This window comes from Cavia porcellus, unplaced genomic scaffold (assembly GCF_034190915.1).
Source record: "Cavia porcellus strain 051 isolate PalLab524CR breed Dunkin Hartley unplaced genomic scaffold, mCavPor4.1 scaffold_2, whole genome shotgun sequence".
Classification (NCBI taxonomy): Eukaryota; Metazoa; Chordata; class Mammalia; order Rodentia; family Caviidae; genus Cavia; species Cavia porcellus.
In genome coordinates this window covers 49,952,281-50,221,806 of record NW_026947485.1, presented here as the reverse complement: position 1 = coordinate 50,221,806, position 269,526 = coordinate 49,952,281, and the positions used below count along the sequence as shown (strand labels likewise).

Below are 269,526 nucleotides of genomic sequence, written 5' to 3'. Positions count from 1 at the left end.
TCGGGACCTCGCCCAGCAGCAATCTGGGCCAAAGCACCCGGGAAGGTGCGGTTTCTGTGCACACCCATCTCCTCCCTGGTGTTACACGAAAGATCCCAGGAAGCCAGGCATCCATAGGGTCTGCACTGTAACCTAGGTTGCACCTCCCATTGCCCTAACGCTCAAACTGGGCACCTGGGAGAGGTAAAGGGACCTTTGGTTGTGAAACTGGGGCCCCATAGAGCCAAGATAGGGGCTTGGGTCCACGGGTGGAGCATCTTAAGCAGTAACTGGCTTCTAGCCCCATCGTTTATCACAGGAAAGGAAGGAAGAAGACCAGGAACTCGCAGCGGCCGTGAACTGTTCCATTGCTCTTTTCCTGGGGCGGGAGATCTACCACCCGCCCCGAGGAGCATGTCCTGGGGAACGGGATGGGGGGCCAGTGGCGCCTCATTGTTAATGGGATATTAGGGGGCGTCTGGATAGGAAAAATGGGCTTCCCCACCCCCATTCCGCCCACCTCTTGGGCCTGAACGGGCCAAAACGTCAGCTCTCACCCAGCGAGAGCACGGTGAGAAGCTGGAGGAGACGCAGCCCGGAGATGCCAAAAACCTGAAAGATGCTGTCATCGCCACCCCCTTCCCCCACGCTGGTCCCTGGCAGGTCCAGCCCCTCCCAGGCTGACCCAGATACATCCCCGTTTGGGTCCGGAAAGGGAGGAGAGGGAAACAAGCACCGCGCCACCCACGACTCGGGAAGAGCAGGGCTCTGAGCCAGGGCTGCTTCGTATCGCTGGGCTGCGACCCAGGGGAAGTTATGCTGGGTCTGTGCTGGTCTCCAGGGCGGGGAGGGGGCGCAGAGTAAGTGCACAGGCTGCCGGGGGAGGGGCAAGATCGCACCAAACTGCAACCCTTCCTTGAGCCCTCTTCCTCATGAAGCAGAATAAGCTCCAGTTTTCCTCCACTGTTTTTGTCTCACAGTTTCTTGATAAATCCAGACATTTGGGACTGGTAGAAGAGACGGCTGAGGAATCTAAACTTGCCAAAGTTTCACTTCTAGTAGTGAATAAAATAGGGGTGTGGATATGTAGGATAGGAAAGGTAGGCAACTGTACATCTCTCTCATTGAGAAAGAGAATTTAAGCTACCTTAAAAAGTCCAACTTAAAATTCCATCCATCTCAGTACATTGTGTACTCCCAGCTCAGGGATGTTAGAAATACATAGTGTGTGACCATCAGTTTAGAAGCCCTTCCTCTCCACCCAGGGAATTACTGAGTGTCCAGGAGACCTGCCCTTCAGTTGATTGTGAAGCCAGTGGAATGACCTAAACCTCAAACAGACCTGGAAAAGGAATGGTCCATTATTAAAGCTAATTAAATTCACTCCAAAGAATTTCATCCTGGGGATGGAAGAGGAACTGTCATATATCTTGCCCAGGAGAAATCAGTGCTGGTGAAAAGTGAAGGGCTGAAAGTTTTCAAGAGAAGCAAAAGCCAGATGTGAAAAAAGGTCCACCCAAACACCCCTTCCTGACCTGTCCAGAGACAGTCTGGACCAGATGACTGGTCTCTTCCAGATCTGTGATTCTACTTCCCTCCTGTACTCCACCCTCATTCACTGCCTGACCCATTACTTAGCTCCATTCAGCTTCTCTCCCTATCAGAATCTGTACTCCCTTCTCATCTGCACCCACTCTTTTATGTCCCCTTCACTTTGAAGATGGAGTATTCACTAGAAGACATGGTAGAAACACACTCAAGCAAAGTAAAAGGAAAGGTTTTAGCAAACCTTCAGGTTTTTTTTTTTAAAGCTATCATTCTAAACAGCTAATGAATAAGTAAATTGCATGTGAATTTGGTTTAGCTATAACAATAGCAGCAACAACAAAAAACAAGGTTCAGAGTGTATTTAGATTTATGAATTTAATATCTGATTTTTGAATCTCATCAATGAGAAATCTCATAATTAAAGCAAATTCAGTCACAGTACACAAAACCTGATTTTTTTTTTTTTTGGAGATTATTGGTAGTTTGCTTGTAACTTCAGTATAGCTCTGTAGCCAAATGAGTCAGTCTATTTTCTTAGTTAGACCCATTGTTTGTCTAATCTCCCAGGGAAGAGAAAGAGAACTAATTTACTACCAAACCACCTCCACCCTTTAAAAAGGGAGTCACTTCTTCAATCATTTGTCTTTCAGTCTGAACAGGCTTCTTCCTCAGGGAATGACTACTAATTCAGCCTCTCATTAACCAAAGAAACAGTTCTTATATCAGTCATTTCAATCTCATTGTGCACTCAACTTAATATACACCAAAAACTTGTTTCTAGCTCTTACAGAGTAACAGGTACCTGACCTGTTATACAGAAAAGCACTATATACCACTGGGTAAAATTATACAAAGAATATCTTTTCAGGCATTCCATAGCAAGCAGAATATGGCTGTGATCCATGACAGAAGGGAAATACGTGAGGCAAACTTCACAACTATCCCATAAATGTCCTTCTTTTTCTCCTGAAAAAAATTTTTTTTCTGGGGTGCAAAAAGGTAGAGCCCAAGAAGAGCATTAGTCTCTGTTAAGGATGGAAAGAAGAGTTCGGGGTTATTTGAAATAGCTGAAACGGGCAGGGTAACATTTCTGAATATAAGTAGCTATGAAAAAGGAGGTTTCAGAAGCCTATGTGAAGATTTACTGAGTCTGTGGTCAAGAGCTGGGCTGAATACCATGGAGAGATACTGCAAAACCTAGCAGAAATGGTCTGCTGCATGCAGTGTAAATAGTGAAGTTCCTGCTCAGTAGGGTATGGAGACCTCATTGAGCCCTTTAGGAATTGTGGCAAGATGCTAGAAAGGCCATGCCTTAAAAATAATGGTCATATGTTAGTGTAAAAACCATGTTTTAAGACAAAATTTAAAATCTTGTTTCCTCACTTTATACACTCTAGCAAAGAACAAAAGCTAGAGAGAACCAGGGGGACTTACAAGAATGAAATAAACACCTGTCAAAAAAAGATCACGTAGTGTATTGGAGATACAGTTAGGTGGTAGAATATTCGTTCAGCATGCACAAGACTTTAGGTTTGATTCCCAGAGTCACAAAAAATGAAATAAAAATTTAAAAATCTAATAGTAAAAATGGCCTTTGAACTAATTAACTACTAAACCACCTCCACCTTTTAAAAATGGAGTCACTTCTTCAATCATTTATCTTTCATTCTGAACTAGCTTCTTCCTAAGGGGCTGACTACTAAGACAGCTTCTCATTAAGCAAAGGAAAAGTTCTAATATCAATCATTTCAATCTCAGTACTACCAAAAGACAGACAGTTTCTCAGTTTTTTTTCCCACTTTGGTACCTCCCCTGAACATAAGACAGCCAAAACTCTGAAGTGGGAACTTAGCATGGAGAGTCCTGCATTAGAGGAATTCAGAGAAGTCCACTACTCTTGATTCCAGCTCTGGAAAAGGGATTTCTAACATAGACTGGATGGGGGAAATCCTCTAGTGCCTTCCTGTAGTACTGTCACACTCCAACCCCCTGGGCAGTCCCATGTTGATGTTAGCAGTGGTGGCAGCTGTGAGAGGCCACAAATGCCTAAGACTACAAGACAGAGAAACTCTCCAGAGGAACTGTGGTCCCAAGAGGGCAGGACAAAATTCCATGGCTCTTCTTTCTTTTTCCTCCTTGTTATGGCTGTAGATATGGGTTACAGTCATAGGAAGTTTATGACAGAGTGAAAAAACTAAAACCACAACTTCTAGTAAAGGACCAAAAAGAGTTCTAGTGAACCAGAAAGAAGTCAAGGGAGATGGAGCAGCTTCCAGAACAATCTCGTAACGTTATATTTGAAGACCTATGCTTACCCTCTATGTAGGGCACAAATAGACCTACTGTGAAGAGCACACCAAAGATTATAGGCATAGAATTATAGACCACTATACAGAGAAGCCATTGAGTTTTATTTATGTGAAAAATTCATATGTGGTATTGAAAACTGAACTAACATCAGAACCAGAACTCACAAAGGGGTAGTCACAATTTGTGGCCTGAACACAACTGGGTTGGATTTTATACTAAAAGAAGAATATTAACATTCTTCATATCACATTTGAACATGACCCAGAGTCTCTTAAAATTATTTTCCCACCTTTCAAAATATGATAATAATTACTTAGCATATAAAGAATCAGAAAAATTGTAATTTGAATAAGAAAATAAAAACTGTTCCTTAGATAACATGTTATCAAAAACTGTAAGGCAGGGGTTATAAAAAAGAATTAAGGATGAGTAGTTTTAAAATACACAATAGAAATCTCAGCAAATAAATAGAAAAGAGGAAAGAGGAGCCTCAAAACTTTTAGAACTGAAAAATACAGTTCAGTGATCTATCTATCTCACTAGATAAAGCCAACTGAAAAGTTGAAATGACAATGAAAAGTATGATTAGGCTTGAGGATAGACCAACAGAAACTAATCTTAACAGAGAGGAAAAAGCATTGAAAAGCACTGACCTTGGGGATCTCTGGAACAACACTACAAAGTTTAATATTTTGTTATTTGAATCCTCTGTGAAGCAAGGAAATGATCCATCCAGAAATTTTTTTTTTTTTTTTTTGCAGAAAGAGTAGCTAAAACCATTCTAAATTTGGCAATATGCATAAGCTAGGATTTAAAAGCTCACAGAACCTCAAACAGGATAACACAAAGAAATTAGTGCAAGACATCTTATAATAAAATTGTTGAAAACTAAGGACAAATTATGTGTTACTTATAATGGAGAAGAAAGGGGAATTGGTGATTTGAATGATTTTGGATTTCTTATCATAAATTATGAAGGCAGAGGGAAGTGGAAGAAAATTAACCATTAGTTCACAGTTCTGTATCAGTGAAAATATCCTTCATGATGAAAGTGAAATAAAGCCATTCTCAGATGAAGGAAAACAGAATTTGTCAGTACACTTTCTCTGAAGAACTGCTAGCAGAAGTTCTTCAAATCGAAGGGAAATGATACAAAAAAGGAAATCGGAAGAATCTGGATGGAGATATATGTTAAGGAAATAGAATATTCTAGTCCTATTCAGTTCTTCAGACTATTTTTGAAGGCAAAAAACACAACATTATCTAATAGGATTTTCATTGTATATAGAGATAGTACCTAAGAAATTATAATATAAAGAGGGAGGGGAACAGTTTTATAACTTTCAATATTCTGCTTCAAATGACAAAATGTTGATTCTAAATAACTGAAAAAATTATGTACGTATAACCTAATCCATACAACAACCACTTGAAGAACTATATAAGTAGAGGAAAACTCACAGTGAATTAAAATAAAACAAAATGTGTTCAAATCCAAAAGAAGGTAGAAAAAGGGAAATAGGGTTGAAAACCAAAGGAATAAAGAGTTATCAGATAATAGTGTACTTGAATTGCAACATAATGATATAAAACTTACATAGTCCAAATACAGTAATTTAAAAACAGATAACCTGAATGGATAAAAACCACAAGACTCAGATATATATTGACTATAAGAAATATATAAACAAATATAACATAGGCAGGTAAAAGGAGGCTAGAAAAAGAGAAATGATGTAACCCTAACTAAAATCAAGCCGAAATTGTATGTCAGTATCAAAATAGTAACACAATTTATCCAAGGTAACGAGGGATATAACATAACAAACAAAAAGTTCACTTCAGCAAACAGCCATTATGTTTTATATTTAGATGTCCCCCAAGAGCCTTGTACACCTATAGGCAAGGTTTCCAAAAGTGACTGGATTATGGTAGTATTAGAGGTGACTTGCTGCTCAGAGGTGGGGTTTGGTAGGCAAAAGTGGGTCACTGGAGGTGGGGTCTGGAAGGATCTCTCTCTCTCCTTCCTTGTCTTTCTGCTTCCTGTCTGCCATGCTGGGAGCAACTTTCTCTGCCATTCCCTTGTGGTCCATGCTATCTTGCATTGGAGCCAGCTGACTGTAGACTGAAATTCTACAAACTGAGGAAAATAAACCTTTCTCCCACTAAGTTGCGGATGTTACTGTGTGTCAGCAATAAGAAAGTGACTAAAACAATAACAGTTTTAAATGTATCCACACCAAACAACAGTTTCAAATATAAGGTAAAAATTGACAGAACTGAAAGAAAAACATTTGTTTTTATATAACTGGTGATATCAACATTATTTTCTCCCTAATTTACAGGACAAGCAGAAAAATAGTAAGTTACTGAAGAATTCAATAACCATAAACCAATTAAATTCAACTGGCTTTTATAGAACACTTTACAATGGCATATAAATTACTTTCAAGTGCTCATGAACATTCACTAAAACTGGGGCATAAAGCAAACTAACAAATTTAAAAAACTGAATTTCAAAGTATGTCCCATGATACAGAATTAAGTGAGAAATCAGTAAGAGTAAATAAAAACGTATCCAGACTCTTAAATAATTTACAAGTTAAAGAAATCTCAAGGAATGTTAGTATTTGAACCAAATAAAAGTGTTATTTTGAATCGTATGTTTAATAGAGATTCTAATAAGTGAAGAATACTACTGTAACTGTATTGTAATATATAACTAGTGAAAAATATATATAAGTGTTCTGGTTATTATGGTATAAAAATACCTAAAAGGACTTTAAAATATAATATTTCATAGTTTTATGGGTTGACTAGACTTAGCTTAGTGGTTCATGTATGAGGTCCTTCATTTAGTTACAATTGCAGATTAGATTCATTTTCGACTGGTGGGAGAGCCATGTGTCTGTTATATGTCAAGCACCTATGTGATCCTCTACTTCTTATAGGCTGGACTAAAACTCCTCAACAGCGAAGTACAATTTACCAAATTATATTTGAGTAACATCACAGCACTTATACGACTTCTCTAGATATAAGAGAGCAAGACATAGACTCTATTTCTTGGTAGAAGAATAACAAGGTAACACTGCAGAATATCATGTGACAATATTGTTGCTTTCTCTGGAAAATTCAGTCTTCCATAGTCTTCCATTTGAATGCAACAATTCAAATTCTTCCCACATGCAAAATAAACTCACAAATCTTACCAAAGTCCTATTCCATTGTCATTGGCTTGCAGTCTAGGACCTTATCACTGAAATAAATTCCAAGTGAGACAGAGCTCTCTAGGTGTTGATTTTACAATGTGTATGAAAATGCAATATGCTTAGGATAGTCATGAAAATTTTGAAGAAAAACCATGGTGGAAGATTTATATTACAAAATATCAAGCTGACCTTCCGTAAAGCTATAATAATTAGGGCAATGTGGAATGGTGGAAGAATAATCAATTAGACAAATGAAATATAATAATAAACTAAAATGTAGAACTATATAAATAGAGCCAATTTGATTTTCATTAAAAATATAAAGCAATTAAATGAGGAAGAAAGGTTCTTAGGTTCTTTCAGTACTTGAAAATAGAGCAACTAGGTACTGAATAGACATTAATCTTAAGCCTTGTTTTCCATAACTCAAAAAATAATTTGAGATGGATTATACACCAGTATATAAAACACAAAACCATCAAGCTTCAAAAATAAAACATGGGGCAACACCTTAATGGCCTTAAGATTTATTACATAAAATGTAAAATTACAAGTACAGAAATACATTGAACTTAATTAAGAGTTTTTGTTTATCAAAATATTATTAAGAAAGTAAAAAAGCAGGGGCTGGGGATTTAGCTCAGCGGCATATGCACCTGCCTTGCAAGCAGGCAATTGTGAGTTCGATTCCTGGTACCGATTAAAAAAAAAAAAAAGAAAGTAAAAAAGCAAGACCAAGCCTGGGAGAACATACTTGGAATACTTTCATCAATAAAAGACTTTGATCCTGAATATTCATAAAATAATATCAGCCAAAAAGAAAAACACTCCAATTATAAAAAGATAAACTACTTGAACAAAGACTTCATAAAAGAATATATTCAAATGTCAAATATGTACAAGTGCTCAATGCCATATAAACAAAAGGAGAATGATCACAGTTAAAGTTTTCTGGTTTCTAATTTTAAGGGAAAGGTAAAGATATTGCTTACCTTTAGATTTTCCAACTCGTATTGGGTTAAAATCTAAGCATAGTCACTGAAATGGTAAAAAATATAAATTTACAATCCAATAGGAAAAAGAGTGGAAATAAAAAAAACCTTAAACATCATAAATTCAGAAAAAAAGAGTATAAAATGAGAAAAACTTAAAGCAAAAGAATTAAATCATATAATCGTATAATCATGTTAGAATCAGACAATCAGACTTGAGGTATTATGGCTTGTGTCTAGATGTCCCCTCAAAGATTCATGCAGTAGGGCTTTTAAGGGTGGGGCTGGATCTAGAGTGTGATGTTGGGATCAAGGGTGTGTGATTACTAAATTAGTTCACTGGTTGATTTGGCATAGTTCTGGGAGTAGATAATGCAAGAGCCTGCCTGGGTGTGAGTAGCAGGGCAGGTAGCCTGGACAGAGCGTGAGAGACAGAAAGAGGGTTACTGTGGTCCCTGTGGCTGCTTCCTTGTTACTTTGTTGCTTTGCTGCCTTCTTGCTTTCTGTCTGCCAGGAACAGTTTCTCCTCTGTTAAGCCCCTTTGCCATGCCACCTTACCCTGGGGCCAGCCAATATGAACTGAAATCTTTACAATCTGTGAACCAAAATAAACCTTTCCTCATTTGAGTGTTGAGTATTTTTTCTTAGCAATGAGAAAAGTAACTAAGACACAAGATAAAACATTCATAGAGATAAGAAGGCTGATCACAAATGATAACAGATATAATTCACCTTTTTCACCTGGGAAGGATGTCAAGAGATAGAGGGAAGTTTTAGGGGAAAGGAGGAAGATGAACAAATAACTGAGATGTGTTATATATATGTACAACTCCCAACAAGGAATGTGATCAATATGTACTGCAAACATGTACTAATAAAAAACTGAAAAAATTTTCTGAAAATATAGTCTCAAATTATCAAAGCAAAAAGTAGCAGAAATGCTAGGTTATGTGATAAATATTAAGTGAGTTTAACCCATCTCTCTTAGTAATGGATTCTATCAGTTTGCTTTTCCTATGTAACATACCAACCCAAAATTTAAATACTTAAAAGAGTGATCATTCTTTATTTTGTAGGTCATGTTTTAAAGTGGATCCACGTGGGTAATTTCTTTCCTGGTCTTAATTGGGACCATTAATGTTTGATGGCCTCACTCATGTCTGTCAGTTCTCTGGAGTGAAAGGTAACATGGCCATATTTATCTCTTTATCTATTAAGTTGTTTATAGATTAAAAAAACTTTCAATATGGTAAACTGTAATTCAAAAACACCTTTCAAACCTTTACTTGCATCTATTTTTAGCTAATATCTCATGGGAAAAGGTGTGGCTTACCTGGAAACAAATATTCCATTTTTAAAATGGATGAAGTGGGGAAAGATTTGTTACTCTTTTGTATAACTTTTTTTTTTTTTTACAATTCCTATATTGATAGAGCAGGAAGACAAATTAGTAAGATTATAAGAAGAGCTGGACAATGCAAAAAGTTTTATATAATCGATGGATATAAAACTTGGAATACACACTTTAAAAATACAAAATATGTTAAAGCAGACATGATCCACTTGTAAAAAAATGATTGTATATAAAGCTATGGAATGAGTCTTAGCAACAACCAAATAATTATTCTTTTATAAACCTATTTTCAGACAAAGCTCAATTTAGCTAATTATTACTAGATAACATTTTAAAAGGCATTTTAGAAATTTTATAATCTCTGAAAATCATCAAAGGAACTCATAATAGGAATTGTAGAATATTTTAAAAGTAACAATAATAGAAAGACTGTAACTATAATGTAAAGGATATAAAGTAGTATTTAGATGAAAATTTTATCTTTAAATGTTTGTGTTAGAAAGTAAAATGTAGAGTAGTACATCTCATCTCAAATTACAAAATACAAATAACAAAATAGGAAAATGAGAAGTAAGATGAAAATATAAATTCGTGAAATAAGTAGATTCATTAGAAAGGTTTGATAAAATTCCAGCTCTTTGAAAAGATTAATAAATTTCTTATCAGAACTAGAAAAACAAACCAAAGGCATGAGATATTAGGAAAAAAAGAATAGGTTCAGTAAGATTTATAATATAGAGAAGTCCAACTTATTTTTATGAGGCAACTGTTACCTTGATAACAAAACAAGACAAGGGCAATATGAGAAAGGAAATGATTTAATACCACTTATGATTATAGATACATCAGGAAAAAATGTTATTAAAGTTTTAAAGTTTGGATCTGGGATAGTCCCAAAAAGATCTTGTGTTGAAGGCTTAGTCCCCAGTGGTGACACTACTGCAGGTGGAAATCTTAGAAACTGAGGGTACATGGAGAAAGTACCTTTGAAGGAGACCTGGAAACCTTTGCTCCTTCTTCAGCTCCACTCCTTTTCCAACAAGGAGTGAGCCACTTTGCTCTACTACATCTCTCAACCTTAACATTCAATCTTACACCTGGCCCCAAAATAATGAAGCCAAATGACCAAGAACTGAATTCTTTGAAAATAAACCCAAATAAATCTTTCCTCCAGTAAATTGTTATTCTCAGGTATTTCATCACAGCAATGAAAAGCAGACTAAACAAACCATGTGTATATGTAAATCATAATTAAAAATTTAAGTATATAGCTGGGCATAGTGGTTGGTGCATGCTTGTAATCCTAGCACTCAAGAGGCTGCGAGGAGACTCACAGTGAGTTTGAGGCCAGCCTGGTATACACAGTAAGATCAAGGTCAGCCTGGCCTGTGTACTGAAAACTTGTCTCACAATAAATAAATAAATAAATAAAGGACATTCCACCATTTAAAAAAATCTGTTAATGCGATTTAATATACAAAAATATGAAGTGAAAAATACAATTAACCCAAAATATGCAGAATATGTGATTAATGTTCACATGAATTATGCATAATTAGTTTTTATTCTTAATTTTTAATCAAAATTTTAAATATAATTGCAGATTTACATAAATTTGCAAGAAATAATCAGAGAGATCCCATGTGTACCATTTTCCTCTAATGGTAACATCTTGTACAACTAAAGTGCAATGTTATATTTAAGTTATTAACATTGAAACAGTTTATTATTCTATTAAAGCTTTCCAAATTTATTTATCCTGGTGTTTGACCATGCAATTAGCCCTGTAAAATTAAGTTACATGTGTAATTTTATGTGTCTCCACAGTTAAAATAAAAACAGTCCCATCACTATAAGGATCCCTCATTTTGCACATCTAATAATTTATTCCTGTTCTGCTCAGGTGTCTACATCTAATCACTAGCAGCCATTAGTCTGTTTTAATCTCTATGCTTTCTCTTAATTTTTTCTAATTTTTATTAGTGCATGTTTGCAGTTTATAATAATTACATTCATTATGGGTAGGTGGTACAGGTACATTACACATCTTAATTTTTTTTAACTTTCCCTCACTTCCCCCCAGATGACCTAAAGGAGACTAAGCTAAGATTAATAGGAATTAGCAAAAAATCAGAACACAAGTGGCATAAAAACCTTATTTACAGAAATGTAATTTTCCTAGTATGGAGAAAGAATTTAACATAAAGATAAGTGATGCACAAAGAATCCCACATAGTCATGATCAGTAAAGAACTTCACAACACATTAGTCAAAAGTTCCCTAAGTCCAACACAAGGACAAAATTTTAAAAGCTGTTAGAGAAAACAAATCACTTACAAAGATAAACCCATTAACATTATACCACACAATCTTTAAAGCCCAGGAGAGGTTGGAGTGATGTTTCAAGCCCTAAAAGAGAACAGCTTCCAACAGAAACTAATATACTCTTTAAAACTATCTTTCAAAGAGCACCTCAAGAAACTCACGACTACTAAGCCAGTATTTTTAAAAATTCTCAAGTATATGCTAGAAAGACAAAATGAAACCAATGTGTTTAGTAGAATGAATACATCAGGTAAGATGAGCAAATCAAGTAGAAAATAATGCGATGACAGTAATAAGTTAGTACCTTTCAATAATAACTGTCAATGAAGTAAAAACATAAATTAGAGTGCGTCAAAAAACAAAACTTAATGTTACACTGTTGTGGTGTATTGACAATTGAAGGTCAACTTGTAACACCCAGCTGAACTGAATCACTGTGGTGCTGGGTGCGGATAGCCCACCTGAGGATTGTTGCCAACAACATAAAAAGGAGAACTGAAGACCAAGAAGTAGTGTTGGTTTTCCTGTTGTCATTTGTTCTCCTGGAAGAGCTTGTCGAGCTTCTTTCCTGATATGAACTTGGCTATTCTCTTCATGAGGGAGTTCGGGATCTTGTCGCTGAGAATGGCTGTGATACTTTTCTCACATATTAGTGAAGAGAACAATTCAACAGGAAAAAATAATTACAAACATATATACACTGAATACCAGTGCACCTAACTTCATAAAACAAACACTACTATACATCAGATAAACATCAACACAATTCTAGTAGGGGACCAATCAGACATTTCCCAGAATCAAACAATAATGCCAGTACAAGATAGAAGAACCTATGGAACACAATGAAAACAGAACTAAATGGTAAGTTTATAATGGCCTCAAAAGAAAAGAACATTAAGCCCAAATAAAAATACTGTCTCACTGTCATAGAAAAATAAGAACAATCCAAATCCAAAGCTAGTACAAGGAAGAAAATTATGACTATCAGAACCTAATGAAATGACACTTCAACACAATCAGTGAACAAAGAGCTTTTTTTTTTTTGAGAGAACAAAAAATAGACAAATTCTTCACCAATCCTAGCAAAACAACAAAAGGAAAGACCTGTATCAATGCAATTAGAAATTAAAAAGACAAAATCACAACAGACACTTCTGAAATCCAGATTATCAGTTCCCTACTTCAAAAACCTCTACTTCAATAGACTGGAGAATCTGGAAGGAAGGGATAGATTCCTAGATAGGTATTAACGACCAAAACTGAACTAAGAAGATATAAAAATTCTAAATAATGAAAAAAAAGGCAATAAAATTGAGTAAAGAATAAAAACCTACTAAATTAAAAAAAAAAAAAAAACAATGGAGAAACAATGGATTCATTGATGAATTCTACAAGAACTTCAGAGTGTCCAAAATCTTGCAAGGAAGGAGTAGGTGAATAAAAACCAGATTACACTTTCTATCAGATATTTTACTGGTGTTCCTCACTGGATAAACCTAACCAACTGCTGAAGGTGCCATTAATGTAGTTCATAGAGACAGCATGCCAGAGTAGGGTAGGACAGAGAGAAGCTATGTAGGGGCAAAGACATCTGCCAACATCAATAATTAGTGGATTGAAAATATCTGTCTCAAACTAGCTAGTCCACTGCAAACTATAGCTAAGGAACTGTCACGCACATGCAGTACATGCACATGTTCAGTACAATACTGTTGAGAAGACTAGATAGGGAATAGGCAGGCAAAATGTGGATGGATATGTGATTGTACACTATAGATCTAGCTTATTCCATCAACACATGATAATTTAATAAATTATGTTTATAAACCAAGTGGTTTGTTTCTAATCTGCAATTGATTATGTATCTTCACATTCGAATGTCATACAATTTGTTGAGAAGGGAGAGAAATGGAGTCTTATCAGAAAATTTATTCTTTTAACTGCCATCTCATGCATCCTAAACACATCTGCGTCACTCTGGAGAATTTCAGCATTTTAAATTCTATGTCACATTATAGAAAATACTAGTTTTAGCAACTTGAAAAATCTGTTATCTCATTTTTGTTCAAGGCACTGTAACAAATGCTTTATTATGAATGAAAACAGAAAATTACACAAGCTTCCATTTACTCAGTGTATATCACATTCTGAATATTACAATCATTTATATGCTTTAGTGTAATTAATAACTGTAGCAGCCTTATACATTTTATTAAATTTATTTAAATGTTTTATTAAATTAGCTAAGTGACTGGTATATAGTAAATACATGTTTTCTTTTTGTAGATAACAGAGATTTGGAATGCTAAGGTAGCATCCTAAGCTATTCAGTGGCAGAACTAAAACTAGAATTTAGATTGGTTTGACCACGTCTGCATTAATTTTTATGATGAAGAATTTCATTCTTTATAACCACTTCTATACTAACGCATTTAACACTCTTAACAATTCAGGGTGATATTTACTTTTCAGGTTAGGAAATTAAGTTTCACAGAGAATAATTACTAAGTTTTGACTGATGCAATTGAGCAATTATTTACAGAGGTGAGTTCCCTGGGAAGCATATCTGGTGGAGATTACCATTCAGGATGTTCACTGGGAAGTGCTCACCTGTGAAGTCCAGTGGAAGGGAAAGAAACATGAGTAGGCAGAGGGAAAAGCTGAGAGGTGATGCAGTCTCAATGAAGGTGATGGCTAGCTCCACTGGGCCCTCAAGGGGTGTGGTCTTTTAGAATTGTCTCTAGTTGGGAAGAGAGTCTCAGAAATTGTAGCCTTTGTGCTCCTATTGTAACTACTACGCTCCTTAGAAAACAATAAGCTTTTGGGAACCTAGCTCCCTTTAGCAGAGGAAACTCCCAAAGACAGCTGACAAGTAAGAGCTGTCTGCTAGCTGCATTTCCAGCAGTTTGGGAAAAATGTCATTTATTCCTAATGCAGATTTAGGAGCCACATCAAACATCCATGTCAGGATAATTTATTAAAAACAAAATCCATAATTTTCTTTTATTTTATGCTGCTTTTCCTATTTTATCAAAGATTTAAGGAGTTTACATAATAACTTTTAGTTTCCTTATTTGAAGTTCAATCTTGCAAACCTAGAGTATTAACTATAATATTACCATTATATTATTTTATGAAATTGACAGTTAACTATATCACCACCAAAAATTCTAGATGTATTTTTATATGTTACACTGGGGGCAGTGAAAATTGTACATATGCCCTTGTAAAATATTGGTTTAATCAAATGAATCTTGAACCATTATGTAAAGTTGCTTTTACTTCTGGCTTAATTTTCTTCTAAAAGATTTTACACATATGGGCTTTACCAATTTACCCTTTGTTTAAACTTTTCAGGGAGGGTTTTGTTGGTTGATACTGAGTCCTACTCCAAGAAGGAAAGATAAGTGAATCTCGGGCAAAACTCTATGTAAACTTAAAAAAACGCTCAACCACACTCTCTCCTGTGAGAAGTCATACAAAGTGTTTTGCTTTAGTAAGTTGACATCCTTAACACTAATTCTACCATATCTCTTAGTAGCAAAGTGTTTAGATTTTCTGATCTCATAAAATATCTAAGATATGGATATACTACTTGCATATACTAAACACTCATTAAATCAAAATGACATTACAAACTTAAAAATATTAGCAACAACCAAATACTAAGAATTATTCAACAGCAACACTATTTTGATGGGTTCAATCTGAATATTAAAACCCTTAATAGTTTTATTCTAAATTCAGGACTCCAAACCGGATCCATTTCTCTTTTCTTCTCTTTCTTTCCCCAGGAATTGAACACACCACTTAGCACTTGCCAGGTTGGCACTTATGCAGCTGAGCTAAATCCCCAGCCTGGATTCATTTCTGACAATGGCATTATTCTGATTCATTTAGTCTGAGAGATCCTGTTTTACAGATCAAGTAAACAAAATGCAGAGAATTTGCAAGCTAATGACAACATGTAGAGCCTAGTCCTAGTATATCTTCTGTTCTCCCAATGTCAGGGCAGAAGTGCGGGGCATATTAAACATTAAGAGGAAAGGTAGCATACAACAATGAACACAGACTTCAAAAATAAAGAGTAAAGTGTTAGATAAAAATAATACTAAAATGTCACAAAGATTCACATAAACACATATGAAAGATCCATTGAGGTGAAAAACTTTCTACCAATTGAGAGAAATTCAAAGATGATGCCACTCTTGCAAATGTCCTGCAAATAGTACACAGTATTAAAAATTTTCCATTTTGTTTAGAATATTGATAAGATAATCTGAATTTATATGTAGAAAAATATGATGAGTATGGCTCGGTTTAGAATTAGGTTCTCTAATAACTAACAAATGTGTCACATAAGTCCAGTATAACATTTTTATTGGCACTTGAAATAAATGTATTACTCACTAGTGGACATGCCAAAAAGAAAAACCCCACCCTATTTCCACCCCCACAGAGCTACAAATGATTATTTATTGAGCAGTGACAGAGTGACTTGGAGTGCAAAACAGAAGTCATCATAGTTATCTGAGTTCTTAAAGATTGTCATCACAGTGTTAAGATTAAAAAAAAAAGGTGAGCCCTAAAAACTTTCCATTAAAAACAAAACATTACTCAATTTTGATGCTGGTACTTGAAATTATGGCTGGCTTCATTTTTAAGTGATACCGTTTTCTCCTTCTTTTATATGTTGTTGCCTACATTTAATAATTTAATTCATTTAAGTTGTTAGCTGAAACACTGTACCTTATGTAAGAAAGTTTTCAAAATTGAGCATCCAGCCTTGGTCCATCATTTATGTAAGCAAAATGTACTGTATATTGGTTAAAACTAGGTGGTCTTTTTCGCTTTCAATAGACTATAGGAAGTCCTAAAAGTTTTAGCATCCTATCATATTAACCTAAAGTATAAAAATATTTAGCCAATGTTTCTGACTTTAAAAAAAAAATCTTGCACATTGTTATGGGTCTAGCACTACACTAAACACAAAGGAGACAACACTTAATCACTGGTTAAGGGGATTCACTGTCAAGATGGTATTAAATGTTCACTTTCCAGAGAAGCAAAACTAAAGCAAACTACAAATTAACCACATAAAGTCTTGGGAAGTATCCTAAGGGTACAGAAAAACGCAGAAACATTTTAGAAAACCTACTACAACTCTGTAAGAAACATGATTCTGTAGCAGTTGAACCATTACCCTGTCCCTCTGCTCACTATCCCTCCACCAAGCCAGCTCAGCTTGGCAGCAACTCTACTTTGGGTGGAAGTGGCCAAGCAGACAGAGTTCCCTCTAGCCTCATCACCTTAAAAGGGGCTAGCATAATTCATCTAGAAGGATAAGCCATCGGAATTTGCATTTTTTCAACTCTAAGGTGGCTGAATTTTGTGAAGTATGTGGAGAAGTCAGGGACTCACTTTTACTATTTCCCATAGGATGGAGACTTCTGTTAACGTAACTCTAAGGAAACTGCTTATTCTGAGCCAACTATGAATGACTATGACTTGGGAACATGGAATTAAGTTATCCTGAAGGACACTTTCTACCCTTGAAGAAATTATGTGGACTTTTACAGCCACAAAACAAACAAGGTCATATACATGAATACATTTACCAAATCCTACTGTACATTGATGGGATAATCAAGTAGGCAGGTTATAGTGAAACACAAATCTTTTCTAAGGTTTCATGTGTCATCTTACAGCATCCTTAGCTTTAGTGTGCATGAAAGGCTAGAAGTCTGCTAAACTTTGTAACGAGTTTTACTATTAGTCACAGGAATGTTATGTCTCATACAGAGGTTTAAAGTAAATGACTATTAAAGAGACTAAGATAATTTGGGTCTTGACCTGCAACATTTAATCTCTCCACAATTCAGGATGTCTTACTTAGCCAAGGCCAATCTGCAGAAATTATTATAGATATGGATTCTTCAGAGAATCTCAGCTTTAAGTGCATCCCCCTTCCCAACACATACATACATGCGGGCTGAGAATAATGAAGCACTGATTTTCCTCACCTCAGCTTGCTCATAGGACAAGTTCTATACTTGGAGAAGCAAACTGAGATGACCACGGTCCCACTCAGCAATCAGAGCAGTGGCTCAGGAAATCTACAGGAAGAGCTCATGAAGGACTCTCCAAAGGAACTGACTCTCAAAGTGTGGGGAAATGCAAGTATTAGGGGACTCTTGAACACAAGAGCTCCCTTAACAACAGGTTAAATTGTAGGCCACCTAGTTTACCACAGAGAACTAGACAAAAGATGCAGCTGAGGAAAACCCTCTAGGGGTTAGAAAAAAAATCTCAAAGTTGACTTCCTGTTTAAACTTAATTCTGTCAGAATTTATATCCCAGGGCAAGTAAAAACTCAGCAACTAGCCAGTAACTAGTAGAGCCTAATGGTTGAAAGAAATCCAGTTGAGGTACACAATCTATGAGAGCAATTAGGAAAAGTTTTTAAAAAGTAGAATAACTATGTATGCCCAAGACTCTACCTCTTAGGAATGACATCAGGGACTTCACTCCTTGGGAAAATAGACTTCACAAAAAAACTCTAGCCAAATCAGAAACAAATCCTCGGGGGTAGGGAGAGAGGAACTGTTAGAATATATTATGTAAAATATCCAATTTTCAACAAAAACTATAAGACATTCAATGAAACAGGAAGGAGTGAGCCATACCAAAGAAACTGTGAGAAAGATCAGATTGTCAGAGTGGATTAAGTAAAACAAAAACCAACTATACGCTGTGCTGTCGATAGGAGATAATTTAACATGAAGCAAAGGATTACAGAAATGAAGGAATAAATACTTCAATAGTAACATTTAAAGATCTCAGGACTCTACTTTCAATAAATCAACTTTTGCCTAGAAAAAAGGCTTAATACTACAAACTTAGACTTGGTAGACGCCTAAGGAATACTTCAACAAAGGAAGATTATATGTGCTTCTCAAGCATACATGGAAGATTCTATAAGACAGATAATATGGTAGGCCATAAAACAATCCTCAAAGAATTTGTAATGATAAAAACATGTTTTTGATCACAATATAATGAATTTTAAAATAAATTTGTATTATCAAAAAAATACCAAATAGTATAATACAGTTATCACATAATGCTAGATCACAATTTTCCTAGATATACAATCAAGAGAAAAACATGTCCATAGCTAAAAAGCAGAAACAAAAACTGAATAATCATATAGTATGTACAAAATTTTGTTTGACTCCTTGTGCTCAATGTGTCTCTAACATTCACGTATGTTTTTATGAGTAGTCACAATTTGTCCTATGTTAGTACTATGCAATATTCCATTGTATAAATTTCTGACAATTATTTATGCATTCTACTGTTGGATATTATGGTAGTTGCTATCCTTGAGCTCTTAGTCTACTGTAAACCATTATATACTATGTCTTTTTTGGACATATGCAGTCATTTCTCCAGGTCTTATATTTAGAACTGTTACGCCACTAGGAAAATATGTCTGCTTTTAGTAGATACTACCTGTTTTTCAAAAATGGCTTTTATCATTTACAGTTTAACTGGCAATGTATGACAGTTTTATTCTATATCCCTACCAACACTTAAGATTAGATCTTTTTTTGTGTTGTGGTGCTGAACCCAATGGCCCTGCATACAAACATCTGTTCTACCAGTGATTTGCACAATAGCTTCTGGTGGTGGTCTCTTACATTTCATTCTTTCTGGTGGGTATGGAGATGTACCTCATTATGGTTTTAATTTATATTTCCCTAATGAGTAATGCTGCTGGATGCTGTTGACCAAATCTGGCTATTGGACTTCAGTTTGCTAACCTTTGCTTTTGCCTAATTGCATTGGCTATTCCTTTTCCTGGTTGTTCTTATCTCTTTTCCTATGAATGTAAGTACCCTAGAGTTCAGCCTGGTCTCCATCACTCCCTTGGTGATATGATCCAGTCTTTAATGTTAAAATTCTCAATTTCTAACTTATGGTGGGTGTCTTTCCAGGATTAATGTTTAATATATTCTATTAGTTATTTGAATCATTCCCTTCTAATTGCTTTGTTTTTCAAAGAAGTCTTTATTTTGGTAACTGCAATTCCATCCTTCTTGTTGATCAAGCCAAAAAAATCCCCCCAAACAAGCCAACAAACTTTACTTTGGCTATTGCTTTCTACTTGGAACTCACAAGTAAATCCTATTGGCTATTTTTTAGTGTGTTCTGATCTCAACTGATTTTATTATTTTCATAGCTATCTCAAGCTAGTACAATTTTGTACCTATAGTAATTGCAGTAGTCACAACTAATTTTCAAAGTTTCCAGGTTTGTGAACCTAATCTATACTAAAAAGGTAGCGGCAGACTCCTTTTAAAATACATCAGACCATGTTAATTTTCCACTCAGTATCTTCCAACGGTTTTTCAAGTTACTGTGTAAAAACTAGTAAGGTTCAAATTATCGAATCTCCTATTTCTTCTGAATTACTATTTGACCCATCACTTACTTGACTCTAGCCATTCTGGATTTCTTGTAACTTCTGGAATATTTTAGTGCTATAGTTGGTATTTTTATTCACTTCTGGTTTTGAATAGACTTATCTGAGATACCTACATGGCTTACTCTGCAATCCTTTATGTTTTTAGTATGAGACCTGAGGTTTGTGATGGGCTTCCCTGAATTGCTGTTTAAAATACTAACCCTGTTTCATTCTTCTCCACAGTTTCTATCACATCTGGTCTCTTATACTTTATTTGTTGGTTTATTTCCATTAGAATGTAAGTTCTACAAGAGAAGTTGAGAACTTCTCTTGAAGCAACTGATTTTCCAATATCTAGAAAAATGGCTGGGACACAGTAAGTACTCATTAAATGTTAAAATTTTTTTTTTTTTTTAAAATATGGATCTCATTATGTAGTTTAGCCTGGTTTTGAACTTTATGATCCTCCTGACTCAGCCTCCTGAGTGCTAGGAGGTTAGCACAGGTATGTACTATCACATCTGACTTTTAATTTCAATGATCTGAACTTCAATCTTGTGTTACTAGCGATGTGAATTTCAGCAATTTATTTCAACAGAATTCCTGAGATTCACTTTACATAATTAGGAATATATCCCTCATGGTACTATCCTACAAATTAAACTCAACATTAGTGAAGGGCTTACGGCAGAATAGGTGTTCAGATTATAATCTCTTCATCTATTATTTTTTCTTCCCAAGAAAAGCTCTAACAATTTTCTATGTTTTAATCAGTTTACTTTGGAGTAATACAATGTCCACATTTTCAAAATCATAAGTTATAGAAATGTGGATGCATTTTTTAAAAAATTATTTCTCTTTGCTTCATATTCATGTCTCCAGCAATTGTAGATGATCTACATCTTTTTAAGTATGGTATTAAGTTAAGCAAGATTTAGACTATATTGCCTGCTAATGTGAGCATACCCTTTATTAAGTTCACTTTTTAAATCTGAGTCTTAGTATTTTGATTTTTAAAAGAGAAATATTTTATTAATTCTTCAGACATCAGAAATTATATACCAAATACCATTCATTTTCTTAATATCCCTAATAATGTTATATAGTACATGACATATTATCCAACATAATTTACATAAAAATTCTAGTACTTTGTGTTTTTCATATTCCCTAATTTTCTGCTTCTGTATTTTCCATTTGAAATGTTTTTCCTTTATTCAATCAAAAATTGAAAGTTTCTACATTAACTTTTATCCTTTGGATTATCTGGAATACTTTCAAAATTATTAATTTCCCAATAATGAAATATGACTAAAAATACCCAATAAGGAATTCCTTATAATTAAAAAAAGGGGTAAATGGGACTAAACAAAAGCCATTGACTCATAAGTATTTCATAAATTCTATGAGATTCTCTAAGAGAGATGACTAGACTTATTAAACTGTAAAAAATATTAAATAAAACTTTTATTTTGAATGTGATTCATATATTCAAACTAAACGATTACATATAATTTATGCTTGATCAAAGTCAACATAATATATATTTATAACTCAAACAGACAAGTCACTTTCTAAAGAAAAATCCTCTGCTTTATGTTATGCTAAATTTTCCAATGTAGTATAAGCAAAGAATTTAATGTGCTGTGCATTAAAGATAATAGCAATGCTAGGGCAGTTTGAATAGGATGTACCCACATAACTTAAAACAAATACTAGAGTTATTTTCTTTGGAAAGTCATCTTGCAAATGAAAAGAAGCAGCCCAAATCCGCATAGTGTAACAGCTGTGCTCCTCAAAATTCTACTCTTCCATGTAGATACGTCTTCCATTAATGGTATATGAGTTGGATCATTTTCCCGTTCATTTTGCAACTAATATTTAAAATGGAAAAAAATTAGTGTTATATACACTGAAAATAAAAAAAATATTTGATTTTAAAAAAGTCCATACTAAAGCAATTGATTTAGTTGTAGGCAACTCAAAATTCTTATGGGGGATTTAAAGTGAACAATAATCATTTTTTTTAACAGCAACCCAGTATTGTAAATTATAAATTTTATATTAACAAATGCTTTCATAGGTTATCACATTTTAAAATGTTATTTTTATGTCATGAGATAAAGTTCCTTTAATGTTAGCTTAAATTTTTATTTTACTTATAAGCAATTATGATTGATATTTTTCTTTTATATTAAATATTAATGTCTTATTTAAGAATGAACCATGAACCATTTTTTTTTTTTTGGTGCTATCAGGGATCAAACTCACAACCTTGTGCTTGCTAGGCATGTGGCCAGTGAGTGAACCACTCTGACAGCAAACCTACTATAGACAAAATATAGTAAATACTGGAAGATGCTATACCAACACTAGAAGTTGAATACTTAAATATAACAGAACAAATATCAACAAAAACTTAAGTAGTTCTTGTGCTTTTCCCTATACACATATCTGTTTATAACTCATTTGTTTCTTTAAACAGTTTCTGTTATTATTGGTAAACTCTGAAATATAACAAGTTTAAAAAGCACGATAGTACATTCCCAAATCTGGAAGCCTTCATAGTCCTCTACCATCAAATCTCATAGTAGTATATGACTCAGTTTAACTTAAATTTCTAAATTCTCACAAAAATTTTGTGTTAAAGAAAGCCTACCCTCAATGTGTGTGTTTATGCATTCACATGTGTGTGACACAGACAAAGAGAAGAGAAAGAGAAAGACAGAGATCGTGAGAGAAAAAGAGGAGAGAGAGAGAAAAGAGGGGAGGAAAGAGAGGAAGATAGGAAGAAGAACAAAGAGAAAAAAGGCAAAGAGGGAAGGGAGGAGGGGAGGGAAGAAAGATGACTGTTAGGAGGGGCAGGAGAGGGAGAATAAGCAGAAACCAAAAGATCCTTCAAAGATAAAAAGAAGCAAGCACATTTATAGAGTGATATTTACTAGAAACATCCTGTGCTGGAGTGGTGATATAAATACTTTAAACATTACCAGGGATAACGACCTCTAAATTTGACAGTGTAAATATTTAATTTTAAAAGCCTGCAAAATTAATTTTAAATCTATAGCAGGAAAACAGACTTCACTGCCAATCTCATTAAGAAAGTTTTCTAGGTTTAGCTTCCAAATGGCTTCATTCAGCAACAGATTCTTTTTTGACACTGATGCTCCATTTACTGAATGTTGAGACAGTCATTCCTTTTATTAACCAATTACTTAGAATGACCCTTTCTGACAAGAGCTGTCAGAGTGTTGGTTTGAAAGAGACTGATGTGGTGTTAAAGTCTAGCCTTGACCTCTCCCACCCTCTCTCTCTGTTACCTTCATACACTTATCTTTGAAAACTTATGTTTTTTCTAAAAAAAAAAAAAAAAAACTTCTTCCGTTATTATTGGTAAACTAAAATATTACAAGATTAGCAAGCATGATAACACAGTCACAAACCTGGATGCCTTCACAGTTCCCTAAAATCAAATCTCATTATGATCATCACTGCTTGGATAAGACTAATCTAAAAACTCTGTTTCATTAGTTTGCTCAAAAATTAAGATACCCCTGTCCAAAGAATTGTGTCTACCATACTAATCAATGCATTTTCAAGGCTATACTTTAACAGCACACAGAAATGTGTAAATTCTAGTTAGAGTCACATAAGCAAAAAGGCCCTCCTTGTTATCACAGATGAAAATTATATTTATAGATTCACATTTTAAAAATAAACATCATGGTGGCTGACTGTATTGTTTGTTTTAGAGTCATTACATCTCTAAAGCAATGCTTTTTAAGTTCATTCATTTCAGAAAACACTAATTTCATCTCAGTTCTCCCCACAGCATGTTTGTAACTTCAAACTGGAGAACCCAAATTAATAACCAATCCTGAGGCAAATATGTTTTAGGGGATTTCCTGCATTAAAAATTGATTCTTTGCAGGAAGTTTCTGTACAGGAATCCTTCCACATTTTTCTTGGATTCCCAGGAAGAATATCATGTTAAGTGAAGTTAATACCACTTTCTCTCAATTCTTCTAGATAAAATGGAAGTAGTGAACATGACTGATGCTATAATTTTTGTGTTGTTGGCAAGTTCTCGCTCTATCGAGCTTTTGTAGAACAGGTGCCTGACTTATAACAGGCAGTCATATGTTTGCTGAATGAGTAAAATTAGAGAAAATACAACTGCTAAACTACCTCTTTCAGTCAGGTATGGTGGCACATGCCTTAATCCCCGCACTTGGGAGGCCAAGGCAGGACGATGGTTACAAGTTTGAGACCAACCTAGGCTGCAAAGTGAGTTCAAGGCTAGCTTGAACTATATAGCAACACCCTGTCTCCAAGAAAAACAAAAACAAACAAACAAAAAAAAAAAACAAAGAAAAAACAAACAAACAAAAAACCTCTTTCACTAAACAGGAGTTATTTGCTTTAAGAATTCTCAAATATACTGCCCATTTTTCCATTTAGGATGTCTCTTTCTTACTATTTTGTAGAATTTCCTTCAATATTTTATTCTCGCATTTTTCATAAAAAGAATCTTCTAGTTGGGCACAGTAGTGCACATCTGTAATCCTAGCACTCTGGGAAGCTAGGGCAAGAAGATCACAAATTTGAACCTAGCTCAAGAAACTTACCAAGACTGTCTCAATGAAAAAAGTGCAAACAGTGTGAGGCTGCAGCTCAGTGTAAAGGTTGTACATTATATTTTCTTTTTTCCTTTTTCGTTTTTTTGGTGCTGATGACTGAATCAAGAGACTTCACATGCTACTACTGAGCTTTACCTCCCTGCCCTGGGTAACACATCATTGTAACATCTAAATACACTATAATTTATTAAATTATAAGAGTATTGTAAGACACTCGTGGTACATGTAGTTTTGGAATAAACTACTCTACTACTGAAAGATACAAATATATTTATTGTTCTTGACATATCTTGCCAGATTATTTTTGAATGGGTTTTGATGCAAGTTTCATGTAAGAATATAGTTTGGTGAGCTCTAACTAGAAAGAGTATCACTAGAGAAGTACATTTTTCCTTGCTAATCAGAAACATGAAAACAACATATTGTTTCTCAGTATGCATTTCTTTAGTGAACAATGTTCGTCACATATACATTTGTATGATATGTATTATTCATAAACATTCTTTCTTTGTAAACTGTCCTTTTCCCAACTAAGTATTATTTGTTTGTCCCTCTTATCAACATTGCTTTATTGTCTAATATTTTTCCTATAAAATGCTTTTTCTTAGTTCTCCCACATTTAAATGTTAAATATATACCTTTTGAATTAAGCCTTTCAGTTTGCAGACTTCTTCACTCAACTCTTCAACATTGTTAACCAGTTCTTCACAAACTGAAGTAAAATTCCGGGGGGAAGCCCATTCTAGTACTATCTGTTAATAGTTAAAAAGCTACACTTAAATAATGAATCTGATTTTTCACTTTAGATACATTAAGATTATACAACATTCTTATATATTAAATTATATAATTGAAAAGGATTTTTGGTTTAGGAAAAATCCTAACAGCAAATGCCAGTAATTTTATATGAATGATAGAATAATCTTGCTAAATCCATTTCCAAAATATCTGTCTGTACATATCACTTTCTATATGGAAATTAGTATGAACATTTGTAAACAAGTTATTTTGTGAAGCTTTTTAATTGACATGATTGTTATATTAACATTATATAAGAATCATAGACAAATACATTTACATAGTTTGACTACAAAAAGCAATAATGCAATCACATGAAAAACTAGTTTTCTGCAAGTAACATACTTCTTCAGTTTAAAATTTCCTTCATTTAAGGAATTATATTGATACATTTTTAAAATAGTATTCAACACACTGTCTTCTTTCAACTTTCACTTCAGCCTTCTGTCACTTTATATTTTAAACAATTAAATCCTCTTTAAAAACAAATGGTAAGCTAAATACTTGGATTGGTTTAATTTTGGTCTGACTCATTTTTCTTTCCTTGAGGATTAGAATATAAAATTTTTCAATTAGTTATTATGCAACTGCATAATATTAGATGAATGTACTTATCTAGATTTTATGCTGAACCATAGGTATAGTTTTACCAGATTATTACTATTTATTGAATTTTCATGAACTTATCTGAAGTATTCTTTAGCATTCATACTTTTCTTAATTTTTGTAGAAATACCTTGTGAGAATTTACTGGTAACTCAGTAATGATATTTTGTACAGCTGTTATTAAATGGCCACATTGTTTGTTTAATTTTAGAAGAAAGTTGAGGAACTCATCACCACTAAAGAAAGGAAACAAAGAAGAATCACTTAAGAGCAATTTATTCCACTCTGTTGGGCTACTTAGTATCTAGTTATAAAATTAAGTTCTTAGGCAACCCATTTAGGACCCCTCCTGTCTCTCAGGAGCTACTTTCTCAATAAATTTTCCTACTCTTAAAAATTAAATTATTTCAAAAATATTTATAGATTAGGTAATGTGTGTAATAAACTGAAATAAGGTTTGAATACATGAGATAAACAAGATTGCACTCTTGAGAATTTCAAGCTTCAAAGATGAGATGAAGAGACATAATTATAACACTGTTATTTAAAAGGCACATAGGGGAAAGACAAAAGAACCAATATCTGAGTATCTATCACTGAATACACTATACTAGTTATTTACATTTATTATTTATTGTAATTTTCCCCAACAATGTTAATTCTGGTTTATAGTTGAGGTATCTAAAACTCATAATGAATTTGGTATCACATAGTATGGTGGGAATAAGGATATTAGAAATAGTTAAAAAAAAAAAAAGATAGTATTTGAATTGAGCTTGGAACTGGAAAATAAGTTTACCAGGTAAGTAAGGGATTCTGGATAGAGAGAATAGGTACAAAATATAAAAGTACAGGTCAGTAGGCCTTAGGATATAACTAAAGTGTAATTCTGAGAAAGTAGTAAGAGAAGAGGTTGTATGTAGGCATTTAAAAAAAATTCAGCCTTTTGATAATTTAGAGTTACTAAAAGATTTTAAAAGGGAAAGCAGAAAATCATGTTTTATATGAGACATTATTTGGGAAGTATGTAGATTAAAGTAACACAAAAATGTAAGTAGAAAGGCTAACTGGGTGTTTTGGCTTATAGCTAGTTGTCCTCCAAAGCCTCATGCGCAAATAGTGGGGGCTTTTGGGAAGTGGCTGGATCATGTATGTATGACACGGAGATTAATATGTAAAATAACTAAATTGGCTTAACACAGACCTGGGTGTGGACAATGGAAGCCCCACCCTGGGTATGGGTGGTACCACCCAAAAGGTTTGTAGTTCAAATGGGATAAAAGGGAAAGGGTGGCTTGCTGTTTGTTGCTGCTGCCTCCTGCCTGTCCTACAATGGACTCTTTCCTTTGCAATGTCACTCTGCCATGCCAACCTGCCTTGGGGTCAGCCATTGACTATAAACTGAAATTGCTATTAACTAAGCTAAAACAACTTGCCGCCTTTAACTCTGGGTGTCAAGTACTTTGTCTCAGCAACAAGAAAGCAAATAAGACCCTGAGAAAGAAAGAGAAAAACCATTCAAGATGCTGAACTACAGCTTAACATAAGTATCTGACTGTCTCATAGACAAAAAGAGTGTAGTAGTTTAAGAAACTGTTAGGAAAATGAATAGAAAAATTTGGTAGTAGACTATGAAAATAATAGGAAGAATCTGGATGAATCTCAGTTTTATGGTTAAATGAAAAGTGATACCATCAAACAGGGAACTGAATCTGGAAATGGGTGGTGGGACAGTAGGGGATAAAGAAAATATCATGGTATAACAGTAACACACATTTGGATTCAGCTTCTATACTTGTGAGATTTACGATCTTGGCAAGCATACTCTAACACAAAATGTTTCTACATTTCTAGAATGGAGACAACAGGAGAAAGCATCCAAAACTGTCAGCGAACAGTTAGCCTTCAAGCAGACTTCATTATGGCAGTGCCTGCAATGAAGATGAGACATGCAGGTGACAATGAGCAGCAGGTAGCAGAACATGAAGGGTATTTCCTGAGATCTCTAGACTCATGAGTCTAGATACAATTCAGAATGAAAGAACATTAATGAAAAAAACTGCATTCTTATTTTTACTAGCCCTTCACTGGAATTCAGTCTTTCCTTCAATTGTGGTCATACACACAAATCACAGTAGTACTGAAATCAATACTATAGTCACAAAGAAGACCACAGAAGAGATACACTGTGAAGAGGGTGAAATGATAATGGTAGGGGGAAAAAACCCATTAAAGAAAAAGTAGCCTGAGAGTAGGAGAAAATTAGGAGTTAGAAGTTGGTATGTACAGCAATGAAGGAGATGACTTCAAGGAAGAAAAGGTTAAAGCATGTTAAATAAGTAAATTCACTGATTTTTTGCCAAGAGGAGAGTGCAGTGATTAGATTAGTTTCAGTGACAGAAGCCAATTTACAGAGGAAGCTATAAAGAAACTGATACAACCCAAAAGAAAAGCTAGGGCATGAACAGGTAATTCAAAGAAAAAGAAAAAAAATGGTAATATGGAAATACAAATAATTCTCGGATGCTACATCCTAGCAAAATAACAAATTAAACAGAATATGAACATCAAGAGTTGACAAATGCATGGGATATCTTTCGGGAGAGTCTTTTAACAGTATGTATTAAAAGTGTACCCAAAATCTAAGGGACCAAAAGATACTTATAAATCCAAACAGAAATTCTTAGATGCAGAAATCTTTGACTATACACTATAAAGCTTCTTTCATACAATTTCTAGAAGAAAATTTTATAAAAAGCAAGCCAGTTAAGCATCCAATGAGCTAACAGCAAACTTTTCTCTAAGACCCCTTGCTAGGATGAATTTGGCATCTTCACTTACGTCTTTTTCTTACTAACAGGTTGAAAAAATAAGTTTTATGAAATGTAAAGTCTTTCCTTCCTTTTTGGTACAGGAACAGCATGACTGGGACTTAGAATTCATTTTTTACTTCAATGCAACATAGTATCATGTATACAGATTAAATCAACTGGTCATATTACTAAACATTTAAGTATTAAGATAAAAATTCAAATTTGTAAGCAAGTATTATAGTAAACAGTACTATGTACTAATTGTATAATGTCTGAAAAAAATGAAAAGCATCAACAATCTAACCACTCAAGATAATAACTAGTACTCCTTTTTGATGAAGTTATTTTTCTTATAATAAACATTTTCTTCCAGTATTCTTGTAGCTTTTATATTGTACAGAGTACTTTTTCATGACACTGTTTGAAAATAATTTTAATGGTGGAAAATAATTACAACAGTGCAATCTGATTCAACCATTTTTCTGAGGTTACCAATTATACAATGTTTGTAAATGATACATAGGAACAATATACTTCAAGCAAAATTTTATATCTATGTAGATTGTTCTTTTTTGAGGTAGCAATGTTTTGATGATCATAATTTTGAGAAACTTTTGATGTATTCATGTGGGGACGTTAGTAGTTCAAATCTCAGAAAAAAGATCTCAGCAGAAACTTCTAAAACTTTTTATGACATGAATGAAAATTATCTGTTCAAAATAGTAATGGATCATTTATTATCACTTAACATTGAGTTCCTTATTATTGTGCCATAGTAAAGCAGAAAAAATAAATGCAGTGTATTCTTGTATTATTTTAGAAAATTTGACACAAAAAGTATTTTGAAATAAATTAGTAGCTAAATTGTTAGAATTAAATTATTAAAAGATTATAATCAATCAGTTCAATTTTCTTGCTGTTGGTTTTCTTATGTCTTAATGACTCATTTCTTAAGTATGACTCTGAACAAACAGGAAGTAAAACCTTTTCCATAATAGCATGTAAAAAAGTTCTATGATTTAATAACAAGGTCAAATTTCTAAAACATACGCTTCCCAATTTAAGATTTTGCACATACTTTATCTATCAAATCTCATAAAATTAATTCATAGTGGTGGCCCCATCATACAAGTAGGTAACATTAGAAAATTTAATTTACAACTCAATCATGTAGAACTTCAAAATATTCCTTTATAGGGAAGCAGCTCAAAAATGAACAAAGATATGCAACAAATTTGCTTTCACAAGTAAAAGCTTTCATATGGCAATGAATATTTAAGAGCTATAATACTGTTTAAAATGACAAGGCATTATTTTGAATATAGACTTCCCCACTATAAAGAAATATATTAAGAAGAAGGAATGGAGGAAGGGAATGCCTATAATGTAAACTTCATAACAAACTTTTTAAGGACTCCAGATCACCTCATTTATTCCATGATGGACCTTCTCTGAATTGTAAAATGGCATGGAAATCTGTTTATTATAGTTACAATGTTAGCTTTAGATAGGCTACACTAATGAGTATAGTATTACATTTATAAGTACTATATTTTACAGGGTATTGCCATTCCTTGACTCACTTTATCCATTTATTCAATTAAATTTGTCTATCTGGTTAGGGTTCAGGGAATGTAGAATGTGGTTAATACACACCAAGTTACTCAGTTTATTCTGTAACACTGCCAGGTAAGGGAAATCCCTCCTGTAAGTTACGGTTATAATCCCCAACATGTTTTAAAAAACTATATGTAGAAAACAACTCTCCATTTATATGTGTGGTACTGATATATAATCCTCATTTATATTATTATTTTGGGGGGATCAAATTGGACTATGTTGAAGTAAAAAAAAGTACCATATGCATTGCCTAAAAATTAAAATTGCCTTAATACTCTTAATTTTCAGAAGAAAAATTAGAAATTAGTAGTAGTTTGTATTTAAAGCAAGTTAGCAGACACTGATGAAGTACAAAAATATTCTTGGTATTTCCTTATGGAACTTGTAGACAATTATAAGAGTTCTAGGGGAAAAATAAATTGTGTTCTGAACAAGCATAATTCCTATACAAAGTCCTTGTTATGATGGTTAATTTTTGACTATATGAAGCCAAAAGGAGGTAAAAAGTATTTAAAAAAAGAGTATATATAATAAAAATGCTGAGTAAGATAATAAAACTGACCATATGCAATGATGGGCAGAGGGTTAGGGAACACATTATTTGGCATATAAATCTCCAAAGAAAGATATTGTATATAAAAGAAAATCTCTTAAAACTCATTATCAGGTGTGCTGCAAAGTAAGGGAAGTTAAAAATTACCTATTTGATAAAAGGAAAACAATTATTACAAGTTAGTTAGGATTCCAAAATCCAGGGAATTTTACATATAAAAATGCTTACAAATATTACTAAATAGATAATTGCATAATCTAAAAGGCAGAATAAGTCTTACAGGTTTTCCAAACTATGTTTAAATCCTTCAATAAGCAAAAACCTCCAAATCTACGTGTTATATACAATGAAACTATTACCTTTTTTCTAGATATCATATTTTATCTAATGCAGTCTAAGAGTGTTACCTTTTCTTGACTATGTATGTAATTCAGCTAAATTAATAATTCACTAAAAGCCTCAGTGATTCTTCAGGTATATTAAGTTATATCTCACCCAAATATTGTTAACTTTTAAATATTCATTTTTTTTACGTCCTTCTGTAGCCACTGGCAGCTATTGGTAGATGCAGGTAGTATCAAGCCAACCTTTCAGCCTTTGAGGGAGGTATGTATGTTAAGCCCTTGAGAACATACAGACCAAAAGCCAGAAAACAGTAGGAAAATCTGGAAACACATGGAAATCAAATGACATACTTCTAAATAATCCATGAAGTATATCTAAATAATCCCAAGAATGAAGTTTGAAAATAAATCAAACTACACATAGAAGTAAAGGGAAATGATCATACAATATACCAAAACTTGTGTGATGCAATTAAAACAGTACGAAGGGGAAGTGAAAAAGCTAACTGCCTCAAGAACCTAGACAAAAAGTAAAATCTAAAGAAAGCAGAAGTAGAATGAAAATAACAACATACATAAAAATAATAGGTGAACATTGCTGAAACAAAAATTAGGTTCTTTTAAAAATTAAGTCTTTAGCAAGACTCACAGATAAAAAGAAGACAGAAATCAGCAATATTAGGAATGAGATTGGCTATGACAACAGATCCCAAGCCATCAAAATGCTATCTGGGAATACTAACAACTTTATGCTTGTAAATCTGAACAGTAAGAAGAAATGAAAAAGTTCTGCTCTTTTTAGCTTTCTGAGACAAGTTTCACTATGCCCAGGGTCTCACTGGCCTTGGGCTCACTTTGTAGCCCAGGCTGGTCTCAAACTTGCAATGATCCTCATGTCTCAGACTCCTGAGTGCTGGGATTATAGACATAACCACAAATTACCAAAAGCCCATCAAGAAGAGATAGATATAACTTGTCCCATAACCACAAAAGTAATTAATTTATGATTTAAAATTTCCCTCCCCATCTCTCCAGGCCCAGATGGTTTCACCAAAGAAATCTAAAGTGTTCAAACAAAATTAATATTAATGCTATATAATATTGCACTAATTATCACTAATTTTATACCCTCTGTCTCTCATTGTAGATAATCAGAAGAGGTGGAAACACTGTTGACTCATTTTTTTAAGACCAGTATTATGCTGATACCAAAAATGGATAAAGCACAAACCTATAATGAAGTCTCAAGAATTTAGATGCAAAATATTGACAAATGAAACCTAATAATGCTTAAAAAGAATAAACCCTAACTACATGAGGTTAATCCCAGGTACACAAAACTGGCTCAATAGTTAAAATTTTTAAAAGTTGCCTACCATATTTACAGGCTACAGGATCAAATAAAAATGATTAATCTCAATTGATAACAGAGAAAAATTTGAGAACATTCAAAACCCATTCATAATAAACACTTTAAGAAAAATAGAAGAGCTTAACAGTCTCAGTCTCACAGACTCCAAAAAGCTCTATAGCCACCACTATCATCAACACTAAAAAACACTGCGTAGTTTTAAGATTAGGAACAAGTCAACAATGTTCTCTATTTATCACTCTTCTTCAACACAATACTACAAGTTCTCACTGCAATAAGACAAGAAAAATATAGAAAGGGCATAACACATTAGAAAAAAAGAAATTAGCCTTTCTATAGAGTACAGTATTATATAGAAAATTTTAAACAACCTAGAATAAACTCCTAGAACTAAATGAGTTCAGGAAGGCTGAAGGAAGTTCAGTGAAGCTCAAGGATATTGGATTAAAGCACAAAAGTCAACTATGCATAGAATCAAAAAGTCAATGTCACTGACAACTGTTACAAAGATAATCACTTAGGTATAAATCTTAACAAAATATGTATAGAATTTATGTAATAAAAGTACAAAACTCAACTATACATGAAAACAAAGAAGTTAGTATCACTGACAATTGCTCCAAAGATAATTACTTAGGTATAAATCTAAGAAAATACATAGAGAATTTATGTAAGAAAAATTACAAAATACTGATGAAAGAAAACTACAAACTTGTAGTGACATCTATGTCATGAATTAACAGATTTAAATGTGAAGATGTCAATTCTCCATAAATTAATCAATGATTAGTACAGTTATTATCAAAACCTCAGGTTTTTTGTAGAGACAGAAAAACTTGATCTATAATACACATGAAAAGAAAAAGATCCTAAGATACCTAAGGACAATTTTGAAAAATAGTAAGAGAAAGAGAATCATTTTTCTTGATATTAAATTTTACTATAAAATCAGAATCATCAAGACATTATGGTATATGGTATAGGTTATGTGTCCCTAGCAGGAAAATCTGAAATCTGAATCAAATTTCATAGCATTCTGAATTTTTGATTTTTTGATTAAGGATGTTCATTAGGTAAAGTCTGAAAACATTCTAACATCCAAAAACTTTAAAATATGAAACACTTTTGGTCTTGAGCATTTCAAATAAGGGACAAGCAACTAATGCTGGTGAAATATGAGTAAACTCTGGACTGTACCAAAGTCAGTTTACTGGTTTTGATATCATGCTATAATTATGTAAGATATTAACAGTGGGTAAAACTTGGTTAAATGGTCCAAGGGAACTCGTGGAATATGTATCTGAACTATCATGTGCATCTACAATTATTGTTTTAAAAAGTTAAAAACACTGCTCTATGTTAACAAAATCAAACACCATTACTTTCAAAATAAATTTTAGATTATTAATAATTAGTGAATCACAAATTTATGATACTGTACATGAAGTTTATGTATCAATAACAATTTATCACCTAGGAAGGCTGAAAACAGCTGAACTTACATAGAAATGCTTTCTTATTGGCTTACATGTTTTTACTACTTCAAAATTTCTATTTGATATCTAAAGTGATTTAAAAAGAGTAATAACTATACTAAGAAAGCACAAGATTTTTATAATGTCTAATACAGCAACATATGATTAAAAAATAAAGCACAAAATGTTTTCTATGTGAGTTACAAAATGCACCGCATTACTTCTTGGTCAAGCAACTTCTTAAAAACCCACTTTGTAAAATAAAGTGTATTGCACTTTGAATACCATATATTTTTCTGAAATTTATTTCTTTAGGCAAATGATGATATCAAATTAAATAATTTAGACATTAGCAAAATTCAGTAGGTTCTGAACAATGTTAATATAAACTGATAAATTAACTTTACCTGATTTCCAATTTTGCCACTTCAGGTAACTCTCCAAAATTTATCTCTCCTATCTCTAATTCTTTAAGAGCAGCTATAATTTTTTGCTGATCTTTACTGGTAATTCCATTCTAGGTAGAAAAAATTTTAAGGTATAGTAAGATACTTATATGGAATAATTTAATTTTACTAACATTTTCTACTTGAATTTCCACATGAGATACTTAGGCAAACGCGATACTTAAAAATTAGGCACATGAGATACTTGAAGTATATGGTTTGTTGATAACAATGATTGACCAATTTATATCATTAAAAGACTTGACATATAGTCAACTGTAATCATTTTCTTTTTTTACAACAAGCAACTGTGATAGGCTACAATCAAATCACTAGTTTTCATATATAATAGTTCAAAAAAACACAGTAAAATTGCTTCCTTCAAAATATTTAAAATCTTATCAGTATTACAGACAATACCCTGCCTCCCTTTTGTAATCTACTTTGCTGTTAAATTGAATTTTCTAACTTGGATTTAGTTAAGTAATATGCTTAAAATTTAGTGACAGAAAAATTTAAAATTTCCAGTGTGTTCATAAAGCAAGATCATTACCTTTTAGATATCTTACTTATTGAAGTATCTCTAGTATATCCTACAGCTAATTTTTGGTTATTACTTAATAGTGTAGGTGCCAAAATAATAGGTCTTTACAATTTTGAGAATTCACCAAAAGGTATATTACATGGAAGTTATATGGTTATATTCACATACATAATAAAATACTCCTAATTCTTAAGTAGCTTATTTTAGAAATCTATTTCAACTTGGAAACAAAGCACCAGATTTAGTTATTGGTGATCCTAACAATCTGAAGGAAAAAAATTCAAAACTTTTAAAAAATTTATTTAAAGAAATTTAAAACTATAAAGGATTTTCGATATGGTTATCCATTTTTATATCTAATGAAGAACATAGCAAAAGATTCAATCATACCTATAGCACTAGGATTTTTATAATAGAAAATAAAAGGATCTATAAATTTAGAATATCAGAGAACACAGATTGAATTTTTGAAAGTGATACTAACCTCTGCAAACTCATCTTTTTTCATGGTCAAAAGATGTCTTAAAGTTATATCTTTTTCCTGTAGGAAAGGAAAAATAAGTAGCCACCTTTCAAAATAAGTAGTATGAGGGAAAGTAGGTAAATTTATATAAGTTAGTTATGTGCTCCATTCTTAAATAACAACTTTCTAGAGGGGACAGAATATAGTACTAAATACTGTAAAATATACACTAATGTATGGACAGTATATATTTATCCAAAAATACACATTCCTGGGTAGACAGTATATAGTCACCCAAAAAGTAAAAACAAAACTAGTTTTTCAGATTTAATCACATTCATATTTGCTTACATAAAAAGAGAAGTATAAAATTTGACAGAAATTATATCTATCAATATTAAATTTATGACTTATATGCAATTAACCCATCAAAACATGAACTTTTACTCAAAATTTCTCCAAATGGGAACAAGTTTCAAGACTGCATAGTGAAACCCAGCTCTGAAACATCTGAACAGAATGTGTACACTCCCATTAAGCTATCACAATCCTAATGTAGCTAATACTGTCATCCAAATCTGACAATATATGTGGTTTGACAAAATATACAGGAATGTTTAAATTAAAAAAAAATTATTATAATAAATATTTATTATACTTCTTCCTTAAAATACTCTCCCTCACTTCAAACACTTACTCCATTATTCTTGCCACTTTCTGAAGTGGTTCTTCAAGTCCTCTTTTGTCAGTGTCTTTAGCTGGCTGTTGTGACTGCCTTGCTGCCCTGAATTGAAAACATTTCCCCATGTTCACTTTGACTTTGGGGATGAGTGAGTGAGAAGCCATATGGTCCCCCATCTAGTGAATATGGTATAGGATGATACACCATAATTTTTTTGGGGGGGGTACTGGGTATCGAACTGGTGACCTGTGCTTGCAAGGCAGGTGCTTATGCCATTGAGCTAAATCCCCAGCCACCACAATATTTTAATTTCATAGAAACTGCTGTAAACGTGGACTATAAACTACTTCAGAAGAGCGGCAAGAACAGTAAGTGTGTTCAAAGCAAGGAAGAGTATTTTGAGAGGGATTAACAATATGACTTCTACTATAAAAATTATTTTAAAATTTCACTATATTTTTCAATCACACTACACATGTGTAAAGCATTTAGATGATGCTTGTTACATAATCTAACATGACAACTCTACACTAGCTATTATCTTTATGAAAAAGGTATTTAATATATTTCAGTTAGTAATCTGAGGGAGAATCTGATACCTTGTTTGCCCAGTTTAAAAACAAGCTTCCTGTATTTTATATAAGATTTGCAACTGCAACTGGGTGTTGTGGCACATTCCTGTAATCCCAGCACTTTGGAGGCTGGAGCAAGTTCCACACCAGCCTGACTGTTCCACAACAGTCAATTCAAGGTCAGCTTGAACTACATTGGGAGACCTTGTCTCAAGGGCAGGGGAGGAAGAAAAAGGAGGGAGATTTGCAACTGAAAAAGCAAAGTAAAAATAAAGGGCTCAACTATATACAAAGGTAATGGGCAGTGGATTAAAAGCTCTTAAATCTAGCTAGATTCTAACTTATGTTAATTTTTAGAAAAAAATTTTGAAATGATTATTACAAGTTTAAAACAAGATATACTCCAAATTATGGAGAAAAGGAATGGCACTTATTCATAGGCATGCTTAATGAGTTCATATTTAATGATATGTTAATGAACAAATTAATGTATGTGTATAAATATAATATATATAATTATAATTTATATGAAATCTTACCTTTAATAAGTTTGTCATATGTTCCAGTCCAAGACCATGTAGAAATATTTCCAGATCTCCAAATGCTGTATATGAACTATACATATTTATAGCAATGTCAATTTCAGAATAGAATATAAATGTACACATAATATACATTTATATTTCAGGGAAAGAGCAGGAACCAGTAAGAATGAATCTATATAGAATATATTTATAAATTTATTTTATAAACAATAGATTTTAAAACAACAGATTTAACACTGTATCAAAGAATAAACTTGCTTTCTCTCTCTCTCTCTCTTTTTTTTTTTTTTTTGGTATGCTGGGAATATACTTAGGGCTAAGCAAGCACTCTACCACTGAGCTATATATCTACCCCAAAGCAAATTTTCTTTAGCAAAGATATGAAAAAAATCATGGTGGTAAATTATAGTTTGTCTTTCTTAACAAGGAAAATAATTATCAATATGTATTCTTTGTGAAATCTCTGCATGTAAAAATCTCTAACTATAGTAAGTAAAAACAATTTTAAGCATGGCATCTATAGAACAAATTGCAGCCATATACAAGGTTCAGGGGAAAATTAATTTTAGTTGATAAAAATGTGCTGAAAATAATTACAATGCAAGATATAAGTTTCAACCCTAACATAAATTTAATCTTTTTTTTTTTTTTTTTTTTTGGAATAGAGAGTGAAAGGCAGACTTCTGCACTGAATTACATTCCTAGCCATTCTTTATTTTTATTTTTTGAGATCTCACTGAATTTCTAAATTGCTTAGGTTGGGTTTGAACTTATGATCCCCTTGCCTCAGCCTTCAGGAGTGCTAGGATTATATGCGTGAGTCACCATGCCCAGGTCTGAATCTTTTAAAAATAAATTTTACTGATTTAACTAAAAGTTTACATTTAAAGTTATTATGTTAGTTACATTTAAAGTTATTATGATCAATGTTAGTACATATAAATAAAAATTTTCTAAAATTCTGGACAACAAAGCATCTAAAATCTAGACAGATTTAAAAGCATGTTTATAAAAGTTCATCATGTATCTTAAATAGGTACCACATTTACATTTACTACAAGCATTTAAAAAGCTTATTCATAGGAATTCTGTTGAACCAAACCATGTTGTTACCCAAATATGTGGTCTTTTTCTTTATCAGAATCTGCTGTCAATAGTTTACAAATAGTTTCTTCTTTAGTTAGCTGTTGCAGCTTTCCTTCCAAAGGATTAAATGTCAAAGAAAGAAAGCTGAAGATCTGAAAAAGTTCAAAGCCACTGAGATGTAGTTAACATGATTTCAGACTATCATTTATACTTAAAAGAATCTAAATATAAATTTTTTTCTAGAAAGAAAATTTTACTAAGGTGAGAGGGACAGAAGTTTTACAATATATTACCCTGAGAATAACTTATAAAATCAGGTAAATATTTTCTTAAATTATAATAAAACAAAATACATCTAATTCAAATTAGTAAACTTAAAGATAGCAATATTTAGCAAGATATAAAAAAGTACTATTTTCAAAGTTTAGGTAGAAAAATTATGTACCATAGTAGTACTTCACATATATTGCTAAGTGGAGAGGAAATGATTTACATGATACATCGGTACACAAATTCCAACTGTACACACCAAAATGTGGAGAAATTCTAAAATTTAACTTCTAAGCATGTCAAAGTAATGTCATGTAATTAATCAGCCAAAACATAGTATCTAATCTGATTTTAAAAAATGATGAATAATGCAAAATAAATTTTGATATTCACACATTTCCTATGTCAAATTCAGTGTTATCTATTGAAAATTTAATAATGCTATAAACCAATTTTGTTTTTATAATGTTAAACCTTAGTAAAAAAAAAACTATAAGCTTCTTTTTTGAAGTTTTACAGGACTTTACAGATTAGCATCTACTTTAAAATAATTTTGAAAATGCAGATTTTATTAGTAAAATGATGGCATATTTATTAGGTTGCTCAAAAAATTAGAGACAGTTTTCTTACATGCAGTAAAAGTGACATGGTCTGATGATTATATGATAGGACCTCAGGAATTTCACATACTTTAAAATTCAGAAACTTGGTTAATTTTGCAACTGTACAGTATTTGATCCTTGCTTAGAAATTATAGACCTTGGGCTAAAGCTTTAGTGTTCAAAAGTTTATTACTAAAGTAATTTAATATATTAAGTAATATTAGCATTATGACTGAATTGAAAATCAAATGACAGAGCATAAATCCCAATGTGTTACTGCTCTACCACATACCATGTCACAAATACAGGGATAAATGTCGTTCAAAGCATTTTATTTTTAAATTTTCTAATATTCATTAATTAAAATTACTAGTGTTTCAGTTACATACTCAAGATATACAAGTTTAATTCTTAAAAATATGAACCAGTTTCAAATGTTTAAATAGCCTTATGCTTTTATATAACTTAAATTATCACATTACAATGCATCTAAGTTAGAAGAGGAATACTCTGGCAAAATAAAAGTTTTCATTACTTGGGGAAAAGACGTATTTAAACATTTAATAACAGCCCAAAATATTTTTACTACACTTGTGAAATCTCACAAAATAATATGAAAGCTCTATATTGGATAATGTGACTGTGACAGAAAAAATAGTTTAATGTACAGATAGATACCTCGAGATGTTTATTTCTTTTTGCAATCTCACTTGGTGTTTGTCCATCTTTGGTTGGTAGCATTTTATTAGCTCCTAGTTCCAGTAACTTCAAAACTACATTTTTATGACCCTGACGCGCTGCCCATGTTAAAGCCTGTAAGTAGGGAGGAAAGCTTAAAGAGGAGTGTATATGAAGTGGCTAGGAAACAGTCTCAACAGCATCTATTGCCTAATAAAAGGGAACATGGTCATTTAATGGAATGATGCAATCTGTTCATTTCACAATATAAACATAATTCCAAAGCTGTATTTGCAAAGCAGACTCCATGCTCACTGATTTTATAAAACCAAATGATGTTTTACACAGCTAAGTGATGCTACAGAGTAAAATGATTTATCTGCCAATCACTAAAATGCTTTCTACAAAAATGAATTTGAAAGCCTAGGCTCTTCAGTATTACAGCTTCTTTTCAGGAAAAAGGACAAAAAAAATCAAATAATCCTTTTTTTCTTTCATTTTTTGCTGTTTTCACTAATAGTAATTATACCCCAGGCCTTCCTTAATTACTACTTCGTAAGACTCTTTGTAATAAAAACCAACCAACCAAAACCCACCTATATTTACAGACTGCTTATAAAAACATCAGTGTTTAAAAATAAAATGAAGCATTAAAAAGTATTTCTTACAGTATAACCATTCTCATCCTGGGCATTAACATCTGCTCCGTGAACAACAAGAAGAGCCACAACCTGAGGGTGACCATCCCGTGCAGCATACATGATTGGGGTCATAAGTCTCCTAAGGAAAAGGAAGAAAAGAAAAAAAACATCTGCATTAATGCTATCATAAACACAACTCAAGTTTATGAATTTAGCCATACTCAATACCATCAACACTGCTTTGAAAGAAAAGAAAAAGTTTTTAGTACATCAAATAATTTAAAATCCAACCTTCCAGAAAAAGTAAAATGTAACACGTAATACTTAAAAGTACTGAATGCTTACACAGCACCCTCTAGTGAAAAAAACATAAAAAAATCAATGTCATGCTTTCCAGAATGTTTCATTGATTTGTACATTCATCTAGAAAATAATCAGTGTGCACACAAATATGTTTATGCTGGAAATACAGTGATGAATGAGACAAGGTCCTTACCTAACTGGATGTGATCATATTAAATGTTTATTTCATTTAGTAGATAGATGAAATAGAATTTTAAATTAAAAAACACCTTTCTTATTTAATATATTATAACTCTATTTTAGTCTAAGATGGAAAGAATTTTATTCTGACTTGGATGCTTACTCTAATCAAAAAAGAGATAGTCCAATGATATAACCTGCCTAGTATTTCTAAGAGGGTGGGAGGGGAGCAGTGGTTTTTTGCTAGCTTATCCCTAAAATCCCACTACTCCTTAAAGTTAGTCTGCTTCTGGGCCTATTCTATTTTTAAATATAGGAATATACTTTTATTTTAAATTTTATTGGTACATGTTTGCAGTAGATGATTGCATTTCTCATGGAGAGTTGGTGCATGTACATAATACACCTCACATTTTTTTTCATTTCCTTCTTTTTCTCTCTTTTCATCCTCCTCCATCTCTTGATCTTTTTCCCTCTGGCAAATATCTCTTTCTCTATTTCCTAGTATGTACCTTTTACTTTGTTCTTTATTTATATTTTGATTTTCTTGTATAGAATATATACAATATTTAAGCTACTGTGTCTGATTTATTTCACTTAATATCATGGCCTCACGGTGTATCTATTTTCCTACAAATGATTCAAGTTTATAGGTTATGACTCTTCCTTGTGTATAAATGCTACATTTTTTAATCATTCATTTTCTGATGGACATATAGGCTACTTCCAAAATTCAGCTACTCTGAATTGTGCTGCTATAAACATGGGTATCAATGTATCACTGTAACAGGATTTTTTTTATCACTTTCAAAAAGATAGCTAGAAAAAGGAATAGTTGGGTTAAATGGAATTTCTAGTTTCAGTTTTTTTGGATTTTTAATATTGAATTCCATAATGATTGTATTAGTTTACATTCCCAACAAAAATGAAGAAAGAGAGCTCCTTTTTCTCTGCAGCTTCATCAGCATTTGTTATTTGATTTCTTGATGATATAGCCATTCTTTCTGGAGTACGGCTCCTCAATGTTGTTTTAATTTGGATTTATTTAATGGCTAGAAAACATTTTTTTCATGTATTTATTGGCCATTTGTAATTCTGAGAAGTATTTATTCATTTCAGATCCATTTTATTGTTGTTTGGTGGATGGTTTAATTTGTTGTGCTCTTTGTATATTCTAAATATTGGTTCTATCTGAGGAAAAGTTGGCACATTTTTTTCCAGTCAGTGTGCTGTCAATTAACTGTTTTTGTTTCCTTTGCCATGCAGGAGCCTTTTAACTTAAAAAGACTTTATCAGTTCTATTTGGGCTGATTTTAACACATGATCTGTTTTAATGGAGATCTGATATTCTAGACTTGATCCTTCTGAGTCATCAACAATATGTCACAAAAACACGAAGAACAGAGAAGAAAAATATTTCACAATTGTTCTGACCTGACAAAAAAGTTAATGTTTTTATATCACACTATCTAACATAATAGAGTATTTCTCTATAAGGTTTGGTAGTGTAGATATATCCTGAATCTAACCACTTAGTACCAATGTCTTTAGCATAAAACAATTTACATGACTATTTCTTCTATTTCCTAATACAATGTTTCATTTGAAATTACATGCTAAGTAGTAGTAAAACAATTACTCTTTTACCACGAGCAGTTCCTATAGACTGGCTGTATTAAGAATGATAATCTTTTTTATTTTTTGGTACCGGGGATCAAACTCAGGACCTCATGCTTGCCACGTAGGAACTTGTGCTGCTGAGCTAAACCCCCAGCCCAAGAATGATAATCTTTAAAGGGTGGAGAGAGAATTTCCTGGATAACATATAAAAAAATCAAATCAAATAACCAAATTCTTCCCTCTGTCTAAATTAGACCTCTTTATGTCTGTCTTTCATTTTACTTCTGTCCCAAAAGCCCAAATCATTCCTCTCAATCTTATCTATTTTAGGGAATCATTGTTAAACACTGCTTGGGCATAAAACCAGGCATTGTTTGTGACTCTTCTCCGTCCCTCTATACAGAAGTTACCTGCAGGTCCTATCGATTCTCCCTTTAAAATACATGCTCTCCCTGTGCACTTCTTATCATTATGTTAGCCACTGTGGTAGTCAAGCCATCTCAATCACCTCCCAAAAAGCCCCATGAAAAAGGGCCTGGAGAGATGTCTAGACACAAATCATACAAATGTTGCAGTTTAAGAAAGCAGCAATCTTATGCACTCTTCAAAGAAGTTTTATATTAACTGGTCTACTTGAGTGATACAATAATTATCTGTGCTACTGATAATGTTTTAATACCAATTTTTTATCTTATTTTAAAGTCGACATAAAGAACGCTTCTCTTCAAATCATTGCAATGTCCTTTGATTTTTTTCTTCTAATATACAATGCTTCAGCAGAGATCAACAGCTGTTTGGACTCCTTTTCTTTTCCTAGCACTTAAAATCATGTTCTGTCCTTAATGCTCTTTCATTCTCTTAACATTAAACCATGCCTTAATGATGTCACATATTCTCAAGACTACTCTCACACATTCATGGCTACTGACTTTGCTCTTGGGCTCCAAATCATATCTGTCACTGCCACCTGGTGTTACAACGGAACTGAAAACCAGCAGATGTCCACGTCTAAACTTGCTTTCTAAAACACAATACAGTTTTCAGCAAAGTGAACCATAAACCATTAACTACCTGACCCATAAACCTGAAATTTATCCATGACTCTTAGTTGTATCTTTCTTTGTATCTAAGGCAGCATGCCTGTCAGTTTTACCTCTTCTTCCATTATTTGTATCTATTCACTTTGTTCTCCTTGCTACATGTTTTCAGACCTTGGTCACTTCTTACATAACTGCACTAGTGCTGTTAAATGGCTTTTTTCCTTCATACTTGTGAATTTTACTATCTATTCACTCCTTAAAATTCTGAATGTCACACCTCTAAGAATCACTGTACACTTGGACAACTGTAGCTCTACAGCACTCCAGCCTAAGACTAGACTTAAGTTTTATCTTCAGGTGATGAATACCAGGTTTCCTTCCTCTGGACATCCCACATTAAAAAACAAAACAAAACAAAACAAAAAACAAAACTCTAGCTGAAAAGCCTTATCAATTTTCTTCTCAATGAGTTTATTCCTGCTCTATTTGTGTTTATTTTTGAAGTTAATATGATTCCCAATTCTTAAATATTCTTTTAGCAATTTTGAAATATACAGTGCATTATTTATCATAACTACCATTCTGTGCAATACAGTGATATTATTTTACTTGTTCAAAGGAAAAAGCTTAGCAGTAGAATACCTGTCTAGCATACGCAGAGGCCTGGGTTCATTAGACAGAACTGAAAAAAAAAAAAGAAAAACACCAAAAAACCACCCCCTTTTTGTCTTTAGAGAAAGCCAAAATAAGTGCCTAAAGGTGTTTTTTTTTCCTACCCCAAACTAAATTAAAACTCAGCAACTATTTTACTACGCAATCTTTTTCTCCTCAATATACAGTCTTCGAAGACTTCAATTAGCTCAGGAGCAAATTATTTCGCATAATGTGGTTACCATTATCAGCATCCTGCTTATTTCCATATTCTTCCTGATTTTTTAATTCAAATTTCACATTCTAAATTTCAAGAAATCTTATTATTTAGATCTCCTCATGAATTCTTGTTTTCAACATTCACTTTTAGTATTTTTATGGTATTAGATACATTTTTAAATTGTTAATCCTTTTCCTAGCTGTTGTGAAGTTGAGTTTTCTGCTTTTTAAAATTTGTAAAAAAAAATTATGCTGTACAAAGTGATTATATTTACATTAGTACTTCATTGTGTATAAGTGCCACATTTTCATTATTCATTACTCTGTTGATGGGATACATAGTTGCTTCCAAGATTTAGCTATTATAAATATGGGTATGTATCACTATAACATTGATGTCTTTAACTTTTTTTAGAAGACACCCAGAAAATGGCTGTCCTATTTTCATTTATTTGATCCATTTCCATACTAAGATAGATTGGTTAAATAGAGAATAACAGATTCAAATTTTCTCACATCATTTGCATCCCTATGTAGATGTTACACACTATGGATACAAAGTTAGACTGCTACTTCTATATAGGAATTGTCTTGATTGATGAATTGTCTCTTTAGCAAATAACATTTAGAATTATTCTTAGTACTATTCTGAAATTCATGATAACGTCTATATGAAAGGTATATATTTTGTATCTTTACCTATTTGTATGTAAAATTTTCCATTTATCCAGAAGATCTCTTAATTCTAAAAATTGTTTTCATTTTGGGAATATTCCTTACCATCATTAGTTCAAATACAGTATATTTTCCATTTTCTCCTTCTGGAACTCCTAGGAGACAGATGTTAGAACTTCAAGTAAGGTTGTTCATGTCTCTTAGCCTTTCCCCTATATTTTCCCATTTCTGTTACCCTATGTTTTATATGCAAATGCTTTTCAACTAGCTTACACTTTATTAATCTGTTCTTCAGTTGAGTGCTATCTGCTGTTTATACATATACTTAGTTTTAACAGTCAACATTCATTTTTTCATAATTCATTGTTCTGGCTTTGTAATTCTTATTTGAAATTTGTTATTTTGTGGAGGCAAATCCCTCTTCTGTTCCTCAGAAGAATAAATTCTTTTTTTAGGATTCTTTTATTTTTTTCAACTTTTTGTAGGATAAATTACTCTTTTGTTAATTGTTTTTATTTCAAGATATGTATATTATATAGATTTTAGTGATTTATGGGTGTGCATTTACCTTCTGGCCTATTATAAAGGCCTCCAAGAATGGAAGAATCAAGACAGCAGCCATGAGTTTGCCATAGTAATGTTTTCAGGTATTGTCAGGGGTTTCCACCTCTCTTTACCTCCCATCCTCCTTATCACACTCCCTCTGGGCCTCCTTCTGTTTCTTTCACTGTGTGTGTGTGTGTGTGTGTGTGTGTGTGTGTGTGTGTGTGTGTATGTGCGCGCGTGTGTGCACACATGCGTGCGCGTGTGCACACATGCGTGCGCGTGTATGTCTGTGGTCCTGGGGAATGAATCTAGAGCTTTCACTGGAGTTGCATCCCCTACCTTTTAACCTTCTTATTTTTCAGACAGGTCTTGATAAGTCTCTGGGATGCCCAGGAACTTGCAATCCTCCTGCTTCAGCTTCTAAGAGTGCTGAGATTACAGCCTATACCATCAGACCTGGCTCCATCTGTTTATTTCTTTAGAGTTACCCTTTTTACATTCCAGAGGTAATTCTCTTTCTTGTTTTAAATAGACTATTATTGAAATATTTTACCTATTGTTATCTTTAAGAGTTGCTTGGATTACCAGATACAGACGTGCAAAATTGACCTAATCATATAGTATAATCATCTTAGCTTTTTAATGTATATATAAACAAATTTATATCTTTTTCCTTTTCCCTTCTTTTTCTCCTTTGCCCTATCCTAGTTATTTTTCCCCTTTGAGCAGTTTCTTATCCTTTCACAATATCTATCATTTTGAGTTTTTTGTTGTTCTTGTAGTTGTTGTTTGTCTTCTGCTTTTTGGTTTTTTGTTTGTTTGTTTTTCTATTTAAAATAAAATTAAAAAACAAAAAAATTGCTTCAAAAAATTTACCACCTGAATATCTAAAGTCTGGTAAAAGAGGGCAAAATTTTAACATATTCTTAGCTTAATATTCTGAAGTCATAAAACCATTTTCAAAAATTCCTTTACATTTTTCATATTTTTTCCTGAAATTTCAGAATTATTTGTCAAGATAAAACAATGGGTTTATTCTATGAATAAGGTGTTTAATTTTATAAATTAACTTGTATTTTTGAATAGTCTTTAAATCTTACTCATTTCAGCCAACAAATGACTTACCTTATCAATCTTCTCTTTTACTCAATACAGTTTTAAATATTTTTTCACTTGTCTTTCATATTTATTGCAAACTTGTCTCTAAATATTTATGTTTTTGCTCTTTAGAATGAGATCTATAATCTCGTATTTTTAAACTGGTCATTACATGAAAACTGGAAATCAAAATTGCCACATTAGCATGGAAAAACTACCTCATTTTATGCTTAGAATTTGTAACAGTTTCTAAGTTGATTATCTTGGAGTTACCAAGTGTACAATCAATATACTCTTAAAAATATTATATCCCCTCTTTCCTAATTAAAAACAGTTGCCTAATCAGAGGCAACAGAGTTCAAATGGTTTAAGTCATGGGTCAGCAAACTGTTCCTTTAAAGGACAGACAGTAAATCTTTTAGGCTTTGTGGTATAAGAGTATGCCACTACTGCTAAACTGCTTCTGTAACATGAAAGTTGCCACAGATATTATGTAAACAAATGAACACAGCTATGCTCCAATAAAACTTTAGAAATCCTTCAAATTCTGATTTACAGTATTAGCTGTAGAGTCAATCTGTCTACTTTCAAATCTAGCTTCAGCATTTATTGTCTCTGTAACACTACTCAAGTTTCTTAAACACTGCTTTGGGTTTTATATATGCATGTAAAAACAATTTCTACATTTGTAGCACCTACTTGTGATCTTATAATCTGTGATAATGAGATAATAATGGTAAGAGCAGAATCAGGCAAAAAGTAACTGCTCTGTCATCATCAATTTATTAACTAGGACTCATTTTTTTCTAATTGAATTGCTTGTTCCAAAAATACTTCCATAGTTACCAAAGTAATCCAAAGATTGCTCAAAACATGTGTATGGGTCATGTGCCTGACTTCAATGTAAATGGTGCTAGTGTTTTTCCATTAAGTGTAAGACTTGTTTTGGCTTTAGATAATGATTTATGTCATATATTATAATGACAACCCTTCTTTTAAATCTGTTCCTAGAGATACCCGCCATCTCTTATTATGCTGCGTCTATCATCTGATAGCCATTTTCTACTGTACTGTCAAATTTTTACAGCACAAACTAGCTCTTCTATCTGCCTCCTAGTATCTAGCATACAGTAAGCGCTTAACAAACTCCAGCTTAATTTATCAGTAATATTATGTAGCCTTTTATTGTTGCTTAAAAGAATAAAGTTTGTATATAACTACAAATAACAATTATTTTCTAGATGATACATACAAAACATTTTTTTAGTTTTACTTCTCGCTATTTCATTTCAATAAATCCTCCACTAGAGGGCATAGAAAGCAAAACAGGAACCAATTTGGCAATATTATTTTACAATTATTTATCCCTTTTCTTTACTAAAGACTGTAATTCATTGATTTGTCTTCATGTCATGTTTTTAATGTATATTTTGGTATTATCTACTGTTTCAAGTATGCTTAAAACAGTCAGCTTATAGCTGAGAGATTAATGAAATAACTAAGCTTTTTTTTTTTTTTTTTTTTTTTTTTTTTTTTTTTTTGGTAGTACTAGGGATTGGACCAATTCTGCCTGGTCTGCACTGTTTAAACTTATCTTTATTATTTAAGAATATATCTTTTTAAAAATAGATACAAACAAACAAAAATGAAAACAATAGTTTCAAAACAGAGTAAGAAATTAACAATGGTTAATATATTGCATGTGTCTTCAAAATAGTTGCTCAGATTACAAGATACAGGCAGGCAAAATTAACCAATATAATCACCAACTAATCTCTTGAATGAACTTACAGTAATTAGTAGTATAATTATGTTAGCTATCTTGTAACTATAATTTTTTCTTTTTCCTTCCTTCATTTTTCCTCTCATCCTAGTTCTTTCCTCGTGAGCAGTTTCTTTTCCTATCTATTGCAGATTTTGTATCTTGCTTACTCTTTTAGTTTCTTACACTAGGAAAAGAAGACACGCATGCGTATTTGACTTATTTCACTTGTGAGTATGGTCTCCATTTACCTATAAAAGTCTCAAACTCACCTTTCTTTATAGCCGAGTAATACTCCATCATATAAAAAGACCACATCTTTTAATCCATTCCTTGGTTGATGGGCTTTTGGATTGTTTCCAAGATTTATCTATTACAAATTGTGCTGCTATAGATATAGGTGCACCTATATGACTCTGATATTTTTAATTCTTCTGGGAAAATACCAAGAAGGGGAAGAGCTGGGTTGATGGGACCTCTAATCCTAGTTTTTTGAGCAATCTCCACATTGATTTCCACAATTTCCATAGTAGTTGTACCAGTCTACAACTCCCACAGTGAAAAAAGGTTCTTTTTTTCCCCAAAGCCCTGCCAGCATTTGTTATTGGTTAATTTCTTGATACTGGCCATTCTTTCTGGGTTGAGATAGAATCCCAGTGTTATGTTAATTTGCATTTCTCAAAAGATCAATAATGTTGAACATTTTTTCATATATGTATTTGCCACTTGTATTTCTTTGAGAAGTGTGTGTTTATCTCTGATGCTCATTTTAAGATTTGGCCTTTGAATTTGGAGGTCTGAATTTTTTTCAATTCTTTATGTGTTCTAGACAGAAGTCTTTTGAGGGATAATGGGGTAAATCTGTTTCCCAATTCATGGATTTTCTTTTCACTCTGTTGGTGATTTTTAAGAATATATATTTTACTCCTGGAAAAGGAATGTAGAGAAAGGGGGACTAATAACAAGAAAAATGCCCGCACCTCCAAGCAAGGATTTTCATATTTACACACTACAGTACTAAAGATCTAAGGCCCAAGGAAGGGACACGTCCCTGGGAGCTCAGCTATCTGAAATACAGTACTAATGTGTAGAAAAATGGTGTAGAAATCACTGCTTCAAATATCCAAATTATACACTTATTTAATTTGAACTGTCTTTCAACATTTATTGTATGTGTATACTGTATTGTGGATTGAATCCATAGTCTTGATGTGCTAGGCAGATAATCTACTGCTGGAATATATCCTCTAGCTCTTTTTGAGACATTGTTGTCCAAGCTCTCAGTGAACTTGTAATCTTCCTTGCTTAACCTGCTAAGTAGCTGGTAATAGAGGTATACACCACCACCAGCATCAAAGTATATTTATCTTTAGTCCTTTAAAGAGGAAACTAAACAACACTGATATGGGGCTTCTGCTATAAACATGATGGAGTTGGTACTGGATATAGAATCTACTTTATTCTTAGAGCCCAAATGCACTTTGATTTTCTCAAATCACAACATAATGCGCCAGAAATATTGCCAATAACATCAATAAAATTAAAAGCTATACATAAATATTAGAAAGGAACAAAAGAATTTATTTTATTGATGTTATAATTATAGACATAGAAAGTTAAGAAAATCAACTACAATTTAAAAGATTGACTCTAAATTCTCTAAAAAATGTGTGTCTATGTGTGTGTGTACAATCCCTACATTAATAAGAAAATAAAATAAAAATATTCTATTGTTGCTATTACAAAAACAGATTAAACACAGAAATTTTTAAAAAGCTGGATAAATACAAAGAGCACTATACTGTTATACAGTTTGTCATATAATATACCATATCATAGAAAGTTGATAAAACAGAAGACAGATTAAAAATATTTAAATAGAATTAACTTACAAGGATTAGAAATAGGACAACAAGCTTACTTTTCAACAGAAATACTGGAGGCCGGAAGGTAACAAAAAGAGAGCTTTAAAGTACCAACAGAAAGTAACTATTAACCTGAAATTCTATACCTAGTGAAACTGATTTCCAAAAATATAAACTAAATGAAAATGTTTTTAAACAAAAAATCCAGCCTCCAGATGTCCTAAAGGTTTTTTATAAGCAAAATTATGCCTAAAACACAAAAATACATGATAGAATGAAAAACACTAAAAGCTGAATATGTAGGTAAGTCTAAATAAAAACTGCTAATAACAGCATTCTTTAAAATGATAATAATGAACTGTGTGGCTTAAAATACAGATTTAAAATATATAACAATACCATAAAGATGGGTGAAATTGGCAAATGGAGTTAAAACATTCTAAAATTCCTACACTACTCACGCATTGGAAAAAGTACTAATTTATAATAGGCTCTAATAAAAGAATAAATGTTATACTCTCCACGGTATAATAGACAATAATAAAATAATAGAATAATAAATGATAGTCTAAGAATAAAAGAATATCTAGCTAGCAAGACAATAAATGATATAATAAAGATTAAGTGAAAGAATAAAAATTTAAAAATGGGCTAAATGAACAAGTACATCAGTGTATATATAAAAGCTAGTGGAGCAAATATTTCAGTGAGTAGAAAACTATTGCTAATAAATTTGGACTTGAAAAGGAAATCTATATATTGCTTACTTTCAAATAAATGTACACATTTGTGCATTTCCACTGAAATTGTATGTATACAAATCCTAAAGAAATGTGACCTACCTATACCAATATTAGACAATGTAGCTTTATTAGACATACAAAAGAGAACAATTCATAACGGTAAAAGGTCAACACATCAGTGATATGGCAGACTTAAACATGTAAGTAAAATATAAATCTTAGTAAAGGGCAGAATAATCAAGCAAAATAATAGTAATTTAAAAGATTTAAAGTACACTAATAAATTTAGCCTGTTAACATATTTAGTATGATCTGTTTCTACTCACAACACTACTTTTGATGCCAATATGTGGCCCCTCCGCATTAACCAATATCTTAACAGCAGGTTCTCCTACAATGCAATTCAATTCTGATATTATCTATCTGAAGTTAGATCCCACAAAAGTCTGTCACCACTTAGACGGCAAATGTATGTCTTGGGCCTCCTATACTCGAGACTATAAACTGGAGTTCCTATGACCTCCTTCTTAAATGTAGTAATTTATTAGACTGGCTCACACTTTTTATAATTCAGTGTGTATACTTACATTTGGTGGATTTCATTTTGTAAATCAGATCTCAATTAAAAAGTGAAACTAAAAATAATCCAAGTGATATAATATTACAAGATGTATGAATATGTACATGATCATGTGTATAATTTTAACTTGGGAAGGAAAAATACACACATATTAGTAGTTATTCAGATAACTTGCGGTAAAGTTCTATACCAATTTCATTACACTGTCTCAATTAGCTTTGTTCTATCTTGTTCTGTTGTATTTTAATACTTTCAAAATAATGATAATAATAATAAAAATAACAACTCATACCATCAATAATAAAATGAAACAGTAAAACCAATTAAACTAAGAAAAAAATTGAATGCTTTTCTAAGGTCGTGGTACAAAGAACATTTTTGTGCCACTGCTATTTGATATAATTATATAAGATGCTACCTATGCAATAAAGCTTAAAAAATAATAAAAAGCACAGACTTGAATTAAACATGTTTCTAGATGAATGTTTGCTTGCATAAAAATACTAATTTTTTAAAAAAAAAAGAAAGAAAGACAGGGGATAAAGAATAACTATGTGTTCAGGAAAAATAAAAACTTGAATGTTAATTATGAGAACCACCAAACATTTTGTTGTAATTTTATCTAATTCATAAATAATATACAAAGTAAGGAGGACCTTGTCAGTTATTTAAAAGATTACCAGGATGCATGGAATTTAGCAAAATTTTAAACTGCATATGAGCTAAATCATCAAAATATATTTTGTGAAATGAGACATTTTACTACCTTCTCTACATAAAAACAAAAATTTTAAAATGACAATTCTAGTAGAGGAAATAAAAATATTTTTCTCAACCTGGCAAACATATGTGTAACTTACTTAGTGTTAAACTGTGATGATCAAATTTATGACTTTGAGTATTAATCTTCCCCTTATATGCTTTAGGAATATGTAAAATTTACATAAATTATTTTGGAGTTGCACATTTATTATAATATACATACTTGCTTTCTATAATTCTGAGTAATAATATGCTTAAGTTTTTTAAGTAGATGATTTACTTCCACATTATAAGATAATATCTTATAAACCTGCTATATTGTTTATAAATATTCCTGGTATGCATTTAGTAACACAGACATAACTAAAAAAGTAAAGTATCATTCTTTTTTCTTTTGAGCTAGTCACTGAACTCAAGGTCTTATGCATGCTTAAAAAAGTACAATTCCTTAGTGACATTAACAGTTTTTAAATTGTTGCATCTACACACATTTTATAAAACCCAACATTCCATCTCTCACGAGAATCCAACCAAATAAGGGAAGCAAATTTCATTATCTTTTTCCATGAGAAACAGTAGTTTACAGAGTTTTACAAGTTTGCCAAGGTCATGAGGCTAATAAGTAATAGAAACTGGGGACATGAACTTCTGAGATCAAGATGCTTCACAAATAAATAATTTTCAATTTTTTAAAAAATAGAATGACAATATATTTTGCTTAACTTTAACAGCAAAAAAATTATGAATCTTTTACCATCATAATACAATTCTGCAATAAAAGTAGGGAAAAAACAATGAAAAAAGGCAAATAAAGAAAAAATACTTAGGGTTTTTTTTCTCATGGAAAACTTCTAATCATTATTATACTGTTAAAACCCACCACACTAATGTTAGGTAATTTATAAATAATTATTTATAAACACATACACTGGTTTCTGGGCTTTGCTGTCAGGGCTTGAGAAAATTACTCTTACTAGAACCTAAAAACTCCTTTTTTTTGGAAATGAATTCTTTGTGTAACTTGAGATGCTTTAATAATTAGATGGGGTATAGAAATTTTTCTTTTAAAAGATATTAGTGAAAGAAATTACATTATTAAGTAAAAATAACAGTTTAATTTAAAATGTAGAATCTAAAATTTAGTGAAAGATAAAAATCAATGTCAAATTAATTTTAGAAGATAGTTATATAATTATAACCTAATCCACATATATAACAAACGTAATCAGATGGAGTAAAAATATCTATTTGATAGGTAACTGAGTTCAACTTGAATATAACAATTTTACATCATGTGACAGACACTAATAAGAAAAAGTCAAGTCAGAATTTGAAAGATTCTTGTTTTTGAGTCTTGGATTTGGACATGTTTTTATAAAGAGTAGTGTTAAAAGAGTTTTCAATTTACTAGTATTTTTCTTCATTTTGTGTTTTCAAAAGAACTGGGTTAAACAGAAAAGAACCAGGTAGATTTCCATGCACATGAATATTAATATTAATATTATGACTTACATGTAAAGTAACACTACAGTATTTGTCACTGCATACATACAAAACTGTTGATAAAATAAGGCATTATATATAAAGAAACAAGAAAATAAAAATGAGCATAGGGTATACACAGATTTATAAAACTAAAAAACTAACAATACAAGGAAAGACATTTAAATTAATTACAAATAAAAATAAAATTATAGCATGATCAGGCTAGGGATGTAACTCAGTGGCAGAGGACTTTCTAGTATAAACAATGACTTGGGTTTGATCTTCGGCACCACAACAAATCAAAACTATGAAGTGCTTATTTTTTTACATCAGATTGCTAAAACCACAAAGCCTAATGATATGTTGGTAAGGATGCAAAAAAAAAAATATGCATGCTCTCAGTTATAGTTTGTTTTAAAATGTCCCTCAAAGGGCTTGTGTTTGGAGATAGAGCTGTTGGTAGGTGGTCAGATCATGAGGCACTAACTTCATGGATTAACCCACTGATGAGTTCACAGCCAGTGCTGTTAGGAGGCAGAGCCTAGGTTAAGGCAGTAGATCACTAGGAAGATACCTCTGTAGATCTATCTTGTCACCAGCCTTTTCTTTTCTCTCGGATTCCTCCTCTGTGCTCTCCTTTTTGCACACCATACATTGAGCAGTTTTCCTCTACCATATCTTTCTGCCAAGATGGTGTGACCCTGAAGCCAGCCAACCACGGGCTGAAAATGCTAAAACCATCAGTGGCGAACCTATGGCATACACGAGTCAAGTCCTCCCAGCAGCTGAACATGGGAAAACAGTTTTTTCTTCCTAAAAAAACGATTTATTTATCACAGTGTTGGTACTGCAATAAAATGGTTTTGGGTTGCAGTTTAGTCACTCATTCTCAAATAGGTTTGCCATCATTGCTCTGAAACTGTGAGCCAAATAAACCTCTACTCCATTAGGTTGTAAGTATCAGGTATATGGTCCCAGCAACAGAAAGGTGACTAATATACTCTCCCATATTATTTATAATGTAAACTGAAAAAAACTTTTGAGCTATTTGGATGTAACTTGAAAGATTTTAAATTCATCAATTCTTTTGAATAATTCTAAAAATCTTGCAGAATTACTCTGAAAGAATATTACCTTAATCATTGTTAAAGCAGACATTTGAGCGCTTATTCTGTGGCTAGACACTGTTCTAAGCACAAAATGTTTTATTATATAATATTTTAATCTCCATACTATACAAATAAAAATGAAAAGATAAATAACTCACCAAAATTACAGAGCTAGTAAGTGATAAAGGTAGGATTCAAACCTTGGTAGTCTAGCTTGTGAGACATTGCTTTTAACTACTATATAAAGAATATAATAATCATATATAACATTTCTTATCAACATGGTAATGACTCAGTAGATTACAATGCATTAATAATACTATACAACTATTATATTAAGTACTAACAAGATACTGAACATATTTTTGAGCAAATAGAACTATGTGTGTGTGAGTTATTTATATGTGCTTTTTAAGAAAAGGATGGGTACATACATCAAACTACTTAATGTGGCTATCTCTGAAACAGACAATTCAAGGGATTTCTTCAGTCAAGGAAGACTCCTAATTGGTTACATGCACTTATATGTTACTTTAATATTTTATAACAAAATGTATTAATTATAGGTTTTTAAAATCAAGGAAGTAACAATTTCTAGTAATGTTTTGTAAGTTATTTTCAAAAATTGTTTCTAAAAGAATACTTCAGTGAATTCCGCCTATGTTTTCAGAAGAAAAACATCACACGGTTACATGAAAACAAGTTAATACTGTAAGCCAATATTATACTTTATCTACAAAGTTGTTCAACAGACAGCTTTACAACCTAAATTTACAACTAGATTTATATTCTGAGAAAGAAAGCAACATTTTTCTCAGGGTATCTTCTGTTTATTAAAACAGGCAGTTAACATTCAACAAGTTAAACACAACATTTACGTCAAAACCTTGGGCATTAATGGGTGCTATCTTATCATGGTAATAAAACATCTATTGAAATTAAAATGCCAAATCAATTTACAAAACCTTTATCTCATTACCAAATAATCTGAATCTAACAAAACTGCTATGCCAGAAACACTGCTTTCTAAATGTAAAGAAATCTGTTTTGGTTTCATTTTGTTTTTTAATGTAGGAAAAAGTTTCGGCAAAAAGGCAGACTGAAGATGGAAAAGGAGTTATGGGGTGCTGGGATGAGGAGGTTGGGGGAGTAAAAGTCCAAAAAATGATCAAGATATATCATATATACATTGCAAATGTGCACAAATAAAATTTTAAAAAAGAAAATAAAAATACTAGTATTTCAAAGAGAAAGTATTTACATTAAGGATAAAGAAGATTTCACTGCAGGTGGCAAAAAGTAGTTTAGTGTTCCAATAAAGTGATAGAACATTAGCAAGCCTAAATTTATTTGTATGTTTCACTTGTCACTTTCTTGAAATCAATATATTTCATGATCAAGATACAGAAGGCAATTCATTGGTAAAAGTAATTAAAATTTCAAATTTCACAAAAGAAAAGCCTTCAGCAAAGTGGGAGGAACCTCATGAGCTTTAAAAGCAAGTATTTCTTACATACACTTTGGGAAAGTTCACTATTACTCTAACAATAATAATGCCAACTCCAACTTTAAGTCAAAATTCACAAAACGTTTCTTTTTTTCTATGTATCCAATTATCTAATACAGACTTTCTATATTTCATTAACTTACATTTTTTCATTGCGTTGCCAGTATAAAAAGCAAGAAATGCTGTAAGTCTGCACCCCTGCACAAATAAGTTCCAATTAATTTGATCAAAGACCACTTTTATTTTTAGGCCCAAATATTAGTAAGTTAAATTCAAGTAATTATTTTATTCAATGGCTCCCTTTCCAATTTGTAGACTTTTAAAAGCCAAAATATTTGACTACCTACTGTTATTTAAGTAAAAAGAAGAAAACAGATAAGATACTTTAATAAAAATATATATTTTGCAACAATTAGAGAATAGTTATGCTACTTAACTAGTTTGTTGGAAAAAAATCCCAGTGACAGAAAAGACAGGAAATGTAAGTATATTTTGCTGGCAAATCTTGTTTACTGTTGTAAAAGTCCTTATCAAAAATCTGCTACATTCAAAAGCATTTGCAAATTTGAGCATTAATTTTGTGTTCTGTAAAAAATAACATAGCATCTACTATGTTTTAAAAATTATTTACCCAACACATTTGGAAGCAGTTAACAGAGTACATGGCACACAGCAAATATTCAATAAACATTTAACACATAAACAAAATTAAAATCCTATCCTCAAAATAAAATTCTAAAGTCAAAGTAAATAAATTATTGCAAATTTCCATATTTGCTAGGCATACTATGTATGCTGTTTTAAGTATTGTCAGTAGCACACTCATGAGATTTGTGTCCTAGCTAAATTTAAAAATTGCTTTTAAGTTGTCAGTTATTTACTATTATTCTCACAGCAAGTAAAAATGAGAAAAATAAAGAAAAATTAAGAAAAAAAATTAAAAAAGCAAAGTAGATCTCTATGTAGTAAAAATAGCTTATCATGAAATATTTTACAAAAGAAGTTTACATGAAACACAAAGAACTACACAGCTGACAATAACTATAAGGTGTTGAAGGGAGGAGAGGGGTTTGGGAAAAAAGAAGAACAAAAAAATAGTGTGTACAGTAAACTTCCTTTAGTGAATGTGATCATTATGTATATCTAAAATATACCAATAAAATTAATTTAAAAACCTATCAACACACAAACAATTCAAAAAATGTAGACAATACAAATTTCTGCTCGTAATAAAGGCAAGTCAGATAATTAGATCAAAATTGTGAAGGAATTTAACAGATGGAAAAGAGGTTTTCAGTTTTTTAAAAAGTAAAGATAGCAAGGGACTAATGCATGAACTAAAATCTGCATAGCAAAAAAACTGGTTTTAGCGTTTCCAGTTCCTTTTGCTGTGAGGGCATATTGCAACCTAGAAGAAGTCAATGGGAAATTAAGTCTTTTCAATATCAGGAGGAACAAAATTAAAAGCCCTGAGACTATGCAAGGTAGACAGCTTGATATATCATATTTATGGCAAATTAATTTGAGATGTAAGGTACTCTAATTTCAACATAATGATAAAACAAACCAGTCCTTTATATCTCCAGTACAGTCTAGAAAATCTTAATCCCCAAATTTAAGATTATGAGTGTTAGACTGAGAATGCACTAGGCACCTTTTAGAAACATACAAAATTTGCCCTGATGGATCATCCTAAGTGCCATGTTATTCCTATAGTAAGCTTTTAAATGTAATGATCAGCCTCTAGTCATGAGTGAAAAGCATGAAAAGCTTCACTGACAGAAACAAACCTCACAAACATTTTGGACATTGGAACTGTTCCAATTAGATGCTATATTTACCACACTACTAAAGAAATTTTTATAACCTATAAAAATGATAGTATAATTTTAAAAGGAGTAAACAAGTTCTAGATATGAAAATTTTAAATTAACTGAATCTGTAAGTTTAATAACATTGGAAGAAAAAGTAAACTCAAAGGAAGATAAAAAGCTATTAGAATCTGATGTACTGTGACAAACATGGAATATGAAAGTGAGTATAAATTGAGAAACTGTCCTGGATATATTAGAATCACACCAGAAAGATTGTAAAGAACAATCTGAAGGTAACATTGAAAAGACAATAGGTGAGATTGGTTCAGCATTAAGGCATCAATCTAAAATTTAGAAGATGCTTATCTTAAATTCATGAGGGCAGATGAAAATACCAAAATGATAGCAAATTAAAATTTTTAGTAGCCATTTTCAAGATGAAACAAAAGAAATAATATAGGAAACTAAGAAGTTTTTAGAAAAACACTGATACCAGAATACAGCTGGTATTAACAGGGTTGAAAGTATATTTATATACAAAATTTGGGAGCAATCGAAACATGGAAGCAGATAAGAACTATTCTTCTCTTTAAAATTAGAGTATTCAATGTTCATCATGTGAAAATTTTATTTAATTAAAAAAATGTTAAGGACATTTTTTGGCTACTCTGAAGAACTAGTAAAGAGCTTTCTCCTTCATAATTAAAGAAGTGACTTAAAAAATATTACCAGAACTCAGGGAAACAAACAAAAAGCTGTAGATTCCTAGAAAAAGTTAGGATTCATAGATTGATGAAACAAGTAAAATCCCATTATGAAAATTCTAGTACCTCTGATGCTAAAAATTTACTGGATGGATGGGTCGATGATTTCCCTTACCTTCTCTTGGTAGCTACAGAAATACAGAGAAGACAGAGTGCAGAAAGACTTCCAAAGGACAATGAAAGTAGAACACCTTAATTCCCACTGCCTAAAAGATTTCTACCATTTTATCATACACCAACAATCAGATTTCAGATTCAGAAACCAATAAAGAAAATAAATAATTCAGCTGAGCACGGTGGCACATATATATAATGCCAACACTCTGGGAGGATAAAGTAGGAGGATCACAAGTTTGAGGTCATTCTGGACAATTTATTGAGACTCTTCTCAAAAAAAAATAAAAAAATACATGATGTAGTACAATGATATGGCCTTGGGTTTAATCTCTAACAGTAAAAATAAAAGTGGAAAGATGGAAGGAGAAAAGAGAAGAAAAAAGGAAGTTTATGTAAGGGCTCTAACTAACTAAAATAAACACAACTGGACAAAAGGAAAAACGAAGAAAAGGAAGGAGAAAATAGCTAAAGAAGAAGTAAAAAAAGAGGCCTTTAGTGATATTGATATTTAGCACATATATACACACAGCTTGTTAAAGCAAACCAAATAACCATGTAAAACACAAAACACAGCTTTCAAATAAGCAAGTTGGCAGATAAAGGCACAGATTGCCAGTGGTAACCTAAGGGAATAACCCAAGGTGTTTGTCTCTGTTTAGATACTTAGGGAAAAAGAAACATGTACTGTGTGGTCAGCACACATGCTGCTTAAGCTCTGAGGCCTCAAGTACTTTTAATTTTGCTTACCGAAGTCTGTAAATAGCTTTTCGATCTTTACTGTACTATTTTGTACCTTCTTTCAATTTTGAAGCCAATTTTCTACTGGGTCAGCTATTTTTGTTGGGCATAAAGTCTTCATTTGATCTCTTTAAACTATTAGAGAATATTCATACAATGGAACACTACTCAGTACTATTGATACTTACAATGTGGAAGAATCTGTGTGTGTGTCTGTGTGTGTGCGTGTGTTTATTTATAGTGAGCTGTAGAATAGGGTTTAATATAATAGGATACAGGACTGCACTGGATGGTGTCCTGCTTTGTGTACAACATCCATTTGATGTTGATGTTCACCCCAACTTTTCCTTCTTCCCCTTTGTGAGGTAACAGCTACCAAAGAGGCTTAATCTATGTTCATGTCCTTTTTTCCCTCATCTCTCACATATCTTCCAGCATGTAACATCCTTTGCTGCTGACCCATACAGTTATATCAAAAAGCTTAAATTAATTGTTCAACCCTATTTACAAAGATCTTTATGTTATTTTCACTTCCACTTTGTCCTCTCAACAAAAGATTAAACTCCCATTTTATTTCCCAAGCAGCACCAGACATTCAGACTAAATTCAAAAAGTCAGACTTTGGTCCTCTATCCTCCTACAAGGAGACCTCTTAGATATGGCTTCCTGTGTCTTCAACAGTAGAAAAAACAACAAAAACAGGACTGATTGAGTATTTTTGGCACTTAATCTGAAGCAGTGCAGAACAGATAAGAGGGAGATAAAGTATGAAGAGGACTTTAATGAGGGCACAGGAGAGGCTGCAGAAAGAGAGGTACATGGGCTCTCAGCAAGAACAAAGAAGTGTAGCTACGTGTATCAGTTTTGGAGGAGTTTGTGAGGTGGGCAAAATGACATATTAACAGCTGATTTGAAGGAGCACCTGCCTGTGCAAAACAGGAAACAAAAAGGTTTACTGGGGGCTGGGGATGGAGCACTTGGGGTTGGAGAAGGGTTCAGTGCATGTGCAAAAAGGGAGCAAGAGGTTTATCGCTGGAATGTGAAGGAGAATGTAGAAGTTACTCTTGGAGAGATAAGTTGTTTCTTTCCCTGGATCCAGTACCAAGTTGGGAAGATGTCATGTTACAGATAGCTAAGACCCAGGCTAGCAGAATCTATCAGAAGTATCAACTGGAGTAAAACAAAAGCAGTCTTTCATAAAGAATAAACTGCGTTAAGAGGCACAGAATTCTTGGAATGGTAGGCCTGCTACACTTCTGTACTAGAAAGTGGTAGACAAATGTAACACCAAGGGCCTGAAGAGTAGGGAGAGAAAGGGGAATTGGTATGTGGCCTGGTAACTCAATGATGACTCCTAAAGCCTCACTAGACAAATCAAAGCCATCCAGGACACAACAGCACTAAGAACATAAATTAATCTTAAAATAAAGAAATTAGACACACTAAAAGTATAATTCTGTTAGCATGACTTCTGAGAATATAAAAAAATAATTAATATAGAAACAAAATCCAGATCACACAGTAGCACTATACAATAGGAAGATTTAACTAGAAAGGGGCACAAAGAAACTTTTGTGAGTTATACAAATGTACACAATACTCAAAATTGATCCAACTATATACTGAAAATAGATTTTACTGTATGTAAATTATTCAGAATTGAAACTGTTAAATTATTGCAGAATTCACTCAGTGCCATATTGTCAGACTTCTAATTAACTACAGAACAGTCAACATTTTCCTCTTAATTTTTATTCTTTTATCTACATTTGGTACCAACAAAAACAAGTGTTTTCATAGAAGTGACTCAGTTTCACATAAAGTCTCCAGCCCTTAGAAATTATCTTTCAGTAGAAGAAAAATAAATCCATCCTTGTATTTCTTTTCCATTTTGTCTACAGATCAACTTTGTCATTTGAACTATTTCTATAAGCTGGAGAAGTTTCCATGTACTTTAAATATAGAACTAAGACTTTAGTGTCTACCTGAGAGATTAACTTCTAAGACTTTGTTATTACTTCCACATCATGAGCAAGAACATGGATCTCATTTTTATTAACATTAAAAAACAAGAGGTCAACTTTTATTTCCAACTATCCAAATGTCAACATTTGGCTTTCACAAAAACTAGTTATTAATAAGCTTTATGGTCAACTTATCTCCTACACTTTCTCTTAAGGGATCATTTTTCTCAGAGAAAGAATTGCCCAACAAAATAGACTCTGTCAACTGAATGAAAGTATATTCATCCAGACTCCTTGACATCTGAATAGTGATTCCCTGATATATCTATCCCTCATATCTTTTGGCACATGTACATGAAACTAAAACTCTCACTCCTAACTCTCACTCTCACTTGATTTTTGTCATTACTAATGATTTATCTATAAAATTGTACCCAAATCTCACTGTATCCTTGAGTCCTGAGATTTTTTTTTCTCTCTTATGTTGATACATGTTATCCTGGACCATATGTTCACTAGAGCTATCCTTACAAAATCTGTATCCTACAGTGTATGTACTGTTTTTTATTTATTCTTAGATATATCAATTAAATACAATCCATATTTCAAAGACAGCAAAACATATTATGGTAGCAACTTTGGATTTAATATTGGCTTGTTTTGAAGTCCTTTATTGCATTCATTGTTTTGTTTTTACTGTTTCTATTCTATTTTGTTCTGTTTCATTTTTACTATGCCCGAAGTTATCTGCAGCAATTTTGAAGACATCAAGAGGCATTATGGTAATGACTGTTGATTTCATAATATTTTGAAGTCCTGTATCTCTTACACTGCTTTGTTCTGACTGGTTTTAATTGTTTTATCCTCTTTAAAATAAAATAAAAATGAGTAAGTACAATTCAATCACTTTATTATTTAATGCTCTGAATATTAAAAAAGAGAAGCCAGCTGAATAGTTTTTTAGGTTATTTCTCATATCTGATAATTAAATGTAGATTGCTTTCTTAAACCATGCTATAAAATTTTCGATTTATTTTAGTTGTGTACCAATCTAAACTTTGTGCTCTTTCAAATTCATCAGCTGTTTCAGGATTTCTGGTTTTGAAACTCCCTTATAATATGATTACTTTATTGTTTTTAGCATGTGACACTAATCTTGTGTCATTCTAATGCAAGTAAAATCTGCTTATTCAGATAGAGCCATCTGAATGATATCACTGAGTTCTTGAGGAGGCAAAATAGTCTAGAACCTATGATACTGGTTTATCTACTTCTTCAGTGTGTTTATATGGCAATGATTGAAAGCACAAAGATTTCAGTTTCCAAATACTTTGTAGAAGTCATTAAAAAAATCAAGCAAAACCTAATTTTCCATTGAACTCAGAGGTAAATTTTCTCTTATGCTACTTCTAAATATGCAAATCCAAACTGCAAACCATGAAAATTACACAGTGTCATGAAGCAAACTTCTCAATTTCAAGCTGTAACCAAATCCAAAAGCTATGCCAAATAGGGATTAATCTATAAATGAAAGAATGAAAGTTTCTGTGAATTGATGTGCTAAATCTGCAGACAGATTTCTTACCAGTTCTTTTAAACATTTATTTATATACTGATTATCCACTTTATAAGACTTGGCCTTTCCCACACTAGATAAAAGATTCTTAACTTTGGAAACCACTGACATTTTTGGATTGGTAACTGTTTTGGAAGGGCTGTTCTGCATACTGAGGATAATTAGCACCATCTCTGGCCCCATTCAGTAAATGTTAGTAACATTTCTCATGTGTAATCATCAAAAAATGTCTCCAGACACTGACAAATGGTCAATGGGAAGCAAAGCAAAACAAAAAACAAAACAAAACAAGTCCAATCCAAATCTTGCTTGATATCCGGTCCAACTAGAAGAGAATCATTTTTTAGCAAAGATCTGGAAACTATCTAAATCATACATTGCCTTTCAAGGCTGCTGCACAGGTATCACAGAAAATAAGGAAACTTCTAATGTCATGAATAACTATTTGTACATATCAGACACTAAATCACCATTATCTAAACTAATGATTTATGAGTAACGATTCTATTTATGGTGGACATTTCTGTCAGATGGGCTAAATTCTACTCTCCTCATTCTGAAGTAAAATGCAAGGAGTGATTTAATGGGAAGATACAGTGGAAGATGAAGCCAGACAAGGAAGATACCAATGTGATAGAAATTTTAAGCAATCATACTCATTATCACTGACATTTTAACAGACACACAAATATATTTTTCTTCTATGTCTCTAGACACTATACATAAGTTATTAACTAATTGGTAGAAAGTTAAGAAAATAGAAATGTTTTGAAATATTTTCTTCATATTTACGTAAATTTATTAAGTATTATACAGAGAAATACTTAAGAGCTTTATTCATATAACTCAATAATACTTTTGAGTTTATGATTAACAGGAAAGATAGCTTACTATTCTCTTTTCCTTCTCATTCTAAATTCCTGTAATATTTTTATTACAATTAAAAGTTGAAAAATTACCTCCATCACTTCCTTTTGATAACCTTATACAATTAGATTCATGACCATATGATCCTAGTTTCACTCAAGAGCTGACTATGTAAACAGATACTGTTCAAATTTTTAAAAATTTGTGCTATCAAGTGTTTAGCAGGATGATAATAAAACAAAAATATGTTTAACATTTTTGAACAGACAGTAAGCTTCTTACCTACAAGCAACATTTGGATCAGCATTTCTTGAAAGTAATAGATCTACACACTTCAAGATTTGTTCCTCTGAGCCACAGGCAGAACATGCACTTATCAAAATAGTTTGCTTATCTATAGCAAATAGAAAAGGAAAAGTTTCTACATATTAGAAAGTATATCAACTTACTTCTTTACCATTCAAAGTATTCTAATACCGCACTTTCTACATCTTTCATTCTTGGCAGCTAATCCACCAAAACATGAGATCAGGTATAAATCGCTTTCATCTCCAAAATATATGTATAATCCATTCTTAAATTACTTCTCGATTTTCATTCCTTCTAGAAGATGAAAAGTATTTAAGTACATAGACTCTGTATAGCCATATTGCTCACACATGAAAGATTATTGGCTTATTAAAATTTGCCTTGCTGTACTCATGACTGCAAACAAGAATTTATATTCTCTGGTTTCACTACTTTTTCATCCATTTGATAATTCTTGAAATCTTGGTTTATACATTGCCCTTAAAAACTGCTAAAACTGCCACATTCATTGTTCTTTTTCTGTTCTTTTATACTTGCTCTCTCTGAACTCACTCTATTTTCTAAAAATTCTTTCTGCCTGGCTCTTGCAGACATCAGGGTAGATTAAAAACAAACAAAAACACTTCATTGGAGAAGGAATTCGAAATAGGTCACCATAGCCATACTTTATATTAGTGGCTCAATGCTGACAAAGCATAAAGATTCTAGTTCTAGTTCTGTCACTGATAAAACTTTAATTTTAGTGAAGTCCTATTATATCAGATCTAATTCAAAGATTATTAGATCTAATTTGAAGATGTGAAATTAATACCTACTCTCTTTACCTGATAGGGCTATTTACGTGTAAATTCTATAAAAAATATGAAGTATTTTATATATTTCTATTATAAGGAAGGAGAAGCAGGAAAAGAAAATAATTTTTTAAGTAGAATTTATATACTTTATAAAAACCTCAATCTTACATATAGCTTCCGCTGTGTGATATTAAGTAACATAATAAAAAGATAAACCTGTAAGAAGTTTTTGTAAAATTTATCAAATCAAATCAATTTTTATAAATATTTAATGTAGGTTTATAACTTGTGAAAATTAATAGTAAAATAAAATCTATACATCAACTGTGAAATATGTTCAATTACCTCTGAAAAATATGTTAAAAATCAGTAATCAATAATTTAGTATGATAAACAAATAGGCCAGGTGTGGTGATACATGCCAGTAATCCCAGCACTTTGGATGGCTGAGGCAGGAGGACCCACAGTTTGAGCCCAGTACCGGCAATCATAGAAGACCCTGTCTCAAAATAAAAAATTATAAAAAAATGGCCAGGAATGTTGCTCAGGGTGAAAAGGCCCTCGTTTGCAAACAAACAAAAAGTTACACTGAACGTACACAGACTTTTGTTCTCAAAATCACTCAAAGCACTAGTTAAAAGAAATTATTTAATAAAATATAGAAACTTGGAATAAATTATCTTTAAATTGTCTCAAAATAAAAAATTATAAAAAAATGGCCAGGAATGTTGCTCAGGGTGAAAAGGCCCTCGTTTGCAAACAAACAAAAAGTTACACTGAACGTACACAGACTTTTGTTCTCAAAATCACTCAAAGCACTAGTTAAAAGAAATTATTTAATAAAATATAGAAACTTGGAATAAATTATCTTTAAATAAATTATCTTTAAATTATCTTTAAAACAAGTTTAAGTCATATAATTCAGAGTTGATTTTACACTTCCACAAACTGATTTTCAAGCAATTTTCCATGAAATTATACTTTGTTTCTTTTTCTTTTCTTCTTTTTTTGTCTTTTTGAGACAGGGTCTCTCTATGCAGTTCAGGCTGGCCTTGAGCTCACTTTGTAGCCTACTGGTTTTGAACTCCCAATGATCCTCCTGCCTCAGCCTCCCGAGTGCTAGGATTACAGGCATGAGCCACCATACCCAACTATAGTTTGTTTCTTTGATTGCACTTTTTCTTCAAAAATAACCAAAACCCTCAAGCCCAGAACTTAAAAGTATACAATAACATTAGATGTCACCAAGATAAAATATCTTGAATGTAACTACTTAGAATTTTTTAAATACAGGTTTCCAATTCAATTTTGTATGCTGTTTATATACAACTAACAGGCATTTCTCCAGCTGCTGCTTTAATTTTTTTCATTTTGCATAACTGCTGCTTGGGAACCAAACAATCACTGAAACCTAAGCTGTTACATGTTTTCAAATATCTTACCTTTAGTAAAGCTTGCATTAGCACCCCTGTCCAAAAGGACCCGAACTAGCTCCACATTGGCAACGCTAGCAGCATACATAAGAGGAGTCCATCCATAACGAAAGCTAGACTCTATGTTAATGCCTGTCAAAATAAAAACAACCTTTGAAAACCCTTATTAAAACAATAAAACAGTATCAACTTTTATTTTAGTTTGGGAAAACACTAACATACATCACACAGTGTATACAGGGGCTTTGAGAACACTTGTCATCTTCACTTTCTCTGTAGGCACTATAGTCCAAGAAACATGATCAGGTGAATGTATATATATATATATACATATAAAATAAATAAATATAAAATAAAAATATATAAATATATATGTATTTTATACAATATATGTATTTTATATATTGTATATATATTCAGTATACAGTATACAGTATAACACCTGTCCACATGCTACCTTTTCCTCACGAAAACCAAGTAAAAAATAGGAGAAAACTACCATGTACATAACTAGAAACAATTCTTCAGAGTCATGTATCATAGCAAGGTATATGTTGAAATGATCTGGATGGGGCTGGATCAGCAAGAACAGGCCTCTTGAAAAAGGCTGAAGAATTGATGGAGTTAATTAGGGTGGCATTCCAAATGTGAAAGACAGACACACCGAAAATACGGCACAGAGAATTTAGACCCACCCAACCGATACAAGACAACTGGAACACAAATATTCACTGTGTTTAAAATAAAAAAGCCACACAGTTTTTAAAATAAGGAGAGTGAAGGGCTAAAGAAAATTTAGAGAAAAAAGAGGAAAATGTGTGTTATGGTATAATACCTTCCTACAATGACTAATTAGTGTGTACTGCAATCGCACTAATAAAACTTTTAAAAAAGAAAAATAAAATGAGGAACACTTGTGAACTTAAACATTAAACAATTATTTTCAGTGGACGCTATCCTTTAACTCTCACCAGAATCCAGAAGCTCCTCTATTATGGCAATATTTCCGGTAGTCAATGCCTTCTTGAATGTTTCACTCTTTTCTTCAGAGGGTAATGGCCTTTTTAATTTCTTAAAATCAGAAAGTTTAAAAAAAACAGGTTATACATACTTTCGTTTCCACTACACCAGGGAACAATGTTTGGTTAACAACATAGATCCCTTGTGGCCAACATGAACAACTTGTGAAGAATTCAGGCCCAAAAATTATTTGTAAAGGGAATGGGTAAGATCAAATCCAATCTCATGTAAAAAGTTGTATCTACGACTCAAGCATAGCACATCCAGTGAAAACTAATTCGGGGAAGGAACAAAAGGGAAAATGTAAGGGTTTGGTTAAACTCAATCGGCAGCCCGCACTATTTTGAAATACTGGGAAAAATTAAGGAAACACGGGGCGTCAGTAAAAGGCTTCGCCTTCGAAACCACAGGAGACCAATTATCAAGCGCAGTCCACAGAAGGCCTTTTCCACTACCTGACAAGCCCGGTCCAGATACCCAATCTCCCAGCCATCGTCCTCGCTATCGCTACTCTCGCCTCCGCCAGCCACTGGCAAGCGCCTCTGCATGCCAGCCGCCATGCCTGCCACTCCGCTCTCCTGGCACCTGCGCACTGGGGGGCGTAGGGCTGCGCAGGAAGAAGCGACGCAAACGCGCGTGCTTTGGCCTTCGGCGCAGGCGCGTAGCTGTGCTCAGCCCACCTCCTCACCCTCTGCAGCAGACCCGGGCTGCCAAAGGTGAAGTTGTGGCGTGTTAGATTCATCCAGTGGGACAGACTAAGGTGGCCTGTGACACTCCTAGCTGGTGCTACCAACTCCATTCTGGTAATTTCCTGTTTTAGAATATTTACTTGATGAAGTAGGATACAAAAAGTATCCTACATATGGGAAGAGCCAAGACTTATCTTTCCTTGACACCCCCCCCCAACTCCCGGCCCCCGTCAACCTGCTGTCAAAGGAGTGTCTCTGGGAGACAGCTTCAGCTGGCCAAAATACAACCCAATGGGACACTACTCAAACTTTCAAGCAGTGATTAGACAAATGGCAGCCTTCCTGGAGCCAAGAACTCTCGCAAAGTCTCAGCTTAGATTTACAAATTTTAGATCATCAAAATGTTTACCTATTTGAAGCTTAGATGCCTCAAAGGAAAAAAACAATCAGTTATAAAAGGAGGATGTAGGGAACACTCTTTCCAAAGAACGAGGAAAAACTAAATAATTTAAACATTCAGAAAGCTAATAAATAATACAGGTAACCATAAGCGAAAGCAGCCTACGGTCAAGCACATTTTTTTGGATCTAACATTTAGGTGATGTTAGATCACCTAACAAGGTGATCTTTGCCACCATAGAAAAAGTTTCATCAAGGAATAGAGCATATTTATATATCCCAAAATGACTTAAAAGGAAACTAGCCATCTGAAGTATTTTTTGAAAGCTTATGCAGCATTTTTAAAAAGATTCTTAAATGCAAGATTTTGAAATTAATTCAGAGACTCTTAAAGATAAGTATTTTTGGGGCTGGGGATTTAGCTCAGCGGCAGCGGCATAAATGCCTGCCTTGCAAGCAGGTAGTCGTGAGTTTGATCCCCGGTACCGGTAAAAACGAAAAAGATAAAAAAATAAAAAAAAAAAAACAAAAACGGATTTTTAAGTAGGTTAGTTATTTGGGGGCCACATTTGTCTAAATGCATGCATTTAATAAATGTTATGAATCATTAAGTATAACCAGGAACAAATAGGTTTGAGGAGACATCAAAGATAAAACAAGCTGCCTCATAGAGCTCACATCTTGCTGAGACATAAATAATTTGCAAGTTATCAAATAACTACTACTGCAAATTGTAAGTACCTTATCAGAAATAAGTGTGCTCAGTTTGTGGAATTATATTGTTTCCTATCATTACCTATAACTGTGTAACTTGGAGCAATGTACTTGATTTCTCTCTCTGCATCAGTTATCTCTCCTATAAAATGGAAATAATCATAATATTCACCAAAAAGAGTTGTTATGAAGCTTAAATGAATTTATGGTCTTGGAGCAGGACTTGCCTCAACATGAAGTAAATTATTCTTAGCTATTATTTTAGACAGAATAGTTAAACCTGAATAGTGTTCTGAATGACAAAAAGGAGCAGGCCATAAAACAAAAGAGAGTAGAGCTTCCTGGCAGTGGAGATGGCTATAGATGGCTAAGACAGGGAAAAGGTTGATACCATAGACCAGGCTGACAAATGAAACCCCTGAAGGACAAAGTTTTAGGAAGTGAGTACCTTGTAAATTTTGCTTCCCAGGTACCTGATTTAATCCACTCTCTACTCATTAACCTGGTTGAATCAGAAAAGAGGCCTGAAGTTTCAGCTTCATGAGGAAAGACTGTAAATAAAGAGGCTGAAAAGGAATTGAACTCTGAATGATTTTAAGCCAAGGAAAGACATGTTCTGATATGCCTCTGTGTGTATGTGTGAAAGAAACTAGCTGTTTTAAAGAGAAGGATTTTTGTTTGATCAGCTGGCTTAGGTCTTGTTTACTAAGATGGGGAAGACTGCAACTTGAAAATATGATGAGCATCTCAAAATTCAAAATCAAACAGCTAAGAGTAGCTTTCAAGTATATAGTTGAACATTCAAGTAAGGGGTTCAGGAGTACCTGTCTCAAAGATACACATTTAGGAGTTACCCATGGATACCCAGCAAGTTTTCATAATCAAAGATAATTATTTTACAACTTGTATAGAAATGAAAAGGAACTGGAATACCTAAAACAATTCTAAAAAAGAATTAAGATGAATTGCTTTACTCGATACTAAGATTTATAGGTAGTATTTAATTCAGAACTTTGTGGTATGAATCACTGGAATAGAATAGAAAATCTAGAAATAGCATCATACAAGTATGATATGTTATGACCAACTAACACTGAACAAAGATGCAGTATCAATTTAGTAGGGGCTATAATCTTAAAAAATACATGCAGCAACTCATTATCGTAGGTTACAAAAATGAACCTTAATCTAACCCACATTTTTTTACAAAATTATCTCAAAGTTGATGATGAATTAACAGGAATGTTCATATCAGCATTATCTATAGTAGCCAAAAAGTAGAAAAAAACTCAAATATCTGTCAACTGATGAGTGGGTCTTGATCTTGGATTGCGTTTATTTGCAGTTGTATGCATTATTTAATTTCAGCCTGTTTAAATCATTTGGTTCTTTTCCACTGTTTGGATCCACTTTCCCCATAGCCTTCTTTCATGACTGATTTTTTTCTTCTGATGTACCTAAACTTCCTAGTGGGAATGCATTTTGATGCCCTAAAATTTGTAAATCCAAGTTGGGATCTGAGATCATATGTATAAACAAAATTAGTATAGCTATACAATCTGTATTAGTTTCCTCATGGTGTTGAAACAAATTACTACAACATGGGTGTTTTGTAACAACAGAAATTTGTCTTCTTTCTCACAGTTCTGGAGGCTAGAAGTCTGAAATCAAGGTGTCAGTGGGGCCGTGATTCCTCGGAAAACTCTAGGGAAAGATCTTTTCTTGCTTCTTCCTAGCTTCTGGTGGTTGGTGGCAGCTCTTGGTAGTCCTTGGTTTGTAGATACTTGACTTTAATTTCTGCCTGTGTCTTTACATGGTATTGTCCTCTGTGTACGTGTGCCCAAATTTACCTCTTCTTTTAAGGATACCAGTCATAGTGGATTAGGGATCTCCCTAATCTTATAAGACCTCATGTCAACTTTATTGTAATTGCAAAGAACATAATTCCGAATAAAATCTCATTCATAGATTCTGGGTCAAAGCAGACTTTTGGGGAACTTTGTTTAACTGAGTATACCATGTATATTACTTAGCATGTTTTTAAGACCTCACATTATTTAGCATGTATTCACACTTCATTTATTTTTAAGCTGAATAATATGTGAGGTAACCTATCCTTTAAAAGGCTATTATAATTGGAAATTAGAGAAATGGCAGGAACAATGGAAAGAGGGTATGCATTCAAAATTTATCGTGAATTAGAATTAATAGGATTTGGTGAGAGGGAATGAAGTAAAAAATGACATGACTAGAACATTGAGGAGGAAAAGATTTTGAGTAAACAAATTATGTTTTGCACAGAGATGGCCTCAAAGTCCGAGGAAGATCAGTGTCTAAATATGTGTGAAGCTCTTCAGAGAAGTTATTAGTTAAACTTTAAAAGTCATTTTCCTAAGTACTATTAATGGACTTATTAAAATGCTGATTACCAAGAGAGAAAGGAGAGGAAATCAGGAGCTGGGAATAAATCTTCAGGATCTACTATTCCTTTAGGAAACTATCAAGGAAAGGGAACAATAAAGAGGCTTACGAAATAGTAATCAAACAGGAGATGAAAAACAGTAAGTGCTTCAGAAGTCTTGCAATGAAACGTGACCCAAGATAATGATGAAAATAGTCATTTTATAGTAATTCCTATATGGTAGTCACTATTATAAGAGCTTTACCACTACTGTCTGTTAACTCTCACATGATCCTATTGAAGTAAATGCTACATCACCTTTAAATAAGGGGAAGATAGAACCATATAGTTATTTACCCAAGATTACCTGCTAAAACAGCAGGGAACAGTCCATATTTTAATAGCACAGATATCTAACACACTTCCATGTGTCTTGATACTTCGGTAAGTACTATGTATCCACTGATTCGTGTAATTCTCACTATAACTCTTTGAAGTGCCATTATCTCTCCATGTTATAGGTGAGGATGCTGAGGTATAAAAAGGTTATATAAACTGCCATAAATAAGATGGTCTGAATTCTCTGACTGTCAGAGTGGGGCTCAGATATAACTCAGAAAGTGTAATGAACCTAAAAATCATTGTCTGTTTTTCAGGGATAGTACTTGTTTCTGCCATTTATTGACTCAAAGCACTGTTTTCCAAAAGTTTCACTGGAAAATTAGGCTCAGAATAAACTATGATTCATTTGTAGATAATTCACAAGTTTTACTCCTGGCCATACAAAGAATGTGTAGTTTGTGTTTCTTTGAAAACATTTGGGAATTTTCCCAAGTTGACTTCCTGGAATGGGTCAGAAAAGCCACCTACCTCTACATTAATGACTACAGTGTTCTGCATGGTAGCTGATTACAGAGACTGGTGAAACAAAGAGAGTGAAAAAACCAGTAGCACATCAGGAATATTGTGCAAGTTCTCTCTAGTTCCTATGTTTTTTTTTTTTTGAAATTAACTAAGCTTTGACTCAGATATCAGTGATGATTAGCTAACATAGATCATTTTGCCAGAACAAACGATGACATCACACTCTGTGGGGAACTTGCTCAAAGTCAACATGATCAGATTTTTATAATTCTTATTCATTTTTCTATAAGGGAATATAAAATATATATGCTATCATATTTAAAAATTTGAAAATATTCTATTGTGATATTGAAATCTTTATCCTCTTTATAATCCAGTGGAGTTAACTCCTTTGGAGACGGTTTTGAAGACTTAAAAATGGTAAAAATATTTTTAAGTTACTATGATTTATGTTCACAGAATAGCCAGAGGAAAGGAAAACAATTGCTTTTTATTATATAGTGTTAGTTTTATCCTTATATACTTAACCATACTGTTAACTGTATTTTGTAGGCATCAGAGTAAAAATTGTAAAGAAGATAGGGAAGATCTTTGATCTCAGAATGTTTCTAGTCTGTCAAGAGAAATAAATCAATAAATACATAATTAAACACCAGGTAACAAGCTCTATAAAAAAAAACAGAAAAATTGGACAGAAGACGATGGAGGCAAATGAAAATTTAAAATAGGAATTTCAGTGAAGTCCTGTCTGAGGTGTTATTAATGTGATGGGAAAATTTAAGAATCTGTATTTCTGGCTATCTGGAGAAAATATATAGGAGCATAATGATTGTAAGAACTGTATATAAAGTGTTATGTTACCAGGTTTGGGGTTACAAAGACTGGATTCTTGGTGTACTGAACAAAGAATAGAATAAGATATGGAAAAGATAGCAAGGATTTACATTTATTGAAGGTGTCAAAGAAATACACTCTGCAACATGAGAGCAGGCCAGTGAACAGACCTAAAGCAGCCACAATGACAGGGTTCTTGTGTGTGAAATTCATAGATCGCTTCTCTTGTTATTCAAGCAAACAAGGCATTTGAGACAGTTGTCCTATCAGAAACTCACTTGGCCTGATATCATACAGTATTTGAACTATCGTTTCAAAGGCCTGCTGGGTTTTGCACCAGATGTAATTGAATTTGTGAAAATGTCACTTTTCTAATTGGTCCTACACAGAGTGTTGCAAAGACATTCCAGACAGTATTCTGCACATATGCCCTGGGGTTCCATAATTATAGTTGCTTAACTGGTTTGCCTCAACCTCAATCTCCTACCTTATTTAGAGAACCAGGAATATTACATAAATATCTATTATAATAGTTTAGGTTTTCTACCTTCCCTATGTGTGAGAGTGCTTTGGAAATAGTTATACTTGGAACCAGTCTAACCCAATTATAGGTCAAAATCTCTTAGAGTAGTGTTTAGGAGCTAGTATTTCTTAAGGCTCCTTTGTTGATTTTGATATGTAGCTGTGACTGGAAAGGGCTGTGGTAGGGAAACACGAGGAACTTATCCTAGGACAATTATATATATCAAGTAGGAAAAATTAAAAATAAAACTAGAATGTTAAAGCTAGGTTAGAAAAGAGTAAATTCTTATTTGAATATATTTTTTATTTCAAGAAAAATTGTTAGATTGAAGAACAGATCAAATCCTTATAAAGGAAAAATAATTAGGAAATAATAAGATAGATACTAGTTAAAAAGTATTGTATAGGTGATACAATAAAAAGAATTAATGGTTAATGAAAACCTCTATGCCATGTTTCTTCAGATATTCTAGTATGGAACTCATGGTTGAAAATAATTGTGGAAGAAGGATGTGAGACATTGGCAGTTATCTGTGGGGATGGCTAGATATCTAATTTAGAATATGTACATTGTGTGGATAGCAGATTAGACTGGCTGATAGAAAAGAAATCATTGTTTTCTTAACCTGAACTGCTACCACCTCTAGGGCAATCTCTTTTACCTTGTCATCTGAGAAGACCTTGAAGTAATTTCATACCTTCAAACAAAGATATATCTGAATTGTCCAACATGAGCATCCTACCAAGATATAGGTGATAACAGATTGGCACCAGGATGAGAAGCAGTTGCCAATTCTGTATAAAACCAGGTTCCTCAGACTTGCCTATATCAATATGAGTGAGTTCATTGATTTAAAAAATAAGATAATTAGAATCTTACAGCTCAGTACTAATTAAGTGTTCTTCTTTTTGTATATAGACACAGCCTAGAAATTATGTCCATTCTGACCTGGAAAGTACAGGAGACTGAGGATGACGATGAGTTTGTGTATATGCCTGCCCAGTACTTTTGGAATGAAACTGTCAGTGTAAGACTACAGCAGTGCATCTAAGGGTTTTAAAGCCTTTACCAAGAAATGATATTACCCACTGAAATTGGTCCATTCATCTAGTTACAAGTCATTAGAACAATCATATCCCCACCTAGAAGGTTTAAAAAGTTGGTTTTTATATTTGATGCAGAAAAAACAATTTCAGATAAGCACATTCCTCTTTGGAAGGTTATGTGACTTAACTTAAACATGTTACTTTCAAGTTTTAGAAGTTTAAAATACTTTTCATCCTCAGTTGCCAATAAAAGAAATCTTCAAGTTATTCTAATACTCCTTTTTCCTCCTGTAGGAATTTACAGTTTAATCAGCAATTTAAAGAAGTTCAGAGACACTAAGTCAGATTTATAGAACCTGCCACTTTTTTATAGAAACATTTATATTCCAGTAGATAAATCCCCCTTATGGGAGCCTCTAAGCCAGAGATGTCAAGCAGACCCTCGATAAGCCTTTGCATTCACACAGAACAGGGATAGAAGGGGTGCAGGAAAGCAGCAGCTGCAGGTCCTAATCCTAGCAGCAGCGTGGCTAGAGACTGCTTCAGTAGTGCTAGAAAGTTTTTAATTGATCACTTTTTTAGCTAGTTACACACAGGGAAGCACCATTGCTCAGTAGGAAATAAGATCCTTAAATAATGTATAATTTTGGTCTAGATTTTTAGAAAACCACAGAGAAAACTTGTTTTGGATTTTCTCTGATCTGAGACTTCAGACTAGTGCCACCCTAGGTAAGTGAATAAGTACTAAATTGGTACCATTCTTTTAGGATGTGGTAGAAATAGCAGAATGGTAAACCAGAAACATTGAAGTTCAGATAAACTCTCTTTGCCTTTTGGGTTAAATCTACAGACGATAGATTTTTAAATGTCAAATGTGCAATTGATTATGTTATTAAAAGTTCCTCATTTATTTCAAAGTAGTTTAGTCAGACAATAATCAGGATTCTCCTACATGTATATCAACTGAAGAAAACAGGACAAAGATACATATCCTCCTGATATATATTTATGTCCAGAGTTAAATCATTTCCTGATCCAACCTAGAATAAATGCCAGGCTCCTTGTTACCTGCATAGTGATCACTATTGACTCTTTTCTTGGGAGTATCACTGAAATATCACAATCATACCACTTGAGAGAGTAGCAGGCCACAGTCAGCAGTTGGCCTTAGCTTTGCCTTTGGTGTAACTGTCAGGGAGAGTCATTTACTGTCATAGAGAGAGGAGCAATGTTGCTGCATCTGAGTCCTTAGCTGGTCATTGTAGGGATTCCCTATCTTTCCGTTGGATGTGTAACTTTTAAAATATATATTTTTATGCTCTGTAAATTCTCAATCAGAGAATTTTTATGTTATTATATTTGAGTTTCTTGTAATCACAGTGCAATTAATAAGATTCCTATAACATTGTTTCAATGTATGTACTGCCAAAGCAAACAATGTAATACTGTTAAAAAAAACACACTCAAAAACATAACTACAACTATTAAAATGAATGGCTGATAGATTAGAAGTTTTATAACAAGGAGGGAAGAGTCAGGGATGACCTCCAACCTTAGGCCTAATCAGGGTAGTGAATGATGTTTGTATGTACCCCAATGACAGTAAACAGATGGAAAAGCAGAAATATACAACATATGTACCATTTTAAATAAAGAACTTGAGCATCCATGGATTTGATATTTATAGGGTTACTGGAACTAATCTCTTTTAGATACTAATGAATATTGTAATTACATTAACATTTATTGAGAATTTACAATGGTTAAATATAATTTCAAACATATTACCCATATAAATTCTGTATTGGTAAGAAATTCAGTACCATTCACTTTAAAAACGCATGCCTCTTTTTCTTCCATGTTGAAATGAGTATAGCACCACGTGTGGGTTTCATTGCACAATAGTTTCTGGCAGCATTTACTGTATAACCCCTCACCTCACCCCTTTTTGGTCTTTTTGAGACAGGGTCTTGCTATGTAGTTCCAGTTGACCTTTGAGCTCACTTTGTAGCCCAGGCTGATCTCAAACTTGCTGTCATCCTGCCTCAATCCTGAATGCTAGGATTATAGGCTATATATTATATTCTCTTGACCTGGTTCTCATAGTTTCAAGATACCTCTCCCAGCCCAAGCAGCATATTCATTTGAAGGCTATAAAAAGGAAAGAAAAGGTGACCCAAGTTCCTTTTTATCAGGGAAGCCAAAGCTTTCCTCATTGTTCCACAATTCTCAACCTTACGTGTCTTTTTCTGGCACTGTTAGCTAGCACACCAAATAGCAAGAGAGATTGGAAAACCAACTGTCACACTTGTCAGTCTTTATAGTGAGGTAGGAGAAGATAAAAAAAAAAAAACCCAAGGCAACTGGCATAAACTAAAGTCAAACTGGATCAAAGATCTAAATATTAAAACAAAAACACTGGAGTAGGCAAAGAGTTCATGAGCAAAACACAAACTGCATGAGATGTACTTCTTAGAATCAACAACTGGGCTCTCTTGTTAAAAAGTTTTTGTGCTTCATAAATTACCAACAGAGTAAAGAGTAAAACTACAGAGTGGGAAATAATTTTAGGCAGCTGGTCCCTCAACCAAAGGACTTATATCTAGAACATACAAAGAACTGAAAAACATCAGGTCCCCCAAATTCAAAGACCCAACCCAAAAATGGGCATCTGAAATGAATATGCATTTCTTAGATGAAGAAATACAAATGGCAAATAAATGCATGAAGACATGCTCAACATCACTGGTCTTCAAGAAATGCACATTAAAACAATACTGAGATTTCATCTCACTCCAGAAAGAATGGCTGCTATCAAGAAATCAACAAATACCAGATGTCAGCAGGACTGTGGGAAAAAGGAACAAGTCTCCACTGCTGGTGGGAGTATAGACTGGTGCATCAACTGTAGAAATCAATGTGGAGATTCCTCAAAAAACTAGGAGTAGGAGCCCCATTTAATCCAGGATTCCCCTTCTGGATATTTTCCCAGAAAAATTGAAAATGTTATGCCACAACAATATATGTGCACCCATGTTTATAGCCGCACAATTTGTAAGAGCTAATTCTTGGAAACAACAAAAATGCCTATCAACCATAGAGTGGATAAAATACTGTGGTATTTTTATACAATGGAATATTACTTAGCTATTAAAAGGATAATCTTGAGGCTTTTATAGGTAAATGGAGGCAACTTGAGACCATACTCATAAGTGAAATAAGTCAAATTCACATTATAAATATCATATTGTCTCTATAGTATAAAAAATAATAAAAGTCTGAAAGAGTAATAATATCCAAAATATATAATAGATATTATAACAATGAAAAGGAAAGAAAGTGCTCTAAAGGTCAGAACTACTGGGATAGGGGAAAGGAAAAAAGGAGGAAAGGAAAAAGATTATATGTATGTTGGTAAACATGTATAAAAATATACATATATATTCTAGATAGATAACTATATTACTAATCTCACTTCATCAAAAAGAACAGTTTGTACTGCCATTATTTCATTGATCACTTTTGTGTCTAGATTTTGTAACCTGAACAACTAGTTCTGAAACAACAATATGTAATCTATTAACTAGTATTAATTCCCTTTTTGCTTTTTTTGAAATTCTGTATCATTTCTATCCTTTTTTTCTGTTTTGCTTTTTAAAAATTTGTTAAGAAATTATGCCAGTGCAGACAACAGATGACAACACTAGGTGAACAGTGGTAGCTTCTAATCCAGCAGGTGTCAGAACAACTACTAGACCAAAAAAAAAAAAAGTCAGCAATTGTGAAAACTTTTCTTTCTTTCTTCCTTCCTTCCTTCCTTCCTTCCTTCCTTCCTTCCTTCCTTCCTTCCTTCCTTTCTTTCTTTGTCAGTCTGTCTCTTGTCACTTTTTCTCTTCTCTTTCTCTCTCGCTCACGCTCACACTGTCTGGCTTGGCTTGCTTGTAATGCTAGACAGTTGTGTTACCTCTGAGCTACATCCCAAGCTATTGCTCCATAGTTATTCCCCTTATGTCAAACATTCCCTTGTTCTGTTTCAGTTGTGATCTGTGTTTCCTTTATTCATCCTCTTCTAGCTTCTAGCAACTATACTATCTTAAGCCCTTTACTGTAAATATTCCTTCTATACACAATCCCTAAGATTTCCACTAAACTAATTCCTTTCTTTTTCATATCTTTGCTTAAATCTACCCTCTTATAAGTACTGTAATACCCATCCATTTATCATTTTAACCAATTCTTTTACTCAGCATATCTATGTATTTTTTCATAATCTACTATATTCTTTTGTTTATTATATAGTGTTTCACCTTCTGATGTACTGCAGAATGTTATTTGCTTGTTAATGTTTATCCCTTAGTAACATATAACTGCTCATGTAGTATAATTATTGTATAATGCTTTGCTGGAAAGGGCATCCCAAAATATGTCCTTATTTGTGGAGCCTTTGCCAAACGTTTATCATGTTGAAAGAAATACCATTTTAAAATGATTCTTGCCTTTTAGTCTACTTGGCAATTTTTACTGCATCTATTGAGACATTTTATCAATAAAATTTTATTAGCTGGAGAGTTACATATGCATTTTTTTATTCTTTAAGCAACCTTCAGACATAAGGGTAATTTTTTATAAATAAAGGATCTGAGGTTAGAGAGCTTAAATATTTACCAAATATTACATGGGTAATAGCTACATGGTGGAATTCAAAGCCAGAACAGTTGGAGTGTTGATCTGCACCTAAATCTATTCTGTGATTCTTCTTCTTCCTATGAATAGACCTTGACAAAGGGTAGATTCATAAAGGGCTTACCACTTACCTCAAGAGAGTGATTATTCTGCAGTGCAGTTTGTTCTCCAGAACTTCTCTGTAAGGTCAAAATGAAGCTATTCTGCAATAGAGCAACTTTCTTGCATCTCATGACTTGGCTCACTTCTTTCACTTACCTTTTTTGGATAGTACAGCCTAGAAAGTCATTTGAATAAGAAAACTCAATAAAGGTTTTCCTAGGGAACCTGTCTCACTCCAACTCCTGATCCCATTTTTTAAATCACCCCAATCCACTGCCTTCATTTTTTGTGGGACAAATAGTGTTAGTTCTTTCTCTTGTATAACATTCTTCAAGTGCTTGTGTCATCAGTAGCATGATCGTGTGAGTCCTCATGACGAATGCATTGTGTGATCTGATTGAGTTTCACTTACTCTATATTCTTTTCACTGAGAGTATTTCAAAGCTGAATGTAAGCGAGTTTTTGTAATTGGTCATAGGAACCACTGGCCCAAAGATGGCCAGAGAAAATTTGACAATATATTTTTAGGTAGAATTAAATTTAGTGTTTGCATATTGACTTAATAAAACATACATTAGTGAAAATAAAAGTGGTCTTTTTGAAGTAGGCTTTCACTATGCAGTTCAGGCTGGCCTTAAACTTGCGTTGTACCACAGGCTGGTCTTGAAATGGCAGTGATCTTTTTGCCTCAGACTCTTGAGTATTTGGATTACAGATGTATGCTGTTATGCCTGAATCAAAATTTCTAATTAATTCTCTAAATATAGTAATGTTTTAGTGAAGCTAAAGTAATACTTTAGCAATATCTATATTACTAAAAACAAACTAGTTTCTATGGAAAAATATTTTTTTGAATTTCAAATTATTATGAGTTTTGCCTGTAATATATAATCTTTGTAAAGCAAATTGTATATACATTCAGGATTTTAAAAATTAAATATAGTAATACATTTATAATATAGGATGTTTTCTTAGAATTGAAGTATTAAATAAGATTAAGAAACAAAGTGACCTGCCTAGATGGTACTCACAAAGGATTCTATTTTTCCAAACACACATTAATAATCTACCATTGACTGACAGAAATATGTTTCTTATCATTACAAATAACTTCTGTGTAGTTGATTCACACAAAGTATTCCAGTGGAGGTCCTTGTTGATTATGGATTGCACATTTCTATTTGAAGATTAGGAGAGGGGGCAGAACTTGTAATGAATGGTATAATTGTTGGACATTTAGGCAAACAAAATCTACTTGGGAAATAACAGTATGATTTACGTAACAGGAAATCATGCCAACCAAAGGACAAGTAGATGTAATTTATTAACATTGGAAAAAATATCTTTGACAAAGTCACCTCTGTCACTTCTCACTCCACCATCCCCACATCCACCCCAAACACACACACACACACACACACACACACACACACACACACACATACACACACACACACACACACATACACGCACGCGGCAGAGACTGTATCTTTAAAAAATGCATGGTAGAATTGGAGAAAGAGTTTTGTTTTACTGAGGAATTGACTTAGAAGCAAACAAGAGGTTTGGGATAATTACTTACTAATTTTAATAGTTGGCTCCCTTAGTAAAAAGTGCTGATGTGAATTTAAAATTGTTACAGATTGTTGTGCTTTGTGTCTGTATGTCCCCCTCAAAGCCTTATAGATGGGGCTTTTTCAGGGGAAGCTGAATCTAGAATTTGTGATTGGTTCCCACTGCAGTGCTGAGATTAAGGGTGCTGGATTAAGGATGAAGAAGAAATTTCAAGGCAGTCTAATGTTGAGGTGGTGGCGTGACTACTGCTGGGGGCTTTTAGCCAAATCTGTATTGAGAATAAAGAGTGAAGAGGCCAGAAGAATGATGTAGAGCTTTATGAGTTTGGCTAGAAAGGAAGCTCCAGTAAGGCTGTAGACTGAAAAGTCAGAGCAGAGACCTTGTTTGCTAATAAGGAACAGGAGAATAAAAAAGATGGCTGGCCTAAATGCAGCAGCAGAACTCCACCTTCAGCACTCAAAATTGCAAAAGTGAGAAACTTTGCTTTCAGAACAAAGCCCTAGATCACCATCTTCCAGACTTCTGGCAGCCTAGAGAATTTGTTTGGAATTAGATTCAGAGTACCCAGTAATCCAGGCACTTGTCCCCTACAACCAAGAGAGAGGGAAGGCTGGTTACTGCTCCAGTTGGGAGAAGACCTTGGTATCAGCTGCCTGATACTAGTTTTAGGTGCTTGCAGAATGGAGGAGTCAGGGGGTCAGGAAGGCACCTTCCTAGACTTCTGACAAAGGCTTGAGAGGCCAAGCATGTGTCCCTAAAAGTGCATTGTGTGAAAGTGTGACTGTGAAGCCAGAGGTGCAGTGGAGAAACTGGATCATCTGAGGAAAACTGCAAGGAGGGAGCAGAGAAGCAATAGAGCAGCCATGTTAGTTACAACCACCGGTAGTGCTGTGGTGGTGGAGCCACCCAAGCCCTTTGGAGTTCACGTTTTGCCGCATATCACCTTGGATACTGCCTGTGAAACTATAGGACTAAGTGTCTGCCTTGCTGCATGTTGGACTTGCTTGGGTCCCATTCCTTTGTATCTCTCCTATTTTTAACTTTTGGAATGGAAATATTTATCTTGTGTGTTGTAGTTAGCAGTTGTGCAGAGAACAATTAGATAGAATCAGAACATGGAGTTTATAATATTTTTATGATGGTCACCCAGAGTTAACATAAGAAAATGCAGGAAATCTATCCACAACACTAAAGACAGAATATTTAGCGAAGGGCCTCAATCCCACAGCACTGGCTCACATGAGTCCAGATGAAGACCCAGAGCTCATGACAGTGCTTCCCATAAGTCTAACAGGAGATCTAAAGCCCACAAGAAGTACTCACACCAGTCTCTTTTACAGATCCATGCTAGGAAGGCCCAAAGGTTAGCGTTGTAAGCTAGAAAGTCTATGCTAGTGGGGTGAAGGAGCTGGGCTAATAGATTGAGGGTTCTGCACTGGAGCTGAGAAGTCACACTCAAAACAAAGACCAAGGCTGTCCTGAAAAGCAACCTCAGCAACATGGAAGGCCTGAGCTCCTCGAATGATAAGCACAGCTGAGTACATGCCAGGAAGCCAGCGTGAAGAGTTCATCCTGGAGATTAAGTGGCATACATCTTCCCCTCTAGAGCCAGGAAGCATTGCACGATGTGAGGACCAGAGCTTCTCCAGAAGAACCAATGGCTCAAACAGCAACTTGTAGGAGAACCCACAATGCCTCAGCGCCTTAAAGCCTCCCTTCTCCTTCTCCACATCTCTGTTTATGCTGGCAGCTTTCCTCAGATGGAACATCTGTGCTCAGTGCCCTTCTGATTTAATTCAGCTGGTATTAAGTTGACCACTGGTTTTTAATCTATAACATTGTGCCATTGGATATTGGAAGTGTTTAACATTCTTTTCATTTCAATTCTAAGAAAACATCCTATATTATAGAGAGCATTAAATATTTCCCATTTGAAAACGTGTCTTTTCAGCATGTTAGATTCTTTAGCTCTCACTTTTCTCTTTTAGCCACCAGAGGGCAGGTAAGGAAGAGAAGAAAATAAAGGCCTCTTTGCTGGTCTTGATTTTAACTGAACACTTAAAAATACTTTCAAAGCAGATTGTTTTGTTTTAACTTTACTCTTAATTTGAAAATAATTGATATAAGTCTAAATTTTAATTATTTATACTTAGTTTAATAAGTGATAAAATTATACTCAGCATTTTTGTTTATGGATCCGTGGTTATATTTCGAAAGTCTGACTTTGCAATATTTTGAAATGATATCTCAAAAAGTTCCCCGCTTATTTTGGGTAATGTTAATTAGTTAGGCCCCTGTCTTTTATGAATTTTTAATTCCATTATTGAATAAATTTATGTGAAATTTTCTATGTACATCTTATTATGGACACTTAGTCATTTACTTTATTTCATGGTTTGTAGTTTTATTAATCAAGTAATGCATCTTTTAAACTTAATTGAAGGAAACTAAAATAAGACGCAATAGAATTTTATTTTCTTTTTCAAACAGTACACCCTGCAGGAATGTTTACACACAGTTTTAGTAGGTATACTAAGATGTTTATTCTTGCAACTTTAAACCTGTGTGACTGACACTAAAACATTCTTTCCAAAACATTACATGGTATGATAAACTTTCTAATTCAATATCTCAGGACATCTTGCAAGTAACATAAGTCTAAAATTAAGGGACAACTGGATTTTTACCTTTCAACTTGAATAATACCATTGTTGGAGAAATACAGGAACAATTGAATAGATCTTACCATCAGGAATGTAAATCTCTATACTGCTTATTCTAATTACTCGGAATTCCTTCTTTTTTCTTTTTAATGAGAACCTCATTTTAAAGATTTTTTTAAATGCCAAAGAAGATTATATACAATGCTTAAAATACTGCCAGCATTCACAAGTGCTTTATAGATACTATTTATTATTACAAGCACATATATTTATTTTTTTAGTCCATTTATTGAGTTAGCCTAGAGAATTACATAGAAAATTGAGTGTTCAAAGAAATTTATTCTTGGAAACATTAACTTCAAATGGGAGAAATAATGTCACTTAATTTTCTTAGACTTAATCCTTCCTCGTACGATGACTTGGTGTTGAGTTTCCTGATTGTGTAATGAATATGTGAGAGGGTAAGATCTAGCACTTTTGAAGGAATCAAGCTGAATGAGGAAGAACTTTTACCTTTGATGAAGCATCTCCTTGCTCTTAACAGTATTTCAAAATACTGAACCAAAAAGAATTTCCTGTGGTCACCTTCTGAAGACAAGCTTATAACACAAAGAAAGGATTTTCTGTACTGACCAAAACAAGTTTTCTAGTTAGGCAAGGAATGACAAAGCTTTCTGCCTAGGATTGCTATCACAGCCTCTTTGTTGATTTCCTGAACAGTATCTTCCTGTTCTTCTAGGCCACTATGACTATTTATTTCAGGGTTTTTTTTTTTTTTTTTTACTAAAATTCAACATATTTTATTCTTGCCCAAAAGGACATGCAGACAGTCTCATAGTTACAATATTTATACTTTACAATGATACAAAAGCAATACATATTCATTGGAAACTGTATTTAAATTTTGATATTTTTTCAAGCTAATAATATATGACTTAAATGATACTTTCTCTTGATCTGGGTACCAGTAGTGAGGTACAGCTTTCAGTTAGGTAGCAAATCAGAATGGTGAACAACTGATAATCTGTTGCATGCTGTGTTGCTAATCTTTGATGTTCAGTAAGTTAGGTCAGTGGTGCAGAACCTTTTAGACAAGAGTGCCTGAACTGCAGCTCCAAACTACTTACGCATTGCAGTGTGCCAACACTATAATTAAACCTGAATACTGATGTTTAAGTAGGAAAAAAACAACTCATACATTAACATCTTTTGTCATAAAAAAAAAAAAAAAGACACAACAGATGTGCCATAGGTTTACTATTACTGGGTTAGGTGGATGAAAACTCATTTTTTGATTTGCAGTATTTTCAATTATGATGATTTTCTCTGCCACATAACCTGACTATAAACTTAAGAGCATGTGTATTGACTTCTTTTGCCAGCAACAGTAGACATGAAAGTCTTTACTCTGCCACTCATATCTCTGAACATCATGATCCCAGGCCAGTTTTTCATATTTACTTCCTCCTCTAATTTCTACAGTGTAACAAGCAGTACTGTTTCTATAGTGTGCCACTCTGTGCTTACACTTTTCTGCCAGTCAATGGTTCCTTTCTGTTTTGAATTTAAAAAATTTATTAGTATATGTTTGCAGTACATAATGATTATATCTATTGTGGGGATTGGTACATAGATATAACACAACTCAGTTTTATTCTCTTCCCTTGCCCCACTTTTTTCCAATATCATATTCACTTATTTATCTTAAAAGTCTTTATAAAGCTGATTATCATACATATATCATTAGCTGCCAGGATAACATGCTAAAAAACATGTAAAACACATTAGATAATTATAACAAATCGGAGTACACTTTTAGATACATTGTCCATGCTGGAGTACAGTAACTTTTCTTTGTTCTCTTCCCTATTGTATGTCTTTTCTTTTGTACTTCAATTAAATATTGAGTTTCTCATATATGAAAAACCATGCAATATTTACATTCATTTTTCTACAAATAACTCATTTATCTTTTTAAATGACCGGATAGTACTCTATTGTGCATAAATACCACATTTTATTTATCCATTCACCTTTTGATGGACATATATAACGTCCTTCCATGATTTAGCTACTATGAATTGTGTTGCTATAAACATATGCATATATACATCACTGTGTATGATGTCTCTAACTCTTTTGGGCAGATGCTTAAAAGGGAATATCTGGATCAAACGGCATTTCTATTTTTAGTTTTTTGAAGGATCTCCATACTGATTTCCATAATAGTTGTACCAGTTTATACTACCACCAAAAAATGAGAAAAGATTTCTTTTCCCCTGCAGCCTCTCCAGCATTGGTTGACTTCTTGAGGAGCTATTCTTTCTGGCATGATATATAATCTGAGTCTTATTTTAATTTGCATTTCCCAAGTGTCTAGAGACAATGGACAATTAATTGGCCATTTGTACTTCTTCATCTGAAAAATATCTGTTCATTTCAGGTATCCATTTTGAATTGGTCTTTAAATTTGGGGGTGTCTAATTTTTTTGAGTTCATTACATATTCTAGATATTAGTCCTTTCTTTACAGAGTAGATGGCAAAAAATTTTCCTGTTCAGTAGGTTGTATATTCTCTTGGTGATTTGCTTTGGTGTGCAGGAGCTTTTTAATTTGATGTGATCCCATTTGTTGGTTCTTGGTATTATTTCTTGTGCAACTGGGGTTCTGTTTATAAAAATCTTTGTCAACACCTATGTCTTCAAGAATTTTACCTATTTTGTCTCCCAGCAGATTAAGTGTTTCTGTTTTACTATTTAGATCTGTGATCCATTTTGATTTTAGTTTAGTGCATGGTAAGAAATTAGGGTCTAGATTCAATCTGTAGCATGTGAATAGCCAGTTTTCTGTGCATTATTTGTTAAAAGGACTATATTTTCTCCAGTGCAAGTATTTGTACCTTTTATCAAAGATCAGGTAGCTGAGTGTTTCTTGAGTTGTTCCCACATCCTTTATTCTGTTCCATTGATTCACATCTCTGTTTTTTAAAATTCAATACTATTTTGATCACAATAGCTTTTAATAAATCTTGAAGTCCAGGATTGTGATACCCCTGCCTTGCCCTTGTTGCCCAGATTTGCTTTTGCTCTCCTACTTCTATAGTGCTTTTTCTGGTCCCATATGAATTTTAGGATTGCTTTCACTAATTTTGTGAGGAATTCTATAGTGACTATGTTCAATCTGTATAATAGTTTTGAAAGTATGGACATTTTGAGTATTTTGGTCCTAACTATAGAGGAATTTTCTGTACCTTTTTTCCATTTTCTGATATCCTCCTCAATCTCCTTTTTCAGATCACTGTACTTTTTATTGTAGGGGACTTCTGCTTCCTTGATTAATTTCTAAATATTTCATTTTTGTTGATGCTATTGTGAAAGGTATTGTTTACCTAATTTCTCACTCAGTTAGTTTGTTGTTGGGATAAAGGAATGATATTGATCTTACAATGTTAACTGTGTCCTGCTATGCTACTGACTTTGGTTATTAATTCTAGGAGAGGTTTTTTGATTTGAGTTTTGGGAGACTTTGTGGGATGATGTCAAATACAATTAATGATAATTTTTACCATCTCTTTTTCTTATGCATGTCCTTTTAATTTCTTTCTCTTGTGTAATTGCTCTGGCTAATGTTGAGAAATATGATGAATAGAAGTGGTGACAATGGATATTCTTGTGTTGTTCCTGATTTTACAAATCTTTGAGCTTCTCTCCATTTTTATGATGTTGGCCATTTTTTTGTTACATGGCTTTTATCACATTGAGATAAAGATCTTCTGTGCCTATTTTTTTCAGGATTTTTATCATGAATTGATGTCCGGTTTTGTCAAATGCTTTTTTCATGTCTGTTGAGATAATCGTATGATTTCTGTCCTTGCTTCTGTTTATGAAATATGTTACATTTATTGATTTGCATATGTTAAACCTTTTCTGATTCCTTAGGATGAATCCTACTTGGTCATGATGTATGATCTTTTTGATGGTTTGCTATATTATGTTTGCCAGTATCATATTGAAAATTGTTGTATTTATAGTCAGGAAATAGATTGACCTACAGTTGTCTTCTTTGGTTTGGTTTGTTTTATGATTTTGAAATCATGGTTTTGCTTTTTTCCAGGAATTATTTTGGTAATACACCTTCCCTTTTGATCTCATTAAAGAACTTGAGGTGTATTGGCATCAGATCTAAAGTTATTGTAGAATTTAGCAATGAATCTGTCAGGACTTGGGCTTTTCTTAGTTGGTAGGTTGTTGTTACTTCCTTGATTTTACTGGCTATATTGAATTGTTCAAGACTTTTATATCTTCTTGATTCAGCTTTCATAATTCATATGTACCTACAAATTTATCTATTTCTTCTGAATCTTCCGTTTTATTAGAGTGCAGTTTCTCAAAGTAATTACTGATGATCTTCTGAATTTCAGTAGAATCCATTGTGATTTTGTCTTTTTCATTTCTAATCATGTGAATTTAGATTTTTTTCTTATTTTGGAAAGACTGCTTTAAGGATTTGTCTATTTTCTTTGATCTTTCAAAGAACTATCTCTTCATTTTATTGTATCTGTGCATTTTTTTTCAATCTAGGTTTCAATAATTTCTGCTTTGATCTTTGTAATTTCCTTCATTTTACCAGCTTTGGGTTTGAGCTGTTCTTGTTTTACTAGGACTTTGATATGCATCATTTGGTTATTTATTTGATTTTGCCCTGCTTTTTGATGTGGGAATTCACCATTGTAAACTTCCGTCTGAGGACTGCTTTCCTTATGTCATATAAGAATCAGTGTGTCATATATCATATTGCATTATCATTTAATTGTAGAAATTCTATTTCTTTATTCTGTGACCTACTGATTATTTAAAAGATTATTTCTTAATTTTCACATTCTCACATAATTTCTGAATTGACTTTTGCTATTGATTTCTAGTTTCATTTCACTATGATCTAGTAATATGCATGAGAAGATTTTGATTTTTTGCATTTTAAGTAAATGCTGTGTGGGTTAGTATGTGGTACATTTTGGAGAAATTAACAGGTGCTGTTGAGAATATATATTCTGTTATTAATGGATAGGACACATTGAAGATATTAGGTCCATTTGTTTGAAGGTTTGGCCTAACTCTGATATGTATTTATTTTATTTTTTGCCAATTGATTTGTCCATTTGGGCAAGAAAGTGTTGAGGATTCCCATTACAATTATATTGGTGATTATTTGATTTTCCATGTCCATTAGTGTTTGTTTCATGAAGTGAAATGTGCAAGTGTTGGCGCATATATGTTTATAATCATTATTCCTTCCTGTTGAATTATTCCCTTAGCCAGTATTTAATGACTTTCTTCTTATAAGTGTTGGTGTAAAATCTACTTTGTCGAAATTAAGATGACTAATCCTCATTTTTTCCCTGGGTTTTCATTGCATGAATATTGTTTTCTGTCCTTTGATTTTTAATCTGTGGGTTCCTTTTTGAATTAAATATGTTTGTTGTAGATTGTGTATCATAATATATAACATGCCTTCTACCAATCTGTTTGTTTTTATTGGAGAACTGATACTATGAACATTGAGAGTTATTATTGAGAAGTATTGATTTATTCCTGTCATTATGTCATTTTTCTTTTTTATACCTCCATCTCAGGTTTTTTTTGCGGGGGGGGGCACTGGGAATTGAACTCAGGACCTTGCAATTGCCAGTTGTACCACTGAGCTATATCCCCAGCCCTTTGTTATTTTTTCCATTGATAATTTTCTTTTGCTTAGCTGTTCATCTCACCATGGTTATATTTATTCGTTTTGACTTGTTGATAGCATTGGCTGCGTTGTCTCTTTCTGGAATATCCTTGAGAATTTTTGTAAAGCTGTTTGGTGGTTATGATTTTCTTGAGGTGCTCCTTGTCATTGAATACCTTATTTCTCTGTCATTTTTGAAGGAAAGATCAATAGGATTCTTAAATTGAGGCTAGAAGTTACTTTGTTTTAGGGCTTGGAACATTTCACTCCATGTCCTTCTGACCTTTAAAGTTTTATAGAGAAGTCTGCTGTAATTTTTAATGTATTTATCATCATATTCATTGCCTTTCTCTATCAGGTTTTAAGATTTTTTCTTTGTGATGCACTTCTGGTGCTTCGAGTATAATGTAGTACATGGAATTTTTCTTTTAGTCACAGCTATTTGGGGTTCTGTATGCATCACTTATCTATACGTTTATTTCTTTTCCTGTATTTTGGAAGTTTTCTGCCATTACATCACTGAACAGATGTTTTATGCCATGTGTACTGTCTTCTAATTTTATACTAATTCCAGTTATTCTTAGATTAGTCTTCTTTGTATCATCTAGCAGCTGTTGGATCAGGTCACTAGGTTCTTTTGTTGTTTTTATGATGTCTTTGAGTAGTTGGTCTTTGAAGACATCATTGTCTTCTAGTTGTGAAATTCTGTCCTTACACTGGTTAGTTCTGTTGTCATTACTTTCAATATGATTTTAATCTCCTTGATTTCTGATTGAAACCTTTTCATAGACTCTTAATTCTTTGGTAAATTGAGCATTTATGTTTTATATTATTTTGTTTACCTCGTCTAGCTTTTCATTAGTGTCTTTTGAAAGGTCCTGAAGTTTTTAAATTATTGCTTCCATAATCTGTTTAGTTATAGTTTCTCAGATTTCACTGAGCATGCCTTTGATCTGTTTTCAAACCTCCTCTACTATCTTTTTAGTTAGTTTGGATTATTCTATTCTATCCTTGATGCTTCCTGGATTGGCTTTGAAAGAGTTGAAAGTTTCAGGAGTTTTTTGGTACTTTGTCATCTCTTATTTCTGTTGTTTTCTTTCGTACTGAGGTTTGTAGATGCGTATAGTCTAACATATAGTATAGTATAGTATAGTATAGTATAGTATAGTATAGTATAGTATGTTATAAACTTAAAACTCAGAATGTACTGTACTTATTACTTAAGGTGCTTTTATAACTTATTCTCTTTCTGTAAAACTTGTGTAATAGCCATTTAAGTTGCAATATTGCATCGCACCCACCATGTAACACCCCCCTCACCCCACCTCCCTGGTCCCTGTAACTGCTTATTCCACCTCCCTGATTCCAAATTAACTTTTATGGGAAAAACTGATCCTAAGACCCCAACCCCTCCCCTTGCTGTTTGCTGCTTTGTAACTCCCTGTAGCCCCTTGCTCAGGGCACACTTCCCTGACTGCTTTCTGGGACAGTGTCGCCGCTGAGCTCGGCTAATAAAGTGCTTCCTTTTTAATATTTTGGAGTCTGATTTTTTTTTTGACCATCACAATATAAAGCTCTTAGTATAGGGAGCACTTTAATTTTTTTTAGTGGTGTCCTTGGGTCATGAGTAACTATAAGCTTTTGCCACAACCCCAAGATTGAGCTACTTTGGTTAATTCAGGAGATGAGGCTTCAGTGTAGTTAGGACAGGAGTTAATTCAGGAGGTAACACTGCAGTGTAGTTAGCACAACTGGGAACGTACTCTAGTATCATTAGTATCACAAAGATAATCTGAGTGTTGGTTTACAGAGAAATAGTGATAATTATGAGACCCTGGATATTACATGAATCAGCTAATATAGTCAAGACAAGTTGGATATTAACATACCATATGAACTAATTTTGTAATACCCTTAATTCCACAAGTATGATAAGAAATCCACAAGTATGATATAAACACTAAAACAACTCAAATACGGATTTATAACTAATGTGTACTAAATACAATAGCTATATCTGTATGAATAGTAGATAGGAATGCAACAATAATTTTATAGAGTTAACTATCAAAAGGTTAACAAAGCTTCATGGTTATACTTTTTAAATGTAGAGTTTAAGAAAGGGGAAATTGAAAGGAAAACTTTGAAATCTTCCCTGTGATATAAGAAGGGGAGAGTGAAGTAGTATAAAGGATCCTACCAATGAGTAGAGGGTACAATAGAAGTAGGTAAAGGTAACAGGAAAAAATGGTAAGAAATAGAAGATAAAAGAAAACAGTGCTGAAAAATGAAGGAAATTACATAGAGATAAAAATAAGAGAGAAAAAATAAAGATTGTTGTAATGGTTGATACATTATATCAAGAGAAGTTTAGAAGCTTAATTAACATGTAGAATTTAGCAGTTCTACTTGTTAGAATGTAGAAGACATGCCCTAGGGCAAGTGTTTATGCCCTAAGATGTTGTAGTGGTTGATTCATTGTGTTAATTTGAGTTTAGAAGTTTAAACTACTCAGCAGGAGTCAAGGTCCTCACTTTGTAAACATCATCAGCCTATGAAGAGGATGGCATTGAGATAGCCTGCATACAATATAAGGGAGGCAAAGCGGCTTGTTTTCCTTTTTTTTTTTTTTTTTTTTTTTTTTTTTGCTCTTGTTGCTTTTGCTGTCTTCTGCTAACATAAACTGTTGCTCCTCTGCCATGTCATCCTGCCTTGGAACCTAATGATTATTGTCTGAAACTTCCACAAACTGTGAGCTAAATAAATCTTCCTTAATTTTGAGCATCAGGAATTTTGTCTCAGCAATGAGAGAAAAGTAAATAAGATAGTCCAAAAACTCACAGGACAAACAGATAAAAATAAGAAAAAAAAGTGTGTGTGTGTGTGTGTGTGTGTGTGTGTGTGTGTCTGTGTGTGTGTGTGTGTGTGTGTGTGAGAGAGAGAGAGAGAGAGAGAGAGAGAGAGAGAGAGAGAGAAAGCAAAGAAGATGACCAAGGAAAATTCTCTAAGCCCCAATAAGTTGAAGAAGAGAAAAAGAAAAATACATAAAAGCAAGAACAAAACAAAACCTGAAAAAAATCTAGAATTTTGAGGGTCATGTCCAAGACAAAATGTGCCCTGCTCATGCTGTTAGATAAAGAAGGCAATCAGACTCTAGATTTGTACTGCATGCAGACACCAGAAGACAGTAAGTTTAGGACAGTGCTTCAATTGTGTAACTTTCAATTCCAGAGCAGTTCAGCCTCAACCTGGTCTCCAGCCATAGGAATCAGACAATATCCTTTAGCTTAAAACACTCAGGGAGTCTCTTGTCAGATTGACTGTGGCTCCTTGTCCACGGCTATTTCCTGTGGCTGTACCACACCAAGTCACTGTGGGAACATAACACTAGGGGCCTTGATTTGAAGCTGTCTCATGGCTGCTGTGAATCCTGGGTTCAACCAAACCCTCGCTGGAATAGTGTCTGACCACATACTCTCTCCCAAGAGTACTGCAGGTGCTTGGGTTAGAGCCACTCACCAGCTATTGCAGCTTGCATCATTTGCAAGTCAGTTCCATCTCTGTGTTTCTTCCTGAAGCCCTCTGAAATTCTCTGCTTTAACTTTTTCTCTGTAGATTCAGTCTTTCTTTCTGTGAGCCACTTAGCTGCAAGCTGGACAGAAAGTTTAGATGGTCCTTTTCCTTTTCTACATTGTGTTTTTAATTTCTCTGTATGTCTTAATTTTCCTGTCAGGCTGTTCCTGATTCCTAGAAATCTACTTTGCTCTTTTGTTCCTTCATCCAGGTTGTTATTTTCCAGTGTCTAGAGTCTGAATCTCAGAGAGGCTAAATTATTGTTGCTTTCCACTCTGCCATTTTCTCAGAAGTCTTGCACATGTAAAGGCTTAATACATAACAGCAGCCCATCTTTCAAGATTTAACATCAGTGACATATCTTAAAAGCATTCTGTTTGTTTTCTTTTGAGACAGGCTTGCTATGCAGTTCAGGGTGGCAGGTTGGCCATAACCTCATTATATAATCCAGGTCAACCTTGAATCCATAATAACTCTCCTGGCTCAGTTTCCAGAATGTTGAGATTACAAGCATGGACTATCACATCTACCTCTGACATTCTGATTCTTTACTGGAAATGACCTGTGGTGCCATTGATTCTCATGCCTATTTTTATTTCTAGAATGGCCCTCATCTTATAAGTGTTTCTATGTTTTTCTTTTTGTCCTGACTACAAATTCCTTGAAAGCAGACTCATTCTTGTACCTGCATATTAACATTGTACCCTATAGTTCAAAATAGCCAAAGCTGATGCATTTTCCCAGATCCTCAGTATATTAAAGACTGAAAAAATGCTAGTCACAAAATTGCGGTTTATCTTAAAAGTTACATTGAACAAAGAGATGTGAGGAAAGCAAGCACATGCTCAAACACATAATATAATTGTGCTATTTGTAAAATAATCATAGAATTTTTAACAAAAATAACTATCCGTGGTATCCTTCGGCTGGCATAATATGGTAAATGAATGTAAGATTAGTGTTGTGTGGTGACCATTTTCTTTCTGTCTTGTCACCATCTCTGGAACTGTAAATACACTGAAGAAGGCCTACCTTAAAGAACCGTCCAGAGTCTGGAGAGCCCTCACTGCTCACACATAATCAACACCTGATATCTTTGTTAAAGTGAGTTGAATTTTGTTATACACACACACACACACACACACACACTTATTCTTATTTTTAAATTGATCATGATGTTACAACTAAGACTTAAAATTAATATTAATGCCTAAATTTAACTTTTAGTTGTTAACATTTAGCAGACAATATCAGAGAATGTAATACTGAGAAAGGAGAAGTTTTGTTTTTATTGTCTTACTATGTACCTAGACTGAAGCACATAAAGAGAGAAATTATGTTCTCTATGACCTCCTGAGTTAGTAACTAAGATGAATATTTCATGAGAATTAGCACAACTTTATCTTGAAACTATCCTAGGGATGAAAACCAGTTAAAAATTTCATCACTTTAAAATGTTTGGTAACCATTACCATAATGCTTAAAACAACTGTCAATATTCAATCATCCTTTGCTATTTGATAATGCTGCTTAAATTTGCCTGTGAAAAGATATCTCTTCTATGAGAAGCATAAATAAATGAATTATGTACTTGGGTGATTCTCTGTCCAGTATAAGCATAGAAAAACAGGCACACCTGTAACCAGGAACTCTTTTGCAGAATTACTATTGTTTATTTCTAGATATTCAGTTATTTTTCTGATATATCTGATTTATCTCTTTGGCTTAGGCTAAATTAAATAGTGATGGGTTTCAAGCTGTTTTCCTAAACTAACATGAACCAAACTGTATTAGTTTGTTTTTTATTACTATGAAAAAATTCCTGAGGATGGGTAACTTATAGAGAAAAGAAGTTTATATTGGCTTATGGCTCTTGACTCAAGTCAAAGCCCCAAATCTAGTGGGAGACTCTTGGTGGCAGTGTCCTAAAATAGTTCAGGGCAGTAGATGGCAAGAAATGGGGAATTTGCATGTGTGTTTATCCTCTGGTCTCTCTCTTCTTATAAAACCACCAGTATTTAATTACGGGGCCTGTCTTATTACTTTTTACTTGTCACTGAGGTAAAATACCTGAAGCCCAAAGTTGAGAAAGGAAAGGTTTAATTTTTACAGTTTTTGGAGGTTTTAGTCCATACTCAGTTGGCTCCAAAGCAGTTCATGGCAGCTGCAAACAGCAAAGTGGAACCGGCAAAAGAGAGTGAGATACACCTTCTTCCTGCCATTACATTACATCCTGGCTCCACCCCTAGGTGAGTGTAGCACTGACACCATCAATCCAAGCACTAGAGAATTATCCAGTCACAAATGCACAATGCAAATGCATGAAGCCTGCGGGCCATCAACATAAACCATGACAGGGCTCCATTATTTAATTTTGGGTACCATATCTGCCCTTATTATCTCCCCTGTGCACACTAAAGTCAGTTTCCATTCTCTTAGGGCTTCACATTGAGAATTACATCTTAACCCAAGAACTCTGGAGGATACACTCAAATCATATTCCAGTCATCACGTCAGTCTGTCTTATAAGATTATTTAATAATAAAAAAAATGAAGAGGGCTTAGTCATTTATAAGTCAGTAGAAAGAAAAATTTGGTTATTTAAAACATATTAAGTGTATATTTTTCCTCTATTCCCATATACCCGAAAGATTTTTTCAATGAGCAAGAATAGAAATGGACTGGAGAACAAAGGATGAAGTTTAAATTAATAAACACAGGTGATTATGAAAATGTCTTCTGCCAGAACAGTTCCTAAGAAGTACATAATTATATGCATAAAGACCTAAAGTACAATGTTGTTGTTTATTAAATGATTAATTTGAAATCTATTAATTTTAAAGTGTACTATATATTAAAATATTTAAAAATTTATCATAACATTAATTTTCCTATGATAAGTCAGATGCAATATGAATTACTTATGCCAATGCCTATCACATTCTTATTTTTAGCTTAAATATTTTAGAATTTACCAAGAGTAAATGTGATTTTGTTAATTTAAAATGTGTTTTTAGGTAAAATACATAGCAAATTTAAAATAAACTTAGGAAAACTATATTCATATGTAAATTTTTTTTTTTTGTCTTTTTCTTTTTCAGGGATTGAACTCAAGACCACACACTTGCAAGGCAGGTGCTTATGCCGCTAAGCTAAATCCCCAGCCCCCTCATATGTAAATATTATCCATGTAAGATTTTATATGAGAAAATGAGGATAATTTTATAAAACCTGAGGACAGATGTCAAGAGGACAGTGTGTATAAAGAGAAACATTCCTAAAAAGATTTCCTCGTGTTGACCAGTACTTTCCAGTCCAGTAAGCATATGTATAGCCAATAGACATCTGAAAATACACATTTATTTCCATAAAAAATCCCGTCAGTTATATAGTTGTAAACATACAGCATAGTCCCAACTATGTAAAAGGTTTCAATGTGAATTTAAAACTATTTTATTTTATTTTATTTTTTGGTAGCAGGGATCGAACTCATGACCTCATGCTTGCCAGGCAGGTGCTTATGCCACTGAGCTAAATCCTCGGCCCCAAACTCATTTATTTTAAAAGACTATAAATTTTAATAGTTCTGTGTGCTATGATAAAACAAAACCCAGTGTATATCTTTATTTATAGATAACCACATGGAATTCCATTCTTAGATCAAAATTTACATTATGCATGATTTAACAGAATTATAGATAACCATATGGAATTCCATACCAGATCAAGCAGAATTTCCAGTCACATTATTTAATAGGGAGGACCTCAGCTCTAGCCTGAACTTTCTGAGTGAGAGCAACACCATCACCTAGATTTCTGCTGAGTGTGGAGATGATAAGAAAAGGGATTGTTTCTTAATTCCTTTCTTACACTTTGCTCTGCAATATGGGCCTCTTGGGACTCTAGAGAACCAACCCTACACTCTCTTTTGCTAAATGCCAAAAATCTTTGTAATCTTAAGAAGCAAGAGAACTTTTTTCGTTCAGATTATTTCACAGGTGTTTCATAGTAAAAAGTAGCAACAAAACCCCCACATAGTTAAAAAAATGTTTTTAAATGTTTAAATTATTGTTAAAAATTTAAAATAATTTTTTATCAGTGATTTTTAGTTCACTGAATTACATTATTTATAGTACAATGATGTAGCGGGAAAAAGTGGTCTTAAGATCAATTAGAACTAATCCAAGACTGCATTACTAGATGTGAAGTACTAGATAAGTATAGTGAAGATTCTTTTGAATATGATTTTCCTCAGAAAATGACATTGTGTAATAATAATTGTTATCTCATAAAGATATTGCAAAAGCCAAATGAGAAAACACATAAATGGGTCAGCACATTGGAAATTTAATGCAAATTAATGTATCCATTGAACTTATTTTAGGTTTGCTTCAGATTTGAAAGCAGTACAGGAATAATCATGCATGTTTCTTGCCTCAATGACTTAAAATACTACCTTTTATGCAAAGATCAAAAATTCTTTCAGAACATGTTTTTAAAAATTTTTCTAAAGATGACTTTCCCATATGCTCAATAAATATAGAATTTTAGCAGCAAGCTATAAGCATCAAAGTGTGCAAATTTGATAGTCTTAGGATCATGACATATTTAACCTACTGCTGAAATGCTGAAATGTGTAGAAAATAAACTAATGAGATAGCTTGCTCTTGTTTAAAGTTCCATGTGGTCTCTAGCCATCAGGAGGGGTTTGAAAATCTTTTTTTTTTTCATATACTGATAAAATTTCTAAGTGTATGCTATTCAACCTGGCCCAATATGCCATTTAAGATTGATTAAGAAAAGAGAGTTTAGTTCATCATTTTCTGTCTTGAAAAACTTTCTGCCTTCTGTTTTGTATATGTTGTTAAAAATTTCAGCAAGGGGAATGATGAAAAGTGAATCTATTGAAAATTTAAAGCTTATAGAAGAATTAGAGACCACTGAGATTTTAAAAAGTAATTCCTTCAAATCATTCTGTTAAATAAAAGATTTAACAGTATTTCTTTTTTGTAAATCTCTAACTTGGTTCTGACATTGTTCCTTTGTTAGCATTTTAAAAAATTTCTTGAAGTTTTAGGCACTTATTTTTACATGGATGTAGTTTAATCATCTCATTCATCATGCCTCTGTCCTCTGTGCCCTAGTCTTCTGTTTTCTTGGGCGCAGGCTCAATGTATATAATATATTTTGACCATATTTATGCCCTCTTTTACCTGCCACCTATTTGTCTACCTTCTTCCTTTTCTTTTGTCAAATAATAGTCACCCTTCTACTTTCTTGTCATCTTTTTTAAGATTTCACATATTAGAGAGAACATGTGATATTTGTCTTTCTGAGTTTGGTTCATTTCATAAAATACGATGACTTTTTAGATCCATCCAGTTTTTCTGCAAATGACAAAATTTTGTTCTTTTTTATGGCTGCATCACACCCCATTTTTTATGCATACCATGTTTTCTTTATTCATCTAGGCTGATCTATATCTTGGCTATTGTATATTGTTTTGAATAAAAGTGGGTTCACAACTATCCCTATGGTGTGCTGACTTTAAATCCTTTGGAGATGTACCAAAGAGTGATATAGCTGGCCAAATAGTAATTCTAATTTTTGTTTTTGAGGAGCCACTCTATTGATTTCCATAATGGATTTACTGGTTTACCTTCCCAGGTAAAGAAGAGTTCTTTTTACCTACATCCTTGGTAATATTTATTGTTTTTTTTTTAATATTCTTGATAGCCATTCTTACTGGGGTGAAATGGAATCTCAGCGTAGTTTTGGTTTGTATTTCTCTAATGGATAAAGATATTGAACATTGTTTCATATCCTTATTGGCCATTTGAACTTCTTTTAAGAAGTGTCTGTTCAATTCTTTTGCCCATTTATTGGGCTATTTTATCTTTTGGTTTTTTTTTGATTCTTTATATATTGTGGATATTAATCTTCTGTTAGAGGAGTAGTTGGTAAAGACTCTCTTCCTTTTTATAGATTGTCTCTTCACCGTGTTGATTATTTCACTCGTTATTTAGGACTTTTTAAATTGATATACTTTTATTTGTTGATTCTTGCTATTCTTTCCAGGCCTATTGGAGTCCTTGTACTGTGCCTACGGCTTTACATGTTTCCACTGCGTTGAGTACTTTCAAAGTTTCAGGTGTCATACCTGCTTCTTTGACCCATTTTCAGTTGATTTTTGCGCAGAGTGAACATAAGGATCTTCCGCAAGAGAATATACAGTTTTCTCAGCGCCGTTTGTTAAAAAAACCCATCTTTTCTCCACTACATATTTTTGATTCCTTTGTGCAGAACCAGATAACTATAGTTTGTCAGTTAATTTCTATGTCCTCTATCCTCGAGCACTGGTCCATATACCTATTTTTGTTCCAGTGCCATGTTATTATTATTTTTTTTTTTTTACTATGGCTTTGTAGTAAAACTTGAATCGTAATAAAACTTGAAAGTGAAGTCTTCAGCTTTACTCTTTCTGCTTAGGATTGCTTCAGCAATGCTGGATCTTTTGTATTTTCCCATGAATTTTAGGACTGTAGTTCTATAGAGAACATCACTGTTGTTTTGATGGCAGTTGCATTGAATTTGTAGATTAGTTTCAATAGTATGGACATGATAACAATGTTAATTCTGTCAATCCAGGAACATGGAAATCTTTCTATCATCTGTTTTTGTTTTGATTTAGGGTCTTGTTACGTAGTTCAGGCTGGTCTTGAATTCACTATGTAACCCAGCTAGTCTCAAATTCACAGCAATTCTCCTGGCTTAGCTGAGTGCTGAGATTACAGGTGTGCGCTGCCATGTCTGACCTTCCATCTTCTAGTATCTTCTTCAATATTCTGAAATTTTCATTGTAGTGAGAAGTATAGTATGTCATCTCTTTGTTGAGATTGATCCCTACGTATTTTTTCTTGAAGCTATTGTCAGTGGGAATTTTTACCTGATTTCTTGCTTAGCTAGTCCATTTTGACATATAGAAAAATTACTGATTTTTTTAGTGTTGATGTTATATTTTGCTACTTTGTTTAATTTATCATCAGAATTCTTTGGTAAAATCTTTAGGATTATCTATATGTAGAATCATAGCTTCTGCAAGCAAGGATAATTTGATTTATTTTCATGTATCACTTATTTCTTTCTCTTGCTTAATTGCTGTAACTAAAATTTTAAGAACTATGTTGAATAGAAGTGGTGAAAATGTATATACTTGACTTGTTCCTGATTTTAAAGGAAAGGCTTTCAATTTTTCTCCATTCAGAATTTAGCTATGGGTTTGTTTTTTATGGTCTTTACTATATTGAGGAATGACACTTCTATACCTAGTTTCTTAAGGACTTTTGTCATGAAGGGATGTTCAACTTTGTCAAAAGCAGTTGAGTTTATGATGTGACTTTTATCCTTGATTCTATGTATGTAGTGTATTATGCTTATTGACTTGAGTATGTGGAACTGTTCTTGCATCCCTCCCTGGAAGGAAACCAACTTAATCAAGTTGTATGATCTTTTAAATGTGTTGTTGAATTTGAGTTGTATTTAGTTAAGGATGTTTGTGACTATGTCCACCAAAGATACTTACTAATGTATGGTTGATTTTGTTGTTGCTGTTATGTCCATGTCTGGTTTTGTTATTAGGATGATTTTGGTCTTGTTGAACAAGTTTGGAAATGTTCCTTCTCTTGCTATTTCATAGAATTGTTTGAGAAATACTGTTACTAGTTTTTCCTTAAAGGTCTGGTAAAACTCATCAGGGAACCCAAGAAATGAATTAATTTCTGGACAAATACAACTATTAAAACTTAACCAAGAGGATATAAAAAAAAACCTAAATAGATCAATATCAAACAATGATACTGAAGCAGTAATAAAAATAGCAAAGCTGTTTTACTAAAATTGTTTTCAATAGATATATAGAGACTCTCACTAGGAAAAATTAACAACTTTCAAAATATATTTTGAAAAGTAAAATATGACATATATTTACTAGTTCATAACAACTCTATTTAGTTGAAACTGAAAATCGGTAAAATGGTAAATCAAAAAATTAGAGAGTAGAATGAAAGGAAAAATGAAAAGAGAACCATACAGATGGAATACAATTATTTAAGTAAAGTATTTTCCCAGAGAAAAGAAACAATTAAACTTTAAAGTGGATTTCTTTTCATCTGCTGTTTTCCCAGTATCCAAATAGTTTTTGCACAATACACTGAGAGTAGAAATTTGTCACTATTCTTTGACAGTCACATTTCTAACCTTGTCATCTTATATTTGCTTTTGTTTTCCTATTTTTAAGTCACGCTTCTTTCATAGTGAGTAGTTCATGTTACGATTGATGAATTTTGGCACGATTGATGAATTTTATCTTCTTAATGGTGACTATCTGAATTATTGAATTATTAAAATTTGAATTATTGAAAACAAATTTGATCTGTTTTATACATGATTCATTGTCCATTGGGAGACAAAGGTTTTTGCTTTTTTTTTTTTTTTTTTGATTCACAGTAACACAGTTTAAACCCAGTGATTCAGATTTTTTTTTTCAGTGATTCAGATTTACACAGTTCATAGTTTAAACTCTAGATCCTATGGTCAACTTTGAAGAGAAATAACTAACTGAGAAATATAAATGTGGAAAACACTGAAAATGAAACAAAATCTTAGTGTGATTGAGATATTATTGTTAAATATTTAAACTGTAATTTATTGTTGCACACAAATGTACTGAAGACCAGTAAGTAATTCCCTTATTTGATAAAACTTATATTTTAGAGTAGTTTGTACTTAAGAATTGTGAAGCCACTACAGAGAGGGCCTATACCATCCCATACTATTTCCCTTTTTATTAACATCTTTATGTTTCATTTGTCATGATTAACATATTAGTATTTAAGTCTATACTTAGTTCAGATTTCTCCAGTTTTTACCTAGTGACTTTTTTCTATTCCAAGATTTTATCCAGATACTATATTACATTTAGTCTTCATACGTCCTTAGACTCCTCTGGCCTGTGACAATTTCTCTGACTTTCCTAATTTTGATGTCCTTAATAGTTTTGAAGAATATTGTTTAGTATTCAGACATTTTATAAACCACCATCCGAATTGAAATTTGGCTGATATTTTCCTTATGCTTAGACTGGGGTTATAGTTTTCAGAGGAAGGTCACAGAGGAAAATTATTTTTATCACATCATATCAAGGGAACATATGGTCCACATGACCTATCATTATTGATGGTGACCACCACTATACAGTTACTCTGTCCCCTCATCATATGGTACTCATCATATGGTAACTACAAGTTATTAAGGAATGAGGAAGTGAGTTCCACTTCCTTAGTGAAATATCTAATTTATTTGGCATTCTTCTTTAATGGAAAAATTCTGTTTGCTATCATTTTAAAAGTTAATCATTTATTTATGTCAGAATGGACTCATGGCTACTTTATAGTTTGCGTTATAATTAAATACTATGCCAATTTATTACCCAAATTTTTCATCTTTGGTTGCTGTAGGGTCTCATTTACATGATTCTTGGGTTCTTTTGAATAACCCTGTCGTTGTGTATTTGCTTCTATTTTTCTCACTTTCTTATTTTCTGGCTAAACGAAACATTCCAGGCACTACTTATTTATTATGTGTGTTGGTCCTAAAAGAAGCTGCTTAGAGAAAGTATTAGACACCTAGATGTTGGCACTGTGGCACTGTAGATGTGCCTAGATGTTGGCATGTTGGCACTGTGGTGCACTGGTTGCTATTAGGATGTTACTGGGTTTAGGCCCTCAGGACAAGGAAAATATGTGTGTATGATAACTTGTTTGTGCATATACATGTATACATAATTCTGTAATCCTCTATGTCTTTATTAAGTTATATATGAGTTCATGTAGTGTCTCCTATGCTAATCTATTACCACTTGGATCATTTCGGTCTGTTCTTGCTTATCTGTAACTTCTTATTCCAACAGTGATAAACTTGGCTTCCTGTACCTACTATCTACTTATTTAACTTTTCATTTCCAGTAATGTGTATAGTGGTTTCAAAATTATCACAAGTGCCCCTGTGGTATACAATTTGTCAAACACAGTAGTGCGTAGGTAGGTTTTCTTATCTTTAGTTTTATAGACTCTATTCATTTCCAGAGTTACTTATCCAAAACCTTTCTCCCACACTCCTTTCAGTGGGGTTCTTTCATGTACCTTATAAAACAGATTCTTTCATTGCATTCTGTATTCCACCCTGGGGTTACCCTTTCTACATTCCCCTAAATGCTGTTTTTAACTAGCATATATTAAAATTTATTCTTTGTGCTATAAAGTTCTAGGGTTTTTGACAAAGTATCTGGTCAGATTCTGGGAGTGGTTGTACATGCCTATAATCTCAGTACTCAGGAAGCTGAGGTAGGAGGACTGTGATGCATTTGAGGGCAGCTTGAGTTCAATGCCAGCGTGAATTACAGAGTGAGACCCTGTCTCAAAACAAAAGCAAAACTAAAACAAGCCAAAAAAAAAAAAAAAAACCCAAACAGAAACCCCAAAAAACTAAAGAAAAAAAACCCCTAGAAAACAAAAAAACAAACAAACAAAAAAAGTGAAGTAGTATATGTCTGCTCTTACAGTATCATATAGAATAGTTTCACTGCCCTAAAAGTATCCCTTGTGTTTTACCTGTTAAATATCTCCTCAAACTATTAGAAACTATTGACCTTTTTACCATTTCTGTGTGGTTATTTCTTTTCTTGAATGTGTATCGTTGAAGTCAGACAGTACATAGAATTTTTATAGTGGCTTCTTTTATTAGCAACATGCATTTGAGATTTATCGATTTCTTTTTTGTGGTTTGATATCACATTCATTTTTATTGCTAAGTGGTATTGTGTTATATAGATATAATAATTTATCTGTTCACTGCTTGTATCTTACTTACTTCCAGCAAGTATGAATAAAGCTACCATAAACATTTGCATTCTGATTTTTGTGTGGACACAGAGTTTTCATATCAGTTGGGTAAATACTTGGAAACATGACTACTAGATTATATAGTAGGGTTATCTTTAGTTTTGTAAGAAATTTCCAAACTTTATTTCATAGTAGCTTACTGTTTTCAATTCTCACCAGCAGTGCTTGCCTATAAGAGGTACTATCATTTAAAAAAAATTTCCCCATTCCAAATGTGAGTAGTGGTATCTCATTGTTGTTTTAATTACAGTTCCCTAATAACACATGATGATTAATGTCTTTTCATATGCTTATCTGTATATCTTCTTTGGTGTAGTTAACCATTCAGATGGTTTTTTTTTTTTGCCTTTAATTTTTTAACTTTTTTATTTTAAAGAGAATAAAAGAAAACTAAACAATAAAAAACAATGTAGGATTTTATAAGATGATAGGAAATTAACAATGGTTATTGTATTGCTTATTGTTATCTTTGAAATAGTGGCTCAATTAGCAGATTCAGGCAAAATTGATCAAACAGTATAAGCATTAACTTTTCCTTTCCATGAGTTAATAGAATTAGTAGTACAATTATCTTAGCTTAGTTTTTTCCCTTCCTTTTCTCCTTTTCCCCATCCCAGTTGTTGTGTCCTTTCAAGTAGTTTCTTTCCTTTTCACAATACCTGTTCTACCTTTTAGATCTTATTTACTCTTTCAGATTCTTATACTAGGAAGACAAAACCATATTTACAGATGTGAGTCTGCTTTATTTCAGTTATGAGTATGGTCTCTAGTTGCATTAATTTACCTATAAAGTCATTGAATTTATCTTTCTTTATAGCTAGTAGTACTCCATCATATAACTATATCACATCTTTTTATCTATCCCTCAGTTGAAGGGCATTTGGATTGTTTCCAAGATTTAGCTATTACAAATTGTGTTGCTATAAATATAGGTGCACATACATTGCCGTGGTATGTTTTTAATTCTTTTGGAGAAATACTTAGAAGGGGAATAGCTGGGTTGAATGGGACCTCTAATTCTAGTTTTTTGAAAATCTACACACTGATTTCCACAGTGGTTGCATCAGTTTACATTCCCACAGCCCCTCCAGCATTTGTTATTCGTTGATTTCTTGATGGTAGCCATTTTTTCTGGAGTGAGAAGAAATCTTAATGCTGTTTTAATTTGCATTTCTCAAATGACCAGTGATGTTGAATATTTTTTCATATATTTGTTTGCCATTTGTATTTTAATCTGAGAAATGTGTATTCATCTCAGATGCCCATTTTTGAGTTCAGTCTTTAACTTTGGGGGGACTGATTTTTTTTCAGTTCTTTGTATGATCTAGATAGAAGTCCTTTGTCTGAGGGACAGTAGGGTAAAATTTTTTCCCAATTCATGAGTTTTATTTTTTTTTTTTTCATTCTGTGGGTGATTTCTTTTGATGTACAAAGACTTTTTAATCAAATGAGATCCCAGTTGTTGATTCTTTGAGGTATTTCCCATGTGTTTTTTTTTTTTCATGAACTCTCTGCCTATCCTTATGTTTTCAAGATTTATACTTACTTTGTCTTCCAGTAGATTTCTTGTTCATGTTTTAATATTTGGATCTTTGATCCATTTTAATTTTAGTTTAGTACATGGCGATAGACAAGTGTCTAGTTTTAGTGTTCAGCATGTGTAAAGCCAATTTTTTCCAGCATCATTTACTAAAGAGGCTATCTTTCTTCCAATGAACACATTCAGCTTCTTTGTAGAAAATAAAGTGGCTGAGTGTGTTTGTAGGTATGTGTGCATCTTCTGTTTTGTCCCACTGATCCTCAGGTCTGGTGTTTTTTGTTGTTGTTGTTGTTTTTGTTTTTTTGCCAGTACCATGCTGATTTTATTACAGTAGCTTTTTAATAGTAAGATCCAGAACTGTGATACCTCCTGCTTTGTGTTTGTTATCCAGGATTGCCTTTGTTATTCTATGATTTTTCTGTTTCCAGGTGAATTTTAGGAATGCTTTCTTTGTGATCTGTGAGGTATGTTGATGGTATTTTGATCAGGATGCATTAAATCTGTAAAACAATTTTAGGAGTATAGCCCTTTTCACAATGTGCTTTCTTCCTATCCATGAACAAGGAGTATCTTTCCATTTTCTGAAATCCTCTTAAATTTATTTTTTCAGGGTACTGTAATTTTCAATGTATAAGTCTTTTACTTCTCTTGTTGTATTAATTCCTAAGTGTTTCATTTTTAATTATTGTGAAGGATGTGGTTTCCCTAATTTTCTCTCAGTGAGTTTGTTGTTTTTGTATGGAAATGCTATTGATTTTTTTTCCTACTCAGAATTGAACTCATGAGCTTTCTTTTACCAGGTAGGCACTGTGCCGCTGACCTTCCAGTAACCCTAGCCTGTGCTACTGATTTTCAAGTGTTGACTTTGCATCCAGTATGCTACTGAATTTTGTTATTAAATCTAGAAGTCTTTCAGTGGAGTTTTTGGGGTCTTCATCTGCAAATAATGATAATTCAATTTCTTCCTTTCCTATCCTTATTCCTTTTATTTCTCTCTGTTTTCTAATTTCTCTGGCTAACGTTTCCAGCACTATATTGAATAGGAGTGGTGATAATGAACATCCTTATTTTGTTCCTGATTTTAGGTTGAAAGCTTTCAGTTTTTGTCCATTTAGTATGCTGTTGGCTTTTGGTTTGTCACAGAAGGCTTTTATTAACTTGAGGTAAAGACCATCTATTCAGATTTTCTGTAGGGTTTTTAAAATCATGAATGACTTGGATTTTATCAAACACTTCTGCATCTTTTCAGATGATCATGTAATTCTTGTTTTTGCTTTCTTGATATGGGATATTACATTATTGATTTCCATATGTTCAACCATCCCTGCATTCCTCGGATGTATTCCACTTGGTCATGGCATGTAATCTTCTTGATGATTTGCTGCATTGTTTGATAGTATTTCATTGAGGATTTTTGCATCTGTGTTCATTAGGGAGATTAGCCTTTAGTTCTCTTTTTTGGTTAGATCTTTCTTGGATTTTGGTACCAGGGTAATACTTGCCTCCCAGAATGCATGAGGAACTGCTTCCCTTTCAATTTAATTAGAGAGTTTGAGGAGTATTGTTGTTAAGTCTTTAACTTTGTTGTAGAAATCCATCAGGATTTTCTTTGATGGTAAGCTTTTAATTATGTTTTCAATTTCACTAACTGATATTGTTTAATTCAGAATTTTTATACATTCTTGATTCAGCTCTGGTAATTCATATGTTTCTAGAATCTGTCCATTTCTTGTTTTTGATCCTATTAGAGTAAAGCTTTTCAAAGTAGGTATTAAATGTCTTCTGTATTTCCATAGGATCTGTAGTGATTTCACCCATTTCATTCCTTATTGCACCAATTTGAGTTTTTTCTTTCCTTTTTTTTGATAAGGTTGGCTAGGGATTTATAAATTTTATGTATTCTTTCAAAGATCCAACTCTGTGTCATTAATTCTTTGTATTTTTTTTACTCTCAATTGTGTTAATTTCTGCTCTGATCTTTATAATTTCCTCCTTTCTATGAACTTTATTCTTGACTTGCTCTTCTTTTTCTAGGAGCTTGAAGTTCAACATTAAATTCAACATGTTTATTTTTGCTCATTCTGTTTTTATAATGTGAGAATTCTTTGCTATAAATTTTTTTCTGGTAACAGCTTTCATTGCATTCCACAGTTTCTGGTAAGTTGTATTTACATTTTAATTTGATTGTGGATATTGTTTAATTTCTTCTTTAATTTCATTTGTAACCCATTGGTTGTTCAGTAGGGTAATTATTTAACTTCCATGTGTTTATGAAGTTTTCATGGTTCTTTTGTCATTAATTTCCAATTTCATTGTACTATGGTCAGATAATACACATGGGGTAATTTTGATTCCTTTGCATTTACTTAAGCATGTTCTATGAGCCAATGTATAGTCTATTTTAGAGACTGTCCCTTGTGTACATGAGAAGAATGTATATTTATATATATTGTTGGATAGAACACTGTACACATCTACTCAGTCCATTTGTTCACAAGTTTGATTGAATTCTGTTATTTCTTTGCCGATATTTGATCTACTCTTTGTGACAATGGGGTACTAAGTTCTCCCATTATAATTGTGTTATTGATTACTTGACTTTTCATTTCTATTAATATTTGTCTTATATAGGTGGGTGCTCCCATATTTAATGCTTATATATTTATGACTGTTATCTCTTCCTCTTGAAATTTTCCCCTAACAAGTATGTAGTGACCTTTTTCATCTCTTTTGATCATTTTTGGTTTGAAATTCACATTGTCTGCAAACAGAATTGCTATCCCAGCTTTTTTCTGGATTTCTATTGCATGGATTATTGTTTTCCATCCTTTGACTTTCAGTCTATGAATTTCCTTTTGAGTTGAATGTCTTTCTTGTGTGCAAATTAGCATATGGTTGGATTTTCCTTCTTGATCCACTTGGCCAGTCTATTTCTTTTGATAGGTGAATTAAGGCCATTTACTTTAATGGTTATAACTGATATGTATTGGCTTATCTTTGTCATGTTGTCTTCCTACTGTTGGTTCCCTACTTTTCCTCTCTTTTCAATTGCTTTTCCTGCTTGGTGGTTTCTTTGTATTGCTGTTCTTGGAATTTTGGTCAGTTTTATCTCTTTCCAGAATACCTTTCAGTATTCTTTGTAGGGCTGATTTGGTCGTTATGAAGTTCTTCAGTTGTTCTTTGTCATTGAAGTGTATCATTTTTGCATTGATTTTCAAATATAGTTTTTGCAGAGTTCTTCAATCTGGGTTGGAAGTTGTTTTCTTTCAGGACTTGAAATACTTCAAGCTCTTCTTCATTTGAGGGTTTGTGTTGAGAAGTCTGCCATGATTCTGATAGGTTTTCCTTTAAAGGTAATCTTCTTTTATCTAACAGCTTTTAGTATTCTTTGTGCTAAATTTCCAGGATCTTGACTATCATATGTCTAGGTGTAAATCTATTTTGGTTATGACTAATTAGAATTCTATACGCCTCACTTATTCATATGTCAAATTCTTTTCTCATGCTTGGGAAATTTTCTGCTATTACTTCTGCAAATAGTCTTTTTTGTGTCATTTGTTTTGAGTCCTTTTTTGTTGTTGTCTATCAGTCTTACATTGTTTTTCTTGTATCAACTCACAGCTGTTGAATTGTTATTTCCTGATTCCATGTTCTTTTATGATGGTTGTCATTTTTTCTTTTACCTAAGAGGTTATTTCTGATCCAATTTCCTTTACAGCCCCATAGAGTTGTTTCTTTACTTTAGTTGCTGTCATTTCAGAAATTTCAATTGTATTACTTCCAATTCCATCCATGCCCTTGTCTCCTGGGTGTTGTTCTGAATGGGCTGGAGGTTTGAGATTGCATTTTGCTCCTTCATCTTGGCATTTTCCTGTGGTCCTCTGGATCAGCCAGATATTGCATCCCAATTGCTTCCTGCACTGTCTACCTATTCGGCAATTGGCCCACAAGCCCCACTCGGGGTCCCCAGATTACAGCAGGTCACTGAGTGTGGCCTCCCAGTTTCTGCAGGCCTCACTAAGGGTCCGTGGCTGGTGGTGGGTCCCTGGAAATGGCTTTCCAGTCCTGTGGGCATCATTGAGAGTCCTGGATGGTAGTGGTTCACTGGGTGTGGCTTGCTAGTTCTTGTGGATCCCACCAAACTTTTCTTTGCTTTTTGAATGAGTTATTTTCTTATTACTGAGCTTTGTTTTCCTTTATTTTTGATATGGTAAATAAGCAAAATTAAAATGTTTAAGGAAAAATGTATTTAATAATCAAAGGTTCTACATATGTATGTTATTCTAACAAATAAAAATAATTGTACAAGAGTCTTCATGCAGTGAATCATTAAAAAGAGAATGGGAAATTTGAAACATAACTTATTGAGCACTTACCTATGTGAAACAATATGCTAAATTTTTATTTTTGTATCAATTCATTTAATTTTCACTGTACTGCTGTGTAATAGAAGCTCTTTTTTTCTCCAATTTTACAAGTATGGAAATTTCAGCTCAGCTCACACTCTTTGGAAAACTTGTAAAGCTCTATGTGATGCTGACTGGTATATGTGTTTTGTCTTTTGATATAAAGTCTCTGTGTTGCCCAGGCTAATGGAGAGGATGTAATTTTAAATGAGATGATCTAAGATTTGTTTGCATACCCAGCTAAAGATAAGTACATTTTAAATTTAGTAATTTTAATAATCAGTATACAGAAAGTACTGTTTTATCCCTTTAATTATCCACATTTTTACAGGCCTCAAATCTGTTTGCCTTTGCATAAGAGAATATGTAAGTGACTGAGTAGAATTTGTATTTTTTCTCAGGTGTTTAAATTTGTTTTTCATCATTTTTGAAACCTTCACTTTCTTGAAAGCATGCAAGATAGATTATAATAATAAATATAGTCTATTATTCCCACACCATTTTAGACAAAACAAGTAACTTCCAAGAGTTATTTTACTTATTGTATGATAAGTTAAGAATTTCTAAAGACAATTAGGATCAACACCAAACTGTCTTGAAAAACACAGCAGCTCAATCACAGCTGGTGGCTGACTGGGTAGCTGGCCATGAGCCTGCAGCATGGGACTGGATGTTCCACCAAAATTTGGTACACCGCCAGGGAGCTATCAGTTGCTGGGCTCCCAGAGTGGCAAGCACGAGGCAGGTGCAGAAAGGTTCAAGGTTTCTGTTCCCCATTAGTGTTGAGAGCATGCAGGTCGTGCGATGTGAGGGGCATGCAGGATGGTGTTCCTACTTTGCTTTTAGGGGAGAGCTGCATTGCGGGAAGCTCCTCAGGTTCAGCCTGGTTTCTGAGTGGAGAAGGAAGTTTAGAGAAGCAGAGAACTGACACACCTTCCGTTGATAAACATCTTAAATATATTGTTTTCAAAACAAAGAAAAGAAATGCACCTGAGAAGTCAAGTGGGAAAGAGAAGTCAAAATAGAGCTCCAAATTTGTTTTATTTTTATTTTTAAATCTAAAAATAAATATTCTTAATATTTAAAAAACGAAATGCAGTGGAACCGTGACACTACACAAGACACATGAGATTCACAGTTTTGAAACTGTTAAGTTCATAAATGAACTAGTGGTGGAGAGATCTGGATAAAAGTTATCCAACAGGGCAACTTTTTCATCATATATAGTGACTCTTGAGAACCAGGAATTGGAGGAGAATGCAGGTGTATGAATGAGATGAAAGGAATCTGAAAAAGATTTGGGGATTACTATATACTTTGCAGGGCCAGGGAAAATTTGAATAAATGAAAGAGACATTGATGCTGATACTTTCCTTGGGGTTTAGACAACTAATACTTTGTGTGTGTGTGTGTGTGTGTGTATGCTTAGGGTTTTAGTTAAATTTAGATTTAAGAAGCTCACTGGAACTTGTAGGCACAGTTCCACGTTTACTGTGTCCCTGCCTGTCACTGAGCTGGAGCACGATAGGCTTTCCAAAGACATTTGCAAAATGGCATCAAAAAATCACTTTACTCTTCAGGATGCATTTTTTCTTTGTTTTGAAAAACTATGTTTAAGATGTTTAGAGACTTCCTTTTTGATTATGACATCTGTCCGTCTAAAGTTTTCAATATTTATGGATACATACATATGTAACATGTCTCTCTCTTCACCCATTTGGGATATCAATAAAATCATACCTCTTTTTAAACTTTTAACTATCTAAGTTAGCAAAAAATCCATGAATATTTTCATAAGGACTCCTCCAAATAAATTGCCTCAGAGTTAAGGATTTTATTGGTTACAAAATGTTAATATCTGTTTCTAAACACCAGAGAAGTAAAGAATATGGAGGATCTAACCAGTCTCTTGCCACATACCACATCCTAATTTCTGCTGCAAGATTGGATGTTACCACAGTATTGTATCACTGATAACAATGAATCTTCCTGCAGAATCAGATATATACTAGACCCCCAAATACCATATCACCTGTTAGAACAGATCCATGCACAGGCCATAGCAGTTACTCTCATTCTCAGTCTTAGTTTCAGTCAGTAATACTTTATATGTAGACTTTCGAAGTTGCTACAGTAGTTTCCAAAGCCTACCCAGCCCTTCAAGCTGGTGTGTAAAGAAAAACTTCCTGTTTTAACAACAGTCAAGAGCAACGTATTCTCCACCATGGAGTACACATTGGTCTTAGCCTGTCTTCTCATGGTGGGACATTTCTTTTTGAGGATCCTTAGCATCTCCATTTGAGTATACCAATGAGATCATCTCAATCCATCAAATAGATTCTATGTTGAACCATGAAAAAAAAATAGAATAGGTAGTTTTTGTTAAAAAAAAAAAAAGACCTTGTTCTTTCCACTTCTCCTGGATACTTCCCTGCTTTACAATCCTTTGATGAAGAGGATCTCCTCAACAAAGTCACAAGAAATAAAGAAAAGAAAAACCTGTTTTTAATATGTCCTTGTTTTTTTTTTTAAATCCAGGCAAAGGAGTGAATGGATAATTGTAAAAGGCAATTCCTCTTAGTTAAAGAAATGAAACTATGCCATGTGGTCTCCTTATGTACAGAGCATACTGATGAACTACTGATCTCTGGAGCCAGATCACTGAATTTCTTCAAATTCTGGTTGTTTCTTGACTTTAGAGATTAAATTTAGTCTTCTATACTTCAATTTCTTCATTTATAAAATGGGATATTGTTGTTAATAAAATGTGGTAATTTTATAGGGGTTTTCCCCCAAGGTATGTAATGTAATTTATATTAGAGGAAAAGGTACCTGACCTGCAATTTTTCCTTTTAAAGATCATAGCATACTAACATTAATTTTCTTTTATTAAAAAACTATATATGTTAGAATTTGTAACAGATAATACAAATTTATCAATTTGATTTTACTTCTTTAGCATGCTATATTTTGTTCTTAGAAAGGAGTTACATGATTCCTATCTTTTAAAATATGATTTTTGTACATATAAACAGTTCCAGGGTATTTTGCCAGTACTTTGTCAGTGTTGCCCCTGACAACCTTGAAAGGAAGGAGATTTCAATTATTCTTTCACAGTCAGGGATGCACAGGCCCCTGGTCACCAAACCAGGAATGGGTTGTCCTTTTGACCATATGAATTAATCACCATAGTTGCACCAATCACATTGTAGTTGAAATCAACTACAATTAGGCCAGCATAGTGCCCTAAAACAACATCACATAGATTCTACCTCTACAGGATAAGTTAAAGCAAGTAACAAACAAGACCCTAAACCCATAAATCCTCAAATTCTAGTTTTCCAGGCCTAAAAGCCTTCGTTAGGTAACTGAGTTCATGTCCTGTCCTTGGTTTTTACTATAAATTGGTGAATAAAAAGTGTTTGGATGAAATTATTACTGGAAATGTTCTCCACAATGGCATTCAGTGATAGTTCTCTAAGCCTCAGAATAGGAAATTTCCATATATAGATAAGTGAACAGTGATTTTTCTTTCCAGATGAATTTACATATTGATTTCTATCAGACATCAGGCTATGAGAATAATAGATTGTACTGTACTGAGTTTAGATAGCCAAGACTTTCAGACTCACCATTTGTGCGTATGAGCAATAAAATTTTTCCATCTAATCTGTATGTTTTGTATCAAATGCTATGTTACATTTTTTTAAAAAATAAATCATCTAGTTAATGGAAAATGGTTAAAAAGAAGCAAATAACCCACCATTCTAATTATTGTATCCCACTACCTTACTAAATGTATCTATGCTATATGGCATACACATAACACAGAACTCATCTGGATAAAATAGAAATCACCAATTTTCCTCTTGGAGTTAAATTAGCATCTGGATTTCAGCATAAATAAAAATTTAAATTGGTGCTATGAATTCTCTTATTTCTAAAAAAGAACTACAGCAGGAAAATGAGAATCAATGTAAATAATGAAGCATTTCATGAATGGCAGCTTTAGGAAATCCCAAAAGGGTTATATTTGTGACCAAGTTATATTCTTAATATTATTCATAATTTCATAATTTCTAACATTCTTTGAGTATTTATTAGGATTCTAAATCCTTTATGTCTGTCATATTTATTACATTTAATTCATTTCATTTAACAATTCTCAACTAGGGGCAATTTTTAGCCACTCCCTCAGGATACTGGACAATCTCTATGGAGAGTATTGGTTGTCCCACATTGGGGAGAAAGTGCTGAACGTTCTGCAATGCATGACAGACCTTCTCTGTCTCAAAGAATTATTTAATCCTAAAAGTAAACAGAATCAGGATAGAAAGAAATTCATTGAATGATTCTATTTAGTGGATATCATTAACATTATCTTCAAAAAAGGGTAACTGACTCACAGAAAGATTGAGTTTCTTATCTAAGATCATAGACCTAAATAAGTAGTGGTAAAAACAAGGTTTTTATTGCCTTTTATTTTTAAAACCCAAGCTCTTTCCACATCCTTTACTACTGTCTCCAGAGAGTTTGGTGAACATGAGCAGTTTCTGAGTTTTGGGGGTGGGGATACTGCTTTATTCTGTGTATCTGCCCCAGTGTCAGGGTCTCACTTGCTATAGCAACTGTTCATCACTTGAATATCTTCAAATTCCTCCTTCAGGAAGACATGTCAACTATTAAGTCAGTAACCCAAAGAGAAGATCATTGCTTGATTATGTATACTGCATTGCTAAACAAGGGGTGAGACAAAGGAAAGGTAGGAGACACTATTTCTGCCTTCAAGAAGGTTGTAGGGAAGAAGAGTTATATATGTATGTAAATAGAAATCTATGTGCATATGTGTTTGTAAACAGAATGGTCAGGCCAAACATAATGTTGCAAGCAATGAAAAGTAAACAATAAACTGTCCTAATCATATATGAGAATAGTTTTTTCTGGTCCTGAAAGAGCACAACATTTTCAACACTATGATGTAGTTGCATCCTGGGTTACCATGTGACACCCTGTGGAAGAGGCATACCTGCTCCTACCTTTCTAGCTTAGATAAATGTATAAGCACAAGCAGGTTGGGCATGTGAAAATTGATCAGGCCTTGCATTCTGTGTTTCACTGAATTTTTATTACCTATGAGATGATTTTCCATTCTCCTCTTCCCTAGATTTTAGAGCACTCCTGATTATTACCTACTTAACACTAATAAAACTAACTCAGGAAAGAATCTGATGAAAATACTCAAATTAAGTTGAATATGATGGGTAAATATTCATCTTATGGCAGGATGCATGAAGTAAAATTAGAATGTCTTCTTTTATCTCATATATTGATGTTATTTGGACACATTGCTGAATTAATAGTAGGTACTAAAAATGTTAGCTTCTTTTTTTCCTCCTCCTTTTCTTTCTCCTTTTACTTTTTTCCCCTCCTTTTCTCAATTTCCTCTTTTCTTCCCTTCTGTCTTCTTCTTTTTTTTTTTACACCTTCTTTCTTTCTTATTTATTTTTAATATATCTTTAAAATAATGTCACATATATGACCAATCACTCTTCTGTAACTAATGTGAGTTCTACCTAAAACATTAAGACGTTCTGTAGGATAAGAATATATAGTTCTTAAATCCTTGGGCTCAGTGAACTAACTGATTAGGTTCAAGCCCCAGTTTCCTCTGTTATTATTAACTCTGGGACTTTCTTGGAAAATTAATCAGATTTTTGTTTCTTGGGTCCTTCTTTTGTAGTTTATGGATAATGAAGAAAGTATTTTCCATAACAGTGTTTTAAGGATAAAAAAGGCAAATCATACTGTATATTTGTTATTGTATCCAGAATATATGGTAAATGTCCAGCAAATATAATTATTACAATATAGTTACAAACTGACAAGAGCTGGCATTTGAGCTGTCTAGAGAAATGAGTTGCATTGTTTTATCACATTCTACCCATACTACGGCCTGTTGATTACCAGTGAGATCTACATAGTCTTTTAGTTAATAACCTTCAACCATATTTGAACACTTTTCTTCTGTATGTATTTGCATTCCTATATTAAGTATGTACCTACATGCAAATACTGAATGCCATTTTTTAATTACTTCCTTTGGACATGTCTGTTAACAGTGTTAAAGTTAGAAACTGTGAATTCTTCTGACAAAAAAAATTTGAGCTGTGATATTTTATGATAAAAAATCTAGTCTTCTGCTAGGCATGGTGGTACATACCTGTAATCCCAGTACTCAAGTTTGAGGTCAGCCTGAGCTAGATAATGTGTTTAAGACTAGCCCGAATTATATAGGAAGTTCCTGTCTCAACTCCCATCCCCCTCCCCAGAATCCTTAGAGTCTTCTTATAAATGTGTGCATATGGTTAAAGTAGCATATAATATATTGTTTTTTAAGATATCTATACTTCCAGTGCTATTATTGATTTCCACTTTCCTGTTTCATTGTCAAATAGGTCTAGAAATTTTATTTCATGAAATTAATGCGAGGAAAAAGACTGGGCTGGTGTAGGTGACAATATATAAATATATGAAGCGTTAATTTATTAGAAATAATATTACATACAGATAGGAGGGATAATTTGGAATCAGAGCTGAGTTTATATCTTAGCTCTACCATTATAAGCCTTCACTTAACTTCTCTTGTTTCCTTAAGTGAAAACTGGGTGCTTAAAAAAGTAATGCATACTTACATGCTTGCCATATGAATGAGGCCTAGAAAACATTGAGAACTTGTCACTATTTTATTTATTCTTTTCACAGGAATGAAACTAACCAGTATTTGGGGTCTCCTGGTGTCATATACCTTGGTCAGCTTCCATGTCTTTGGAGCTTAGTCTGTTTTTTTAATTTGGTGGTGCTTGGGGGCATTCAACCCTGGGCCTGCTGCATGCTCATCAGATACCACAGAGCTATACCTCCAGCCCATGAATTTAATTCTTAATCCTTTATTGTCACATACTTCTCACTAACAAAGATGGACTGATTACCGATTTATTTCAATGTGTGTATTATATTTGATGGGTCACATTAGCAGTTGTAAAGCAAACAAAAGTGTGGAGGTGGGGAATGGATGGAATGAGTTCAATCAGATACCTGGGAAAAGTCAATAGTAAAGATAGAGCCTCAATTTTTGTAACACTGGAGAGGAAAACCTGAGCATAGGGTTTGAAGCAATGAATCATGAGTTAGAAGCATGGGACTTTTTCCTGGTGTCTTTATGCAGTTCTTTGTTCTTCTTTTTCTACTATTCATTCAGGATAGTAAAATGTAAACATTTCTAAAACCCACTTTAAGATGAGGGGGAAAAGGAGACATTAAAGTACAGAGCAGAACTATGAAAACCTGCTGAATACATTCCTTAATTGAAATGCATGTTGCTGTTTTTTACCATTATGAAATGCATGCTTTGTTTGTATTGTATTTGGGCGACCACAAGTCAACAGTAAGGTAAAACATGAGTAAACAACCTTGCTTTGAGATACTGAGGTGATAATCAGGCCCAAATTTTTACTTTTGTTTGAAATTTTCAATTCAAACTCAGTATACACTTAGTTGCTCCTGCACAATGGAGTTCAGGAATTAAAGGTCTGGCTCTTTAAAATCCAGCAGCCTGGCACACAATCTTGCTCCTGAAACTTGGAAGCAAGGCTATGCCTGGGAAAGCCTAAAGGCCCTGGAGAGTTGAGGACAGCTTGAGTCCGGTCAAAGAGAAAGCGCTAGGACTTTTTGGATTCTTTTCCCTATACTGGTCATTTTACTGCCCAAGACTAAGAAATCTATAGGAGGGCAGGTTAGTTTACACGCTGTCCACTTGTCACTGTCTCTAAGGCACACAAAAGCCTCTTAAAATAACACAAGCCAGCCTGAAGTACTTAAAATGAACAGATCTTGGGCGGGTAAGTGACAAAGCTCTCTCTCCTCTTTCCTCCTTGTGGGATTTTTTTTTTTTTTTTTAAAATAAGTATGTTTCCAAAGGTAACTGTGCCACACTCGAATCTCACCTAAGGCTGAAATTAACAAGCTTGTTCTTCCTTCTGACTCGAGAAGGAAACTTTGAGAACACCGGAGACACAGTCCCAGAAGTTTCTAGCTCTACAAAGCCGTGTTTTGATATAAAAGAAGCATATTTTCGTTTCCTTAAAAAAAAAATGCACCTTGTAAACGGAGCAAGAACCCAGTTAGGATTGCGGGGGGGGGGGGGGGAACCTAGAGGAGGAAGAGGAGGAGGAGGAAAAGGAGGAGGAGGAGGAGAAATGAGGAGGAGAAAGAGGAAGGCTGGGAAGCAACAGCTGGGTCCCGTGGACCCTGGCGCCGGCTGGTCCTGCCCTGGCCCAGGTTCCTTGGTCAGGGGTCACGGCCGGACCGGTCCTCACCTGAGGCTGCCTGCCAGGCCAGAGCGGAGGGACGCGCTGGGACTGAGACTGAGTTTGAGAGGAGCTGGGCTGGGAGGAAGGAGGAAGGAGTGACCGACAGGGTGAGGTGGGGGCTCGAGGGCGTGGGCAAAGTCGCTGGAGCAACTTTGGGGCTGGGCTAAGCAGTGCCTGACACCTAACCTGGGCAGCAGGAGGCGGAGAATGAGCTGGAGGAAAAGGGAGGTGTGTGGGATAGGGGTGGGTGGCGGGAGTTGGAAGCAAATGACATCACAGCAGGTCAGAGAAAAAGGGGTGAGCCTCAGGCGCTAGAGGAGTAGGGCGTTTGGCATCAGGAACAGAAGCCCAGCCTGCCTTCAGGGACCGGAGAGACCATGCAGAAGTCGCCTCTAGAAAAGGCCAGCGTCATCTCCAAACTTTTTTTCAGGTGAGAGGTGTCCAGTGGGTCTTTGGCAGGACACGTGCCAATAAAAGAGAAAGGAGGAATCTGGGCAGAGTTTGGGGGAAAAGAGAAATAGGTTTTTGTTCCGTTTTGTTTTTTAGAGATGCACTATCATTCATTGTTTTGAAAGAAAAAGTGGATTTGGTGAAATAAAATTGCCTTAATATTAGAAAAAAACAATAAACTGTAGCCAGTTTAGATAGCAAAGTCTGTGACTGAAAGTCAGACTCCCAAAACACAATTGATTTATTTGATTTTTCTCTGAGAAACTTAACATTGTAAAGTTAATAAATTCTTAAATCTGGTCCGCCCCCACCTTGCATAAATCAAAAACTTATCTTCTTGGGATACCTACTATAAATCTCATTGCAACATGTAATAGGTGCTCAGAAAACATTTATTGACTGAATTTTGAAAAAAAAATGTTCAGGAGAGGAGATGGAAATTGTGTTTAAAGTTTTTATTATGATACTGAGTAAATTTAACAAATATTCACCACAATTACATTCTTCTTCTTTTTAAGAAGGAAGACAAATCTAGTGAAATATTTAACTTAGAAAAGGGCAAATACTGTGAGTTATACATTTGAAATGGAAGTCAGCATTGTCCTGGAAATGTGAAGCTATGGATACAGGTACTGAAGTTATATCCAAATGACACTGGTACATTATAGTCTTACTTTGCATGTGATGATCTGTAAAAGCTAGCAAACTTCATCTAATGAGATTTTTTAAAATAGAGCTTAATTTGTAGTCTTAGGCACAGTGTGATTAAATACCATTCATCTTTGAAGTGTTCTTTGGATACTGTATCTGCTTTGTTCCTGCTATTGTATTTGTGTGAATGAATGAATAGGCACAGCTGTCTCATGGGACATTATTTGACTCACTGTCCTCCAATGAATCAACATACTAAAGTACCAAAACAGTCAAATGTATTATAAATATGCATATATGTGCGTGTGTTTGGGGAAGGGATTTTTGTCTTTCTCATCTCTCTAATGTTCATTCTGTGCATATAGAGCAAGCCTGGAATTCAGGTGCTCAACAAAGGTCTTGGCCATTGAAGAGGAGCTCCTTGCTCTGGACAGGAGAGGAGGACTTTACTATTTGGAATTACCTTTATGATATCATTTATAGAAACTTATTAATTAACCTATGAAATTGAACTATCTGTTCATCTGTTTTACTACTACTTATAAAATAAGAATGTTAATTGGCATAAATTATAGACTTTTTGTGAGAACATTTTGCAGAACCTAAATGCCAATCCATCTAAAAATACAGTTTTCAGGAGAATGAATATCTATGGTTACTTCTGAGTAATGAGGAAGTTCAAAATTGCTCTTCTGAGATGTTTTCAAATTTTCTTTTTAAAGATATTCTACTAATATCTATAATTCTTAAAATTTTAATAGCTATTAAGTTTTTAGGAGCATACTCATTTCTGTTCTTCAAACTACTTCATAATAAGTTGCTCTAAGAATAAAAGTGTTTTTAAAAGTTAAATTCCTACTATTTATAGGAACTGACAATCACCTAAAGTACCAGTGATTATAAACTTTCTTCTGGACTATAATTCTAAACTGGTAAAAACTTATTTTCTACATGGGGCTAAGTAATATTACTTAGTGGTCAAAGGTGGTAGGTTTTGGGCTTATAATGTTTTGACTCAAATTCCAGATCTACTACTTAATAAGCTGTGTAACTTGAGATGAGTCTCTTTCCATCTCTGTGCGACTTGACCTTTACAACTTTAAAAATCCATAATAAAGAGCTATAAAAGAATGAATAATATAAAATGGTTTCATCATAAAACTTCAAGTTTTTTAGGAATATTATGGAAATAAGTACAATAAATTAAAGCTCTGATGAAAACATTTATGAAAAAACTTCTTTTTAGTACTTGAGCTTGATCTGAGGTCCTTCATGTTGAACTACACTCTTGATCTCTTGAAATTTAATTTTAAAACAATGTTTCTGTAAATTGGTGAAGCTAGGCACAAACTTGTGATCCTCCTGCTCATCTCCTAGACTAATGAGATTATAAGCACTTGCCACCAAACCTGACTGAAATAAGGTATTTAAAACTAGAGGTGATAAACTTATGTGATTCATATACAAGTGAGATTGGTTTACAAATGTTTATAAACAGAGGTTATACTTTTTATTTTGGAAAATGTTTCAATTTTACATTTTCTCACAGCTTTTAATAAATTGTTTATTTTTCTGTCTTTTCCCTTATACCCTGAATTTCCCATTTTTTTAGTTGTTAGATGATATATTAAACCATGTGTTGGATAGTATAAATTGAATTTTTATCATGCTGTCCATTCCACAAGTCTTGATCTATATCCAAGAAACCAGGGGAGTTCCACAGTAACCAGATGTTGAGTGTCATACATCCCTTAAAAGTTTACGTACAGCGTTCCCATAAACTCTGCAGTCAAATCCCAAGTGAGTCAAGAGTAAAACATATTAGAACTTAGAGTGGATAATCACAAAAAATTGCATATTGCAAGTCTCAGGTTAATAATAAGATCATTTAAGACAGTTTTATAATTACCAGAAGCAAAATAATGAGAATATGTTACACATATACACTAAAATTTATATGATATTTTGAGCCACTAGAATAGGAGTGGTAGCTCAAAATATCTACCAGTGAAAACCACCCTTGTTTTCTAAGCATTTGCCTTTGATGAAAAAAATTTATACTAAGCACAGTGGCCCATACTTATAATACCAACTCCTTATAAGGCTGTGGCAGAAGGCTTGCAAGTTCAAGACCAGCCCATGTGACTTAGGGAGACCCTGTCTCAAAAGAGCCAGGGATGTAGTTCAGTTGTGAAGTGTTCTTGAGCTTGATCTCCAATATTGGACACAACCAAGCAAACAGAATTGGGTCTCTATTATGGTCTTATCTTTAAAGATATGTACATTTCTTTTTCTAGTATGTAGCAACCTAAATTCATTTGTACTCATGGTTAGAGCTTGTGTTAGAAAAGATCACATTACTTAGACAGATTACTTGGACTTCCTTCTAAATTACTTTTGACTATTTCTCAAAATAAAATTTTTCATCATAATTTAGTTTGTTAACAGCCAAGTACTACCTAAATTTAGCATTGTCCTTCAAAAAATGCCTTATGAAATTTAAAGATTTTTATTGAGGAAAAATGTAAGTATTTGAGCAATTGAAACATAATTATATAAGAAGATAATGAAGGATTCATAATTTTGAAGAGGACCAGTCTTACAATTTATATAAATTGAGGCATATCATTTAAAAAATCAATCACGATTTTTCGTATAGTGACATTTTATTTACATATTTAGCCTGAGCAAAGCTAAAAATTATGACTGAGTCATAAATATTACTGAAATTTATTGAGGATGTTCATAAAAATATTGCCACAGGAGATAAGCCTACTTAACAAATGTCTTAGTCTGGTTCCAATCTGTATACATGCATTGTGTCAGGTTTGTCTCTCAGGCAAAGCTTGGGCTATCCAAATGAGAAAAATTGATGCATAAAACAAAGACCACTATGAGATCAAGACTTCATATTGTGATACACAACAGACATCCAGTTAGTCAATCTATAGCACATGCCATCAGTGAAAATAGCTCTGATCTCTTTGATTTCTCTCAGCTTTATCTCCTGTACAAACAGAAAGCACCCACATCTGAGATAGGGGCCCCTCTAATTTGAAAAGCACCAGCAAGTGTTCGCTGTACTAGTCTCTCAGTATTCCTTTTTCTCAAGCTTTCTGTTGCTGACCATGTTTTGATTTTGCTCAGCTCAGATTTTGGAATTTGGAGTATGTGTTATGTCAGTTTGCTTGTTTTAACTCACAGTTCTGAAGGTACCTTCTCTAGATGGTATGACTAAAATTTATCTTACCTATTTATCTGTTTTTCTGTATGTGTAATATTTTATAATTAATTTTTTTAGCTAATTTTTTGTTTTAAAAATTCCCCTTGAGTTTTGAAGTGTATTCCAATGAGTTTTCTTACATGCATGTAACGCATAGTATATAGGATAGTTTTAATAATCAGCTCCTTCCTGAAGAGAGCAGTGGAGTCTATTTTTCCTAATAGCTTCATCAATATTTTATGTTTGATGTGGCAATCGAAATATTCCTCAAAGCATACTGATACATAAGGGAAATCATGGCTTCCCATGTTGTGCTTTATGGGAGGAAGTAGGATTTAGTGTCATAATATTCAATACACAAATGTTGAAACTTGTTTGAGATCCTTGAATGAACACTGCTATAAAATATATTATTATTGTAGTATCCTTTCATAAGAACCTATAATTTCACTATGCTAGAGCTATAATATAAGTATAAGATTGCCAAACCATCAGGGAAGGGTGTTAACCATTTATCATGCAGTTATGTGTTGTTTGTCAAAACTTTGAAAACACCTCTGACTCAGCAGCAATTTGGGCCATTTTGATTCCTGACGCATCTTGTGTAGGGCATTTGCTTGGAGCAAAATCCCAGAGATGCAATGAGGTCAAGAGGGGAAAACAGATCATGACAGAGGTCTGATAGTCTGGTGACACGAGCAGAGGGTTGGTTTTTAAGTATGTTGATTACATTGTCACAGATCAAAACATTACTATTTCAGCTGCTTCTCTTCAGCTTCTAAGAGTGAATGTACCCTGTAGTTGTTTTGGTTTACAGTCAGCATTGCAAGATGGTTTTACATAGAGCTCAGCAAAGAGCTTGAGCAAGAAGCCTGTAAAAATTTAATTTACTATTATGTTGCTTGGTGTAGACAATTGCATTGCTATAGAAGTCTGGAAAGATCTGGTTTCCAAGGCTGTTTCCAAGTTGCACAGCTTGTCAACTTTGCTACTTCTTATGCAGCTCTAGTTAACTTGCTATTAATTTTTGACTCTTTCATTTAAAACTCTAGATGCTAAGGCCTTCTCTAAATTTTAAAAATATTATTCAGGGGGCTGGAGGTTTAGCTCAGCGGCACAAGCACCTGCCTTGGAAGCAGGCAGTCGTGAGTTCGATCCCTGGTACCGATAAAAACGAAAAAGCCAAAAAAAAAAAAAAATATTATTCATATCATTTCATGACGCATAGAATGATTTAATATCTTTTTGTGATGAGAATGAGTCTGTGGTGATCAACCCTAGAGACCTACACATATTGTCAATTGATAATTTTAAACACTTCCACAATGGTGGAATCATTTGAAAAAGAAAAGAAGCAAAGGAAGCAGAATTGGGAAAATTTTTAATGTGCAGAGCACTTATTTCACCAAATTTTCCTTTTAACTTTTATGGCTTGGTTTTCATGGGGCAGTTTACTTAATAATTCGTTGTTTGTAGGGTCAGGGAGTGAGTTGAAGATATTTGCTAAGTCTTTTAAGGATTGTTAGGACTCTCAGCCCTGAAGTTGTACTCTAATATATAGTCTGAGAATTCTCCTAGCAGCTGAGTGAGAGTAATAACTTCCTTTGTGGGTCTTGATTCTGGGCAGTTTGGAGGATGTTCTCATTCATTTATTGACCACCCTCTGTATTTCTTGCAAGGCATTAAGAAGGTAGAGATGACTGGCAAAAAATTGTTGTGGCCCTCGTAGGATAAGTTCTCTGCATCTCATGAATGGAAAGGCTTACAAAACGGTACTCAGTAAGGATGCCTAACACTGGTCAAGAAAGTTTTGCATAAGGAAACATCTTATGCATTCAGTAGAAAGGAATATGAGTTAGGGAATGATTAAATCAAACATAAACACACAGCTAAAGGATTATGTATAAATATTTCATTGTATATTTACAGAGGATACAAGGATCCTTTAAAGAATTCAGACAAAGTCTTAGAATTCCTTTCAAAACTTGTGACAGGGATTTGTGAGAGATGCATCTGAAAACTCTAGCAAGGCCTGTACCACAAGCGACTTGATAAAACTTTGAGCTTTATCAAACTGCAAGTGAAAAGCCACAAATTTTATGGAGAGGAATTACAAGCCCAATTCAGTGGCATTGCTGTTTTGCAAAAGAAATTAGCTGAAAGAATGGCTGTAGGATTAAAAAGAGAGATAAAATTTTTTCTAAAAAAGTAAAGTAAAATTATGAAGTAAAAGTAACTGGTTTGTTATTAATTAGAGGTTGAAGGTGAAGAAGAGAAGAATCCAGCAAAATGTCTGCATTTGCTGATTGGATAGCAGGGTGAATGGTGATGCTGTTTATTGACTGAGTCAGGCAATTCATTTGGAGAAGATGACCTTCACAGATCCTTTATGTGCTCAAAAATTAAAGGATGCACAGGATTTAAGTTCACATAATACAGTTATGTGAAAAATAGTCTTGGATTTCAGTGTACATTTTTTTTCAATACCAAAGGAACTTCTGTCTTTCAGCTCAAAGATAAATTTGACACCTAAAAACTCACATTTGTTTTTTTTCTACTCCCTTTCACCTGATAACCTAATAGTCTTACTGTCTCCATCCATAAAGGTCAATAGATAGCTTGTTTACATGAACTTTGAAGTATGTAGAAAGCAAATAAATCTTCCATAGATTAATTAGAACATGGAGTCAACTTGGACCAATGTCAGTGATGCAACTAGACATCAGGTGTTTACAGAAATTATTTAATTGATTAAATATGTAACTACAATGAAACTCTGAATTTTATTAAGTATGTTGAGTTTATAAGACTGTTACAATTAAAGTGGATGATAACAATCCTCATAACATTATAACTAAGCTTTTAGTCAATGAAATATTGTTAGCCATAAAGATAATCAACACAAAATGAACTCATTAAAGCAAAAGATTTTGAAATACATATGTGATTTTGAGTTATTCTTTCATTCATTCATGCATGCAATTATGTATTAACTTGGCATAAATATTGAGCCACTGATATACTTGCCAAGGATATATAGTGGTATGAAGATTTAAAACACAAAAATTTATTACTCATTCAGTTTATTCTACATTTACTGAAATGTTCATGCTTTTTAAAATATGTACTGGGGACTGAACCCACAATCTTGTGCTGAGTTACATCCCTGTCTTGTTTCATTTTTTAAGACAAGGTCTCACTAAGTCACTAACATCCCCAGGCTTGAAGCTATGATATTACTATCCCAGTTTCCCAGAGGACTGGGATTACAGGTGTGCATCATGATTCTCATATTTTAAATGATGTAATTTTTCTCATTGGACTAGAAGGATCATTATAAATGTCTAGATTAACTATTCTACTTCTTGGAAGAAAACTAAAATTTCTGAATTGTAGAATTGTCAAATGTGTAAAGCACATGTCTTATGATAAATGATTCCAAAGTCACCAATATAATTCTTTTTTAAAAATTTTATATAAGGAAAAAAAGAAACAGAAAAAGGATACAAGTAATACAGAATTTAAAAAAAACAGTAGGAAATCACTAGTTAACATATTACATATTGTCATCTTAGAAACAGTTGTTCAAGTTACAAAATTAAAGCATATAAAGTGGACATTCAAACAGTGACACTGCAAACAGTTCTGTTCAATGATCCAACAAAAACTCAGTAATATGGTTATCTATCTTATACGCTTAAATATACATGCAGTTATATCCTTTAGGGCACTTTCTTTTCCTCTCTTTTTTACAATGACAATTACACATTTTGGGTTTTATTACTCCCACAGTTCTTATTACTTTTTTTTTTGAAGAGAATAAAACCAAATGTGACATACCAAAACAGAGTCAGTCAAATCAAAAAGATGGACATAGTACATGATGTAAAAACAGAATACAAAGTGATCAACAATGGTTACCATAATGCCTCTTGCTATCTTAAAAAGAATTGCCTATATCATCAGTTATAATAAAATTGAACAGAACAGTACCGAACAAAACCAATAAAACCAAAACATTGGAGACATTACAGGACTTCAAAAGAAGATAATAGTTAAACCAGAATGGGCATCATAGTGAATCTTACTGTCTTCAAAGTTGTTGCCTACACTCTCAAACTTGGTACTACCAAGCAAAACAGAATAGAGTAAAATTAGTTAAAACAAGATGGTGAGAGCAATGCAGGGTTTCAAATCAAGTTAATAGGAAATCAAAGTGGGTTACTATAATATATCCTGCTATTTTTTATTTATTTTTCCCTTAATTAAAAAGATAAAAATAAAAAATACTTAAAAAAGGAGATTGAGATAAAAGAAGACATAACAATAAAACAGCACAGGTCAGAACATAACAATTTAAGCAACATAGTATTTCACCACAAGATATCCTGACATAAAAGTAGTTACCATAGTGTCTCTTTCCTTGAAATATTTGAGTATAACTTCGTGTACTGTAGCATCAAACATATCAAGACAATGTAAAACCATTCAAGAGAATGACAGTATTACAGGGTATTTAGAACCAACTAACAGAAAACGAACAATGATTTCTATACTATCTCCTTGTCTATAAAAGTTTTTGTTTATATTATCACATATAATAAAATCCAATAAGATACAACATGTTAAGACTGATGGAGACAGAAGAACAAAAGCTTGATGGGACTTCAAAACAAGATTATTATATATAATATAATTCTTTCACAACAAAATTGTTTGATTTTGAAAAATTAAACTTTCTAAATGTGAATTTAATGTCATTTCATTTAGGCGTGTCCTAAAAATACAGTGAAAGTTTAATTTTAAAACTATTTATTACAGTAAAAGATACACTGCCAGTGTATATTCTTCCTCAGTATATTCCCCGTGGATTTGAACACATGTATACCATTTTTCTTGTCACTTTCTGAAGCAGTTCTAGAAGTCCTCTTTCATAAGTATCTCTGGATGGGCTGTCATGATTGCTTTGGTGTCCTAAATAAATTAAAAATATTTAACTTTCATCATCATTTTGACTTTGGGGCAGAGCTAAAGCTTCACGGCAGTGCTTTTCAAATTATGGTTTGCTAATTACCTGTTGTAAAATGTATTTGGTTTCTGTAGATGTAGTATAATGCATATGTCAGTTGGTATACATATCATGTTAAATATGCAGATTTCTGAATCTTCTTCTATACATACTAAATAAAAATATCTGAGAGAGAACTACTATAATATTTCATTATTTTTAAACATTCTAGGTGATTATTTTTATTGGCTAAAATTCAAAAACTGTTAGGTCATCAGGTGGATTTTAACAAAATGGGTTTAAATAGCCTAAGTGGTTTTCAAGGGCATAAAAAGCCCCTGGAAGTTGGATCCCAACCCCAGAGATTTGGACTATTTGTACCTCTAAAGAATGACAATCTCTCATTTCTCCCTGACTACTTTTGGTATTGGTAGTATACGAATCCAATTTGTAACACTGGACTAAGGAAAAATTTTTATTAAGGGATATGATTCATAAAAATGTGATTTTTTTTCATGCTAGAGATTGAAAATATGACCTTTTCAATCAGCTATATCCCCAACCTTTTTGATTTCATTTTCCTTTTAAGATTTTGAGACAGGCCTTACTGACTTGCATAAGTGGGGCTCTAAATAACAGTCCTGCCTCAGCCTGCTGGAGTGCTGGGATTATATGCATATGCCACAGTACTCAGCTCTGTGGGATATTTTATAAATCTCAGAGTTCAGCCAATTGTGTTTCTGGTTCAGGAGGTCCAAAAAAGAGGTTGTTGTAGACTTCACAAAACCTTCCAGAAGATTCTGATTGATGGTCTCAGTTTAAAAACTATTAATAAATCACAAAAAAGATTATCATAGATTAATGTGTTTGTAGAATCTCCATTTTTAGGTCATTAATAAAAGATTGGAAAACTCCAGATTTGGGGACAAGACAGGATTTTTACGAAAAAGATTGTAGAATGTGGGCTATGTGGTGATTTTTATCTTCTCCCGCTTCCTTAAGCTATGCTCTCCCAGTAGTCGTCTTTATCTATCAATTTTAGGATACAGGAGAGCTCTGAAAGTTAACCACTCTTTAGAGAAGTAACAATAGAAACACAGAAATAATTCAGCTTGTCACAGAATTGAATATTTTTCTCCTGAGTAGTTTTTGAAGTCTGCCATTTTGCCTCCTAATATTTATTAAACCCTTTCCACATATCTGGGTAATGCATATTACCTCAATGAATTCTGTGAACAAATCTGTATTCATTCTTCAAAAATATATGGTTTCAAAAGGTTAAAGATTTTATAGAAGCTCACCCTGGTAATTACTGCAAAATCAGAACATGAATTTTGATTAGTCTAATCCAGTTCTGTGCTCTTAAAGTACACACTGTATTGTCTACAAATGTAGAATGGAATTGGCTAATTATATAATGTCACTTGATTTTTTCTCTTCAGTCAGAGTTTATTGGTACATTTTAGATATAACTAGTGATCACATTCATCATAGAGAATTTGTACTTCTACATGATACGACTTGATGCTTTTAACCCCATTTTCCTGCCTTACCTTCAACCCCTCCTCACCTTTCTGTTTACAAAAGCTTTGTTTTGATTTTTCCTTCTTTTTCACTTATCCCTCCCCCTGCCATTTTCTTCCTGTTTCACAATACTTACACATTTTGGTCCTTATTTACTCTTTTGGTTTTTCACATCATAGAAACAATGTGGCATTTAAACATGTGTGTCTGATTAATTTCCTTTAAGAATATGACCTCAAGGTACATTCATTTACCTAGGAATATCTCAAGCTTATCCTTCTTTGTGGCACAGTATACTCCATTGTGTAAAAAAAAAAAAACATATCTTTATGTGTTCTTCAATTGATGGGTATTTGGGCACTATCACTTGATTTTATATAATTTTAAATATTTTCTTGTCTTTGATACTTTTTAATATAAGCATTATATAAAGAATATTGTTTGACAAGGCATCAGATTTTGTTCTTCTTGGATCAAAGAAGCATGCCTTCTGCCTAATCACTGTTGTTGCTTTGCATTGTCCTATGACAAGCTCCTTCAGGAAGGGAGGGAAGGAGGATGTTGTCTTGAAGAATAAAGGATATGGTCAGCCAGAATTATGCCAGAAGCTAACCATTATCACTTAGCAATAGCACAGTTGTGAAATACTTGACCCAGGCTTTGCTTCTCATTCTGATTTGTTCTCTTCAGGTACAGGTGGTTAACCTTCATTCTTTTTTTGTTTTCCGAAATCCATCTTCCTGTCATTTCCCATGCCCTCAAACATATACCAAACCAGCCTTTCTCTGGAGCTTTCACATCTTTTGTAATCCTACCAGCTCTATCCCATCAGCTCTGTTCCCAGGCAATCACTTCTGGATATGGTACCACCATATCCAATCCTTCTTTGGTAACTGCTGTGAGCACTGTCCCTTAGATTTTCATTGTTCGTGTCGTCTATGAATATTTTTCTGTTTGTTTCATTTTTTTATTTTATTTCGTTATTTCTCAGGGCTGAAGGAGGGATAAAGCCACCTGGCAGATAGTTCTCAAGTCAATACTTGACACTTTAGAGTATAAAAGGCAGTGGATTTCACTTACATTATTTATTTAAGGAGGGAAGGTTTATTTTATTCACATTTTGCAGAGGTTTCAATAGACAGTTGGCGGACTCCAAGGCCGCACAGCATGACAACAGGGAGGCAGCAGCAAGGCAGGCTTGCTGGTTGCTGCTGTCTTCTTTCTGTCCCTTTTTATTCCATCCAGGTTATAAGCCTACTGAATGGTGCCACCACACCCAGGGTGGGGCTTCCTTCTTTAGTAAGTTCCTTCAGTCACACTTAGAACTATACTAATCCAATTAGGGGACTAATCTAGCCCAAATGTCATGCACCCATGATCCACCTACCTCCCAAAAGCTTCACCTATGAGCACATGGAGTTTTGGAAGGACATCCAGATATAAGCCATAACACTCCACTATTTGCCCCTGAAAGACTCATGCACATCTCTATATGCAAAATGAATTTTGTGTATCTCTAGAGTTTTTGAAGTCCTAGTGGTTTCAGCATGCTGAAAAGCCAAATCCAAATTCTCTGAGATTTAAGGCAAATTCTTAGCTTTGAGCCCTGCTTGGAGCCTGTGGGTGATGTAGGTTTAAGAATAAAGTGGGCTTGTGGAAAACTCCCCAGGTTCTTCCTTTTTCACTGTTTTTAAAAAAGAATTCATACTTTATCCATGAATTTGAATTTTCAGGTGAAATCTTTCCAGGCGCTATGGTATATACAAATAGAAGTGACAATAAAAGAAAGTAACTTTCTTATACGTGGGAAAATGTAGCTAACTTCCACTCCAGAATAAAGGCTGAAGTCATATACCATTTTATGTGTCATTTCCTTGGTCCTACTATCTGTTTTTTCCACAATATTGTATTTTTGAAGTAGAGCTGCTTCATATAATTATATAATTCAGTTGAGATGCCTCTTAGAATAAAAAGAAAAAACTTTCATCAGGCACAGGAATAAATTGTAATATAGAAACTTAGCAGTACAAAAGTGGTAAATATTCCTTCCTTTAATGGCTTCATTTGAAGTGTTTAGCTTTCACTGAGTCCCACAAGGTTGACTTTTACCTAAATTTTCTTTGTTGGTTAATATTTTGGGGAAAACATTACTTTCTGATAGTTTTGAAGGAAATAGATAAGAAGTTTGTCTGGCATGTCACGAGGTATAATTACAGTAGAAATTACCTAAACTCAGCATTTCACTGTGCCTTGAAATTATACTGCCTGTCCCATAGGTGAAGGCGTTATGAATTCAGCTTGTCACTGTAAACCTATTCATAGATATGAAAGACCAAGAGTGATTCAGAAGAATTATTTTTGACCTAAATGTGAATAAGGTTAAGACAACTAATTATGATACCAAAGAAGAAAGTGATAGGTAATTGTGTGAATAAGTATATAGTAATATTCATTTCTAAAAACTGTGTGTAATACAGTTTCTTTTTGAAAAGCAAGTGTTAAGTTGCCTGTGAGTCTTATAATCAGCATCACCTTAGAGTGTATAAGCATGATAAAGTATTATAAAACCATGATAATATCATCTGTGGCTTGTTATCTATCACTTTCTTGGTGTCATACAGCTCTCTTATGCTGTGACAGATCTTGTGTGAGTGGGTATGTTGGAGACTTGGTGGGCTATTAAGTGAGCATGGCTCATGGGTGTTGCAATGTCTTGCTGACTTAGGGATTGCAGAGATAACCAGTAAAAATTGTAATAGGCTTAAATATGTGCAAAGAATTGTCAGAGGAAGCTTTGCTGCATGGTGTACACTAAATGAGTTAACCTGGAAGGTAAGGATAATGCTTGGATGACTGCATTGTGCTAAAATTGGCATATAACATTTGAGAATGATTCATTCCTATTTTAATAGTAGACCCTATTAAAAATATTGACATTTCAAATCAGGATTTGGTGAATTCTGTGAAGTGTTTTGGGGAAATGAAGATGTTAGGCTTCATAATTTGAAAACCACTAAATTAGGTTTTCCCTTACATTGGTTGTTCCTAACATTCAATTGAATTCCATGTCTTACCCATTGTATTCTTAGAAAATGAACCACATTCTATTTCATGTCTATCCTCATGATCATTTCTCAGGTAATAATAGAGGAAAAAGCATGTACTTTGGAATCCGACTTGGCTAGAATTCTTACTCTGTGACTTATTAACAGTATGGTATTAGGAAATTTACTTAATCTTTTTTACTACTCAGTTATTCTCACTGGTATGGTGATATATTCTTATCTTAATATGGCCTACCAATATTTTGATATCTAATAGTCCTTAATTGCTTACTCTGTATATTAGCCAGAGTTCTCCAAAAAATCAGAACCAATAGTAAATATATTTATTTAATATATGTACCTATTATGAGGAATTACTCACCTGATTATGAGGGCTGAAAGGTCAGGATAGGCTGGCAGGCTGAAGATCTAGGAAAGCCAGTGTCCTAGTTTCAGTTCAAAGGCAGTCTGCTGGAGAATGCTATCTTGCTTGGGGAACCCAAATCTTTTGTTTAATTCAGGATTTTAACTGGTTGGATGAGGCTTTACCAACTTAGAGGAGGGTTCTACTTTCCCCAATATTCACTGATTTAAATGTCAATATCATTCTAAAATACCCTCTCAGTTGATACATAAGATTAACCATTACCCTCTGTTTGCATTTATCATGCATTTATTAACAGCAAATAATGCCAAATATAGAGTCATTGTTTAGGATTGACAAACACTATTATCAGCCACAGCAACCTTATTATAATGAATATTTTTTCAATTTTCTATTGAGACTCTGAAAAACACCTGTTTGTAATCAGTGTACTCACACAAGCTGTAAACATACACTGTTTGTGGAAGTAACTAACATATAAGTTCAGTTTCTAATCTGTCCAGTTCACTGAACTGAACAATAGATTAGAAAGATAAATGTTATACCTATATTTACTCAATAATTTAGTCTTGTGAGGAGAATAAATTAGCCAACTAAGTGTAATGTCATAACATTAATTCAACAGTTGAACACATTGGATGACATGGACATGCCCTATGGTATGTACAAGAATATGGTATGTACAAGACTATAAGGCACTTCTTACACAGTTCAGTGTGGTTGGGAGATTAGAGGAATTGGTAGATGAATGGATAGACCATTTATGGTGGAGGGCTAGATTAAGGAAATTAAGGACAGAAGGGCATACACAGGAGGAAATTAAAACTAGCCTGGAGAAAGGATCACCATGTGTAATTTTGTAGGATTATTTCTGTGCATTTAGGTTTCTCGGAAATAGAAGTCAGGTTTTACTTCGAGGAAGCCATCAATTTTTATTCAGTGTGACCAGAGTGAACCAAAGAATGCTATGCCTGGTAATGGCAAGAATCCTTTTAAAAATTAAGAGCCACATTATTATCAGTGGTTTTATCCAGTGGGATCTCCAACAGAGTTCAAAAGGAAGAAACTCTGGCTCAGTATTTTCTTTAAAGTTCATTTTCCTAAAGTGTGAATAGAAACAAGAGATCATGGCAACAAACTCTTAAATGGCCATAAAAATGATTTTCACTAAACTGCTATGATGTGCATTATGATCCATGCTTTTAACTACCTGATTTCCAAAGTAAACATTTTGAACTATTAAATTGTTTATTAGGAACAATTAATGAATCAGTCATCCATTATTGTGTGTTTTGCTTCTGACATTACAGCAATTTGGGGTTTTAAAAAACAGATCTTAACAATATGTTGCTGATATTTAAAAAAAGATATACAGATTAAGTGAAGGAATTTAAAACATGGCCCTTACAGTAGAGTCTTATTTCCACAGTAAACCATGAACCAATTGCTATCTCCAGTACCTGCCTGTGTCTTGTTTTTGTTTTTTCCCCTGGAATTCACAGTGGGGATGTGTGAGGATGAGGCTGCTGCTGCTGCTGCTGCTGTCCTCCCCTATACTTGTAGTGAGCTTCATTGTTGGTGTCTGTCACGGTGAGAGGAAAGTTTCAAGACAGTGGAAACTTGGTCCTCAAACTCAGAAACAGGGGAAGAAGTAGCAAAGATACCAAATTCCCCTTTTAATTAGGAATACTTTAATATCTGTGAAGTAGTGACAGACAAAAAGGGTTAAAATGCCACAAATAACCAAATTCCGTATTAAATTTGAGATGGGAAATCATTTGTAGCCAAGAAGCCTGAATCCAAGACCATGATGTTTTTTGAAGCCTTCTGAAAAGTAAACATGAGCAACAGTAGTGTAACAGTATCACCAAGCAAAGAGTGTACACAAGTTAGGTGGATAAGAAGATTAAGATGCAGAAATATTTCAGAATTGACTGGTCTTTTATCTGGTTAGATGTTTTCAAGCAGAATCCTAGAGACTACTGCCATCATAAGTGATGAAGTGATTAAAAATCTTCAGTTTTATATTCCTGATACAGCAATTGAATCAATGTTATATTGTAGTATTAGTTCTCAAAGATTTATAAGATTACTTCCAGTTTTCATTTTATTATTGTAGTCATCTAACAAAATAAGCATCTTTGAATAAAGTATGTTGGGCAGAATTACTCTGTATTAAAAATTTTAATTTTGGCGAAAGTTCCTTTGAGGTAATAAATAGTAACTCAAGTGACAGAAAGACTTCATAAAAAGTCCTTGATTTTTTTTGTATACGTAGTGAGAAGACAATAAACCATTGGGATGTTGAAAGTCATGAAAAAGTTCATCATGTGCTTTGCCTGTGATAAAACAGATATCTGACTTCAATGCCCAGGGGCTCTCTGTCCCTAAAAAAGATGTGTCATCTCAACCTTGTGAGAAAAATCAAGCAGCTTCAATCCCAGATGTTGAGTTAGTTTCAGAAAAGTAATCATAGCTCAGATAGGGGATGCATCCTTTTCTATTAAAGGACATACAAGAATCAATTTACTTTGAGTTCTAGTGATGGTATCTGAATATGCCAGATGAACAGAAAGCTCTAGTAAGTGGTTTAAATTTCCATAAAACGAAGGGACTACCAAAAAATGAGTTAATTATAGAAGAAATGTTAGCAAATTTAAATCATGTGGGAGATATCCTCATATTGTTTGTGTGAAATATAATGTAATCCTACTTTAGGCGGGAGGCGTGTGGAACTGTCTCCCGTTTTTCCCTTTCAGCTCTCCCTGGGAGTCAGGGAGATATTATCACAATCTGTTTAAATAATTTTTCCTTTTCTTCTGTCTACCTTCACCATTCTTTGGATACTTAGCATTATTCAGAATATGTGGGCTATTTCAAATTCAAAATCAGTATATCTGTTATATGACAATTTCTAGTGCATTTGAATCTGTCAACAAAGAGTAATTTAATTTCTACTTAGTCTTTTAATTATTTTATGCATAAAGGAAGAAGGCTGTGAGGCTTTGGGTATATTAATTTGTTAGTTTTATGAAAAGTGTTATGTAACTGTGGTTTGAATTTGCTACCTTATTTCATTTTATTTGGCTTGATAAATAAAAATACGGTGGAAGTATGATTGTTTTATACAAACAAAATTACTTTAACTTGAAAAGGTCTGATATCTGATATCTTCATTTTAAGCTTTAGTAAATGAAAATGTCAGACGTTCTGTTTTATTAATAAAAGTCAAATGTCAATTAAAAATGACAAGCTTTAATTGTTGGCTTTGAAAGGACAAGTTTTATGAAAATCAAAGTTGTAATGGTGGCTGTAATTGCAAATTCTTTTTATCTTAGTGAATTACAACTCATTCTATATAAAATTGAAAGTTTTATAATAAATAGCATGTAATAAATACAGTATTATTATGTGTGTGTGCTTAAAAATCAATGTATAGCATTTTCTCTGCAGTGAAATCCCGGATGACTTATAATTAAGTGACCAGAACCCTGTTATCTGGGATGCTAGAACTTATTTTTTCAGTTAGTTTAAAATTTACAAGTTCCAAACGTCTGTATACATTATGAGCATCTATCTAATCTATTTCATAAATAAGTTTTTTAAATACACATTTGCAGTACATAGTGACTATACTCATTGTGAGGAGTTGGTGCATATTAAATCTTAATTCTTTTTTTTACTTCATAATTAATAATTATCTAATTTCTGTTGGTAATAGGCAGAACTTTGGAAACTATCACAATTGCTAAGTAGACCAATTTATAAGTCATTGTCCATTTTTACTATCTAGTTCTAAATGAAGGAAAAGCTAAATCAGAAGTGAGAGGAAAAGATACCAGGTGCAATGGAAGGGAGAAGGAAAGCAAAGCAAAAGCTTATGGATTTCTGTTATTCCCAGTGAACCTGCATCATTTCATTGATTCCTAATGGAAGAAATTGTAGAGGTGAAAATGCTGACTGGGCACTTTAAATTCTTCCAAGTCTGTTGCCTGTACTCAGGAATATTCAAAAGGAAGAATGGGTGGTGTTTTTTCACAAATTAGTATTTCATAAAGTGTCTAAATATAACTGTCTGGTTTATTTTGTTTTGTATTTATAAGACTGACCTGTGGCAAAAATGGAAACTCCTTGGTAGGACAGAAATTTCATTCAATTTTATTGGCTTAAACTCATGAAATAAAATTTTTTTCTAATGAGATTCTGTGATGATTGCAATATACTAATGGATTTTGACATTCATATTTTACCTTAAAGCAAATTTCACTTTGGGGACACAAATAGAGGTTTACCAGGGTGAAACTACCAGGAAATACAAAATAATATTAATAATTATAGATGGTAAACTTAGATTGTTATACTACTGAATTTTATTTGGTTTGATGATGCTGGGCTGTGGCACTCTTTTTTTTTTTTTTTTTAAATCAGTACTGGGGATTGAACTCATGACCATGTGCTTGCAAGCAGGCGCTTATGCTGCTGAACTAAATCCCCAGCCCCAGCACTCTTGATAATCAAAATCAGATGTCATGTTATAACTTCTGAAAATGGGTACAGAAAATTTTTTATAAAAGCAACCCACAAATTGTGTCACCTTGAAATGAGCTGAAAACACACGTATGGGGATTGTTGCTGGATCTAAGATTTAGATCGAAAGAGTTGTGTTTATATTTTTTAAGAAAGAGATTGAGATTTATTTTTTAATTTCTTGAAAATGCCTTCTGCTTGTAATGTTGGTAGTGAAATACTGTTCACTTGAAAAGTTAGACTTATATTTTAATAATTTAAAGCATATTAAAAAATACAAGCTTTATTGTAGGTTAAATACATTTCTTTTTAAATTTTCTGCAGGTTCCTTTCTTTCTACTGTAACATTGTATGTTTTTTCTAAGCCTTTCAAACATCGGGTAGTGAGTGATCTCCTGTGGTTGGCTGAGCTAATTATTAAGTGTTCATTAAATTTGTGATCTGGTTGCTAAACATAGCCATTATTAAACATCAAATTATTTAAAGCTATAATTAAATAAATTATTAAAACAACAGTAATAAAAATTTAGAAGTTATCATTTTCCGATTAATATTGCATTATTGTCTATAATTTAGAGATTGTATTCATTGTATCTGAGTGGTGGATATATATAATATATATCATTGCTTATCACTTCCCACCTCTGTGTTTAATGACTGCATATTTGGGAGCTTGAAATGGTAAGATTATTTTTGTTACAGTAAATGGGAAATGAAAGATTCTGCTTTTATTTTATGGAATGGTGTTATTAACTGTTAGCCTGTATATAACACCACTGTGGGCAGCATTAGTTCTCTGGTTTCCAGTTTCCTCTCTCTAATGTAACTTGTCATTATTAATTTTCTTCATTGAAAAGGCTAAGCACGGTAAAGGAAAGAGTGAAGGCGTATTAAAGAAAAGTCTAGGCCTTTCCATTTAGTAATTCAGACAAGTTTAGTATCTCTGAGCACCATTTCTTTACTCTTGAAATAGGTCAGTGATCCCTTTTTGTTCTTTCTACTTAAGGAGACTTTCAAATTAAAATTAGAATGTGCTCATGGATGGTGAAAGTATTAGAAGCAGTTAAGATACATAGAAATTAATATATAGTCAGAGAGGGACTGGATTTTCAAAAGTCAGCAAAAAAAAAAGGACATCTGAATTGTGGCTGGAGGCACATCTGAAGAAGTCCAGGGCCAGGCCTACATTCCTCCTGAAGGCATAAACAGTAACTTGGAATTAGACTTTAATTACTTACACCTGATCCAAGAAGTCCAGCTAGGCATTAGTTACCCAGGTGGGATACCAGAGTATCCTGACCCATCCCTTTCCAAAAATGCCTTTGTTCTTTCCATGTGGCCTTGCTACATGGTGACTTGTTTCCTCACTGGATCAGTATTAGTTAAGTGACAATACTTAATCCTATAGGTTGATTGTCATTTGATCAACGTTGTACTCATGTTGTGAGCTTGTTGTGTAAATTACCCATGACAAAGGGCTTTGGTGGCAACCCATTCCCTGGACCTTTGTGTCTCTCAGGAGCTATCTCACAATAAATCTTTCTTACTCTTAAACTCTGTGGCCCCTTGGAATTTATTCCTTGATTTTACAGTACTCAGACTGGGCATATCTGACATCTAGCAGACTGGGAGTTATATTTCTCACCTATCAAAAGGTCTTCAGAAAAAGCCATATACACAATTTTTTATTAGTAGTAAACTCTAGCTTTACCTTCTTACTTTTTCACATCAGTTTTCAAAGACTTGCTAAATCATACCATAAATTTCTGTCTCAGATCTTCCCTAGCTTGACTGCCACTTGTATCTCCCACTTTACTTTGCAGTTTATTGGATAGTGGTGTGGGGAGCACTATTACTGTGCATTTTCTTCCTCTGATGATACCCAAAGCAGACACTGCATTATCGTGACACTTCTTTTCAAACAAATGAAAGATGCTGAACAGAAGTACAGATTTGTGAATCACTAAATTCAAGTTTGATTTCTTTCTTCAATAAATACATGAAATTTCACCCAAAAAAGGTCTCATTCTCTCCAATTTAATTTAGAAATTTCTCTTTGCAGAGAAATTATTTCAGAATTTCTCTGTCCCTGTCCCTTTCTTCCTCCTTTTCCTGTTTGGATTGTCTTCTTTCTGTGAAGGTTACTCTGCTTTACCCATAGTAGTTAGAAACAACATACCTGTAGTAATTAGAAACAACATACTTGAAAATACCAGGTGTCTTAGTTACTTTTTACCCGTTGCTGAGACAAAATACCTGAAGCCCAAGTTGGGAAAGGAAAGATTTATTTCTTACAGTTTTTGGAGGTTTCAGTCCACACTCAGTTGGCTCCAAGGCAGGCAGGCATGGCTGGGCCACAGTTCATGGCGGCTGCAAACAGCAAGCAGGAACCAGCAAAAAGCAAGACACACCTTCTTCCTGCCATTACATCACATCCTGGCTCCACCCCTACGTGGGTTAGCACTGATATCATCAATCCAAGCACTAGACAATGAACCAATCACAAATGTACAATGCAAACTCATGAGGCCTGGGGGACACAGACATAAACCATGACACCAGGTTTTCTTGCTTAATTATATCTCATGCCAGCTTCATTAATTCCTACAATAAATTGTTATTTATTTGATGCCTAGAAGGAAGACATGTGGAACTGATGTAGGGTGAGAAGGTAAAACTTAAGAAGTTAATGAACCCTAACCTTGAGCAATGATTCAAGCATGATAATTAATCCAACAAATTGATATAAACTACCGATACTCTGGCTATAGTCAGTTCATTTAGAGGTAGTTTATTACTGAGTGCCTTGTGTTATGGTAATACTGTAACAGATGAGTGTTGATTAAATACCTATGTAGCCATCTAATTGTCCCCTTGGGAAAAGTTTTATCATTTTTCTTATCCATTCTGACAAAATGTCAGTCACATTATTTCAGAATTTTTGATATTTTATATAGATGTGTCCTATAAAATATGAATTTTGGCATTTATGTAAGTTGATTTTTATCTTCATATTTATGCATGCATAGTATCATCTACACACCAGAATATTTGAGTTGGTGTTAGGTTCTAAATCTGTATTGGCAATCAAATTAATTCATTATTTATAACTGCCCCTTCTCTTTCTGGTTTAGCTGGACAAGACCAATTCTGAAGAAAGGGTACAGAAAGCGCCTGGAAGTATCTGATATATACCAAGTCCCTTCTGCTGATTCTGCTGACAATCTATCTGAAGAGTTGGAAAGGTATTTTCATGGTTTATTAATTAAAGAGAGACATTCATATGATTATTTAGAGAATAGAAAATTAACTTTTTAGAGGGTCTAAGGCATAGTTAAAATAGGAACATCTTACATTTTTGCTGAAATCTTGACTGAAGAACTAAATATGAAACCATGAAGGAAAAATAACAATTTTCTTGAGAAATGCCTTCTTAGTGTTGAAAAATACATATGTGTGTTCTGAGAATTTATCTGTCTTTAAACAACATGAGATAGATTTATTCTCCAAATCTTAACATGTGAATATAAATGCGCCTGCTGAGAAATCTTAAGATAATGCTTTGGATAACAAATAAATAGAAAGAAATTTCATGTTTTTTACTTTCTATTATATTTCAAGTGTAACATCTGCCCTCAGCCACTCTGAGATGAAACTGTTACTATCTCCATTCTACGGAAAAAATAGAAGGCATAAACACATTGGGTAATCTGATGGAGTCATGATTCCAACTCAGATCTGCATTGCTTATCTCTAGGCACTATGTTCCACACAGGGAAGAGCATCTCAGCTTCCTCCCTTTATTGAGTGTTGATTAGGACTGTTGATTACTAGTGACAGAAACCCAACTAACTAGCTAAAGTAATGAAAGGGCAAAATTTTTTGGCTTCTGAAGTCTAAGCTGTGTGAATGCCTAGGTAGAGAATTGTCTTCATGGAAACCATGGGACTAGGGACTCAAATACCACTAGGTTATTTGCATTGTGCTCTGGTTCAATTCTCTCAGACTAGTATTCTCCCTGTGGTAGGCCTTATACCTTTACAGATGGCAGAGGAGAGAGCCTTTTTCCTTGGGGCCAAGGTGTGGCCAATTGGTAAAAATTTAGAGTCATAGTCTTACTCCCTAGACCAATTACAGTCTGTAAATTAACTAGACATTGTCTGAGCAGACTACCAGATGAAAGGAAGAGGAATTGGGATTAAGAAAATGAAAGAAGAAAAAGGTATTTGACCTTTTTTGAGCAAAGTTAGAAAGTTGTGTAGAATTGTGCTTTGTTTATCTCACTTTAATTAAATTTACCTTTTCTGACATCAAGACAAAGATAGTAAACCTTATCTTCCATGATTTTATTTAAAAAGATAAGTAAATGAGAGTAACAAATGCACATTTCTAAAGTCAAGATTCATATTCATTTATTGAGCTCATATGTGTTCAAGTGGCTTGGAGGCAGGAATATTTGGGATTTTTTTTTTTATACCAGGGATTGTATGCACAACCTCGAGCTTGCTTGGGATTTCTGTTTTTGTTTAGTTTGATCTGTTTTGTTTATGATGTATCCTCAAGTATCTAGAATGGGGCTGGCATGTAATACACAGTAAATATTTATTGATAAGTAAAAAGATTAATGTGACTAGAATGAAATAAAAAACCTGTAATATCGGTGAAGAGATGAAGTATGTAAAATAATACATTGTAGAAATCAACAAGTTAAAATAATATAGTAGATCATTTAATGTTATTGAGGTAAAGATTAATCAGAATAAGATTAAGTTCATTGAAAAATGAATGTTCTAAATATATTTTGATTTATGGCCATATAGAGAACATAAACCAAGACTACCAAGCTCATCTTCAGATCTCAGTTGTATATTCTTTTAGAATGACGTACAACTACATTAATTTTGGTAATTTGGTAATAACAGGAATAGCCATTAATAAAATGCAAAGCTTTTAAGGGCTGGGGATTTAGCTCAGCGGTGTAAACACCTGCCTTGCAAGCAGGCGGTCATGAGTTCAATCCCAGATACCAGAAAAAAAAATGCAAAGCTTTTGTCTAAATTTTTAGACACCTCATGAATTTTTTCAACACTGCATAAATTGAAGATTAAGACAAGGATAACACTTAGAGATACTTTATTCTTTTCTGAAGAGAGAAGGGACTTTATTAACAGAAATCAGTGGTAAAAACTTAAATACAAGCAGGTGCTGTTCTTGTAGTACTTAAAATGGTAAGTATTAGATCTTAGCCATTTTTAGACTATTTAATGTCCATTCCTACTTTTAAAATGCATATTTTCTGTTTCATTTTTCAAAGGCTTTTACTCTAATAGATAATTTCAGTAATTGAAAATGAAGCTTGATAACATTTATTTAATGTTTCTCCTTTTAAAAACAAATTCTAATAGGTTTTTCTCGTGTTGAATTACATAATGATACATCAGAACATTTATCTTGTTTTTGACTTTACTGTTAACTTATGAAATCTGCCACAGTTCTAAACACATAAGGAAAAGGAGTGAGAATATTTATTTTTCCTGTTCTAAGCACAGGAAGTACATTCATTAGTGTTGTAATTTATTTATCTGTCCATTGATTTTAAGAAGCCCAGTTCTTTGCTTTAACTCATGCAGTGTAGCTTTTCATGAAATCAAATTCTTGCAGAGTAATATATAGTAGAGTATCAAAATCTGCCAAAAATCTTTGAGAGCAGTTGATACAGTTTCCACAAGGTTTTCTCTTTAATCACTTAAGTTAATCTCCTTGGATACAATGTGAAACAAAGCTATGTTAAGAATATTACATGGAAACACATCTATAATCACAGCACTGGGGAGGCTGAGGCAGAAAGATCACCACTGAGTTTGGGGCCAGGCCTGACTACATAGTGAGTTCAAGACCAGTCTGAACTCCATAGTGAGACACTGCCTCAGAAAACAAAACAAAACAAAATAGGATGATTCAGACATTTGCACATGTAATTTATTGGTCCCATTTTTCATTTTTTTGCAGAGAATGGGATAGAGAGCTGGCTTCAAAGAAAAATCCAAAACTTATTAATGCCCTCCGGCGATGCTTTCTCTGGAGATTTATATTCTATGGAATTCTACTATATTTAGGGGTAAGAATTTCCTTTGTAAGTATATTATGGATAAAATAATTTTATTATTGTGACTGTAGTGATTGTAGGACAAGAGAATCCAGTAAAAATGTGAAGGACTAACAGGAATAAAAGTATAAAGAACTAATTCAACTCTAGACACTAAGAAACCACCTAAAATTCTGGGAGTGACGAGTAAGAATCCTTTGGAAATGAAAATGCTAACTAACAATTAAAAATGAGTACAGCAAATAAGTTCTGTTTACAAATTATTTTCTGTTAGAATTCTAAAAATTATATTTTGTTACAGTTACATGAGATTACTGCTAACTTTACTTTTGTATAGTCAGTAAAAGAATGTCAAAAGACAATGTAAGAAGAAAAATCCACCAAATTATACATATTAATGTCATCTTTTGAAATTATAGCTGCATATTGAATTGTTTCAAAGAAAAGTAGTGAAATTTTAAAATGTGGCAGTGAGGTACATTTGCAGTATATCTTCTCAGTCTCTTTTCTTCACCACTGTGAAGAGAGTGATTGCCTGAAAACCCAGACTTTGATGCCTTAAAAACCTTGTATGTTCCTCAGTTGTTCTTAAATGGGTTTCTGGTTCATTATTTTCTGTATCATCTGAGCATCACTTTGAAACCTTGCTTATAAGCTGTAAAAGGAGGTGCTAAGTGGGAAACAGCTGGTGATCCAGTAGTAGCTGTGTACAATATTGCTTTGGGAAGTTACACCAGAGAGACTACTTGTGTTCATACTGGTCTTTCCATTTCAGGGAATTAGCAGTGCCACAGTGTCTCCCAAATAATTGCCATGTATGTTTTAGCGCCTTAAGAGCACTTATTCATACAGCCCAACAAAACTGAATTTGAAAATTTTTCTTGACAGAGATGAATATAGTTAGGTCTAGAATGTTTCCTAATACTTGTGATAATTTCCTGGATGAAATTCTTCTGGCATATATATTAGAACTATGATATATATGGATTTATAGTTTCAAAAAGCCAAAAGAATTCTTTCTAGGGGATTATGTATGAGTGTGTGTGTGTATGTATGAATGTACATGCATCTGTGTGTGTAATATATGTATTGTTAAACTTGCAAAAATTTGAAAAATAGTTTTTTAGTAAATATGGATAAAGTAGCCCAGGAATTAATTTAAAATATCTTTGAGGTTGTTTTTCTCAGGAAAACACTTAGCTTTGCAAAACAATTTTCTTCAGTTGTGATCTAGTAGTGTTAAAGGTGAAATCTATAGCCAACATTCAGGGACAGGACAGTGGAGCAGGTCTTAAGAGTGATGAAGTTGTTTTTAAGCTTCCCAGGATTAAAAATATTCCAGCAGAAGTGATCTAAAAACCATTTTGGGCTACTAATTATCCACAAATGAGGATGAGAGAGGTGCTTCTGAGCTAAGCTGAACCTCATGCTACCTCTGTGAAACCAGCAGAACATCTGAAAAGCAATCTTTCCCATAACATCAATTCCTAGTGATACCAGGATAATGCTGGTGGTAGGTAAAGGCTCTTAATAGGAAACAGCAGCTGAAATGTACATGGAATATTTACACTGAGAATGGCACAAGTGGAGCAAGGCCATGGGTTTTACTCCCTTTAACATAGAGAAGGTCTCACTGATATCACGTAGTTTTAATAGTGAAACTATTGAAAATAGTGAAAATGTTGAAACTTTATCTTATAGAATAAGATAACAATAGCGATTGTTTGGGTGAGTGGTTTTTCAAGGCATCTTCTCTTTAAAATTAAGATTACATTTTAAAAATTATAATTTAACTTTTAAGAACATTTTTCTTTTACAAAAAATCACAAAATTTTTATAATAAAACAATAAGAATAACAATATTTAATACACTGTATCATTATCTTCAAAGTAGGAACTCAAAAAGGATTCTCTATTACAAAGAAGAAATAGGTAATAGCAAAACATTTTATTTTCTATAAGCTAAGAGAAACTACTATTATAAAGGAAATTAATTAGTAAAAACATTAAATTATTTTTAAAACAGCAGAATTTTACTTAACAGTTTTTAAGTTGACTCATAATAATTATACATACTTATGGGGTGCATTATATTTTAATATAGGCATACAATTGTCATGGGTAATTAATATATTTGTCATCATAAACATGTATAATGTCTTTCAAAAACATTCAAAATTTTGTCTTCTAGCTATTTTGGCATACAACAAAGAAGTATTAATTGTAGTCACTGTACTATAATTTTTCCTCCTTCTAATTGTAATTTTGTACCTATTAAGCATCTTCTCATTCCCTCCTCCTTCCTACCCTGTCCAACTTCTGTCGACTTCATTCCTTTGTCCCTTAAAAAAAAGGAGGAGAAAGTTCAGCCACTATCAGATCTCTATCCTTTTCAATAACATATTCAGAGTCTTAGTTTTTGTAGTCTTTTTCTGAACATTCCCCTTTTCCATTGAATGAGCTGGAATGAATGAACAAAGATTCTTGAAATAGTTTTAATACTACTCATGAGACAGATGCACATACCTTTAGAATTTCTATATATACTTATTCCCTCTGCACATAATCATTGGAGTTTTAAATATACTTGGTTTGTTTTTAACACTGATAGAAAACAGTAATATAAAATTTGATGTTAACCATGAAAGGTTAAGAAAAAGGAAATAACGATATGGAGGAGCTTTCTTTGCAATACAGCTGTAATTTTAAATCATATTAGCTACAAATTATCACAACTATACACCTCATTTTTATTCATCTGATTCAGCAGTCAGGCACATTGTCTTCAATATGTAAGACTACCAGCAGAGAAGAGACTGGCCATTGTAAAGCTGAGTGTAAAGGGAGATAAGAACAATCAAAAGGAGGCTAAGCAGAGTTTGTAAACACATTGAGGGAATATGATAATCACAGTATATTTATTCTGTTAAGAAATTCATAAGCATTCACTCAAAAACTTTCTTGATTCTTAACCCTTGGCATGTTTCCAGTATCACACTAAGATGCATGTTAGTACTACTACTGATAGATCAAACTACTCTTTTTTATTAAGTCCTAAGAAGTTTAAGGGCATAAAGAAGTCTTGGTACACAAATCAAGGTAGGCATTATAATATAAACCTGCTGCCAAAAAGGGAAGATTTTTGGGAAATCTGCACTCAGGTTTGTCCTGCCCTGAGTGTGTGACTTACATATGTGCCTTCTTTGTGATTGCCTCCCTGAGGCCTGCCATATAAGATTTGTTTTTCATTTTTCCCTCCTACCCTGCCTTCTTCCATAGGGAGCTGCTTCTCTAGCCTCTGCAGTGACTTGCCCTCTAGACTTTCTATACTCCTTCTTCTGAGTATTTCTGCTCCCTACTAGCATTCCAAGCCACAACCCCATTGCTAACACTCATGCTACCCATTGCATTCTGTGTCTTCCTCCAGGTTTTATGACAAGAACATCTGGAAGTTTAGAGCATCTAGATTTCTTCTCTGAAACAAGGGATTTTTTACTATCTTTAGAGTAAGCAGCAGCCTTAACGCAGAAATGTGATTTAGTTTGTCTGGAATGGGAGATCTGGGACAATGTAATTTTTGAAGTGCTCTTCATGTGATCCTAGTTGTACAGCCAGGGCTGGAAATCACTGGTAGACGCACCAGAATGGTCACTAAATTACCTGACTTCCACTAGGTGTAAAATGGTGGATGGGGAAAACTTTTAGTAGTTTTTTTTTTTTTTTAATGAAAATACTGGAAACGTTTAAAACAGCAAAATTAGCTGGTATTAACTCTAATTGCAAAAGAGCAATATTTCTCATATTTTTATAAGCACTCTTTTTCAGACAGCATCTAGTTAAGATGGGATGTGACTTCAGTAGTTTTGGGATGGGATGTAAAGTCTGTGTTTCTAAGAGCACCCAGTTGGAGATACTTGCATGTAAACTATATATATATATATATATATATATATATATATATTTTTTTTTTTTTTTTTTTTTTTTTTTTTTTGGTAGCAAGGCCTCAGAGCATCATGGAAAAAGGAAAAAAACCTAGTTAGAAGGAATATGGTTATTGAAAGTATAGTGAGAATAATCAGGAGCTGCTGAGTAAAAATGACAAGAATCTGAGACTAAAATGTGCTCCAGGCTTTATCTGAGACTTCCAACCTTAACTCTTAACTTCCTGTTCCTCCTTCTAGTGCCCCCTTCTATGCCTCCACTTGGAGCATAGACTGAATGAGAATGCAATTTAGACTTGAATTTAGACTGGATTCCACTTGGAATTTAGAATGGATCAGAGAATGAGATATGAATTTGTCCCATGAGAATAATCTCTAGCATCTGCTGTTACTGGTAGTCTATAGTTCCTTGTGAATATGATGTGGTGAAGAATGTAAAATATATATGATGTACTCAAGTGTGTATTTTTCCTCCAAAGGGCCAGCACTTTTTTTCATAACTGTTCTGGGATATATTTATATTCTGATGCATAAACTCATTTTATGATCTTGGGGAAATTACAAAACTTGTCTGGACCTTAGTTTTTTTAATTATAAGATTAAGGAAGTGTCAGTCCAGTGTATCATCTCCATGATTCTTCATCCTTTTAAATTAATGGGTCTATGGAGCAGCAAGAATACCTCAGTGGTAGAGTACTTGCTACATATAGGGTGGTAGGCTCAATCTTTAGCACTGCAAAAAAGCAAAACAAAAGAACAAAACCCAAAGTATTTAAATCATGTGTCTATTATACTGGACTAAAGAAGCTGCATTTATGTTAAATTATAGTGAAACTAAATTATAATTTGATTTTCTATATTCATATTGAACTGATCATGATGTGTGAATTGTCAAGCAACTGAGAGATAATGTTTTCATATCAATTTAGGATTATGCATAAAGAAAGTGGGAGCTTTGGAAACAAATAGTTTAAATTCCAGTTTTGCTGGTTAGTAAATGCAACTTTGGATAGGTTATTTAAGCTCTGTTTCTTTATTGTAAAGCAAAGATAAATGAAAGCAAATATTCACAAATTTATTATGAGTTAAGTGAAGTAAAGCTAATATATCCTTGTACATAGCAAATGCTTCATATGTTAGCTATTATTATAAATAGATCTTTTACCTAAATACACAAATATTCTGTGTTTTATTTCTCTATGCTATATGCTAGTCTTGAAGCAATTGTGTTTTACAAGGCACAGGAAAGTATTATGCTAATGTATAAAAATGATAGCTAGAGCCTAAGCATTCAGAAATTAAAGTTAGTGATTTAACACATATTTCTTTTGTATTTTCTGAAGTAACCTTATTTCTAGTCTCCTGGCAGAACTAGAGTTTTGAAATCTGAAGAACATAGTTTACATTTCTAGTGAAATTGTTAAAATCATAATTAATGAAGTTGGTAAATACTAAAAGAAAATATATAAAAAACAAAGTTATTGAGGTGATTATAGGTTCACTTATAGTATGTTGGAATTTTATTAATTAGTTAAATTTTCAATATTAAATTGTTTTGTATTCTTGGTATAAAGTTATATAAAGTATATTGAACACAAGCAGAGATGATGAAGGTAATATTAGTAAGAATAACACACAAAAATATGAGGTAAGTTTAAGTTCTTCAAATATTCCTTCTACTAAGATTTGGAATAATTATTCTTTGGGCTTAAAATGGAATCTTTTAATGTAATGTTTTTTAAGATTAATTCATTTGATGAAACTGAGCCCAATTTTCTGTTTTCCACAATGCTTTCCTTTATAGTCTGAATATTTAGCAAAAGCAGACTTCTCCATCTACAGAACTCAACCCCTGACCTAAAAATGCAGCTAGACCTGCAATGGCTAAAGGATTTATACACATCCACCATGACTTTGAGCTCTGGTCTATATCTGTGAGAAAGCAGTTCTCTCTCCTTAGAGCTATTTTCAGGTTTTTAAATTTTCCCTGGGAGACTGATCTAAGATGAGACCCAAAGTTATTCCCATCAGAAATGCAACGACTTGAGTTATGTTCTAACCTGACACCACCCCCTCCAAAGATGGTATTTTGAACTCACACTATTCAGATCTATATCCCTCTGAGAACACATCCATCAACATAGTAAAATGTGGCAGGGACAACTACTCAAAGAATACTTGACTTGTGGCATGACAGTCTGCTGAATCATATAATGAGATGTTACTACTAGAGGACCTTCAAAAGAGGCTTGTTCTACCTCTTGGGAAAAACTATCTAGAGAATGGAAGCAACTAAAATGATGCAGAGAATGTAGTTCACATGCTCGGATAAGAATTTGAATTTCACAATCTTGAATTCAGCATTCACTTCATTATCATCCTGGCTTAAATGTTTGTATCAGCTTTCTGTTATCTAAGTGTACCATTAAGTGAATTCCATCTTTATTTTTGCTTGATAAAGTATAATAAAATATTTTATTAAATAATTTAAATAATTTTACATTCCTTCTCCTTACATGCAGTCTTCAGTTTGCTTATACTATTCCATGTAGTTACAAATCAGAAAATTTCTTGTGTTTCTGAAAATAGTCTGAGCAAGGGTACATATAGCTTTCATGTACCACGAATACAGGAATATGTTTCTCTAGGGGTGAATTTTGTAAAGAACTGTACTTCATAAATTAAGCTAGGTATCAGATACCATTATTTTCTTTTCCAAATTTAAAAGTATTAGCTGATTATCTTAAATGGATCCATTGTAAGTATTAGAGAACTTGCTGCATTAAACTGATAAGGGAAAACTATAAATGGGGAGGGAAGTTTGAAGTGCTGATTTTGTCCTTGAATGTTAAAAAAAAAGTTTTATGTGGTGGTGCAGTTTGTATTGTTTTGTAATAAACAGACGACCCAATTAATGGAATTTTTCTAGCAAAATAGAAACTGTATTTTATTCTATGAACACATGCTCTCTCAAAGTAATACTACCAGTATCTTTTTAAATAGTCACTGCCACTCAAATGACTAAGTTCTCTGTCATGATGACAACTAACACAAAAGAGCTATTCTCCTCAGTTGAATACCAATTTTGATTTTTTTGTACATTACAACTAAATAACAATTCAGGAAATAAGTCTATTGTGATAGAAATGACAGGTTATGGAAACGTATAATGGAGATTCAGTGACAGAGAGTTAAGTTCAAATTATTTAACACAAAACCCCTCACTCAAGCCTGTCCATTTCTAACCCAAAAATATCCTGTGCTACAACTCAATTACTAAAATAATTCTTTTTTTCCAGACTATTCTTAACAATCTAGGGACCGAAGCTACTCCTTTGAAATATTTAAATACTTTTCTGCAATGTAGCATTTACCAGTGGTTCAAATAATTTTTTATATAGTCTAATAAGTATCGTTCTATTGTATCTTTTTCTGATCTAGCATCTTTTTTTGGTATAGTATCTAAAAGTATCTTTCGGATAAGTATCTTGCTGATATAGTCTAATAAGTATCTTTCTCTACAATGGGTTATGGAAAAGGGAGAAAGGTAGTTATCCTAAGCATAACATAGGCAGCTGATTTCTTAGGCAGCAAACACACTCCATACCCTTCTACTTGTTATCTTATAATGAGTAAGAAATGATGATTTGTTTTGAATGTTTGCAAAATATCAATGCTCTCTGCTGTATACTTCATGTCCACACATGATTCTCCTAACATGCATAACATACAGTTAAAAAGACTGCTTTGCCCAAGGCCAAACTCACTAGTTTGGAAAAAAATAAATCAAATAAATGTGGAATTGACATTTGTCTATAAAAAACAACTTATTAAAAATTCTGGGATAAAAGTTTGATGTGAAAGTAATTTTGAGGATTAAATATTATGATTTAAAATGCATTACACAAAACTATAGAGAAGATATAATTTACGTGTAATTTTAAATCTAAATAAATGTTTTAACTTAAAGATTATTTTGAAATAAAATCGTCTGGTCTAGAGAAATCTTGGCATATATATAAGGAGCCTTATAAAAACACCCACACTAGTATTTGCACTGATTGTAATAGATTCAGAGTCGAAACTAAACAACTTGATCCAAGGTAGGCAGTGGGCAAATAGCCTGATATTTTGCCCACAGTATGACATGTTAAATAACACTGAAAGTAAATAAGGTAGTTGTACAAACATCAATAAGTGTCAAAAACAATGTTAAGCAAAAAACTGCAAAAAGCAGTGTAATGCCATTGACATAAAATTTCGACCTCAAAAACAATTCTACTTATATGTTCTAAAGATGTATACCTATGTAATAATATAAGATGTATTTTCTTGGTTACTTTTCTCGTATTGCTAGGAAAAAATACTGACACCCAAAATTAAGGAAGGGAAAGGTTTATTTAGCTCACAGTTTGTAGAAGTTTCAGTCCCTAATTAGCTGGCTCCAAGGCAAGGTGGCATGGTGAAGAGCTATAGTTAATGGCAGTGGAAGATAACAAAAGAAAAAAGTTAGAGCAAGCCTCTTTTCTTTCTTATGTAGTAAGCAGGCTACCACCCTCTAGGATGGTGTAACACTCAACACCATATACAGGCCCTCCTCTTGCACAGGCTCAGGATGTTTACAAAGTGAGGACCTGTCGCTGAGCTGCTTAAACTTCTAAACTTCTCAAGTTGACACAATGTGTGTGTGTGTGTGTGTGTGTGTGTGTGTGTGTGTGTGCCTGTGTAGTACAAGATACATAGCTATGTAATGTAAGTACAAAGCATGCATAAAATGATATGCACTAAGTAGTAATTATGCACTTTTTGAAAAACAAGTTTCCTTTGGTGGATATGGCAAACTATTAAAATGTTATCTTGGTAAGATGTTAGCAATTTTCTTTTTAGCTCCTACCTGTCTGTTTGCTATAATTCAAACTCATTTAAAATATGGCTATGTGAGAAAAAAGAATTATAATAGTTCATGTTTCTATAAAAGTTTGGAAACTTTTAAAGTTTTGAATATTTTCTTACCTTTGGATCGTAGTTTCTACAGGTATGAAATGAAGTTTTGAATGTAAACTACAGAATGAGCAGTTACATAAAACAATTGGTCAGTCAGATCACTGATAGCCATGTGTAAGTTATGGTTCTCTGTGGGAATGAAGTTGATATAGAATACATGATCACCTAATGAGAATGAAGGGCTAGTGTACTGGCACTTGAGGTTTAGAAAAGACATCGTAGAACAATGAAAAAAAAGCAAAGCAAAGGGATAGAGCAATACCGTGGCCTGCAGTCCAGCTTAGAAATGTATATTTGAAATGAAAGCAATTAGCATAGCATCATTTCTATAGAGGATTTCTTCCCATACTCCCCTTTCACTAGGTCATTCTGAGACAAAATCAGATAATATGGGGGATTATGTATCTTTCCTTTTAAGACAATTAAGCAAGATGAGCAAGAATTAGAACTTCTGTGTTCAAATGTATTCCTATACATATGTTTGGGAGAAATGGTAATGAACTTGATGGACAGTTTGGCTTAGCAATCAGTTCAGGAACTTGTAGGAGTTGAGTTGTTGGAAACTGGTCTGATGTAGATTCCACTGGCTAAAATCCGTACCCATTCCAGAAAGGACAGGGAATGGCACTGCAAGTGGCTAGATGGCACTTTGTGGCAGTTATCTTGAAACCAACTCACTTTGTGGCAGTTATCTTAAAAAATTATGTTCATTCTCAAAATAATGCATTCTTCAAAAGGCTTTTGAAAGTTCTATTTTGAGATTACTTCAAGTTATGTGGTCTTGTTGGCCTTTATCTTCATCAGCCTATGAAAACCATAATGCCATAACTATCCTAAAGATGTAATAAAATTAAATGAAAATTTTAGGAACTGCCATGTAGGTAATTAACAAACCATTTCACAAAGCACCCTTTGCTTTATGGCTGCTACTCACTTTTTAGTTAAAAATACCTGATACATAAACTTGTCTCTTGATGATTTGGGCTGGAAACCAAACACCAAATCTTATTTCAAAACATCCAGATACTGCATATCTAGTGGCACGAGTTCCATAAATGATTGATCCTCTCTGTAATTCCCTTAGAAATCTTCTAAAGATGAAACTGTGTGTGTGTGTGTGTGTGTGTGTGTGTGTGTGTGTGTGTGTGTGTGTTGAACCCAGGGCCTTTGCACCGAATTACACCTCCAGCCCTTTCTCATTTTTTTTTTACTTTTTATTTTAAGATATGATCTCACTAAGTTGACCTCCTGTACACATGCAACCAAACCTGGCTAAAATGAGACTTCTTATGTGGAAATTGGGTATTTTAGAAGAGAGAAATGAAATATAATCTCTCTGTTTTTTCTCTTCTCAGGAAGTCACCAAAGCAGTACAGCCTCTCTTACTGGGAAGAATCATAGCTTCCTATGATCCAGATAACAAGGAGGAACGCTCCATCGCCATTTACCTGGCCATCGGTTTATGCCTGCTGTTCATCGTGAGGACCCTGCTCCTACACCCAGCCATTTTTGGCCTTCAACACATTGGAATGCAGATGAGAATAGCTATGTTTAGTTTGATTTATAAGAAGGTAATACTTTCTTGTACAGACTCCCAATACATGTAGTCTGCCTAGCACATGTCATAAGGGCTCTGAAGTAGGTAATGAACTGATACAAGCAAGGGATATGCTGAAATTAATCTCAAATGTCTGTAGAATGACAGAAATAAGTGATGTTTTTAATTTTCTTTGATGATTCAATTTACTTCAGGTGATAATTTTTAAGCATATTCTCTCAACTGCCTATAAGTTTAATTTTCAGCCATGTCGTTCATTATTGGGTTTGTTTCTGCTTTTACTTTTTTTTTTTTTTGCAATACTAGGGTTTGAACTCAGGGCCTCCCATTTGTTAGGCAAGACCTCTACCATAGGAGTCCATTTTTTTTTTTTTTTTTTGTCTTTTTCGTTTTTATCGGTACCAGGGATCGAACTCACGACTGCATACTTGCAAGGAAGGTGCTTATGCCGCTGAGCTAAATCCCCAGCCCCAGGAGTCCATTTTTTAAAAATCCATAGTTCTCCACTGAAATAATACATGGTCTGTATAAAAGTCATGGGCAAAATATATATTAAAACACTGTATGACTTTATGTTCACTAACAAGGGTATAACTCATAATATGTAATGATAACCCAAGCAATTAATATTTCTACCTTACCTAGTTGTCATAGCTGGTGACATATACTGTCACAAATGATTCACATTTATTCAGTGATTTACTTTGAGTTGGATTTTTGTCATCCTATGAATCTGCAACTTTATTTTTATATATATAATATATTTATAATTTAATTTATTTTTATAATAATTATATATAATTATTTAATATATATAATAATAATTCATTTTTATTCATACTTTGCAGTGCATAATGATGATAGCCCTTGTAAGGAATTGGTACATGTACATAACACATCTTAGTTCTTTTTTCATCCCTTTCCCATCCCCACTCCAGCTCTTGGTCCCTTTCACTTTTGCCAAACTTTGAAATAGCACATATATTGAAATCATAAGAACTTATTCTGTTTGTTTATGTTACCTAGACAAGAGCTCAAGTTTTTAAGGAATGATTTAGGTGAATTCAAATTAACATTTGGTTATCTTCCAAACACAGTTGAAGGTGATTTCTATTGCAAGTGCTTTTGCCAATCTGATGTAACAATATATGTGACTGGTTACAAGTCATTAAAGAAAGTTGATTTCATTAAATCACTTGGCTATTGCTTTAATTTCTGTTTTCTTCCCTCAATATAAAAATTCAATATATTTTTAGCTTATAAGAGATGTGGATATGAAATTGACCTCTAGTGAGTAACCCATAACAATTCCATCATATACATACAAGGTCCATTGTGCTGTAAAACTTCAGTAGCCATTGTTTATTGCTCAAAATTGCTTTTATAGAGGCAGTGAAAAACGTCAATAATTTAATTTAAGCTGCCATCTCATCAGTTCAGACGTCTCAGGAAAATTCTGATGATAAATTTTGATTGAGAAATTTTATACAAGTCAAGAAATGAGGAATTGTTAGGAACAGAACCTACACAGCTTGCTATCAAAGAAAGTTGAATTTAGTTCAATAAATACTTATAAAGATTACTTATTATCATAATAATAGCAGTGAAGTGTGTTTGGCAAGCTTCTGATTGGTTTAGGTATATGTTCTCATTTGATGCACCCCACATTCTATGTAGTAGGGACCCATAATCCCTGTTTTATGGATGAGGAAACCATGATCTGAAAGCCCAGAATTTTGTGGAAAAATTCAAAATTTCAAAGTAGAAAATTACAATCTTTGAAGCAGAGGGATTTGACCTATTAGGGAAAAGGAAATAAGTACTGAAATATAGTAGTGAGGTAAAGGGGGTGTCAAAGTGTAAGCTTAGTTTGTAAACAAATTTGCATGTAATATTTAACATAAAGCACTTAATATATGTGCATCAATGTTAGATATCTGTTTTCTTAACCTAGTTTGCTTTATCTTGCTAGGCACACTTACTGTCCTATCTTAGCATCATCACTAAAGAATGCAATTACTTATCCATGTGGCTGGTTTGGTTCCTAACGTGAGCCTTGTCTGGACTGTTCCTAGGACTTACTCTTCCCCATATCTGACCTGTTTAATCCTCATGGCAGGGACATGAAGGACTCTTTCCATAATATTTCAAATTTTGTAATAGAGCACTCTGATTTTGTTCCACATTCTGCAACTATAATGCATTACACTTGAAATGAGTTTAAATATAAAGAAAATTTGAACTTTGTGAATTTTGAGAATTCAGAAAGAATAGATTAACAGTGATTAACTAAATATTTCCTGTGCACACACCTCCATGTTTCACCTTGTGCAGAACTCAATTTCTCCTGAGACTGAATCTACTACTAACATCAGTGGAACGCTTCTTCCCCCCAGTGTTGCTCTGAGAATGTTTGGAATGAATTCCCTTGATTACTTCTTCTTTATTTATCTACCCATTGTTCCAGACTTATCTGTACTAAATCTTTCCAGATTTTGCTAACCAGGGGTATAAACTTTTTGTTAATAATCTTACTATTTTCTATTTTCCTTAACTCATTAGCTTCTCAGACTTAGTTACTTATATCCTATGCTGCCTTGGGATAGGAATTATTTTTTAATAAATCTTAGTTACCAAGGCTTTGGTATGGTGATTTACATATACTAAATGCTCAATAAATATGTGATTGTTTTGATTCATTTGAAACAAATACTAGATGAGTGCTTTCTAGTCAAAGCATCTAACAGTAGATCAATTCTCACATTTTGCAGATGAAGTGTTACTATGTTTCATAATCAATTTAATAGCTTTAATATGTAGATAACTTACTAACGTATTTTACACATAGCACTGTTTTTCTTTGTAAAATTTAAATATTTATTTTTCATATACTTTCATAAAATTACTAATGATTTAATTATTCATAATATACTTTTATTGAGTTTAGCACAATTTTATTCAAAAGAGTTAATGTAGGAGTTCATGAAAATTTAATACTATTTTCAGTCTCAAGATTTAGTGTCTTAGGTTGCATCTTATAAGTAAAATCAAATATACCCCTAGACCTCAGATTATTTAAGTGAATAATTAGGTGCAGTATCATTACTATTGCAAAAGTGGAAGAATAGGTATTATTATTTACCTTCTGGAAAATAAATCTAGAGGGATGTCAGTCTATTTGCTGTTAAGAGAAATATTTATAAATCTGAGATGATACAAAGCTGAGTGAACATAAAATAGTTTTTATTACCTTTACTTAAAACTGCATACTCAGTAGTCTGATTCCTTAGCTTTATTATAATGTTGCTGCTTCTAAAGATATTTGTCTTTTGTTTGTTGACATCCTCTGACTCACCATTTTTTTTTTTTTTTTTTTTTTAGACTTTAAAGTTGTCAAGCCGTGTTCTAGATAAAATAAGCATTGGACAACTTGTTAGTCTCCTTTCCAACAACCTGAATAAATTTGATGAGGTATGTACCTATTGACTAAATCTTTTAAAATTTTTGTTAGAAACTATATGATTCCAAAACTGAAGTTTCTGTGTATCATAACAGTAAGAAGTAGTTAAGTCTTACTCATACGTCCCTTGGCTGTTTCTGGAAACTGAGAAACCTAAATTGCATAATTGAGTGCATTGTGAGGTCTGGTGACACTGTCCAACTTAAGGGCACCTTAGCTTCCGCTTCAAAACTTACTCCTTATCAAACTTTACTTCCTTTAATACTTTAACTTGGTTATTTACTTTGCCCAAATATGATATTTGGAGCAATTCCTGTTCTGTGCTGTCTTATGTGACAATTTCAAAGTCCTTGAGGACAGAAAATGTATTTTATTTATCTTTACATTTCCTGTATTTAATATAGCAATTGAACCTATAGAAAGGTCTAAATAAGTTATTGCTTAACTGATCATGTACTGTATTTTTTCTGAATGTCTCTGTCACTTAACAGAGATGTGCAAATCTATGTGAATTGAGCCTCTGTGGATAGTCCTTTGTTCTCTCATGTTCTATGTGATGGCTTTTGGTTTATCAAAAAGAGATGTTATTTGAAATAGATTCTGGACATAGTATTTAAGATATTTGGTCCCAGTTGCACTGAATGAAAACACAGTTAAAAAGTGCAGTGGCTTGAAAAAAATGTATTCTTATGTGTAGAATGTATGTTCTTTATGCTTCAAATAATCAATACCGAGATATTAGTATACTCAGAATCATGAAGTGTTTGATTGCTGAAGTACCAGGCTCATTTTCTTTCACATAAGATTGTTTATTTGCTTCATTTTGGGGGATGGAGGATAACATTCCACTTGTTTTTGCTGTGCTTTTGTTTTTTAGGGTCTTGCACTGGCACATTTCGTGTGGATTGCTCCTTTACAAGTGACTCTCCTGATGGGGCTGCTCTGGGACTTGTTACAGGCGTCTGCCTTCTGTGGCCTTGCTGTGCTGATAGTCCTTGCCCTTTTTCAAGCATGGTTAGGAAAAATGATGATGAAGTACAGGTAGCAGTCCATTGTCATAGTTTGGAAGGTTTTAAATCAAGATTTAAAAAGCTCATTTAGAAACACCAGGACTTCTTTAGGCACTGAATTGTCATCTGTATGGTATCACTAAAAACAAATTATTTTAGTGGCATAAATAATACTGACTATCCCAGTGGAGTATTTTTTGCTTGTCATTACATAGAATTTCTTTATAACTATGTTAAGATTCATTGCATTTTCATAGTTTGTAAGATTTAAGTAAAAGTGGGTACAATATTTATATGAATTAAGGAAGTTTTGTGTAAAGTTCATTGGTTTCTCCTACTCTGGTTCATAGATCATAACACCAGAGTTTTAATTTGTTTTTATTGTAGAATGATCTGTGATGCCAATCATTGTTTATGACAGAGGATTTCTAGAATTTGTCAACTAGAGTATGATAGAAACTACAAATGTAGTTTCTACAAACTACAAATAGAAACTCCAGTTAGATCGTTGCTTGAATTTCAAATTATACACTTTTTCCAACTGGTTTTTGAAATGGAGACAGTAACTTTTCATAGATGGTCATAAGGATCAGGGATAATATATATAATCCATCAAATATAGGAGGCATTTACTAAGTGATAACTTATTATTTTTACTGCCATCTACTTGATAATGAAATAAATCCATATCTGTTTAATGAAAGAAATGTGACTGTTCTTAAAACTTTGAACATTTTTTTCCTTCTGAAGTACTAGGGACTGAACCCATGGCCTTGTACATGCCAATGAAGTGAGCAAGCATTCTATTACTGAGCTATGTTTCCAGCCCTTTTAAAAATTTAATTTTAAGATGGGGGGGGTCTTGCTAAATTCCTTGTACCCTTGAACTTGCAATACTATCTCAAGCTTCTGAGTAGATTGGATTACAGGTAGGCGCCCCCACACCTGACTTGCGCTGTTCTTAATGGATTGTTTGACTTGCTTTCACTATTGATTGATGGATTTTCAGAGATCAGAGAGCTGGAAAGATCAATGAAAGACTTGTGATTACTTCAGAAATGATTGAAAATATCCAGTCTGTTAAAGCATACTGCTGGGAGGAAGCAATGGAAAAAATGATTGAAAACCTAAGACAGTAAGTTTTCATGATAACAGTACTATTAACAATTTTATCCTTAATATTTAAAGAGATCAATCTGTCACATTAGACTTTTAGGTTATATTGGAAGTTACTGAAAATTAAACAATTGTATTGAGGTATGTCAATATTCAAACATTAGTTGAATAAAATTATTACAGTTTTATATAGTCAAATCAAAAATACTTTGCATTACTATGTATTCATACTTTAGGAGTAGGGGTTTAACTCAGTGACACAAGTGCCTGCTCGGCAAGCATGAGGTCCTGAGTTCGATCCCTGGTACAAAAAGAAAAAGAAAAAAATAAGACCTCAAAACAAAGATATTTCTACTTTATTAAAGAATCTCTTTATAGTTCTTTAACACACTTATTTCTTAAGGGGAGCTGATACAGTATATAATTCTGAACCAAATAAATGACTATTATATGTTACTTAATTTGTGTGTTGTAACTCATGAACAATGGTAAAAATCTCTATTTGTAAAATATACTTTTTCTTTAATTTTGGAATAATGTCATGTGGTAGTATCCATAAGTTGTACTCCTACAACCTGTTCATTAAGACAAAGTGAGATCAAGCAGTGAAAGCCATTTTCTGAGAAAGAATTAGTACTTGGTACCTATATCTAGTCTTCTTTCTTCTCAGATAATCTTTCACCAATTAGTAAAGATTATATCCAGTAAAATGTACAGCATAGATTGAGATTTATCACTGAGATAGTTTTGGTCACTAGAGCATTTTGTAAACTAGAGCATTTTGATATTGATGAAGTTACTTTTTGTTAGTTGAGTTCCATTACTCAACTAATGAGTCTACAAACTGCAATCAAAAAAATAGTAGGAGATAGTGAGGGTATATCACTATAAAGACAACTTATTGTATGGTACATGAAAGTTTCACAGGAAAACATGTACTAAAAAGAAGAGTACTCTTTGGGATGCTATGAATATGAATTATTAGAAACTCTATAGACAAGAGTTAACCTGAGCTACAGGTGTGTGATTGGAACAACAAATGAAATGGTGAAATGTTAAGTCCTTTGCCATGTAAATAGAAGGAGTACAAGAGTATTTATTTCCCAAACATTGTCAGTCACCTGTTTTTGTTATGACTTTCATGACAAATCCAGGAAAAGAATTGCATTTTCTTTCCTGAAACACTTTTAAAGATCTCAGGATAATTGTTCAATTGGTAGAAGCTGTTTTTTTCTCATTAAGAAGTGAGTGCTTCATCACACTGTACCTACACACATAGGGGTACAAGGATGAAGAAGAGATTACCAGAGGATTTGGTTTCTCCAGGCCTGGGAAAAACTCATGGCCAAGTCATTCACCAGGCTGATTTTTCATGACAGTTATTTTTCTCTTCTTCCTCAAATGATGAAATCCATTCTTCCTACTCTGTATTTCTGTTCAACAAATTCCAGTAGCAAACATCTGATTTTATCTTGTATAAGCCAGCATGAAATCATTACCTAAAAATATTGGAAAGTGTTAATGTAAATATGGAAAGCAAAAATTACTTTTACTGAATACAGCAAATATAATGTTCTGGAAGAGACTGACAAGATGTACTTCAAAGGGCTGATTACCTAAGCCTGGGCCACTGTTGAACTAGGCAAAACGTTGTGGGGCAAGTCTTCTTGAGAATTTGCTCTTTTATTGCTCTTTTGTGATAAAGTCACTTTTAATTTTTTATAAGAAGATGATAAACTATCTTTATGATTCAGTGTTAATGATTTATTATGATGAGTGTTTTTCTGGATAGATCTTTTAAGTGTTCTTGGAGTCATTTCTCTTTTCTCTTATGAATCTCTTTGTTTTTTCCAACTGTTTCTAATGTATTTCAAACACTGTAATATTTGGCTAACATTTTTGTAAACAGTATTTTCTATAATTTTATAAGTACTACCTAGTCTCTCTCTGTGAGTCTTCCTATTGAGGAAAAAGGATGCACATTTGTAAATTCTAAATACTAGATTCCAGGGTGACACTTCTGTTAAATTTTGACAAGAGCTTCACAAGGGAGCAATTGCATTTCTTTTCCTTAGATGTGTTGCCTATGAAATCAGAGAAAAGAGCTACTTTCTTAGGATGCTATACCTGTAACTGGCAAAGTCAAGTTGCAAACCTGGGTCAGATTCTAAAACCATAATCTGTCTTTGATGTCGGATTGCTGAAATAGGTAAATATTAGACTGATCCCAACCTAGGTTGGGCATGTTGAATTCCATTCCCAGCAGTGTGCCAAGGATTACATTTTTTTTCTTTTAACATTTAAGAAAAATAGATTTCCCTGAGTTCTGCCACTTCAGAATGAGAATTACTTCTCTGAATTATATAAGCCTACAGAACTAGTACCTACATGCCAGGTGCCCTCCCGAAATAGCCCTACGCAGCTACTATGTCATCCACCATGGCCTTCCTCTTATTTGTAGCACTGGTACTCTTTGCCTGTGAAAGATCTGGGCAGAGAACATCATGAGTGACTCCAGCTTTTATGGCTCTTGGGAGAGTGGGGCTGATGTTCAAGCCACCATCATCTTCTGTTCTTCCCATCCTCTGTGCTTGTTTCCTGTCTGTTGGAACATTTGATCCTCATATATGTATTAACAGATAGTTCGTATTTGCAATGAAAACTGGAAGGCTGAAATTATAATGCAATATGATCACAAAGAATTACTCTGAAACGAGACAGAGGATGTAACATTTACTCTTGTAGTTTCCAAGACTTTTGAGCAACAGGATCACTTGATTTCTTTTTCTAAAATACAACTTCTGGAAACCTGCTGTGGATTCATCAATCACTATCTGTAGAGGTAGGCCTGAGAAGGCATTTTAACAATTGTCCAAGTTCATTTTTACCCATGCTCATGTTTGAGGACCATTCCTTTGAGATATGTTTGTTACTTTACTATTCCTTATAGCAAAGGCAGAATTTCTAAATTGTTAAGAATTCATTTGGTAAATATAAATTGTCTTTTTCATAAATCATGCAACATTGCCATCATTTCCATGCTCAAACAAAAACCAACAAACTAATCAACCAAATATCTTTATAAATCTTACAAGTTAATAGTGAAGTGAAGTGAATAAATGTATAAAAATAATAGTTTTATTATTAAAACTTTAATAATGTTTATATGTGTTTGTGTCAAACATTGGTACATTAATGACTGTCCCTCTTTCATATATTGTAAGAGTCCTAGAGAGATTTCATATCTTTCCCAAGGTTACATAGTTCAGAAAGGGTACAACCAGGATCAAAACACAGGCAGAAACACTCTAGAGCCTGTGTTCAAAACTTACATTCTCAAATGCCTGATACATGAAATATAAGATAACATCCCAAATCTTCTTCTTCTTTTTTATAGAACAGAACTGAAACTGACCCGGAAAGCAGCCTACATGAGATACTTCAATAGCGCAGCCTTCTTTTTCTCAGGGTTCTTCGTAGTATTTTTATCTGTTCTTCCCTATGCATTCCTCCAAGGGATCATACTTCGAAAAATATTTACAACTATCTCATTTTGTATTGTTCTGCGCATGGCAATCACACGGCAATTCCCCGGGGCTGTACAAACATGGTATGACTCTCTTGGAGCAATAAATAAGATACAGGTAAACTTATCTGTGCATCAAACTTAACTGTGCATGATATGCAATGGTTTTGAAGAACGTTTTAGAATTTTTCTAGCAAGCAAAATCTCTGAGGATGAATTATTGGTCTTAGATGCACAATATTTCCTTTCTTAAAGTATATTATGTGGTTCTTATAGTGGGTTACATGAAGTCCTGCAGAATTCTCATAAGTCAAAGAAATTAGAAATAATAATTTCTGTAATCTGGAAAATTTCATTCAAAGAAATCTGTGAATAGATCACTTCTAATGAAATGTAAGCATGCACAAAAATTGAAAAGGAAACATGCTTCATTAAGGAAGTTATAAAACCTACCAGCTACTACCAAGAATGCTTATATTAAAGTTTTCCTAGCATTTATCTGGACAGTGTGATGAAGGAGAATGGCATTTTATGCCATTTTAAGTATCTTAAAATTCCAGCAATGCTGATGGGCTTGCAGGGATCAGAAATTTGGAAGTCTTTCTGAAGACAGTCAATTAATACAGAGCTAATTGCAAGAACTTGTGTATGTTGAATAAGAAGATAAAAATATTTCATTGTAGTCTTTTAATATGTATTCAAATATTTAACCCAGAAAATGAATCACAGAATTACAGAATTAAAGATGAAGAGTAAAAAGGAGAGCATTTTTAGGTGGTTTTGCCATTATTTTATCTATACTGGAGGTTGCAAATAGTGACCCATGAATTTTATTTTGATTTCTAGATCTTTTTTTGTTTGGGCTTTATAGTTTTGAAATTTTATTTAGATGCCAGCCTTCAAAAATAAGAGACATCCCTCTTACCACCTCCTTTGCACTCTGCTACACACGACTTCCACACCTTGAAGAACTGTTATCTAGTTATGTATCTAGAGCCTTCTCCACAAGATGTAATAGCTGCCTTCTCAGAGTACCAGGACTAACTAGCTCATCACACTCTCTATCATCTCCCTTTCGTAATTATATCATCCATTTGAATCATGAGAATGTGTGAGTTTGAGATCATTGATTTATATAAAGTAATGGCTGTAACTCAGAATCATAGTTTCTCTGAGAATAATCTTATTTTCTCTGCTAACTCCATCACAGTCAAGAGACAGGGGAAGAGAAATAGAGAGACAGACAGAGAGACAGACAGACTGACTGACTGACAGTCACAGAGATGAAGTCACAGAAACAGAGAGACAGGAACAGACAGAGACAGAAACAGAGAGAGTATGTATCAGCAGGGACCAGAGAACAACTAAACCTCAATACAGAGACAGAGAAACCGATTTAGAAAGGAAACTGGGAACTTGGGGAAAATGAGTGAAATCAAATGACAAATAGTGCAGCATAGAAGAAAGGGAAGAGACCAGGCCAGAACCAGTTTTCTTTTTTCCTGACTTCAAGAGGCTGAAGATATCAGGATGCATAGAATTATGTCTTTCTTGTACTTCTGACTTCCCTAAGAAATGTATGGTGTGGAGTCTCCCGTAGAGCCCCACTTTGGAATCACAGTCAGTTGCTTTTAAGCTAGTTATACCAAATTTTCACACTTTTTCTTAACCCAGAGAAGTAATACTAATGATGCATCTCATTAAAATGTGATATAAAGATCAAGGTGTTGACTTTTTCTACTTTACCTTGTTGTTCATTAAGGTTAATATTAATAGTATCAGGAAGAATTAGCTATATGTTAAAATCTTATATACAAAGAGTGTCATGACACCATATATTAAAGGAATGCATTTCAAGTATAAATTGCAGTGCTTGTCAAATTAATTTTAGTAAATGTATAATTTTTAATTTCAAATTGTTTAAAATTCATTTATAAGATGCAGCACTAGTATAATACAAATAGATGTAACAATGCATTAATGCCATTCTGATTCTTCTGCATGTATTTGTTCTCTTTAATAAATAGGATTTCTTACAAAAGCAAGAATATAAGACATTGGAATATAACCTAACAACTACCGAAGTAGTAATGGAGAATGTAACAGCTTTCTGGGAAGAGGTGAGAATTTTTAAAAATTGTTTGCTATGAGAACTTGAATTTTCTTCTTTATGAATCTAGATTTCATATCAATGAAAAATAAAGTTAGCATGATGGTATAAATAATAGAACTATTAGAAGGGACTACTCTATCAGTTGTATAAATTAAGAAGCAGAAGTCCAGGAACAGTCCAGTCATATAATTTGTTTCATAGACCAGATTCAGAAGTAATACAAAGCTCATAGGTTTTGAGGCTGGGTTGCAATCCTGGCTCTGCCATTTATTTTTCATGTAATCCAAATCTAGTTATTTTAACATCAAGGAGCCTCTGGTTATTCATTTATAAACTGGAGAATATCAATATTTATCTTGAAAATTTGTTTTGAGCAGCAGAATACTTTATGCAAATATTCATTAGAATACTGTTCACATAATATCCCAGTCAACAAAAAGATATAGGAAAGATATACCAATGTATCTTTTTCAACAAGTTTTACTTCCTTTCATTCACTATTGAAAATTATTTTACACTACTCATTTAGAAAAACATTATAATTTTCAGCCTTAAGAGAAAAAAATATTTGATTGTCAAGAGTACCTTCTGAGTTTCTACTTCTTTATCATTCATACTTCATCATTTATATCAGTTGGCTAAAAGTAGGAGTTAGAAAACTAGTGTCCTATCTCTAAATCTATGGTATCTTGAATTTGATTATTCATATAATTTGGTCAATATTGTATCCTTTTACTTAATTTTTAAATGATACAGGTAAAAAGGAATAGTTCCCTATTTGTGTAGTGAACGTGTTTTTGTGGAGTAGTGTGAACCAGAGTTATTTTAGTACCTTGCTTTTTGAAATTGCAAATGCCCTTCAAAGTATGAAGGGCCAATCATTAGCTTTGACATTTTCACTACAACCTTCAGATTATTGTTTTCCTACTCTGGTGCCAAAACTCTCCATTTCCCTCTGATTCCATCTACTAAAGTAAGTAGCATGCTTGAGTCCTTACTTTGTGGCAGACACTAGAATACACACTACATATATTGTGTCTCTTAAATTATAAAAGATAATTCTTATCTTTTATGTGTCACTGTCACAAAATATCTGAGATAACAAATTTGAAAAGAGGAAAGGTTTATTTTGCCTCATAGTTTCCGAGATGTCAGGCCATTCCTGGCTGGACTATTGCTTTTGGGCTGTTGATAAACAGCACAATGTTATTGGAGCAGAGTGGGCTGTTCACCACACTGTGTTTAGGAAGCACAGTCCGGGAGAGAAGATGGCCCCATTATTCCTTTCAAGGACATGCACCAGTATTTAACTTTCTCAACTAGGCCCCATTAATTAAAGGTTCTACTACTTCCCATAGTATGAGCTGAGGACCAAGCTTTGAATATACAGGCTGTGAGGAAAGGGTCTGGAACATGTCATATAAAACTATAGTACTTTATAACAGTCTTATGACTTAAAGAATATAAATATTCTATTTTACTGATTTAAAAAAAATCAAGGTTTTTGAAAAATGAAGAGACTTGGTTCAACTTACACAGTTGACAAGGACTGTGTCTTAATTACTTTTCTCTTGTTGCTGGGACAAAACACTCAAAATTAAGGAAGGAAAAGTTTGTTTAGCTCCCTGTTTGTAGAGGTTTCAGTCCATAATCAGCTGGCTCCAAGGCAGAGTGGCATGGCACAGGAGCAACACTTAAAAGCAACAGCCAAAGCAAAAAGGAGGGAAGAACACACCTCTTTTCCTCCCTTATAATTTATGCAGACCATACCCCATGCCCCTCCCTGCCCTTTAGGGCAGATATTGCACTTACAAAATCTCCTTGACCTCCTTTGCACAGGATGAGGATATTTACAAAGTAAGAACCCTGGCTTCCTGCTGAGTTAGTTAAACTTCTAAACTTCTCGAGTTGACATAAGGTATCAACCATAACAGTCTTCAGCTCATTCACTGATCCATTGTCTGCTGTCTGGCCCCCAGTCCTAACTGTCACCTCTTACACTCCAGACACTCCTAGATTATTTATTTAGGTTGGTGGTGTTCATTAAAACTCTCTTGTCATGTAAGGGACTTCAACATCTGCATAAAAGATCTTTCTAGTACTGCCCTTAGAACTAGCATTTCCCAGTGACTTCAGAAATGGTATGTATCTCTTTTTCATATCCTGAGATTAGTTAGTGATCAGATTTACCCTGCTTTGGAAATGTCACACTGTGAAATTTCTTTCTTAGCACGGAACTCCCTAATCCTGCAGAGCTTCCAGTCTCTTCAGCCTACCTTTACTGCTTTCAGGTTTCTAATCTCTCTCATTCCCTTTGGATTTCCCTGTCTTGTTTATCTTCTCCTTATCACAACACCAGTCATTCTAGTGCTTCTCCTAATTGTACTCTCAGTTCCCTTTTCCCTTCCTTTTTTTTTCTTCCTCTGTGCAAAATATTGACTTTATTACCTTTGGAGAAGGAAGTGGTATCTGGGAAAATTATACATTGTTCAGCTTGAAGTTTTATACATTTATTGTTTCAACCTCAATTGGGCCTGTACTCCTTGAAAGATCATTTTCATTTGTCTTTAGTTTTCTTTACCATTTCCCTGAAAGCTGGAAAAGCCCAACCTTTCAGGACCTGCCACCCGTGACAGGTGGCCATGTCTTCAGTACATAGAGAAAGTAGAGATGATCGTTACATGTGAGTGCTTCCAGTTTTTCTCTGACCCTTGTAATTATCTTTTCATCTTTTTTTCCCAGTCTAACAGAAAGATACATGGTTACTTCTGCCATTGTCTGAAATATTCTCTCACTGCTTCTTAAAACAGGGAAACTGTGGTTACCCTCTTTGGAAGCTTCAACTGTTTCACTCTCATGTTTAAGTATTTTCAAGTTTAGGGCCAGGGATTTAGCTCAGCAGTGTAAGCACCTGCCTGGCAAATGCGTGGTCATGAGTTTGATCCCTGGTATCAAGAAAAAAAGTATTTTCAAGTTTAAAAATTTCCTCCCTGACCTTCTCCCACTTAGCTTCATTTCCAAGGCTTGCTACTCTTCTTTGTTGTGAAAACTGTTGTCTCTTCTTCACTGTGGACTTTTGTCCATTGCAATCTGGATTTTGCTATCACCAATCTATGAAACTGTCTTTTTCCTCTAGAATTTGTCACTTAATGAACTACTCCAAATTATGACTTCTAATTCTTGCCTGCCTGTCCTTCAGTGGTGTGGGACCCTGGCATCTTCCAGCAGTCTGTGCTCTCTGGCAGTGACCTCACCTAGGCCCAGCTGATGTCAGTGTGCTGAGGACTCTTACATACAGACCTCTGGCTCTCATTTCTTTCCTGAACTTCTATGTGTATTTCTCAATTTCCTACATGTTCTATATACACTTGACATAGCTCACTCTTTAACTTTCACAAACTCACTTATTCCTGAGTATTCTTCTCCTTTAATGACATCACTCGAGAGGCAAATTCTTGTGAATTATATGACTCCTCCCTTGTCCTGAACCTGAAAGTAGGTAAAATTTCTATTTATAAATTAGGAAGTTGAAACTTAAGAGAGTTTACATAACTAGAACAAGGTTACTTAACTACCTGGGGAAGAGTTAATATGCCAGCCTGGTTTTCTCTAATTTCAGGGCCTTTTCTACTCACCGTTTTGACATTTAGTTTTTTAAAAAGAACTGACTGATGCTTCACTGTATACAAAATGCTTTCCTATCTGTTACCTCGTTTCATGCTCTTAGCAACTCAGAAAACTTAACCTGAAACTATGATGCTTTGTCTGGCTTTGCCCATCTAGATGAGAAGATACAGTCTGGGATAAAGGTGAAGGACATTGTAACCATTCCTCTACTCCTGAGGGCTCATAAACATGAAAAATGTTCAGTTTTATTAGAAGTTAAATAAATATAGTTAAAGTTAATAGTGAAATTCCATTTTTTATATATACAACTACACACACACACACACACACACACAGACACACACACACACGGAAAGATACACTCAAATCAAATCAAATCCAAAATGCAAATGTTTATAATTTGTTCCTGAAAACTTTGGAACTATGTTTTGAAAGACTTGGAATTTTTTTTACTTTTTCCCCTGGAAATTATACTCTGAGAATTTATGCTAGTCAAACAGGAATTTTAAAAATGTGCCCAAGATTTATAGCAAAGTTTGTGGCTCATAGAATTATTGATTAAACTAAAAAGGAAGCTATCTAATGAAGAGCTATTTATAATTTATCTATACTCTCTAGTTTATCTATACTTAAGTACTCTACAATATTGTCCTTTAAATGTGGAAATATTTATGATGTTAGAAAAAAAACAGGTCACAAACCTTTGATGTAATTTTTATGAATGTTATAAAAATATCTATTGTTTTTACATGTAAGAGAAAAAAGATATCAATTAAAATGTTAAATGTGGTTAAATGACAGGTGATTTGTATTTTCTTCTTTCTGCATTCACATATTCTTCAAATTTCCTGAAATAAGTGTCTTCTGTGATCGGAATTAAAAATTATTAGTAACAGCAATTTTCTAACAGTGCAAGTTTTTTTCAGTTAAAAGTGCTACTTCTATGTATAATTGCATCCTTTGTCATTTTGCTATATAAACATGAAACAGCCAGTCACCATTCTTGAGAATGTTCTTTCACATCTGACTTACTGTGTGTGCATCCAGATTCAATTTCCTGGAATGTTGTAACCATTTCTAGGTTTTATGAAATATCACATTATAAGAACTTGAAGTAGTTTTTAAGCTTATTTATGTATGCCCTAAAAGAATTTTGAGAAACCTCCGATGCATTTTAATGTTGACTTAATTTTTATTACATATTGTATAAATGTGTTGAATGAATTTTTGTCAAAACTTTAGAACATACTTTCATTTGGTTTAATATATATCTGATAATTGAATTTTTGAAGGCAGTTCTCATTGTCAAGCCAGTCATCTAAATATGACTTGCTTTTTCTCAGAAAAAGTCTGACTTTAAGATACAGATAATGTCTTAATAATTATTAAAATTTAATAATTAAACAGTAAAATGTTTTCTCCAACTCATTTCTGAAATGTAATTCTAAGATAGATAAGACAGAGATCACCTTAAGTTTGAAACCTGGGTGAAATAAGATGTTATTCAGTATTCTGGCTTTGCTTTTGTGAGATCTTTTTTTCAGGAGTAGATCATTCCCTTCAGGTCTCCTCTGAGGTGCAGGGTGTTTTACTCTTGGAGTGTAATCTTCTTCTAAGAGTAGAGTCCACTTGCTTAGTAAGTGAGAGGCAGCTACTCCTGAGGAAAGTGAAGGAAAGTCAGTTGTGACACAGAGATGGGTCAGGGAATGGCATGCCACAAGCACATGCGTTCACAGTTTCATTTTAGAGACAGTGATGGTGATGCTGATGATCTGGAAATAGATTTCCTTAGGGAAAGGTGCACTAGCTTCTTCCTAATCAGTCTTTAGAGCTGTGTATTTTGATTTAAAGCGACTACCCTAAAGCTTCCATGGGAGCATTAGAGAGGCAGGGCATTTATTCAAATGGGGATCCATTTCCCCAGTTCTCTTATATAAATAAACTCCTTTGAAATCACTTGGCAACCTCATCAAATTTATAGTCCACAATAATTAAAGAATTTCTGTGAGTTCTTCAGAGGTAGCAGAGTAGGTACCAGCATAGAAGTCAGACTTGAGCTGTAATTTCTTTCTGTGACGTATTAATTTTGTGACTTAGGTTGTTTATCCTTTCACAGTCAGAGTCTATGGCTTTGAAAGAAGATTACATAGTATGTTGAGAATTAAATAAGAATGTATATGTACTTAGTTTATATGGGAAGGTGTGTGTGTGTGTGATCTTAAGTTAAATTTATATTTAAAATTTAATAATAGACAAGGATCTGAGAAAGGGCTATTGGTTTCTGTGAAATACTATATTTACAATTTTTAAATGTTTTGATTATGTGCTCTAGAAGCCATGTACTGTGTAATTATATACTATAAAGTAATAATATTTCTTTTAAAAATGGATCATATGCCCTGTGCCTTTCAAAGTAGTCATATATAAAAGAAGTACCTGTGGAAAATATCTGAAAAACTTATCTCTTATTTTTAGCAGGGATTTGGGGAATTATTGGAGAAAGCAAAACTGAACAATAACAATAGAAAGATTTCCAATGGTGATAACAAGCTCTTCTTCAGTAACTTCTCCCTTCTTGGTAGCCCTGTCTTAAAAGATATCAACTTCAAGATAGAAAAAGGACAATTACTGGCTGTGGCTGGATCTACTGGAGCAGGCAAGGTAATCTCTTACTCCTCATCACTAAGAATTTAATTTGGCATGCATTTATCATTTTTCCCTAATGTGTCTATAGTTTAAGAAGGTAATTTGGAGGAATTCTTACAGAGGTATTAGCATGCTTGGGTACAGTGTCCCTTATAAGTAGTTGCACTGTTAATTTTCCCTACCTTTTTATTTCCTTATATTATTTCCATTGACTTTTTTTTCTATGTCTTACCTTTTTGCGTAGAATTTAATACAGTGTCTTGTACAAAGGGGGCTTTCAATAACTATTGAACAACTAAACCATCCATTTTTATAATCTTTAGCACATTTTTTATAGCTGGTACAAGAAAATCATCACTTATTTTTGACCTCAATAACCATATACACAAAGGATCTTTGTTTTGTTTGTGTTATAAATTTGAATAGTGGACTTCTGATATATTGTGAAAAAATATTGAATGGGAGAGTTTTCAGAGAAAATGTTCACTTATTCAGCAGTCATTCTCCTCACTCCACACAGCTCCAAGAACAACTTACATAAACTCAAGGGTTTTGCAGACATGTCTAACAAACAGTAGTAGTTCAGAAGAAAAATCAGAAAAGACTTTATAGTGATCTTCAAAGATATGAGTTATCATGAAGATAATGATAAATGTGTACTTTTTTAACTACTAAAGAAATGCATTTAGAGGATACAAAGGAATCAAATTAGAGAGAAGGAAGAGCTTCTTTGTATTGGAATGGACTATTGTGCCAGAATTTGCTTTGGGGTTCTATAAAAATAGATTCTTGTTCCCATTTGACTGTCATGTTAGCTATGGGACTTTCTAAAAATATTAGAAAAATTTGGTGATTTTTTGGAAACTTTTCATAATACTTTATAGAATTCCAACCAAATAATCAAGACAGCAAAAAACAATAAAAATGAAAAAGAAAAGAAGGAAGGCAGAAAGATGTAAGAAGGGGGAGAGAAGGAAGGAAGCAGACTGCTATAAGGTAAAAATATATTTGCAAATAGAAATGAAGACTTTCTGAAAGACAATGATTTATAAATATTTAAGCAGACAGATGTTTGTTGAAGAATTTAGCCTGAGACTTGGGGAAAAAATGCCACGGAAAATATTTAGTAGATGAATATGGCATCCGCAGTGCTAGTAACACAATTTGGTTTTTCTCTCTCTAGTTGTTTTCCTCCTCATAACAGGCCTCTAAAATAAACTAGCTCTAACGGTGCTTTAGCTACTTTTGAAGAATCTTTCTTAGTTTATTTCCTGATTTCTTGATAAATATCACCAGCGTTTTTCACTATTAAAAAATCTGTAAGTAAAGAAGTTACAGAGATGATCTACAAGGGTATTTGCTTGTGAGAGGTTGCTACTTGGGTTTCATAGAATTTAAAAAATTAATTCTTTATGTATTTAAGATCAGTTATATGAAAGATGTGAAAAAATAGCTTTGGAATTACCAATTGTGAGATCAGCAATTAAATTTTACGCAGTTCTACTAAAGATTGATGAGCAGATAATTACGGGCTGGAACTGCACTTGAATCTGGTAGGAAGCAGCTAGGAAGATAGTCAGAATCAGGCTGTGATCACTTAGGAAAAACTACATAATTCTGAGTTTTCCAACTCACTTGAGGAGGCTGCCACTCTATAGTATTAGGAATGGGACATTTTATCCTTCACTGGATAAAGGATATAGCAAAACTTTAAGGTTGAGAAATGGTGCATTTTAAGTTAAATTTCAACTCAATTTTGTAATTTGTATCAAAAATAACCTAGTAAGCCTTCTATTTGTATATCACATTTTAACATATTTAAAGAGATTGTATGCATCTAGAATTTTATTTTTCAGACAATAGAATTATGCATGTGGATGTTTTCTATTCTTTGAGTACGGAAAATTTTCTAAGATACATACTTAGTGAGAAAGACAGGAGTAAAACTATCTGTGTACAAAAAAGTTCAGAGTGGTAAAAATATACATTGATTCCATACATATAAAATCATCTCTGGAAATACTAAAACAGTGAGGAAGATTGATTTTCAACATTACTTTCAGTAGCCAAACATTGAGAAAGAAAACTTAATAAATGCCAAATAGTAGGGAATTGTTTGGATAAATTTGGTGTAGTATATAATATCATGTTATTCAGTCAATTAAAATTGATGTTAAAGAATCACTTTGAAGTATGTGTATGATATATACTGTTAGATGATGAAAGACAATAGTTCTGTATATTATGATCCATATTTTATATATCCAAAGACAAAGAAGACTTAGGGTGTATTTGAAACATTTCTGGATTTTTCAGTTTCAACAAATTAATATATCCTATTGATAAAAAATAAGGTCATATTTCATTTTTATTGCTCCATTATTACAATTGTCTAGATTTCTGGCACAGCATCTTCATTTTTAATCCAAGGACTGTCCTACATGCAATAAGCATGTGCCTAGCATGCAATAAGCACAGTTCACAAATTTTAATCATACATCTTTAGGAAAATGCTTTCTGCTGTTGTTCCAATTTGCATTAGGATCTTTCACTTAGGAATAGTCCTTGGACAGTTTTATGAAACAGCGTCAGTGTAGGAGTCTGTACTGCGGGCACTCTTGACTGAAAACTGCATGTGACATCAGACTGGAGTGGGGTTTTCTCAGTCCTATTGTTTTAACCACAGCTGAGTAGTTCTGTGACCTTGTGGACAGCCCTGATACCACATGGACTCTATCATCTGTCCTTGCCTCAATCTAGTATTGAGTGCCTGAGGTTGGCCTTATAGTGGGGCATCAGAGGTATAGAATAACCTATTAACTCACATTTTATTACTTTTAAAACAAAAATATAAATGTCTGCATGAAGTTTTATTATTTTTGGAGCTATGAAGATAAATAAAAACATCATTCAATAGACATACATAGGTAACCTTATGTATCTATGGATTCTGTATTCTTGGCTTCAACTGACCACAGATCAAATTTTAAAAGGAACAGTTGTGTCCGTGATGTGTATGTACAAGCTTTTTGCCCTTGCCATTGTTACCTAAAGAATACATATAACACAGCCAAGGGTGTAGAGGCACAACACCTGCCTGGCAAGAACAAGGAACTGAGTTCAATTCCTGATACCCAAAAAATTAATAACACATATAACAACTATTTACAAGAATTTACATTGTATAGGCTTTTATAAGTGTGAGGGAGGATTATTATAGGTTGCAAATACTACATTACTTTTTATGGGGACCTAAGAACCTGTAGATTTTGTTGCTTGCATAGAGGAGGGGGTCCTAACACCAATCCACCAAGAGATGCCTGTAGTTTGGTTTTTAAAAGAAAGTCTATATTTTGCTCTAGAGGTTATATCTTTATGTTAAATCTTTCATTCTCTATACCTTTAGTTCATTTTATGTGAGTTCTGATAAAATTCAGTTTTTTTCCTTCTGCTACCACCTCCATTTTTTCTATTTAGTTTTAGTCAGTATTATTTTTATTAATATTTATCTTTGTTTTGTTCAATATGCTTGTATGACTTTATTTGTTAATTTTAAATGATTATCCTTTAACTTGCAGCTTTTCTTGATAAGGCAACAAAAAATTTCTCCCATACTCTGTGTCTGTACCTTACATGTCTTTGTTTTCATATTTGGTTTTCACGTACACTTTTCTTATTCACAGACCATATGATATATTTAAATTCTGTTCTTCAACTCTAATTCTACTGTCCGTTTTAATTTAGGTCACATTTTTGCTTACTGATAGTTTTTTTTGACTATCATCTTTTGGGTAAAAAAAAAGATGGGCTGTCATTTCTTGAAGAAAAACGGTTTGTGGGAAAAATATTACATAAATATACCTTTTTTCACATAGTTTTTCATTTGTAAGATGAAAAAAATACTAAATATGGCTTGTGAAATGTTATGAGGAATAAACAAATTAATTAAGGCACAGGGCACCCAACTTACGAGAGTGAGCACTCAACAAATATTAGTCATCTTTCCCAAACCTTCTTCAAAACCATTGCAACAGCCTGAAGTAAGTGGCTCTTCCCTGTGAATGTCTCTCATAGCAGCTATAAATCTTTGTTGCAACCATTGCATTTATTTATGTTGAGTCTTTTGTGCCTAGCAAAGTACCTGCAATGAACAAAAATTACAGTATTTTGAATCAGAGTAAATAGAATCTTTTAAAACAAGGTAGATACCTTTGTTGAGGATGCTGATGGGAGACAGTGAGTCCTGACAGTGGCTTGATCAAACAATTTAATAACAATGACTTTTATTTTCAGACTTCACTTTTAATGATGATTCTGGGAGAACTGGAGCCTTCAGAAGGTAAAATCAAACACAGTGGGAGAGTTTCATTCTGCTCTCAGTTTTCCTGGATCATGCCTGGCACCATCAAAGAAAACATCATCTTTGGTGTTTCCTACGATGAGTACAGATATAGGAGTGTTATCAAAGCATGCCAACTGGAAGAGGTAAGCAATTATGTGAAAAATTTACAATTTACATATACCGAAATCATATATTTGGGTCTCTACTCAGTTTTCACAGTTACCTCTAAGAATAAGCTACTATGAATGGGGTAGATAGTAGACGATAAAACTGAGCTTGCAAATAATGCAACTTTTTAAAATGGGCTATTTTGGTCACAATAAGAACTTCTTATGAAATGGTAAGCATTTGGGTCCAATGAGATTAATCTTCTCAATTAACGTATGGTTTATATTGTTTTACTCTGAAAATTACATAAAAGGAATTTAACAAGCTTAATAGTATCACAGTCTAATGGAATGAGCCTTTATCTGCTAGTAGAGAATTGGAAAGATAAAAGCTGTCTAATCTTGAAATTGTACCTTATCTTTAGTCTTGAACATATAACTAGATACCAGTAACCTCTAGTGAGTACAATTCTCTGAGACAGAGGTAAAGATTATGCTTTCAACTCCTTCCATAAGAATTAGAGGAATGGGCTCATTGTCTTGAAATTACCCAAAGTATTCTAAGTGAGACCAGGACTTGACCCTTAAAGTTGTTTCGTCGTGAGTTCAGTAATCGTTGGTATAAATTTTAGAATAGAGATTATATTATGAGACTTATTGGCAGTACTATCTAAATCATTCTGATTCAGAATCAGTATATTTGATATAATACACTGTCACTAATGGATTCCTTCATATCAGATTTTATGAAAATAAATGCAATGGGACTAAAAGGAAGCATAATGTAAAATACACAAAAAATAGAAAAGAGAGGGCCCTGAACTGGTAGAAAGGGCTTTCCATGTGTTCATTGACTCATTCAATAGGAATGTTTAAAGCCCCATTCACTTTTCTGTACATACTGAGGGCTTCTTGAAAAGAAGAATTCTCCTATTAAAAAAAGACTGTTGGATTTACTTTGAAGATGATCTCTATCATTCCTCAAAAGGCTTTCTTTCAGCAATACTGTTTCCTAACCTAGAGGTTGGAACATTCTGAATTTGTTATAAAAAGTAGTCTAGGGGTAACTAGAGATCACTAGGGAGAAGTGACATGTAAGACTGGTACTGTGTGCTGTAGTTTATTTATGAGAAGACAAGTATTGGGAAACTTCTACTAGACTTTGACTTTTGTTTTGAATATTCATTTTTTCCCTTGAAATGATTTTTTATAAATGACAGATTGCATCCAACAAACAAGCCTATAAAAATGCTATATTTAAACTATAAAAGTGCTATATTTAAACCAAATATAGCTTAGGTATATTTCTAGAATTAAATTTAGAGCTATGAAAGGAGCATTTTCTAATTTCTGAATGCTGTGTTAGGTCCTGAGTATACTAAGTTGAATGAAACAGCTTACTTTTTGTAGGGTTCATAGTAGAGTATCCTGTGTTAATAATGAAGGATTACATGGTGAATTATAACTACATGAAGCCATTGAAAAATAATGAAAAAAAGATAAGAAACAGAAGTAGAACATATTTTTCCCTTTTGTTCCCTGATTGCATGGCTACCCTTAAAATTATTATTAGAAAGTATATGTCAATTTTTTAAACCATATTCACAGACTTATATAACCATCAAGTTTGACCTCTCTAAAAGGAACCTCTTACCTAGTAGCAATCAGTTCCCTTTACTATACCTAAATTCTCCCACCCAGTCTTAAACTACTACTAAGCTAATCTCTGTGTCCCTAAATTTGTCTGTTATTAACTTTCACATAAGTAAATATCTTTTGTGACTAATTTTTAAAGCAGAAGAAGATAATGAATCTTCATTTAGCAAACACTTACTAAGCCTTGCTTTACTTTATACAGTATACCAGAAACTGGAAATGAAACCATACATAAAATATGATCCATATGCTTAAGCGTTTTGAGTTCTAGTGGGAAAAAGAAAAAATATCAGTAGTGAATTAATTGATGCCTGGCATGGTGGTGCATACCTGTAATTTCAGCATAGGGAGGCTAAGGTAGTCAAGTCATGAGTTTTTGCTTAGACTACATAGTGAAACCTCTCAAAAAAGCCAACCAAACAAACAAACAAAAATAAAAATGTTTTTTGTGTGTATTACTATGGATGTAACTGAGGGTCTTCATACGGAGCTGTATCTCAGTCCAATTTTAATTTTTTATTTTGAGACAGGTTTCATGAAGTAGCAAAATTACACAGGTTGAGATTGAACTTGCAATCCACCTGAATTGGCTTCCCAGAATGTTAGGATGGCAGGTATACCCCACTGGGCCCAATTGAAAAGGGGATTTTTGTAAGAGTAAAATTTTTGGAGGAAGTGAGGATTCTGTCTGGGTCTGCCTATTGTAAAGAATATCCTCTGGACAGAGATACAAGGTTAATGTCTTCTGATGGAATGATTTACTAGAATTCTAAGGGTAACAAGAAAGAAACATATGGTCTCAGAGAGATTTTTGATTAAGATCATTAGAGCTTCCAATAAAGTACAGAGATTAGATTGATGCAAAGAAGTAGGAAATTGATGAGTAAAATGGTTTCTGGATTGTTAAGAGAAATAAGTGAGATACATACTAAAGCATAAAATACATTTAGATCAAAGTCTATTAATTAAACTTTAACTTGTTATCACTAAAAATACTGTCACAGAGTATGATCAAGAAGACAAATTTCTAGCATTTGTTAGTGAGTGATATTCTGGTGAGGAGATGGAAGTTATGGATGTATCATTAATGAAAAAGAGAACTATAAAGTCAGATGATGAAAAATCATTAATATTAATGTTGATTTTGAAAAAAGTGTTTATAAGAAAAATTATAAAAATGTTTATTGGTAAATATAGTAGTTAGTCTATATCCTGAAGGTTTGTAATATGGATATATTGGTTCCATGTTCAAAAATGGCAGTGGGTCAGGGCACAAACCCATTTTCTATGTCACTTCAGACTGAAAGTATCATTTGTGTGGCTTTCTTGTCTGTGTCAGTCACTGTTTGGTATAATGGAAGCATGGTGTGAACAAAATGAAAGGTTTAGCACCTCTTCTGTCAAAGGACAAAATACACAGAGCCTATTCCCATATGATATGGCAGATTAGGCTATGGGTATTCTTCTGGGTACAGAAACTCAATGGAGAGTTTTAGCCCGCTTGGGCACTTCAGGGAGCTATCTCTACAAACAGATACTTAAAAATTGAGTCAAAAATAGAAAATATATTTTGGACAGAGGAAACTGTATGAACAGAAGTGCAGGTCATGAAACCAGTTGGTTGGTATAGGGAGTCATGAGCATCATGATAAAACTAGAATACAATTTGGGAATAATGAGTGGGAAGGAATAGAATTGGAGGCCATGTCATGTATACCAGCCTGAGGAATTTGGTCTTGGAGAGACTTACATAGGGGAATGATGTAATCACTTTGAAGTTTAGATATGTCATTTTTGACAAATGAGCAGAATTAGGTTGGACAGCACTAAAACTTTGTGGAATAACAGAAAGAGCATAGTTTTTTATTTCTTTTTTCTTTGTTTTTGTTTTTTGCTGTATAGTGATGGAATTTGAAACCTGGTTCTTATGAATGCTAGATAGGCAAGTTACCAGTGAGCTACACACCAGGCCCAAGAACATAGGTTTTGAAATCTGACAAAGCCATTTGTCTGTAACCTGTCTGTATACTGAGTTTCGTCATCTCCAGTGTGGAGTTAACATCACTTATTTTGTGAAGTTTTATGGGTTCTTGTAGCACATAGAAAGGATTTTATTTTTTTCACCTTTCAGATTGAACTCAGGGCTTTGCACATGGTAGGTACATTCTCTCACTGTATTACACCCTCACCCCAAGAAAGTTCTTAATAAATAAAACAGCTATTATTCATACTAATGCTACTATTTGCTATTCTGAGTAGAGGAAGGGAAACTATTTATATAATCCAGATAATGGTTGTGATGGACAAAAGAACATTAATCAGAGGAATTGTAAGAAGAAATGTCATATATATTGTTTTCATCCATGGAAAAGGACATCAAAGAAGAGTGACTTTTTCCCTCAAAAAGTTAAAAGACGAGAGAAGTTGGTTGAAGATTAAGGATTCCCTGCACAGTAGAAATCAAAAAGAAAGCAGATTGATATTATGGGTTCAGGAAGGAAGGATATGAGTGGATGAACTACATAGAACTCAGACATCAGATCAAGGTAGTGGATCACAGATTTTGCTAACAAAGAGCCAATGGGGACTGTTACTAGGTGGGAAGTGATTAATAATCATCATAATGATGATGACCTCCATTTTGATTTTAAATGTAAAATTTACTCTTACCTACTCTTTGCCTTAAGTTTTAAATGTCATATTGTTTTGTATTTTCAAGGCTCCTTAAATCTTTGCTCCCTAAATCTTTCCATTCTGCTGACTTTTGCTACTAAATTAGAGCTTCTTACTTTGCTTGTGGTAAGAAAAGCACCCAGGAATTTCTTAAATTTCTTGTTCTTTGTACTGGCAAATATACTTCATACCAGAGTATTTGATATATGTTGGTTTTATCTATTAACTACAACCTTAGAACTGAGAAAAGCAATTTTTAAAATGCTGTTTTGGTTTATTATATGTAGGGCATTGATAGAACAGTAAATTCTTGTTGAATGACTGTTTGGACATGTTTTGAAGTAGGTGTGTCAGTTACAAGGATTTTGCTCAGAAATTGTTGTTCTGTGAGCCTCGTAGACTCTGAGGCTTAATGGGTGGTTATAGGTCTATTGGGAGTAGTGCAAGTAATCGAAACTGCTTGTTTATATTGATAGTCAAAAATCACATTTTCCTATTTTCAGAGCCTTTAGAGTTTTTTAAATTTTTGTTCTCATTGCATAAATGTTCCCACCTTTGGTAAAGTCTAAGATGAACCTCAGTACCGTGTAATCCCTGTATGCCAAATGAAAATTTTATCTTTTAAGGACATTTGATCAAAAGAACATAAAATTCTTACAGAATCCTTGATGGTTAAGCAGTTAGTGCCAGCAGAAAAATCCCTCAATACAATTTCTCTGCAGCCCCAGTCACCAAAACCAAACATTCATGATTCAGTGTGTTTTCATTTTGACTGCCAAAGTTGATTTGTTTCTTAGTATTACACCTAGACTTGGCATTGGAGAGAGGAACAGAATATCCTCTTCCTCATTTTTGTGTTTTAGTAGAGCTCTAATATCTTCACAGCACTTGTCCATGTAATGATGCTTGTTGTCATAGGAGTGAGCAGGTAGATGTAAATTCTTCTGGAGAGGAAAAAGCATGCAGAACGTATTTCACGTTTCTGATTTCAGTTTGTTGTTAGAAATTATTCACTCAGTAAGATAGCTTAAAAGACAGAAAAGCACATGGAGATAGTTCTGTGTTGATAAAATGATTTTATAGTACGCAGCCATAACTGGGAAGATCATGTTGATTCTTTACTTTTTCTCTTGGGAGCATCTCTATGTACTACTTTATAAAACCCATACTAAATCTAGATTATAGTGGAATAGATTCCAAGGCAAATGGATAGTTGTTTTTAAAATTCTATTTTGTATCCCTGTGACCATTAACTAATGCTTCTGTTTTCCCTATGTACTCAAACTACCCTAGACTCTTTTTTTTTTTTTTAAATCGATACCAGGGATCAAACTCATGACCACACACTTGCAAGGCAAGTGCTTAGGCCACTGAGCTAAATTCCCAGCCCCTACCCTAGACTCTTAATATTTGTCCCTATTGTAGTCAGTACTAGAGACTTTTCTAGCTTAAAAAGAGTTGATATAATTGACTCTTAATTAACTTATTTAACCCTTATGGAAATATATCATATTTCATTATTGAAAAAGAGGCAAATTACACTGTTTTCTTGCCTTTCTACTTGGTGACTTCCTTACATGTCACCATAGTGTACCACAGAGTCCCATGACTGATGGGAAGAAAATTTTAGTCAGACCAGTAGGCTGACTGTTCAGTGACTTACTTTCTTATAAAAGTACCTGCATTGGGGCCTAGGATACAGCTCAGTGGCAAAGCACTTGCCTGGCAATTGCAAGGTCATGAGTGCAATCCTGGTACAAAAAAATAAGTACTTGGGTTTGTGAAGTAATTGGTATCTATAATACAATGTGGTAGGAGATAGAGTTAGGGAGTGTGAGAAGGTCAGAGATTAGGATATGTAACTGGCTTCCACAAAGTTGCCGCAATACTTCTGGAAGCCACAATATTATCCTCATTAAGGAAAAGTATTTGTTATGACTATCATTACATATGCATTGCAATAAAAACATTTACTGTGTATGTTGATAAAAGTAAAATCTGCTGTATTTTTTTATTTCATCACTACTCAGGTTTTCATATTTAGTCACTAGGAGAAAAAAAACGAGAGGGAAGTTGGCAAGAATTTGCTTTTAACGAAGCAAAAACAAAAACTTGGGAGGTAAATTGGCATGAAGTATGAAAAAAGTTGGGAGGGAAGTAAGCAAAGAAATGAGTTAATAACTGCTCTGGAAAATAAATTCCATTATGTAGATACCACATGATTAATTGAACTCGAATTTGACCTCTGGATCTCCAGGCCTGGCCAAAACTAACCTGTATGAACTTGAGGCTTAACCTTTAAATGTTCATTTCATCACAAATATTCAGTTGGAATATTAGAAAGGTGAAGGTGCCATAGGAATTAGTATTTACATTCAATATTAGACTAGACACAATGGACATCTAAAACTGATATTTGAAACATACTAAACTATGTACTCTAAGTTAGAATAAACCACACTATTGGTACTTTAAACCACACTGACTGTACCTTTAGTCACCTATAATTTTCTGATGGGTAATTAAGTTCCAAAGCACTGACATTTATTATAGTATAAATCTAAAACATTTATTTTATGGATCTATTGAACCAGTACCAAAGAGGAACATCAAAGAGTTTCATGATAATCTGCTATTTCAGTTCATTTGAGCATTGTGACTTTAAAAGTAAATATTGGGTAATATCAATAAACAGAACATACATGTCTACTTTGGAGTAAGCACCTTGTATGAATTTGTCCATTGAATTTCCACTTCTCATTTATCCTACATCATAGGGTTTGCATCCAAGTGAAAGTGTGTTGATTTGAAAAGTGTGAGCTAGATTTTCAAGGTTAAGATCAAAGTTCTGGAGCTAAGTTATAGGTTAATAAATATGAGTTCTTACATCTAAAACCAAAATAGCTTGTGGGTTTCCCCTTCTATAAGAGCTGAGGAAGTCAACTGATTGTCAGTGTACAAACTGTCTTGGACCAAGGTATTTCATGAATAGATGATGAAATTAAACATTTAAGTAAGAACTTAATATTTAAAGTACAATAAAAATAAGTTTTCTAAAGATAAAAAGTATCACAAAAAGGAATATATATATATCTATGTGTGTGTGTATATTTTATAATATTTCAACTCTACAGTAGAATTGGAATTCTGGACTCATAGAATTTTCCATATTGAGGAGATGTGAAATTTGAAGAGATCAAGAGAAAATCTTGCACTTGTGTCTTAATGGAAGCTAAAACATAGTAGGGCCTCAGAAATCAAATGGTTCTGGGCATCTCACTAGGCTTTTAACCCCATAACTATAGAAAAATGTTCCCTCCCAGGAAGGAAAACTTAATGTTTCTAAAAATTGAGGACAAGTCTTTTCTAGACAAACATCCTTTGAATGGCAGATTTAATTACCATTACTGCTTTTCAAAACCATCTTTAATACTTACTTGTCATTTACAAGACTTAATAACCCTTGGTTCAGAGAAAATGCATTAAAATTTATTGTGAAAGATAAACTGGGAGATGATAGTTATATAAAAAGCATAGTATGTGCTACATTAAGGAAATTGTATTTCACACTGAGGATCTTGAGATTCACTGAATTATTTTAAATCTGGAGTGATGTGATCAGTTTTGCATTTATAAGTACAAAGAATGACAGAAGTGTTATATTCGTGATGAAGTCACAATCCTTGTCCTCAAAGGACTTTGTATTGAAAAAGATGAACAAGTAAAATCTAGTTAAATAAGTTTTATAATATTGTATTTAGATTACTCATGTAAGAATAGAGAACTATCACTAAATCTGGATTTAAAAAGTCATGGAAGGTTCACCTGGAGGAAGTGACTTCTGAGAGATGATGGATAAACAGGGTTGTCTGAATGAAAAAGAATAAGGAAAACATTCTAGAAAGAGAGTGGAATGCACATCATGGAGCTGAAAGAGAATATTCATTATACATTCAGGGAGCTACCGTCAGTTGTATGTGGCTGAGGTGCATAATGAAATATGTCTGGATCTAAGAAAGTACTTAGCACTTCTGAGCAGTTATAGACAGCACTGTAAGGCTGCTGTCTGGAGAAGAATAGCTATATGGTCAGAACTGAATTGACATGGTAAAGTTATATCAACAAGGACTTTACATATTCTTGAACTTCACATTAAGGGCCATTCACTCACTGAGGTGATGTGAACAGATTTGCATTTTACTAAGATGTGTCTGACTGCAACATAGTAATAGTTGGAGGAGAGTAAGGCTAGTGTCAAGAAGGTTGTTTAGGAGGCAGTTGCAGGAATTCTACTGAACGATGATAAAGATCTGTTGTATATGAGGCAATAAGGAAAAAGAAGAAAATTGGTTCTTGAGGTAGTAAAAAGATTGAATGGAAAGACTTATTCACTATCCAAAATGGAAATTGAAAAAAAAAGGAAAGTTCAAAGATGATGCCAAATTTTAAGAAATTAAATTTATTTTATTATACTTTAGATTTTTACTGCTTTGTTGAAATACAATTAACGTAAAATTGTATTCATTTGCCATATACATGTGTTTTGATACACGTATGCATTATAAAATGATTACAACTGAAATAATTAATATATCCATGAATCACAGTTATCTTTAGTATGTGCATTATGAGAACTTCTAAAATCTGCTATTTTGAAGTACATAATGTATTATTACTACCTGAAGTCGCCATGTTGTGCAGTTGAGTTCCAGAATTTATTCATCCTAACTGAAACACTGTACCCTTTGACCAGCATCTCATTTTGCTCCCCTCTCTATATCAACTGTCTGAGTTGGGTGGTGGAGTAGCTGGTGGCAACATTTGCAGAGGTAAGTTGGTAAAATAAAAAGTGTGCTCTTTTTTAAAATTGCTGTGGTGATTATAGAACTTTTAAGGGGAGCTTAATACAGACTTTTGGGCTAGAGACAAACACCAGGAAGTCCTCAGCCAGTAGATTCTAAATGAAATCGTAAGGGTAGACCAGTACCAAACTGGGTACAGTGCGAGAGAATTTCTGCACTTAGGAGGTAGCAGCGTCAAAAGGCCTATGAAGGACACGGAGGAGGAGAATGAGAATCAGGAGAGATAAATGCAGGAGAATGTGATATTGTAGAATAAAAGGAGAGCAAATGTTTTAAGTGCTAAAGGAATGATCAATAATGACCCATTCTTTGAATATATCAAGTAAGATTCTTCAGAATCCTTTAATTTTCTTAATTGTACAAAAAACCTATACAAATCAATAAGTGGATAACCTATTAGTAACAAATCATGCACATGAGCAGAAAATTTATTAAAAATATGCAAAGCCAATGGACATATAAAAAGTGCTCAGTCTGCTTTGTAATTAAAGAAAAGTCAATTAAAACAACTGTGAACATGCCTGAGTGACCATCGGAAGGAACCTGTGGAGAGGAAGAAGTTGGGAGGTTTGATACAAGAGAGAAGGGGCTGATTTATGGCATAAGAAAACCAAGACCATAGTATATGTTGGGAGGATTAGACTGAGGCAGGTGAAGGGGACCCTTTTTGATGATGCAGAATGAATAAAGATAAGATCCTGAATATACAAATAAGAAGTCAAGTGTAAAGGAAAGTTGAGAGAGGTGATAGTTTGGCATTTACTCAAAATTGTTTGTTGAGCTATTTTGTGTAGCAGACATAAAATTGCAAAAATTAAGGACACGGGGATAAACAAGATGGTTCCTATTTTCATGAAGTTTACATTCTATTTATAGGAGATAGAATATAATAAGTTAAAAAATCAATAACTTTTTCCAATGTAAGAACAATCAAAAAGGGTGATTTATGTTGTGTCAGGGAGAATTTTTTCCTGAACTTCTTTGTTCTACTTCAAGTTTCCATATTTCTTCATGTTTTTAGCATAGTAGTCATGACATCATTATTGTAGCCATCTCTCTTAATGAAAGCAATTGTATATATTGCCCTGCTTCTCAAGAGAAAAACAAAACAACACAGAATCAAAAGGACAGGTGGTCTTTCATTTCACTTCTATGTTTAATGTAATTGGTGTTCTCTGTATTGCTCAAACTTAGAGAGGCAGCTGATTTTGGGAAATGTTCTGTCGTGGGGAACATAGACAGGTACCCTGGGAGGAATGTGAGTCTACAGTATTCTCCATGGTTACTTTTATTTATTGAAATCATGCTATGACCAAAACAATATTTTAGAAGTATCTATCCAGCTTTGCCATACAAACCAAAGAAGGATAACAGAAATGCTGTAGTTAGACATATTTTAAGTGCTATTATTCACATTGTAAAGGGGTGAAAGTTTGAAAGTTGATCAATGTTACCTGTCTCATAATTGATGGAACCAGAAACCCATCTTAGACTTTAATGACTTACCCTTTGAATATTGACTTTAAATTAGAACTTTATAGAAGTTGATTTCATTGTGATTATGATAGTATTATGTCATCAAGACTATAATGTTATGAAAATTATAATAACAAACAAAGAATAGTGAAATAATTGCATTGAGAATTCCATGGAAGAAGTTTGAAAAATAAGGTACACATTTGATACTTTCAAGATACCACAGTTCTTAATATGTGTATTTGGGAAAACTGCTCCCTATTTTAACAATACCTGAAATTTAAATAAGTCAGAGAATTTCTTTTTATATCTCCTCCCATTTTCTTCTCCTTTTCTTCCATCTTTGGGGTAGAATCTATGTTTAATCCCTCATATCCTCAAATTTAAAATAAGGAAGTTGTAAGAGCAGGTAGGCAGTCAGCAGAGGAACAAAGCCTTTCCAACAAGCCTCCTGGTATAAAGTAGCTATTGAGAGGAGTAAGGATCATGGTAGAAACTTGGGCTCTTGAGAAAGTACGAATGATGATAGGGATTTCAGACATAATGGCTAGGCAAGTATGAAGTCCACCTCCCATTCCTGAGGAACCCTGTTACACACAGGAGATCTAGTGTCTAGGGACCTGAAAAATGTCTTGGTAAATCTGGAGCAGGACCAAGTTGAGATTAACACACAATATACCCATAAAAAAACAGAAGAGAGTTCTTTTGGGAAGATTGGATTTGTCCCAGGTGTTTGAGCAAACCTAGAGGAGATGGTTTTAAGGAATTAGCAGCTCCTATATGCCACCTCTTAGATTGTGAAATGAAAATCATCCAAAGAGCTTTTTAAAAACAGATTTGGGCCAGGAATGGTGGCAAACTCCTAGAACTCAGGAGAGTAAGGCAGGAGGATCGTGTGAATTCAAGGCCAGCCTGGGCTACATAGCAAGATCCTGTCTCCAAAATTAACAAATACATAGCGCCTGCCTGTGAGCACAAGGTTGTGAGTTTGATTTCCAATACAGAGAGAGAGAGAGAGAGAGAGAGAGAGAGAGAGAGAGAGAGAGAGAGAGAGAGAGAAAGGAGGAGAAGGAGGAGGAGGAGGAGAAGAAGAAGAAGAAGAAGAACAACAACAACAACAACAACGACAAAAACATAACAAACTAGTTTTTTTCCCCCAAACTAATTTTTTAAGGCTAATTTAGAAGTGATGGAATAGAGTATCCAGAAATAAATCTACATTAGAGTCAGAATAAAGTAAATGAGATTATTTGTTTCAAGTATCTTTTTCGTTATTTTATTTAATTGATGAAATCAAATTCCCTTAAAATACTCTAGCTGCAGAGGATTCTGAGGAGTCCGCTGCTTAGCATTCTAGTGCTGGGGGCACTCACACTAAACACTTTAAATCACAGTACTCTACAGCTCTTTTAAAACTGCTTGTTACTAGTTATAAACTATATACTTTGAAGAGGTATAAAGACATTTTAATAGAATTGCCTACGTACTTACAAGTTTATACTCACATAAAACATTATAAAATGAGAATTTAATAGTATTGTCAAAAATTATTGCAACATCCATTTTTGTACTTTGTTGTTTCCACAAAAAATGTATTTGGGGGCTGGGGATTTAGCTCAGCGGCATAAGCGCCTGCCTTGCAAGCAGGCAGTCATGAATTCGATCCCTGGTACTGATAAAAATGAAAAAGACCAAAAAAAAAATGTATTTGGATTTGGATTATATTTGGACTATGAAGGTGATCAGTACTTATCGGTGAAGGACAATATTTGTTATTTTTCAATTGATTAAAATTTATCCCAGTGCTTTTAGTAGGGCTTAATCTTCATCCAATATTGCTATATGGAATCAAGTTTGCCTTAGGTCAACAGATTATTTTATATAATAAACAGAGCACCAATTTTAATTTATGAATTCATTATCTCAGCTATGGAAGTTTACTCTGTTGACATATAACACAGAATTGTGCAGCTCTCTTGGTAACACATTTGCATGTGTAATAGCTAAGTGCAAAATGTTTGATCACTTTCTTTCTTCCCATACTTTATCAGCTCTGTCACATTCTCTCACACTCTGTACCCTTCCACTCTTTCTCCCTGCCTGTTCTGCCCATTTGCCCCCAATATATCTCCCTTCCCTTTCCCAGTTTCCTTGTGTGTAAAGCATAATACAAGTGTTTAGTAATTATTAATAATAATGATATGAACCATTCAAGTGATACATTGTTAAAGATATGCTTTATTAAATGGCATCACTCTAAAGTTCATTTACTCTTAATTCTACCTTCTCACCCTCCTCCAGTGCCACAAGAATCTGTAATGCCAAGGTTGTTCTACAAGTGATAAGCCTGCAATAAAATAAGGTTTATGGTGTTTTCTTATCTTCAAAGTTCAGGAAGCTCAGATGTACTCAGTAAACACTGAAAATTACAGAGCACCATTATGTGTAACACTTTGTTGTTGCTTTATAGTTCTTCCCCTTTTATTTCTCTCTGTAGTATAATAACACTCTATATCATTATCCTATTAGATACTCAGTTTATAGTTAATGAACTTTTTATTAGCAGTTTTTCCTTAATGACTTCTGACATTTTGGTACTATTGAATAATATTAGAATGATAAAAGTTTGATTTTTTTTAAAAGTAAAAAGGTTACCATGTGTAAAGGGAATTCAGCACATTGGGTGTATTATACACTCCTTAATAATAAAATAAGTTAATCTTTATTGCACACTTTTTACTTTCACCCTCTCCAGTACTCTATTTTTCTAGTGTTTTACAATCACAAACAAACCCAGTGTGTTGTATGCACAGGACTCTTTCAAGTCAGTGTTTACCTTTTCTGCTCAGCATGTCATAAAGGAAGTCGGTTAGGAGAACAAGGGTCCAGAAAAGCACCTCCAGCAGTGGTAGGCATCATCATCATCATGGTCATCAAGTTTAAAATGCAAACTGTCCAAATTCTTCTGTGAATAAGTACAGTATTTTAAAATAAACTCTCCTAATGATTCTGATAACAGGTGTAGACATTACATCTTAACAACTAATGCTCTCAGTTTTACCTGTAGATGTACCATGTTAAGAAAATGAGGGAAAATTAAAATTTTAGTTGCAAATACTTTGCAAGAAAAGTTTTTAGGGTCAAGGGCAACACAAAAATTCACTGATCACAAAAGTTTATATTTGATTTTAGACTATTTTTTTCCACTAAAATATTCCAGTAAATTTTTATCTAAGTGGTCAAATCAAAGCCAGCACCTTAATTTCAACGGGTGATTTTCCCCAACAGCATGGAACTTTTATATTATAACTGCCACAGAAGGAAAACTTGTGTTCTCTAAAAATCTCTACCCTTAAGAGAAATATGTTAACATATTTGAGTGCCCTTAGTAATCAGCAAAGATAAATGTTTAACAGTTTACAAAACAGAGTACGCTATGTTAAATCAAATATACAAAACCAAACACTAGAAAAGACATCGCCACATGAACAATAAACTAGGTAATCAGAACAGGTATTTACATTAATTACAGGATATTGGTATTGCTGATGTATTTTTATTTTTAAATAATGGGCATACTCACAGTTTTTGTCAGTGTACCTCCACAATTTGCTTTTAGTCTCAGCAATTTCATATTAATTATGATTTCTGACATAATTCTTAAAGTCATACAAGTGTACACATTTCTTTTCATAATGATTTCAGTCCAGAAAAGGAGGCCAAATATCTTGACCTAGCACATCATATCTTTTCAGATGCAGGAATCTTTTATTTTTGTACTTTTTAAAGATATCTGTTGTAGTCAGGGATTGTGAGGAGAACAATTACGATCAAGACACATAATTTATAATATTATTTTATGATGGTTACCCAGAGTTAAACACCAAAAACAGCAGGAAATCTGTCCACAGCACTAAGGACCCAGAATATTCAGCCAAGGACTTGGATCGCACAGCAGTGTCCTGTGTGAGTCCAGCTGAAAACCTAGAGCCCATGACAGGGCCTCCCACAAGTCCAAATGGAGATCTAGAGCCCACGACAAGGGCTCACACCAGTTCATTTGATGGATCTGTGCTGGGAAGGCCCAGCGGTCAGCAGTGGAAGCTTAGAAACTCTATTCCAGCGAGATGAGCTGGAATAGATGAGCTGTGCCAATAGGTTGAGGATTCTACACTGGAGCCAAGAAGTCACGCTCAAAATAAGGACCAGAGCTGCCCTGAAAAGCACTGCAGCCATTGTCAGTGACAAGGAGGTCCTTAGCTCTTCTGATGATGACAGTTGAGTACATGCCAGAAAGCCAGCTTGACACGCTTCTCCTGAAGAATAAAGAACACACATCTTCCCCCCCTGGAGCCAGGAAGCGATGCTTAATGTAAGGACCAAAGCTCCCACAAAGTGAACCACAGCCACTCTCAGCAACAAGTTTCTAAGCTCTTCCAGTGATAATGGCTGAACTCATATCAGGAAAGCCAATGTGACAAGCTCCTCCAAGAGAAGCAACGGTTTGAAACAGCAACTTAGGAGAATCCACAATACCTAGCTCTTCTTCTCCATGTCTCTGTCTATGCTGGCAACTTTCCTCAGGTGGGCCATATACACTTAGCACCATGTTGATTTAATTCAGCTGATATTAAGTTGACCACCAGTTTTTAATCCATAACAGTAACCTATATGAGTATTGACTACTCTAGACTGGAAACTTTTACATGACATCTCTGTTTTCTTAACTGTTTTGTTAGGAGCCTAGACAAATTCTTTGTAGGACTTTTACTCCATTTCACTTAGCTTCATTCTGCCAAGCTCCAGTTGTGGGTAGAAATCTTTCACTGTAATTGTTTCATGTGTAGATTTCTTATTTTCTCCTTTGCTCAGCCTTACTGATTGTGGCTCTCTATTGTCTTTCTAGCCAACATGAAAAACTAAGATAATTCACCACAGGCTACCTTCTAACCCTAAGTAATAAAGTTATTAAGTAATAAATTTATTGTTGTTACAAAGTAAGTACTGACATGAAAATAAATAGCTTGAGGAAGTAAAATAAACTCATGCATAGGTTGGAAGCTAGAACAAGGGTATCAAATGACATTTTGCAGTGAAAGGAACCACTACCCCCCAAATTATATTGGGACAACAACCTATTCTATCCTTCCATGTGAGTGAATAAATACAATAGAGATATTATGCAGATCTGTGTTTGGAGACACAGGACTTCTTTATTGGCTCATTTTTGGTTCACCAACTCGCTAATGGCTTGTCCCAACTTTCCTTAGACTGCACAGCGATCTCACACCTTTCCATTCAAACTTTTCTCCTTCCCTTGGCGACTGGATTGGCATTGAAATCTGACAGCCTATCCTGCTTTCTTCCCTGTTTCCTAATGCATATTTCCCCTAATGAAATATTTCTTCTAATGAATTCTTACACATGTAGTACAATTTTGACATCTGTAATTGGAAGATCTTGAACTAACATGAATATATAAATTGCATCACCTAATGTGTCTTTTGTTATATACAACCTTTTACTTTTCATGTAGTCAGGTTTATCCATGTTTTCTTGTATGATTTGTACTGTTGTGTCTTCTCTTTTGCAACATATTTTCTAATAATATCAAAATATATTCTGTCTTCTCAGTAGTTTTAAAATTTCATTTCTAATTTTTTAAAGATTTTTAAGCCATTATAATTTTATATACAATATGAGGTAAAGATCTAATTTTATTTTTTTCCATATGGAAAACTAGTCCCAAAGCAATTTTTTAGTTAGTGGTTTCTTTCCCTGCAAATTGTCATTCTAACATCATTGTTCTGGTTTCCAAACTATGTGTGAGTTTATTTCTTTTACATCATTGAGCTATTTACTTTCATGTCATCACTACTTTGTAACAACAATAAATTTGTTATTTAGTAACTTTATTTATTACTTAGGTTAAGAAAGTATCCCCTGGTGAATCATCTTAGTTTTTCAAATTGGCTATAAAGATCCTTGAGAGTCTGGATCGGTAAAACTGTGCAAAGGAAGAAATAAGAAATCTGTTCATGAATCAAAAGTTCAGCTCAAAACCAGTTCCTTTATTAAGTTTTTCTCCAAGCTCCCCTTAGGTTGTAAGCTCTTGAAATCAAGGGCTATATTTTAGTCATCTCTCTGTTACCTAAAATACTTCATTCCTGACTTGAGACATGTATGCCTGACAGTTTAAGCATGCATTACCTTCCAAAGCATAGTCATCCCTTCTTACCTTTCAGAATCTCACAGTCTAATGTTTGAGTGTAGAGATAATGTGAAAAGACAAGAAGCAAATTTGTCTTGCAATAATGTGTAATGGAGTGGAGCTTTCTACATTCCTGGTGGCTGATGGGAATGTGAATTAGAATAGTTCCTATGGAGATCAGCATAGAATTTCCTCAAAAAATTAAAATATGGCTATCATTTGATTCAGCTATATCACTTGTTGGTATACATTTGAAGTAATTAAATCAGCATACAATAAGGATAGCTGTATACACATTTACTGAGACATAATTCAATTCAATAGAAAAAATACGGAAACACTAAGTACCATTCATCAGCAGATGGATGGATAAAGAAACATGGTATATATACATAATGGGATATTATTCAGGCATAAAGAAGAACATAATTTTGTCACTTGCAGGAAAATGGATGGAACTTTAAGCAAAATTATCCAGACTCGGAAAAATATTACATGTTTTCTTTGATTCATGGAATCAAAAAAATGGCCTGAGAGTAGGCATGGAAAGAGGAAGGGAAACAAGAGGAGGAGTGGTGTAAAGGACAGTAATGGGAGGACGGACATGATGAAAATATACTAAATATACTGTAACCCAACTTTTATAAAATTAGTAGGCACTAATTAAAAGGAAAATGGATGATGCTTAGGAACAGAAAGGTGTAACTGACTGGGAGGTGTGGGATATATTCAGAGGAAATTAAATTTTTGTTGAATTTGAAGGAGATTTTTAGATGAAGAAGTAGGATATTTGCACTCTGATGCAGTGAGGAATACAAAACCACAGACTGATGAAAAGGAAGTTCAGTATGGAGAATTAATAAAATCAAGCGTGGTTAAAGGGTAAGATGAGCACAGAGAGGTGCTAGGAAATGTGGCTGAAATTTATACTCTATTCAGGAGTTCACATCAGTCCAATATTTTCTTGTTTAATTTGTTTTTGTCGTTGTTTCCAGCAACAATATTGACATTATTGGTTGGAATGAATAAGCTACTTGAATTGTTTAAAATGGAATATAATGCCTGCTATCTTTAAAGCTGCTACTCAACTGACTTTATCAGCTAAGAAAAAAACTGAATTTCCTTATGTACTGTCATGGACTATGACAAGCATTTTCAATGAATCAACTGTTATGACATGTAACATAACATTGGGAAGTGGAACGACTATATTTTATATGTTTAGTATTAGGGAATATAATTGTTAAATCCTGGGTTTCATAGTGACATTGTCATATAAATTTTGATCCTATACATCATATTACCTTTCACTTATAAATTTTATAAACTCCGTATCTTCTATATGTATGTTAATTTTTCGATAAGAAGTAATAACCTACTTCAGAAAAAAAATAATCATTCCTTTTTAATTATGCAGGACACTCTTTCTGAGTACTATACTAGTGGATAATGCAGGATCAAAATCCCCGAATATAATCACATGAGCATATTTAAATGCATGTAAATATTCACATGTATATATTTGTATGTATATTATAATATGTATGTATACATAGTCAAGTCATTTTAATTAATATTTTGTGTGGAGATTGTCATAACAATGTTACACATGTTATAGGCCACTAAAAATTATTGAGCGAACTATTGCTAAGGGTAAAATCTTATCTAATTCTTGAAATATCTTTAATTTCCTGTCAGTTCAGATTCTTTTTCAAGTAATTCTGAAGTCTCCTCTTTAAAGCCAAAGCAGATAACCAAAAAATTGTAAAATTCCACTAATGAAAATATCTAAAATTCTTATATGTGCAAACTATTCTTATCATTCTTTCTCTTTCTGCTCAATTTTTAAAAAATTGCTTAGCCTCTTAAGAAATGGAAGTTTACCAGTGTTTCCACTGATAATATCTAATTAAGCTTTCTCACACTAATAGTAGCCATATACAATTTAAAATGAAAATTAATAACTGTTCAAGTCACAATAGTAGTAAACAATAGATTATTTATGGATAAATCTATTAAGAAATTTATAAAACATAATAGCAGACAATTACAAATTCTTATTGAAGTATCTAAAATGCTGAATTGAATAAATGGAAAAATAGATTATGATTTTTAGTCAAATTTAGAAATTTTAAAATGTGAACTGTGTTGATGCATGATGGTTACTGAAATTACAAATACAGACTTTTATTAAGCTAAATTTAAATTTTACCCAAGGAAGAAATGTGAAGTGTACACATTTTATAGACAAAGTACCTTGGTTAGAATTGTGGTTCCATCATAGCTTTGTTATCTTTGGAATGATATTCATCTTTACTAAATCTCAGTTTTCTCATATTTAAATAAGAATAGAATAAAGTGATGTGCTGGCAGTTTAGCTCAGCAGCTCACTTGCCTGGTAAGTGTGAGGTGTGAGTTCGATCCCCAGTATAAAAAAAAAAGAATGAAGCGATGTATGTAAGTACTTAAATCAGCATTTGACAATATATCTTAGGTATTAATGTTCATTATAATATTAGTGCTAAAAATATTATTAGTATAGGAAGATTAAATGACCACAAAGAGCCTAGAAATTTACTAATAGAAATTATGCTTTATCAGATATTAAATCTTACCTAAAGCCATGCAAAAACCAAAGCCCTCCCAAACCTGGCAGAGTATTGTGATAAGAATATAAAAATAGATCAACGAAATCAAATGAGAACCTATAAATATGAAAATTAAAAATTACATATTTAATAGAAAAATTACTCAATAAATTATGACTGCTATGTAATTAAAAGAAAATGAATTTAGTTTCTTTACTCATATCAGATATTAATTATACCTTGATTAAAATTTGTAATTAAAAAAAGAACAATAAACATTTTAAAAGAAAATTTAAAGTTCTATGTACAACCTGAAGGTTGGGTAGTACCTTTTAACAAATATAGGAATTCCAAATCAATACATTGATTTTATGAAAAATTAAAGATTTATATATGATAGCTGGTATATGTATAAAGAAAAGAAAGAAATGAAAAAATGTTTTAACATATTCAACAGAAAAGTTCCTAAAGTTTATTACATACAAAATGAGTTGATAAGAAAAAACATTCTAGCCGGGCTTGGTGGCGCATTCCTGTAATCCCAGCACTCAGGAGGATGAGGCAGGCAGATTGTTTGTGCAAGTTCAAGGCCAGCCTGGACTACAAAGTGAGCCCAAGGCCAGCCTGAACCACATAGTGAGATACTGTCTCAAAAAGACAAGAAAAAATAAAGAAAGAAAGAAAGATGAAAGAGAGAAAGAGAAAGAAAGAAAGAAAAATTATTCTAATAAAAATTAACATTGACATTAAGGAAATGCAAATTAAAATAGCCTATTAGCAAATAATTAAACTGTAATTATATATTAATGGTGGTGATCTGAAAAAAGGTACTATCAAAACTTACTGATGAAAATATACTTTTCAGTTGTTTCATAGAAGAATCTGAAAAATATCTTTAAAAAATAAAAAAAATACTGTTGAACATAACATCTCATTCATGAGACTATATCTCTTTGATATAAATTCACAAAATTGTAGGCATTATTGATATATTGGTAGATTTTCAGGAAAGGAGGGTAATAAATGCCAAGAATATTAGACAGCATCTAGTAGAGCTATATATGAATTATGGAAATCTTACAATTCTAGACTGGTCAAGTCCAGACTGCAAATAAACATTCACAAGTTAATTCAAGCCAGAATTGCTCGCAGGCATTTTGTATTAATCTTCTTTCTTACTATTAGGTTGACTCATCATGGTTACTATGCTGTTGGTTTCTAAAATATTAATGTGTCTGCCTAGGTATGTTTCATTCAGTAGTATGTTAGTCAGTTAATAAAAAGTGTGGGAGTTAAAACACATTCTTGTTTGTTATTACTGTTGAAACATATTCCAGTAGAAATTTTAAATCCACAGTCAGTAGCCATTTTAACAGTAGGTCATATAAACCTGGGATTTGAACCTAGAGCTTCTGTGTGTAGTGGTTTTTCTATTCATACCTTCATTTTATTACATTAACTTTATAGGAGAAGGTAAACAAAAGCCTATTTCAGCCCAATTTTGCACATAGGAGCCTATAATATATAAATATAATAAATATTTTAAATAAGTCAAAGAAATTCATTGAACAGAAGCAATGACATAAAATAACAATTCAAAAATATTCCTTATACTAATATACTGGTAAAAACCTATGTAATATTTTAACAGTTACTGGTGAAGTACCTGTTTTTCTTCTTTTGGCAGAAATGGGGTATATTATCACATTAGGTAAGCATTCTTCTCAATGACAAATGGAAATTAATGCCTTATTCAGAGCATTGGTAAATACATTATAAAATTGCAAGAGATACCAGTGTTTGAGTATGCATTATGGATCAATCTCTTGTATTAAATTGCTTCAAATTTTTACAGCTATTAAAGAAGACACTGATGGACAGCTGTCTTGAAGTTAATGGAAGTGTTCCTTAACAAGCTGAAATTTTCAGTCTTTGGAGAGTGCAGCTTAGCTATAGTCCTTATTTTGATGGCACCATAGTTATGTGGCCCAGCTCATACTTTGAACAAAAGAATGATCCCTAGTTCATGTAGAAAGACAAGAAGGACTTGGTTCCATATTTCCGTCACTGAAGGTCCTTTTCATTTGCAGTGCTAGTTGGGTTCTGATGACCTCTCTATGCTGTATTTCTGCAGATCCTGAGTAGCAGGCTCTACCAAGTCCTGTTAGCTGTGGCCTTTGATCACCTGAAGTCACCCAACTTGACATGGGGCCACGTGAAGTCAGGAATGCTGATTGCAATTGGGAGCCAGTGACTAGCAAGGTTCTAGCCTAATTGGAGCTGCCATTTTTTTTTCTAACTAATCACTCATTAGCCTATTTTAGTTTGAAGTTCTCAACTTCATATGGTAGATAAAAGCAATGAATAACTTGATGCTTCAGCTATAATATTGATCATTAATTCTGCTTTGCAAAAGAAAAAGATTTTAGTGGAGGGAAAGAGAAGGAGATAGAAGCAAACAACAACAACATAAGAGACAGAGGTATGGTGATAACGTAGAAAAGAGAAAATTTTTGAACTAAAAAGAGATTACTTTTTTTTTTTTGTCTTTTTCCTTTTTATCGGTACCGGGGATCAAACTCACGACTGCCTGCTTGCAAGGCAGGTGCTTATGCCGCTGAGCTAAATCCCCAGCCCCTAAAGAGATTACTTTCTATGTAGCTCTTTGCATTCTTCAAGCCCCAGGCACAACTCATTTCTTCCAGAAAACATCTACCTTGTTCTGTGTGTTACGTGGATAATTTTATTATTTATAAAATTAATTTGTTGAATAAACTGGACTGTTTTGCAATTTGTATATTTTATAATTTTTCTATTTTCCAATTTTTATTTGATGATCATGAATAACATTTTAGAAATCAAAGGAAAATTTGCTTCTAAAATTTCAGCAGTGTTACTTCAACTAAATTGTGTTTGAAATCATTGAGATACGAATGTATATTCTGGTTAAATTAGTAGTCTGTATATGTGCATCCATATTTATAGCAGCACAATTTATAATAGCTAAATCTTGGAAACAACCCAAATGCCCATCAACCAAGAAACAGATAAAATGATGTATTTTATATAATGGGGTACTACTCAGCTATAAAGAAGGGTAAATTTGAGGCTTTTATTGATAAATGGATACAACTAGAAACCATATTCAGAAGTGAAATTAATCAGACTCATATTTGTAAACATCATATTGTCTCCCTAATATAAGAAACAGGAAGAGTAAATAAGAACCAAAATGTAAAATTGATGCTGTGAAAAGGAAAGAAATTGCTCAAAAGGAAAGAACAACTGGAGTAAGGGAAAAGAGAAAAGAAGCAAGGGAAAAGAAAAAAATATGTGTGTATATATATATATATGTATCTATATATATGTAAGATAGCTAAGATAATTATACTACTAATTTCTATTAGTTAACTGAACAGAATGGTTTGTGATTATATTGTTTGATCAACTTTGTATGCCTTTAACATGTAATCTGAGCCACTATCTTGAAGATAATATGTTATATATTAACTATCCTATTATCTTGTTTGAATATCTGTATCATTGTTTTTATTATTTTTTTCTCTTTAAAAAATTAGTAGTCTATGTAAGATTACATTTGAAAGATACAATTTTTAATTTCAAATTTAGCATACAAAGAATTCTCTTAATTTTTTTTTTGATAATAGGACATCTCCAAGTTTGCAGAGAAAGACAATATAGTACTTGGAGAAGGTGGAATCACCCTGAGTGGAGGTCAGCGTGCAAGAATTTCTTTAGCCAGGTGAATACCTGATTTTTTTTGATCCAGCAAAAATTTGCTGTAATTATCATGCACTTAAAACATATAGACATTTCTTTCACATTATAGTGTATTTCTGGAATTTAAAATTTGAGGTGTATGGCTAATTGAAAGAACTGTTTTCCAATTTGTTAAAAATAAGGGCTTTTTAAAATGCATTTCCTTATTTTGGTCTGTGTGTACTTGTTTGTTTTATAAACTGAAAGCCCTAGGATTCTGCATAGAAACAGGAAGAGGGAAGATACAAAGTTTTGTTGATCCCATCATGAAGTTCTCTGCCCAGCCCTCTACAATTAACACACACAACCCTCCACAGTGCAACTCCACAGCCTCCACAATAGTGTAGGCTTCTGTTCGTGCTTCTTGATTTGCATAAACATACATTTTGTAACTTTTTATCATAATTTATAATTTTGATAACAAAAATAGTAATAAGATAAATGTCAGTTGGATTAAGGTCCATCATCTTCAAAGTAAATTCAGAGGATAAACAAATGTGATATTGTGCAGGCAGAATTTCCCTTGATACAGACATTCTTGGCACAAGCATTTAGAAGTCAAAAAGACTTGCATTTAGTTAACTTGTGTTTAGAAGAAAACATTGTAACTTTCAGTTTAAAAGTTACTGGTGACATGGAATGTCAGATATTCTTCAAGTTTTATTTGAGCAAAATTATGCTTGATATATTATTAAAGTTATTAATAAGAAATCAAATTATTAATAAGAAATCATGTTTGTGCATCTTTCCCTTTCTCTTTTCTGCTTCTAAAATCTGGGACAGAAATCTAAGTCTACACACAAGCAGTTACCTAGTACAGCTCTTAAGTGTGTGTGTGTGTGTGTGTGTGTGTGTGTGTGTGTGTGTGTGTTTTCTCAGTCCTCATCCAACCCTGCGAAGAAAGAATTGTTTCCCTACCTTACAGAAGAAATCATATGATAACTGTATATTAGACATTAACTTGCCACTAGCAATGCAAGGAAATTATGGAGTTGCACTCTGAAACAAGTGCTCCTAATTCTTTGTATTAAACTGTCACTTCATCTTGGGAATTGAACTGTGAAATAATGCTTCAATAGATAGAGATAATTTATTTTATGATGTTTGAGATACTACTGAAAATCCTATGGTTATTTTGATCAGAATGTGTAATGTGCTGTCCAATTTGGGCTGATGAATATATTATTTCTAATCTCTTGAGAAAGTGGTTCTAAGTGTGAAGGAAAGTATCTTTAATATGTTATGTGTTTCTAATAACTCAGCATTACTGATGTTTCAGTTATAAAAAAAAAGGCTTATTTTGGCTCACATTTTTGGTCAAGGCCCCACATTTGGAGATGTCCTATTGCTAGCAGAGTCCGAGGCACAGGGAGTGTGTGTGTACACATGCATACATGTATATGTGTCCTTTCTTCTCTCTTTATTGTTTTGAAATCATGATTATTCATCATGAGATCTCAGCCTGGTTGACTTTAGCTAATTCTGTTCATTTCCCAAAAGGTCATTCTGTAAACATTACAGTCAAATTAACTGTAGTTTCAGAAGGGACAAATCATATTGAAACCTTGTTAGAGAGAAAGAGGAACCAAGTTTGAGCAAAGAAAAACCTTGAATGTGCATTTAATGGAATCCTTTAGTTCTTTCACACATTGTCTTTAAAAATAATTTATAATATAAACGGTCTTTAGTTCTTACATTGAAATTTTGTTACTTCTGGTTCCTTTCTCTACACTAACTGAATTCAATTTTCTTTTAAAATAAAATTTCCCAGAATTATGTAAGCACAGAATGCTACGTAGTTGGCATAGAGGTATAGTTATTAAAAATTTTATTTGCAAATTTAAAATGTTATGATGAAATTACCTCATTTCCATTAATATGGAAACTATATCTTTTTTACTGTTCTAAATCAATTCAATGGAAATATTATAACACCAGCTTATAGAATTTTACTTTTTAATTTAAAAATAAGATAATATGGAGATAAATTAGTATATACATTTTTCATTTTTCCTTATTTAAATAAGAAACTTATAAGGAGAAAAGCACAATATCAAGTACGCAGCCATGACACCACTGCTAGCAATTTGTTAGGAGCAGTTAACACTTTGAAAAACTTTAAAAAATAATTTTAAATAAGTGCTACAGTTTGCTGTCTCTGACATTTTAAAGATGGAAATAGAATACTTCCTTCTTTGTTTTCCCAGGAAAATGCAAGATCATTGAGGGCAAAACACTGTATAACTTTTTGTGATTGTATTGCCAGTATGCAGAATGGTGTTTGGCTCTAAGTAGATGTTATTGTTAAAAGGTTTATTTTTTTTCATTCCTTGTGAGGAAAATTTATTATTGCTGGCCTTAAAAGGTTTATTTTTTAAAATTTAAAACTGTATCCATTTGTGACACAATTCAGGTTGTCACTTTTACTAGTTTATGCCATTTAGAAGTAGCAAAATCTCTTTAGTGGTTGTTAGAAGGTTGTAAAAAGCCATATATATAATGTGTTTATTCTGCCTTCTAAATAATTGACGCTACCCTGCATGATTGTGTATGCTTATAATCCTAGCACTTGGAAGACTGAGGCAGGAGGATTGGGATTAGTTTGAGGCCAGCCTGGACTATGTAGTAAGTTCAAGGCAATCCTGAATTTAAAAGTGTGGCTGAAAACCCTAACTAAAATAAAATAAAATAAAATAAAATAAATATTTGACATTATTAAATACCCACAGACAAAAGAAGTTTCTAACAGAGATATTTCTATCCATGTTGTATACAGTGTTATTTCAATGAATGTATACAGTAACTAAAATGTAGTGAACTGGTTTTTTAAAAATAGATTATCTGTACTTACTAAATAACATGGTAAATATTGAGAAATCTAATTTAATTTCTATTTCTTTTTAGAGCAGTATACAAAGATGCTGATTTGTATCTATTAGACTCTCCTTTTGGATACCTAGATGTTTTAACAGAAAAACAAATATTTGAAAGGTATGTTCTTTGTATAATTTATTTATAAAACTTATAGTAAAGATAAGAAAAAAGAGTGTACCATCACAGACTGAATATACTGTCTTGAGACCTTTTTTTGTGACTCACCATAGACAGATACATCATATTTGCTCAAGCTGCTGTGCTTCACTGGCAAGACTGAAGGCCGTTTCCATTAAAACCTTTCTGAGCACTGTATTGCTATTGTTACAACAGTTGCTATTACATCTGGGGTTTCTGCAATTACTGCCTTGTGATATATATTCTACAGCAATAGTTAGTTATATGACTTGATTTCAAAGTTTCAAAGTGATTTTACAGGTGATAATTTACTAGGAGCACAGTTACTATATACTGTTCTGGAAATAAATATTTTAAACAATAAGGATGGATATATGTGTAGTATGTAAAATGGTGTAATCTCTAGAATTACTCTTTCTAGAATTTAAATTTGTTTATTGCCTACTTCAAATTTTTATATATTTTTGAGATTTAAAATATTCTGGAAGCTTACTAATTTTGCTTTATAACATCCTGAAATATTTTTAATTATGTTCTTTAAAACATAAAAAGCTGGGCTGAGGTTTTAAAAAGAAGCATAAGTGCCTGCCTGGTTGGTAAGCACAAGGTCATGAGTTTGATCCCCAGTACAAAAACAAAAACAAAAATCAAACAAACAAACAAAAACATGAAGCCAGGCATCATTTTTCATAAGTGGACTTCTATGGCATTGTTTTGACTGACATTTTCAGTTTATGTTAACTCTCATTCAAGTGATACTAGATAATGGAAAGATTTTTAGACTTACAAATCCCAAGGTTATTTTATCTCAGCCTCTCAGGATAAGCTGTCAAGTACCAGCAACAGAATCTCCATTCAAATTATACCCAGTTCTCATTTTTACTCACTGACTTCTTCATGAATCTGTATTGAAGTACATATTATTATAAGATAGTTTATGAGTTGAACTTCTTTCTTTTATTCTTAATCTAATGGGGAAGTCTTTCATTCATCTTTCCACAAAACTTATTTTATCCACTCTAATATACCCTTTTACTAATACCGCACATTAAGACTGCAGTTATCGTTGAAATCCCTTTATTTGCCTTGCAGTGATATTATATAGCTTGACTTCCTTATACTCTGAAAAATGGCAAGTAATTTGCAAAATTTTAAGCGTACAGTAACTCAAATTAGGGCAAGTTTTTAAAAGTTATTTAACAAAAACGACACCCATCCACTTTTATTGATTTACTTTATATGTTAGTTTAAACCTTAAGTGAGTACAGCATCATAGAATCTGTGTCCAGTGGCATTAGCATAAAAGTTACTTTATTTAGCATAAACCATTCTGACATTTCAATAGTCATATTGCCTTACTCCAAGTTATTCTGGTATTATTTAGTTTGCTACCAGGAGTCATTGTTTTGTTTTTGATTTATACACCGTAAAGTTCAATTTTATTCTGAATTTTATCACTCTGATTTTAAGAGGAGTCAAGTGGTACCTTTGGTTCTGGAGACCCCACTTGAAGCCAGCAAAATGATTTCGTATCAGTCCTCCAGATATATATGCTTTTTAGAAGCCCTGCTCCCAGCAGGCCACTTCAGACTCCAGGATGTCAGAAGGAGCAGCTTTAGTCCAATTTAATATCCAAAATGCTATTTTTATAACCTTGGGGCTATGATATGTGACTTCTTGCCAATATAAACTGTGCTACATTTATATGGTTGTTTGTATTGTTATTATGACATATAATATTTTAATGGATAAAACTGATCTCTCCTAAATGGATTTAGTTAGGATTTACTTTTAGACTAGAGGAAAATTTTATTAGAGGAAGCTCAAATTTTATTATCAAACTCTCAATTATGTTTTAAAAATTTGTTCAGTATTTATATGGTCAACCAAAAATGTAGAAGGAAATTCACTAACAAAATTTAAAGAACAAAAATCTTTAACACTTTAGAAGATATTTGTTAGTTTAGACTTGTAGAGACATTGAAGATCATATAATAATTCCCTCATTTGCTAAGGAAATAAACCAGCGTCTCACAGAATATATAATTAGCTCAAAATTATACACCACTGAATATCAGAAATTTAATTTCATTCTAGGTCTGTTAACATTCAACTTTACAATTATTTCATGCTGTAATAATTTAAGAGGCACCAAATGGATTACTAGAGAGTATTTACTTTTAGAATCATTTTAAGTAGAACAATACAATGGTATTATAGAGATTTTATACAATAAAACATTAGTAACATGCTAAAGTAAAATACGTTGTAATAATGAGGTATTTGTGAAATTGATATCTTCTATTTCTTTTCTATTCTTAAAGCTGTGTCTGCAAATTGATGGCTAACAAAACTAGGATTTTGGTCACTTCTAAAATGGAACATTTAAAGAAAGCTGACAAAATATTAATTTTACATGAAGGTAGCAGCTATTTTTATGGTACATTTTCTGAGCTACAAAATCTACGGCCAGATTTTAGTTCAAAGCTCATGGGATATGATTCTTTTGACCAGTTTAGTGCAGAAAGAAGGAATTCAATCTTAACTGAGACTTTACGTCGTTTCTCCTTAGAAGGAGATCCCTCTGTTTCCTTCAATGAAACAAAAAAACAATCTTTTAAACAGACTGGAGAGTTTGGGGAAAAAAGGAAAAACTCAATTCTCAATTCAATCAACTCTATAAGAAAATTTTCTATTGTACCAAAAACTCCTTTGCAAATAAGTGGCATTGAAGAGGATTCTGATGACCCTGTGGAGAGAAGACTGTCCCTAGTTCCAGATTCTGAGCAGTCAGATGGGCTCCTGCTTCGCAGCAACGTGATCCACACTGGACCCACTTTCCAGGGCAGTAGGAGACAGTCGGTGTTGAACCTGATAACACACTCAGTTAACCAAGGGCAGAGCTTTCGCCGGACGACAACAGCACCCTCAAGAAAAATGTCATTGGCCCCACAGGCCAGCTTAACAGAAATGGATATATATTCAAGACGGTTGTCTCAAGACAGTAGCTTGGAAATCAATGAGGAAATTAACGAAGAAGATTTGAAGGTATGTATAAATTACTATCAACCACCCCATGAAATTGAGTCCAATGCAATATATATTATGTAGCCAAAATCACTCATATTTTGGAAGTTTTAAGACTTTGAAAGCTCAAACACCATTAGTTATGTAAGTAGCTTCCACATACAAAGTAATCAACTTTTCCCAATTACAGTGGTTCTATATCTTCTCCTAAGATGTTTTATATGCCAATGCAAGATTTATTATTGAGTCCTTTACCACACCAGGGATATTCATTATTATAAATTAAAAAGAATCTACTTTGTTACCACTCAAATCCTCTGTGGAATAAAGTATAAATAAATATGGAATTAAGTCTTGGTAGATAAAGATCCAGAACTACTTCAGTATGAGGTAGCTCATATAAATATTATAAATATCTGGTCTCTCAACAGGATTAACTCACATTCTAGTTTAAACATTAGTCTTGCCTGAAAATGCTTAGTAGGGACTTTTTTTAAAAATCTTTTACATTTGTATCATACGTTGGGTTTCTGAAATAGTTTTTTTTTTTTTTAAAGACTGGAAATCTTGAGGCAGAAAGTCTGTTGTATTATTTAATTTAATTTATTTATTTGGTTTTTTGAGATAAGATGTTGCTACCTAGTGCAGGTTGGCCTACTCACTGTGTAGTCCAGGCTGACCTTGAACTCTGGGTAATTTTCCTGCCTACCTAGGGCTGGGATTACAGACATTAGCCACCAGGCCCATTTTATTATTTAAAGAACAAAATGTTTTAATTATTAAGAACAGAAAACCACATAAAATGAAGAGAGTTAGTTGTTGTATTCTTACCAGACAATTTATATGCCTTGGGTAAAATAAAGTACTGGCACAGTTGTAACAGACTGACATAATCATAATGTATATTACTTAAAAGCAGTGTGGTTTTAGCAAATCACAAGTCATTTAATATGCCCAGGACAGGATTTTCCCCTTTGTAAGATAAAGGAATAGGTGATTCCTAAAATACATATTTTCAATACTTACAGAAGTTTCCTAAAGGATAACCCATCAATATGATTAAATATCCAGGTACTCAAACCTGAGAAATTTTATAGCATATAGTCATAGAGCCTACATATTTACTGATAATGAATGATATTTTTGACTAAATAGTATTTTCTAATTGTTCGTAGTGCTAGTGAGCACACACTTAGTTCCCAGAACTGTGCTAGGAACTATGTATTTATCATTGTCCTCGTTAACAGGTAAGGAAACTAACTGAAATTCAGAGCTCAGCAACTTGCTCTAAAGCAGCCACTAAGATTTCAAAGATGGAATTTGGATTCAAATTTAGAACTGTTTGACTAAAAAATAAAAAATAAACCAAACACCCCCCCCCCCAGATTCTAACCTGTGTACTCTATTTCAGTTTCATAGGACCCCTCCTCATGGTTCTGTCACTTCTTTTGTGAGTGTTGTAGAGTTCTACAGGAACAAGCCTTTTTTTCTTTTCTTTTCTTTTTTCTTTCTTGTCTTTTTGAAACAGGGTCTTGTTATGCAGTTCAGGCTGGCCTTGAGTTCACTTTGAGCCCAGGCTGGTCTCGAACTCACAACAATCCTCCTGCCCCAGCTTCCCAAGTGCTGGGATTGCAGGCATGTGTCGCCATGTCCAGCTGAACAAGCCTTTCTTTAACATTAAACTATCAAGAATCTCTCCTTCAAATTTTTGAAATGTATTTGTGAGAGACAAATAAAGATTTCTTGGTATAGGTACCTAAGATTAGAATTATGTAATTTAAGTGATGCCTAGAAAGAGTTAACTTTATGCTGCTGAGGAATGTACAAACCAAAAATCAGCTGCCAATCTAACAAAATAGCAAACTGTGCTTAATTTGTGACCCTTGAAGAAGCAAGACAAATTAAGGAGAGTTCTGGGAAACTTCCTTTTGACAATATTCATTTTAAAAAGGCATGACACTTTTAAGTACTTACATGCTAAAATTATTCTACAATAATACAATAATATAGCCAACGAAATAATAGTAGAATTTTTTTTTTGTCTTTTTCATTTTTATCGGTACCAGGGATCAAACTCAGGACTGCCTGCTTGCAAGGCAGGTGCTTATGCCGCTGAGCTAAACTCCCATCCCCAATAATAGTAGAATATTGAAAATTAGAGTATGTCTCATTTTTAGAAAAACTATATAGCTCCAGTGGATATCATACAGGCTATGGAGTAATTTCACAAATAGCATTCAAAATGATTTATACTTATTAAAATATACTTAACTTCAAGTATGAAATTTCTTTATTTATACATATTCAAAATAAAACCATAATGTGGTATGAAATGGTGTTGTCTTGTTGTGATAACTATGACTCTTTTTTCAGGAATGCTTTTTTGATGATGTAGAGAACATACCAACAGTAACCACTTGGAACACATACCTTCGCTACATTACTGTCCATAAGAGCTTGATTTTGGTGCTTATTTGGTGCTTAATTATTTTTCTGGCTGAGGTAAGAATGTTCTGTTACAAAACATTATTATGATTAAAAGTTTTGAAAGATATATACATTTATATGTACACACATATAAATGTGTATTTATGTTTATTTATGTGTATATATGTAACCTTATGGTACATACTTACACAGTTTCATATATAGTTTTTTTTGAAATCAATAATTGATGTTTTACCATTTTATGCATAGCATTATAATATGCTTACACAGAGATTCTACATGAAATTAAAAATACATTGTATTACATATATTTAAAGTATGTAACATTATGGAATTCATATAGATTGTAGAAAGGTTACTTACTTTGGTGAAGCAAGTGAACATATTCATATTGCAAATACCCTTTTAGAGCATCTACAATCTACTCCTTTAACATGAGTCCCAATTTTATTAACTATAATCCTTACGTTGTATATCTAAGATATGAAAAAATTTTAAAAGTGTTTCATAATTTCAAAGTATAAAGCCTTTATATAAATTGAAACAAAATAATTCTATACTAAATTCTAAGTTCATTTAATGGTAGACATTGTACTATTAAATATGCAAGAAATAATTCTCTAAATGGCTTTTTCACCAAATGTTTATAATATATGTTAGTGACTTGAAATGATTTTAAACAACCCTTTTAGAGATACAAATCACCTACTTGCTTACAGAAATTTTTGTCTTCGCTACCATCATTATGGTTTCTTTGCCACACCTTTGTTGTCCTTTGGTTCAGCAAGTTAAAAAAATAAAAAGAGGAAGATCCAGGTAGCACAGTAGACTACAGAAAAGAGATTCTGGATGGCTGGTGGTGGGTAAGGCTTTCTCTAGAAGAGCACCACCATGTGTGTGCCTAAAGAGGCCTGGCAGGGAATGTGGGTGGAGGAGGTGGTGGTGGGAGTGAATGCAGAGCATTTGCGCCCCTGTAACCAACACCAGCAAAGGATTCACCGTGGAAGAATTTGGAATTCCTCAAAGAAATCTAATTTATCAAAATAAGACAGATCCAAATTTTGTTTAAAAGTTTCCCTGTATGTAGTTGATAAAATAAATACAAATAAGCACTATATAGGCACACTAAATTATGTCCATGGATTGGATTTTGCTTATGAAAAACCCATTCCAGCCACTTATTCCAAAGGACATTCCTTGGTGCTTACAAGGCTGAAAACTAAATCTGACTTAGGGTCCATTCTTTCCTTCAGGGAAGAAACTACTGTAGTGAAAAACTGCTTTTCCTGAAGCAGTAGAAGGCTGAGCTTACAGCTGCACAATATTTCCTGTTAAATTGTTTCTAACCTCAATTATGAAAGGTTTCAGAAAGTGTTCTCATTTTCCATGATCTTGTAAAAATAGTGTTAAATATATAGGAGTATATATTAAAAAGTTGTACATATCTTTTCACCAAGAAATGAATTTCCACTTATAATCTTTCAGTTTTGGTAATATCTGTTATTTTTGCCTTGTTGTTTTAAATTAACAAAATAAATACAGGCCTGATTTGCAGTGGAATTTGGAATAGTGCCCACTCAGAATGCCCTGAATGTGAGTCCTAACTCTGTCTTATTAACACTGTGAAACTAAACAAGTTAGTTTGCCTCTCTGAGGTGACATTTCCTCAGCTCTTTTAACAGATTAAACAAGTACTGTTTATTAGACCATTTTGTGGGCAAAGAAGCATAGTGATAAATACTTAGGACTTGGTTCATAGTGAGCTATGCTGATTACTGTTATCTTTAGTGGCATATCATTATTGTAAAACTTAAGATAGTTTGAAATAAGCCTATAACAGTGATATAATGAAAATTTCAGTAATTCTTTGATACTTCAACAAAAATATAGTGTGGGGTAATGTGACATGTAGATATGAATAATAAATATGATATTGAAGTGTATCGCAAATTTACCTCATTACTATCTCATTCATGCAGATGGTAATGGTAATGACAACCATTAATAGGTACAAAACTTAACCTGTGCCCCATTTAATTTCAACCAGCCCTTCATAATTGTTAATAATTTGATCGTCTGTTTTGAAAGATCACATTACTTGATTTGTCTTCAACTTATATATGTAAAAAAAAGAAAGAATCTGAATGTGGGAGTGATTTCTGTTAACTTGTAGGACTTTGTCTCCTGTGAAGCAGAATAGAATTGAACTGGTGTACCTTGCAGAATAATTGTATATTAAATAATTCATTAAGTGTTGAGCTGCTATGCCTTTACAGAATATTATTATTCATTTAAGAGGGAAATGGTGGTCTGTTATCATCAGGCAAGAAACTATATTATGAATTTATTTATTTATTTATTTATTTTGGTACCAGGGATTGAACTCATGATCTTGCACTTATCAGGCAGGCACGTAAGCCACTGAGCTAAATCCTCAGCCCAAGAAACTACATTATGAGAGTTTGTAAATACTGTGAAACTGCCCATGATTAGTTGAGTTCAGGTTTACTGCAAAAAAGTTCTTTTTTTTTTTTTTTTTTTTTTTTTAGTGAAGAAAATGATTGATGATTCTCTTTCTGAGAAAGAAATAATCTCTATTGAACTTTTTGGTCATTCTTCTATAGGTGGTAACAATTAACTAGTCCTTACAATTCTTAATAACAAAAAATTTGAATAGCAAAACATGATAATAGTAAAAGACAGTAATTTTAGAATTACATGCATAATTATAAAGCTAAACAATTCATTCACTAGTGTTTATAATCCTCTTGGCCTCTTTGAATCAAATTACGTGGTTTTTCTTTTAGATTAAGCTTTTTTCCATTTATTAAAAATATTTATTACTGCATGTTTGTAGTACATAATGACTACATTTATTGTGAAGAGTTTGCATGTGTGCATAGTACATCTTACTTATATATTTTTGTCCCTTTCTCCTTCCATCCCTTCCTATTCCTTCAAACTCTTCTTCCACTTCCCATTTGCAAAAGCTCTACTTTCATTTTTTCTTCAATTCTTGTTTTTAAAACTCATACCCTTCCTTCTCTCTTTCCATTTGAGAAAGATCTCTCATTTCTCTTCTCTTGATCCCCTTTCCATTTGAAAAAGATTTCCCTACTTCCATTTGTCTTTATTTTACTCTTTATATCTATTTCTTATTATCGGTGAACATGTCATTGTTACGTTAGCTGTGATACAGGTCATAATCCAGAATGATAGTTAAGCTCTTTTAAAGCTTGCTTAGAGAGTAATGAAGTGTGATCACAATATACAGTGAGTATTTAAATAAAATTTATTACAACAAAAGACACATTCCTATTAATATTTCACAAATCACCCTCCTTCACTTCCAACACATTTGTCTCTTGCTGCATTTTGAAGGAGTTCTAGAATTCTTCCTTTATGGATATCTTTATAAAATGGGTTCAAAAATACAGTGAATGCCGCTGTTATGTGTCATCTAAGGGGAAAGCAAGCTTGTAGATGCATTATGGTGTATCTCATTCTACCTCACTCACGATCTGGCACAAAGAAAATAAGATAAAATTTCTATTGTGCTAGTCATTCTGGTGGTTTTATTGGCAGTGTATTATTGACTAGACACAGAAGAAATGCACGTAATAGATTAGGAGGTAGTTTCCAACAACTTGCACAGTGTTACTGATTGAAACATCTGAGGATCAAGTTTAGTTCTTCCATTCTAATTAAGATTGTGTCAGAGATCTGCTATATCCTATTCTTTTATGCCTTCCTTTCTATTTATTAATGAGGAATCCCTGAGTGGCTTTGCATTGCAGTGAAACAGATTCAGCATACTCCCATAATACCACTTGCAGTATTGACCTAACGGATATTACTTACCATGGATCTATGTTTTAGGGCATAGTTTGACCATAAAGTATATGCTAATATTCTTTGTGATGTGGAATAATGTTTACAACCTCCAGAAAATGGAAAATAAATGTATCTTTTCTTTTCCCTATTAATCAGGACTGTCATTGTATCTAAAATTGCATGCTGTGTATAGCCTCGAAGCATTTTGAAAATGACATCATAGGAAGTACTCATTTGGGCCTAGATAGCCAAAATATTTTTACTAAAGTTATTATGTCAAATCTTTTAAAATATTTTTGTTCTAATCAGGTAAAAAAGTTTGGATTGGAGAATCTATGTAGAGCTAGAGAATATTTTGTAATGACTAGTTCTTTAGAAAACTCATCTGATTATTCCATTTGTGTCACAAAATATTTATCTCTTTGTATTAAAAAACTCATATCTTCTTTATCCATTCATCATTGGTTGGGATTTGGGACATCTAACTATTGCTACTCAGTTATAAAGAAGGGTAAACTTAAGATATTTATAGGTAAATGGGTACACCTAGAAACTATACTCTTAAAATAAATCACACTTACATGTAAGTATCACATTGTTTCTCGGATGTGAGAAATTGAAAATGTATGTAAGGACCAGAATGTGTAATAGATACTGTGAAATAGGAAGAAGACATTCAAATTGGAAGAGGCACAAAGAGGGCGGGAGAAGGCAAGAAAGGGAAAAGAAAAAAAAAAAAAAAAAGAAAGAAAAGGATAAAATGGAAACAAAACTTTTGTAAATAAGCAAGGAAAAAAAGAGTAGAAAGGAGGGAAGGGAATGGGGAAAATTAAGAATTGGGGTATACATGTTCCTGATAATGAATATGATCATTATGTATATCTAAAACACACCGATAAACCTAATTAATGATAAAAAGTAAATGTTAGAAAAAATTTTTAAAATTGTGTATTTGAAGAAGACATGCTGGATCCAGGAAGAGTACAACAAGAAGCCAGTTTGCCCTTCCAATGAGCCACATAAACCATGTGGAGCCAGGTAAGTAAGAGAAGCCAGTTTGCCCTTCCTATGAGCTGCACAAACTATGTGGGGCCCAGGAAGAGAGACAAGCCTTCCCATGTTTGCCTTCCCATCAGTCAGCAGAAGCCATGCTGGGTCTGGGAGGAGTACAACAAGAAGCCCATTCACCTGCATGTGAGCCATGCAAACCATGTGCAGCCCAGGAAGTGAGACAAGCCAATTCGCCCTTCTGTGAGCTGCACAGACCATGTGGGGCCCAGCAAGAGAGACAAGCCAGTTTGCCATTCTCATGAGTCAACAGAAGCCATGCTGGGTCTGTCAGGAGTACAGCAAGAAGCCAATTCACCTTTCCTGCAAGCCATTTGAATCCCAGAAGGCAAGATAAGCCAGTTTACCCTTCCCATGAGCTGTTTGGAGTACAGGCTGAGAATCAAGAAGTACCTCTTTACTCTAACCTCTTTTCCCCCATAAGCAAACAGCTGATTCACAGGACAGGCTAAACTGATAGCAACTGAGGTACGACAACAACTAACTGCTTGCGTTGTTTGACTGACTTTGCAAGCTTGGAGCCTATAGTCTGAGCATCTATTAGGAGGATAATAATTATACAATATAGCAATATGAAGGATTACCTTCTGTCTTGATTTTGAAATCCAACATTGTTCTCACTGTTTTATTTTATTCAATGTTCTTTTTATATTGGTTTTATTCTGTTTTGTTTTGTTTGATTTAACTGTGTCTGGTGGTATGGACAACTGTTTTGAAGATGGCAGGATGTATTTATATGGCTGTTGTTGATTTCCTGTTACTCTGTTTTGAAGTTCTGTACCGTTTTTGCTGTTTTGGTTGACTTTATCCTGTTTTATTTTGTCAAGTTTTATTCTCTTTAAAATAAAAAAATTATATTTCTGATGTAATCATATCCACAGAATGTTGGTAATGCTAGCATCATTGGTGCTTCTTTAATTGGATTGAAACGGGGTGACTTAGCAAATACAGTACCCTTATCTAGGGTGTTGGATAATTTGCTTAACCTTAAAAAAATAAAAGTCATTTATATAAGAATAAAGACTTCTGAAAGAAGTAAATAATTTCTGAGTTTCTTGTCATTTTGAAGTTGAAGCTCAAGGATAAAAGATAGTTTTTGTTTTTATTGAGCCAGTACATGGATTTTATGCTATGTATATAATGAAGAAAAGTAAGAAAGTTGGGAAATATCACATCTAATTGGTGAATTTTAAAAACATATGAATTTTTAAAAAGTATAGATCTTCAGAATGTAAGAATTAATGCAAAATGTTCCCCATAAGTTTTTTGTATAGTATATTTTTAACTCTTTGAGGTAAATTCAAATATAAGTAAGAGTTGTAGATATCTTACTTCTTGTTTGTTTTTCCTTCTATTTACTTTATTCTGTGTTCATTTCCAGAATCACTTCACTCACTATTGCTTGTATTTTTCTATTTCATTCTCTGGTGAAGTCATCATTGGATTGATTATATGACTTGAGAGTTATTTCTAATATTGTAATTGTGATGGTATCAACACAAGATTAAATTTCTTCACATGGTGTACAAGAATGAAGTGCCAAATTGAAATATATCTGAGCACACATAATTTAAATATAAAAAGGTCTGCAAAACCTGAAGTTGTTTAAAAGTCATTTTTGTTGTTTAGAATGACATAGGAGATTTCTCTTTCAGGCAACTGTTTTCACCATGAACAAGTACTAAATTCTAAGTAATCGTAGTACAAATAGTGTATGTTTTAACTTGAATGCATCTTAACTTTACTCATAAACTATGAGTTTTTATACTGTAGAAACATCTAATTGACTTTCATAAATATTTTCACCTTTTCCAATAACTAATTTGTCTTGCAGGTAAGTCTTTAATAATAATTCCACATCAAATGAAACTATTTGCAGCAACCAAAGAGATTATCTGTCAGGAGGCTGAGATCAGTCTCTCTCTAAAAAATAAGGTTTATTATTAAAATACTTAGCTATAACCTTGTTCTCCTGTGGGATTCATTGAATATAGTCCCTGATGAATAAAGGAGAGACTTGATAAGTACTTACTGTGGTGAAAATTGAATTCAGTAAACTTAATGTATTCTTACCACAAATAACGGTGCTTCAAACAATAGTTGCTAGATCCAGGAAAGCAAAGAAAAAGAAATGAAAGTGTGTGCTTTGATGGTGGTCACTAGAGATGGATGTGAGAGCAATAGGTAGTGTTAAGAAAAAAAAAAATCAACAGTTTATTGTTTCATTCCAGGTGGCTGCTTCTTTAGTTGTCTTGTGGTTACTTAAAAAGTGAGTATTCATATTTTATTATGGATTATGTTTTGTTTTCATTGGTTATTAGGTCTTGTGTAGTATAGCCACATCCACTGTTTTATTTCCCCCTTTTTATAATGGAAGTGAAAAAATAAACTATAGCTATCCTTTGGTTTCTGCATAAAACAGGTTCCAGGACCTCCCATAGATACCAATATATGCAGTTGCTATAATCTGTTATGTAAATGGTGTAGTATTTGCATAGTTCCTATGTGTATCTTCCTGTATATTTTAATCATCTCCAGATTAATTATAAAACATACTACATTTTGTAAATGTTATAAAGATGATTGTTGCAATGAAAAGAAATTTTTAGTGCAGATGCAATTTTTTTAAAAAAATTCAACCCACCATTGGTTGAATCCACAGATTTTCAACCCATGGGTCCATAGGGCTGACTACATTTTCTTTAAATTATAAACATATGTAGTTCCTGAAGTTCTCTTTTCTACTTCTAAAGTAATTAACTTTGTTTCACCTCTGTGAAATGCAGTAAAACATTTGAAACAGTATTATACATGTAGTATTTTCTCTTTTAATCTACTAAATATCAAATTTTATATATATATATTTCGAGAAAAATGTATTGTCTTACAATAGAAAGAAGTTGAGACTAAGAGCACATACTATTAATCCAATATGTTGTTTCTTAAGACTTTATTTTTTTCCATGTATTGGAAATTCCATAGACAAGTGTTGTTGCCAAATAACATTTTCCTTTTTTTGTTTTTACAGCAACACTCCTCAACAGGAAATGAATAGTACTCAAAGTGGAAATAGAAGCTATCCTGTGATTATCACCAACACCAGCTTCTATTATATTTTTTACATTTATGTGGGAGTAGCTGACACTTTACTTGCTCTGGGATTGTTCAGAGGTTTGCCACTAGTGCACACACTAATCACAGTGTCAAAAATTTTACATCACAAAATGCTACGCTCTGTTCTTCAAGCCCCCATGTCAACGCTCAACGCTTTGAAAGCAGGTACTTCACTAAGTCTATAATGTGAAGCTGCTGATCCGTCATCAATGGGGCCTGTACTTCTGTGGGTTTTCTATAGCAGCACTGGCTTTTTCAGGGAGGTACCAGCCATTTGTTAAGTCTTCTCATAACTGAAAGGTACATTTCTCGGATGTTACAGGCAAATAAAGAGTGTGGGTTCTAATGTTTCTGGATCCAGTAATGACAGTAGCTTTGTTCATTAGTATGATTGCTGATGGTCAAGTAGCAACAGAAGCAGTCTGCTTCACCTGTCCTTGTCTTCTCAGATATTTGACTATCTCCTTTCAAGCATATTTTTTTGTCAAATGTAATATTATACAAAGAAGCAGATAATTTAAAGTGACCGAGGAAAATGTAAAAGTCTTCTGCTAATAAAGTCTTTTCACAGAGCAGAATAACCTAGTTTTACCTAACCTGTTTAAGGGCAATCATATAAATTTGTTTCAGTTTTTCTTAAGGCTAGAGAAGATCCCAGATGTATTTTAAAACTGTTTTGGCACTATTATAGATAAAAAGAAAATATTCAGAGTAATGGAATAAAGGGGCCAAAACTTTTTAACAAAACTTATAGCAATATATAGATAATATGAAAGTAATCAATTCCATTGATAACTGTTTAGGTGAATTCACATCTAAAGACTCTGAGGTTAGTAAGATGCCCTGCCATGTTTCATACTTACAACAACCTGTGGAGCTTTTACTCTAAGCCAGGGTAGAGGTTGGGGGCAGAGATGGAGATAGTACATAAAGATCAATAAGGCACAGTCCTTACCCCCGAGGTGCTTACAGATACATGGATGAGCTTCACACCCAGATATTCGTTCAACTAGAAATAAATTGCAAGCGTGAGACTTGTAGAGAGATATATATGTAAAAATTTCAGGTAATAACCATTTTTACTGCATAATAAAATTTCAGGGGCATTACATAGGAAGACCTTTGTATTTATCTTGAAACCCATGTGTGTCACTAATGGTCTGTGTCCCTCTGATATTTCCATTGCCATTCCATTTTAGAGGAAAAATTTTAGATCTAAGTGGTTGATCAATACACTAGATTCAATAAATTCATTCCTAACAGAAATTCAAGACCCAGACCTGGTAGATGATTTTCCAAGTTTCTGGCAAAGGCAGAAATGAGGCAGGAGATACAGTTGATAATTGCATTCTTTGCACCCTGGTTTGGTTTTGTAAGAGTGCCGATACAGGCAAGTTATTTTTCTGAGCATTGGCCTGCTCACTTCTCAGCTAAGAGAAAGAATTATCTTAGGGGGTCTGTGGAAATGAAAGAAAGCAATTTGTTTTCCTATCCGTGGCTGACATGAGATATGTGAACTAAGTGTTACCCTCCCATCACCATTCCATTGGTGAGGTGCTGTTTTCATGCAGTGCACTCTCCATTCTACCTCTTTCCAAGTTCCTCATTCTCTTAAATGCTGTTTATAATTGGTTCTAAGTTTCTTTTCTATCATATTTAAACGGTTACCTGTACTTTCTTGTTCTTCATTTATCTTGCCTTCCAAACTTTTCTCTGCTTTGTAGGATGATTCCTAAACACCCCTGTATTGTTTGTGTTTCTTCTTTGTGATTCTGAGAACTGAAATAGCCATCTGACTTACAATGGCTGTATGTCCTTTTTCTGCCCCTCATCTTACCCTCCAATTTTTATGTGTAAGGATTATGTTTTCTTTTAATAACTATCTATATTATGGATTCAAGGTTTATGAGGTCTCATCCTGTCACCTAGTTGTTCTCTGCTATATTTGGCAATTGCAAGGGCAATGTATGCTTACAATTTCTCCCAGATGTGCCTTCAACTGTAGATCGACCTTGGTTTTCTCAGACTATTGCCTGATTTTCCTATCAGTTTTAAATGGCCTTAAGCTCATACATAGTAAATGATTAGCAAAGTATGTTGAATAGATGAAAAGTATAAATGTATATCTTGACAGAATACTACAGTAGGAAATATACACATCAATATGATTTTTATTTACCAAAACCAACTCTCAATTTCTAAACAGTAACTATACCTATGGCTGTTTTTTTCAACTTTTGGTTTATTTATGGAAATACAAATATGTTTAATAAAAGATGCTAATGAATAAATAATGTATGCATGTAAGCCTTTTTGCTAAGGGGGCCAGACTATAGGTGATTTCTCATAATTTACAATCTAGGGAAAGAGATGACACCTGTACATAAACAAAGCAGCTATACAACATGCACAGTAAAACAGAGGCTCAGATGAGAAAGAAAAGAGCAATTCTAACTGTACCAAGCACTGAAGCTGTCTTCCAAGAGGGTTTTTTGAATTGAGAAAAAAAAAAAACAGATTTTCTATTTTTGTTTTTTGGAAATATAGATTTTGACAAGTAGAGATGAGAGGAAAAGACTTTCAGACAGAGAACTACATAGGAGGTAGGAGGTAAAAAAGCATGCAATATGTTTAAAGAATAGACCAATTTGGCTGAAATAAGATATGTTAGTAGAAAAAGCTTCTACTAGATAGGTAAGGCCAAATTGTGGAAAACATTAAATATTAAGCTAAGAGTTTTGGACTTTATCCTGCAGTTATAATGGGTGAATGATAAAGTTCAATATGATTTTGTTTGTACAGTATTATATTTTATCTAATTGTTTGTTTAATTCCTCTCCAGATGATGAATTCCTCAAGGGCAAGGAGCATGGCTTATTCACCTCTATTATCTCAATGCCTGGCATTGTGCTTGGCACATATTAGACACTCCATATGAAATTATCTTTATTACAGCAATTATCAAACTTACAAATGTGAGTCTAGAATTTAGAAGACAGGCTGAAGCTTAGAATGTTGATGAAGAGCGTAGAAGAAAATCATGGCAAAGAGGTCCACATACTAAGCACATGCAAGGAGGGAGAGCAGCCTTGGCCTCTTCAGATGAGCCCCAGAAAGATATGAAGGTCATAGGAAAGAGAGAGTTCTATGTGATGGAATATAGACATGAGTTAGGGGATGGCAGCATATCCAGTAAATTATCCTTAAACTCAAAGGCAAAAAGTGAGTTTGTAATCTTTGGATGCCATTCATGATATAATTTATAATAAGAACTCTATTAAAGATTTTTTAACCTAAATCTTAAAGTAATCTGTTTATAAATGCTTAAAAGTTGGTGACAACAATTTATTTACATAGTCACTTAGAATCTTGGGCAAAACAAATTTTCTAAGTCTGTACTTATTGAACTACATGCTAATTGTTATTTGAATTCTGACTATTTCTGCTGTAATCCAAATTTAATATTAAATACTTGGATATACGTTCTTAAAATTACTCTATTTTTAAGAAATTTATCTTTGTATTATAGGTGGAATTCTTAATAGATTCTCCAAAGATATAGCAATTCTAGATGATCTTCTGCCTCTTACCATATTTGACTTCATCCAGGTTTGTAAAAATTAACTACTGTTGACTATCGTTGCATTTGTCATATTTTTAAATAATTACAAAGAGAAGTTAATGAGGTTTTCTCTAGTTTCATTTGAGAGTTGGAGTTGGTCTATTGTATACATTTTGTGAATATCTAGTCTTCAAACTAGACATAAATTTAGTAAATTAGGCAGAATTGTTTATCTTACCTAAACCCATGACAATTCCATGTCTAGATGTAAGGACTATTTTGGGGGAATTATTTGAAAGGCAAAATAGATTCTCTTACCCTGAATTATTGGCATTAATAACATTATACTTTGGAAGTCCATGTACTATACCTCTTTTTTAAAAAATCCCATATTAAAATTAAGATGGTTTGTCTGAGTGGGTTGCACTCAAAACCAGTGTCACTCACAAGCACTTTGGCACAAATTAGCTAACCAGTTTCCATATGGTAAGTACCACAATTAAGAGTCAGATATAAGATAACTTTTTGAGTAGGTGAGAGGAAAAAAAAGAGAAATTCAAGTAATATGAGGGCTGTCCCTGAGTGACAGATGTGAATAGTTTTCCAAGGCAATCCATCTGTGAGGTTGAGGTCTGGGGTAAGCAAACTGATTAGTGATGAGTGGAAAATGGGTTTGGTGGTGGAGATGTTTGTGACTTTGGGTAACAACATTAGAACTCCACAGTGACGGGACTTAAGAGGTTTTAAGATATCATCTTAAGAGTCAAGATGATATCCTTGACTATTGGACCAGATCTGAGTGCAGCTGTATGAGCTTCCTGTATGATTTAATTGAAGCTTCAAATAGCAAATGCCCCAACCTCAATGACTGCTTTGGAAAAGCAGCTGAACTAGAGTTAGGAGTGAGTCATTCTCCTCTCTTACCCCTCTTCTGTACTCCAAAATAATGAGACATGGAGACAACTTTAAAGAAAAATAAGAGCTACTATGTGTGTATGTACACAGATAACATTGACAGATGCAGAAAAATCAGCCTGTCCATTTGTGTCATCAGAAATGACTGACACAATAATATATTTATATGGTTCCAAGAGACCTTTTGAATTTTCTTCAGTCACTGTATTTAGAGATATAACTCAGCTGTACCTGCTGGAATTTTTATCCATATTTTGAGTCCATGCATTCATAGGAGCATTTCCTGCATATTTCTTTAAATGCTGCATATATGTTCCATGCTGAGGGATAACTGGTCCCAAGTATAACATTATTAAGTGAGGTACAAACTCAAACTTGGACTTTGACCTAACTGCAAAAATATTCACAAATGATGCCCTTTAATAATTATTTCCTTACTTTTATAGCCTACTGAGTATCTTTTGAATCAGTTTGATGCTTACCTCAGAAATTTTCTGGGAGTGTTAATCTTTAAATATTTATTTTGTAAATTAGCATATATATATATATATATATATAGGTTCTTGAATCCTTTTTCTTTTTTTTTTTTCCTTCGTTTTTATTGGTACCAGGGATCAAACTCACAACTGCCTGCTTGCAAGGCAGGCGCTTATGCCACTGAGCTAAATCCCCAGCCCCTCTTGAATCCTTTTTCATGTTTCATTTTCATGTTTCCTTTTTCATTCTGATTTTTCACTTATTTCAGTTATTTTCTTAGATTAGTCTTCTTTGTGTCATCTAGCAGCTTTTGAATCCATTCTTCGTGTTCTCTTGTTGTTGTAAGGTGTCTTTAAATAGTTGGTCTTTGAAAATATTGTCTTTTAGTTCTGAAACTCTGTCCTCACATTGGTAACTTCAGTTAACTTTACTTTCAATATGATTTTTAATTTCTTGGATTTCTAATTTAAACCTTTTCACGGACTCTAATTCTTTGGTAAGCTTGTTATTCTTGTTTTATCATTTTGTTTAGCTCATGTAGCTTTTTATTAGTGTCTTTTGAAAGCTCATTTATCTTTTTGGTTATTGCTTTTGTCACTGTTTGGTTATGTCTTTGCTGACCCCACTGAGTCTTTTGATCTCACCTATTATCCTTTTAATTTGGATGGGTGGTTTAAACTGTTTTGCCCTTTGGTGCCCCATGGATTTCCTTTGATGGAGTTGGGAGTATAGGAAATAATTCTGTTGCCTTTTCTTCTCATGTTTCTTTTGTCTTGTTTTGTTTTGTGCTGAGGTTTGTGGATGCTTATAAAAACTTTGTTCCTAGTATGGAGATCTCTTTGGTTGCTTTTTGGTGATGTACTTTGGGCATAACTATGATCCTTTGCCACCGTGTTAAGATCTGAACACCTTGGATAATTTGGAAGGGGAGAATACACGGTAGTTAGCTCAACAAGCAAATTCTCTGGGAAATTACTGTAGTATTGGTAATGTCACAAAGGTAATCTGAGTGTTGGCTTATAGAGAAACCAAGACAATTTGTGACCCTATTAATATCAAGTGAATGACCTACAGTGTGATTATCCAATGCAGATTGAATGTAAACATATAGCAAGAACCAATTATGTTCCACCCTTAATCCTAGTGAAGACATCTGCAATTACATGGTGTAAACATTAAGATAATGCAGACATTGAGTTACAGCTAATATATACTAAATGCAACAGCTATATTTCAGCTAATGGTAGAAAAAAATTCAACAGTAATTTTACAGTTAACTATCAAAAGATTAACAAACCTTTATAATTATACACTTAAAGACACAGTGTTTGGGAATGGGGGAATGCAAGAGAAAAACTTCAAAATTATAAATTCTATGACATTAGAAGGGGAGAAAAGTGTTGCAAAGGATCTGATTTAGGGAGTAAACGTAGATTGTTCTTTCCTTTATTCCGCATTGTGTCCCTCTCTTCAACTTCTCTGTGCATTTTAATTTTTCTATCAGATCCTTCTTGGTTTCCATGGAATCTACCTTTTTTTTTTTCCTTCCTCAAGTTGTTATTTTCCAGGGTCTGGATTCTGAATCTTGAAGAGGCTGAGTTGTTATTGCATATCACTCTACAATTTTCTCCTATTTTTGATTTTTTGAGGCAGTCTTACTATATTGTTTAAGCTGGCCTTGAAACCATTATATAGCTCCCATCCCCTTTTTAATATTGAAATTCATTGACTTATACTTTTTCTATCTTTTGGTTAGTTTGGCTAAAGATTTGTCAATCTTGTTTATCTTTTCAAAGAACCAATTTTTGTCTTAATCACCTGTATATGATCCTGTATATCATTCTATATCTCATTAATTTTACCTTTGATCTAATTATTTCTTTACTTCTAATATGTTTTATTTCATTTTTTCCTGGTTTTTATAAGACTTTGAGATGCATAATTAGATCATTTATTTGAGATCTCTCTGATATTTTGATGTAGGCATTTATAGCTATAAAATAATTTGTATAGTTTCTGTATTTTCTCTTGTTGATGTTTTTTATTTCATGTCATTATGACCTGGTAGGATGCAAGAAACTACATATTTCAGCATTTTTTGTATTTGTTAAGATGTGTTTTATGGCCTAAAATATGGTCTGTTTTGGAGAATATTCCATGAGCTGCTGAAAAGAACATACACATTCTGTAGTAGTTGCAGGTAATGTTCTGTAGACATCTGTTAGGTCTACTTGACCTATGCTATACCTTAACTCTGATGTTTCTTTGTTATTCTTTTGTGTGTGTGGATGACCTACCTGTTGGTGAGAGAGGAAGCATTTAAGTCACCCCTTATTAGTATATTGGGACCTATGTGTCATTAAATATTGAGTAGTTTGTTTTATAACATTGAGTACCCCAATATTAGGTGCATATATATTTAAATGGTCTTCTTGGTGGATTGTTTCTTTTACCATTATAGTTTGCTTTATAAAATTGAATGCACCAATATTATTTGCATATATGTTTAAATTGTTATATTGTCTTGGTGGATTGTTCCTTTCCCACTATGTAGTGGCTTTCTTTGTCTCCTCTGACTAATTTTATCTTGGAGCCTGCACTCAGTGATTGTAGTAGGATGACTCTAGAGACCCTATAGTATGATTCTTCTGTAACCTCTGATTCCTAAGAATCACTCACTCTTCCACAATAAACCCCTTCTCTGAATGACTCCTGATTATTCTACTACCAAATATGGCGGGGCTGCAGTGGATTTCCTGTATAAAGCTATCTTGCCCTACAAAGGGAGACACATTCAAAGTAAAATCTATACTGTATTTTTTTTTTTTTGTCTTTTTCCTTTTTATCGGTACCAGGGATCAAACTCACGACTGCCTGCTTGCAAGGCAGGTGCTTATGCCGCTGAGCTAAATGCCCAGCCCCCATCTATACTGTATTTACAGGTTGTAATAGCTGTGGTTTTCTCCTGGTACCAGTGCTGCCCATCTGTTGTTTATCATTAGGGTTGTCAGTTCACTTTGAGTTTGCCTTGTGTATTCAGAGTCAGGTTTTCTTGGCAGAAGCCAAAGCAGGCATTAAGCATTCCAGACTACTTTATTCTTTTCTCTGCATTGTCTTCTGATTTTCCGTGATTTTTAGCTTTTCTGTCTGTTCTTTCCCAATTCTCAGAACTCTTTGACTTTTTCTCTTTCGTAAACAGTTGTTTTACAGATACCTTAATTCTAGGTCCTAGAGAAGCTGTGCTTTGCTACTAGTTTCTACTTCTGTCATATTTAATCCTCCTAAACTTATATTTCAATTAAATATTTCTGAAAAGCTCAGAATATAAATGCCAAAAGTTGTCTCAGTCAACCAAATACATATCCTCAAATTTATAGTCATACTGAAATTATTTCAAAATAGCTTTAAAAAACTCAGGCTAAAAATTTTATATTCTTTTAAAATTTATCATGTATCACATTAAGTGGTCTGAGAAGTGAAAATATCCTGAATTCAAGGAGCACCATGCCTTCAAATTTTCAAGTATGCTGTTGTCTTTGACCTGAACAAATCTTTGAATTTTCATAGATTCTGGAAAAACGTATTTTGAAATATTTGCCTTTCAAGTAGAAGGACACCTGTCTGGTCCTGAGAATAAGTGAGAATGAGTGGGATGACCTTTTATAGATATAAATCACTGACATCTTGTCTGTTTTATGGCATGGAAACATTTACTCACTGACATGTTTTCTTTGACTTTACAGTTGCTGTTAATTGTGATTGGAGCTATAGCAGTCGTCTCAGTTTTACAGCCTTACATCTTCCTGGCAACCGTACCAGTGATAGCAGCTTTTATTATGTTGAGAGCTTACTTCCTCCACACTTCACAGCAACTCAAACAACTGGAGTCTGAAGGTATGACATTGTATGGCAGTGCTCAGCTTGGAAAAAGCCACATGAGCTTTGGCAAATTCTCTATTCATATACTTTGTGAAAAAATTTTTCTGTTTTTACTGTATATAGTAATGATTTTTGAACTATGTATATATGTATAAAACTATACCATAAAGTACACATAGATTATTTATTCATTGTACTAATATATATTTGCAGTACACAATAATTACATTCATCATGGAGAGTTAGTACACACAGTTTATTTTTTTTTTTAACCCGTTTCCCTTCTCCCTCTTTCCTTGATCTCTTGATTCCTTTCCCTTTTGCAAAAGATCTGTCTTCCTGTTTCCTATTATCTTTTATTTTGATCTAAAATTTATTTTATATTTCTCATATGAGAAAAATCATGTGATATTTAAGCTTATCTGATATATTTCATTTAACATTAAGGTCTCAAGGTACATCCATTTTCTTACAAATAATTTTTTGTTAATAAATGACTGCGTGACTTTATTTTGACTTTGAAAGAAGTGTTACCAGGATTGGTGAAAAGGACATTCTTTCATAATTATATAAATTAAATTTAAAAAGTGATGAGCTATCACTGATATAGTGATACTAGGAATAATTTTCTTGGGTTGATTGCCTTCCAAATCTATTTGAACCCTTTGGGAAGCAGATTTTTCTGTCAGCCTTGATGCATTTTTTTTAATTTTTTTTATTATTGTATATATATATATATATATATATATATATATCGTTTATAATGATTGCATTCCTTGTGGGAAGTTGGTTTGCTTGCATGTTTGCATACATAATATATCTTAATTCTATTTTTATTCTCTTCTCCCTTCTTCCATCTCTCGGTCTCCTTTACTTTTGAAAAAGACCTATCTCCCCATTTCCTGTTATCTTTTCTTTTGCTTTTTATGTACATTTTGAATTTCTCCTATAAGAGAAACCTTGCAATATGAAAGCTTGTATGCCTGATTTATTTCGCTTATGTTCTCAAGGTGTATCTATTTTTCTACAAATGACTCAAATTTATCCTTTATAGCAGATAAGTTTTCCATTGTGCATAAATACCACATTTTTACTTCATTCATTTATTGATGGACGTTTAGACTGCTTCCTAGATTTAGCTATTAAAAGTTGTGCTGCTATAAACATGGATATTCATGTATTACTGTAATATATGTGTTCATTTTCAAGACATAAACCTCCACTTACATTTCTGCTTTGAAGGTCTGAGCTAAAGTTGGAAACTTTCTTGAGACATAAAAAAATTTTTTTAGGAGAAAAGAACTATTTTTCAGCAATAAATAATTTAGAATCAACCAGAAAGAAAATGCCCGATGCTAAGAAGTATAAATCAACAATGGTAATAATTTTATTAAAGTTTCTAGCCATGGTAGCCATGTACAAAGGAAGGGTAACTCATTAAAAAACAAACAAACAAACAAACAAAAAAACAACTAACAGATCCCACATACTCAAATCATGGCACCAGAATGAAAGATCTCTCCAACCAGTGACGTTTATATAATCCAAGTAAGTTAGTCTTTTTCAGGATCACAGCAATATAAAATTGCATTCTGTGTTTACTTGATTTGCATCGTTCTCTGTGGAAATATTTCACAGGCAGGAGTCCAATTTTCACGCACCTTGTCACGAGCTTAAAAGGACTATGGACACTTCGTGCCTTTGGACGGCAACCTTACTTTGAAACCCTGTTCCACAAAGCTCTGAATTTGCATACTGCCAACTGGTTCTTGTATCTGTCAACACTGCGCTGGTTTCAAATGAGAATAGAAATGATTTTTGTCATCTTCTTCATTGCTGTTACCTTCATTTCCATTTTAACAACAGGTACGACATACTTGTTAACAATTTAGCAAAGCCTGTAAGTCTAAACTGTAAGCAGATTTTTGTTAATTTTATTGTTAAAAACTGTTTTCTTTAATTTCTGTGGTTTTTTGTTGAACAAATAATTTCCCAATATATCTGTGGTTTTTACCAATAAAAAAAAATCGGAGATACAGAAAGTGGCAGATAGTAAATCTATGAGTGAATGAAAAATATCATGCTCATAATAGTATAAGACTTAAGTATTAGAATTAAGACTATTAGTATAAGAAAAAATTCATACTCATATTAGTATAAGTCTTTTGCTTCAACTCTTACAGGTATCTTTATTAAAGAGCTCTGTGAATAGCAGAAAAGAAATATTCACCTATGAAGATACACACACACACACACACACACACACACTCAAACACACACACACACACACACTCAAACACACACACACACATACACTCCTCTTTTATTCTTTCTGGTAAAAAAAAAATTTCACTAGCTAGTGAAATTATTTATCTAATATGAACTTTGCATGAAGAAAAACTGCCACAGAAGGGAAAAAAACTTATGCGAAAGTGCCATAAACAAGGCATAGTAGTGTATGCTAATAATCCCAGCACTCTGGAAAGCTGAGACAGGAGGGTTACAAGATCCACCGGCACTACAGAGCTCAAGACAAGCCTGGATCGTAAGGGGACTGTCTCAAAAACAACAACAAAAATGCCATGTTTTGCAAATGTAGAGATTCTTAATTCAAGGTTCTTTGGTTAAAAAAAATTCATAAGTAAAATGAAAATTTATATAGATAAAAATGAGTTACTTTAACAAGTTGAATTTCTGAGCTGTAAGAAGTGTTGAATAAATATTCAGAGGGAATACCAAATCAGGGCCAAATCTGCAGGATTATTTGGTTATAATAGCTGCAAAAAGATGTATCAGCTGGTGTTATCGGTGGTCTGAGCCTCAAAGCAGGCAGCACCATTGGGCCCTTAGAACAACCCAAGTGTACATCAGAGTGTCAGGCGCAGGCATCTTTTCTATCTTTTGAGTCCCACCACTGAACTGTGTCCATTCTTTTCCATGACTGCGTCATTTGTTTCTGTCTCTGAGATACGTTTTTTTTTTTTTTTTTTTTATCTCAGCATGGTGGTGCAAGCCTGTAATTACTTGTGAGGCTGAGGCAGGAGGATTGCAAGTTTGAGTTCAGCCTAGGAAACTTAGGGAGATGCTGTCTCAAAATAGAAAACAAAAAAGGCCGGGGATATATCTTCCTGGAAGAGCCTTGGGTGTGATCAACAGTTCCACAGCAAAACAAACAAGTTTTCTTTGTGTACCAGGGCCATGTCACATGAACTTTACGTGGCCTTTCAATTCTAGCTTCTTAAATTAGTAGCAGAGTTACTCTGTCCAATTACAAAGCCTCTACTAGATTAGGGGTCTACCTGCCATGTATCCACACAACTGCTGTGAGGGTAAGAAAGTGCACATTTGCTGTTCTCCAAATCAGAGAAGTGACAAGTTATGTTGAAAAGTACGGAAACAGGCAAGCCAATTCATTAATTTTTTATAGTACAGTCATTTCTGCCATCTTTTTTTAAACTAAAAATTTTATTAGAGTATGAATAAATTTTTCATTTATTTGAAACAAGATAAAAAAAGTCAGATTTTTAAAATGAAGATTTATTAATAATTCAAACCAATAAATCATTTGCTATCATGTAAAGTTAAGAGTATAATTGAATCCTGGTTTATCAGAGACAATAGCGAAAGCATTTAACAATCAGCGTAATACAGAGTCTCCCAGTCTAATCAGAGACAGAGATCCAGCCAGAGTGGATATGGGCCACCCAGCCATATCAACCCTGACTCTGTTAATCCTCAGCTCTTTTTATTTGCAAAAGTTAACTTCTCCAAGCTTCTCATTGTTCTTATGTATAAAGAAAAACAGTAATAATAAAATCTACCTCATATATCTATGGTGAATATTAAACGTAATAATTTGTATGAAACACTTTGATATAGTGCCTAGTCCTCAGTGAATAATCAATACCTGATATTTCATGTTTTTATTAAAATTTTACTGATTTCTACATTAGTCTTTAGAACAGGTAATATATTAGAACCTGAAATGTATCTTAACTATTAAAATAAATTATTTAGTACTAATAGAGTAGATAGGAGTATGACACATCTTTTATTAGAGAAATTGTAAAAAATATTTAAATTAATAAGGTGAATTATTTCTAGCAATTTTTGAACCATATGAGAGTTTAATCATATACTATAAATGCAAATAATATCACTTGGAAATTGATAGCCTAAACTTATAATTTAAGAACATTCCTCTTACCAAATCTTTGGAACATTAAGACTAAGTACTTAAGAATTTTAGTTAGTTGTCTCTCATAACCCTGAAAAACAGCTTATTCTAATTAATAATCAAAGTGGTGTTCTTCTCTGGTGAACTAGTCATTTTATTCTCCCTCTTTCCCTTTTCTTTTCTAACAATGAGCAATCCTCTTTCTAAATGGCAGACCCATTAGTACTGTCAGATTAGGTACTAAAGCCACTTTGTTCCCATTAGCCTCTGATTAGCAAAGAAATTTGTCTTTGCAAAGGTATAAAGTACATCTAAGCATCCTGAAAGTGTTACTCAAATGCATCCTTGTGCTGTTGTCAACTTTTTATAGAGAAGTTCATCTTGATGCAGGATTTATCAACAAACATGGTATCAACCCAAAAGCAACAGCTCCTTCAATACCTAAAACATGTTTTTAAAAAAGATAACTCTTCCTAATACTCAATCACTCTTTCATTTAAAATATTGATTTCTTGCTTTATAAGGGCTCCTATGATGAACTGAGATGGAGAATAGATAAGATCAACATGAAATTGAACTGTTCATTTAAAGTGATATGTCCCATAGATGAAGTAAAAATAAAGTAGTTCACAAAAATAACATGAGCTTTGTTCCTGTGTTTTTTCCATATATAGGTGAAGGACAAGGATCAGTGGGTATTATTCTAACTCTAGCTATGAACATCATGAGCACATTGCAGTGGGCTGTAAATTCCAGCATTGATGTAGATAGCTTGGTAAGTCAGTATTATTTTTTATTATATGAAAAAAATGTAGACACTGTATATTTCATTAAGCCCATATCTAATGTTTCTTCCACACAGAAAGCCACTATTGAAGGTCCAATTCTGCAGTAAACATTACTGCACATGTCTCCTTTACAGGATATTTTTTAGCTTAGATACCTAAAAGTGAATTGTAGGTGATAGCATTTATGCACATTTTTACTAGCTGATAACACATTGCTCTTAATCTGTTACACCAATATATACTCCCAACAAGAAAGTGTAAGACTGTTCATAGCTTTATATCTTCAGCAACAGTTTTTTTCTCTCAGATGTTAGTTTTGGCAATATGATGGATATAAAGTGGTTATGGAGAAGACTGGCAGCTTAACCGATGTTGGTCATTTGAGTTCCTCTTCTGCTAATTGTTCATTTATAGCGTTGCTCAGTTTTTCAACTGAACTGATATGGGATTTTCTTCTTAACTGATTTGAAGAAGTTTATGAATTCTGTTTCAATTTTCAATTTTATACATTTTTAATATACTCCTTAAGTCAGTGACTTGGTTTTAGTTTCTTTTGATAAAAAGAATCTTTTAAGTTTAATGAAGATAATTTTATTAATATTTTCTTTTATGGTTTATACTTTCGGTAATTTATGAAATTCTTCCCTGTCTTGAGTTTTTAAATTCACTAGTAAAACATTTTTCATAATATGCTTTCAAAAAACAATCTTAAGTTATTTGTCGCTTCTTTCTTATTACTTATTTGTCTTTGCCTTTTCTTCTTTTGCTTAATGCTACCATCATTTGTGTACTTTATCAATGTATGCAAAGCCTATAGTCTGAATTTGTTGTTTCTCTTGTTTTTGTTCCCTGTGATGAAGAGACTACAGTGATGTTTCTGTGCTAACACTGTGTCAGTGACACAAATCCCATGGTAATAAGAATGGAGGTGAAAAGAATCTAGACATAATTTCTCATTTTTAGTTTAAAAACAAAACGTCTTAATTTTCCATCAGGCTGGCAGTTGACTGGGTATTTCATCATTGACTTCTTTTATGCCTTTTTTGGTACTATATTGAAAACCAGTCATCCATTCCTGAACTTCTGAAGGGCATAGAAACCCAAGTTAAAAATGATTATATAATGCTATTATTTCACTTTTTACTTAAATTTCTTTCTTCTTTCTCTAAGACAGGTTACATGTTCTCAAACCATATGCATTCACTTAATTATACAACTTATGTAATCAATTTCTATCAGAACAAAAAGTAGTATAAAGTATCTATAAAGAGTGTTTGCTTCGGCAGCACATATACAAAATATCTTTAAAGAAAAAACCATTTAATATATATTACTTGCTCATGTGTCTTCATATTTTATTGAAGCATCATAATAACTCATTGAAATGTAACTTAATGTTAACATGACCTGTGAAGTTTGTTTTTCTTCAATTTTCTAGTTTGACTATAGCATCTTCCTTTATTTCTTCACTTTGTTCTATTTCAGTATTCTTTTAGAATTGATTCTTATAGGTACATGTACAAATGTTTCTGCTGCAAAGTAGGACAGTCCTAATATTGTCCTTGCATTTATTAATTCCATTCAACTTCCTATAACTTTGATTTTACATTTTAAAATTCTTCTGTACTTTACCTTTTTACCTAAACATCACTTAATCTAGTATAATTTCTTCTCTTCCTTGTACTAATTTTCTTGTTTTATGTAGTAGCCAACACATATTCATATCAAAACATTTGTTCAATAAATTTCTCTTCTACATATTCAGTCTCCATGAAAGTTCCCTTAGGATATTTTCTCTTCTCCAGCGTTTCGCTTGGGCATCCTGGGCTTTGTGGCATGTACTTTGACATTCTATCTTTCATCTCATGTTATAAAAAGGCCTTAGCAAGGACCCATTATGTTATGATACAGTCTGTGAAAAGTGTCAATATTTGCATTTGATTTCATTTTTTAAAGTCATGTTCTTTTGTGTGAATATCAAAGTGAAGAGGTGAGCTTTCATTTCCCTGCCAAATGGCAAAAGTGGCCTTTGCTGGGCTTGTGTGGGAGTTTATCTACTTACTAATTCCTGTCATATTGCCTCACTGACACCGTTGCTAAAGTTATAAAGTAGCTCCTTTATTTTCATCTTCACGTATGTTGAGAGTAGGAAGGGGAGACAGAGCTATGCATCAGATTTTATGTTGATATAATGTTCATATTAAAGATGATGTGACTTCTGAAGACAGTTTAGTATATAATTATTTTACTTTACTAAGTTGTTAAGTGAACTTAGAGCTGAGTTTAAAATGAAACAGGATATTTTTCTTGATGTCTACATATTTTTAAGTGAAAGACTATTCAGCAAAAAGACCATTAGAGTTGCAAGGAATATTCCATTTATGCTGTTTCCCCAAAAATAAGACCTAACCAGAAAATGGTCCGCCTTGAAAACTATATTTTATTATAGCATGCATGAACAGTAAAACATTGACAGAACTCTAAGGCTATAAAAATGGCAATATAATTTTTTTCAGCACTCAGAATGGAAGCCAGGACCTCACACATACTAGATACGCAGCATACTAGTAAGCAATATCCTCAGCCCTTTTTAAAGTTTTTACTTTGAGATAGTGTTGCTGAATTCCCAGGCTGAGCTCAAACTTGCAGTTCTCCTACCTCAGGCTCCTTGGTAGCTGTCATTACAGGTGTGGGACCTCTCTCCTTGTGTAACGTGGCTCTGCCTTTACCTCTCACCTGTTACCTCCCACCCAGGTTCCTACATTTTTTTGGCTTTCAGCTAGTCAAGATAATATTTGTGTAACACTTCACTTCTACTGCAAGTTACTTTATATTTATGATCATGCATCTCAAATACCCGCATTCAAAACTACAACAACACATTTATTATGTTGTCTTGCTAAGTTCTTTATTTTATTTCTCAAAACATCTGTTTCCCATCCTCTTTTCTGCCATTAAGTGGTCCAATATTTCCATCCTCCGTACTTTTGACCAATATCTTTGGTTACCTGTCACATAGATGTAGGTTCAACCACAGAGATTCCCTCACTTCTCCCCACCAGATGAACCTGACTCAAATATTCCCCTCCCGCTCTGTGTCCTCGATCCTGTACAGAGCAATAATAAACAGTTGTCCTTGGACTTTTTCACTAGCAAAGAAATATTCTCCTAGCTCCCATACCATTTCTTTCATCTCTTTAAAGCCAAACCTCCTGAGAATATCTCTCTCTATTTCTTCTCCCATTCTTTCCACAGCCTGCTTTGAATTTCATTTCCAGCACCCATTTGACTCATAACCAATATTTTACCCAAACCAATATCCTTTCAGGAATTGCCGTAGACCAATGTTGAGCCATTTCTATCTCATATGCCTGCTGCCTCTTGGTTCTTCTTTAGTCTTCTTTGCTGGTTCCTCTCCACTTTTAAATATCCACTAGATTGCATTCTTCCTAGCTGTTGTTATATGATCCCATGCTTCAGAAATAGTCTCTTGATGAATCATAAATTCCTAACTTCAGTTAGACCTTTCTCCTGATCTCTAAAATACATTCAATCATTTGATACCTTTATGCTCATAAAACACAGTAATAATGTTTCAAGTAGACTTGAAACTTTAGGGCATAAATTCCTATATAGTAGCTCCTCAAAATATATCCAAGATATTAAGAGACCATTAGAATGAGACAAAGCTTCTACCTTACCTACTATTTAGTCTGCAAGGTTAAATAAATAAATGAATAAAAATTAGAAAGCACATCAATGGTGATGTTGCAGGATTAACAATGTCAGACAATCTTGTGACTAACAAATTACTCAAAACTCCTAGTTATCTTCCTTGAATGAGGCAGCTGACAGTTCATGTCTTTTCAGGACTGTCTGTCACAGAGTGAAGGCAACTAAAGTAGCTTCAGCAAGTGAATGGTACCTTGCTTCCTCATTTTCCAAATAAAGCAGTAGATGACCATTTCAATTTCTGGTTGGGCTCTGCCCTATTGAATGGTGTGTCTCTCATACAGCAAGAGGAAAGAAGCCCCTGAGATGAGTGGGAAGGACAATGAACCTCAGGGGAGCACATTTAGATCCAGGTTAATGAGGCTACGGAAGGTTTTGCATGGTTGATGTAATCTAAGAAGAGTTTTCTGTCAATAGAAACTCCTCTGTTTTTCCATTGTCCTTTCATTGCCTGTGTTTATTTTGGGTTCCAGTAAAGATCAAGTGACTGATTGTACAAGATCAAATCTACTGGGAGGTGAAAAGGGAAATCTGGCTTTTTTTTTCCCCTTGGATCTTCATACTTAATGCTCTTGCACTAAAAGTAATTTCTATTATAAGAATCTAGTGCACATTTTGGCAGCACATACATAGTAAGAATCTAAAGGAATTCATTTCTGCTTTTTGGGGGTTTTTTTTGCCTCCTTTTATGGTCTCTTAATCTGTCTCGGTCTTTATGTTCTTAGGAGTCTCTGTGGAACATTTTCCTCTCATAACTTCCATCTCTTTCCAGCCAGCCATTCTCATTCTGTCTCTGCCTCTGTCTCTTTCTCTCTTATTTTTTTGCATCCGGAATTGAACTCAGGACCTCATGCTTGACATATAGGCACTGGGCTGCTGAACTGTATCCCCTGCCCCTTTCCATTATTAGAGCAGCTGTGGTAAGAAAAGCCTGGTATTGCACCCTAGCCTTGCCACTGAAAAGTAGTGTGACTAGCCAAGTCTTAGTCCCACCACTCAGGGCCTCACTTTTCACATCTGTGAAATAAAATGGTTTGGCTAGGAATTTAATAAAGTTTCTGCCGGTTCTGACATTGTCTGTCTTCTAGACTCTTCTTGGAGTCTGTGAAGGACTCCAGTGCTTTATTAGCATCTATGTTAAGCATTAATTCAGATCCTTTATGAAAATTACATGCCTCCCCTATCCCTGAATACAGAGGTCCACTAGTTAAGTTATCTACCACTGTAATTCTAGAACTGTTCTTGGTGATATGTGTCACCAGCACTAAGAAAGAAAAATAAAACACTGTTTTGATATTCTGGAGTCTTGAATTAATACAAGAGACTCCAGGTATTGCTGAAGTATAAAAAAATGTTAGGAGAGTTCTGAAAATCCATTAGATTTGTGGTAGTGACTTTAGTTAAGTCACTGGATTTAGATTTTCTCATTTATATAAATGAAAGAATGGATTTGATCACAGGTTCTCAACGTGGAGGCACATGAAGAAACTTTATAAAAATCAAGACTATATTAGAGGTACTAGGATCAATGAAATGTATTATTTTGGTGAGAGCAGGGGGATTTGGCATAGTGTTTTTATTTTTTTTAAGTGCTGGAAGTGATTCTAATATGTATTCCAGGCTTGTAAAGAGCTGTTTTAGATGCTCCTTAACTTATTTCAATTTTGATTTTTCTGTGAGTTAGGGCGGGGGGATTGGCAAGCTTTTTCTGTTAATAGCAAAATAGAAAATATTTGCAGCTTTGTGAGTTATAAGGTGTCATGGCTGGAGGGTGACTACTTACTCATCTCAGTCTTTGTAGGGCAAAGCAGCTATAGACTATAGGTAAAGAAATGGGTGTAGCTGGATGTAGTGCATGGGCCTTAGTTTTGCTGGTTCCTGGTTTATTGGAGATAATTTAAAATTAAAGGACTGCCAATAAATCATTTTGTTCCTATGCCAATGATACATACATAAATATCCATAAGACATGTAGAAGATGATCCTTAATAACAGATTGGGAACCTGTTATTTGGGAAGCTGCTATATTTGAAAATTAAGATGCTTAGAGAAAAGTCTTATTAAAATAGTAAAAACATGATAAAATCTTTTGGCTTATTTTTAGGCTTTCTTCATGAGATTTTATTTGAAATATTTTTAATGGAAACTGCATAGACCCAATTGTATTCAACTATTTGTTGATAGTGTGTCACGTGCCACTAAAGAATAGTAAGATGACAAATCTTGTTGTGAATAGTGAATTCAGTGAATGGTGCCTTTTACATACAAGGATAAATCTGATTCTTTCTTTGCTGATTGCCATACATACTGCCATGTTTACTAAGGTTCTTATTAAAACAGGGCACTGACATATTTGAAAGTTCTGTGTTTTCTTGAGTTTTCAGGGTCACCGTATGTATTTCTCTGATAGTCACAAAATGTAATTTTGCCACAGGTTGCAGTATCCAAGCCATTCATGTTGAAAGCAAGCTATGACAATCTACTGAAGAGTTTGAGTTTGTTGTATGAATAACTCATTTATGCTATTAATTTATATTAATGTGATACGTCACTGACTTTTACTATGCTGTAGGAGCATAAATAATAGAAAAGAAAAGACAGTTCAAATTTCAAGAATTTATCTTGGACAGAAAGAATTTTCTTGATGCCCATTACCTTTTAAGTTTATGTGCATGGCCTGACGCTTATGCTACTGGGACTAATCTGGCCTTGAGTGTCAGATCTATGTTTGTAAGTTAAAAAGTAATTAGTTAGACCTCCCTGGAAGGATTTATGATATACCTCACTTTAATCTTTCCTTTTATGTACTTTATAGTTTGAAAATTTATCCAATAAAATATGTGGTGTTTTTCACATTGTGCAGTTTTGCAGATCGTGACATTTAATTATTGCAATCTTCTTATAACCAGTGATGGACTGTCTACAGCATTGGCAAGGGAATCTCAGACACATAAAGTTATTCTTCTGTTACCTTGGCTTTAGAGGTATTAAATATGTTTAGGTGTTGTGTAATGTTGACATCCTGGTTTCTAAGCAACCAAATGATGGAAATAAAGGAAATACAGAAAATATTTCTGTGAGGGAGTATAGATTTGTAAAAAGGCTATGAAGCAATCTCTTTCATCCTTGTCAACTTTGGAGAATCTAGAATCCTTTGTTTTGTCTTGTTCTTACTTAAATATATGCCTAATAGAATAAGGTTGAGATGAGGCTGTAGATCTATCTTTTTATTAAATCCATTATCTTCCTGAAAGGCTTCTCAAAATACTGACATTCTCCTTAGTAGCTTTAGACATTTTTATAAAGATAGAGATTCAGTTTTAAGGATTAATTCCTTCTAAAAATATTCAGGAGAATTTTTGAATCCTAGTAAAATTAAATAATAAACCCAAGAATTTAAGAGATGATTTTCAAGCAGAACTTTCACCTCAGTTTTGCCTACATTCTGATTTTATAGAATTGTATAGAATTTTCATAAATTGTGTCATTTTTCATTTTTCACCCCACAAATGATGAGTATGTTCAATGTTTCAGTGCCATGTTCAATATTTTACTTCTTAAAGTCTAAGAAAGATGCTACTATCTCCCCTAGCGGTAATTACAATGAGACTTTTCCCATCAGAGGGGCAACTTGCTTCCTAGGTGGGGATCCCTCCACACTCCTCAGGTGATTCTCCTTCTTTGTACAGGAGGCAGCAGTGTGAGGTGAAGGAGTTGCTCAGTCTAGACTAGTGAAGGGGAACCTTGTGGAGACTGAGTGCCCAAATTGCAACCCCAAACCCTCTTAATTACTGCCAAGTGCCAACACTGCAGTGAAAACAGCATATCTGATGCTCAGTTACTGGAGTGATGCTGGGGTGACTTGGCTCACTTATCAATCAAGAGGGCTTGGTGTGCCTGATATGACTTATATGCCATAGGTTTGCCACCAGTGGTCTAGAGTAACTCTGATAATTGCCAATTTTGAACTGACACGGTCTAGGTGACCAAGTAATGGCAAGGTAGTTTTTACATACACATTATGTGACAATATGGACATTCTAAAAAGAGATTAGATGAGGTTAAAAGCTCAATGGAACCAAATAGATGTGACTAAAAATAGTCAAGTATGGTGCAACCTTCATCTAATCCACAGACCATTATATATTTTCAGTCTAAGAATCCAAGAGGTAAAATTGCAGCTTGGACTACGTGTGGTATTGTCTTCACAGCATTGCCATTCTCAGTGCCCAGACACTGCCTACTACATGGGCCATACAACAATGAAGGCATTCATGTCAACAGGCATTGATTAAGTGACTGCATGGTATTAAGCAGTAGACAGAGAGGAATACTTTAAATGTTCCATTGTTTGAATACAAGGAATGCTTTGAACAAATTACTGTAATAGGCAAAATGGGTTTACTATCAAGCCCACGACACATAAACTTCAGCTCCTCTCACTTGCATGAATGCCTCTGAAGTTCGTATACGTGAATTTATATGTGAATTCTTTTTTTGAAGACAGATCCCCTAAATGTTCTAAGCTTTACACTCCACAAAACCTGGATAAATTTCTGGTAACAGCTACAAATCTTTGACCATGAAATCAAATTTGTAAGAAATTTGACTTCAATTTGGCAATACATTTCACTGGGCAGAAGTAACAAGCTCAGCTAATTTAGAGATCTTGGCAGGTTCTGAGTAGAGTTCAGAGAGTGCCAAGCTATTGGGAAAGAGTGAGCATCTAGTGCTCTGTTGTCCCTTGTTTATGCTCACTGTCTCTAATTAGCCGATGTTCCTGTCTGACCTAAGTCTGTGGTACAGGTAGACATGTCTACTTCTTGTCCTCACCTAGATATCTCTTTTGCTTAGCTTTTTATCAGCTTCTTCCATGTTCCCAAAAGGATGAAAGAATAAACTTGAGCCAGACATGATGGCACTACCTACAATCCCAACACTTTGGGAGACTGAGGCAGGATGAGCACAAGTTCAAGCGCTTTTTGAGCCACTTAGCAATTTATTAATATACTGTCTCAAAGTAAAAAAAAAATAAAATGGCTCAATGGAATGTAGCTCTGTGCAAAGGCTCTGGGTTTGATACTGTTAAACTGCCTCTCCAAAGAAAAATTTAACATAGCATCACCTTGGCATGACTCTGGAAATACATGGAGACCTGAAGATGTATGAAATTATCAGTGATTTGAAATATGAAACACTTATGTCCACTTTGCTGGTCCTATTCCCTGCCCGGCACTGGAATTTTCTCTATGGCATGACTCTTTCCTGGGCTTACCTTAGAATTGAGGCAGGATTCCCCTGTGTTTTAAAGGCCTTGTATCTACTTAGCATAGAACCAGAGTTTGGTGGTAAAGATGGTACTCCTTTCTAGAAGAACTGGTGTAGAAGCCTTCTAGTTATCCTTATTCATGGAATCCTCAGAGTGTGCTCAGAATGAGTCAGAAAGTGCGGTGAGTAGAGGAACTTTAGGTATCACTTTTGCATAAACACTATACACTGAGTTTGGCTTTTTTTTTTTTTTTTCAGAAACAAAATCTTGCTGTGTTGCTCAGAGTTTATTTAAACTGATAGGTTCAAATGACAGTCTTGTCTCAGCCTACTGAGAGCTGAGTCTAGAGGCATATGGCTGGCTTGAGTATTGGGTTTTAAAGCTTAAAAGCCAGTATTCATATAACTTGAAACTGTCAAACTATCAGTGTCTCACTTAGGTTTTAAAAGCAATTTTTTGAAACTTTGAAAGACCAGAATTGATATTCTCTGCAAAGGCTCTGTTGTGTTTTCTCCTCCCAGAAGCAATAGAGGTAGAAGTCCAAGCTGAAAGCCTGTGCGATAGATACAAGAAATTGGTTAGTTAATCATAACATTATCTGGCCACATTGTCTATTCAGTAATGGCATTTCAGGAGCTACAAAACTAACTGTGATGCAGGTATCTGCACTGGATGCTATTCCTTTGTGTCAGAAAGTGTTCTAACTCATTGATCTGAATGAATGTTTGCTCATATGCTATGGATCAGTGCCCATTTTGAAGAAATAACATATACTTGGTCAGGGATATTTGACCATGCTGGAAGGTACTATAATAATAAGTTGTGGGGTCATTTTAAACAACCAGATGAAGAAAGGTGAAAAATTGGCAAGTTTTATTTTTTAACTTTGATAGCTACATTGCATTTTGACATTATAAGTTCAGGGTTCACCCTCGATGAGTCTCACTAATGGAGAATATAGTTTATAGTGCTCAAACATAAGTCTTTGGGCAAAAAAGAGAAATTATAAATTGTGTATTATATTCCAATGCTGATAAAGTAGTGGTTTTTAGAATCATTATTTTCTAGTAATATTAAGTACAATTTTGAGTAGTTTAGATAGTAATATTTAAATGTTGCTTAAATGTTGATTAAGAATATTGAGAGGTGAAGAATTTTTGTTATGTAGCATCTTCTTTGGTAACTAAAGTATACCTAGTATACTAAAGTATACTAGGTATACTTTACTTGGTATACTATGTAGCAAAGACTCGGAATTCTTTACAGAATTGACATACACAAATAACTATTTTAAAAAGTTTAGCAACCATGCATTTTCTGAAATCATTTCAGAGAAAAGATGCTATTCTTATGCAGGAGAAATACAACAAAAAGTTTTAAATACATTTGAGCTAGTTCACTGTGATTTTCATCTCTGTGATAATCACAGTTGTGATTTATCACAGTGTCTTCTGTGAAAGGTAATGACACAGTGAGGTACAAGAGTAAGACTTAATGTAAAATTAATCAAGAATAACTGAGTCAGTACTTAACAGCCCTTTAATAATTCAAAATTTAAAATATTACTTGTAGGAACAATTATAATTCTGTTCATTTTGCTTCCTCTAGAGTTATTTGTGAGGGTTATAATCTTTGAGTCTTTTTCATTTCCTTGAGCAGTGGGTTTAATTTAGAAGAATGCTCTTAAATCTTGAATGATTATTAGAGATATTTTGAAGCTATTTCTAAGGTGAAGAAAACAGAAATACAGGATCATTTGAAAGAAGGAAGAAGTTCATAACCAGAGCAAGCTTGACCAGTGAAAACAGACTTTAAAATTAGGATTACTAAAATGAACTTCCAGTGTCCAATTACAAGGATCAGTATCCAAAGTTTCTGCTTTGTTCCATACTAAAGATGAACAGTTTTTCTAGTTTTACTTCTAAGTAAAATAGAAATAACAGAAGCAAATGACTGAAGTACCTTTTTGACTAGCTTTTTTTTATTGAGAGTATTATCTCTAAAAGTCTAAGCCTTTACCATAAACAAATCATAATAAATTAATATTGAAAAGGAGGATAGTTAATGGTCTTGACCAAATAAGGTTAACATCAGTAATTACAATTTGGATCCAAAAAAAGCAATACAGTTTTATCCTGTAAGCTATTATCAGGTGAGAAATGGTGAAGTGTTGATCAAGGATGTTAATGTTTAAAAGTGGAAATTGAAAAGTCTTCAACCTCTTTTTTATTGTTTATTTTATAAATCTATATTTTCTCATTCATATTTTCATTCTATCATTAATTGTTCCAATATCTGTTAAGCTTCTGTTATATGCCAGAATGTTTTAAAACCATACTCCAAATTCTAATATATAATGAGCCTTCTGAGAAGTGTTTTTGTTAAAGATTTAACTGAATACTTTTTAAAGTATTTGAGCTCTTTTATTGCTGTGCACACTAAAGATTCATTTTATTAAATATTATACCAATAGAAATCTACAAATCAGATACATATTTAATTTCAAAGTCACGTTTTGGTCTTTGGAAGTAGATATTCAATTAATTTGGTTTAGAATAAAAATATTTAAATATAGATACATACCAATGATTTTTATTTTTCAGTATGTGAAATTGAATCCAGGGCCTTTGCAGTGAAATATATTGCCAACCTTTTTTAGTTTTTATTTTGAGACAGGTTTCACAAAGGTACTAAATTGCCAAGGCTCAGCTTCAAGCATGATTCTCCTGCCTCAGCCTCCCAGAGGGCTGGGATTACAGGTGTCTGCCACCACACCTGGCTTGCCAATGACTTAAATTTCAGGGTTATTATGATGTTACTTAAAACTGACTAAGCATCAAGGGTCCACTTACCACCTAGCTGATATATAGAACTTTATTAGTTATTAACATAGTAATAGTTGTTAACCTAGTTCAAGAGAAAGGCAAGACTTCTGCCATGGGTTTGAGTTAGGGTTCAATTTATTGTTACACACCAATTGCATAACATTGTGCAGTGCTGCTCATAGTGAAAAACAATTCCCTTTGACATCATCTATTGTCTTAAGAATAGCTGGTCTATTTATGTGTGGTTTGTGTAACTAAGAATTAAGTAATCACAAAAATAAATAGGGCTGTACCCATTTATATAAGTCTTAGTTAATTCTCTGGGGTTAAGCTTTTAATTATATCAAATTATTTCCTGTTAGTTCACTGAAAAGCCTGAAAAATAACAGAGTGAGGCGTAACTAGCATCACAATTTACAAGTCATGATTTTTAAGGAGCATCAAACTAATTATGCAGTTCTTAAACAAATTAAAACAATGTTACTTTCATTTTAGATGCGATCCGTGAGCCGAGTATTTAAGTTTATTGACATGCCAGAAGAAGGTGCACCTGTCAAGTCTATCAAGCCATCCAGGGATGACCAGCTCTCGAAAGTTATGATCATTGAGAATCAACATGTGAAGAAAGATGACATCTGGCCCTCCGGGGGTCAAATGATTGTCAAAGACCTCACAGCAAAATATGTAGATGGTGGCATTGCCATATTGGAGAACATTTCCTTCTCAATAAGTCCTGGCCAGAGGGTGAGACTTAAACATTAATCCTTTTCTTAATGCCCTGCTCAGTGAATTCCAGCAGTCTAAACCAGTGTGTTAGTAGAGTCCATTTGTAATGCTATTATTATATATACATTAGAAATGATACTGTATGTACACATTTCAAGTTGTTGTTATTGGAGACATTATATTTTATGTAAAATAACTTGCAAAGTCTAAACTCATTAATAGGTTCACTTAAAATGTGAATTATCTAATTAACTGCTAATTTACCATCTATAGCTGTTCAACAAACCAAAATTGCATATTTTAAGTTTCTGATCTTGAAAATACCTTCCAGGAAGGTAGTTTATTGTTGCCTCCATCATTAGAATCTTTAATTTTATCTGATTAGGAGTATTACATTTTTTTAGGGTTTTTTTTTGGAGCTTCCACAAAGATATAGTTTTTCCAACTTATTAACTAAGCGGAAATTATGGAAAAATATTTACTAAGTAATAATTTTGTTACTAGGCAATAATTTTACCACTTATTAAAAATAAATAACTGTGTTATTTTGAAAGATTTCTTATACTATAGATCCCAGCACTGGATTGAACACAGAAAGAATTTGTATACAGATTTTTTTGAACTGATTCTAACATAAGTTTTTCCTCTACCCTATGTGCTATACATAGTTTTATATTTTGTTCAGATCCATATTCTGATTTACTTTATAATGCTAGAGAGGAGTATCATATATTTTTATTGATTTAAAAAGTTGAGACAGTATTAAAAATAGCCAGATCTTGAAAAAACTGAATTTTAAAACTTTATCTCTTTATGGTTAATTTCAAATAGAGGTTTTAAGATGTCAAGATACAGTTAGGAAAGATATTAAGTTACCAATATTAACATTAACATAGAAACATAATTACTGTTACTTTGTGGAATATTTAATAAACATTTAATACATTGCGCCAAATCCCATTTTATAAAAGTATAGGTGAAGGAAAAAGTACCATGTAAAATGATTTAAAATGAAAACTGGAAATTTTGACTCAGATTTGCGCCTTAGGATAGTCACATATCACAAAATTAACTCTATTTGTTGTTGTTGCTGATTAAGAATGGAATTTAGTTGTCCTTTCCTGAAGAAAAACAACCTTAAATTGTGCATAAATGGGAAGATTTTACTTTTTAGATGAATTTGATCATAGTATTAGCATGCATATATATATATATATATACATATATATATATATATATATATATATATCTTTTTAGGTTACATTAAGAGCCCTCATGGAATTTCTAAAAAATATTAACACTTTTGTTTTGTCTTTTGAATGTGAGGAAATATTAGTTATGGTTTGGAACTACATTAAATTAATGATTGGCCTTGGCTCCTCCCTTTCATTGGAAAAAGCACAATAGCTTTCTCTTTTTGTTTTCATGTGAATTAACCACAGGAAGCTCAGACTCTTTTCCTGGCATCAGCAGGATGCATGCCAGAGGTGGGATCATTGTTACAAATCAGTCCTACAAATGGATTGATACCAAGCAGAACTGAAAAGCCTTGATGAATTACTTGCTTCAACATGGTTGAACTTCTGTCTATCCCTTTATCCATAGGCGGCTTTACATTTAAGTGGACTTTTTTGTAGACAGTATGTCACTGGGTTATATTTTTTGATCCATTCTGACAATCTTTGCTTTTTAATTGATGCATTTAGATATTGGCATCTAAAGCAATTATTGATTTAGTTGGATTAATATCTATCCTATTTGTTACGGTTTTTACATTGTGGCTACAGTTGAGCATTTTATGATTCAATTTTTCCCCCTTTTTGTAATAGTAGCTTTTTTTTTTTTTTTTTTTTTTTTTTTACTTTTTAGGGTTTGCCCCACAGTTTGCAATACATTTATGACTAATCCCAGTTCATTCTCACATAGTGTTCTATTATAATTTCATGGGTAGTGTAAGTACTTTATAATAAAATATTCTCAGGTCCTCCCTCTTGTTCCTTGTGTTTTTGCTAGGATCCATTTTATTTCTTATATACATATGTGTAAAAAATACATCATATGTACATTCAATCAAATACATTGTTATTATAATTATTTTGAACAGTCTTCAGTTAGATCAATTAATAAGAAAAATTTAAGTTCTTATTTTTCCTTCATTTATTCTTTGATAGCCTTCTTTTATGTATCCTACTTTTTATCTTTATATACATCTAAGTTTCTTTTTTAAATTTTCATTTTTATTAGTATATGTTTGCAGTACAGAAAGATTACATCCAACATGGAGAGTTGCTATATGTACACAATCTTAATTCTTTTTGCTTCTTTCTTTCTTCCCCTCTGCCACTTTTTGTTCGCTTTGTCATTTGCAAAATATAAGCTGAGTTTCATTTTTCTTTTCTCTGAAGAACTTTTCAGATTTCTTTGAAGACAGCCTGATGGCACCTTCCCTTAATTTTTGTTTGTCTGATAAATTATTTTGCTTTCACTTTTGGAGGCCAATTTCATAGAATATAGATTTCTAGTGTGATTTTTCCCCCTCTCACACTTTAAAGATTTTGCTACACTTATTTTATTTTTGAGACCAGGTCTCACTGTGTAGTCCAGGCTAGACTTAAAATTCATGGTATGACCCAAACTGGGCTCACATTTGCAGCAGTGCTCTTGCCTCAGTCTTTTGGGTACTGACTGAATTTATAGGCATGTATCACTATGCCCAGCTCTTCTCTTATTTCTTGATGACACTGATTCAGGGAGGTGAGATGTGATTTGTTCCTTGGCCTTTCTTCCCCCTTTGATAGAGGCTTGCTCTGTAGTTTAGACTGCTCCTTGAACTCACTATGTAGCCTCTGCTTCCTAGTGCTGAGGTTACAGTGTGTGCCACCATGCCCTGCCCTCCTTGATTTTTTTTATAGACAATTTTTTCCCCTCAGGCTTCTTTCAAGGTTTTTATAATCTTAATTTTTTGTAGTTTTAAGCATGATAGGTCTTGGGGTAGGCTTTTACAGAATTTTTATCATTCTGCTGTGTCGTCTCTGAGCTCTCTGGATATATGGTGTGGTATTTTAACACTTAGTCATTGATGTTTCACGTATTTCTTTGGTTCCTTTTTCTTTTTGTTTTCCTTCCCATGTATTCCCATTACAGATAAGCCATGCTTTTTGGAGTTGTTTCCCAGTTCTCGAATAGTCTTTCCTTCTACTTTTTTTTTAAATTTCAGTCTTTTTATCTTTGGTTTTCAGCACTGGAAGTTTTTACTGATTCATCCTCAAGTGGAAACTTTTTTCTCGACTGCATCTAGTCTGTTTATTAACTTACCACATCCATTCTTCATTTTTGTCAGGGTGTTTTTAATCTGTAGAATTTCTTTTGATTGGGACGGGAATTTAGTTCATGGCACAAGCGCTTGCCTAGCAAAATGTGAGGTCGGAAATTCAATCCCTGGTACCAAAAAAAAAAAAAAAAAAAAAAAAAGAAGAAGAATTTCTTTTGATTCAATCATAGAATTTCTCTCTTCTATTTATACCATCCATCTAGTTTTGTGTGTTATCTACTTTTTCCATTAAAATCTTTATCATATTAATTATAGTTGTTTAAATTCTAATTCTAATCTGTTGTGTCTAACTCTGGTTCTGATGCTTATTCTGTGTTTTTTAAGTTACTTATTTTATTTCTTGCCTTACATTATGCTTTGTAATTTTTTGCTGTAAGGTAGCCATGATGTGCCAGATAAAAGGAATCATGATAAATACATCTATAGCAATGTAGTAGTAAGATATTCCGGGGTAGGGTAGTGTAGAGTAGTTTTTCAGTGAACCTGCCCTCTTGGATCATGAATTTAAAGGAGGAGGTTCACCTCCTTAGGTGGAATAAGACAGCTGGAGCCGGCGTTGAGAGTTTCCCTTCTCTTAAGTCAGTTGAGCTCAGAAAAAAATTTCTAATAAGGTAAACTTGGTAAATTAGTTTGTTTTGGGATAAGTCTGGTTAAAAAGAAGAGAATGTATCGGTCTATTACTTTCCACGATTTTTGTGTGAAATATAAGAGTGTTCCTCTAGTCTTCACAGTGGGACCATGGTAAAGCTAGATGCTAAATTAATAAAACTTTGGAGGTCCCTCATGACTGGAATTGTTTTGCTGTCAGAGTCGTTGACCCTTAGTCTCCATCAATTTGTCACTTCCAATTTAGGCTTTCCCACTCTTGAGTTCCCTCTAAGTCTTCTACTTGGTGGTTTCTGTTTGTTAAGTTGTGATTTGCTGTATCTATTTGTCTGTCTTTAGTTTTGGGAGACAGTGTTTTGACTGTGACCTTGCTTCTCTGTCAGACCCAGGAAAATTAATTGATTTTTTAGTTTGCTCAACTTCGTATTTGTTAAGATGGATCAACCCCTTGCTAGTGTCACACTTGCCAGACTAAAATCTGGAAGTCCTGTTTTTTTCTTTTTATTGTCTTATCTCTTTGTTTATCACTTTGTGTAGCTCAGTAAATTTTAAATGAATGGATGGATGAATGAATAAATAAATGAATGTGTTAAGTCAACTGATAGATTATAGGGTTCCTTCAAGTAGAAATTGACTCTTGGAATGCCATTCTGAGCAGCTCTCTTAGGAATGTTATCTCTAAGGCCTTGCTCTTAATGTTTGTAATGACATGTTGCCAGCTGTGCACCAAATGTATTTCCTATATGCAAAGGATTCAAAATTAGTGTATTAGTAGACTGCAAACCCAGCTGTGGGTTAATTATTCTTGCTGAAAAAAGCATTTGAGAATTCAGAGTGTAGACATCTCTTTAAAATTGTAATAGTTTTCAGTGTTCTCAGCTGTATGGGGTACAAAAGAAAATAATCAGTATTTTGTGCAGAAAAATTATTCAATTGGTATACTAAAATACTTTGTCCATATCAGTTAGAGATAAGATGTCCTATTACTTTACTTGTTGTTAATTGAAAAATTATGACCCTTTATTATGCTTTAAATTTTTTTCAGTGCTCAAGAGTGTAGCAAAACTTCATAGCTATTACCCTAAACAATCCTTTTTTCTTTTCAATCTCAAAAAGCCTTTTTAAAAAGCTTTTGATTTTTATATCCAGATCTGTATTTTTATATCCAGATCACCTTTTCCCAAATAGAATACCTAGTTCTTCTTTCCATATTTCTTCTCAAAATGTAAGTTGCAGCTTTAATTTGGAGTCATACCCTCATGACAAACCTGGACTTACAAAAATTCTTCAAATTATATATCGTTACATACATCGTTCACGTTTATATTGAACAACCTTGTGATTATTCTCACAAACATTTAGTAGTACTTGCAAATCAGTTATTTTTGGTAATTTTAACTGATTTCTCTAGTTATCATCACTACAAAATGCTGCAGTTCAAGAAATGATTTGTGGGAATGTAAAGAGTTGAGATCAAATCAGTACAAACATCCAAACGCCTCTTTGATCTGTAAAACATATATCCAATTTCTGTCTTGCTAAAAATTGGTATGAAGTGAGTGAATCATTCAGTTTAAACAGCATATATTTTATTAATGGTAAATAGATATATGGACATACAGAAAGTTCAGTTATAATCATAATGTGGATCTAATTTCACATGACCGGCATCCTGATTTTTGGAGACCATAGGAAATGAAAAATAATTATACTATGTTTCCATCTGTTGAAGAATTAAAATGATAAGTAAAACAGTGAAAGAAATGTACTGTGACAATTCTATTCATGAAACAACTCTATTACAATTAGTACCAAACTCTACACTGTTTAACTGTCCACCTAATAGTTCAATTTATCGTGATTCAAAATACCAAGGGAGGAACTTCCCTGAAGTTACTAGAAAACACTGACTTGGAACTAGGGTATATCTCAAAACCTGACTTTGTTAGTTACAAACCAATGAGATCCCTTGCTATTGTAAAACTTGTCAGACATAATGCATTACCAGCAGTTTGGTGACATAAAGGAACTAAAAATTTCAGTATTTGCTTTTGAAGGGGAGGCATTGTGGTCATTTATCCTATTCATTAGAACCCTGGTTAATTATGTAGATTTTTAGACTTCAGAGCATTTTTTACCATACATTCTTTATATGAATCTAAAATAATTTTTATGTATTGAACTTTTTTGTTCTCTTCCACTTACAGCTTACCTATACTGAGAATAATCATATATTTATCTGAAAGCTGTTTCTATTTGAAAAACAGTGACAAATGATGAATGTTTTGTATAGCATTGGCTATTTTGGAAATGTGTCTGTGAGACTTCTGTGTGTGTATGTGGTCTTCGGGGTTAAACCTTGGACTCATGCATGCTAGGCAAGCTCTGTACTGCTGAACCACATCCTCGACCCATCTGTAAGATTTTTTAGATTAAGAATTGATCTGAGTATGGATCCAGCTCAGTAGTAGAGCATTTGCCTAGAATATGCAAAGTCCTAGATTCTATCCCCACCACACCCCCATAAAGAGTTGATCTGGTAATTGATTGAAAGTAGCTAAATCCCCTTATTTATGAGATTAACTAAATATTTAGTTATATATGTTCACTTATCTGTTCATGCATCCATCCCTCTATCCATCCTTCTGTCTATTTTCCACTCAATCCAAATGAGCATTTATTGAGAACTTTACATAAGTCAACTATTGAGCCAGAAAATGGAAAGCAAGATAGACTACTTAGCTTTGTTAAAATTTGATTCTTGGGGTGAACAAGAAAAATACTCAAGAAAAAATAAATTACTAATTGTAATTAGTACTATGAATGATCTCAGCAGGGCAATGTGCATAACATTTGATTGATCTGGCTTTCTCAGTAATTGAACAGAAGAAATATTTTGGAAAGTCCCATAACAGAGCTCTGATGATGGCCAGGAAGACTGTCATTGTCATTATTGTTTACCAGCTTATCCAAAGGCTTAGTGTATTATCAACTAGAAATTATAAACTCTAAAACTTTTAGTGAGGTCTGTGTAGTCAGTATAATATTTTCATGTCACGGACATCATTCCATCGCTTTCTTTCTAAGGTGGGCCTCTTGGGAAGAACTGGATCGGGGAAGAGTACTTTGTTATCAGCTTTTTTGAGACTGCTGAACACTGAAGGTGAAATCCAGATTGATGGTGTGTCTTGGGATTCAACACCTTTGCAACAGTGGCGGAAAGCTTTTGGAGTGATACCACAGGTAAGCAAAAAGATGTAGCCAGAAAAAAAGAGTAGCTAAAATGCATTTTAAAAAGTTATTTCTTACCAGGCATGGTGGCACATGCCTATGATCCCAACACTCAGGAAGTCAAGACTGTTCTTTGAGGCCAAGACTGGAGTTTGAAGCCAGCATGGGCTGCACAGTAAGTTCAAGGCCAGTCTGAAGTACACAGCAAGAGCCTGTTTTAAAAACCCAAAACAAATGAAAACTATTTTTCTGTGTTCAGTGCTGAGAATCAAACTCAGCATCTTGTGAATGTTAGGCAAGTGCTCTGTTACTGAGAGATCACCATATCCCCAAAATGACATCTTTACCACTGTTTGACACTTGTGCTCAAGAAATTCACGTTACTCTGCAAAATATATTTGTTTGTTTTGTATTGCTGTGTTTTTTTCTGCAAAGCTAGAAAAAAATGTCATAGAGAGTAAAATGTCTCTAAAAGTTTGGAATTCCATGTAACATGCAATTATTAAAATGTTCAAAGTTTTAATAAGTGGTTCCCACAAGAAATGATCTGTGTGTAGCAGGAACCTGGGCCTTTTCTTTTACCAGTTTTTTGTTTTTCCTGCTCCAGTGATCTGAGCTCCAAGTTAGCATTCACAACAGTTGAGAAATGCTTTGCAAAACATGAAAGATGCCTCTAAAATAATGACGTTTGGAAGCATGAGGTAGTAAAATTGAAAATAGAAAGTATAAAGGTTATTTTTATAGGATAGAAAGAACCATGTCTGATTAATCTCTAGTTCTGTTTTGTTCTTTTTTTTTAATGTCACTCTTTGGTTTGGTCTGGGTCACAAAAATCTTTACTCTCACTGGCTTAGTCCCTTTGTATCTGTATTATTGTGAAAGTAGACTGTTTGAACGTGAGGGAAATAGCAACGGTTTCCAGTTTAAAACAATCTTAATGAAAGGTATTTGACATTTGCTCTCATCTCTATGGATATGTTGCTTGAATGATCATTTTTCTCCCATTGTACTGAAAAGCACTGAATTTATCCTAGTAACATGTTCTTTTCACAAATCTCTACATTTAACACAAAATTAAAATGCCAACAGCATTTCTAGGTGGACTGACTACTAATCTAGATGGAGACAAATGCTTGTATGTCTTAATTCACCTTTGTGAAACATTTGCTCCTTTCAGCTGAGACACTAAATATTGTACTGCTAAGCTGATGCCTTTAATTCATTTGTCTAGACTTTTCCATGTTGCCAGAAGCTTAATCTTGGCTAGAGTTTTGAAAACAAGAACAAAGGTATTGTCAAATAGTCTAAAGATAAAGAAACACTAGAGATACAAGTATCCCTAGGTGATAGCATCGGCAAAATAAAAATGCTGAAGAAGAGTTAGGTTACCACAGAAGTGTCTTTACTCAATTTATCCTGCCTTCTGGTTCCATTTTTAACTAAAAACAATGAAACTTTGGGGTTTGTTGTTGTTTTTCACACAGATCTATCCACTAGCATAATCCATGCTCTAAAAAGTTCATTTCAATTATATTGGGAATCTTTTGTTTTATCTGCCATGTAATTGAGAGGTTTTTGTCTTCTTACAAGCTCTATTTAAGAACTTAAATATGTAAGAGCTAAAAGAACCAAGTAGGATAGAGCTATGAGAAAAATTATCTTGCTTTTCTGCTCAAGTGAATCTTTTAGACTTGCCTTTCATTTCCCTCTCCTGACTTTAATATTTATATAACATAGAGAAGTACTTTCAGAGATTTCTTTCAAGTGCTGGTGGATGATGCCACCATAGATGCTCCTCATAAGTGGGTATATCATTTGGTGTCTGGGACTGACACTCAGTAGTACCAAGGACATCTGTTGACACAATTTACTGTTTCTTCAGTGACATCTTTGAATCATTATGGGAATGTTTGAGAAAGAGAAAGAAAACAAACTCTTATGTTTTGAAGTCTAAGCTTGATATTTATTTTCTCTTAGAAAGTTCAAGTTAAATTTTTTCCCTTTAGTGGAGTTGGATCTTTAAAAAGAAAAAAGAGGAAGAAACAAAAAAATATCCAAGGAAAGCTAATTTTGTTTGCTTTTCCAGTTTTCTTTCTCCTCCTTTCCACACTTCGCAAGGGAAGAGTTCTTAAAAGTCTCTGACACTGAACCGTCACAGACACATGAAACAGGAACTCTGAACAAAAACCCTTTCTCTTAATATCATCCTTTAACTGTGGATCCACAAGATGCTTGTAGTTTTGGCAAATCCTTGCAATCTTGAATCTCTAGAAAGCAATCATGGAGAACAAGCCAGTCTGGAAGACAGGCTGTTGTGTGCATGTCAAGGTAGAGATTCCTTCAATTTACCTACCTTTGCTTGTGAGCTGTGAGACAATGGAGAGGTGGCAAGGAAGCTTATACTCAGAGTCCTGCTGGCTTAAGCAATTCCAAACACCGTGCAGAAAATTGATCATTAGAAATGAACTTTGTTGAGTATTTCATTTGTAAAAGAAAAGGGAAATAATTTTTAAATGTATGTTTAAAATGTCATTTACAAGTTTGAAATACCATAAGCTAGTCTAAGGGAATGTTTGGGCTATTCTTGCAATAGAACTGTATGATATAAATGCCCATACATCACTTTTTCCACAAAGCTGGTGCATCCTTTGCTCTGAGAAATATCAGGCCCTATCAGGTAGGGCCAAAGCGTTCTTCTTAGATAGCAACCATGTAATTAGAGAGCATACCAGTTCTCATTCACTTCAATAATAATTAACCATTTCATAATTATAAAACGCCTATATGCCCCAAATTATAAACATTAAAGGGTTTGTAGTGATGTGACACTAATCCTTGAGGTGTCCAGTGAGATCCCAATGCAACCTATGAACTTCTAATGAGAAACTAAATCACACTCATGGTCCATTCATAGATCAAAGGAAGAAAGAATATGACAAAAAATCATTTAAATATAGATAAATATAAAATGATTCAAAGCATGGGCTAGTCTTGGAGTGCTGTGAGTAATTCTGAGAGAAGTCCAGCCCCGAGCCCTGGGTGCACTGTTTCTAACACCTCACTCTATCTTTCCATTCTCCTCCCCCTCACTGCCATGCTCATCTGCTCATCATTTTCCTTTCATTCCTCCATTTGAGGCAGAATTGAGCAGCACTATATGTTTAAGGGTAGAAAGCTATTCTTCCTATTATTTAGTGTATATTATATCCAGTCACCACATTAGCCAGATTGCATTTTTTTACTTGACATCCAGTGGTGCAGCCTCATGCCTTAGGGTTGCAGTGATACGTAACTAGCTCTGAAAACTCCTTGTAGGCTCAGCTGTTTCCTGAATTGAAGAGTTGAGGAGTTGGCTTCGGGGAAAAGGTTAGTCATTTACTCTTTCTTGAGGTTCAAGAATTTCTCTTTATACCTTACATGACATTAAACAAATATCAAATATTGGCACACCTAGTTTCTTTATAAAGAGGTCATTAGAAGAAAATGTTCAAAGGAGAAAGGGAACTTAGGAGGGTGAGGGGGAAAGGAAGGAAGGGGAAAGGAAAAAATGAGAAAAGAAGGAAAAACTGGAAGCAAAGCTTGTATAAATGAAGAGGGGAAAGTGTTAAAGTGGGGGAATAGAGAAGAAAGAGAACCAAGATGTATCATGTACAGGTACAGATTCCCTATGATGAACGTGATCATTGTATAATATCTAAAATGTACCAATAAACTTAGTTAATTAATAGATCATTGTGACTAGTAGTCTCAGATACTTTTTTAGTACACAATGAATCTGACTGTGCCATGCTGATCAAACTATATAACCTTGGTGTCTCAGTTGTTTCATTTGTAATGCAGGAGAAAAAGGGCTTAATGACTCCCAAAGGCCACTCAGCTATAGAGATAAATGGACAGGAAGTTCAAGCAGGTTGAAAAACATAGTTAGAACACCTATTGGCACCAATAGAAGCAAGAGAGTGCCAGAAACTATTTGTAATACAGGAAACATCTGATTGATTATATGAAATTAAATTCTCAATCAGTTTGTTCAGTTAATGTTTTCTTAAGATTAAAGGAGTGTGGCTTATTACCTTATGGTAGACAATAAACTCTAAACAAAAAATCTACAGATTCCTGAATGTAACAAATTGCTATACCCAAAATTTTTAGATATCTAATTCTTGTGACTTTCTTCATTCATAATTTTGAATAAGTGTATTTTAAATAAAATGTATAGATATATTGTCTTATACATTTGGCAAACACAGTACTTTGTATAAATTATCAGAGCAGTAGGAATAAAAATTAGACAAATCACTTCTTAAGCAGTTATAAAAAACCATTAAAGTTTTAATGTTTGTTAGTATTGCTTAAAAACTGTAATACTTGTAAGCATTTGAGTTACATGTTAATAGAACTATACATCATACGCACATACTTTTCTGAACCAAAGCAAAATGTACCTCACAAAACTATTCTTTAAAATGGAAAAAAAATAACATATGATGAATTCTGACTTTGATATTTTTTACTTGTACTTTTTATTTTTTTGGTTTTTTGAGACAGGTTGTGTTATGTAGTGCAGGGTGGTCTCAAACTCACTATGTAGCCCAGGTGAGTCTCAAACTCATGGTGATCCTCTTGCCTCAGCTTCCCTAATGCTGGGATTACAGGTGTACACCACCATGCCCAGTTTTACATATACCTGTTATCTACAAATCCACCACTCATTTGTTCTGGCAACATTTTTTGAGCTGTATACTGGGTGTGCAAACCTTGTGGTTTCAACAGTGTATACATCACAGTTATGATCTATTAGGAGAGATGGACTTAAAAACAAAATGCCCACAGATGCTTATATAAACTTAGTATTCCCCCAAAGGCATGAAAGATAGGAGTAGTAAGATCATATTTTGTGAGGTCTTATTTGGTATTGAGGATCAGAAAATGTGCCTTAAAGAAATGAACCACAATTTGAAACCTGAAGCATAGAGTTAGCCATAAGCACACTATAGAGACAAGGAGAATAAAACATTTGAAGATGTTGAGGAATTAAAAAAAAAGCCAGTGTGGCTAGAATAAAAAAAGAAAGGGTGTGGAGAAGGGTAGTGAGAGAGCCAGTAGTAGAAGTGACAGAATCATGAAGAATCTTGTAGTCCATCTTACCAATGAAATTTTTCTCTGAGTGCAATGGAAAGTGCTTAAAGACTCCTCAAAAGGTTAATGAAATAAGCTAATGTATAGTTTCAGTGAATTGTTATGGTTGCCAAATGAGAATGGATGAGAAGAGAAGCATGAATGGAAAGGAAGAAACCAATTACCAGGCTTTTGCAGTAATCGAGAGAGGGAGAGGGAGAGGGAGAGAGAGGGGGGGAGAGAGAGAGAAAGAGGAGAGAGAGAGAGAGAGAGAGAGAGAGAGAGAGAGAGAGAGAGAGAGAACAAACAAGTGCTTCCATTAAAAATTGATCCAAAAATATGGCAAATGTTTGCATTTTGGAATTTTATTATAGTGAAAGACACATTGCCATTAACCCCTTCAGTAAGTCCCCTCTGGCATTGAATACATCAACCATCATTCTTGCCACTTTCTAAAATATTTATTTTGTTTTTGTTGTATTAGTATATGTTTTTAATACTTGATATTTATATTCATCTTAGGAAATGGATACACGTACTTAACATGTACGTGTATTCTTTTACATTCCCCTACACATTCCTACCCACTTCCCTCTATCCTCCCATCTCTGGATCCCCTTCTCCCATTTTCCGTATTTTTTTACTTTGTGTTTGTGACATATAACAATTATATTCATTTTAGGTAGTTGGTACACGTACCTGACACATCTTAAATCTTTTTACATCCCCTTTCCATCCCTCTGCACCGGAGGTCCTCTTTCATGTCTTTAGCTGTCATGGATGTCTCGTATCCTGGATTGATTCAAAACATTTAATTTTCATGGTCATTTTTACTTTGAGAAGATTCATAACAGAGCTGGTGAGAAAGGCAGGTGAGGGCACACTGTAATGTTTTTAAGAGCGTGTTTTTCTCTTAAATGATACATGGCACAACATTTATTGTATCACACCTTGTAAAGCCACTCATAAAAGACTTCCAGAACTGCTTCAGAAAGTGACAAGAACAATGGAATAAGTGTGCTCCAAGCAAGAAGAAATATTCTGAGTGTATCAATAGCAATATGTCTTTCAGTGTAATATGTTTTTAAAATTTAAACATTTGTTGTCTATTTTGATCCCACTTCCTGTTGCTGTTTTAGAATATTAGATGGAGTAAAAATCAAGAAACAAACGGATATGACAATTGTTTGGGAAAAAAATTTCATAGTACTCATGATTAATTTCATTAAGAAAAATCAGAGGGAAAGTCATAGATAACCCTCAAGTGCCTGGATTGAGAAGATGAAGGTGCACCATACACTGAGGTAGGGAAGCATAGAAGTGGAGTAGACTTGAGAAGGAAGTTGGCATTTCCCACTTCCCAAAACACAGAAATGAAAGCAGCTGGGTTTCTGTTTGTCAAACACAACTATCAGGCCTTACTGTGTCATCTTAGCAAGCCACATTGCCTTTAATTGTTGTGTCTACTTTCAAGCTGTATGCTTTTGGCCTCTCCCCATAGTCTTGCAGGATAATGGTATTATTCTTTTTGGCCAAAGTAAACATTTCTATTGTGTGCTTGTATTGAGTGTATAAGTCTGCTTGAAAGTTACAGTCTCTAGCCCACATACAGTCTTTCAACTAAGACCCTGCTTAAGAAGATGAAGAAAACCTTTCCAAGAACTGAGCCTGTGACAAGAGGGGTGAATAACAGTGTTTAAATAAAGATTATGCTGCAAGGGCTGCTCTTGTCCAGCCTTTAATCTTTGCTGGCTCGAAGTGGGGTGGGTTGGAAGCCTGGCCCACAAAGGACTTGGAGCATGTTGCTGTAGTCCTGAGAGACAAAGATTTGGAGACAAGCAGGCCTGAGGTTGAATTCCAGTATCTACTTGCTAAATTACCTTAGGCAAGTCACCCAACTTACTTTCCAAGCTGCACTTTCTTGAAATGCAACAATATGATTTACCTCATTAGGTTTGTTTGGAAATGGAAAGAGATAACACCTATAATTACCCTGTCCCAGGGTGTGGCACAAGGTAAGCCTGCCATAAACAGGTACTCTGTGTCCCAGCCACTTAGTGGAGATTGCTTTTCTGAAGCATGAACACATGGTTAGTTGTTATTTCCTATTCTTCTAGATACTAAAAACTTTTTAGACAACTACAATGATAATAAAGCTATAAAAATAACAGTAAATGAAAAAGTTCTCTGCTCATTTTTGAGCTTCAGGCACAAATATATTTCATTGTTTCAATCAATAATTCACTCAAGGTTGGGGCCACTTGTTTAATTCTCTAGTTTCTCAAAATTCTCCAATATTGCCCTTGCTGTGTACTCTAGTGGATATTATTTTTATTCACTTGGAAGTATGGAGGTAGACACACAAATATATCCACCAACATATTTTACCATCATATGAGTTATACATTAATTTCCTATCCAAAATTACCCTATCACAAAGGTGACTTTAGTATCAGTTGAGAAATACTCGCTGAAGACTTTTTTTGGTTGCCTTCTCTAGAGAGTTTCTGGTATATTTGGCAGTAACATTATTATCTAAGCCATAAATCATGTCTGTGAGATTGAAGTCTCTCGTGACCCTCCTTGAACTTGGCTGCCTTGGTGAGGGTATTTTGTGTGAGGGATACAGGCGCTATAACCTTGGGCTACTTTGCCTTCTGTGGGTCCTTATTGACCTGGTAGGCACTGAGTAATCTCTTTCTTTTGAGCATTTCTCTCCATCTAAGGCAGTTTGTGGAAATTGAAACCTCAAGAAATTTGTTTCTAAATGCCCCAGTGAGAGTTATCAACCAAAAGCAAAACAAAAATTGTAATGAAAAAGTACTCCAGACATTAACATCAAAATTATTTTTTCATTTTGCCCAAATGTACAGGAAGGACTACATATTATTATTATTACTTATTGCATGAGCAGTTCCTAATACAACAGTGAGGTTTTTCAAGACATATTTCTCAGTATATAGGCAAACAAATAGACAGCAATGTGGCCTTGAGAGTATCTCAAGGCAATTGCTAGGCAATGCTACTTAGACGGAATTAGACTCACTTCTCACCCCATTTAGATCAATCTCACTTTTCTTCCTTCTGCAACGTGCATTCAGTTAAACAAGGATGATTTCTTCTCTTGCACTAGTTTCTAAATTGTGATTGTTCTGTGTGCCTGGTCTAGCCCTGTAAGTAGAGGTGCACTCTGGTGGGTAGACCTTTTGTATGGGGGGACTTGACTAAGCGTCTGAGCTAAAGCAATTTCAGAATTCCTTAGGAAGCTAGGTCTATTAATCCAAGAAAAATGATATTAACATAAGAATTTGTTACGACAAGTTAATTACAGCTCATAAACTTACTGTTCTTTAAACTTTTAAATTGCATATTATATTTGCTTATCATGAGGAATATTGTTAGTAATAAAAATGTTACTTTCCTACAACTTTCAGTGAACTCAGTTTTTTATCATAAGAACATTGAGATCAGGAAAATGTATGTAAGAAATTTCAAATGTTGCTATAATTTTTTTCCTTAAAAATACAAAGGAAATATAAATTTTTAAAATTTAGGAAAAGTGGATGTAACTATATGGGTATGTGTTGCATTGTTTTTTTAAAATTTTTTTAATTTAAAGAATAGAACAAAACAAATAGAATAAAGCAGATCAAAAGAAAACAATACAAGCAACACAGGATTTCAAAACAAGACAACAGGAAATCAATACTGGCTACCATAATGTCTCTTGTTTTCTTTGAAATAGTTGTACATATCTTCACAAATAATGAATTCAAATAACAAAATAGTATAAAACCGATCAAAACAAAATAATGTAAGCATGACAGACCTTCAAAACCAGACAGTAGGAAAATCAACAATGGCTACTATAATGTCTCTTGTTCTCTTCAAAATAGCTGTCCATACCATCACACATATTGAAATTAAATAATACCAAACAGGCTAAAACCAATCAAAGAATGAAAGCACTACTGGACTTCACAACAAGATGATAGGAAATCAGCAATGGCTATCATCATGTCTCGTTTTCTTCAAAGTAGCTGTTTATACCATCGCACGTAGTAAAATCAGTTCTTATAAATTCTTTAGAAGTTTAGGCATGTACAAGCCTGTACATGTACATCTATTGTTTCTGTATTAGAGGGAAAAACAAAACTAAAAAAATATAGTACAAGAAAAACAAATAAAAGAGACAAATTAACAACAAAGAGCCCAAAACAATGACAATATAGGCCCTCAAAACAAGGGGGTAGGAACATAACTAATACTGTTATTTTGCATAGTTATCTTCAAAAGAATTACTCAGATTACCGGATATCAACATGAAAAATTGATCTAATCCTATTAATGTTACCTATTTTGTTCCAAGAACTAGTAGAATTAGTAGTAAACTGAGCTATCTTAAGTGTGTATATACAAACTGATAATTTTTCTTTTTCCTTCCTTTTTTCCTTTTCCCTATATGAGTTATTTTTCCCCTTTGAGCAATTTCCTACTCTTTCAGATTTATTGAATAGTTTAAATTTTATTTACTCTTTCAGTTTCTTATATTAGGGAGACAATATGGTATTTACACATGTGAGTCTGATTTATTTCACTTATGAATATGGCCTCGAGTCACATTCACTTACCTATAAATGCCTCAATGTGATCCTTCTTTATAGCTGAGTAGTACTTTATTGTATAAAACACCACACTTTTTTCATCCATTTCTCAGTTGATGGTATCTAATTTGTTTTCAAGAATTGGCTATTACCAATTGTGCTGGTATACACATGGGCTCACATATATCACTGTGGTATGATATTTTCAGTTTTTCTGAGAATATGCCCGGAAGTAGAATAGCTGGGTCAAATGGGATTTCCAAACCCAGCTTTCTGAGGAACCTCCAGACTGACCTCCACAGTGGCTGCACCAGTCTAAACTCCCACCAATAGTGCAGAAGAGTTCCTTTTTTCCCACAGCCTTTCCAGCATTTGTTATTGGTGGTTTTCTTGATCCTGGCCATTCTTTCTGGATGGCCATGAGATGGAATCTTAGTGTGGTTTTAATTTGCATTTCTCTAATAACCAATGATACTGAACATTTTTTCATGTATTTATTTTCCATTTGTATTTCTTCAGCTGAGATGTGTGTATTCATCTCAGATGCTCATTTTTGGATTGGGTCTTTGAATTTCAGGGTCCTGATTTTTAAAAATTATTTATATGTTCTACATAGAAGTCCTTTGAGGGACAGTTGACTAAGATTTTTTCCCAATTTGTGGGTTTTCTTTGCACTATGTTGGAGATTTCTTTTGACATGCAAAAACTTTTTAATAAGATGAGATCTCAGTTGTTAATTCTGAGAAGTATTTCCTGTGCGGTTTGGTTTTTGTTCACGAATTCTCTGCCTATCCCTATGTCTTCAAGATTTCCACCTACTTTATCTTCCGGCAGTTTCAGTGGTTACATTGTTTTAAATTTTGTTTCTGCTTGAAATATTTCACAACAAAATAAAGAAAATTAAATTGTTTAATTTACTCATGCTTCCTTTTCTTTTTTATTATAGAAAGTATTTATCTTTTCTGGAACTTTTAGAAAAAATTTGGATCCCTTTGGACAATGGAGTGATCAAGAAATATGGAAAGTTGCAGATGAGGTAAGAAATAATAGTTTTAAAGAGATAGCTTATGTGCACAAAAGAGTGGTCATCATAGCTGAGATGATTTCCCACATTTGTACTTTTGTGTGCGTGTGTGCGTGTATGTGTGCAACTTTAAGTACAGAAGGGGGCCAAAGTAATGCTATCTATGTACTTCTGTACTTTAAGTACCCTAATTTTTCCAGAGCACCCCCATTCTTTGAATTAGACCCATTTCTTTGCCCAGTTGGGCTCAGGCCCATTTGGATTGCTGTAACAAAATACCATAGAATGGGTGGCTTGCAAACAGCAGATACTTAATTTTTCACAGTTCTGAAGTCTGGGGAGTTCAAAATAAGGCATTGGCAAGTTAGAGACTGGTGAGAATCTGCTTACTCAGAGACAGACATGTTTTTGCTGTGTGTATACATGGCAGAATGGGCAAGCTAGCCTTCTGAAGTCTCTGATAAGGCACAAAACCAAGCCATAGACTGTGTAGAGTCCTTTTAAAAGAGAACCTTAACTAACTTGCAAGTGACACATTTTAAGATCTTTGATATGACTTCATTGGGTGAACTGTAGGAACACAGTGTGTGGGAAAAGACTTGAGAAGAAAGATACTGGACTTTATAATAATTTGCAAGTATTGCCAAGTCACCACTAAATGTACAGGAAAGAGGATCATAAAACAGTCACTTCCCAAAGGCCCCACATCCTAATACCATCACTGTAGGGAATAGGATTTCAACACATGTGTTTGGAGGGGTCATGACCTTTCACGCTATAGACCGTCCCATAGATAGCATTACTTTGGCCCCCTTCTGTACTTTCTCATCCACTCCTGTGGGCTTTGAAGCCATCCTAACATAAGGAAGAGGCTTTAGTCTAATACGATATACTACTCTGGGAAGCACAGGTTTAGCACAAAAGGATAATGTTTATTCCAGGGCACATCAGGTAACTGTACTCATCTCTGGAAGCTACTAGTTGTCTGTCTTCAAGGATGTGGCTACAAGCAGTAGCAGGCAAAATGACACATGACCTACACAAAGCATATGCCATCCTTTGAATTCATTAGGATGTCATGCAGGAGAAGTATGGGTTAAAATGGAATCAAAATTCCTAAATAACATCCTGGGTTTATGTTTATCCAGCAGATTACTCATAATTGAAAGCACTATAGAGAAAAGAGGGGGAGGGCACTTAAGTCAAATTTTTGGCTCTTTTAACAGAACATTCTATCTGTAAACTGATAATCTGTGAAATACAGGTATGGTTTAAAGAAAAGGGAACATTTCATTCTGTTTTGTTAACTCTGAATTTTGGCAAAATAGAATCATGAGACACAAGAATACTGAGACACAAAAGGTTTTACTGAACAACTTTATTCTATTTGCTGTACTTTTGGTCCTGGTGACCCAATTTATGTTTATCCCAGATGTTCCTCCCTTCTGCGCTTCCCTTTTAAGTAGACCTTGCCAGGAGCTTTGAAATACCTGTCAGTGCTAAACACTTACCAGTTGAGTGCCCAACCTTAGCATGCCCCTCATAAAATGTTCTTAGATTAACCGTTTTCATTATCAAGGTTTCCTTATTACCCAACAAATTCAGGGGCTTTAAAGAAAACATTAACTAAATTGCAAGTGACACATTTTAAGATCTTTGATGTGACTTCATCGGGTGAACTGTAGGAACACAGTGTGGTGGGAAAAGACTTGAGAAGGAAGATACTGGATGTTATAACAATTTGCGAGTACTGCCAAGTCGCAATAAAATGTACAGCAAAGCAGGATCATAAAATAATTTAAAATTTGAAGAGACGTGGTTAAGACTTTAAATACCAATACAGTACAGATATTTACATGTCTTAAATTTTTATTTGATCAGTCCATATCTAGCATCTTTTCATCAATTCCCTCTGTAATAATTTGTAATTCATTAACACAGGTGATGAAGCTGTCCCAACGGTCCTATGGTTTTTGTTGAAGAGGCACCAAAACAGTATACAAGCTAGCAAATCAGTAGCTGCCTAGAAAAGGGAAAAAAGCTGTTGGGCTTAGAGGTTTTAAAGTCTACTCTTCTTTAATCTCATAGGGTTGATCATATAATTTATGCAAACAAGAATGTTTTGGGGTATGTCAGACCCTAAAGTGGATATGACCCTGAGATGAAAATTGCAAATGATTGTTGACTTCCTAAGTAGCTTCTCCTGCAGCTCTGCAGGTCTTGGTAAACCCCATGCTTGACCGCACATCTTTAGATGGCTCCTTATTGCCTGCTGGACAAAGTTAACAGTATTTAAAATGGCTTACAAGAACCTTCATAACTTAGTTTTTATTTGCCTCTCTAATCTCACTCTCCAGCTCTCCCCCATTCCCATGATTTAGTTATCCTGATTTTCCTTGCTTTCTTTAAAGCACCCTGAGTGCCCTCTGTTCTCCGAGCTTTACCCACATGCTGTTCTCTGTACTTTGGAAGCTCTCGCAGTCTGTCGCTGCTGGTTTCTATTCATGGGTTAGGCCTCTCCTAACCATACTGCTTCTCCTGAAACCTGCATCAGTGCTTCAGGTTTGAGAGAGGATCCTTTTCTATGTATATCCTCTACCTTCTCCCCTTTCCATACATTCATAATATTGGATGGGTATTCACTTCTCACCTTGTCCATGTCTCCCACAGGATTATAAATGTGTCAAGGTCAGAGGTCATTTTCTATTTACACGGTAGCACTTCCAATGCCTAGAATGCTGTTAGCTACATGATTGGTGTTCAGTAACTATTGTTGAATGCATGAAAGGAAGAAGTCTTTCATTTTATATATAATAAAAGGAAAATAGCTTTGTGATTCATACACAAAAGTATCAGAATCCCTGTTTTAGTAATGAGGATACTGAGTCTTGTGAAGTCTGAAGGCCTTGCTGAGATTGCTGGGGGTGCAGGACCAGGGCTGTGGTGCTGACTTCCCTTCCCCGAGCTGTTTCACCCCAGAGAACAGTCACAGTGCTGTTACTAATCTGAGTACCATGACTGTTGGTTTTAGAATGAGGGCTTTTTAGCCATCATTTGTTTCTGAGATTACTTGCAAAAGTTTCTGTCCTTACACTGACAGTCAAGTAAGTTATTTTAGAAGCAAGCTAAATAGCAGACAGAGTGGCCTTTTAAATTGGAAATTTGCCCTGTAAACTACAGAGTAGGAGCAAAAGGAGTATCAAAAGGAGGGGAGAGTATCTATTTGGATAACTTCCCACTAATTGATTATTAGTTAAACCAAAATTCATTGTTCTGATTTTTTTGTCCTTATCACAAGAGCACTCTGTTGCTTCATAATAACATTGCGGGGTATAGCAATAGGAATAACTAACATTTTGAACAAAATTCGTAATATTTACAGACTGTTAAACCTTTTTAGTGTCACATGTTACAAAGCAAAATTTCTTAATAACAGTCCAGAAGTTACATGAAATTTATTAACTCAGCAGCACAATGCTGGAAAATTATTTTGTCTTTAAACTTCCATATAGCTACAAAATGTTGATGCTCTTATTTATTTTTAATGCTAGATTGGAATGAAAATAGTGAGAAAAATTTAGATTCCAAGTTAGAAGTTTAGATTTTAAAATCATCTTGGTTTCAACAAAAGTGAGCTAAAGTTTATTTTTAATCTATTGAAAAATGGTTTGTAATGATAGTATTAATATCATATTGGTATAGATAAATGTATTTATATGCGCTGTGTATATTGTATGTACACATAGACGTGTGCGTATACAGTACATCTACATAAACTCTCATTACCAGACTACTGAAGGGATACAAACATAGCAGTCTTTCACATCCAGATGATTAGTAGGCAAATGTAAGCCATTTCTATCAGCACATATAATTGGTGACAATAACATTATATCTTTTCCATTTTCTTTCAAATGACTATCACAAAATGTAGCAGAAAACACATGCTTTATAAATTTGATAAATGTTCATTGAATTCACAATTTTATTTATTCACTTACATTGCCCTATCCCCAGTGAATAGGATTCTAAAAGAATTTTACACTGTTAATTTAATTTCCTATATTCTGAAATGGGAATTTTCCAAAATTCCCCCCTGAATTAGTGAATTTCACTGTCATTTACTGTTTTTTTGCATCTAGACTGCTATGTTATGTGTTCCTTCAGTACTCTGGTAATGAGAGTTTATTAAATTCTAGGTACTATGATAGACCTGGGAATTCAAAAAATAAATAATAGTAGGCCCTGCCTTGAAGGAATTCACAGCCCAATAGGGGAGGAGAACAATGATAAGTGAAAAATTACTGTTCAAGAGATAAGTATTACGGGCAAAGAAAAGCAAAAGACTGAAATGCAAATGGCTATAGAATTATTTAGTGAATAGCAGAAATCATACATCCATAAGTACGTGTTTATGTAGAGTGTAGACTGATGCAACCACTGTGGAAATCAGTATGGAGAATTCTCAGAAGACGAGGATTGGAAGTTCCATTCAGTCCAGCTATTCCCCTCCTGGGTATTTTCCCAGAAAAACTGAAAAGGTCATATCACAGTGATATATGTCATTTACTTTTTAAACTCTGTCCTCTAAAAACTGATTGTAATACACATTTAAGTATTATTTACTTGTAATGAAGAACATATTTTGCTTAGCTCTTACCTTAGGGAAGTGCAAAGTATAACATACTAAGGGACCTGTTTTAGGGTGGCCTTCGGCAATTACTGTATGATTGACATGAAACTGTAGGGGGATACTCTATGCTTACCAAAATCTCCACCCTGTTATTGTGAGCGTAACTTAATAGTATTGTAGTATGCTGTTAATTTACTTTCCAAGGCAACTTGTAATAGGGCAGATTTTGTAAACTTTATTGTCACCTTTAAGTTGGTGTTTTATTGCCTGAATTTGTGTCCTTGGGATTTCCCAAGTTCCAACAATCCTAGTAATGATTTTGTACTTACCTTGTGCTTGACTCTGTGGAAACCTCTTTCCACAAATTTGCTTGATTAATCTTTACAGCAACTCATAAGTTGATGGTATTGTTTTCTTTTCTTCTTCTTTTACATGTGAGACACATGAGACTTAAGGTAACATGCCTGACGTCATGAGCAAATGAGTAGAGGAGTGAACATTCAAACTTCAGAGCTCCACTCTTTAACTGGACCTTTTCTTTCTCATGTGCGCGTATTTGTGTGTGTGTGTGTGTGTGTGTGTGTGTTCCTGGGGATTGAACCCAGGGCCTTCACACTGTATCTCCAGCTCTTTTTCTTTACTTTTATTTTGAGACAAAGTCTCATTAAATTTCCCAATCTGGGCTTAAACTTGTAATCCTGTTTCAGTCTTGCAGAGTGCTGAGATTACAGTCATGTGCCACCAAACCTGGTGTACTCAGGATTTTTCTTGATGGTTAGTTTAATAAAACAATTTTTAAATAATACTACTGATATGAAATAATGTACTGATTTGTTATCATTAGGATAATCTAGTTTTGTGATTTTTATATTAGTAGAATTTTATGGAATCTTAAAGATTTACAGGCCAAGTGATTTGTTGTATTATTATATACAGGCAGCACTGAAACTGTACCCATTCATTCATCTTTCATACGTATATTTTTGTGAACCTTTCAGAAACCACCTAGAATTTGTCATTTCTAGTGCCTCTTGGTTTACTTGGCTGTTAAAAAATACTCACTGGAAGTTTCCTGAATTATTGAAGCTTAGGGATGAAATAAGCCCTCAAGTGATCCTTTAGCGCTATCAAGATTATAGACTTTTGCTCAGTCAAACTCAAATAGTGGGAGTTGGGGTGGGTATTAATATCAAATTGAATCTTTCCAAACTTTTATATGTATTTTTAGCTTGTTAACCTCTTGAGTGATTTTTAGCCATGTGGTATTTCAAGTGAGATATTTCTCTAAGCACAGTGTTTTACCTCTTTCTTTATGCAGGTTGGACTCAGATCTGTGATAGAACAGTTTCCTGGGAAGCTTGATTTTGTCCTTGTGGATGGAGGTTATGTACTAAGCCATGGTCACAAGCAGTTGATGTGCTTGGCCAGATCTGTTCTCAGCAAGGCAAAGATCTTACTGCTTGACGAACCCAGTGCTCACTTGGATCCCATGTGAGTCTCTAAAGGCCTGTTACAGCCTATTACTTAATAAAACCGCAGGGGCAGAAACAATGAAACCTACATCATATTGGTACAAATTCCCATTAGGGTGTCATATCTGCAAGTGGAAGACTTCCCCCCTTCACTGAGATACGAGCTCAAATGCCTACGTAACAGCCCTGTGGTCTCTTCTGACTGTAGTTTTTTTTTTTTTTTTTTTTTTTTAAATTTCATGCAAAGTCTTCCATCTTCTCAACACATGATGAAATATTTAGTCACATGGAAATACTCCGATGCCTATGATTTTTCTTTATATTCCATTTATACTGTTGCCTCTACATGGTGAAAACTATACTTATTTATGAAATTTTCTTCAAAATATTTGTTCTGTTTATGAATATTTAGACTACCCTATAGTTGAAAAGCTGATTGTGACTAATGCTATATCAATGTTATATTACATGTATTTAAATAAAGAAATAACTTAAACTAGGCATGGTGGCACACCCATGTAATTCCAGCTACTGAGAAGGTAGAGACCAAACACAAGGACTCATAGCCCTTGGGCAGCATAACAAGGTCACATGTCATTTTTAAAAACAAACAGTAATTTAAAGAACTAGACAGAACAATGATCATGTTATCAAAGATAAACTTAAATTACCTATCTTCTGTGGTGTCATGTATGGCATTTTCTTTTCTAGTACATATCAAATAATTCGAAGAACTATAAAACAAGCATTTGCTGATTGCACAGTAATCCTCTGTGAACACAGGATAGAAGCAATGTTGGAATGTCAGCGATTTTTGGTAAGTCTTTATATATTTACTTTAGATCTTATTTCTCTTGTAATTCTTGATACCAGTCTTGCATGCTATAATTACTACAAATTGCAACATTATATAAATTCTTACTTAAAATAGCTGTCAAAAGCCACGCAGCTTTATTTAAACTAGCTGTGCAAGCTTTTATTTAAGCTATGAGAGTAAAGTTCAGTAGATCCAAAATAATACCATTTTATTACATGATATTCATCAATCAGGTATTTATGGATTTTGAGGCCTTTACATGGGGACCAAGTCATAAAAAATACTCTACTTTTAAAAAATAAAAAAGTCTTTCTAGTTCTTTGAGTCTCCCTAAATCTTCCTTGGTTAGGATGCAGAGCTGTCCTAGTTGCCTTACAATCTGATTTATGGTTTTAATGCAGTGGCTGTCAATTGTTTAGTCATTATTTGGTGCTCAGGTTAGTGCCTCTCCTTGTGTTTTTAAAACTGTCATAGATTCTTTCAAGTGATGTTCACAAATTCCCTCTAGTTTAGTCACAAGGAAGTTGGAGGATAATGTATTATGTCATCTCTCATAAGGCTTTGCAGCCTTCAGGAAAGAAATGCTTTCCTTAAGAAGAATTTGTATTACCATCACTATTAGTAAGCTCCAAGTGACAAATTAGGGAGCAGACTCATAATCTCTTGCCTTGTCACGGACAAGTGTAGGAGGCTGGATAAGGTCTTCTATCCTTGCTTTGAGTTTGCTGAGCTTTTAAGCACATGGAAAGGATTTGAAGTACATACTGTCCAATTTGGAATTGTTGAGCTTTAGATGTGCTTGTGAAGAGGTTTGGTGCTGGATTGTGCTGTGGATTTAACTCATTTTTAAGGTGCTATATTAGGGATTTGTCAAGAGTCATTCTTGTCATCCTCTAAAACTCCCCTGAAGAAGCATATCGTTTTGTTCTAATTATTTTTTAAGTCCAGTTGCTACGTGGAAAAGTAAGTTGGTAGGGTCTCCTTAAAGCAAGAGGATGCAGCAATTAATGAAACATATGTAACGTATATTCGGGAACACTGTGTTTTCCCTTGGCTTTTATTTTCCTTTGGGCTTCTGCCAATTTCTGTTCCTGTTCTGGTCTGGTCCGCCTTCTACCTGACATCTCACTAGTGTACACTTCCCTAGGTCATAGAAGAGAACAAAGTACGACAGTATGATTCCATCCAGAAATTGCTGAGTGAGAAGAGCCTCTTCCGCCAGGCCATCAGCTCATCAGACAGGCTGAAGCTCTTCCCCCATCGCAACTCCAGCAAGCACAAGTCACGGTCTCAAATCACTGCTCTGAAGGAGGAGACAGAAGAAGAAGTACAAGAAACAAGACTTTAGAAACCAGTGCAAATGTTTGCTTGGGACATTTGTTTATGGAGATGGAGAAAAAATCAGCTGCTTCAGAAAACAAGGATGGATGATGCTTTTTTTTTTTTAAAAAAAAGAAGTATTTTGGTAAGAGGAACTAAGGACAGTCACATGGGTAAAATTGTGTGAAAGGTACTTCAAATCCTTGAAGATTTCACACTTGTGTTTTTCAAGCCAGATTTTCCTGAAAACACATGTCCTTTGGTAGTAATTGGAAAGGCAGCTATAAATGTCAACAAGCTTAGTTGTGCAACCTATTGTTAATGAAAAACTTGTTAATTTATATCACTGGAGAAAT

At 33.6% G+C, this 269,526-nt stretch overlaps 2 protein-coding genes across 2 annotated transcripts; one reads left to right on the top strand and one right to left on the bottom strand.

The window, feature by feature from the left end:
• Positions 1 to 21,607: 21,607 nt before the first annotated feature.
• On the bottom strand, positions 21,608 to 69,044 carry Asz1 (ankyrin repeat, SAM and basic leucine zipper domain containing 1). The gene is made up of 13 exons (XM_003475140.3): positions 68,940 to 69,044; positions 68,436 to 68,535; positions 67,474 to 67,596; positions 65,211 to 65,322; positions 40,971 to 41,082; positions 40,303 to 40,437; positions 38,780 to 38,904; positions 37,661 to 37,736; positions 35,889 to 35,945; positions 34,822 to 34,931; positions 26,368 to 26,473; positions 25,472 to 25,585; positions 21,608 to 22,067 (listed from the first exon to the last, which is right to left on the bottom strand). Exons 1-13 carry the CDS (start codon positions 69,042 to 69,044, stop codon positions 21,915 to 21,917), a joined length of 1,428 nt encoding a protein of 475 aa, XP_003475188.1. The 3' UTR covers positions 21,608 to 21,914.
• A 50,760-nt stretch (positions 69,045 to 119,804) lies between these two features.
• Cftr (CF transmembrane conductance regulator) lies at positions 119,805 to 269,295 on the top strand. Its single transcript, NM_001278757.1, is given in 28 exon segments — positions 119,805 to 119,977; positions 141,494 to 141,604; positions 144,369 to 144,477; positions 154,766 to 154,981; positions 158,350 to 158,439; positions 159,306 to 159,469; positions 160,448 to 160,573; positions 163,952 to 164,198; positions 166,108 to 166,200; positions 172,296 to 172,481; positions 176,760 to 176,951; positions 200,050 to 200,144; positions 203,066 to 203,152; positions 205,498 to 206,221; positions 208,574 to 208,702; positions 215,782 to 215,819; positions 216,579 to 216,829; positions 220,194 to 220,273; positions 225,362 to 225,512; positions 227,136 to 227,363; positions 230,349 to 230,449; positions 242,784 to 243,032; positions 250,039 to 250,194; positions 260,851 to 260,940; positions 266,880 to 267,052; positions 267,745 to 267,850; positions 268,998 to 269,196; positions 269,199 to 269,295. Coding segments are annotated over 27 exon segments (4,444 nt in total). The 5' UTR covers positions 119,805 to 119,924; the 3' UTR covers positions 269,199 to 269,295.
• The last annotated feature ends 231 nt before the right edge of the window (positions 269,296 to 269,526 follow it).

Coding starts and splice junctions, on each gene's coding strand:
- Asz1 (XM_003475140.3), bottom strand. CDS start 69,044: ATGGCGGCTGGCATGCAGAGGCGCTTGCCAGTGGCTGGCGGAGGCGAG. Junction 67,597..68,435: donor AGAGGAGCTTCTGGATTCTG/GTGAGAGTTAAA, acceptor TTATTTTGACAG/GCATTAACATAGAGTCTAGC. Junction 40,438..40,970: donor AGGATGAGAATGGTTATACT/GTAAGAAATACT, acceptor CCCTACTTACAG/GCTTTAACATGGGCAGCGCG.